This window comes from Sphaerodactylus townsendi, linkage group LG16 (assembly GCF_021028975.2).
Source record: "Sphaerodactylus townsendi isolate TG3544 linkage group LG16, MPM_Stown_v2.3, whole genome shotgun sequence".
Lineage (NCBI taxonomy): Eukaryota > Metazoa > Chordata > Lepidosauria > Squamata > Sphaerodactylidae > Sphaerodactylus > Sphaerodactylus townsendi.
Window position 1 is genome coordinate 26,204,343 of NC_059440.1, and position 203,833 is coordinate 26,408,175.

A 203,833-nucleotide genomic window follows, 5' to 3' on the forward strand; every position below is an offset into this window, starting at 1 on the left:
ATTGTGGAAGTGGATTGAAAGTGAATTATTCTGCATGTGCAGAAGGGGCCTTAGGGGTGTTGTTGGGTCCATAGTTCCAATAGTACGTGATAAAGTGGGTTCTAGCTTTGGAAAGGTTATACCACAACAATCCTCTTGTGTCACAAGAAGCACTCTGTTTTCGTTCCATGAGCAGGAATGGATAACTCCAGTTCGTGGCTGAAACTACCAAATTATGTAGGGTGGTGAAAACCACAAAGGATTGCGAAGAGCTCCAAGCGGACCTTGATAAATTAGGTGAGTGGGCTCAGAAATGGCAAATGTAGTTCAATGTAGCAAAATGTAAAGTGATGCACATAGGGGCAAAAAATCCAAACTTCACATACCGGTACACGCTACAGGGGTCAGTGCTATCAGTCACAGACCAGGAAAGGGATTTGGGCGTCTGAGTTGATAGTTCCATGGGAATGTCAACTCAATGCATGGCAGCTGTGAAAAAGGCAAACTCTATGCTGGGGATCATTAGGAAAGGAGTTGATAATAAAACTGCAAGGATTGTCATGCCCTTATATAAAGCAGTGGTGCTACCGCACTTGGAGTACTGTGTTCAGTTCTGGTCGCCACATCTCAAAAAGGATATCGAAGAGATAGAAAAAGTGCAGAGAAGGGCAACGAGGATGATTGAAGGATTGGAGCACCTTCCTTATGAGGAGAGGCTGCAGCGTTTGGGACTCTTTAGTTTGGAGAGGAGACGTTTGAGGGGGGATATGATTGAAGTCTATAAAATTATGCATGGGGTAGAAAATGTTGACAGAGAGACATTTTTTCCTCTTTCTCACAATACTAGAACCAGGGGGCATTCATTGAAAATGCTAGGGGGAAGAATTAGGACTAATAAAAGGAAACACTTCTTCACGCAACGTGTGATTGGTGTTTGGAATATGCTGCCACAGGAGGTGGTGATGGCCACTAACCTGGATAGCTTTAAAAAGGGCTTGGACAGATTTATGGAGGAGAAGTCAATCTATGGCTACCAATCTTGATCCTCCTTGATCTCAGATTGCAAATGCCTTAGCAGACCAGGTGCTCAGGAGCAGCAGCAGCAGCAGAAGGCCATTGCTTTCACATCCTGCATGTGAGCTCCCAAAGGCACCTGGTGGGCCACTGCGAGTAGCAGAATGCTGGACTAGATGGACTCTGGTCTGATCCAGCTGGCTAGTTCTTATGTTCTTATGTTCTTAAACTCTTGGATTTCCTTGCCAGATGTGTTTATAGATTTGTGGGGTGGTTATCTCAGGGTGATGACCTCCGAGTCTCAGTTGTACAAGTGCAGCCTGCGGTAACCTCCGGAAGACCCCGGCTGTGTAAGCAAGCCTTGCGGTATAAATGGCACACGGAAAACCAGGTCATGTCACGCGTGAGCCATTTTGGTCAACTGTCTACCATATCCACTCATTCCTGCTTCTACTTCTGATGTGTCATTATCATGTGGACGTCTCTGCATGGGGCTACTGTGGAGTTCACTAAAATTTAGGCCATGCAAATATTTGAACCCCCCCCCCCCCGGTGAATTCTGCATAGATGCTGAATTACTGCATTTTTCCAAAGCTCTGTTAAACATTCATCAGATTCCTTTGGAGTAAAGAGTCGACTCTCTCAGAACATAAATGGGATCGTCGGCAGCGGCAGTGCCGGGGAGGGGAGAGGGGTCAAAGGTCAGCGCTTTAAATCTTTCATCCTCTGGCAAGCCATCTCCCATTTACCCCGTGCGGCTCCATGTGAGGACATTGTAAATCTCTCACTCCCCAAAATAACACCTCCTGATCTTTCACCTACAGTAGATTAAAAATAGCCCGGGAGCGACAGCCTTTGCTCTCCCCCCTCCCATTGAGTTTCTCCATAAAATATGATAGATAGCCAGCCATACTAGAGGGGAAGCAATGGAGAGAAGAGAGGGGGGAAAGCCAGAAGGCACCCCAGAATTAATCGGCGCTCTTGTGCTGACTCGGCTTCCCCTTGCTTAGCATGAGGTTTGGTCCTGTTGGCTAGCAAGTGGCTTTCATGAAAACTATCGTTTTGCAGGCACCAGCTTAGACGCCTTTTAAAAAGAGGTTCCAGGATAAGGACTACTAGCTAACTGTGCTAAAGTTGCCAACCTGCAGGTGGGGGTGTGGAGACCTCCTGGGATTACCACTGATCTTCAGGCAGTGGCGTAGTGCCCATGGGATAGAGGGGCATGTTGTCCTGGGCAGAGCCACAGCGGAGGCTTGGCCAGGCCGTTTGGGAGCTTTCTGGGGGCGTTCTGGGGTGGGGCTGCAGCAGGGGTGCAGGGAGCATGTGAGTCCTGGGCACAGTTTCCCCTCGCTCCACCTCTGTCTCTAGGCAACCAAGATCTATGCTCCTGGAAAAAATGGCTGGCCTACAGAGCAGACTCTATGGCATTAGACTGGGCTAAGGCCCATCCTTTTTCCAGATCCCATTGCTAGATCTCCAGGAATTTCCCAAACTGGAGTTGGCTCCCCTATTTCAAGGCAAGAGAGAAGCAGAGGTGGTTTGCCATGGCCTGCCTCTGCAGCATTTTCCTAGGTAGTCTCCTGTCCATGTATTTACCCTGCTTAGCTTCCCAGGTCTGATGAAATCAGGCTATGCCATGCCACGTTCCTTCCCTCAGCAGAATGACCCTGTTTTCATTCCACTGAAATCCAGGAGCTTAGAAGGGGGTAACTGTTTAGTGTTACACTGTACGTGTATAGATCGATAGATAGATAGATATTGTGATGAAAGGATTATAAGTCCTGTATAAAGTATTACAGCGATGTTTGATATGAACTGTTGCTGTTGACGCAAGTCTCTCTTCTTTCCCTCCCTTTGAAATTTGGATCCGCTGGGAGCGAACTGATTGGCTGGCCAACTGGGACGAGCAGGGTGCCGAAACATCAGGGTTGCTTCCCTTTGAGGGAGGTGGCGAAATCCGGAGGCTGGGTGTTGAGTCAAGGTATTTATGACTCTCTCAGGGGAATTGCCCTCTATAAAACAGAACATTGGCTTTATTCTCAAGTCAACAGTGGGAAAGGCCATCCGTTTGCAATCCGATCACTCTACCTGGCTCTGGCTACAGGGCAAGGAGAGGTCCAATGCGGGGGGGGGGGGGCTGTGTCAAAGGTAGATAACCGGGTTGTAATTCCAGGACTTGGCAAAGAGGGAAAGGGCTGATGTGAAGTCAATTGCGTCCAACTGGAAGAAGGAGGAGGAGAAGGAGGAGAAGGAGGAGGAGAAGGAGGAGGAGGAGGAGGAGGAGGAGGAGGAGGAGGAGGAGGAGAAGGAGAAGAAGGAGAAGAAGAAGAAGAAGAAGAAGAAGAAGAAGAAGAAGAAGAAGAAGAAGAAGAAGAAGAAGAAGAAGAAGAAGAAGAAGAAGAAGAAGAAGAAGAAGAAGAAGACGACGACGACGACGACTCGGGATTCATTTTGGGAACTGCTGTGCTGTATTGGGTAGAGTACAGGGTTAGGACGGAAGAGGCCTGCCAGTCCCTGCTCAGCCATGAAGTCCCCTAGATGCTCTTGAGCCAGATGTTCTTTCTCAGTTGAACCTACCTCACAGAGGTGTCCCAACGATAAAAAGAAGACAGAATCATACACCTCAGGGATCCCCAACATGAGGTGTGCGGGTGCCATGGCACCTGCCAACACCTTCCCTGGTGACCTCCAGGTGTTTGTATATAATGGCTGAGTGGGGCGTTTGTCCAGCAAGGCCTCTGACTGGCTGTTGGAGATTTGATCAGCTGTGCAGATTTTTAAAAATGCTGCTTTGGCAGCAGCAGCTGCCCCATAGCACAAGGAAACTCTATGGTAAAAAATGGCTTTGCCCAAATACTAGAGTGTCCCGTGTTGCTGGTGATGCAGTGATGTCACTTCCTGTAGATGCTGGAAATGACCTTGCTGTGTTGCTGGCAACATTGCTGTGATGGTAGGCTAAGCCTTCTTTTGTTGCCAGTAAGTCTCCCCACAGACCTCCGCTGGTTGCCAGGGGGACTTGGCAACCCCACTCAAAGCAGGAAAAATGCACAATTTTAACCTACAACCTTGCAGGTCTAAGCTATTGATACTGCACAGTTTGAAACCATCCTCTAAAACATTCGCCTTCTGCCCTGACGGCAAGGACAAAGTGGTGCTCAAAATATACTGGAGAAATTCTTCAATTCAACCCCCAGCCCTCTCCCCCTACAAATAACCACCCAGCGTTTATCTGGCTTTTAGCGAGATCAGATTAAGCCCATCTTGCCCAAATGAAGTCTCCGGGAAAAAAAAGACTTCTGTTCCCAAATGCAAGTCGGCAGGAATTAGCATTACAGTCAGGTATTCCTATAGCACGCATAAGCCAATCCCATAAAAATTCCGCCGGGGCGTACGTCACCCAGATGGATTTTATTAAATTCGCACTCCCCTTCATTCTGACAGTACCTTTAGAAGTGGATTACCCACATTAACTGTGACAACCCTTGAACGTTTTTTTATTTTATTTTATTTTCCTGCACTTTTCAAAAAAGAAGCACTCGTTCCTATCACCTTCAGCAAGTTTTATCTCTTCTCTGCAGATGCTCTTCAGATGAATTTTGCTTAATATCCGGGCAGAGCTGGTGGTGTAATGTCGATGGGAGTTAGAAAGGAGGAGGCGTGGCTACTGCGTGGGTGGCAGCTCAGCCCCAAATTCAGGACCGCATGTGACTGATTTGGTTTGTATTTATTGGCAGTCCTGATTGAGATTTTAAACTGTGGTCTTTTACGGGAGATCAGCACTGGCAAAAGGTGGGCTGTCTCGGTGGTCAAGCCTGCATTGGGCTCAACAGCTCAGAATGGCACTTGGGGGGTGGGATGTCTCATCAGGACAGATTAGGAGGGGGAGGGGATGTCTGGACAGGCAGTCCCAAAGCAGGGTGGGATGGGTGCCAGCCAGACCAGGAGGGAGGGGAGGAGGGGTTAGCTGTCTTATGGGTCGAATAAGCAGGGGTGTACAGCCTAAGGCAGTGGTGGCGAACCTTTGGCACTCCAGATGTTATGGACTACAATTCCCATCAGCTCCTGCCAGCATGGCTAATTGGCCATGCTGGTAGGGGCTGATGGGAATTGTAGTCCATAACATCTGGAGTACCAAAGGTTCGCCACCACGGGCCTAAGAGGACATAAGGGTCAAATGTCCCTGGGCTGCGGCCATTTAGTCACGTGTTGGGGGGCAGAAAATTGCCCCCAACACCCTCCTCCTTCCCTGATGACCCCCTCCTCCTTCCCTGATGACCTGGTGCAAAAAAATGTTGTTTGGTTGTGGGGGGGAGAGGGCGGACACCCATACGAGAAAGGAAAGATTTTGCACACTTTCCCTAGATACGCCTCTGCTAATAAGCCCTCTCAAGGGGCCTAATTTGACCCCCAGGCCAGGGGTTAAATCTGAGATCTCTTGCATGCAGACCTTGCGGTTTGCCACTGAGCCAACCGGGGCCCTCTAAAGCATAATAATTGCCCAACAGAAAAGGGATATATTTATTCGGTTAAAATTGGCCCGAAGATTCAAGCACTGTGTCCCAATTTGTTAATTCTACCTTTCGTAGCTAGTAAACTGGAGTGGCTAACAAAAGGAGCTTGGGGGATCCATGTGGTATTGGGTTCAAATGTCGCCTCTGCCACAATCTGAGTGACTTTGAGCAGGCCATGCTCTGTAGCAAGGAGAAGAACACTGACCTAAAGATTGAAAGATGATATGTGTTTGATGAGCTTTGAATAGTTCAAGTGGGATTAATTGATAGGAAGGTGGGTGGGTATTCAGCTTCGTTTCCCGTTCTGGTTAGAACTGCCGGGGCTTTTATTTCAACCATAAGAACTGGAAAAAAGAAGATTCTGCCAAGCCATCGTTGTGATAATCTTGGCTAATTTTGCAGGCTTCCAAATGTATTGGCAGAAATCTGATTACTAAGTGTGGAGGGAGCACATGATGGAAGTTCAGAAAACTTATATGTGGTCTGGAGTGGTGTAGTGGTTAAGAGCAGGGGGATTCTAATCTGGAGAACCAGGTATGATTCCCCACTCCTCCACCTGAGTGGCAGAGGCTTATCTGGTGAACCAGATGTGTTTCCGCATTCCTACATTCCTGCTGGGTGACCTTGGGCTAGTCACAGTTCTTTGGAACTCTCTCAGCCCCACCTACCTCACAAGGTGTCTGTTGTGGGGAGAGGAGGGGAAAGGAGCTTGTAAGCCACCTTGAGTCTCCTTACAGGAGAGAAAGGTGGGGTATTAATCCAAACTCCTGCTTCTCCTCCTCCTTTCCTCTTCTTCTTCTGGGATGATCAAAATTCAGATACAATATTAGCTACGGGAAGTTAAATGGAGTCTCCCACTGAAAATCAGTCGGTCGTCGGCTTTCTAAGGTAATCTAGTTGACTGTTGAGAGAAGTAAGGGGGGGCATCATCTGGTCCAGATCCCTCACCCTGGGGGTGGGGAAGGGAAAAGGAGGGAAGAGGGGTCCTTACTTTGATCCGACAAGCTTTTTATGTTCTTATGAATCAAACTGGCCAGGTTTTTTGCCCATGAACATTTGGTGATTTTTTTTTTAGTGTTCCAGCTATTTTTATCAGTCCGGCACAGTCAGTTTTTCCTTGCATATTCCAACAACGTTGTCTGATTTTTATACTTCCTTTAAATGCTTCGCTCCATGTCAATAGATTAAATAATAGATTGGTTGGGTGTAGCCGTGATCTTGGGGGCTTCTTTTACGCCTCAGGTTTTTGATGGTTTGTTTCTTGTTGAGAATTCTTCAGCCGTCGTATTGTTTTTACTTGGTGAGCCCCCTCGAGCAGTTCTCTGGAGAGGCAGCATTTCAATTTTATATGTAAACAAAATCATGTTGTCGTAAAGCCAAATGTACGGCATTCAGCGGATTCTTGGAAAGACGAGATCAAGAATTCCAGGCTTTCTGATTTCTTGAAAACATCTCATGGAAAGGAAAACTGAACTGAATGAAACAGTCTTGGAAGGAATGGCATCTTTTTATCCGATATGGGAGGATAAGCACGTGTAAGAAAAGAGGGTAGAAAAGAGATATTGACTTTGATTTCACATATTTATTTATTTATTTTTTATTTTTCGATTTATATCCCACCCTCCCCCGCAGGTCTCAGGGTGGCATTTATTTATTTTTTCTGTTTATTCTTTTGAAGACTACGTTTGATTTTTAAAAAAATTATTATATGCTTATCTCATGAGAGGAGTGAACGATTTCATTTAAAGAACAGACGTCTTGTAGGCTAGCTGACTAAATGGCTGCAGAAAATTAAAATTTGAAAAGCAAAAATATTAGAAGGAAGTAGGGTTGGCTCTCCTTCCTAAACCTTGTCATGATTCAACTGAGGAACCCAGATTATAGACTGAGAGTCCATTTGTTGGAAGGGACTGTGGTGCTACCATGCATTCATCTCCTTTTCGTGCTGATGGTCCTAGATAGAATCATAGAGATGGAAGATACCCCAAGGGCCATCCAGTCCAACCCCCTGCCATGCAGGAACATACAATCAAAGCACTCCTGACATATGTTCATCTAGCCTCTATTTAAAAACCTCCAAAGGAGAGGACTCCACCACTGTCCAAGGCAGTGAATTCCACTGTCGAACAGCCCTGAAAGTCAGAAAGTTCTTCCTAATGTTTAGGTGGAATCTCTTTTCCTTGAATCCATTGCTCCATGTCCTAGTCTCTGGAGCAGCAGAAAACAAGCTTGCTCCCTCTTCAACGTGGCATCCCTTCAAATATTTAAACATAGCTATCATGTCCCCCCTTAACCTTTGCTTCTCCAGACTAAGCATCCCCAGCTCCCTAAGCCTCTCTTCGTAGGCCATGGATTCCAGACCTTTGACCATTTTGGTTGCCTTCCTCTGGACACGTTCCAGCTTGCCAATATCCTTCTGAAATTGCCATGCCCAGAACTGAACACAGTACTCTGACCAATGAAGAGTAGAGTGGTACAATTACTTCCCTCTAAACCAGTGGTTCTCAACCTTCCCTCTAAACCAGTGGTTCTCAACCTTCCCTCTAAACCAGTGGTTCTCAACCTTCCCTTTAATACAGTTCCTCATGTTATGGTGACCCCCAACCCTAACATTTATCCATTTTACAGATGGAGAACACTGATGCAGAGAGTCTTAGGCGACCCCTGGGAAAGGGTCGTTCGACCCCCAAAGGGGTCCCGACCCCCAGGTTGAGAACCACTGCTCTAAACACTATACTTTTATTGATGCATCCCAGATGTAAATCTCATGCTCTGGGATAGCAGGTTTTAAGAGACAGCTCTCCAGTGCAAAGAAGATAAAGAACCTCATAGTATCAGATGACTTTTCCATGGAGGATAGCTTCATCCATCTCTATTAGCCCTGATGGAACCTCCCAAGTCAGGTGGTATCTTTCAGCACAGATTGCAGGTTAAGGTACCAGACTGATCCACCCTCCCCCAAAGGTCTACAGATAGACAAGATGGCCAATCTGCTTCACCTAGAAAGGGCCGAAAACACAGTTCCTTAGACATATTTGTTTATTAGCAGCTCTTAAAAGAGTCCTGTGTTCAAATGATGGGCACTTTACCCCCAGTGTCTGTGAATTCGTCATGTCATTTGTTTTGCTCTGTAGGGTTGAAACATGCATCCGGGGGGAGGGGGGAAGGTTAATTCCATAACAGAAGTTTTGAGCGATTTGTTTATGTGTTTCTTTTAATTCCATTTCCCGCCCCCTTATCCTACTAGCAGGCAGATTAGCTCTTGATGGCATTTGGGCTGCTTCCAAATTCCCAGTTTCACCTTTGTCTCGGCAGGGGAAGAAGCGGAGAGAGAAAGGAACAGGCAAAACTCGCTAAGCATCTGTCACTTGATGTCAAGTTTTCAGTTTGCTTCCAAATGATATAAGTTTAGGAAGAACGGGGGAGGCACTCAACGAGAGGCACGTGATCGTTGCAGTGACCCGCAGATGCTTGGGTCACCTGGACAAAAAGCTCCTGGGATAGTGGCAACAGCTGGATAAAACAGGTGGAAGAGGAGGGCCACGTGTGGGCCACTCACCTGAGCACATGCGCTGAAGGGGCCCGCAAACAGACATCTATTGGAATGTATCCAGATCCCTTTGGAGTGGGTGCCATTCTGTGCTGCTGGGCGTGTGAGAACGCGCCGAGAAGCTGTCCCTTTCTTGAATGTGCAAAAAATGGCCTAGATTGCCAGCGTGGTGTAGTGGTTAAGCGCAGGTGGATTCTAATCTGGAGAACCAGGTTTGATTCCCCACTCCTCCACCTGACTGGCAGAGGCTTATCTGGTGATGTTTCTGCACTCCTACATTCCTGCTTGGGCTCATCGCAGTTCTCTCATAACTCTCTCAGCCCCGCCTACCTCACCGGGTGTCCATTGTGGAGAAAGGAGCCTGTAAGCCACCTTGAGTCTCCTTACAAGAGAGAAAAGTGGCATATTATCCTTATGGATACTAATGCTTCCAAGTCTTGGCAGGTGAAACAGACACCTTGCTTGTCCAAGCTGTAGACCTGCAGGTGAGACCAAGCTTTAAAAGGGGATGGGCGTTCATTTTGGATCTGAGTCTTCAACGTGCCAGTTCTTTTAGTAGCAATGTTACTGTTATGGATGGATTAGAAGTGCAATATCGGCAAGTGACATTTGGTGCTATTGGGAGCAGCAGAGCTTTTATGCAAGGTGGGGTATAAATCCAAACTTCTTCCTTGGGAAATGTGGCGGGCAGGGGTAGAGGTTTCCTTTAGTGGCACCTCCAGTCAAGTCACCATTGGCCCTTGACTTTGGGCAAGGGCCATGGTTCAGAGGCAGGGCATCTCCTTGGCACACAGGAGGTCACAGGTTCAATGTTCAATATCTCCTCTTAAAAGAGTCAGATACAGAGGTGGGATCCAGCAGGTTCTCACAGGTTCCCGAGAGTAGGTTACTAATTATTTGTGTGTGCCGAGAGGGGGTTACTAATTGGTGATTTTGCCACGTGATTTTTGCCTTAGTTACGCCCCTCCTCTCAGCAGTAGCACGCAGAACTTGAAGCAGTCTAGCAGGAGGTACAGCGGCGTGTGTGGCAGCCTGCGCCTGCGTGCATTCGTTTCCCACCCAAGGACCGGTGCAGTGGCTGCATTCTTGCCACAGCCCTGCCCAGGAATGCCCCACCCCCAGAATGCCCAGCCACGCCCCCGTCATGCCTCGCCCAGACCCATTGGTGCTACACCACAGTTTGAATCCCACCACCATGGGAACCTGTTACTAAAATGTTTGGATCCCACCACTGGTCAGATAGGAAGTGATATGGAAGACCTCCCCCTGAGACCCAGAGAGCCGCAGCTGGCCTGAGTAGACAATACAGGACCTGACGGACCGACAATCTAGTTCAGTATAAAGTTGCTTCATGTGTCTTCATGTGTTGTTCTTTCAGAGCTGCCAGTGGACTTTCCGAAGCTGAAAGCAGCCCACCTGGCCCTATATTATGCTCGGCCAGCAGGCTCAACCAACCACTCAATGGTTCTGCAGACCAGCAGCCTAGAAAGAGACTTGAACTCCTGGTGAACCGCCGTCCACGGGCTGATAAGCTCGCTTGGTGAGTTGTAAGTCGCACAGGCTTGTGGCAAAGACCTTTCCAGCAGAATGTAGGTGTGTTTGTTGTGACTCCCTGGCAACTCCCGAAGAGCGTCGCTGCAAAGGACCGTAACATATGCTCCTAGCCTCTGCTTTTCTAATTAAATCTCCCTTTCCATGTCTCAAACGTCGGGGAAAGATGGTAAAGAGCGCTATTAGCAATAACTAATTATTTCTTGCAAAAACAGTGTTCTTTCTTAAAAGTCCTTTTTTTAAAAAAAAAACCCCTGACGTTCGGACTGCAAATTGGCTCGCAGCTGCCAGCAATAACGCTGCATCCACAGAGACGGTTGAGCCAAGTTGGAGAGTCACAAGATATGGGCCAGAAGCAGAACAAATTCATTCTGAGGAGACAAAAGGATGTAGTAGCTCTGTAGTAGAGAACACGATTTGTGTGCGTGTCACATGTTCAATCCCTGGTCCCGCCAGTCAAAAGACTCGCCAGTTAAAAGTTAAAAGGTGGTGATGGCCACTTACCTGGGTAGTATTAAAAAGGGCTTGGACAGATTTATGGAGGAGAAGTCGATCTATGGCTACCAATCTTGATCCTTCTTGATCTCAGATTGCAAATGCCTCAGCAGACCAGGTGCTCGGGAGCAGCAGCAGCAGCAGCAGAAGGCTATTGCTTTCACATCCTGCATGTGAGCTCCCAAAGGCATCTGGTGGGCCACTGCGAGTAGCAGAGTGCTGGACTAGATGGACTCTGGTCTGATCCAGCAGGCTCTTTCTTATGTTCTTACCCACAATCTGCAGGGACGCAGGAAGCCCATTTCCTGCCCCACAATCTTGCAGTGCCATTCCTAATCTGGACTCTGGGCCAGAGCGGCCACTCAGTATGTCACAACTTAATATATCTGGGAATTTCTGTTCTGTCGTCCCCCCACCACCACCACCACGCCCTTTTGCAGTATGGTGGCCAACTCTGGTAAGAAATTCCCGGTGATTCTGGGGTGGAGCTTGGGAAGGAAAGAGACCTCGTTGGGGTATAATGCAAGTCCCCTTTCCAAAACTGCCATTTCTTCTCCAGGGAAACTGATATGTATAGTTTGGAGATCGGTTGTAATTCCAGATCTCCGCGCCCATTCTGGAAGTTGGCAACCCCACTTTGCAGATGGAATGGCATTACCACAGAATCTTCCTAAAAACCCATGATACTTGGCAACCTCTTAAATCATATACCTGATTACTAGCTTATATAGCCAGCTTATGGAAGCGACTCTCTTGGGGGTGGGAAAATGTTAATTGGGCTGACTGCTGGCCATACTGTAGATGTCTCAAAGGGGTGGGAGATGAGGCCGCTTGTACTATATCCCTTTGGCAGAAAGGCTTTTGGGAGGAGAGAGCGGGATTGCATGACAAAATGTATGCAGTAAACCAGCACGTCGAGAGAGTTTGGCCCCTTCTACACATGCCAAATAATGCTCTTTCAATCCACTTTCAATGCACTTTGCAGCTGGATTTTACTGTGCGGAATAGCAAAATCCACTTGCAAACTATTGTGAAGGTGGATTGAAAGTGCATTATTCTGCACGTGCGGAAAGGGCCTTTTGTGTGGGGATGTTGTTGTTGCTTTTTAATTGACACACTGCAATTCCCCCATCTGCATTCAGAAGTGGTAGACTCCAAGCACAGCACGATGAATTGGTTGTCTGGGAACCCTTTGGAGGACTTGCAAGATGTTGCATGAATGATCACGATCTCGCAATCTCCTATTAATAATAATACAACCACCACCACCTCTTGATTTAAGTTTAACTCAGGGGTCCCCAAACTACGGCCCGGGGGCCAAATGTGGCCCCCTGAAGGCATTTATCCGGCCCGCCAGGCATGGCGGCGATGGCTCCATTCATGTGTAGTGGGGGCTCGAGGGAGAGGAGGAACCGGCCCCAACGGCTGTTGATTGCAATTACATGATGGCACCCCCAAATCTCCATGAATTTTCTGACCCAGAGTTGGAAACCTTACACGTGGCAACTCCTGCTCCGCCCTTCCCTCTCGGCTACTCCATGTGTTGCTCTCAGGCTTTCTGTTCCGGCTCACTCCCATTGGCATCAGCCAGGCTGGTGAATCGCTCACTGGCTGCTAGGGAGGAAGAACCCAGGAAGATACCTGATCCTGGGTTAGAGGGAATGCTTCATTGGGAAAGTTCTGCTTTTTTTTTTTACAGGGGAAGGTATTCCACAGCCTCCCCAACAGTATTTGGAGCCCACCCTGAACTTGACATACTTTGGTCACTGTTCTAAAAATAGACCATGACAGAAAGGCTGAAAGGTGAAATCAAACATTTTACAATCATTTGTGCATAGGAATTTGTTCATAGTTTTTTTTAGTCCGGCCCTCCAACAGTCTGAGGGACAGTGAACTGGCCCCCTGTTTAAAAAGTCTGGGGACCCCTGGTTTAACTTATTGGCAGCCCTTCTTTCCACCTTACCACATGAAGCGAAAAAACACTTTTAGTAGGATGTGTGGTCTTTTTCATTTTTTTCTGGACAAACAATTTTATTTTACGTAATGCGTCTATACACTGTACATTCAGTCACTGTGGTATATAAGCATAGCTATTTTCATACATAATCTGATAAAGTCTTTATTTTACAATATTATCTGTTCTAGATGGGGAGGGACAGGCAGAAAAGAGGATTGTGAAAAGGACGATCAAGTTACACAGCGAAATAGATAAATATGCCACGCTTTTTTTTTCGCTCCTTTTTTTCTTGTTTTTGTAAATCAGGCATTTATAAACATGAAAGCACACTTTTATTATGTAACAATAGTTCTAGAATAGGAGAATAAATCATAATATTAGCAGCAGATGGGGGGGGCGTGTAACCAAAAATGTGCTGAAATGCTATTGGCTATTATAAATTTGCATTTTTCTTTCCCCGCCCTCCAATTGAAAAAGTTTTTGAAAATTGTTTCGCTTGGAAAGATCACTCTCTAAGCTCACAGGCTGGTGGGAAGGAAGGGGGCATGTGTCAATTTTTATTTATTTTACTGATAAAATACTTTACAATGAAGATAGGGATTTTTTTTAAATGATGCAAATAATGGGGGGGAAAGTTTTAACTGAAAATTTTGGTGGAGGGGGAAAAACCACCCTTTTGTTTGTTATACATACTTTTTTCTAGCAAATGGTGAGGTTTCTTAGTTTAGAAACACAACTTGTAAAGCAAGACGACTACGTAAGAAAAAAGGTTTTTTGAAAAAGTAAACATCATATACACTTATTATACAATTGTAAAATTTAAAAAATATGTACAAATTAACTTCTTATGCTTTTTTTACATTGGCTAGTTCTGTTTTGAAAAAGCAGAATACTATGTATACCTGTTAGCTGCTCCATAGATATGAATGTCTTATTGCTGTTGGAATTCTTTTTTTTCCCTTTGTTATCTTTGTTTTTTAAAAAGTGAATAAACTGAATATACAATTATCTAGGTTAAATATATATACTTTTGATGTACAGGGAGTCAACAGCCTATATAATGGACATTTTCTTCTCCCCTTTGGAAAAAAAAACCCACCCCAACTTCTTAAATGAAATTGAACGGCGGTGAGCAGGGCAGGACTGGGTAGGATATTTGCGATTCTCAAACCACCCACCAACTCAGGCTATGAAGGGGACAAACAGAACAGCAAAATATGAGGCTCTGTAAGGAATAACACAATTTCCCCATAAATACCTCCTCTGACCATTTGATGATGGATGGGGGATTCGAACTCAGCAAACCAAAAGACTTTCCGATTCACCTGAATGTTGGAGAACATTCTGTGTGTGCACTGAAAGGAACCGAGAAAGCCCCTAGTCACACAGGAGCTCCATGTGGAGTGTTGGAGCCCCGGAGGAGCTTCGGGTATTTCTACTACTACTGCATTGTTTTGTAGCTAGATATCACACCCAACACTCCCTCAAACCTTGGCAACAGATCTGAAAAAAGAAAGGGGGGGGGGAGCATCAAACAACGCTCACTGGAGGTATTTGTACACAGTGGACTAGGATCTTTTCCAAAGCCAAGCCCACTCGCTTGCGGGGAAGCCTGAGCCGAAAGCCGGGCTTTTTCCATAAACTGAAGGCAAACATTTGAAGGAGGAACATTCAAAGCAGCAGCGAAACGGTTGCATTTCCATTCCCAATAGATAGCTTGTCTTGGAAACCCTTTGGACCTGGTGTACGATGACCCAAAATGAGAGAGAGAGGCAGGCAGACAGACAGACAGAAAAAGACAGAGCACAAGAGCATGCACGGGAGACGGCGCAGATGCCAGGGCAAAAATGGTATTTACACATCCCATTGCTTGCGTGATGGAAAGACACAGCATAACCACAAAAAAAAAAAGGAAGGGGTTTCCAGCTCGTCTCCTAATGGGATTTGTTTTGTCATCATCAGTTGTTGGCCCCAGCCTTCGTCATCAGGGATGTATTTTAAGATAAAAGAAGCTCTTTTATCACCCAGGCTGTGAAAAATCAAAGCTGGCAGCCTGACATTAAAAGGTCGCATTGCTACTGGAGAAATATTTGAGAATCGTTCTTTTTCGCTAGCGAAGTGTGTTATTAAATAGCTGCGGATCAGGACTGAGCTGTCAGTGTTAGACCTGCAGTATTTAAAATGGTAAAGACCCAGCACTTGGCGGCAGGAGGGGGAGCAACCTGCACAAATTGGGAGTTCCACTTAATGTTTCTTAAATACGTGTGCTGAAAAATATTCTCAGTTTTAGAAGAGGCAACAGCAGTCTTTACTGATCGGGTAATTTCCCCTCTCTGGTCCATTTGGCTTTTCTTTTTACCCTAGGACTGTGGTGGCGAACCTTTGGCACTCCAGATGTTATGGACTACAATTCCCATCAGCCCCTGCCAGCATGGTCAATTGGCCATGCTGGCAGGGGCTGATGGGAATTGTAGTCCATAACATCTGGAGTGCCAAAGGTTCGCCACCACTGCCCTAGGATGAGGCAGGAAGCTCTGGCAGGAGCCTCAAGTTGGACACCTACATAGCTGAAAAAAGAGAGTTTATTTACTTAAAAAAAAAACCAACCCAATATGGGACATCTGAAAAATGAGAGGACTCAGCATCAAGGGCTGCAAATTTCAGCCATGCCATCTCTGAAAACAGAGACTTTGAAAGCACAGATTTATATTCCCAAACTGAGGGGCAGAGAGAATGGGCAGTTATTACGGAGACAGTAGGGAAATGTATTGTCGAAGGTTTTCACGGCCGAAATCACTTGGGTGCTGTGTGGTTTCCGGGCTGTATGGCCGTGTTCTAGCAGCATTCTCTCCTGACGTTTCGCCTGCATCTGTGGCTGGCATCCTCTGAAGATCCTCTGAAGATGCCAGCCACAGATGCAGGCGAAACGTCAGGAGAGAATGCTGCTAGAACACGGCCATACAGCCCGGAAACCACAAAGTAGGGAAATGTATTGGGCTGCATACAACTTTGCTGTCGGGCTTGTTGGACCTCCATCTCTTGCTGTGTATGAGCTAAAAGTCTGGATGGCAAAGAACATGCTTAGCACAGCGTCCCAGTGACCGTGCAGGTGTTTTTCAGCAGCGAGTAGGTGGGTGAGTAAGCTTCCTTTTGAAGAAGCTTGTCTGCAAAATTCCAAGGTCCCCCAGAGCACAGTCTGAACTCCCCGAGCGACCGGTCTCCCCAGCGAGGGACACACTTATCCCCCAAGATTGCTTCATAGCCCTCTTGGCTTCTGCCAAAGTGTGAAGGAGGAAACATCGAACCGAGTGTAAACAAGTCAATTGGTTTTTCCGGGGCATAATTCACCAGCTGTAAGACAAGAACACCGAAACCCGCGCTCCACTAAAAGTTATTTTGTGACTCTTAAAGCGAAATATCTGCCACGAAAGCAGTGCATTGTCGGGAAATTCGTAAGGTTGTGAACCGGTGCTGTTCTTTCTTTTTACAATGATGCATTTCACGTGACCCCCTCCCCAAAACACCTCCTTTACATAAGACAGTAATAATGCCCGTTGATTAATATATGTATGGCAAAGGTTTTAATTCCATGCATATGGTTTTTTTAATAACTGCAGAAAAAAACATACAAAGAAGCATTTTTTTTAAAAAAAATTCCCACATTAAAAAAAATAACTGCATAAACACAATCAATAATCCGTTTGCATTGCACTTTAGAAGAGGGAGAGCGGGATCCACTCATCACAAACGAATGAGGGCAAAACCCCATAAACTCAGACAACGGGGCTCGCTTCATGCAAATTTAGTTTGCGTAGGTTTTGTTTGTTTGCTCCCGGTAATTTATTTTTACCAAAGTAACCTGACTTTTTTTTTTGTCGAATATAATCTTCCTTTTCACTCTTTCTTTTTGTATGTTACTAACTTCCCCCTCCCTCGAAATGAACTTTACCTCCTCCTTTCCATGTTCATGCTTACAATGGCTATTAGAATGGGTAATAACTTTAATACAGTTTGTTTTTAAATTATCTAGTGTACTTGTAAGTAAATACTTTAATTTTAGGACTGACAGCTGCTCAGCAAAGAAAGGTTTCATTAGGAGAGGACAATTTCCTGATGATGAATCGGGGGGGGGGGCAGACATCTGAGAGTGCAGGTGCCCCCCTTGAAGAACGGAAGGTTCGTTTTTGTGGATGAGTGACCCCCTCCACAGCCCTGGGAACTGATTCTAGAAAACAGTTCCAGTAAATGTGCTTTGTAGGGCGAGTGAGGGGCCGTGGTCTCTTGCCATGAGATTACGGGTTGGAGTATTGAAGTGTGTGGGGGGGAGTGTACCTGTGGTTTCCCTGCTTGTCGGGGGCCGATGCCTGTCCCCCTTCCCAAGTGCAGCAGAATGGCTCCAGAGGAAACGTCATTCATTACTTTGGAGGTCCAAAGAATTTAAATTTGGAAATTCTGCAATGCCTGCCAGCTCCCCAGCTTTGCTTACTCTCCACTTCGCTGGACAGTAAAGCCTGCATATTCTGGCCCTTAAAACGGATCAGCGGTACCCAAACCCACTCCAATGTGCAACGGTAGGCCGGCAAAATTGGCAACTAAGGTATGAGGGGAAGCAGGAAAAAACCCCGGAACAGGAGAGTGAAATACTGGACAAACTTTTTCTTTCTTTTTTTTTGAGAGAAAGAAACAAAAATCCAGCTGGTTACTGAAGCATTGGCCCCAATCGCGTTGAAGCAAAACTCCCACTGGGGATAGGATTTTGCCCTGAGTGTGTGAATGCATATTTTCAGATCCATGGCTGGGTCGGGGAGGGGCTGCAGCAGAGATCCCAAGATTAAAATATTTGTCACAAAAAAGACACCCCCCCCCCTAAAAAAACCCCCTAAAGAATAAGAAATGTAGGCTTATATTCACAGCAGCAAAAGTCTTTTCTTTCTTTAATACAACGTTGAGCATTCTTCCGGGGCACCCAAGTCCTCACATGAGATCGCGAGTCAATAAAATACTGAATTTCTGAGGTGATGAACAAACGGGGATGAGTTCTTCAGGATGAAAAAAAGAAAAAAAAGAAACGGAAGGAGAGGTTGTCGCACACATACGGTTCTTTCTCTCTCTCTCACTCTTGTCTTTCACAAGCGGCTCCATGGTCCATCCATCTCTTCGTTTTTTCCGTTTTAAATTACTTCTGTAAAAAAAAATCAACTTTTTCTATTTCTTTCCTAACAAACTGAAGTGCTCTAGAGATGAAGCGAGTCTTTTTCAAACACATCAGTTAATAACAGACATCTTTAAAAAAAGAAAAGGTTATGGCATGATTTACAAACACTGATTTTAATTAGGCGGGGGGGTCCGGGTCGGTTGTTGTTTCGCTGCTGACGAATCTTCAGCCCCTGTTCCACTCCGACTGTCTTATGTTTGTGCAAACACAAGGGCGGGAGGCAGGGCGGGGGAATGACATGCGGATTGAAAACTAGAAACAAAAGTTTTGAAATTCTCATAGAAATCCCCCCGAAGGGTTCGAAACTTTCATGGCTTCCAGTTGGGTATTTCTTGACAAAAGTCTCTCAGCACAGAACCCAACACCTGTAACAATTAACTCTACAAATTAGGCATCAGAGAGTGTTTGTATGCACACCCCACCCCACCCCAGCTTTACATATAATATATTTATTTTTTAAAAATATCTTGTCGATGGTTATAATACCACATCTTTGTGACTCAACTGTGTGTAGTTTTTTTTTTAAATAGCTTATAACAAAAGGGGTCATTGTAATTCCAAAATGTTGCCCGGAAAAGGGGCCCTCTTCGCCCGCTTTCCACTTCCTTCAGGCGCTGCCAGATACACCCGAAGAACTTTGCCAGTAGAAAAAAAATATTCTTTTTTTTTTTTGCTGTGGATTCAAAAGTAGTTTAGTTTTTTTTTCTTGTTTAAACAAACACTCTTCATGTTATAGGCATGGGAAGATGTTGTGCTATATGGATTGAAAAAAAAGGGACGGGATTTCAGTGCTTCTGTTATAAAGAGTAACGTCTGCCCTCTGATCAGTAACCGAGTCCACCACGTTTACCGGCGTGCCCAGGGGCAGGCGCCCGCGCGCATGGTCCGGTCCCGCACACAATCCCTTACTGTGCATATTCATCAGTCTGGCCTACGGGTTAAACAATGTCCGTTTCTTTCGCGAGAGCTGCCTTTAGTTCTCCAGGTCCTTTGTCATATGTTCGCTGCCGGACACATTGCTCTGTTTAGGCCACAGTTGCTCCTGAAGTTCCTTGACCACTTTCTCCAAGTGCTCCCGTGCTTCCCTCTCGCGCAACAGGTCAGCCCGCAGCTGCTCCCGGTCCGCTTCGGCGTGCTGGAGTTTCACCTGCAGATCTTCAATCTAGATGGAAGAAAAAGAAGACGGGCTCAAATGTCGGCGGGCGGGGGGGGGACGCTGCTGCTCTAAGAGGCTGCTGAAAATTCGGGCAGCTTTTCGCTGAGCATTCAAAAGTTAACCATTTCGGCTACAGTCAAAGACTTCCACACTGTGTGTGTGTGGGGGGGGTGCTACCACAGAAAAGACCCTTTCTGCAGCAGTGGCCTGCTGAACCTCTGATAGCAGGGATTACATAGAGAAGGGCCATGGATGAACAGCCTTCCAGCTGCCGGTACTTTAGTGCTGGACAGCAGTTGATGCACCAAAACAAAGTAATAACACACCCATTCCTGGACCAAACAGTCAACTGTACTTAATTTACAAAGGAAAAAAGAAGGTCTGCTACAGACTTACTCCTCTAGCCACCAGGTATTACACCTATACTCTGTTCCACATAAAGATGTTTGTAGATTGTATATTCCTCCGCCAGAGAACAAAGCATGCTGGACCTTCTTTGTTGCAGAATGCTCTGCCCAGGTCCTAGTGCCTACCTAGTTCTGCTCCCCCGCATCTGTTTGAAAGTACAAATACATTTTGGCACAAATGCTCTTGTATCACAGCACCATGTTCGATAATGTACAAAATAATGGGTTTTGACAAAGGAAGTGTGTAAAAATGAATAATTCTCATATTCTTTCGGAACTATATTCTAATGTGACAGAGTACAATTTTCTCACTTGCTGCACCTCGACTGATCGAACTAACATCTTTATGTGAAACAGAGCATACCAAGTGTGATTCTAGTCTCGGGGAGCCCCTTTAAGTCATTCTGCGCATGTTCACTTGAAATTTCAGAAGGGTATTAAATTTGTTTTCGTCTTATTTGTCCAGCAGGGAAGCCCTCAGACAGCATTACATAGACAACTAAAGTATTTTGCATGTCAAAATATTAAGACAAGCAGAAAGCAACAAAGATCAATTTTTTTAGAACAAGGAAAAACACATACAATGGTCATAGCCAAAAAAAAAAATCCCAATTGTTGCTGAAAACTAGAATACCTAGCTGCGTATTCAAATGTTAATTATCTTGGTTGAAAGATGTCCATAATTGGGGTGCTGTCACAGAAAAGACCCTTTTGGGAACCACCGCACATGGAACTTTTGTTAGTAGAGGTGTGCAAAGGTCAAGGATAAAGATCTAAGACACTGGAGCAGATTTTCAAAAGAGAATGGCTAGATTATTCAGGGTTTTTGAGATTAGGGTTTTGAGCTGTACACAGGAAAGGACTGGAAGAAACTCTTTAGGAACATGGGGAATACATAGGGATGGGTAAGGTGGCATCTTCAGAAACAACCACATGCCAGGTTCCAGTTAACTGAATGCAGCTAGAGACTGTGTGTGTGTGTATATATATATATGCATTTGTGTGTGTCTGCAGGCGCCTACACATATCCTAATTCCTCCGACTGCTTTGAAAAATCCCTAGCGCCTGGTTTCTCAGCTTAATCCTCCTCCTCTCCTGACGCTATTTCTTCAGATCAGCATCAGAACTGTGGGTTCTGCTAAATTAGAAACCAAGGAGACAGACAGACAGACAGACAGACAGACGAGTCCTCTCTCCTGCGCTCAAACACAGACTTCCTATGCCTACGGAGCAGCTATGAGCTCAGGGCAGCAGAGCTTCTGATCCGATACATAGTTCTACAAGCAACAAGCAAGAACTCTCTCCTCCCCTTCCATAACTCTGTGAAAAGAACTGGAGAACGACGACGACAAAAATCAAAATGCTGTCACTGTGGGAGTTGAGTGGACTGGTATTTTGGTGAAGGCTGATACCGCCTCCCCACACACACACTGCGAAAGCGGAAGTTGACGCCCGGTGAACGAAGCCCTCAATCTGATTGTGTTTAGTCTGGGCCCTGCTTGTCGGCGAGACGTCCCATGATGCTAAGAGGAGGAAACCCACATCATTTCCTGCTGCTGCTCTCCTAAGTTTAGCATGCCGCACAAAAGGGCCGCTCCCCTTCCTGTTAACAAGACGACGGGGGAAGGGTTACGTTTAATGGGGTTTTGTTCTGTGCCTTTTTAAAAAAGAGCTCTTTGGTAGTTTTTCAGAGGACAGAGCACCACACCCCATCAATAACCACTGCAATAATCTGGGGATTTTTTTTAGCATTCTTAGTTGTGTTTCCCTTGGCTTTCATGAATCTGAATAGACCCTCCCCCCCATTGTAATATTTATTGTGATAAGACCTGGACATGTTAAGATGGGAGAGGATGTGTATGTTTGAAAGTGGACCAAAGGTACCACCTGAGATGTCGGTGACACTTGGGTTACCAACCTCCAGGTGGAGCCTGGAAATTTCCCAAAATTACAACCATCACAAGTTGACAGAGTGGCAATCCAATTCTCACTGCCATTTTGTCTCAAAGCATTTCCTAGTTAAGAACATAAGAAACAGCCTGCTGGATCAGATCAGAGTCCATCTAGTCCAGCACTCTGCTACTAGCAGTGGCCCACCAGGTGCCTTTGGGAGCTCACATGTGAAAGCAATGGCCTTCTGCTGCTGCTGCTGCTGCCAAGCACCTGGTCTGCTAAGGCCTTTGCAATCTCAGATCAAGAAGGATCAAGATTGGCAGCCACAGATCGACTTCTCCTCCATAAATCTGTCCAAGTCCCTATAGTTGCATCTTTTGCTTGCTTTCTTGTTCTTCCCCAATGGCTGAGCTGTAGTTTAGGGAGAGGTTTTTGAACACTGAACTCGAAGAACAGAAACCTCTAAGAACCTTCCTCCTCACCTGGGCGGAGTACTTGGCTCGCAGCCGGCCAGCTTCGCACCCCTTGTCGCACACCCGGACCTGTCTGGCTTGCTCCAGTTCCCGTTTTAGCCGTATCCGCGACTCGTTGGCCTCTTTCATTTTCTTCTCGTTCTCGGCTCGGAGGCGCTCGATCTCCTTCCTTAGGTTGCGCTTGGCCTCCGTGGCTTCTCTCAGCTTCTCCTTCTTCGCCACGCGTAAGAACTCCAGCTCCTGCAAGACGAAGGGACAGGGTGTCTTAAGAAATCTCCGGGGAGGCTCAAGGACTTTGGTTTGGTGGCCCAAAGAAAGAGGAGGAAGGGCCTGTAACTGTGTGGTCAGTTCCACACGGGGGCCACGTTGTGAAGGATTTGGAACGTGGGCGGCCCTGTCAAAACCAATCGTGGTCACTTGAAGCACTAGTAAGAAGAAGCTGGGAAAGGGAAGGGGGAAATCCCTCCGTTCCAAGATGGCGGAAACCAATTTTCGGTCATTGCTGATGGCCCAATGGTATCACATTCCTACAGCCTCATCATTAATGGGAGCCCTGTGGAGCAGAGTGGAACGCTGTGGAACGGCAGTCAAAGCTGCACTCATGACCTGAGTTCGATCCCAACAGAAATCAGTTTCAGATATCCAGCTCCAAGCCTTCTATGCTTCCAAGGTTGGTAAAATGAGTACCCACGTTGCTGGGCTTAAGTGTAGATGACTGGGGAAGGCAATGGCAAATCACCCTGTAAACATTAGGCCAAGTTGACGTCATATCATGATGTCACCCCACGGGTTGGTATTTTACCCGGTGCTGGCTCAGGGGACTACCTTGGCCTTTTAAATGTTGTTAATTAGCACGTGGATAAGCAGTCGCCAAATTTATGCTTTTAAAAATAATTATTTTTTTAAAAAAACTCGCTTCATAATGGCATCTACTGGATTCTTATAATGGATTTGCTGCAGATCTGAGGCTTTCAGGGTTAAAAACCCCAACGATCCCCCCCCCCACCCCCCGGCCTCTTCCAACTCCCCTTCCTATTTCCAGATACAGCATTTCCTCTGTTAAGTAACATACTGCACCGAGGTCATGGGAAATCCTCTCTGTTTCTCCAACAATCTTGTTTTCGAGCCAGAATATTGTTCTCCTGGCTTTTATTTCATCTCCCGACTCTGTTACACACTCCAGTACCCAGCAGAAAATTAAAAGTCCCGACAGTGCAACAGCCGAATGCTGGAAGGGGAGGGAAACTGTGGCAGCAGGGCCCCCAAGGTTGAGAATACCCTTTGGTTCAGTTTAGTGCTACAAAAGCTCTGCCGCGAAGTCACTACCTGGCTCTGTATTCTCTGACCGCCCTCTATTTTGAGCAGTTGTGATAAAAAGGCTCAAGGTCACATGCAGAGTGTCAGCAGGGCTGAGATGAATCAGGAAGGACATACCAGGAACCACCCTTCCTTTGGCCACTTACATGAACAGATGTCTTATACTGCCTGATAATGAATCAGACTTTTGGGTTTATGAAGGTCACGCCAGTATTTTCTACTCTGACTCACATTAGCTTTCTGGGGTCTTAGGCAGAGACCCAGGGTGTCTCAAGTAGAGGTATTTTACATTGCCTATTACCTGATCTAAGGTGCAACTGGACTTATATCTACCCTATCCCTGCAATTGGACACTTTGGAAATTGGACCTGTGACTTTCCGCATACCAAGCGGATGCTCTGTCCTGAGTCACAGCTTCTCTCGCACCTGGGCCCTCCTCCTTTAGAAGAAGAATTATGTGTTCTTGCATTGCAGGGGGTTGGACTTGATGGCCCTTGGGGTCTCTATGATTCTAAGAAGGAGAAGAGTTTGGATTTATACCCCACCGTTCTCTCCTGTAAGGAGACTCAAGGTGACTTACAAGCTCCTTTCCCTTCCTCTCCCCACAACAGACACCTGGTGAGGCAGGTGGGGCTGAGAGAGTTCTGAAGAACTGTGACTAGCCCGAGGTCACCCAGCAGGAATGTAGGAGTGCGGAAACACATCTGGTTCACCAGATAAGCCTTTGCCACTCAGGTGAGGAGTGGGGAATCAAACCCAGTTCTCCAGATTAGAATCCACCGGCTCTTAACCACTACACCACGCTGGCTCTCTTTAAACACCATCACAAGGTAAGGCAAACCTGGCCTCAAGCAATGGCTTCCAGTGCATTTGAAATTTACGATCTTTACAAGCTGGACTGTTCAACTGTATCTAACTTCCCCAGGGGGATTTCCTCAGGTCTGAACCCAGCTCGCAATCAGGATGCAGCAAAAGGTTCACCCGCGGCTTTACTTGTCAGGGGGGAAATGATAAGGAACGTGTTTTCAATTCTTAAGGAACAGAGATATATCCCGGCTGCTCTGCTGAATCTCCCGTTCTGATTCTGCATGCGGCCTGCGATTGAAAGAATACATATTTGCAAGTCGTAAGTAAGGCTGAATGCGTTTGGCTTTCCGCAAATGGGAAGCCTTTCTTGCTAAGCCCCGTCGAAACTACCGTCCTCATTGAAATGGCAACATCGATACGGCGCACGAGGGTGACTTCCGACCGGCATGAAATTGAGATGTGACCTCTCCACATGCAGAAAACTCCACCGCTTCAGAAATAAATGCATTAATGAGCTTTAACTGGGGACTAGATTTAGGGGGGCAGGTAGCATACCTACCTATATGAAGCCAGGTCACTGCCCCATATGCTTTGGTGTTACCTGCTCTGACTTGCTGTAACCTTCTAGGCTAGGGTTTCAGCCAGCATGGTGTAGTGGTTAAGAGCAAGTGCACTCTAATCTGGAGAATTGCGTTGGATTCCCCGCTCTGCCACTTTATCTGGTGAACTAAATTAGCTTGGGCACTCCAACACATGCCAGCTGGGTGACCTTGGGCTAGTCACAGCTCTACGGAGCTCTCTCAGCCCCACCTACCTCACAGAGAGTTTGTTGTTGGGGGGGTGGGGGGAAGGGAAGGAGTTTGTGAGCCCCTTTGAGTCTCCTTGCAGGAGAGAAAGGGGGGACATAAATCCAACTCTTCTTCTGGCGGAGAAGGGTCTTTCCCAACACCTTACAGATTGTTTGTGTGTTAAGTGCTGCCAAGTTGTTTCTGACTCATGGCAACTCTATGAATCCTTCCAAACAGCCTTGAATCTTTCCAAACAGCCTTGAATCCTTCCAATAGCCTTGTTGAGGTCTTGCAAACAGGGAGCTGTGGCTTCCTTTATAGAGACAATCCGTTTCATGTTGGGTCTTCCTCTTTTCCTGCTGCCTTCAACCTTTCCTAGCATTATTGTCTTTTCCAGTGACTCTTGTCTTCTCATTATGCCAACAAAGTATGACAGCCTTTGTTTCGTTATTTGACCTTCTAAGGAGGGTTCAGCCTTGATTTGATCTAGAACTGTTTTTTTGGAAGTCCATGGTAGCCATTAACACTGACAAACTAAGATCGTTTCAAATGGAGGAGATCAGAATGAAAAAAAATGGGGTCCAGCACTGACCTGCGGTCCCTCCCTAGGTTTGGGGGTGCCGTTGTGGGAGAGCCCCCACCCCTTGGCTATTTCAGACCATATGTAATTATTCCTTGGGGCCATGATCTCAACTCACTGGGGAGATTTTTTATTTATTTGGTCCTCAAGTCACAGCCAATTATGGTGACCCCATTGGGCCATGGTGGCAGGGGCTGATGGGAATTGTAGTTCATGAACATCTGGAGTGCCACCACTGCTATAGGGTTTTCCAGTCAAGAGGCATTCAGAGGTGGTTTGCCATTGCCTGCCTCTGAGAAGCAACCCTGGACTTTCTTCATGTTGTCCCATCCAAATACTAGCCAGGGCCAATTGAAGAAGAGGAGTTTTGGATTTATACCCCACCTTTCCCTCCTGTAAGGAGACTCAAGGTGGCTTATAAACTCCTTTCCCTTCCTCTCCTCACAACAGACACCTTATGAGGTAGTTGGGGCCGAGAGAGTTCTGAGAAAACTAACTGGCCCAAGGAAAACCAGAAGGCTTCATATGCAGGAGAAGGGCAACAAATGCAGTTCACCAGATAAAAATCTGCTGCTCACGTAGAGAAGCGGAGAATCAAAACCCAGTTCTCCAGATTAGAGTCTACTGCTCTTAACCACTATACCCCGCTGGCTCTCGTAAAAAACACTAGTAACTACAACAGATTTTTTAACAGCCTTTGCAATTCACATTAGGAAGCCCCTGAATCTTGCTGTGAAAAATCACCATTGCTCAAATTATCCCTTCCCACCCACCTCCCTGACTTACAAAAGTAACCCCCCCTTGCTTTCCTTTGGTCCCAATCCCCATACCTGGTGTAGGCTGCGCTTGGCCTGCAAGGCTGTGTTCAGCTTCTCTTCTTGCTTCACCCTCATCTTGATGACTTCGTGGAGGAACTTCTCTTTGGCTTCTTTTGTGTCCAGGCCGCCGTCCAGCACCTGCCGGAGGTGCTCCAGTTCTGCTTCCAGGCCGCCGCCACCACCCTGGGGCTCGGCGGGGCCGGCGACCTCAAAGGCGCTGCTGACAGCCATCGGGGCTTGCATGCTAGGAGAGCTCATGTCCTTGGCCGAGCTTGAAGAGGTGAAGGAAGGGGAGGACAGCGAAGAGAGCGAGGAGGTGACTGCGAAAAACAGAAGGGAAGACACTCAAATGGTTAGCCGGCAGCAAGCCTATCTCAGCGGGGGAGGATACGTAGCCACAGTTTGCTTCTTCAAGCCAGAGGAGGCCAGTAGAAGCCACCATGGCCTGAAGTCACAGGGATCTTTTTGCAGAAACAAAAAGTGAAGGCCGGGGGATTACGCTTTAGAACTGCTAGCAAATTAATCAAATGCAGTCCTAAACAAAACTGCCTTCAATTGCCTCCTAAAGGATGGAAATGAGAAGGATTTACCATAATGAGTGCAGGTTGTACCATAATTGTAGGGCTTAACACTGAAAAGGTCCTTTCTCACACACCCACCAAATGAGCTTCTCTGATTGAAGGGACAGTCAAGAAGAAGAGGAAGAAGTCCCCCCTTACAACAAACACCCTGTGAGGTGGGTGGGGCTGAGAGAGCTCCGAAGAACTGTGACTAACCCAAGATCACCCAGCTGGCATGTGTTGCAGTGCACAAGCTAATCTAGTTCACCAGATAAACCTCCACAGCTCAAGTGGAAGAGTGGGGAATCAAACCTGGTTCCCCAGATTAGAGTGGACTTGCTCTTAACCACTATGCCACGCTTGCTCTCTCTATGATCTCTCTCTATGATCGTAACTCCCAGGAAGGAACAGATAGGGGAAGACAACCCTTCAGATGCCCCAGAAATAAAAGTCAGGCAACCTACACTTACATTCCTCTCGAGTTTCTACTTCGATTTCTGCTTCTGACTCCTTGTCTTCTTCTGTGGCAGGGACGGCAGTGACGGTGGGTGTCATGGCGGCAACGGGTGCAGGTTCAGGAATGGCTGGATTCTCAGAGGCATGTTTCCTTTTCCTTGGTTGGGAGGGGCTGTTCAGTGGCTCGTTGCTCCGGGACGCACCGGTGGCACATGGGGGGTTGCTTACAATCTTTGGTTGAGTGGGGGGAGCAAGGGCCACGTTAGGAGCCACGGCATTTTCAAAACTTTTGTAGGAATAGAAACTGCTGCTGGGGGGGGGGGGGGGGGGGGGAAGAGAAACGGGGGAAGAGGAGAGATGAAGAGAAAGAAATGGAATATTCAATTACAGTCCAGCCTCCGCAATGCTGCCTGTTAGGGAGTGAATCATCACACATTTTGCAGGTGACGAAATGACTCTCCCCAGTCTTTTCCATACCTGTGCAAACTTCCATTGATTCATCCGCACAATGAATCAGCGACAGCCTCAATTGAAGAATTTTAAAAGTTTATCGCTTCATTCAAGTCAGGAGCATTCGTGCTTTAAAAAGAAGGCCCTGAACCGCCCCCAGTAGCATGAGTGGGGCTCCAATCCTGCATTCGACGGGACTGCCAGGTAAACCATACCTGGGGCTGCAAACTTAACTGTGCTGAGGCCCCGTCGAAATCAACAGATTATTCCCGACAGCCCAATTAAAGTTCCAGCTTTCTCCAGACTGGGAGTGCCGCCTGAAAGAGCCACTGGCAGGAGGCTTCTTCAGTTCAGACATCCAAAAACGTCAAGTGCATTTAAAAAAAAATACTCACAGAGATTTCAGTAATCTATTACCATGTTTATTCGGTGCCTCCTTGTACTGACTGTATTGACTACACTGTGTTTAGCTCCAGGTGACACCTCTTTCCTATGGACTACTGATTTACACCATTGACCGCACTGGGAGTTACTCAAGTAAGAAAGGCATGGACTATAAATGGAGTGGGGTGGGAGAAGCATGCCCATCAAGTCACAGCTGACTTAGGGCAATCCCTGTATGGGTTTCAAGGCAAGAGACGTTCAGAGGTGGTTTGCCATTGCCGGCCTCTGCATTGCAACCCTGGACCTCCTTTGTGCTCTCCCATCCAAATACTAACCAGGGCTAACCCTGGTTAGTTTCTGAGATCTGAGCTATCCAAGACAGGGCAACAGACGTTCAGAGGTGGTTTGCCATTGCCTGCCTCTGCACTGTAACCCTGGACCTCCTTTGTGCTCTCCCATCCAAATACTAACCAGGGCTAAACCTGGTTAGCTTCTGAGATCTGAGCTATTCAGGACAGGGCAAGAGACGTTCAGAGGTGGTTTGCCATTGCCTGCCTCTGCACTGTAACCCTGGACCTCCTTTGTGCACTCCCATCCAAATACTAACCAGGGCTAACCCTGGTTAGCTTCTGAGATCTGAGCTATCCAGGACAGGGCAAGAGACGTTCAGAGGTGGTTTGCCATTGCCTGCCTCTGCATTGCAACCCTGGACCTCCTTGGTGCTTTCCCATCCAAGTCCTAACCAAGGCTGACTCTGCTTAGCTTCTGAGATCTGAGCCAACCAGGGCAGGCCAAGAGATGTTCAGATGTTGCCTGCCTCTGCGTAGCAACCCATACATTCCTTTCTGGTTTCCCATCCAAGTCCTAACCAAGGCTGACCCTGCTTAGCTTCTGAGATCGGATGAGATCGAGCTAGCCTGGATCATCCAGGTCAGGGCTGAACCATAAATACAACAAACAAATAACTAAAAGCAATGTGAACTGACTCGAGTTAGAAGCCATTGTATTTGCTTTGGATTCAGGAAAGCCGGCAGAGGCGTGACCCCTGAGGGGGACCACATGACACAGCCACCTGACCAAACGGCCCAACCGCCCCCTTCGTCTCACCTGTCTCGGATCAAGGCAGGGATGTGATTCGAGAGCTCCTTCTCATTTGCTGAAACCGCAGGGGACCAGGGCCGGAACGCAGAGAGACGCTGTCGCGGATGGATGCAGCCGATGCTCTGTGGAAGCCAAAAAAGGAAGGCAAGGAAGGGAGAGAAAAAAAGAGGGAAACAAATGAAAGATGGATAGAGGCAAGCCAACAGTCAGAAACCTGGTGGCAGCATCTCTAATGTACCAGGGTGGGTGAAGGAGAGAATCAAACCGGTGTGTGACAGCAGGAGTTTAAATCCCAATAGCCAAAGTTGGTTTTTGACATGATGCTAGTTAAAAATAATAGTAATAAAAGAAAGCAAATTCCAAGCGTACTGTCGAAGGCTTTCAAGGCCAGAATCACTGGGATGCTGTGGGTTTTTCCGGGCAAATCCTCTGAAGATGCCAGCCACATATGCAGGCGAAACGTCAAGAGAAAATGCTACTGGAACACGGCCACGCAACCCGGAAAACCCACAGAGCCCCAGAAATTCCAAGTGCTTAATCTGTGACAATGTACAAAGGATGGGAACACATAACATGCAGTTTGGTCCTCACTCACGCATGCTTTCAAGACTCTTTTTCTCTCTCAGGGTGGGGAGGAGTTATAGGCAAAGGAAGAACCTACCGATCTTTGAGCCAGACTGGTCTGAAGGTACTGCTTGCTCACCTTGCTGGAGGAATTGGACAAGGACCGCAACCAACTCGACTGTTTTTCTTTCTCGCCCGCTACTGGAGACTGCAAAGAGGAGTCTTCTGCTTTGGGTTTCTTGGGGGGAGGTGGATCGGACGGGACCTGCAAAAGATCAGAGAAGGGCAGGGAATTTATTGGCTGAATGTTCCCGCCATTGTAATTCAGAAAGCAGCATTCGTGTGATATTTTGCAGAATATAAGAAGACAGGCAGAGATGTAATTTAGCATTAGGCAGGCGGGTGAGGAAGACGTGTTATAGGTTCATGGTAGAATAGGAATGGGGCGAGGCGGGGGGAAGAGGGAAGAATAATTTCTATCGCATCACTAAACATCTAACATAGAGTAACCAGCCGAACACTTAACCATCCTTGTGGGAGTCCAGCATATATAAGCAAAGAGATGCAGTTTCTGGCACCGCTGCCAATTTGCCGCACTGTATCCTGGGACAATTATCTCCAAGCAAGCACACTAATCTACAGGTAAAACAGACAGCAGTGCCCATTCCTCAAGGATTCCTGCTCCCTGGCAAACAATTTCTTGCACTTTGCAAGAGCTGTCATTGTCAATGGCTGTCTGCAACAGGTGAAGTATCCACTTCGTGCAAAACGTGTGCTGGGAACTAAACTGGATTTGTCTACAGACCAGGCAGTTTCTATTTGGCAACCACACCGGGATTAAAAAAAGAAAGAAACGCACTCGCTGAGCTCAAATGGGATCTCTTCTAGATTACTTTGTCCAAGAGAGAGAAAAGCCAACTCTGACACACATTCCTACCCTCTGTCCCGCTTACTAATTCAACGGATGCTGTTTGCATCGTGTATCAATGGAACTCATTTTCCACTTGAATTACTTACAGGGAATAATCTAAACATCCACAGTTTTCTCACAGAGAAAATAAAAAGCCCACCCACCCACAGCTGAGAACTCTGTTGCCTTTCAACATATTCCCCAACACCGCCAATCTGGATGTTTGATAGTGAGGCCATTCGTGGTCTTCCACGCCTGGATCAGGGTTTGATAGTGAGGCCATTCGTGGTCTTCCACGCCTGGATCAGGATTCTAAGGTGGGTTGTGAGTTCCTTCACAGTGGCCATTTTTGGTTGTGTTTAGAAAGGGTCTTCACTACAGTATACTTCAGGGGTCTGCAACCTGCGACTCTCCATGGACTACAATTCCCATCAGCCCCTGCCAGCATGACCAATTGGTCATGCTGGCAGGGGCTGATGGGATTTGTAGTCCATGAACATCTGGAGAGCCGCAGGTTGCAGACCCCTTGTATACCTGAACATATGAAGCTTTCTTATACTGAATCACACCTTTGACCCATTATGTCAGTATTATCTACTCAGATGGCCAATGGCTCACCAAGATTTCCAGTAGAGGTCAATCACATCATGTTGGATATGCTGGCTATTGACCCTTTTTCATGCCAAACTGATGTTCTACCACTAAGCATGGTCCCTTCCATATCTCCCACATTTGGCTTGTGTTTCTTGTCCCTGGGACTCATCTTGAACACCCCAGGTGGTAGTACGGAGACCCAGTGAGCTGTAAGCAAGTGACAGGAAATGGCCGCTGATATCTGACATCAGTCACATGACAGGAAGAGGCGACAGAGACATGACCTCAGCAGGATCAAGGGCAGCACACACAAAGAGAGCTGGAGACAGAACGTAAGCCAAGTGCTAAGTTGTCTAGCCTACTTACGACAAGCCAAGGGAACCCTTTCCATCACGGAGTGACCTCAGGTCACCTTCTTGCCTCTCTCCGCATGTGTACAAAGGGAGGCAGCAGGCACACATAGTACTCTTGCTCTCTGTCCAAGCACACACAAACAGCAGGCAAGGTTCTATAAGCTACCTGAAGGCCCTACCCATGGGTTGGTGATAACCCATCCAACGCTGGTTGGAGAGTTCTCTTCCCATCCCTTGCGATCTTTGAATTAAACTACAAACTTTCTGCATGCAAAACATAAACTATCACTGAATTAGCGGCCCGCTCCAAAAGCACAGAATATATCATTGGCCCACCAACTATTTTTTGTGCGCTCACATCACAACCAATTTGCGGCGACCCTGTAAGGTTTTCAAGGCAAGAGACGTTCAGAGGTGGTTTGCCACTGTCTGTTCAATCAGGGATATGATTGAAGTCTATAAAATTATGCATGGGGTAGAAAATGTTGACAGAGAGAAAATTTTCTCTCTTTCTCACAATACTAGAACCAGGGGGCATTCATTGAAAATGCTGGGGGGAAGAATTAGGACTAATAAAAGGAAACACTTCTTCACGCAACGTGTGATTGGTGTTTGGAATATGCTGCCACAGGAGGTGGTGATGGCCACTCACCTGGATAGTTTTAAAAAGGGCTTGGACAGATTTATGGAGGAGAAGTCGATCTATGGCTACTAATCTTGATCCTCCTTGATCTCAGATGGCAAATGCCTTAGCAGACCAGGTGCTCAGGAGCAGCAGCAGCAGCAGAAGGCTATTGCTTTCACATCCTGCATGTGAGCTCCCAAAGGCACCTGGTGGGCCACTGCGAGTAGCAGAATGCTGGACTAGATGGACTCTGGTCTGATCCAGCAGGCTAGTTCTTATGTTCTTATGTTCTTATGTCTGCCTCTCCACAGCAACCCTGCACTTCTTTGGTGGTCTCCCATCCAAGTATTAACCAAGGCTGACTCTGCTTAACCTCCGGCATCTGATGTGATCAGGCTAGCCCAATAATAGAGCCAGCGTGGTATAGTGGTTAAGAGCAGGTGGATTCTAATCTGGAGAACCAGGTTTGATTCCCTTCTCTGAGTTGGCAGAGGCTTATCTAGCGATCCAGATGTGTTTCCACACTCCTGCTGGGTGACCTTGGACCAGTCAGAGTTCTCTCAGAACTCTCTCAGCCCCACCTGACTCACAAGGTATTTGTCATGGGGAGAGGAAGGGAAGGGGTTTGTGAGCAACCTTGAGTCCCCTTACAGGAGAGAAAGGTGGGGTATAAATCCAAACTCTTCCTCTTCTTCTTCTAGCTGGCCAGAGTCGTGAAAGCCTTTGGCCAGCTCTATGGCTGAGATCCTCACTGTAGATATCAGATAACAAACTTGGGGTCTTCTGTATATAAAGCAGGCGGCCTGGCATGCAGCTGCAATGTGATGATACTCTGCACATGCTCCCCCCCCCCCCAATACAGGGGAACCCTCTTAAACTTGTGCTTGTCAACATTCGATGCCACCAAACAGAAATCTGCAAGATTCTTCCCTTTTTCAATCAGGGTATGCAATTGTGGGGGAAAGAGCCGTTCCTTTTCAAACCCTTCCCAAACATACTTGCGTCCAGTGTGCAAGCTTAAATTCTCCACAAAGGTGGGAAACAAGATTACTAGGATTCGTATTAGGAGAGAGGACATTTTTCAAAAGAGAGCTCCTTTTAAAAAAAAAACTATCCCAAACCCTATAGAATCACCCTATTCACACTCTCCCCGTCAAAATCTGTCGGCTGCTGCAGCCTCCTCTTCCCCCCTAATTGTAGGCAGAAAGGTGAGTTTTCCTTTAAAACTGCGGTTTCTGAATTGGAAAGATTATTCCGAACGGGAACAGGGCAGACTTTGTTATTGTGTTTGCAATGGTTGTTATGCCGATGACTTCACCACGCCGCAGCTGCAGTGGATTCTGGTGGCCCCTTGCCAAGCTCGGCTTTGCCTTTTCCACAAGTTGCTCTGCTCAGCTTATAAATCACGCTCAAGCATAAAGCCAGGCCTTTCGGGATGGGGAGGGCGGGTGGTTCGGAGCCACTTCCCCCTCCGGGGATGCGAGGGAATAAATTCCTGGGGCTCCCCGCAGGGTTTGCCAGAACGAGGCTGGGACCTGTGGGTTGAACTGGGGCACAGCAGAAAGGAGAGCCAGACAGGCGGCCAGGATAAACACCCTGTTCTGGGTAGGCAGGAATGGGGTTGAATGACCTCACAGTCAGAAGAGCGTACATAAAAAGCATTCTCCCTTCCCTCCCTGGCCTTTTCGTTCAGGGAAGGAGGTGTCAGCTCGGCTTCAAGGCTGAGGTTTTGGTTTTGAGGGTACGAAGGGACAAAACTAAATGTGATTCAGAGCCGCCGTGGTGAGAGGGGCAGGCTGGGATCTGGAAAACCCAGGTTTGAATCCCTGCTGTCCTACTGATGCTTGTTGGGTGACCTTTGGACCAGGCACACGCTCTTAGCCCTAACAAATCTCACAGGGTTGTTGGGAGAAGTGTGGGGCTCAAGACCCCTTATCTCCCATGCCCTTTCTGCCCTGCTTGGGCTTGCACAACTGCAGAACTGGAGTGGGGAGGGGTCTATGGCATCTGGTTCCTCCTCATTTCCGCTGGGTCTCTCTAATCTGGAGAACCAGGTTCGATTCCCTACTCCTTCACCTGAATGGCAGAGGCTTATCTGGTGAACCAGATGTGTTTCCACACTCTTACATTTTAAAAAGGCCATCTGTCAGGAGTGCTTTGATTGTGTGTTCCTACATGGCAGCGGGTTGGACTTGATGGCCCTTGGGGCCTCTTCCAACTCTATGATTTCATGAGAGGCGAACCGCGTAAGCAGCTTTGGCTCTCCATAGGAGAGAAAGACAGGATATGAAAGAAGTAAACAAATAAACAAACAACAGCAGACTCTCAGAATGCCATAGGTGCCCTGCTGGGTCAACTGGAGCTCTTTTCCAAGTGCAAGTCACACTGGCGCAGATATATGTCAGGAAAACTTTCTGCCCAGATGAAAAACGTTGGAGCCAGGGTGACTCCAGCGCTTGGGATTCCACATGGTTGGGAATGGACACAAAACGCAGGTTTGTTTCGGTTTGTTTCAGGAGAAGCACGATCCTGGGCCTCATACTCACATTAATAGAGTCGAGTAGGGGATCTCTGTAAAGCTGCAGTGTCTGAGAAGCTAAGAGAGCATGGGGGTGGGGGAGCAGCTTTTGAGCGATCGCTCCGGGGAGCATCTGCAACCTCTCATTCATGCAAAGACAGAATCCACGCCTGCCCGAGCTCGCAGTCCTCAAACTCCTTTCCCTGGGAGGGAACGGGGGATAGAGGGAAGAAGGGCTTCCAGGGATGATGTTTCAAGCCAACTGGCACCCTGGTAAGACAATTTAACCTGGAAATCCCCGCCCGGCTTCTAAGGGCTCCCTACCCCCCTCCTCCCCCCCCCTTTTCGCAAAGGGGTCCGCAGAGTCTCGGCAACTCCCACCAAACACAAATGCCAACGCTGTCAGATCTGCAGAAGGGCTCCTTTTGGCCCGGCTCGGGGAGGGGGGGAGAGGAAAATAAAATGAAAAAAAGAAAGAAAGAACTAGATTGCATTTGGCTCAGCTCCAGCAACAGCCAGGACGCTTCCAAATGTGGGGATGACCCTCGAGAGGGGAGGGCTCAGGAGGAGCGGGGAGGGCCCCCCCCGGAGACGGAGGACAAATTCTCCTCCTGCTCCTTGGAACTGCCGCACAAGCATAAAACAGTGACGGTACCCGAATGCTATTTGGCAAGCGCCGACAGATCCCAGCCCTTTTGGGATGGCGAGTGAGGCAGGCAAGCGGGGAAGAGACCTGGAATGAAAGGCCCAGCAGGTGCTACTACTCAGCGGAGTTCTTTCTCTCTTTCTTTCCCCACCCCGCCTTCCCCTTTTCCATTTTTATATCCCTCTCCCTTTTCCCTCCGCCCTCTGCTCATCTGCAAGAAAGAACATTTTGTGCAAGCTGGAGACAGCCATTTGGGAGGGTTAGAATGTGTGTGTGTGTGTGTGTGTGTGTGTGTGTTTGTGCAGAGGGGGATGAATCTCACATGGGGAGATCATGCCAGAATAGCACAAGTTGAGGCTGAAAAGGAACAGGCAGGGTGGGGGGAGCAGGGTGGGGGATAGCCGGGAGCAAAATGTCAACTCCTGAAAAGAATTTGGGATGATGGGGAGGGGGGACCGTGGGCAAGACAGGAAGAAACATGCAACGTCCCCCCCCCCAGCACCACACTGCCAAAACACAAATCTCCTCCCCCGCTTTGTCATCAAGGCAAAGAGAGAAATCACAGAGGGAAAATGTGAGCGACCGGCAAAGCATGTCCTAACGGGTCAACCCGTTCGACATTCCAGAAGCATTCCAGAAGGTGGAGGCTCGCTTCTCTCTCTCGTCCTTCCCAGTGCATGCCTTATGCTAGCAGACAAGGAGCGGAAACTGGGGGTTGCAAGGGACAGGGCAACCTCTAAAGCCGTGCAACTGAGACCTCTCTAGGGGAGAGGGTGCCCCACAACGTGAGGGCATAAAAGCACGCCTGTCCTCTCCACTGAGCCCGAAACAAACAGCCCCAAAAGTGTCTCTGTGGTCTTGCTGTCCCGCTGGCTTCCAACCAACAAAGTCTAATGAAGGGAGAAAGAAAGGCGGAAGCAGCTGCAGCCGCCCCTATAGACGAGGATGGATTTTTCCTCCCCAAAGGAGTGCCAAACCTTCTCGGGCATTCCGCGCAGATTACAAAGCTGGGTGGCGTTCTAGAAATCTGGTTTCTCTGCCACCACTCCTGCCATGTCTCCTTGGGCATGTCACTTCCTTTGAGGCACCTCTGTTTCCTCTGTCTCTTCCATACTCCAAGTTCTGACTTGAAGCACTGAAGGCCCCGATTTCTGGAGTAATAACAACGTTTTGCGCTCCCCTTCTGCCCAGTTAGGAAGGATTTGTTCACACGCTCCTGTGAAATTCTGCTACCTCACTGGTATTATATATTTATGACATTTTAAACCCACCTTTCTCCTAAAAACAGCTCAAGGTAAGTTACAATGATCTCAGAAATAATGCTGGAGTCACAACTGAGATTCTCCGGCAGGCTTTTTGTTTCTGGCTCTGGGAGAATCAGACATCAAGAGACCTTGAACTTTAACTCTCGACGGAGGTTGTGGAACGCTTTCTTAGAGGCAGCTTCATCAGCATTCCCCATTTCTCCTTCCAAAATCTCAGCACAATGGGTAGATTCTGTCATACAGGGAAGGTTGCAAAATTGCTACGAAGAAGAGGAGTTTGGATTTATATCCCGCTTTTCTCAACTTCATGAAGTCTCCCTGCAGCCACGAACTCCTTTCCCTTCCTTTCCCCACAAAAGAAACCTTGTGAGGTAGGTGGGTGGGGCTGATACTCTGTTCAGGATAAAGATGACAGGAGATTTGTGAAATCATCACCATTTCCTGGACCGTCTGTGTTCTAGAATGCTCTGCTTGGGTCATATTGTCGACCTAATTTTGTCCCCAAGGCACTAGGACCCAAGCAGGGCATCCTAAAACAAAGATGGTCCAGGAAACGGCAGATGAATCCACAAACCTCCTGTCATCTTTATCCTGAACAGGGTATAGCCAAAGGTCACCCAGCAGGCTCCATGTGTAGGAGCAGGAAAACAAATGTAGTTCATGATGGAAGGAAGGTGAAGGGCCCTATTTTGGAGTTTCCATCCAGGCCCAGCTACCACTGAATGTTCTGACTGTGATCCAGACTGCCTACTTCCACATGCCCAAGGGAAGATTTTTGGCTTGTGTTTCTTGAACCACAACACCCCTCCCTCCCATTTTTCACAGAGGGGATTAAAATGCAGTTTATGATATAGTGTTGGGTGTGTGCGTCGGTTTAAGGGGGAAAAAAGAGTCTAAACTCTTACTTGGTACACCTAAGCCTTTGGGCACACCTGAAGTCGTTCTTTGGATCCTGGCCACAGGAAAAACAAGTTGCAACCCAGATATTTCAGGTGTGATTTCAGCAGTCAATCTGTTCATCTCAAGGTCATTCGGCATAAGCATTTTATTACCAAGATTAAATTTTGGTGCCAACCGAACAAGACCGTATTCGGCCAAACTGGCTAGCTTGACGCAGCGATGCACTAGCAAAAAAACAAGCAAACAGATTCCCACCCACCCACTGGTCTCTCCTCCTTAAGCCCAAGCTATGATAATCCAGCCAACGGGCTCAGTGATAACACAGCTTGCAGGAGTGCCCGCTGGCTTGCTTTCTAATGGCTATGTCAGCAAAAATTCCAGGGCACGGCAGACAGGTCGAAGGGGTTCTGTGGCAAGAGACACCCAAACGCCCAGCGCCCGAGTCATTCACCCTGACCTACTTCCAGGTTTTAACAAATCACCTGAAATAACCCGAACAGAATTATCTAGCGTATCTTCATTGGAGTCACATGAACACAACCTCAGTGAGATGTTTCGGAACACGTTCAATCTACAGCTGTCCAACCTAGATTTCTCTCTCTCTCTCTCTCTTTTGCTGTCAAGTTAACGGAGACCCCCATAGGGTTTTCAAGGCAAGAGACATTTGGAGGTGGTTTGCCAGGTCTCTATGCCAGGACCCTGGTATTCCTTGGAGGTCTCCCATCCAAACACTTGCCAGGCTCGAGGCTAAATGTAAGTGACTGACCCAAGGTCACCCAGCAAGCTTCCACAGTGTGAGTGGGGATTTGAACCTGGGTTTCCCGCGTCCTAGTCCAAAACCTTAACCACTACACCAAGCTGGCTCTCTTAGAGAAGTATGAGTTAAAAACAACACAAAAGTGGATACTTAGACTGGCAGACTCAGGGTCTCAGTTGAGGACTTTCACATGACCTGCATCTTGGAGATACCAGGGAATGAACCTGGGACCTTCTGTATGCAAAGCAGAAGGGCTTCCACTGAACCACAGCCCTATAAAGTTACTAGAAAGTTTGTGCAGAAGGGCTGGGGCAAAGGCGAACAGCCAGGTGGTTTAGCATCTTTCAGCCCTCCTGTGTGGATGGGGTGGGTTTGTCAGTCTTTTATCTGCACGACAGGGACAACTGCAGATGGTTTCATAGCAGCCAGTGACAGATACATGGCTCCAACCCTCTCAAATGAATAATAGAATCATAGAGTTGGAAAAGACCACAAGGGCCATCAAGTCCAATCCCCTGCAATGCAGGAACACACAATCAAAGCACTCCCAACATATGTTCATCCAGCCTCTCTTGAAAAACCTCCACAGAAGGAGACTCCACCACACTCTGAGGTAGTGCATTCCTCTGTCGAACAGTCCTAACAGTCAGGAAGTTTTTCCTCATGTTTAGGTGGAATCTCTTTTCCCACACCTTGAGCCCCTTACTCCTGGTCCTAGTCTCTGGAGCAGCAGAAAACAAGCTTGCTCCCTCACCAACATGACACCCCTTCCAATACCTAAACATGGCTATCATGTCACCTCTTAACCTTCTCTTCACCAAACTAAACATACTTAGCTCCCTAAGTCTCTCCTTGTAGGGTATGGATTCCAGACCTTTCACCATTTTGGTCGCCCTCCTCTGGACCCATTCCAGTTTGTCAATATCCTTCTTGAATGCAGAATTAAAATTTCTGTGTATTTTCTACAGATGCTTATGAGACCCAAGTCATTATTTTTGAAGGCTCAGAGTTTATACTGGTTAGACCAATACAATTATAATGCTGTTGGTTCTCTCTCTCTTTCTCCCCCCCCCCCCCCATTTTTTAATCTTCTCACAGTTACTTGGTGCACAGAGACAAGATCCGTTCTAATGATTACTATGGGTGGAGTGTTCTGTTTTCGGAGCTGCGGCTGCTAAAATGGAGAAAAAAACCCAAATTTCTCTGAAAGAGCAAGAAACCACAAGACCCGACCCCAGTCTGATTCCGGTCTGCAGAAACCTCAATGCTAGATTTCTCGAGAGGATTCAAAAGAACCTCAGGAGACGCTAACTGATTTCTTGCAGCGTAAACAGGTCTTGTGCAAGACAAAACCCAAGGTGCAGGATTCGGTGATGTGCGTGGTGGAAGTGCTAATCGCAAGAGACCTGGCGGGTTGCAGGAAAACAGAAGACGCCTTTGTGGTTTCAGGGCGTGAGAACATGCTTGCACTCTGGGGAGGGTGAAAGATTTCAAGGGCCTCTTGCTTGAACTAATAATGCCCAGTCACATCCAAAATTGGAAAATGGCAGTCCAGTTGCAAGTATTTCATTTCCCCAAATCTGCCAATAGCAGTTACTTAAAGCCTCATTTTCCTCTATCCGTGCTGTCCTTGCCATCCATCCATTCGGTGCCCAATTACAGTTCCATCACTTAACAGAGAGGGGCAAAGTTTAGTGGTAGACCATCGGCTTTGAATGCAGAAGATCACAGGTTCAATTCCAGCCATCTCCAGTTACAATAATCAGGCAGAAGGGGACGAGATAAAACCCTACTAGAGAGCCACTGCTCTCCAAGGGCTTCCTTATTGTCCCATATTCTCTGAAGCTTATTTGGTTAACATAAATCTAGGTTTTCTACTGCAGACCAACGCAACTACTCTCTGAAACTATTATTTTGTTAACGTCACACATAGAAATCAAGAGGGAAGCTGATGGCTCGCAAAGAAACCGCTACCGTTTCCGCACTGTGCTTTATAAGGTGATCGTTTCCCGGTCGTTCACAGTTAAGGCTGGCCCCGTCGCCTGGCTGGGAAGAGGATGAGCGGATGGACTTTCCAGTATCTCTGTTGATTCATACAAATCCCACAGAAGGCTTACTGAATCTGAGTCTATAAACATGGCGCTGCTGATGTTGCTTCCTTATTTTCACGAGGGTGCCGAGAAGAGTCATTACAACCCATTAAACCAGAGGCCGAAAAGCACGGTGGCGTCGAACTGTGGGCGGTGCCACAGTCAGAAGGGGTTCTCCGGGAACCAAAAGCGATATAAACCGTTCCTCTAAAGACTATAATCTTGTTGGTTTTTTGTTAAAAAAAGAAAAAAGAAGGGGCTTTGGGTAAATGGCTAACAGATCACACCACGGATGCAAAGTATATTGGGGGCCAGAGGATGATTAATGTTTTCTTACTGGCAAAAGCGTTGGCTGATCTTTGATCGTAATAAGTGAATGAATGAATGAACTCATGAATGAATACTGGCAAAAGCAGCCACACACAATATGAAGCTTACAAAGACAACTCTACATGAGATAGTGGTCCAACACCATCATCTGTTTTGCAGGTTGCTCCGGGGATGGAGAAATGGGAAAGGGTAGGGAGGGTTGTTGGGTACCATTCTTACTAGCCTAGTAAAAGTTTTGGTTCATTTAGAAGAGGAATTTGGATTTATACACACACACACCCTTTCCTCTCCCAGAAGGAGAGTTAAGGTGGCTTGCAAGCTCCTTTCCCTTCCTCTACCTTCAACAGACACCGTGTGAGATAGGTGGGGCTGAGAGAGTTCTGAGAGAACTGTTACTACCCAATGTCACCCAGCACGAATGTAGGAGTGCAGAAACACATCTGGTCCACCAGATAAGCCTCTGCCACTCAGGTGGAGGAGTGGGGAATCAAACCCAGTTCTCCAGATTAGAATCCACCTACTCTTAACCATACCATGCTGGCTTATGAGAAATTATGTCCCTCACAGTACAGAGCTCCATGCACATCCGAAAAGGGGAACACAGTGGCTAGATCAGTACATCATGGCACCTGAACCGCCACTCCAAGAAGATTCCACTGCTGTCTTTATTCATCAACTTCCTTTCGCTTGCCAGGTGGTAAACAAGGCTTTACTATCTTCGTGCTCTCCTTTGGCGATCTTCCCAAGTACGGTATTTTGTTTGTTTTTCAAAGGAAGGAAGTCCCATCCCCACACTAATTTTTACAAAACCCTTCTAAGCGAAGTTTGGTGAAAACCCAACTTCACATCTGCAGATATACAAACTCGTTGCCTTTTTTTGCATACTGGGGGGGGGGGGTTCTATTTTCTGTGTTGGGACCCACAACTGGAAAAAAAAGCGCACAAAGTTTTGTCCTTCTCAGCCTGTCTGGAAACAGCTAGAATTTAGGTAGGTACAAAGTATTCCCACATAAAAAGCAGCTATTTATATGTAATATATAATTTTTTATGTGGCCTGCTACAGAATAATATTTAGTCTGGTGCTGACTGACCGGCGTAAATAACATGTCTCGGTCAAACCCAGAAGCACGGCATCGTGGTGCGCAAGAAGATTTACTACGTTCTGACAGTATATATTTAAAGCAGAAAAAGCTGCCTCCGTCTAAACAGTTGGTTCTAGGAAACGCTCAACGCCGGCCTGGGGGTGGTACGTTTGGAAACTCGGTTTCTTGGCACAGGTGGCAGGAATCCAGACTGTTACAGCAAAGGCCTCTCTGTCTCTTTCCTTCCCAATGCAAGGACTGCGGGATGCTCAGTAGCGGGAGGTATTTACTTTCCAGACTGTGTCCTCGCCAGTGTCGACTGGCGGCTGGCGCTGTGTCGCTCCACAATTGACCCATGGGGAAATCTGCGAAGCTACAGTCCCGGAGAGCCTCAGAAAGGGTTAGGAAAGGGGAGTAGCACAGCTAGATGCCAGTCCAGTGGCACCTCAGAGGCAGACAAGATTTTTGAGATACAAGTTTTCAATCGTCAATGTTTTGATGGTTTTAATCTTACTATAAGCTGACCTGAGCCCGGAATGGGTGGGATATTAAATATGATAAAACAAAAATGAACAACTGCTCCTGAAAGCTTGCACCCCGGAAATTATGTTGGTCTCTAAGTTGCTACTCGAATCAAATCGAACTCGAATCGAACTTGAATCGAACAGCTTGCAGAATATGTCCAAGATGCCCTTTACATCATATCAGCATGAGGATTGTATGTTTTATGGGGGCCTTTAACCCTATCATGTAAGAGGCCCTGGGACTTTGGTGTAGGGTGGGATATAAATTGAATAAATACATTAATAAGAATAGTGCATGCCATTCTGGTCCCATCCCAGTCCTGCTCCTCATTTTCAAAATAGCGGGGAATTAGTTGGGAGCAAAGAGAAGAGACCACAGCCCTTCCAACCTGCCAACATCCAGATGGGAGGAGAGCCAGAGGTGAATCAAATTTTGAGTGGGCTCTGTGTCTAATTATTTACTTCATTTATACCCTGCCTTTCTCCCCAATAAGGATTTAAAGCTGCTCACATTCACCTCTCCTCCCTTTTATCCTCGCAACAGCCCTGCGTGGTAGGCCTGGACTGTGTGACCCGCCCAAGGTCTAACCGCTGGCTCACACTGGCTCTGCGGGAAGTATTCTCGCTCAGCCATTTTGAAAAGCTGGTTGAAAACCAAATGTTGTCATGAAAAACTCCCAAAACGCCCGGTTAACCTGATGGCAGGGCAATAGACGCATCTTGCCTGCATCCCTCACTCCAGAGTCGCTGTCATGGAGGTCTTTCTAAAACCAGACTCCAGAGGCGTATCTAGGGAAAATGTAGCCTGGTGCAAAATCTGAGTTTTCTGCCTGTCCACTCCCCGGTTGCCCTTTTTCACCATGACCAAACAATGTGTTTTTTTGCACCAGGTCTTGAAGTCAGTGTATGGACCTGGGGGGAGGAGGAGGGGTATGGGGGCGATTTTCTGCACCCCCCCCCCCCACATTACTAAATGGCCGCAGCCCGGGGACATTTGACCCCATATGTCCTCCTAGGTGATACGCCCCTGCCAGATTCTCTATCACTTGTTACTGGCAGAGCTGCTGGGGGGCGGGGCTTCTTCTCCACAGCTGACCAATATCTGGTGGTGGGAGATGACTACAAGCAGTGGGAAATGTGTACCACTGTCCCCGCACCTAGAAACAAGTCTCGCAAGCAGAGGCCCAGGTTATACTATGCACTGCCGCATATTTTTTAAAAAAATGCTCTGAATGAAATTTGGGTGGTTTAATCACCCCATTGACAAGTTACAACACGGAACACAAATACTTCTGACGCACTACATGAAGAGTGATCCGGATTACAGGAGTCTGGATCAGGGAGGCTTTGCTATAGTTTATAGAAATGCATTATTTAAAAAAAAAAGAAAAGAAAAGGCCCTTCCCTCTCCACCCCCCACCCCCGCCTCCCTCAGACATTTTAATCTCATATTCTTAGTGGAATCCTCTCTTTGAAGCATGCACACCGAAGCCAACATTCAGATGCATTTCTGGGGGGGGGGTACTGCACCCCCAAAATGGCATATTCAGACCCCCCAAATGGAAGAAAGCTTTCTGTACCACTGTTCCAAAGAAATGTGTGCTTTCCCCCTTTTTCTTTCCCTTTTTTAAACAGAGAAATTGGGCTGCAGACGGTGGTGAAATGTAAATCCACGTCAGAAAAAATGCTTAAGAAATAACAACAGAATGCCAAATGGCAACCCAACTTTCTAGCAGTTTGATTTTATAATGTCACAGGTCGATAAACATAAGCTTGTTTCAGCTTCCCTCTCTGAGACACTAAATGTCATTTTAACTATCCTAAACAGGTTCCTACAGTCAAAATGTTCAAAATAGAGACCCTGACGCTACCAAACTTCCAATGGCCGGAGGCAGCAGGAGGAGGAGATCGTCTCTCCTAGAAACCTGATGGATTTCCAGCCATTTAGGACTATCAGCTTTGGGTTGGGAAATTCTTGACGATTAGGGCGCACAGTCTGCAGAGGATTGGATTTGAGGGGGGTGGGATATCAGCAGGGTACAGAGCCGTACAGCCCCCCTCCGAAGAAGCCATTTTTCTCAAGGGAAACTCATCTCTGCCCCTTGAAGATCAGTTGTAATTCCAGGGCACCTCCAGCCCCCGCCTGGAAGTTGGCAGCTCTCAACAGCCTGGAAACGATTCCTGCACGCTCCCTGATGTCTTCAGAGATGGAATTAGGGGCACTTCTCGCGTAGTTTCCTCTTTCCGCCCCAAAGGCCACTCCTTCCACCTGCACAGACTGTTTCGCACCGCTCAAGTATCTCGCTTGCCTGCAGTGCACCGCATTAATTTCATCTGTCATCACTCGTCCTATGATAACAGACACAATAGGCCCACGGGTCACCGCTTCTGCAGGCTCTGCCCTGCACAGCACCTCCGTGCTCATGAGCTTGCATTGACATGCCTGGGTGAACTTTTGCTCTCTGTATCTCCAGTTCTCATGGGGAGGCTGAACTTCTGGAAAGCCAGAAGAGAGGCACGGAACCCGGAGAACGACGACTTCAGGGCACACAAACAACACACACACGGTGAAGAACGGTGCCCACGGGTGCCATGGCCACCAGCATCTGGGAGCTAGAGTGGTGTGGTGGTTAAGAGCAGGTGGATTCTAATCTGGAGAACTGGGTTTGATTCCATACTCCTCTACCTGCGTGGCAGAGGCTTATCTGGTGAACCAGGTGTGTTTTCGAACTCCTACAAATGAAGCCTTCTGGGTGGCCTTGAGCTAGTCACAGTTCTTCAGTCCTCTCTCAGCCCCTACTTAACAAGGTGTCTGTTGTGGGGAGAGGAAGGGAAAGGAGCTTGTCAGCCACCTTAAGTGGTAGGATATAAATCCAAACTCTTCTTCTGGTTCCTGACAAGTGTTTTTAGAAAGTGGACATGGCCAGGTAGACCTTTTGTTGCCCAGCAAGGCTTCCAGTGTGCACTGGCAATTTGCTTCGCTTTGCTGATTTTAAAATGTTTTGCTTTGGCAGCAATTGCCACCACAGCACAAGCTCTTCGTTGTGCAACTGATGGTAAGCCCTTTTGTGGCTGCCTCCACCTCCTGCAGCAGCCATTTTGTGGCAGCCATTTTGTATCCGGCTTCAGCCATTTTGTGGCTACTCCCGCCCATCTGTATCAAAATTCCAAAGTTGGCCACAGGCTCAAAAAGATTGCGAATCCCTGAGAGAAAACATCACTCAAAACAAAATAGGGCACAGGATATCAACCAGGTATAAAAAGGGGGGGGGGATCCAGAGCTCAAAAACTAACCAAGCCTGCTTCACACATACGTGTCAAACTCACAGCCCTCCAGATGGTATGGGCTACCGTTCCCATCATCCCCTGCCAGCATGATGCTGGCAGGGGATGATGGGAACTGTAGTCCATACCATCTGGAGGGTCGCGATGACAGCTCCTGAACACAAATATTCTAAATGGGGAAAAACCAACAACCATTCTACACAATAAATTTTGTGGGTGGCTTCTTCATGAAAACAAAGGCAGTCAGGTCATCTGGACAAGGCAGAATTTCCCATAGACGCAGTAGTTTCAGCGACGTGAAAAATAAGCAGCCCCATCTAAGGGGTCGGGTTCTCAGCTGCAGAAACCACGACCGCCCCACGCTGCCACCCCCAAAGAAGCTTCCCAGCAGGGGGGGGGGGCTAAAAATGCTAAAAAGCCTCCTCACTGCTGGGAACCCCCTACTGGACCCCAGCTTGCTGTTGTAATAAAATAATAATATGAATAGATTTGTCTTCTGTCATCACCCAGAAGGAGTAATGGATCACCCTGTCCATCTGTTGAATTTTATTTTAAGGTCTCCCATGTTCACCTGTGAAACAGATCACGCACGCAGCAGCCTTCAACGTGCTGGGCGAGGACTTGCGTTCTTTCAAGGCCGTGTTTCACTACCCCAAGCTGGAAAACGTGGCTGCCCACTGAGATGGTCAAAAGGGGGCGGCATCTCTCCTTTCTCAGTGGGCTGCCATGCTTTTAAACAGGGGCCCAACTGGGAGAAAGTCAACCGGAGACGCCCTGGGGAAAGCTGCGCCAATTGCAATTCTGCTTCTCATCCCACTGTCATGGGCACCAGAAGCAGGGGGCAACGCCAATACGTAGGCTGCTTCCAAATTTGGGTCTATGGCACCTTTGCCTGCTTCGGGTTCAGTGGAAACATATGTTTGTGATGCCCCGATGCGTTTTGTTTGTTTGGCGTTGTTAGAGGTGGGGGTGGATGTGAAGCAGGGCTGGCTGCCGTCAATTAACCTATCCAATAAGCATAAATTAAGCGGTCATCCGCTGTCAAATATTCCCTGAAGCCAAGACTGTCCTGTGTAGGTGGCAGATTGCCTTCTTTCACTTCATTATGGTGCCATTTGTGCAGGGGGGTTACTTAACACGTACGTACCCTCTCCAAGCTGGGTCAGGAAGAAGACATTGTGCAAAGCAACTTCTGTGGACTATCTGTTTACGGCCAGGAGCATCTTCAGAAAGGAACACAAGTAGACCTCTGTAGCAAAGATTACTGCCAAAGACCAACCATCTAAACTCATAAAAGCGCAAGTTCCTTTATTGTTTTATGACAATTCATAAACTTTTGGGGATTTGGAATGGTTTGGCATTGCCCAATTTTATCGAATCTCGGAAGTTAAGCAGGGGTGGTACTTGGTGGATGGAATTCACCAAGAAAGACTCTGAAGAAAGCCACGGCAGATGAAGGCCACGGCAAACCATCTCTGCTTCTCACTCCCCTCACGGGGGTTGCCGTAAGTCAGTTGTGACTTGACTGCATCTACGCACATTTAATCAAATGTTGAAACGTCACTGGTGCTCTTTTTCCTAGTTTAGACCAATTCAAATTATGTAAAAGTGTCTGACCATTTCAGTAGACCAAAAAAAAACCCTAAATCCATAAAGGCTTATCAACCCCGGTGTTCGTATGATACAAGTCTACACCCCCCCCCCCCCCCCCCAAATCTCAGAGCTGGCTGTTCTTTAAAACAAATGCCATCAACATTCTTTACCTGTGTTTGCACAAAACCTACAGTTAGCCCCTCATTGTACTGAATAAATACTATCCTCTAAAGCGGCCCCTTTATTTACTTTTGTGCAAGGGCTATCATTTTAAATTCAAATGTTGGTTTCTCGTCAGCTTCACACACATTCTTCACAAAGGGATAAGCCACAACGTTGTGGTATGCCTGTGTGTGTGTGTTTCTTCTCCTTCCTTTTTTATAAGCACCAGTCAAGTTTCCAGTTCCGAGAAGCTACAAGTCAGACATAAACAGCTTTTATCCCAGATGTTATTCCCAGACACCCACAGCGGTGACCAAAAATTGAGTAAATCCAGAGTGGATTTTCAAGCATTATTCCTTGGGTATCTTTGCTTGTGACCGCATGCAAAAACATGTCGCTCCTTCTCTGGCAACGGCAAAAATCTACCATAAAGTGAGAAATGATGGTTTAGATGTGTGTGACCCATTCCCTCCCCCCCCCCGCCACAATTTAATATTAAGTTTTTGCACTTTGTGCATCCAAATTATTTCAGCACCTCTTGGGCCCCTTCTGCACATGCAGAATAATGCACTTTCAATCCACTTTCAATGCACTTTGCAGCTGGATTTTGCTGTGCGGAATAGCAAAACCCACTTTTAAATAATTGTGGAAGTGGATTGAAAGTACATTATTCTGCGTGTACGGAAGGGGCCTTAGTAAAACACTCCTTTTGCTCAGAACGTCTCTCCTATGAGGAAAAACTAACACATCTGGAATTCTTGAAGACCGATTGCTAGTCACTTTCGGCGCAAGTGACCAGCAATCGATTCAAGCAGGGAAGTCATTCTTGCCACAGTGAAAAATTCACTTTTGAGGCATTTATGGCCGTGAGATACGGAGAGGGACATGGGCTTTAGAAAGATTAAAGCCATTAGCCACGTTTGCTCAATAAACTCTGTGCACATCCTTGAGAGAAGCCCTGTTTATACATCGTAGCGAATGCACGTACAATGGTGCACGTAGGCACACAAGTTTGTTCCTAAGAAATATCCAACTTGCCTTTACTCGACAAATGAAATGGGCTCAGCAGCAGGCAAAATATGCAGCTCCAACTCCTGTTCAACTGTATGTAGGTTCAAAGCAACATGAGAAGTCTCAACAAACTTTTGGACAAAAATCAAGTGTATTCTATACACAGAGTGTAAGTGCATTCACTGTAATTGGTGAGCAGGGAGAGAGGCAGTGTGGTGTAGTGGTTAGAGCTTGTGTTAAGGTCTGGGAGATCCAGACTCAAACCTCCTCTCTGCATCAAAAGCTCACTCACAGCCTAACCTATCCCACAGGCCCGTAGCAAGAATTAAAGTGAGGAAGGCCTCTTGTGTGTGTGTGGGGGGGGGGGAGGGGGGATCATTATATAAATATATAAATATGCTCAATGGAAAGACTGCCAACAAACACCAGTCGCCGGGCACAGTTGTTTCCTGCTTGCCTGGCTCTGTGGCCATCCCATTGTGGGAAACTGGAGGCTGGACTAGAGGGTACCCCAAGTTTGATGTGTGTTGGTCATTCGGTAAAAATCTTTCCCCTACAGTGGACTGGCAAGCTGTTATCTTGCAGTACTCCGTGGTAGCTTCAGCCACGCCACAAAGTAAAGGATCACCCAGGAGGGTTACTGCGAGCAGGACTGCACAATAGAAGAGAAAAGTGACTCACAACATTATCAGACACACGTTCTCATTCCTCCTCTGAGTGGCTTGAACTGCCCCAGTGTGAAGCAGAAAGTCTCCTTAATCTTCTATTTCTAAAAAACGCTGGAAGGAGTTTTTGGGGAAAGCAGGTACTTTGAGCAAACAGGAAAGGAAGGTGCTGCAGAATGTATAAATTGCAGGTTTTGACACCCATCTATATAGTTTCGTCACGGTCAGAAACGGTCTGCTGTCTAAGCATCTGTGGGAAGGTGCAAAGGATACTCACACGGGCAGCAGTCGATCCGAAGCCATTCATCACTTGACTTTCCAGCCACCTTGCCCTTCTTCCCTTTCATCCTCAAAACAACCCTGCAAAGCAGGCCAAGGCCACACAGAAACTGGACCTGGGGTAAGCTTTGTGGGGATTTGAATCCAAATCTGAGACCTCCGTCCCTACTCTCAGCCTTGCTCCTTCCCCTGAGCAGTCTCTTGTTCACCCAATGGAAAATATAAGCCATGCTTTGAGCAAGGAGGGGGGGATCTTTTGCTCTCAAAACAGCAACAACAAAAAACTCCTATCCAAAATGGTTCAAGTCCTGGAGTACGGCCAATCGTCATGACGCCACTGAACCAGGTCAGAGGTACCGAGGCAGGAAAATGCCCCCCCCTTTCCTCTGGCAATTTTATTTGGCAAAAGTTGTGTGGGAACTCTTTGAATGGGACTGTTGCTACTACAGAGGCTGCAGATTGAGGATCGGGTGGGGAAGCAGGCAGAAAGAGAGAGAGAGGGAGGAAAAATGTGAGTATATCTCTGTGAGCAGAGAGGAGTCCACAAGTAGCTCCAGGCAAAAACTGTCTGGATTGTTTGTACTGATTTCTGTATTCCAGGGAAATGAACTCCCCGTTTAACTGCTTGGTGGTCACGTTCTGATCGCGACTGCCTCCAGCTCTGACTTCCACTTAAGTGGAATTTCTTTCCCATCCTATCTGACGATTTAGAGCAGAATCAAATACAGCCCAGGTTTCCCCCAGACTATGATATGCTTGCCTTTGTGCGTTTGGGGATTGGTTTCATGGGGCAGGGCTTTCTTTGTGGCTGTCCCTAAGGCTGTAGATGGCCCCCTCCCAAGCCAAGGTTCCTTAGACAACATCTCCATTTAACTGATTAAATTGTAGCTGCCTCCTTTTAACAGTTCTATTTTTGGCTTTGTCAGAAGAAGAAGAAGAAGAAGAAGAAGAAGAAGAAGAAGAAGAAGAAGAAGAAGAAGAAGAAGAAGAAGAAGAAGAAGAAGAAGAAGAACAAGAAGAAGAAGAAGAAGAAGAAGAAGAACAAAAAGAAGAAGAAGAAGAAGAAGAAGAAGAAGAAGAAGAAGAAGAAGAAGAAGAAGAAGAAGAAGAAGAAGAAGAAGAAGAAGAAGAAGAAGAAGAAGAAGAAGAAGAAGAAGAAGAAGAAGAAGAAGAAGAAGAAGAAGAAGAAGAAGAAGAAGAAGAAGAAGAAGAAGCAGCAGCAGCAGCAGCAGCAGCAGCAGCAGCAGCAGCAGCAGCAGCAGCAGCAGCAGCAGCAGCAGCAGCAGCAGGAGGAGGAGGTCACCCAGCTGGCGTGTGTGGGAATGCACAGGCTAATCTGAATTCCACAGATAAGCCTCCTCAGCTCAGGCAGCAGAGCGGGGAAATCAAACCTGGTTCCTCCAAATTAGAATGCACCTGCTCTTAACCACTACACTGCTGTTGCTCCCCCTAAGTTGTGGACTGTTGTTGTTGTTGTTGTTGTTATTGTAGATTTTATTTTTTATTTATTATTATTATTATTATTATTATTATTATTATTATTATTATTATTATTATTATTATTATTATTATTCAGTTTGTTGGGAACCTAAAAAGCACACAGACAGCTGGTCTCCGTCCTCTTTCCTTGAAGGCGCTAGGGGGAGGGGTACAGAAGGAACCCCAAAACACCAAGGCCACAGATCCACATCTCAAACCGCTCTCTGCAAAGTACCCATTCCTTGCATTACAAACACAATCTGAAAACTGTAACACATCTACACCCACCAGCCGAGAGCCTCATTTTAATTTCAAAAACCGAGATAAAAGAGGGGGAAATATTCCCCTTGTGGCTCTGACTAACACCAGTTCTTGCAATAGTATCGTTTCTCTCCCGGATACAGCATAATGAGTTTCAGAAAGCCAAGCAGTCTGTAAACTTCAGAAAACGCGGGGAGGGAGCAAGAGACGAAGGAATGCTAACAAATTCAGGGGCAAACAGATCATTTCCTCTCTCTTTCTGTCAACTCTCCTTCCAGTTGTGCTCTCTGCCCTGGTGTCTGAAATACAACAAACACTATCAGAACAAAACTCTGCTCTCTTGCAAGTTCATCACTAGCGACTGCCTACAAATTTTAAGTGTTCTAGTTTCTTCCTGCTTTCTCCCCCAATCAAAGCATGGTTTTTTTATTCTTGTGCCAAGAAAAAGCGTTATATTCCAACACATCCAGAAAGATGACAATACTTACCATTTGTACTGCACTTCTAACTCGTCAAAGTACTTCATGGGCATTATTTTGTCTCATTCTTCACAGCAGCCCTGTAGGGTAGGCCAAATATTACTGTGCCCATATTGAGGTGGCTGGGAATGAAGCCGAGACAAGAGAATGGCTTGCTAAAAGCTTGAGAGGTCATGGTCAATGCAGCTGTTAATAGTCCCTGTATCTTTGACACATGCCCTTCCAAGATAGGGACAAGGATAAAGTACGGTACCCCTTTATAAAGACAGGACTATCTCCAGTGAATCACAATATTATGATCTTCCTACAAATGGAAAGGGTCATGGGGAATATTTTTAAACTCTAGGCTACAGACGGCTGGGGGCCATTTATGTTTAATGGGGAAATGGTGAATGGAGCCATCTACGCGCTCAGCCCAAAGACCGCATCTGTTTGGGCCTCTTATCGCAGGCCCTCCACAATTTCGCAGCTGAAAACAATGGCTGTTTCTTGGGCAGGGGAATTCACCAGAACAGACCGAAGGGAATCGATTTTAAGGTATGTTAAAAGGGACAAAGCCTTTAGCTTCTTTCACGGACGTGAGGGACGCACCCAATTTAGCCCCTCTTAGAGAATGAGTCGCCCCAAACTAGTCTGCGGAGCGAGAGAAGACGTTAATGTTCGTCGCTGTGGCTGAGGATGAAGATGCTCCAGAAAAAAAACACGCACACAAAAAGACGATCTTGTAAGTACCAGAAATGTAGCAGGCTCCGGAGGAAGTTTCCTGTTCTTACACACCTTAAAGCAAGGTTCCTGTTTCCAAAACTTCCCCAGGAATTGAAGGACAGGGCCAGTCAGCCAATTACTGCCTTAGACGCCCAAAGCCTCTTTAGAAATAAGCAACATGCGCTCTGTCATTATGCATCATGCTTCAGAGGGAGGGGAGACCATACTTGGGGAGGGGGGGGGGCAATCTTTTCAACAGCTCTATGCTTCTTCTTCCATCACAAGGTTCGGTATGTTTCATTTGCCAAAACCTTTTTTTTTTTACAATCCTGAAAGGACAGTTGGTTCAAAAGATGGTAATAATGCTGATCTGAACTTTTTCTTAAAAAAGACATCACCCGGGAAGGCTCTGACGAAAAGCGCAGCGCACAATAATGTGCCTCGGACAGCACCCCCTCTGCAGCTGTTCTATTTAGTTTGTTCGGTTGTTTTATTATTATTATTATTTTATTTATATCGTTAGATTTCCATACCACCCATCTCCTTTCAGGCTTGGGGAGGTCCCTTAAGAGTAGGGGGTGGATAATCATGCGCTTGTGCGGGACACCAAAACATTTCCCACTGGCTGACGAAAGATTTGATATCGAGCAGTGGGTCCCGAGATTCCGAAATCTGTTTGTTCGGCTTATAGGTCACTCTCCCTGCGAAGGGGCTCAGAGCGGTGAACAACCATGAGTACCCAATTAAAGCAATCTTTAAAACAATTCCTAAAATGGCCGTTTTCTGACTAGATTTCAACGAGGGTGGGGCGACAGGATTGTTTCCGAAATCATCATGGATCAACAACCAATCAAGACCAGAACAAAAACAGAAAACATCAAGCAACCCAAGCAAACAAAACGGAAAGCTTAAAAAGGACAGGCCAGCTCTTCCTGTATTTACCTTTTTTTAATGCGAGGCAGAGATACTATGAATGCAAAAACAGGTGACAGTTGAAAATTCTAGTCCTAATGATGTCCAAATACAGAAATTTGGGAGGAAGAGCAAGAGAGCGTGCTACAATGGCCAAACTAACGATCCTCGTAAATAGACAATCGACGCATGAGATTGAGAATTGTGCTTCTTGTATGGCACTGAATCATTTAATTAAAAAAAGGAATAATACTAAAGGGGACTGCAATTAGAAGCAGAGGAATGAATTGAATAGGTTGATAAGTAAAGCTACATGGAACTGTTCATTTGACATACATCAGTGGGTGTTAAATGAATAGCAGAATGCTAGGGGAAAGAAGTAATATGGAAGGCTCTCTCTCAATTGTGTATCATGTTTTCACTGAGTATTAAGACCCATTTTATTGCTACCTACCTACCTACCTACCTACCTACCTACCTACCTACCTACCTACCTACCTAGATAAGATAGATAGATAGATAGATAGATAGATAGATAGATAGATAGATAGATAGATAGATAGATAGATAGATAGATAGATAGATAGATAGATAGATAGATAGATAGATAGATAGATAGATAGATAGATAGATAGATAGATAGATAGATAGATAGATAGATAGATAGATAGATAGATAGATAGATAGATAGATAGATAACATGGTTTATTCTTTTTTTATAATGTCTTACTTTTGTATGTGTTTACACATATAAAATTCTAGTCCTCATGGCTAATCAACTTGAAAAAAGGCAGGCAAATTTCCTGATTTTTGCTTCTGCAGCTCTGGAAGAGTTTCAAAGAACACCACAAAGGTGCTCCGAAACAGTGTAAAGTGGGAGTCCCCAAAGCAGTTGTGCATGCCCACACCTTTTCTGGGGTCCCTTCCGCACATGCAGAATAATGGACTTTCAATCCACTTTCAATCCACTTTGCGCCCGGATTTTACTGTGTGGAAGAGCAAAACCCACTTGCAAACAATTGTGAAAGTGGACTGAAAGTGCATCATTCTGCATGTGCGGAAGAGGCCTGGTACCTGCCAGAATGTGGGCATGGCCAGGTTGGGCTTTTGCTCAGCACGGCTTCTGATTGGCCGCCGGAGATTTGGTTGGCTGTGCAGCTTTCTAAAAATGTCGCTTTGGCACCAGCTGCCCCCACACAACAGGGACTGATGCTGCATTACTGAAGTTAAGCAATGCAATCATTTTGTGGCCGGTTCCCCCTCCTCACAGCCAGCACGGTGTAGCGGTGAAGAGCAGGGGACCCTCACTAGAAAACGCTGGCTTCAAACAAACGTTCCTACTAATTAAAAACAAATACAGAAATCGACTGGGTAGAAGCGGCAGGCAGCGGCAGCGAGAGAAACTGGGCCACGGCTTTCCGGCTGTTGTGTAACGCGAAGGCTTTTAAGCCTACGGGGTGGGGGGGGGAGAGAACTGGGCGGGGGCTATTTCAGTGCAGTGTGACTGAACGGCCACATGGATTGCGTCTGCTGCTGCTCTATTAATAGGATAAAACCTAAGACTGGAGAGGGAAGGCCAGCTGGGTAGACATGCTGCTCACATCACGACAGATAGCAGTTTGAGAGAGGATCTGGCTCTTGTTTCCGGGGCGAGAGCGCGGGGAGGAGACGGCACACGGAGCGGTCCAAGCGGAATGGCGGCCATCCACTCCTGTGCCGCACAAACAGGAACGACGGGCCAGTGGAACCTGAGTGGCCCCAAATGACTATTTGGTTGAATTATCCGCAGCCTCGTAAGCCCCCTCTTTCAGAAGAACAGAAACCCTCTCTCAACTGAAGAGCTGTGTGGGCGCCATCGAGTCACAGCTGATTTAAGGCAACCCCACAGGCAAGAGGAATTCAGAAGTGGCTGGCCACTGCCTGCCTTCATGTGGGCTGAGAGGACCACGGGGTCATCTCTGTGATGGCTTCGCTTGCAGCGAGTGTCTCTTCCTTGCTGATCTTCAAGCCGCTTCATTCACTTCTCTTTGAAAATGCCCAAATGCCTCATGAACATCAGAAGCTGTCAAGGTGTCAATCCACCTTGCCCAGGATTTCCCACTCTGCTGGCAGCTGCTGTTTCAGGCTTCAAGTTCGGCAGAGGAGTCTCCCATCCTTCCTACCTGAGATCCTTTCAACAGGAGATGCTGGGAACTGAACCTAGGGCCCCTCCCACACCTGCAGAATAATGCACTTTCAATCCACTTTGCAGCCGTGCGGAATAGCAAAAATCCACTTTAAAACAATTGTGAAAGTGGATTGAAAGTGCATTATTCTGCATGTGCGGAAGGGACCTACGCATGAAACGTTTCAGCAACAGCCCTTCCCCATTATCCTTCAGCTTCTGGTTGGAAATTCACAGGAGCCAGTGGCCAAGTTTACTTCTCCCGTCCCCCTTACTTCTTCCCTCCCCCTTCCCCATTTCAATCTCCCACACCTTATAATGGGGGACTTTCTTTTCTTATTCGAACCAGCCCTTGCGTATTAAAAAGTGCCTGACCTCTTATAAAAGATGGTCAAACAAGTATTTTGAGATCTCGCAAACTTTTATTTAAAGCAAAATACATACATATATCTTCAGGGGATTTGGCAATACCTATCCATTATTTTTTAATTGCCTGGAAAATTCAAGTCAGAGGGGGAAAAAACCCAGGGCCACGTAAATTGTGGGCATGATTATTAAACAGGTTTTATTTCAAAATCTCAGCTTCTGCTGTGTAGGCAAAAAGTATGAGGGAAACACCCCCTTTTGCCCCCCCTCCCATAGCCACCTTTCAATAGTCATCTCATTGACATGAATAGGGTATCTGTCAGACTTTCTCAAGGGGGCGGGGGATGGAGCTGGAGTTCTCTGATATAAACCAGATTCCACTTGACCTAATGGAGCCATAAGAACTTTCCAAAGCTAGGCTTAATTACAAGTTATATTTTGGCTCTGAAGCAAGAGTGCCATTTAGGGAGGGCGATTCCCCCCCTGCCCACGTTACATATCACACCGCGAACCTACATCAAGTCACTGCTGACTTATAGTGACCCTGTAGGGTTTTCAAGGCAAGCGATGATCAGAAATAGTTTGCCTTTGCCTGCCTCCGCGTGGACTGAGAGAGTTCTGAGAGAACTGTGAGGAGAGAACTGTGAGGAGAGAGTTCTGCTTCATGTGGAATCAAACCCGGTCCTTCAGATTAGAGTCTGCCACTCTTGACCACGACACCATGCTAGATCTCTGGAGAGTCCATATCTCTATGGCTCATTCCGCACATGCAGAATAATGCACTTTCAAACTGCTTTCAGTGCCCTTTGAAGCTGTGCGGAATAGCAAAATCCACTTGCAAACAGTTGTGAAAGTGGTTTGAAAACGCATTATTTTGCACGTGCGGAAGGGGCCTATGTTATTTTAAAGTTTAGAAATGTAAAAAACAGCAACACCCTTAAAATGTGTTGCTTCTTTGCCAGCCAGATCTTAAATATCTCCAGGAGCAGGCTAGGAACCTTGAAGCAAACCTTAACAGCCCTTCAATGAAATCAGCAACAGGAGTCCTGCCTGGGGTTATAAGCTTCCATTGGGTCTTTCCCCCCCAGCACTGAGTGACTGGCAGAGGAACAAAGGAGATCACCTGTGTTGGTGTGATGCCACCTTTGCAAGAGAAGGCTGGTCAATGGGAAATGCACAGTTTGCAAAAAGGTCCATCATCTGCAGCAGCCAGGCAACACCTGCATGGTTGAATTTCGCCACAGCTGCTGGTAGAGCTCAGAGGCCCCTTCCGCACATGCAGAACAATGCACATTCAATCCACTTTCAATGCACTTTGCAGCTGGATTTTACTGTGCGGAAGAGCAACACCCACTTGCAAACAATTGTGAAAGTGGGTTGAAAGTGCATTATTCTGCATGTGCGGAAAAGGCCAGAATTCCAATTGTAAAATTATACAAAGCCTGACAGCTACCTGACCCTCGGTGACATCCTAAGCCAGTGGTGGCGAACCTTTGGCACTCCAGTTGTTATGGACTAGAATTCCCATCAGCCCCTGCCAGCACGGCCAATTCGCGGATTGGCCATGCTGGCAGGGGCTGATGGGAATTCTAGTCCATAACATCTGGAGTGCCAAAGGTTCGCCACCACGGTCCTAAGCCAATGAGTAACCGGACAACCATGACACCTCCGCCTTCCCAGTCTCCCAGTGACGTCACAGAATATCCGCCAATGATATCAAGGGAGGCAGGTCTGGGAAACAATATGAAGATCCAGAAGGAGAAAGAGTGAAGTGGAGAAAGGACAGCAGTACAGCAGCCGTCACGATCTTACTTTGTATTCCATAAAGCTAACTCTCTTTTACAGATCTTTGCCATTAGCATGGAAGGCACACTCTCAAACAAACTGTTACCAGATCTGTTAACAGCTGAAAAAGACATTTGTGTCTCATAAATTGTTTCTGGCTGATACGTCCAATGAATCAAATCACGTTCACATAATCAGTACAATTTGAATGGTTATTTAATTCTACAAAATTGCCGCTACCTAGGCAGCGGCTCTGTGGCAGGTTTTGACGCACGGTACCCTCGGGAATGCTGCTTTGGTTCCAGGACTGTAGCACGCAGACCCTATTCGGCTACGCAAAGTTGGAAGTAAACCACACAAATCCTCCACTGGAAAAAGTACACTACATAGGATGTATTTCAATTGAAGCTTTTAGCATACAACTGGGTGTGTGGGAGTGGGGCAAGGGAAACCACCATTTTCCTCACTGGCTCTAAGAATTATGAAATCGGCTGTTGTGGGTTTTCTGGGCTGCGTGGCCGTGGTCTGGTCATTTTTGCTCCTAACATTCTGCCTGCTTCTATGGCTGGCATCTTCAGAGCCAAGTCACAGAAAGATGTGTTTATCTCTGTGGCACAGTGTTTCTGATTTGGAGTGAATATGACGGAAGGATTTCTTGTTATGCTAAATCTGTGGACCAAAACCCCAATAAAAACTTCAGTGAGCTAGGACAGGGGACCCCACAGTCACAGTTTACTGGGCCACAGAGGGAAACTCATCATACCACGACATGCCACCGAAGATGCCAGCCACAGGCGCAGGCAAAACATTCAGACCATGGCCACACAGCACAGAAAACTCACAACAGCCAGCTGATTCTGGCTGTGAAAGCCTTCAACAATACAACCATGAGATTCTTTTAAATGTTCTGGTTGCGCCAAGCAATATTTTGTAATATGCAAGTCAATCAGGGCTCTGTCTCCTCTTGATACACAGCACTGATGGTGCCACAGAGTTACGATAAGGTCATGGTGACCGAAAGTCCCCAGTATCTTTGGGGTTTGGGTTCCTTGCATTTTGCAGATCTCAGGGTACCTTCCATACCCCTCCAGGCTGAACAGGTGACTGAGGCAGACTGAAGAATCGTTCAGGTCTAGGACTGCAAGTTTCACACCAATACAAACAAATGCTCCTGTAAAAATTGTAACATGGAGAAGAGGGGAGTGATGATTGAGGCCTCACTGGGGAGAAAGGCAGAGTCCAAAGAAAGTGAAACAAATACAGAAATGCTGGTTTATAACCTTTCTGGCCGTAATCTAGTCCCCGCTCCCATTTACTGCCTCGTTCTGAGGGTTTGCATTACTTGCAACTTTACCAGCATGACCTGTTTTCCACCTACTGATGTGCCTGCTCCACTTTTGGGCTCAAAAAGTCTAGGTGCAAGGTGGACAACCAGGTAACACACAGGTGAAATCAAAACGTTTCCTTCTTTCTTTACGGACGAGTCCCACATGAACGAGAAGCCTGGCGGTCTCCCTAAAACTATCCGCCTGCAGTTTGCATGGCAGGTTCTTCTTGGAGCAATCCAGATCAAAAACATAACCTAAAAAAGAAAACAGGAGGAAGAGAGAGAGAGAGAGCGCAGAGGAAAACAGGAGTCGCGCAACAAGCTCCCGGCAAAGCGGATGTCCTCAGCTCACCCGCTGGTGCCTGGCTAATCAAGCGCATTTGATAGGGAACATCAGCATCAGGTGCTGCCGAGAGATTTCAGGACCCACAGGGTGAGGTGAGGTGAGGGCAGCCCACGAGTGGCCCCCGGCTCTTTCCCTCTTAGTACTGGATTTCCCTGCCACTGCGGCTGGCAGGGTTGCGCTACCAAGCTTTTTCTGTCCTCTCTCTCTCTCGCTCCCTCACTGATCCTTCCTCCCGGTTGTTGTCGTTGTCCTCGACCTTGTTTGTTTGGGGTTTTGTTTCAATGGTACAAGTGGCACAAAAGAGCCACTTACAAAGCCAGAGAGGATGAAAACTGTCGTGGCGGTTCAGGAGGAGGTGGGGGCGGAACGGACTCTGGGTTATTTACGGGGCGCCAGACACTGAAGGGCCTTGTTACCGCGCAAGGGGCAAACAAGAAAAATGCAAAGCAGGCCAGAGACCCGGGAGGGAGGAGAGAAAACCGAGAGGGAGAAGAGAAACCAGAGGGATTCTTGTTCGTGCGCCTGGAGAGAGGAAGGGATGCATTTAACCTGGTGGCTGAAGCTACAGATGGAAACGCAGCAGACCTGGCATGAACAGCGTGCTGAGGAAGGAAGTTAAGCGTCTTCCTGTCTTGCACGGTCTCTTAACTGTGCATGGGAGGTTACTCTGTGGCTGCTGATATATCTAAGTGCATTCAAATAAACCTCACCCAAGGATTGGGGGCTGGCTTATACTAGAACAGATCGGTTGTAGCTCCATGAACAAGGATGAATTCCAGCTCCACAGAAGGACAGGCCATGGGTCAGATTGCTTGGTCTCAGAAAAGTGTCCATTATGATTTTGAAATTTCGATTGGACAGTTTCAGGGTCCATCCAGGCAGTCTATGTGGCTGACACGGGCAGGCAAAATGTAAGATCTTTGCAGTATGGGCTTATATCTCTCCTATCAGGAAAGCATGAATATATGGGGGCTTTTACATTTAAAGTTGGAAAACAATATTTTGGGAAGGGGTTTGATGTTTACACAATTATCTAAGGAATGGGAAAACTAGGATCCCCCCCCCGCCCCGCCCCGGTAACCTTATAACTTGTGATCACCCCGTGCAGTCAAAGCTAGAGCCACAGAGATGTGGAAATGTCTGCAAATTTCCTGGCAGAGACATGGGGAAACTTTTCTCCCTGGTTATTTTTCCTCCCGATTTTTTTTTTCTGGCAAAAAAAAAAATGAAGTACATGCAGTACTTTTCTTATTTTATCACTTTAACGACATAAAATGCATCATTTGTAACTCACTCTGCATAAAAACATTGTGCCATCTAGCATATTTATGACCTTTAAAACACAAACGCCTTCGTTTTCTACAAGTGAAACCACAGCTACATTTAATGAGAGGAAAAGAAAATGCATACACTACAAACTCCTTCCTTCTAGGCATCTGAACGCCTCCCCAAACTACAATCCCCAAGATTCTTTGGAGGAAGCAGTAATTTCTCCACCAGCAGAAAATCCACTTGAGTTCAAATGGTGTATATACTCTTAGAAGACAACCTACTTTTCTTACAGAAGGGTTATGTAAGCTTTTAGCAGGCTGGCTTACAAAGGTCTCCTTTATGGGTCACACCGACTTCACTGTGGGCAGCCACGGTGAATGATCGGGCTCAGATGGCCAGTTGGCAGCAGCAAACAGTGAGTTTAGGTTCTTTCGACGCATTACGAGGCAGCATGTTTAGGTGGTCTTGGGCAATAGTTTAAAGCAGGGGTGTCGAACTCGCGGCCCTCCAGATGTCATGGACTACAGTTCCCATCATCCCCTGCCAGCATGATGCTGGCAGGGGATGATGGGAACTGTAGTCCATGACATCTGGAGTTCGACACCTATGGTTTAAAGGTTGGCTTTCAAACCCAGAAGGGCAGCAAAACCTTTGGGGTTTTGAATATAACATTTTTGGGGAACAGCATGGGAGAAGCTAATAGGGCTAGCTGATGCTTGTTTAATAGATAGTTTAATACGGCCAAAGGCCAGCAAAGACAAAACAAAACAACAGCACACGTCCACAACTTGGCCATCACCTTTCACGAAACAGATTATTACAGCTAACCATTTACATGAATGTTCTTTGGCTTTCCAGCTCATCCCTGATTAAAGTAGGCCCTTGGCGTTTTTTATACGCCAATGTACAGAACTTTGCTACACTAAGCTGGGAGATGGTTTGCATCCTTGTCTTCCAACAGCATTTTCCTGATCTCTTGGTCAGGATCCTTTGCAATTATCAAGCTGTGTTGCACAAGCAGAGGTAAAATAAAGAGCTCTCTTTCTGCCTTATGCAGCATGCAGTGTAACAAGATATGTATCATAGAATCAACGTCCCCAGAGTTACAAACACATTTCCTCAAATGCCAAGGGGTTTTTCCCAAATCTGCCTATAAGCATAGATGATGGAAATGCGTCAAACCGTGCTCTAGAAAAGGCCCATCGGTATTTGGCTATGGTAATATGTTGAATGTAGGGGGCCATTACTGTACCACTACCAGATTTCAATGGTCTATATAGAGCAGGAAATGAGGCATTATCATTTTGGTAGTCAATGTCGTCCAATCGTTGATATACCATCTTAAGAGCTAAGGGCGCTAGCTGATGCTAGATTCTCAGTTGTGTCCTCAGAGGTCAAACAGAAGCCACGTTTTTGAAACTGTGCCTGCACAAAAGGGGGGGGGGAGTCAATAGCCATTGCTCCTTGGGCTGGTGGAAAGGCTGGGGGTGGGGGACAGAGAGATCCTGCCTCAAGGGCATTCATTAAAGAAAGGGAGGGAGGAGGTCAAATGTAATGCCGATTTCAACTACCCTTTGTTTCCCGGACAAGAATGACCCCAGTTCCATGGGCTGCAATGCCAATTCTGAGCCGGGGAGGGAAAATCAAACAGCCAAAGCAGCCACATCCGCTACAAGCCTGCAAAGAGCTCCACATTTGAATTTTATCTGTGTGTGTTTGTTTTAATAATTACGTTTTATTAGGTCTGCGCATGGCGGTTTTGAATGTTACGCTGGTGGTTTTGGCTTGTGCGCTTGTTCCCATCAATCTGTTTTTATGGGATTTTAAGAGAACCGGCGAGGACTCTGCCGTGGCTCCTGACACTTTGACAACACACCAGGAGGAAGGAAACTGCGGCAGATAGCTGACAAGACTGGTAGCGACTAAAACGGAGCGAACAAGAAGGTAAATCCAAACATATTCTTTCTGTGGCTGCTGTTACGACGAGAACTTCCCCGGAAACTATTTTCACACCAAGGGGTTCACTTCTGGTTACGTTGCGTACTACATGCAAAACACATCCAGTTGTGGGACCACGTTCTATCCTCTGAGAAGGTACCACAAGGAACATCAGTAGCCAAGACAAGAGGACCATGAGGAAGTGACAAGAAGACATTGCCATAGGACTTGCTTGTGCTTTTCTTGAACAGGGTCTCGGTTCAAAAGTCTCCCTCAGTTAATACTAGCGGCTGCCTAGAAAATGAAGATACCTGACCCTGAGGAAGTGGTTCATCTTATTCACGTTTTGTTCCTTTTCTCCTCTGAAGTCCTAACCTAGCTGTGTTGGTCTGCAATAGAACAGATGGATTCAAATCCAGTTGCACCTTAGAATCTAGCAAGATGTTTGGGGTATAAGGTTTCCAGAGTAAAAGCTCACGAATCTGATGAAGAGAGCTTTGACTCTCGAAAGCTCGTATGCTGAAAATCTTGTAGGGTCTCTAAGGTGCTCCAGGACGAAAATCTAGCAGTTTAACCATTCTCTCTGCCTGTAAACAGTAGACCTCCCGCAAGCTTAAATTTTAAAATCCTGCTGTTCCTCTGTGGTTCCCCTGGCCTACACACCTGTGCTGCTTCACGTAAGAGACTCGTAAAAGGTATAGACCTATTTGTTTCCTGAGAAATCTTCCCTGAGCCATCGACAACAACATGGGCTAGAAGTCAGGATGTACAAACAAACAGAAAACACCACGAAAAGGCAGTTTTGAGAACAAAACTTAATAGAATCATGTCAACGGTCAGGATCTTTGGTCAAGAGACCGGAATGGTAAGCTGTGGCAAAGGGCATTATAGAAAAGTAGATTTAGCTCCAGGGGGAAGAGAAGGGGGAGGGTGGGATCAGGTGGGATAGAAACCAATTAAAGGATCAAAGGCCTCCCGGCTCACGAAAGCCGTGCATGCCGGGTGCCATGAATCAAGCGAAGGGAAGCTGAGCATCTCGAAAATGTGTTTTCAAAGAGAAGCTCTGGCAAAAAACAACAACCAGATCAGCTGTGCGTTACTGCGCCTGTTGTACCCTTGTGAGTGACGTTGTTATAAAAATGGGGCGTCAGTAGAAATTTAATTCTGCATGGGGTGAAAAACAGAACAGATGGACAGGATTCCAGTCCAATAGAACCTTGAAGACCCACAAGATTTTCCAGTGTATGAACTTCCAAGAGTTAAAGGTTCCCTTCAACTGATAGACTGGCGCAGAGCATTGATTCTCCAAAATGTATACCCTAGAAAATCTGGACTCAAATCTCGTTCTTCTGATGCAAACGGACAACAGTTCCCCACCTGAAACCGTTTCTGCAACAGAAGGACTCAAAATGTGGTTCTCCAGTCTTCCCACTTCAAGGAACTTGAATGGGAGATGTACAGATCTTTGGCTACGGCAAACACTTTGATGCACAGTTTGTTTATTTATTTATTTGGGATTTATACCCTGACCTTTACGGAGGTCTCAGGGCAGCTTACAAAACAAAAAACCACCGTAAAACATCATCATATAAAGCAATCTTAAAACCATAGCGTTTCCCACCCACCTCCCCTCCCCACCTGGAGAGGCCCCCTCCCCTAATCGACCTCAGCGCTTGGCAGGTTCATATGGGCACAGGTGCTCCCTCAGATAGGTGGGACCCAAGCCATCTAGGGCTTTTAAACATCAACAGCAAGATTTTGAATTGGGCCCAGTAGCAAATAGGGAGCCAGCGCAGATCTTTCAAGACCGGCTTCAATGTCTGGACCCTCCTCAAGAGGAGGCCCACGTAGCGTGGATGAAGGTTCCTTACACAGTCAGACTGCTGGTCCATCAAGTCCAGAGCTGCTCATTCTGAAACATGATCCATGTGTGATCCATTTTGCATACAGACCTGAGTTCAATACCCTGCTGATCCCTACTTCATGGCCTTCGTTCTCTCTCTCTCTCTCTCTCTCTCTCTTTCTCTCCATTTAGCCTACCTCACAAGGTTGCTGAGAGGACAATTAGAAAGGGAGACTGTAGACACTACCCTAAACTCCTCAGAGGAGAAACAAGACAGATATGTAAGTTGAGTTCTGCTCTGATCCAGTTTCCAGATGAAGCAAACGGAAAGGTTCATTCGACAGACGCACACCCAACGCCATCCCAGAATTTCACCAGCCCTGCAATAACCATAATAGTATGTCAAGGCAAGATTCAAGCCCCCCCCCCACCCCCACTTTTAACTGACTGAGTGGTTTCCAAGCAGATGGGAAAGCTGTCAAATAAAAGATGGTTGCCTTTAATGGGGTGGGGTGGGGGTCAATTTGACAATGGAGGGGTTTGTCATCCTTTCTGCCACTTGGTTCAAATGAGGGGGAAGGGAGGGGAGAGAGAAAAACAGTGACACGCACAGCAACAAACAGCGCTGGCAGCCAGGGCCGTAATATTTTGCCTCAGCTGTTTCGTGTGGCAGGTGTCCTGAATCTCGCATTCGGGACAGCACACCAAGAGGTCAGGGGAGTCATGGCTATTCGGGACAAAGTACGAGAACAATGGCTCCAGGAGAGGGGGGTCCTTGCCCCCCCATACCACCCTAGACTCCTTTTGTTAACTGTCGCTGTCCCAGGATGGTTGCAAAGGGGGTCGGGGTGGTGGTAAAGAAGGAGCAGTCTCCTGGTTTAAAAAGCAAGAAAATTTTAAAGTACACCCTCCCTCCCCCCTTCCCGGTTTCATTGTCTAACCCTGGTATGCATGTCACTGAGAGCAGAGGGTTGACAAGGCGGCTGCTCCGGGCCCTTGTTTTCTAGTCACAAGGCCAGAATAACTGACCTTAACCCCCGGCCTGGCTTTTCGGGACAGGGCTTTCTTTAACGCTGCCCTTTGTCGGCCCGCTCTCCCAGAGAAAAGGCCCCCTCGAATCCTGCTCTCCCCATTGTTGAGCTGCGCCTGTCAGCTCCCGCTTTTCACCCTTCGAAATTTTCCCACAAGTAAAATAAGGGAGAATAGGTTCCATGCAGAACTTGGGAGAAGCACAGATTTTTCGCTGGTCGGAGCCGTTTCGGCAAGGAAAGGGCTTTCGGCAAGGAAAGAGGCTCTCGTAGGACTCCCAAGGACCTCTTCTGAACTTGTGCCGATAAGAAAGAGGATGAAATTGTAATATCAAAAGGGAATGAGGGCCACGGGAAGACCACTATATGCTATTCTCAGGCGCAGCACCAGTGTGGTGGGAGGACCAGTGAGAGCTCAGTTTGAATCCCACCCTGCCATGAGTCACAGAGGGCCAATCACTCATTCTCTCCCAGAATAATCAATTTCTTACAGGGTTCTCATGAGGATAAGGGGGGGAAATCTGCCCTGAATTCCTTATTGATGTATACACGATGAACGTATACAGCATTTTCTAGAGTAACACAGCCAAACATACACCCCAAACCAGGCCATAATCATAATCGTCAGTTTTGCCAGTTTGGGAAACAACAAATATGCCCTGAAAACAATATGACCCAAATTACACCTATAATCTAGACACCTATTGAAATCCATACTTCCTTGGAAGCGGATTCCAGTTGGCTCAGTTGAGAGTTCAGGGGTCTACTGCCTTTTAAACACAGTGGTTCTATTCAGCCATCATGGTTGAATATTGGTGGATCAATCATCCTTGAATCTGTACACCCTCCCCCTACCTCAAAGCTGTCTAAGCCACTTGCCATTACCATACCCTGTGGCAAGGAGTTCCACACGTTATTTGAACAGGCTTTTGTCTATTCTTAATTGGATGCTCGCGAACTTCAGGAACAGGAATTCCTCAGGACAAAACGGTAGGCAGTTCCTGTCACTCGAAAAAAATGAGGGCATGTTACGTTATTCAGCGCAGAGTCTGGAACTCTGCCCCACTAAGAACCCTTTCCTGGTAGTAAATCCCACTGAATACAATGGATGAATAGGCCTGTTTAAGGTTGGTCCATATAGTGCCTACCCCTATGCAAAGCATCTCTAGTCCCACCCTTCAAACATTTGCTGTAACTGTAGAGCTGCAACGAATGCATGCAGAGGGTTTTCACCCTGGGCAGAGTCATCTGGATTGGCCAATTTTCAAAGGCAAATCCCAAAGGACATGAAAGACGTTCTCGCAGAAGGTGGCAGAACATAATTCTTGGCCCACTCAGGCCCCCGTAACAAAAAGGACAGCGATGAAGACAGAAACAGTTGCAGAGACATTAGCAATGCGGTGGTAGAACCTAAATCCAATGTTTCTGTAAGCCATGCGGGTGCGTGGCTGCACGGTCACCATACTGTTGCCATTCCGATTGGGTGGTTGTCCAGCAGGGGGAGCTCTCCCAGGCGACACAGTTCCGCTCATGGGTAGGGTACTCCTCCGTGTCCTGACGAGGAATGATTAGAGGGCGTATTGTTCAAATCTAACAGTATTTTCATCATGTCTTTCTTCTAAGGAGTTCTAGGAGGTGTCCACATTTCTTGTGTCCTCCGTTTTATCCTTGCAACAGCACTGTGAAATAGATTTCTTTGAGACACAGAAAAAGAGATCGGCCCAAAAGGTACCCAAAAAGTTTCATGGTGGATTGAAGACCTCAGGTCCCCCCGAATCCGCAGCCATTTCACCACAATCTTGCATTATGCCCAGAAATGGTGTGCTAAAACCAGGCAAGACAAAACTACTGAATTCCTCCTTCGAGACTGCAACTACATCTGGCAGCGGCCATTTAACACTGTTCAGGGTCTGGCATACTGGGCTGGTTTCCCAGTTCCCTAGTCATGACCTCTCTCTCTTTTGAAACGCTCCAAAAATGAAGGCAGAACAAAGCACGGCCTTTTCAAGGTGCCTCCACCTCGTAATGCCGAATATGTAGAGTTCACATTGGCAAAAAAGAACAACGAACAAAGATGCCTCTCGTACAAACCCTCTTTCATAACGATATTTTCCACGAGGACAGACGTTGAGTATTTTCCAGTCTGGGAGAGTACGAAAACAATGCATGGTTTTCTGGACCCGCAGAAAGCTCACGCTCCTTGACGGTTGATTCGCATGATGTTTGCCCTAAGTTTTGACAGTGACTCTCAGCCTGCCTGCATTATCCTCCCAAACTGCTTTGCTCCTAGGAGTGATAGGTATCGCTGAAAAACTACGAGGCTTTCCTTAGGATCCTGTTTCCCCCTCCTTTAGAAATCCATCAGGGTGTCTGTGATATCCGCCCAGACCCCTACGGTGGTGGAGCGGTTAATAAATCCAAATAATAAATAAATAAATATCAACGGCAGTTATTTCAGAACTCACTTCTTCTCAGGTCTATTTGCATAGCCAGCAACCAACACAGCAGCATTTCCATGGTTAACCTTAGAGAAGTTAGAATAAAAGGAGCGGGTGCTACAGAAGTGAACAATGTCAACAGCACAGAGAGTCCACATTCATCACTCTCATTTGATTGGCATTTTGCTAGCACGTTGACAATCTTTGTGTGGGAAAAGCGTCACGTGTGAAATGGCTTCAGAGTTTGAGGAACATGTCTGAGAAGTGCAAGAAACCTGGACTACCGTGTTTGCTTCAAAAACACAATGCTTCCCACAGTGCAAGAAGTCCACTGTGACCAGCAAGAAACACTTCCGAGTGAGCGGTAATCGGAATTGTGAGCGATTGTGTGAGATGGCAAAAATGGGAACCAGTTACACATTGTCAAAGGAAGTGTCAAATGTGTCAGGAGCTGTACAGAACACGAACAGACACACACACACCCCTTTGGGTGTCCAATCTGGCTGCCCTACAGTGTTATTTTTTCTAGTCTCCCCTAGTACACTACTGACCCTTGTCCACCCACGTCAAGCAATACCAGACTCCAGAACCCACGAGCAATGCTCCTGAATCACTCTGACAAACGGTCGCCCTGCTCTTCTCCCTATCTCATGCATTTATCAATACCGTTAACAAGGAGCGGGGCCATTTTGCAGCGCTTGACTGATCTGCCCTCTGAGTGTCTCTCCTGTAGGTGCTGAGCTGGGCGGTTGGGGCAGGGGGGGGTGAGGGGAGAGCGAGCCGAACGCCTGTTGCAGAATTTGTCTCCTGCATACAAAGATATCATTCATGCAACACACTTGGCCACGTTCCCTGTGCCCTGGAAAGGATTCTATAACGTCTGTCTCCAGGAGAGAAACAGGGCACCAATAGATCCTCTCATGTCAAAAGTGATGCTAATGCAGCCGCCGAGGTTGTGGCTTTCCCCTGTCCTCTACTTCCACTTTCCCCGATGTCACATCACATTAAACTAACAATCAATTTCTCTGTCTGGTTTTTCTCCCGCCCATCTCTTCCCCTCCCTGCTCTCTGAACTGTGCCGAGTCCAGGAAAGACAGGCCGCCCGCCAGAGATTCATCAATAGTCCGGCTCCATCCACAGCTGGCGGAGTAGCTCAGTGACAGTGCCGCTCTCTCATTCCCCCGCCCCTTGGGTTGGCAGATCTCACACCTGCTGTGCACGATTACAGCCAAGATTAGGTGTGACCAAAATGAGAGAGAGAGAGAGAGAGAGAGAGAGAGAGAGAGAGAGAGAGAGAGAAGAGGGAGGAAAAAATAGCAGAGGCCCAATAAGAACAGGCTTTTTTCGTCTTTGGCAAGACGAGCTCAAGCATAGAAAGCTATTCCAAATTAATTTGGGTCCCGGCAAACCAGAAGAATAGCACCAGCCAGCTTTGGGCCATGATCCCTTTCAGGAACTTTTAATTCTCCCTCCCCCCCCCCCTCACCCCAGAAACTTCACTGAACTACTGTATAGGTTTCATTTCTTCATCCTGATTCCGGTCTGAATTCTCCTCTCTCGAATTAGTGTTGCGAATATTCGGTAGAACCACTAATATGGATGGTAATCTGGGATACTGTTATGTTATATTGTTGTTGCAACTGCTATCTTAGTATGAAATGTTATGCTATTGCCGTTATATAATTTTTATACTGTTGTTGCTATGAAATGTTACATCAATGTTGTTGATGTTGTTATGAGTTATTTGGGCTGGTATTAGTTGTTAACTGGATAGTATTATTGATCATATTGAACTGTTGGTTGATTATGGAGTGAGAGAAATTGGTATTGCCATTATGCTTAGCCCTATTGTACTGTATCGTCACTTGCTTAATTTTATTATCTTGTATTATCATGTTATTAATTTTTTACTATGTTGTGCACTGCCCTGAGCCCTCTGGGGGAGGGCAGCATATAAATTAAATATCAAATCAAAATCAAAAATCAAATACCACTCGGCGACCTGTGCTAAGAACAAGAGGGTCCTGGCTCTTTGGGAAATAAAGGGTCAGTTTCACAGTTCCTAGCAAGACCAGCTGACGGGTGCTAGGGAGACCCCTTTTTCTGTCCGAGAATCTGGAGGGGTTAGCAGGACTAACTGTACCAATGGGCTGACTCAGTAGAAGGCAGATGCACGTGACCCTCAGGAGGTTAGGTCAAGACACGGTTACCATCCAGCTAATGACCAGATGGTCCTAGATAGCCTATGGAAAGGGAGTTTGAGGTCTGCTGAACAGAACATATGGGGCACGCATGGGGTCTTCCTCAAGCCCTGTGTGCAGTCTCCCTCAGCAGCAACAAAAGGTTCTGGATGTTGTGGGAGACTCTTAGCCATGGACCACACCTAGAATTCAACTGGAGGTAACCAAGCAGTCCAGGAGCCATGAACAGTCTACAAGGAAGAAAAAGAAGAGTTTGGATTTATACCCCACATTTCTCTACTGTAAGGAGGCTCAAGGTGGCTTACAAGCTCTTTTCCCTTCCTCTCCCACAATAGACACCTTGTGAGGCAGGTGGGGCTGAGAGAGTTCTCAGAGATCTGTGACTAGCCCAGAGTCACCCAGCAGGAATGTAGGAGTGCAGAAACACACCTGATTCACCAGATAAGCCTCTGTCACTCAGGTGGAGGAGTGGGGAATGAAACCCAGTTCTCCAGATTAGAATCCACTTGCTGTTAACCACTACACCACACTGGCTGGGCCAAGTATTCCCCCTTGGGGCCAACAAGAGCCCATTACTGAGTTCAACAAAGGCACTTCATTCAGGAGGGAAATCTGAATGAATCAAAACAAAGAAGATCCTTGAAGTTGGAACTCTTCCCAAGTATTTGCCGCTTAAAGTGAACCGGCTCCTCTGCTCTTTAGCAAGAAACGCAGGGGGAAAGCATTTTTCAATAATGAACTGGGTGATTAATCTTGATAGGCACCCTTAAAATTACTTTTCAGCAGTACTGGTAGGTGGCCAAATTATACCTTTCCATCACATTTTTGCGCGGCTGTATCTCTCGTTTCCTGCGCATTTCTCTAGTCGAACTCAGTAAGGACTCAGAACAATTAAACCAAAGTACTGCGTAATTCTCACCACCTACTTTTTGGGGGAAGGAAAAAAAGGGGTATGAAATCACTCCTCCTAGCGTGGCATTGAAATGCTTTCGAGAGGAAGAAAAGAGAGGAGTTTCCAAAAGTACATTAAAGTCACAATGGCCTTTTCCCTTTTCTTTTTCTTATTTAAAAAAAAGAGTTTTAAAGGAAGGGGTTGGTTGCATTTGCTCCCTCGCATGACGTAGGAGAACAAGAACGGGAATGCAAATGACCTCCTCCTATGGATTTTGGCATCAATCTCTATTCTAAAGCCAAATGAGACCTTTCTCCTCAGGAACTGAGGGCAGGACATGAGAAACATTTCAGGGATTTTAAAAGATGAGCAAGGATCTTCGGCTTGCTTTGAGACACATTTCCCACTCTCTGACACCCCCCTGTTCTTTTTGCAGGTAACACAGCGGCTGCACTCTTAAGCTAAGGTAACACTCGCCATTACTAGTATTCCCGCAATTTGTCTCAAACTCCTACCCAGGAATCAAAAAGGATATTTAGCATTCACAGAAAGATCTATGTACCAGGAGACTTAAAATTTGATCTTGTATGTGTTTGCTCAGAAGATAGTTGACTAAACTGACTGGATCTTGCTTGTTACTATTTCTTTACCAAACGTGTCGTTTGCAGTTCTCATGGAAACTTAAAGCAAGGGAAATGGGCATGGGACTTTAAGGTTCATCTCTCCGAAATACAGACATGGGCTGGAGTTCAAATTCATCTACAGAAAAGCGCACCTTATTGGGAGTAAGGCCCAGTGGATGCTGAGTGAACGAGCTTGACATTCCATGCCTTAAGCGTGGAAATATGCCAATATCCAGATTACCACCCCATATTGGTGGTTCTGCTGAATATTCAAGGGAGGAGAATTCAGACCAGAATCAGGATGAAGAAATGAAGGAGGGCATTAAAAGTTCCTGAAAGGGAACATGGCCCAAAGAAGTTAAAATTAAATTACCCGGCTCTTCAGAGAGAAAGATAAATTGCAACATAAGCTGATTTTATCTTCACTGCTACCCTGAGATGAAAGACCGTGCAAAGCTCTGTCTCGAACAAAAACCTCTGAACTTGGTAACCCATTTCAGCGGAGTAGCCACGTTAGTCAGTCGTGTGACAAGCAAACAGAGATGTAACTGCACTTTGAAGAGTTTGAATATATGCACCTTTTTTACAGGAACAGCAAGTCTCCAGTCCCTTTAACTTAATATTGTCTGTTCTGTCTGCTTGTCTCAAAGGAAGATTTTTCACCACACCTGAGATCTTTTATTTGGAAATGCTGGAGACTAGAATAATAGAATCATAGAGTTAGAAGAGACCCCAAGGACCATCAAGTCCAACCCCCTGCAATGAAGGAACACACACTCCTGACAGATGGCCATCCAGCCTCCCAGTAAAATCCTCCAAAAAGGAGACTCCACCACACTCCGAGGTAGTGCATTCCACTGTCGAACAGTCCTTACTGTCCGGAATTTTTTCCTGATGATTAGGTAGAATCTCTTTTCCTTCACCTTGAACCCATGACTCCTGGTCCTAGTCTCTGGAGCAGCAGAAAACAAGCTTGCTCCCTCACCCGCATCTATGACTTTCTGTTCTTCCATGGTTTTCCTAAAGACTGGAGGTCACCACGAAACATTCCAATGGCATGACTGGAAAGATTTTGATGCAATGGGGCGTGCAATGCGTTTTCTGCCTGCGATTACGAAAATTTGATACAAGCAAAGTGAAACTCTGCTCTGAATAAAGAGAAGGTTGTGGGGCTTGGGGCAGGCAGCTTTTCGCAACTGCTCCCGCTCCCACAACAATACAGGAAGTTGTCATTATTACACTCGGAAAGTATATTTACCAGGAATCTGCATTAATCGAAAAGTAATGTTTTATATTAAAAAATGGTGAAGGAATGTGTTGTGTTTATGGTTTACTGGTTTATACTTGCCTTTTTGTTTTTTCTAATTAAGCTTTGATTAATTACAAAATCATCAAAACGGAGTCAGCTGCTGGCGGGAGTGGAAAGTTGCCATGAAGTCACAGCTGACTTAATGCAACCCAATAGAGTTTTCAAGGCAAGAGACATTCAGAGGTGGTTTGCAATTGCCTGCCTCTGTGTAGAGACCCTGGGCTTTCGTAGTAGTCTCCTACTGAAGTACTAACTAAGGCCAATCGAGCTTGGCTTTCCAGATCTAATGAGATCCGGCTAGGCTGGGCCACCCATATCAGGGCATCCATCCTCCTTTGGAAATGTGCTTAATGGGAAATCTAAGTTCTGATGTTTTATTTATTTTCATCTCACCTTCTCTCCAGCGGAGATGCAAAGGAGCTTACAATGTTGTTCTTCTTTCCCCCGTATTATCCTCACAATAAAACTCTGTGAGGTGTGATAGGGTGAGACACTGACAGGTTGCTGTGGTACAGCAAGCATTTGAACCGGAGCCTTGCAGCCCCTAGTGCAATACTGAAACCGCTACACCACACCGGATCTCATGTATAACCTGTTCCCGTGCCCATGATGGAAAGATGAGGAAAACGGCTATAGACACCAAAATTGTTGTGCCCACTGAGGCTGACAAAGGGGGAGACAAAATGAACTTAACGAAAGGGACCCAATCCACTGGAGGGCACTCTGGTCTGTTTTGGTGGGTCGAACAGAAATACCTCCTGGGGAGACTGCACCCCCGTGCAAATTTCACAATACAAAGTCCCTACGTGTGTATTAGATTTTTTAAAAATGGTGCATTTTCACACTAATAGGGGACTCAAGGCAGATAACAGTAACTACCCAATAAAATACCCAAATAACTTTTTAGCCATCAAGTCCCAGCCATCAGATGGTAACTCTGTAGGACTGTCAAGGCAAGAGACATTTAGAAGTGGTGTCCAATAGGCTGCCGGTGCATAGCAACTATGAACTTCCTTGGTGGTCTCCCACCCAAGTACTAACCAGCTTCCAAGAGCTGTCAATATTAGACTAGCTTGTGCTATCCAGGTCAGGGCAAGCCAATCAATACCTGCACTCAATCAAGCTATCACCATGATCATTTACTGTTCATAGAACAGAATCATATAAGCATGGAGTTGGAAGAGACCACAAGGGCCAGCAAGTCCAGGCCACCCCCAAACTAACTGCATTGACCGCTACAGTGTTCCATGGGCATGTCGGTGAGTAAACGAACGCGAGCGCGGAGTTGCGTCCGCGTAGCTGTCATGCAGGAGCACGCCAAGTTTCCACGCAAAAGAAAGCTTTTTATTTGCCCTGCTTCCTTCCAGCTTTCCATACAATAGTTTCATGGTTCAATGCAGCTCGATGAATTATACATTACAGCTCAATTATGATGAAATATGCTACATGGGAACCAGAATCAAAAGCAGGCGGCAAATGGGGAGGAAAGGAGGGGGGGATGGAGGAAAATTAATATAAGATTGGAAGACAGCTGGGGAGGGGAGCAGAGGGACATGAAGTTGACGGGCATTTTCAGATTTCGCAAAGCTAAAAACGAACGAGCCATACAGACTCAAAGCAGATCTGCGCAGCAGACTTGGTTTCTTTGTCATACTCTCCACCCAGGATAATCTTAGGAATTAATAAACTGCCTGAGGATGGTTTAAAAAAATCCTCAGATGAGAGAAAGTTCTCAGCACCTGCCTGAAACTTCAACTTGGCCACATCCACAAACTTGACATAGTGCGCTGTGTCTCACAACGAAAAAAATATTAGCTTTTAAGGTGACACCAGACTTCTGGTTTATTTTGCAATACAGATTAACACGGTCACCCCTTTGGGATCACATGACAGCTACCAGATTGCTTTGGAAGATACTGACCCTCTCGGTTCTGTTCTAAGTTCACCAACTTCCAATTTTGTTTCCATACACAATTCAAAGTCTTACTCTGCCCAAAAAGATTTCAGGAATTTCAGAAAGACTATGAGTTCCCCTATTAACTTGTCAGTTCCACCTGGCTGGTTTTGGAGGTTCTGAACCAGGAGGCCCCTGACTTCTAGGATTTGTAATGTGGAGGTGACCACTGATAGGGTATTCTTTGTAATGGCCTGCTGGTCCTGGAATAAACCCGCAGAGATACTCCTATGACAACAGGTCTGTTCTGCCTAATGATTTTGCAGCAAACCATAATTGGTCATTACAAACTGGGGTTACATGCTGGTATTTAAATCATGGTTTGGAATCCAGTTTTGCAGAGAAAAATTGTTTGTGGTTATAATGATAACTACAAATTATGATTTGCTTTTTAGAAACAGAGAGGAGGATGAGAAGGGGGGGAAATGAGCCCAGGGATTTTCAAGGTGGTGACATTTACCAGCGTGGTGTAGTGATTAAAAGTGGCAGACTCTAAGCTGGAGAAGCAGGTTCAATTTCTTACTCTGCATGAAGCCTGCTGGGTGACCCTGAACCAGTCACAGTTTTCTCAGAACTCTTTCCACCCACGCAGAGGCAGGCAATGGCAAACCACCTCTGAACATCCCTTGTCTTGAAAATCCTGTGGGGTTGCTGTAAATCAGCTGTGACTTGGCAGCACGCATGTACACAATTACCAGGAAGATCAGATAAGACCCTGTGACAAACTTGGGCTGGATTCTATGGAGTGCATGAAACAGTTTATACGGCATAACTCAGACCTATCCGCAAACCGTAGTTTGTCACTGCATGCAAAATCACTAGTGTTTCATTACAGACACATAACAATGAGCAGGACAAGGGAGGGCAAAGGGCTTCTCACTACTTGGAGAAGCCCTGTTCACATAACAACAAAACTGTAGTTTGCGTTATGCCCGAACCATGCCTATATATTAAAACAGAGGACCATTATTCTTTTCTCCAAAAGTTGACAAAACTTAACATTTATTTTACAAGCCACAAACAGTTAGCACCAACAAACAAAAACCTTATTAAAAACTGTGTTAATAAATTCAGCAATATTCAATATTTACTAATATTTGGTGGCCGGGACCCCCCCCCCCAAAAAAAAAAACCTCTTACACCTTATTAATAACACAAAATGCTACACAAACCTTCCACCTTAGAAGCTGTGAAGTAAAGCAAACTGATTCAATGTCTAGACTTGTCAAACACTGACATCCTTCATGTAAGGGAAAGCATTTTGAAAATTATTTGGAACATGTCCATTCTGCAACCCCAGACCTTCCACTGACGCTGCTAGGACAACTTGTAAGTAATTACCTCTCTAGGAACCGATTTTACCTTGGTGATCCCAAAAATCCTTGATTATTTTTTCCTAATTGCAGGATTGAGACGTTCTGTTTGCTATTACTGCTCCCACCCCCCAAGGATGGTACAATAAAACTTTGTGACACTATCCGTTGCTAAACTTTAACACAAATCGCTCCCATGAGTACACATTACAAGGAAACCTTGAAGTCTCTTTGGCGATATCTGTCCATTATCTCTAATACAAATGTCATGAACAGGCCAGGGGGGAAAAAACACATTTGACTTTGGTGTTGCTTATGCAAAAATCTGACAAACTTCCAAAAAATTGTTTTTGAGACATGCTGACTTTCTTGAGGAAAGGAATGAAGCATTAGGTCATGTGCTAAACTCTAGGATTCTGTGGGTGTTTCTGATTTTCTAAGAACTTTAAAAAAATTTGCATAACAAATGCAGGAAGCAAACACCGAATCTGTGCGCTGAGGCAAAAGCCCGTGTTACTAGGATACACCAGATAAAAACATCAAAAGTACCTCCTTGAAACCCAGTACCATAACATTTTGAATCAAGGCTGGTACAGCTGATACTTACAAACTGGATTGTCCCCATCACTTTCGCAGCCCGTTATTCCAGGAAATAAGGCATACAAGATCAAGGTGACCTCTAACTGCTGGATCCATTTACTTCAGTAGAATTGCACTTTAGAAACCACCTCCTACTCCGAAATCCTGCTTTGCACACAAGGAAACCGAGGTTTAAAGCAACGAGACACTTTATCTAAGACTGCTGCTACACTTCACTGGATCAGTAGAACCAATGCCAGTAGATACCAATGGGTGTGTGTGTGTGTGTGTGTGTGTGTGTGTGTGTGTGTGTGCACGGCCTCTTTTCTGGATTGCGTGGCGACCGCTCAAGTCCTTGGAACGAGCGAATATTCCAGACACACGGACAAAATAAATGAAGACTTTGCAGCCCAAACATCCAGTGCTATTAGACTAAACTGTTGATCATTCCAACGAGGGATCGGGAGGGAGGGGGTGTGGCCAGTGAAGACACATCTGTGTAAATTAAAAGCGAGGCTGAAAACAGGCTCCAGTGTAGCCAGCAGCAAGTAGGGGGGGGGGATACACAATCAGACCCTCGGTCCATCTAGGTGAGTATTGCCTATTCAGAGTGGTAGCAGTCTCTCTTCTGCAACCCTATCTTCCACAATCAGTTACCATCCTAGAACCCCTCATGGAGCAGCAGCCAAGATCTATCCATGTGCTCAATGCTCCAGCTGCAGCATTGGGCTGGATAGCCCGTGAGTCCCCTTGGACCGGAGAGCTTGAGGCAAGCGGCTCTCTGTCAACACCATGTCACCAGCAGAGCAGGCTGCGTGACCGGGCTTTCCTCTTGCCTCAAAAGGCCAATTGCCTTTAAGGGAACTGAGAGACCGAGAGTCACACATGCAGAGACTGTTGTGTGAGCCATCCCTTCTAGACATGACCTTCTGAAGCCACACAGACAGTCACGCCTGGAGAGAAATATCCAGGGCACAGGCTTCTCGAGAGTGCCCTAGTTTTATATCTCAGACTAGGAGCAGCAGTGGCGTAGTGGTTAAGAGCAGGTGTACTCTAATCGGGAGGAACCGGGTTTGATTCCCCATTCTGCCGCTTGAGCTGTGGAGGCTTTTCTGGGGAATTCAGATTAACCTGTACACTCCGCCAGCTGGGTGACCTTGGGCTAGTCACAGTTCTTCGGAGCTCTCTCAGCCCCACCTACCTCACACGGTGTTTGTTGTGAGGGAGGGGAGGGGAAGGAGTTTTGCAAGCCCCTTTGAGTCTCCTTGCAGGAGAGAAAGGGGGGATATAAATTCAACTCTTCTTCTTCCAGATGAGCAGAGGATAAGCCAACTTCAGTCGTCTTTATGAGGAACTCTTTGACAGCCTGCTTAAAGAACACTGTGGTGTGGAAAGATGGAAAGGGCACCCAAGTCACAGCCAACTGAGGACAACCCGTAGGGTATTCATGGCAAGGGACAAAATGAGGCAGTTTGCCATGGCCTACCTCTGGACTTCCTTGATAGTCTCCCATCCAAACAAAACACTTATTAGCATTGCTATTAATCAATAATCAATTAGTCAATCTCCAACATTTCTAGTTAAGAGAACAAGCAAATGGTGACCACTAGCCAAAGATGGGGAAGGCCCTCTTCTCACAACTGGTCAATTCAACTGACAGCACCCCTCCTTCCCCGCCCTCTTGTGATTTGGTGGTAGGAAAGCACTGCCAAGTCAAAGCCAACTCATGGTAACCTCGTAGGGTTATCAAAGCAAGAGTCAATCAGAGGTGGTTTGCCATTGCGTGCTTCTGTGTAGCGACGGTGGACTTCCTTGGGGGATCTCCCATCCAAATGCTAGCCAGGACTCACTGTGGTTAGCTTCCAAGGTCTGACAAGATCAGGATATCCCTTTATGGTACTTACTCAGATGCAAGACTAGTTTTTCCTCCGGGTATGCCATCAAAAAAACCCAAAGAGGGAGTAGTATTAAATGCCACCTACAAGTTACAGCTATGTCCAGTAAGAAATAATTTTGTGCATTTGTGTGTGGATAAGGCTTTTTAAGGTGTTTATCCCCTTTTTGAGTAAATTCACTGAAGCAAACCTCGTTCCTGACTGCGATCTGCCCTTCGCTTCCCAAAATACAAGGGAAACAAGCCCTCTGAACTTAAAAGCCTTAGCCCTCTTCAAACGCTGTCTCAAAATCCTAGTCTGTATAATTACACCGGACCAGCTGATGTTATTTATTTCTAAATGCACCGTATATTTAGTACCTTCAAGGTTGCACAACCATGACCTTTGTAACCGTGTCGACTGACTGTCTAACTCTTTCCCTCCCTCACCCTTCCCCTCGTTTTGTTTGTCTTGGTTACTGAGTCATGTCTCAAAAGGGAACTCGTTGGCCTGTCGCTTTTTTGGAAACGCTTCCCCCACATGGTAGTTGAAATCTTCCTGTGTCTGTGCAAACAGAGTTCAAAACGGTGTAGGAGGTTTCTGGCCTATGCTAGCCCAACTTCATCAGATCCCGGAAGCTAAGGAGGCCCTGGTTACTACTTGGATGGGAGACCACCAAGGAAGATCTAGGGTCGCTAAGCAGAGGAAGGTAATGGCAAACTATCTCTATCCCGTATCTTGCCCTGAAAACGCTACGGGTCGACTGTGAGCTGATGTCACTTTACATACAAGAGGCTTCTTAAGAAAAAGCATGTTAAGTAAACAAACAGTAAAGCATTTGTCGGATTTAAAGTGACTTAAGTCCTGGCTACCTCTTTGCCATTAGATAAATGTGATACGGTTGGTACCCGACAGAGGGAACATTAACTGAAAAACAGCCAAAAAAAAATCTTGCTGGTCACTAAGGTGCTACTGAACTCAAATTCAGCTTTTCTGCTGAAGATCAACATGGTTACCCTCAAAAACTGTTTCAACAACTGATCCCCGCCCCCCAGCTGAGAGTCAGCGTGGTGTAGTGGTTAAGAGAAGGTGGATTCTAATCTGGAGAACGGGGTTTGATTCCCCACTCCTCCACCTGTGTGGCAGAGGCTTATCTGGTGAACCAGATGTGTTTCCGCATTCCTACATTCCTGCTAGGTGATCTTGGGCTAGTCACAGTTCTCTCAAGAACTTTCTCAGCCCCACCAGCCTCACAAGGTGTCTGTTGTGGGGAGAGGAAGGCAAAGGAGCTTGTGAGCCACCTTGAGTATCTTTACAGGAGAGAAAGGTGGGGTATAAATCCAAACTCCTCCTCCTCCTCCTCTTCAAACAATTTTCAGTTTCCTGATTGCTACCATGACTATTCTTTTTTACTGTTCTTTGTGTTTTATTATGATATTGCTGACTGTAATTGTTTCAATAGACTGCTTTTTGTTGTTTTTATTGGATTGGTGTTTTATATTACTTTTGCTTGTTTTATAGTTCTAAGACCTCCCAACCTGGAGTAGAAAGGCACGTTACAAATGTTTAATAAATAAACAAACAAATAAAAATCAGGTGCAAGGAGGCAGTAGCGGAAGAATCAACGTGCCCTACGGAGCAGCAAAAGGTATGATTACGATAGCGACTGTAGGAGAGGAATTAATTACAGAATAGACACATGATTCAGGAGCAGATGGTAGAATTGAAAGTAAATTTTGGAAGCCTTTTTTTTTTAAATCAACCTCTTCTCTAGTTCTCTTTCCTTGTCTCTCTTTCCCCCCCCCCCCCCCCCCGGCCTTTCCCCTGCGGCTGAGAATGCTGATGTGTGTGTCTTTTGAAAGTTAACATTTAACAGCGATTTCGGGTCTACTGAATTCCAAGAAATAAAAATAAACCCTTACACTGTCTGGCTTCCAAGTGAGGCCACTGTTTACTGAAGGGAACTGAAGAAGGTGTCTTTTTTTAAAAGGGTGGAACTGTTCCAGCAGATAGACTGCCCTGTGACAACACCCTCCCCCTTACTGCCGCCACCCGACCCCGACATACCCTTTGACGGCATCCACTTGGCTCCCTCATCTATATTTTTCTATTACAAATAAAAATTTCTGAGCAAATAAAATGGTTTACAGAGACGCAGAACATTGGCCACCTCCAAGGCCACAAACACTCGCTCTGTTACGAACGGAGCCTTTGAGGTTACAGTCCATAATCTCCCCTCAAAACAAAACCCCGAGCCCTGACCAAATCCCACACATGTGATCCGTGTATAGTCCTCACAGGCAACTGCAGCTTACACGGGGCCGAGCGGTTCATTCACAAAGGTGTATTAAAATGAGCAGAGACTGTGTTTTTAAGGTGAGAAGTCAGATACTTTTGAATTTAGACTCTGTCTTTTCCTAAATTATTGTTTTTTGGGGGGAGGAGAAGTGGAATGTTTTGGAAGACTAGAGTGAGCGCATGCACAAAATTAAGATGACTTGCAGAGTATAAGACGATGCAACTAAACGCAGGACAAATTCAGCCATGAAATGCTAAAACTGGTAACGGACGGGGTTACTTTCCATTTAGGCATAATTAACAGAATGGACCGGGGGCGAGGGGGGGAGATGACTAAGTATGTGTCAAGCAAACCCAAGTGAAGGGCTGTCACAACTAGGCTGCTTCATCAGAAAGAGAAGATGAGTTGGTTTTTATGCCTCCCTCCTTCTCTACCAAAAGAAGAAGAGGAAGAAGAAGAGTTTGGATTTATATCCCCCCTTTCTCTCCTGTAGGAGATTCAAAGGGGCTTACAATCTCCTTGCCCTTCCCCCCCCTCAAAACAAACACCCTGTCAGGTAGGTGGGGCTGAGAGAGCTCCGAGAAGCTGTGACTAGCCAAAGGTCACCCCGCTGGCGTGTGTGGGAGCGTACAGGCTAATCTGAATTCCCCAGATAAGCCTCCACAGCTCAGGCGGCAGAGCTGGGGATCAAACCCGGTTCCTCCAGATTAGAGTACACCTGCTCTTAACCTCCTACGCCACTGCTGCTCAAAGGAATCTCAAAGCAGCCTGCAATCACCTTCCATCCCCACCCCGCAACAGACACCTTGTGAGGTAGGTAGGGCCGAGTTCTGAGAGAACTGTGACTGGTTCAAGGTCACCCGGCAGGCTTCATATGGAACAGGGGAGAACTGAACCCAGACCCTCAGAGCAAAGTCTACCGTTCGTGTGGAGAAGCGGGGTTTCCCAGACTGGAGTCTTCCACGAGCCATCGACTTAACTTTGGATGGAACATGGAGCATTGCTCCTGAAGAATGCACTTTCAATACACTTTGCAACTGGTGTGAAACAGCAAACTCTACTTGCAAACAACTGCTAAAATAGATTAACGGTGAACTGATAAATGCATTCTTTAGCAGGCGAAGTCCAAATTCGGTAGGTGAGGCTTGAGTACTTGACTACTGCAATTAGAAGTCCAGGACCAAAATCCAGTGGCCTGGGCAGAAAAATTCCACAAGGCAGAACCTATCCGGAGAGGGTCTCTAGCACACCGTCTGATGTTGTGAAACTCAAGTCTTTCCAAGGGAGGTGAACTCAGGTCTTAGAAAAGAGACCAATCCCTCCAAATAGGAAACAGGGAAGAATCCCACAGGGCAAAATTGCCCACTTTTCTTCAGAGGAGTCTCTAGATTTTGCTCTGCTCCGAGTTGTGTGCTCATTTTAAGATCCCCTTCCAATTTTACTACAAAAAACCCGCTGCAACCACAGAATTTTCCCTTGTTTCTGCCCAAAAGAAACCATAACAAGGCCCCAAGCTACAAGGAAACCAAGCTCCAGGCTCAGTTTTAAGGGAGGGAGGCAGCTAGCGAAAAAGAGAGAGAGAGCCGCAGAGAGCCAACATCTTGGAATTATAATGAAACCTAATATCTGGCAACATGTATTTTGGTTTCGGGTTCAGTTCCGGTGCTGTTGCCCAGACATTTTCTGCACAGAGATCTTAGAATTCCGGCTTCCACTTGGAAGGGGCTTCAAGTTTTGAGCTGCGAGCAATACAAGATTGCAGAGGGCTTAATTATATAGCAGCCCAAAGGCAAACGGGATGGGGGTGGGAGAGGGAATTCAGCAAGCCGCGAGAACCCTGTTTTGAAGATAAGTGGCTTCAACAGCTGCAGAAAGGTGTCTTCTTCCAGCTGAGCCTGCCTACCATGAATTGGTGCAAGGAAAACGACACAGGAAAAGAGAATTGGGGATGTCAACTTGCTTGCAAGGGACTCCGCATTTTGGCTCAACCTTTCCACATTGGAGAGCTTCACAGTCCAGACCCCAAGCGAGCTCGTGTATTAAAATAAAATTTATTTCCATTATCGATGCAAAATAAAGGACAAGATGAATTCATCTTTCACAACGTTCTGCATCTGTTAAGAGTTGCGCAGAAAGGAAAATTCTCCCCAGCTGCGGCTTTCTCGGGTAAAGGAACTTCCCTTTCTAATCTGACCAAGGGAGCTTTCCTTCTCGAAAGCTTATACCCCGGAAACCTCACTAGTCTTTAAGGTGATACTGGAATCGAATCTTTCTCTTCCCTCTCTAACATAAGCCTTAAATAGAAGCTTCAAAAGCCACAACTGGACAGCCTAGTTTCCAGTGAAAAGAAGCGGTAGAATCAGCCCCTGCAACCCAAAGAAGGAAATTCCTCTCTCTTTTTTTGTCTACAGAGTACACCGAGATATTTCTCTCTTTTATTCCATGTCCTCCTCCTTTGCCTTCGTTTGAGAAAAAAAAAAATTCTTCCAGGCCTGGCAGACGAAATGTTTTCCTTCCTCCATAGAAACCGACCAAACAGCAAACCTTCGCCAGCCTCCAGTTCCACAAACAGAAGGAGAGCGAGGGAGAAAAAGAGGGCCGAAGAATCGAGAATGTGGCACACCGCCTGGGAGGCAGCGAGCGGCTTGCTTTCCCCTCAAGGCAAGATTACGGGGTGCGGGGGAAGGAACCCTTCCGTCCCCATCCCCGAATCTCTCTCCTCCAGCAGGGAAGGAAAAGGAGTCGCACTTAGCAAGGACCAAACCGCACACCCTACAGAGTTGTGACTAATACCAAACGAAACTCCCGTCAACATCCACCCATGATTGACCCAAAAATCCCTCATTTATATGGATTTGCATAATTTCTTCCTGTGTACTGCCTGCGGAACAAGAATTCCTTTGCAGCCAAGCTCTTCTGCAAAACAGGCACGACGTTCCACACGCAGTTTGGACCAGGAGGGGGAAACTGCAGGGAACAGGAGGGCGGTACAGGTGATGCCAAATCCTTAGCTGCCTCACGTAAGCTAGATGGTGATTGCTTCTTAAAGCTGGCAGGGTAACTCTATCAGCTGTGGCCCTTTCTCTTTGGGCACAATTCTCCCCCCACCCCACCCCATTCACACACAGTATGTAATGTAAACATGCAATTGACTGTCGACATAAAACTATAACTGACAGTCACATTATATTTGTCTTTTTCTTTAGTGAAGTTCTGGAAATATGAAGCTTTCTAAACAGTGATAGAAGTTGCTAATTCTCAAGAAGAATCCCATACCGGATTGTTGTTGTTTTTAGCACTCTGGGGGAAAGACACACACACACAAACACACTAGTGCCAGGACGTTAAGTCGGAAAGCCATTAGTGCTTTTTAGAAACAGCAGATGGAAAGGGAGGCGAAAGAGAAGTCCCTCTGGGTTGTTGGTACATGCCACTGCTTGCCTTGCTTTGCTGTCAAGATTGCTAGACTCAGGTTCACGGAAGCTAGAGCCGATAGCCCTCAAAAAAGGAAGGTCGAATCATAAAGGCCCCTTCCGCACATGCAGAATAATGCACCTTAAATCCACTTTTAATGCACTTTGCAGCTCGATTTTATTGTGCGGAATAACAACATTCACTTACAAACCATTGTGAAAGTGGATTGAAAGTGCATTATTCTGCATGTGTGGAAGGGGCCAAAGCTGGAAGAGACCACGAGGGGCGTTTAGTCCAACCCCCTGTCATGCAGGAAGGTACAATCAAAGCACTCCCGACAGATGGCCAGCCAGACAAAAAAAAAAAAATTACCAAGAAATCATCTCGCCCTCTCCCTTCAGCAAATTGCATTATTTCAGAGGCCACATGGCTCCAAAGAAGGAAGTTGAAAAACTCCCACTTCGTCCTGTGGTGGGTGGGTGGCTGAAACTATTCCACTGAGCTCCTGGGCGCGGCACCTTTCTGCCAGCTTGGAGGAGAGGCAAGGGACCCAAAGAAAAGGAAGGCGCTGCAGGTGTTCAAGAAGCGTGAGAGGCCCAGCGGCCTGGGGTCACCTCCAGTCTCCGAGCAGCCATTTCCAGGCAAAGCACAACTGCTACATTACAAAAGAGTTGGGGGAGAGAGACGTAATTAAAGGACAACCACTGGCACCCAAATGTCATAGCCCTAAGTTTGTTGTTACAGAAGCCGCAGTTCTTCAGATGGGGCCAGTTCTGAAAAGTTTAAACTTCAGTCCATGACTATTCTGCAGTGTACGGCTTGCCCAGATGCACGCTTCACGTTTCTAGGACCTCGGGCTACAAGCAGCTTTGCGAAGACAAAAGGGAACAAATTCACTGCACTTCAAGATCCCTCTTATTTGTCTTGGCTAGGGGTGGAGTTTCCAAAGTCCTTCCTGGTATACAACAGCTGCCTAGAAATTCCCTCGAGAAGTTCCAAACTATAGCAAAGGTGAGAATCTTGGCGAAAGGCTAGAAAGCATGATTCAACTACCTCCTCTGGCACCGGTGTTGGACAAAGGGTTTTGCCTCCTGGATGCAAAAAAAAGAAGAAGCAAAACTCTCCTATCAACACCCCTATAATCATCTCCTCCTCTTCCCTTCCAATGGCACATTTCACAACAGGTACGCCTTTCCTTGGGAAGGCAGCTTTAAGCTGCTGAAACAGGTGTGTTCTAGCCTACAGGTGTGTGGTTTGCTGTAATGCTCCAGTTTGGCCTAGCAGCCAAGTAAGACAAGCAGATGAGAGCGAGAGATGAAGAATTGTTATTGAAACGCCACTGGTGTGATTACAGGATCAAAGGGTAAGAGTCGGCATCAGCATGGGCCAATATCTAGTTGGCAGCCAAGTGATCTGAGCATCCCGAGGTCTGGTTTGATACACACCTTTCCACTCCCAGTGATTCAGAAGTTCTGAAAAACACTGGGGGGGAAAGGATTCTTTTTTGGTTGTGAACTGGACAGACTTTTTTTAAAAATAAAAGAATGTTGGAATTTTAGCTGCTTTGTACGGCCAGATAATAACACCTTAGTCAGGGATAGAATAATGATCAAGCGCAAAAGACAATCTGTTAATTTGTATTTTCCTTTTAAAAGAGAGCACATTTAATTTATTTAAAATATTTATATCCCGGCTTTTGGTCTGCAAATGCTCCCAAGGCAGCTAGCTAAGAACAGAGGAAGGTTTAAAGCAAACTTTAAGAAGTAAAAGCAACAAGGAAAAAAAACACATACACACATACACTGTGAAAGAAACAAAAACCCCAGCAAGGAATTCTAGGAGAACAGCTATTCTAGCCAACAGGAAAAAGCAGAGAACATAGAAAGAGGTGAATACCTTTAGCTAAGATGCCCTGAAAAGTATCCAGATGCCAAAATACCATCAAAATGGGTTTGAGGGGGATAGGACTCCTTATGGAAGGGATTCCACATCTGGAACCACCACTGAACAAGCCCGACTTCTTCATGCGGGGTCCAACCAACTTCTGGTGGAAGGGGCACCTGCAGAATTGCACGGAAAAGCTGGGAGATTGATTTCATTTATATATTTATTTCATGTCTTTTTAAAATTCACAAAATTTGCACCCCACCTTTGGGCATCAGGGCCACAGCGGCTAACAAAATTTTTAAAAAATGTACAGTATAAAAACAAGTCTTAAAAACCATCAAAACCAAACAAAACACATCATTACAACAATAAAAATCAGAAGTCTGGGGAGGGAGTTACAGAGTTTTGGTACCACAGCCAAGAAGGCGATCTGATTGGCTACTATTTGTCTAATCTCCAAAAATGGAGGCACCCGAACAGGGCGTGGGAAGATCACTGCTAACATCTGGGTAAGTTCATATGAGCATAGGTAATCCTAAGATTTGTACAGAAAATGGAGAGACGGAGAGAGAATGAGAACTTTTATCCTTTCTCTTTCTCAGTTTATATTTGGGGGATCCAATGAAGTTAGTAACTGCAGATTCAGGACTGATTAAAGGAAAGCACGTAATTTAACATATGGAAATTCCGATCTCAAGATGAGGCAGTGAATGCTACCTTAAGGTAGACTTAAAAGCAGATGAGACAATCGATACGTCTATCACTGGCTATTCAGCCATGATGGCTAATGATGGAACTGATATTTTCACAAGCGGAGTATATTTCCTAGAAGTTACTTTGGCCCCTGATGTAACTGGAATTCCAGGGGACTCTGGTTACTACAGAGGAAAACTAGATGCTGGATTCCCCAGACTGCTCCAGCAGTTTTTATGCCTTCCAAGTAGGATTATAGAAGGCAGAAAGGTTCAAATCAAAGTTGGAGACCCCAGAAAAGCTGGAGACCACAGAAATACCTGGGAATTCTCATTATCCAAGTATAACACATCAGCTAAGAGACCTGGATCTGGTATATGGTAGAAAATGCTGTCAAGTCGCAGCTGACTTAAGAGGACTCCGTAGGGTCTTCAAGGCGAGATGTTCAGAGGTAATTTGCTGTTGTCCAAGGTCACCCAGCACAAGCAGGGGATCGAACGCGGTTCCCCAGATTACAGTCCACTGCTCTTAACCCCCACACCCCTCTGGTTCTCTGCACCGCTTTATAAATCGAATCCCGGAGCACTGAAAACTCTGCTCTGAGATTATACTGTGATTATACTGTGTACAGATCAAGTGGGTAGCAATTGTGTTGCAGGTGTAAATGGTAGGTTAAAGAATGTGAGTTGATAGACAAAGAGATGAGGCTTGGTGATGAGACAGCCAAATAAGTAGATTTGAAGATTATACGGTTCCCCCTTTTTAAGGGTTACTGGGCATATTTTTAAAATCGCCTCCTGAACCGGTCACACACACTTCAAAACCTCCTAAAATAAAACCTGAAATTAGGGCTTGAGGCAAGAAATCGGCATACAAACAAGAAAAAAAACCCCTCATCAGACATTTTCTGTCCACTGCCTGCCCTCCTCCCCCAATGAACGTTTCACCAGGCCAAAATGCAAGGAAAGAATGCTCTACTGTTTCTAGAACGAAGGGTGTACCACTTGGACTTGGCAGCGGGACAGTTTTCCACGGATCTGATTATTTCCTCCCCCCCCCCTTTAAATTGTCCCAGAAACTGCAGCTGGAGATGTCATCAGAGAAAAGAAAAAGGCATTTCCTGTGTGCATGAGAGTGTGTGTGTTTGTGTGTGTGTGTGTGCAATGCATTCTAAATTCCCTCATGTTGCCAGGAGTGGAAGGCATCTCCATTCTGTGCAAGAGGAACAGACTCTCAACTTGGCTCTCAAACCTAAACCTCCAGGGTTGTACAGGATTTCATCACCCAGGCACAATGTGGACCCAAATTTCAGAAGAGCAGCCATGTCAGTCTGTCTGAATAAATCTTTCAACGCCTTCTAGATTTATTCTCCTGTGGTGACTTGTTCTGCTCAAAGGAGAGCCTCCTTAGCTATTTTGTTCTGCGTGATGTACACATAGGTTGAGCAGCAACCAAACAACGAGGGACAAAGCGAGAGAGAGACGGAGAGCCAAATATCTGTCTACAAATAAACAGTCCACTGAAGCGTCCGATTCTTCCTGATGCACAAGGGATGATGACTATAAATATTGTGAATCCTTTCTGCCTTTGTCGAAATAAATCCTCCTAAGCCTTGCCAGTCCGTCTTCAACTGATCGAGCCCCTGCCTCTCATTGATCAAGACAATTCAAATACTGTTGTTCACAGGTATGAGTTCACAAATTCCCTCAGCAGCAGAGCATTTTCTTGGCATGCAAAAAGTCGCAAGTTCAATCCCTGGAGTCTCCAGTTTAAAGGATGAGGTAGTGGGTGATGTGGAAGGCCTCTTCCTGAGATCCCAGACAGCAGTTGCCAATCAGAGTTGGCAATATTAACTTTGATGGACCAATGGACCGATTCAGTGTAAGACAACTTCCTGTGTTCATGGGTATCTCTTCTAAATTTGACCAATTTCATAAAATCTGAAAACATCTGGCCAGAGTACCATCAGGTGGAGAAGGCCCTTAAGAGTTGCTATGACAACAAGGAACATCAGGAAGTAACCTAGATTTGGCTGCCCTGGTTCAAATGCCACGGACAAACCAGAGCTAGGGCATACTCCAACCACACATTCCTCTTCTCATCCACACTAGGCGTTCCTCTCCTCACTTCCTGGTTCACAGCACCCACTGTTACACACGGCATACAGGCATACAAAACCTGACAGCGAACAATGGTTACCAACCCAAAAACAGCACCTTTAAGCAAAAGTAAACAGTGCTTTAAGTTCCTCTCAAGTCTCCCTGACAGGAGAAGCAGGCCTTGGTTTGTTTTGCAAAAAGGAGATGTTGCTATGCCTCCTTCTGTATTGGTGGCTCTCAGCAGAGTTAACCAGATGGGTAAGGCATTTGCCAAGCTATAATGCCCACATGCCAAGAAACACGCAGACGAAGCAGCAGCGTTCATCCCGGATGCTTGCGATGGTGGGAAATGCTGCCGCCAAGACGGCGGTGAGATTCCCAGCTGTTGGCCGGAGCCTTTATTTATTTATGGCATTGCACAAAACGAAATAAAAAGGCCAACCAAACATCCAACCTCAGAACCAATAACGGCAGGCAAACAAGAGGTCCTTTCCTTGGCCGTTGCCTGAACCTTCACCACAGTGTTTACCTCAAGCGCACTAAAAGGGCCTTTGGGGAGGGATGCCCAAAGTTAATTTTGTGGTGAAACTTTGCCACTTTTTGTCACGGAGGCAAAAACAGAGCCAGAAAGGTCTACCTCTCTGCCACTGAGGAAACCTGGAGCCTGTTCCTCCATACCGGGTCCCTCTGCCCCATATCTGTCTGTCTGTCTGTCTGTCTGTCTGTCTGTCTGTCTGTCTGTCTGTCTGTCTGTCTGTCTGTCTGTCTGTCTGTCTCTCCCCCCCTCCCCCCTATCCTCCTCCTTGGCCACCCATCATATTATTTCCGAAATTATTTCCCCAGGAAGCCTGGACAACTTGGCCAATTAAAGCAGGAGCAGGTGACAGCCAGGTGTGAAGATCTGAAATCTCTCCGCTCCGGATATTCTGCACGACGAGGCTGAAGGCTTCGAAAATTGGTTCTGCTCTACCATATGGCTGGCTCTAAAGACACATTCAACTCTCCCTTCTCTAATGATAACTGCAGAGAGAGAGAGAGGCACCTGTCGTCTCAGACACCGTACCCGGCAAGTGTGTCTGAGGGCTGCTCGAGAAACACATTTGCAAATGGGGCCAAGATGTCCAAACTGAGGGGGGGGGGTTATAACGGGGCACGCTGATTTAAACGAAGGCAGCAATGCTGAAACTGTTTTGGTCAATGGATGTGAAAGAAACATTTGGTCAACTAAGAAGATGTGATGATTTATCCAGTGGCAGACTTAACACAGAATTATTATTAATTATTATAATGTTTACAAAGATTTATAAAAACTGCAGGCAGCAATCCTCCCTTACTTTTCCTCACACACAGGAACAAAGACTTTGTGTACACGAGGCAGCCACAGTGGTGTAGTGGTTAAGAGAAGGGGAATCCAATCCAGAGGGCCAGGTTTGATTCCCCACTCCTCCACATGAGCAGCGGGCTCTTATCTGGTGAACCTGATTTGTTTCCCCTACATTCCTGCTGGGTGACCTCGGGCTGGTCACAGTTCTCTCAGAACTCTCTCAGCCCCACCTACCTCACAAGGTGTCTGTTGAGGGGAGATGAAGGAGCTTGTAGGCCCCTTAGAGTCCCCTTACAGGAGAGAAAGGTGAGGTATAAATCCAAACTTCTCCTCCACTTCTTCTTCTACACCTGTCTCCTAAGAATACCTCTTCTACATGACCACCACTTTTGGTTGTTATGGGTTTTCCTGGTTATGGTCTGATAGTTTTGCTGCTAATGCTTTGCCTGCATCTTTAGAGGCATGTCACTGTGAGATGTACTTCTTTCTGTGGCACAGCCATGGTTGGTTCTGGCCATGAAAGCTTTCGACAATACACTACTACTTTTCTTTCCCTCTCTCCTAAGAATGCCTCTTTTACAATGACTACTACCTGTTCATTTTTATCCTGCCCCTCCTCCCAGGAGATCATGGCTGGAAGGACAGTTTCTCTTTTCACTTCATCAGTCCCCACCCCACATTTGAACCAGGTTGGAAAAAACAAGAATTGTTATGTTCCAGAGTCCAGAACAGCAGCTGTATTAGTCTGTGAACATCAGGACGGACGGACGGACGGACGGACGGACGGACGGACGGACGGACGGACGGACGGACGGACGGACGGACGGACGGAAGGAAGGAAGGAAGGAAGGAAGGAAGGAAGGAAGGAAGGAAGGAAGGAAGGAAGGAAGGAAGGAAGGAAGGAAGGAAGGAAGGAAGGAAGGAAGGAAGGAAGGAAGGAAGGAAGGAAGGAAGGAAGGGTGGATAGGTCTCTGGTACTTTCAGCCCAACAGACATATAACAGCATAAACTTTTGTGGACTAAAGGCCATTTTGTCAGAAGCATGAGCTAGCAGACACATGTACACAAAGAAAGTCAGGAAGCTGAAAAGTTCTAGTTTGAATCTCATCTCAACCACAAAGCTAACCAAGCATGTTCAGGTTTCTCCAAAGTGCCGCCCTTCTTCTGTCCCCAGCACAGCACGCAAAACACACAGTATTGTAACTGTGTGCTTTGCAGGGTTGCTGCAAAGTTTATCAGGCTACTGTTCATGAACCAACCTGAACATGTGCTATAAAAACACTAAGTATCGATATGATTTTACTGCCCAGAACCCGATAAGGGGTGATGAATACTACATCCGGTTCTCTGCTCTTGCAGGAGGAAAAGGCGAGTAAGGGTACAACTGTGCATGTTCCTCTGCTACATATCTGTGGCTCCCTAAGGACACACTGCTGGAGAGATTTTGAATAGCAATAGTGGTGGTGAAGAAGAAGAAGAAGAAGAAGAAGAAGAAGAAGAAGAAGAAGAAGAAGAAGAAGAAGAAGAAGAAGAAGAAGAAGAAGAAGAAGAAGAAGAAGAAGAAGAAGAAGAAGAAGAAGAAGAAGAAGAGGAGGAGGAGGAGGAGGAGGAGGAGGAAGAGGAGGAGGAGGAGGAGGAGGAGGAGGAGGAGTTTGGATTTATACCCCACCTTTCTCTTCTGTAAGGAGGCTCAAGGTGGCTTACAAGCTCCTTTCTCTTCCTCTCCCCACAACAGACACCTTGTGAGGCAGGTGGGGCTGAGAGAGTTCAGAGAGAATTGTGACTGGCCCAAGGTCACCCAGCAGGAATGTGGGAGTGTGGAAACACATCTGGTTCACCAGGTAAGCCTCTGCCACTCAGGTGGAGGAATGGGAAATCAAACCCGGCTCTCCAGGTTAGAATTCACTTGCTCTTAACCACTGCACCACGCTGGCTCTCCAATGCAATGCTAATTTTTTTAAAAAAAAAATTAATACAAATATATTTCTGTACTAAGACTTTATGAGCTTTGCCATGAAATAGTGTGCAGCTCTGAACTCTCGTGGGCTATTTTTAAAGGCTGTGATCCAGGTGGCAGGTGGCAAGAGTGCCACAGTTCCTATCTGCACATGCATGCCAAGAAGAACAACAAGACAGAAAGGGAAGTTCTCCAAGTGGAAGAACAAATACCTTCAGGGCTCCATTCCTTGGCTTGCTCTTTACTCTAGCATACATGCCCTCGTGATCGGTTTGTGCTTCCCATCCCCGCAGCTCCTGGCTAGACACTTGTGAGGTCACAACTCTGGCTCAGCCTCTTCCTGTCACATGACTGCAAGGTCAACACGCCAGAATGGAAGTGGGGCCCTGAGTTTACAGTGGTTGTAATGTATCGGCCTGGAATTATTATTGTTGTTGTTATTGTTGTTGCTGTTGTTATTGTTATTAATTAACGTGGCTATTCCTGGTGACAGCAGGGTAGACAAAAAAGAACATGAGAAGGCCACTAGATATCGTGATGTGAAGATAGAGATTCAGCAACAAACCACCTCAAGTCATCCCAGCAATAATTGGCTCCTTGGGTGCCATTTGGAAAACACCAGGGCTTCACTTGAAATATCTTCAAGTCGACAAAATCAACATCTGTCAAATTCAGAAGACAGCCCCGCTGGGATCCACGGGAATACCCACATTAATGCAATTGTAACGAAAGGCCAACAACCAGCTAAAAAACTGTCAGCTGCAATATTAAACAATAACAACAACAACAACAACAATAATATAAATATGGAAACTCTCCATTCTGAAGAAGTCTTAGCGGTCATCTTGGAGTTGAATACGACTGGTATGTCCCCTGTTCAGACCAGTTCCTTTTTCATTCATTCATTAACGAAGTGGAAGCGGAAGAGATAAAGTGCTCTCCAAGAAAGTCCGACAGAACGGCCTGAGACTCTTATTAGGAAGCTGTTAAAAAACGATCCGGACTGACAAGGAGAAGTCCAACGCAAACCGGGCGCTCTCAGCCTCTTATCCTCTCCTTAACCCCTATTCTTGGCCATTCCTTTCGGTGATAAATATCTTGCACAAACAAAATTACCTTTGATTGCACCAGCAGCTGAACTTCTCTGAGAAAGTTCTCACTACAGGGAGTGGTGTTGCCTTGCCACACAGACATAAACACGGGCGAGCAGACGGGAAAAACAAGTTTAATTAAAGCCGCTGCTGCATAATCAATTTTCCCTTTTTTTTTATCCTGTACTGCACACTTCTAATGTATGTCTGAAGAGTCTGGCACAATCGCAGGTGATGCAAGGAGAGACAGTGCGAGAGCCAGATTCTCTCTTTTTTATGTACTAAGGTGAACTTTGGGATTCGGGGGCAAAAGCGCTCAGGAGCCTGTTTGGTTTTCGACTGATAACAGGGAACAGAGGCAAACCTGATGACTCAGTCACAAATACCTCGAGCTGTGCTTCTGTGTAGTCAACTCACAGGCGCAAATTTCAACCAAACGGCGTGGCGTTGAAAAGTTGCAATTAAAGCGGACAGGGGGGGAAATTCGCGTCTCCAGCATAACCTTGAGACCCCTACGAAATATTCGCTTTTGAAAAACTGTCCGAAAATTCCAATGAAGCGGGCAAGGCAGCAAACATCTCTGTATTGGAACTGTAGAAGCGGAGGGGGGGAGGGAAGTTTATAGCAGAAAATGAAAGAATATTTGCACCTGACAGCTTGGTAACAAGGAACATCGTTGCTTTTTTTGGGTTGTTTTTTCATAAACGTGCAAAACGCTGCTGCTTTCTCTTTTCCATATCGCCTGTGTTCTTTTCCCTCACGCAGATACCGCTCTGTTTTTACAGCACGCCGTTCCCCCCCCCCCCCACGTTAGACACGCACTTGAAAGCAGGCGAAGGGATTAAAAAAAGGACCTTCCTATAAAGATCAACCTACAAAAACCCTTCAAAACCACCCGGCACGAAAGTGCTTCCAGATTGCAATGTAAGAAACCAGGGGGAGGAAGAGGAGGGGGAGGGAAAACCCCGAAAAAGAAAGAATCACTCTCAGATACATTATTTAAAACAAAACAAATCATGTTCCAGTACAGGCTGAAAAAAGAAAAAAAAGAAAAACTGGGTCACAAGGGAACGAATGTAGTGATTCCTCCCTCCGTTGAAAGGATCGCGAATAGCCGACTTTGTTTTCCGCCACGGCCACCCACGGCTACCATTATTGCAAGTGTACAGTGGCCCTCTGAATTCCTGTGTGCGATTTGCAAGCAAGGTCACTATGGAGGAGCATGGCCGTCGGCCAGCCTGGGGTTTTTTCTTCCTCTTCTTCTCTTCCCTTGTCTTTTTTTTTTCCAGCCAAGCTGCGGGGAAGGGGAGGGTGCAGAGTTTAGCTCTGGAGCACCATTAGAAGTTTCTATAGTCTAGCCAGGAGGGCTGAACGCCCAGACTGCGGCTGTTCTGTTCTTTGCACACACTCCCCCCCCCCTCCCCATCTCTCTCAGTCTGCCTGGCTTGTCTGACGCCTCACTGTAGCCGGAGCTGACTCATTTTGTAGGCATTCTTAAAGTCACAGTAAGACGGTTATGGAGGAAAATGCACACTGGCACAGTAAAAATCAATACGTGGTTTTTCTCTATGATATTCTGGGAGATGCAAAAGAGACTCTCTCTCTTTCTATCTCTTCCCTCCCCTTCCTCTATATGGGTGAATTTAATATTCTTCTTTTTTTAAAGAAGGTATTACTGTCTTCACTGAAACCAGAGCTTCCACCCTGCCACCTATCTTTGAACTGTTTTCAGCGGTAAAAGAGGTCAAGTGTTTTTCTACGTTTGCTAGCCTGCATCGTGACTAAACAGCCCCTTTTGCCAGGAGATCCTCTCTCTTTGGCACTACCTTGGTAGTGCGCTGGTTCCTTCGTTCGAGGTCTGAATCAGAGGAAGATTGACACATTTTATTTTATTTTAACATACTGCGCCTTGCATGGAATCCACTGATCTAACCAGGATTTCTGAAGGAGAAATGTCATTTCTAGAATCAGTGAAGAAGAATCCACACGCCACCATGTTGTAATGCCAGAAGAGGTGTTCTCAAACAGGTGAACAGTTATATTTCCAAAGTCCCCCTGGGCTTTGAGGAGGTTATTTGATGTAGGCCAGTGATGGCGAACCTTTTCGAGACCGAGTGCCCAAATTGCAGCCCCAAACCCACTTATTTATTGCAAAGTGCCAACACGGCAATTTAACCTGAATACTGAGGTTTTAGTTTAGAAAATACAGTTGGCTCCAAGGTGCCTGTTACTCAGGAGTAAGCTTGGTGAAGCAACCGTGCAACGCTTCGAATGGGTGAAACACGACCCTAGGAGGGTTTACTCAAAAGCAAGCCCCATTGCCAGCAACCGAGCTAACTCCCAGGTAAGGGATCATGCCCAGGACAGCCTAGGTGTGTGTGTGGGGTGTGTGCGATTTTCCGCCCCCCCGCCCCATGTGATGAACTCTGGGTGCGCGTGCCCACAGAGAGGACTCTGAGTGCCACCTCTGGCACCCATGCCATAGGTTCGCCATCACTGATGTAGGCAGTGCCTGAATATGATGTAATGGATATCTATCCTAGCTGTTATAATGCAGGAAGGAGGGGGGGGGCTTTTCTTATGACCCACAGATTTCCTTTCCAATACATTTAAACACCTCCCTGCGCTCCAGGATAATTAAATATGGATCAAGCTTGCTGTCTCCAATGTGACTGTGAATCTAAGCTGACACCTTGAAAGCAGGTCAGCCTTTTAGAAACAATGAATGAGGCGGAATTCCGAGCACAGGCAACATTCTGAGGTCCACCCAAGCTGGGGACCCTCCCCACTATAAGACAAATAGTCTCCACCCAAATGCTGAAAATCCTGAGCACAGGAGGAGGAGGAGGAGGAGGAGTTTGGATCTATACCCCACCTTTCTCTCCTGTAAGGAGATTCAATGTGGTTTACAAGCTGTTTTCCCTTCCTCTCGCCACACAGACACCTTGTGAGGTAGGTGGGGCTGAGAGAGTCCCGAAGAACTGTGACTACCCCAAGGTCACCCAGCAGGAATGCAGGAGTGCGGAAACACATCTGGTTCACCAGATAAGCCTCTGCCACTCAGGTGGAGGAGTGGGGAATCAAACCCAGCTCTCCAGATTAAAGTGCACCTGCACTTACACCACTACACCAGGTAACGCCACAGAATTTGGAAGGAAACTCAAGGCACAGACAGAGGCTAACAATTACCCCTTCGCTCAACTATTCTGTACCACAAAGGAACAGGCACGGAAGACCCGAGTTCAGACACCACCACCCCCAGTAGCTTAATTTATGGGATTGCCTTTGATAAAGTTGAAGCATCACGTATTCATTCATCAGTACTGTTCTAAAAGCTTCCTCTGATTTTGGCAGGCCATCGGAAGGACGCAATCCAACAGTTGCTAGATCTCTTGAAACAATCTAGTTCCATCAGGACGGTATTACGTGGCCATCCCACGCTAAGGAAACAATCGTGGTATAACTGGACTCAGAGGAGCTTCAGATAACCACCAACTCTGCTAGTGTTGGACAGTGTTGTTAATTTACAGAGGCATACAGAGATAGGTTGCCAATGGCTGCATTTATTCCTGGACTCCCCTAGTGGTTTCCCATCCAACTGTTTAACAGGGTTAGCTTCCCAGAGCTGATAAGATCAAGCTGGTTTGGGCCAACCAGGTCAAAGCAACCAGTATCTCTGGTGATGGTGAAAAGTGTCTTCAAGTCACAGTGGACTTATGGCAACTCCACAGAGTTTTTCAAAGCAAGAGATGCTCAGAGGAGGTTCGTCATCGGCCGCCCTTCTGCAGTAACCCTGGAGTTCCATGGTGGTCTCCCATCCACATGGTAACCAGGGTCGATCCTGCTTAGCTTCCAAGTTCTGACGTGATCAGGCTCACCTGGGTCAGCCAGGTCAGGGCAACCACAGCCTTTACTGAATGTTTACATTCATACTGGAATGCACGTCGCACGACAGATAACGGGTTGGTTATGTGGATATATTCGCTAAACGTTCACCCAGCTGAAGAGAGGATGAGTCAAACCCCTCAGACAAAAGGGTGAAACTATTACAGGCACGCCGTGTGTAAAAACTGCCAGCAGCTGAAATGCACCGCCCGGGGACAGGACAGCAATGCCATAATTACCCACAGCGGATCCTTCCTTTGCATCTGCGACCCAGATGTGCAAATTAATCTTAGAAAACACACGAAGAGTCTGGAGCACAGCGTTCTGTGTAGGCAGGGGGAAGGGGTTGAAGGGACACCAGCTGAAGTGAAACCACTGGTGTGAAAACACCAGGGTCGCCCCGCCGCCTCCCCCCAAAAAATATGAAGGCCGTGCATTCTCCGGTTTTAATTTTGGACGCCAAGGGTCAGCCGGAGCAAAAGAAGCCGCACGGAAAGAAAGTCCAGAAGATGACATGCCAACCGGAGGAAGCGATTAAAAATTAATGCACGCTGAGAGATACAGAAACCTGAAAGGGTGTGCCCGTAAAGCATTCTTTCAGTCTGTCTCCATCAGCAATTCTCTCTCTCCTCTCGCTTCTTATAATACCAGTCTCGTGGGAAACGGCTGGGGTAGGATATCAGGATTCTCAAAAAAAAAAAATTCACCTCTGCTCACTTAACCCCACAAATGAAGCAGCAAAGAAGGGGAGGGGGAGAGACGCGTTCTTCATTTCCTTCCGGGGTCGAGAAGACACAGCTGTGGGTGGCAATTATAGAGCCTGTGATTTGAAATCTCTTAATGATTTCTTCTTCCAAATGTACTGGGAGGGGAGGGGAGGGGAGGGAGGAATGAGGGTGGCCCATCTTGAATTCAGTTCTTAAAGAGTTCTCTTTCTCACTTGCCTGCTTCTCCCCCCCCCCCCGCAACTTTCATGTTATTATTTGAAATACATCATTAAGCAACCTTGAAAAGACAAGAAAGCCTCACGCCTCTCTCGCTCAAGGTTTCTTTCTATGGTCAGGCAGCTGGGGCAGGAGGGAAAGAATTGTATACTCAGCAAGAAAGCAAAAGGCTTAATGTGGCTTTGAACGAATTAAAGAGAACGTGCAGAGAACCATTTAATCTTTTTTTAAAAAAAACCACCCAAGCTAATTCTACGGTAATAAAATGCTCACAATGGGTATACCTTTCAGCTCCAGGTATTTTAGCTAACAAGATGTAGAACTGGTGGCTGGGATGCAATCGTACCCACCGACATTTCAGGGAGAAAATAGGGACAGGGTTTGCAAAAAACCCTCCTTTTATATGGAGAATTAGCACCCCACTAGTCCACTCTTACACACTGCAGAAGGTGGTGCCCCATCTATTCGAATATAACATCTGTTTTCCTGCACTAATCTAGAAGTCGGAGGAACATTTGCAGAAATGACAATAATAATACTGAATCGCTTACACAGTTTTCTTACAATACGTTGACAATATTTTGGAACACACTGCGGTGTGCGCAAACGGAAAGTGCATATCGCATGAAGACTTATGTTCATGTGTATGATGTACACTAGAATTAAGATGGCTCTATTCCTCAATCAATTATTTAACTCCTAGAAGAGGGGAAAGAACCTGTTGGGCTTAACAGCCGCCCTCTCCCCACCTTGCCACAAGGTTGACCTATGAAGGGGTTAATGGGCTGGTAAAGGGGGGGGGGCGAGATGGACGTGTTTAGAGCATCTCTGACTCACACAGTCCTAATCTCCAACCCTTCCCTCTAATCCCTGTATTACTTGATAAATAGAAATATTATCCCTGACTCACTTGCAAAAACAAACTTTGTCAGTAGGTGCTCCAAACAAAAAATAATAATAAATAAATAAAACTAACTGATCAAAGCTTTGGGACAGTGTAAATTCTTGAAGAGGACAACAGAATCTTTTCTTTCAATGCCCACACTGAAAAAAAAAAGGTATGCTGTGAAAAATGTAGCAGTTATTGTTCCTCCCCGCCATTTTTAAAAAGCTCTCCCATTTTTTTCACCCCATTGGGAAAGACAGATTATAAATATAGCAAATAAACGAATTGCAGGCTTCACCGTATCTCCTGAGCTTATTTTACCTGGATGTTTACCAAAAGAAAATTTCACCTCCTTCCTCTGCAAAGAGGGCAATTTCAAATGGCCTCCAAAATGTTTGGGGATGAGAGCATGACTCAAGTCTATTTTCCTATAGATCGAAATCAGGGCTGTTTAAATCAAAAGATAATTCCAGGAATGTGAAACGTGCCAACCACCAGCATCCCCGGATATCATCTGCGGAGTTATTTATAAAGGTTTCCTAAAATTTTCCTGTCTTCTGGAGATATTTCTTCTCTCTCTCTCTCGCCCCATTTCCCATTTCCCCCACTCAGTTCTTTTTAAGCCAACCCCCCCCACCCCCACCAATCTTTTACGGTCATTTCACTAAACAAGTCAAAGTCGCTTCTGTTCATTCTCCAAAAAGGTCTTGACCTGTAACCTTTGCCCTTTCCAAAACCTTCGACTTTATGGTGCACCACCAACCCCTCCCATTTCAGAGCCTGAAATATTTTATGAGTCCATGTACACTTGTGGGTCATAAAACAGCATCTGCCTCAGAGGGTGATGCTTATATAGCTGGGGACGAGGCTTGCTAGGAAGGGGGGGGAGGCGGATTTCAAAGAGAGGTTGGCTCGCTGCACTGATTGGATTCACACATTAGACAGCCAGCATTTGGGGGCATTTTGTGTTAAAAAACGAGGAACAGCTCTTTGCAGATTTTAAAACACCCCTCCGCAAGCGATCGGCAGCATTTTGTTTCTCCGCATTGTTTACGTCTTGCAAACGTCCATCCGAACCGATGCTCGAGGAAGCTTAAATCGGAACGTGTGAAACATGTGGTCAAAACACTAAAAATATAGTCGGCTATTAAATCAAACAAAAACATCTTAGCAGCTTAAATTCCGGCAAAAACTCCAGATTTTTTTTTTAACCCTGACATAAAATCCCATGTCCCAAAACTCCAGGACATATCACAGAAGGAGGCTAAAACTGCCAACTGCTCAGTGGACTCGGGAGGCCTCGAGAATTATAACTGGAGAAAATGGCAGCTTTGGAGGGTGCGTTCTTTTGGCCTGATATCTCACTGAGGCCTCTTTCCTCCCCAAACGCCACTCTCCCCAGATTTCACCTCCAAAACTCAAGGAACGTTCCAGCCCTAGAAGAGCTGTGGTGGACGTACCCTCACGGGTTTGTGCCAAAGTGTTGAGGGGTACACAAAAAGAATTATGTAATGTGTTTGCTAATATGGGGGTACAATTGCCAAGGGGTACGTGAGTGAGCAAAGGTTGGGAACCACGATAGTTCTATACCAAGTTTTTCCTTTCACCATTATATACTGACGTAGTCTATTTAGGGGGAAGAATTTAGGGGGAAATCTCTGTCAGGTTTTTAAAAAATGATTTGTCACCGCAGATACGTAAACTGGGTAGTCAATACGGCCCAAAGGCTCTCCCAAGTCACACAGTTGCAGAAAACACCACTTCTCCTGCACTTTAGCCTACTTAAGTGTTGGCAAGACATTTTTCCCAGGGCAGCCTGGGATGGTGGGTTCAAACACAGCCCCCTCTCCGTTTTCACCATGCCAGACATTCCTAGCCGAATCGCGCTGCCTCCCAACATAGAGTAGAATTTTTTAAAACTCTGGTTGCTATGGTAACAGAGCATATCTGTGTTTGGGGGGGCACATTTTAGAAGCATTTGGTGAGCACATTTGGGGGAGTGGAGGATGGAACGAATTCATCTTCTCCGTACGCGCTTGGCACTTACTGTAAAATTTAAATGGTATCCTATCTTGCCCCAGAAAACGCCAGAAACTTGGGGACGCCTTTCAGACGAACCCTACTCCTCCTCGAAGAATCTTGGCACGGGTTTTGATTTTTCCCGAGCCCCAAAGTCTTATAAACCTCGAGTGAGTTTTCAGAAAATTAGCAATTAGCACACAATCAGGGGGAGGGGTAGAAATCTGTATTGCTCGTGCCCAGCCAAATGAAGAACAGTCATATGGGTGAGCCCCTATCTCTAACCGTCCACTTCTTTCTCAACTGTGGCAAGTAAAATCTACCCAGCTGGGATGTTCATTAGCCTCAACAGGACATGGCAGAGATGCAGGAAGGCAGGAATTGGTCTGTGCTTCAAGATTTGAGTCTAACAGAACTTTAAAGACCAATAAGACTTTCAGGGTATAAACCTTCCAGAGTCAAAGTACCAAAGGAGCAGCAGTGGCGTAGTGGTTAAGAGCTCATATACTCTAATCTGGAGGAACCGGGTTTGATTCCCCGCTCTGCCGCCTGAGCTGCGGAAGCTTATCTGGGGAATTCAGATTAGCCTGTACATTCAGAGTATCCTGTACACTCCAACACACATTTTGGACTAGTCACAGTTCTTCTCTCAGTCCCACCTACCTCACAGGGTGTTTGTTGTGAGGGGGGAAGGGTAAGGAGTTTGTAAGCCCCTTTGAGTCTCCTCAAAGAAAGAATCCAATTCTTCTTCTTCTTCAAAGTGGCTTGTATCTTTTGTATCTTTGACACAAAAGCTTATACCCTGGAAATCCTGGGCGTTTCTAAGGTTCTTCTGGACTCAAATCTTGTTCTTCTACTGCAGACCAAGGAGGCTACCATTTGGAACCTTCTATGCTCAAGCCTGGATCATCGCATGCATTGGAAAAGACATTTTTTATGGCAGCCGAAGGACTCACTCTGCATCCAGAGTTGTTCACAACACTCACTAAGAACCTACGTGGCCCAAGAAACTGACAAAGAGTTTCCAGGACAGAAAGAGGGAAGCGTGGTCAGAACGGAGGAGCGGCAAAACCGTCTGCCCAACTGCGGGAACGCCAGTACGACACTTTGCGCAACCGTCTGCGTTGCCTGCTTCAACCCACATGTCGTGTTTCATCTGTCCTCTGGTATAAACAAGATGCAAGAGGTACTCCTGTTTAATTAAACGTGTTCAAACTGCACCTTGTGGTTATGCTATCAGCCGGGATTAAGTTTGGAGAACCTCCTGTCAAAGAACATTGCCTTAAGTACTGCGTGACTTTTCACAAAGCAGGACAAAATCCATTTATTTGCAAGGATTTTAACAGCCAAATTATTTCTCCTTTAAAAGTGATATGTGGAGGGTGGAGAGCAAGCTAATGCTGCCTTTTCTGTTGTGGGTCATTAATGCATAAACTCAATTGTGCTATAGATGGCAGTTCAGGGTTCATTCATATTTGCGGAATGGCTCACCTCCTTTACACATTCCAAGGGACTCCTTACACTTAAGATGACTGTAAAAAGCACTCAAGCCAGTAATTTTAACCCTCAAACAAGCTTTCAAATAACTGCTCCTGGTTGATATGCAGTGATTTCTTCCTTGGTGTTTTCAAGGTCCTGCAAGAAGCAATCTTCTCTTCTCCTTTGGTCATTTCGTACAGTTCTGCTCTCTTGTCCAAACAACCCCCAAGACGTTGAATTGTTGAGTCGCCACCCGTACCCATGATTCAAATCAGTCTGAGGTCTTCCAGTACACAAATCAATGCAATAAATGCTGACCCAAAGAAAACTTTTGGACCTATTCAAGTAAGGAACCAACATCCAGAAAGTCTAAGATCTGAGCCTAGTGAAACCTTAAAGACCACCAAAATTTCAAGGGTATAAGATTTCGAGAGTCAGCGCTCTGTTTGTCAGAAGAAGATCTCGAAAGCTTATAGCCTTGAAATTTACATCTTTAAGTTGCAAGTGGACTCAAATCTTGCTCTTTGAGTCTTGTAGACAAACACAGACTTGAAATCTTGTAGACAAACACATGGAAACTCTAACTTTCTGATACGCCTGATCAGGCATCATCGATACCATCTCGTTCCAAGAGCACCATTTTTGGAAGGAATTTATTTCCTTCATTTATATCCACCTCGATGGGAACCCAACATTACGCTCTTCTCCATTAAGTCTGATTTAGACATTGTAAATATCTTGCTCAGGGCTTGTAGACAATCCCTTCTCGAGATGCATGCTCCTCTCTCACTTCGCTGGCTTAAATTAACTCAGTTTTGCCATGATGCCTGAACAGAACTAACCACCATCATTGCAAAGCAGAGTTGAGTTCCCAAACAAGAGGGGGGTTTTCAGTCAAACACGGCATAGTAAACTTTCCAATTTTCTCTCGGAGGTCAGCTGCCACTGGTGGGTAATTGCACAAGATGAGAAGGGAAGGGCAGACACGTGACATAACACAGCCTGAGCTGTGTCTCACACATCACAGACTTCCCTTGTTCCTCTTCCACAGCAGAGGGGCGAAAATGAACTCAACAAAACTGTCAAAATGTTTCGGATCAGCACGCACACCAAAGAGACCCGACAAGACCAGCCGCTCTTCAAACCTAACGGGCCAACAATCTGTGAAGCGGCAGAAAATCTGATGCAAAAGGTAGCCAGAGTTGAAGCCAAAAGACCGTTGTGGAAAGAAAAGAACTCGTCTGGGCTGAATCACAAAGTCCGAAAAAAATCCAAACACTGTTGTTTCGTGAGAATGATATAATCCACCCACCTCCTGTGCATTTTAGGTAGAACAAGATAGCATTCTAATCTTTTTTTTAACAGGAAAAGCAACGTGGGAAATAAAGTAGCCTTTGGTTTATCCTACAGTACTAGTCTTACAAAAAGGTTTTTCTGTAAATAATAGACTGCTACACTATAGCTATCCATTATGCTAAAGAGCCCTAGAAGAAGACCACTTTAACTGGAAGTGTGCAAGACGGGATTTAGCTCAAGACTTTTTGGTTAGAGAGCATGAACTCTATTACTGAACTATCTATCTGCTCTCCACAATTTCCACATCAGTGCAGATATTTAGCTCAGTTTTCTTGCATTTCTGAATGCATACATCTGTGAGAAACTAGTGCGCTCTTGCTGAAAATAGAATTGCTTTGAGTACTCTGCATATTGAACTGTATCTCCCTGCCCCCGAACCATACAAAAACCTATCTGGAAGATTTTTGTTGCTTTTCTAGTTAGACAGAGGCCAGGAATACTGTGAAGTTTGCTTTCAAGAAACAATGCGACAAATGCCCCAACGAGAAATATATCGCTGTGGCCCTTCAGGTACTTTTAACCACCTTTTGATATTTTTTCTCACTACTGTAAGGAAAAAAGCAGAATCCCATAACTGCCTCTCGAGTTATCACACTAAAGCTTCACAGAACTGCTCCAGCATAGCCGCCAAAGGTCACCAAAAGGCCAAAACACGTTTTCTAGTCAAAAGCAAGAGCCATTTATCAAGAGAGAGGCAACCAAAGCAAAGCAGCGTGGACGGAAGTAGCATTTGTTTCACTTACCTGTACAGCATCCAGAGCAGAAAACCAGCATCGTGCCACAACCGGACGGAAATGAAAGAGAGGGGGAGAGAAAAGAGAACAAAATCATGAGTTACAATCACAGGGCACAGTTTAACAGCAGCAAGGAAGACATTTCAAAATGCACTCCGATTCTGATGCCCGCTCGCATCAAACCTCCTCCGAGATGCCAGACCTCATACGCAGCCAGGCGATGTGGTTGCGATAGGCAGCCTGAGACACGAGGCCAGCCCTACGAAGAGCTAAGGCCCCTTCCGGACATGCGGAATAATGCACTTTCAATCCACTTTCACAATTGTTCGCAAGTGGATTTTGCTAGTCCGCACATCTTCAAAGCGCACTGAAATTGGATTGAAGGTGCATTATTCTGCATGTGCGGAAGGGGGCGAAGAGTGTTCCACGAAGTATTGGTGGATGCTGCTACACAAAGCTTGTGAAATGAGCACCCACTCCTTATCTGCTCCCAGTCCCCAGCAGCAACTCCATTCATCCCAGTTGGGCCTACTGGTCCAAGACATGTTCACCAAAAGACTAAGGGCGAGACTTTTCGGTGCTGGCCCCATGACTCTGGAACAACCTCCCAGAAGATGTCTGGGGCCCCTGGCTGTCCAGCAAGGCTGAAAAAACAGGCAGTTTAAGCTTGGGCTAAGGGAGGGATACGTAGTTGATGAGGGGTGAAAGGTATTCTATGATCTATGATTTCTATGATCTACATGGAATTAGCCCCCTAAGCTTTCGAGCTGCAGAGAATGCAGGCTGGGTGATTCACAAAGGCAAGCCGGATGAAACAAACACTGCGTTTCGTCGCAGTTATTCACAGGAGAGTCATGCCTCAGCAATGTTTGATTCTTCCCACATCCTCAGACCCTCATGGCTGGTATGTCTCAGACTCTTCCCTGAAAAACCAAACCCAAACTCATTTAATGCCAGAGGAGACATATCATTCAGCAGCTGGGTAACACACACATCCAAACCTAACAGGGCAATCCAAGGCGAAGTTCACTCAATCTATGCCTACTGGAAGAAATAACTCTACATAGGACTAATGTATTGTCGAAGGCTTTCATAGGACTTCACATAGGACTATTCTATACCGCAGCCGGAAGGCTAATGCAGAACTCATAAAATCTCCCCCCCAAAATAAACCAGTCAGTTTTCAATGGGTCCCCAATCTCAATTAAGAGCCCCGTGAATTTATTTCAGAGTTTACTGAATCTTGAATAATGTCATTCCCAGCAGACTGGGCTGTGAATTTCCCCCCAAAATTATTCCTGGATGCAATTCCATGTCCCTCTCATCCTCCATCAGCCAAGAGTTTCCCCGTTCTCTTGCCTACTTACAGGAACCCGAGTCCAAAAACATTGATTTTAATATTGAAACCTTTTACTTGCCCCAGTGTTTCTCTTTGAAAAAACCCACCAATTGTGGTCTGAGTGTCATTTCAAAACTAAATCTGGTTCGGTGGCATTCCCAACTCTCTTTTCAAAACTGGGAATACTGAAGAACCCAGTCTTGGGAGGTTTCGTCCAAGATGGGAGGCCAAATCCTTTCTCTCCCTGATGTCCTTTCTCCTCTCCTCCTCGACTGAAATCCTAAAACAATAGGTTTCGGGAGATTTCATGCCTCCTTCTCTTTTAATCTTTCCCATTCCCAAACACTTGGGCAAACAAGGCGCTCTCCCTTTGAGTCCCCGGCAAACGATGCGTCAAAAGGGCCGAGAGTTATTTATACTTTCTGTCCAACCGCTGAAGAAATAAAGGGATCTTGAAAAGACACCCGGGTGCCATAAAAGAGAGGGAGAGAGAACGCAGTGCCGTCTCCTGACCTGTCTGATACCCCCTTTGCCAGGGCTGATGGCCAGCAATGAAATGCAAGCCATGAGAACTGAGCTGGCCGCAATAAAAGCAGGTAGAGGAGGCCACGCAGAGGCTACGACCTTTTGAACTAGGGGGCAGGCGAACAATGGGGAGTTGGGTGGGAGCATCTTATGGGCCCAAGGGTGTTTTCAACAGCAGGATTGAAAGCGAGGCCCTTCGGAGTTCCCTCGGGAACCCAGAACGGTGGTTCATTTTTACTTTTAAACATCTGCTTTTCTTGCAAGCACAGGAGCAAGGCGGCATACAAGATTTCTGCCTGGCTCGCTTCAGCTGCTTCCTTCCAATATTTTGTTTTGTTTGGGTTTGGTTTGTTTGGCAGCTCCGGTTGGCTTTCATAAACAACCCGGTTGTAGTAAACCTGGGTTCGTGTGAAACTGACCTGATTTTCCACCAAGTCGTGTTAAAGGGAAACCTTGGGTGGGCCCTGGGACCCCTGGTTGCTTTTTTTTTTTTTGCAGAATTTAATGTTTTACTCATTACAGACTAAGCGGAAACACGCTACTAGTCTGTGAGTATAACTTGCATTAGAAACTTGCACCCCGGCTATCAGCCCAAGAAAGGATAATGCTTAGAAATCAAGGCTCTGTGTTGCCAGCCCCCAGGTGGGCCTTCGCGATCTCCTGCTACTATAATTTGATCTCCACATGACAGAAAACAATTCCCCTGGAGAAAATGGCTGCTTGGGGGGAGGGGGCTCTATGGCATTGCACCTGGTTGAGATCCCTCCCTAACCTCCCCCCCCAAAAAAAACCCCTCCAGGTATTGTTCCATTCAGAGCTGGCCACTTCAGGTGTGATTTACCATGACAAATCATCAAGGCCGTTTCCGCACGGCCTCGTTCCGCCCCCACGCTGCCAAGAGTGCGGGCGGCGTGGGGGCGCAAGCCCGTTCGCATGAAGCGGAGGCCAGCAGACGGCAGGCGGCTCCGCACGGAGCCGCCTCTTCCCCCTTCGCCGCCCCACTCACGGTGTCCTCGTCGTCGCCTGCTGGGTGTCGCAGCCCTGCCCACGCTGCCCTCCAACCCCTGGAGGTCGGAGGACAGTGTGGGCAGGGCTGCGACGCCCAGCAGGCGATGACGAGGACACCGTGAGTGGGGCGGAGACGGGAGACAGCGACTTCCCGGTGGCGCGGTTCGCACCGCGCCGCCAGGAAGACGCTTCCTCCCCAACAACAACCCTTTAAAGGGTTGTTGTTTAGGGCGGCCTGACGCCGCCCTGGGGGGAGGGAAGAGCATTCAGGTCACCGCTGCTGCAACTGGGGGCGGCATTTTTACCGCCCCCAGGCCGTCGTATATGGGCCGTGCGGAAGCGGCCCAAGTATCTTCTGCCTCATTCTTACAACTATAACATATGGGGAGGCAGAGAGATCATAATTCTTTCCCTCTACTAAATAAGCTTTGGCCCCTTCTGCACATGCAAAATAATGCGTTTTCAAACCACTTTCACAACTGTTTGCAAGTGGATTTTGCCATTCCACACAGCTTCAAAGAGCACTGAAAGCAGTTTGAAAGTGCATTATTCTGCATTTGCAGAATGAGCCTTTGTTTTTGTAAAGTATGGGCCAGAACCTTAACTTTTTGTGAACTGCGGTTAAGGCTTTCAGAAGATACTGCAGAAACATACAAGAATCACACAATCTCGACGGAAAAAACAACGCGTACAACTTCACAAAGCAGACAAACATCCCAACAAGTCACAAACAGAGAAGACATCAAAACCACAGGGTTTTGTTTCCCCAACATCCATATTTTTCCTTCTAACCAGTTTTGGATCACCTCTGCCCTGTCAATGGGAGGCTCCACGCAGCAATTCGAGAAATTTTCCAGGCCACCCTATGCTGGCAAGCAATTTGCCCACATCAAGAAAACCAGAAGAAACAAATAAATAAATTGGTGGTGATGCTGAAAAAGGAGCTCTTGTCCTTCCAAGCCTCTGCACAGATTGTGCAAAGGGTGCAGTTCTTCCACTAAGGTTTTATTAACAACCACAACAACATGCTGTCATAATAAAAGGACAGAGAAGACTGCAGACACCTAGCCTTCTGGCTTTACATCCCTTTAATTAAAGGTACTATAGGAAACAGAGTTTTGTTTATTTTTTTTAATTTGGTAATCATCCTGATATTGAAGTTCGCTTATTTTGGATGGGAGAAAAGCAGTTTGGAACAACTTTCAGCCCGGGAGCATAAAGGAATGGTTGAAAATTCACCTGGCTTGATTTTTATTCCTTGGCATTTGCACCTAAAATAAAAGAAGAATGGCAAAGAGACATCAGCCCAGGTCATTCAAAGAATGCCGGCCACTTTGTATATCAATGGAGCTGTTAAACAGCCCAGAGAGAGGCAAGCACCGGTCAGTTGTCATGCATCCCAAGTTAGGAAGAAACCCCTCAGTAGGAGATCGCCCCTTCCTTTTTAGAAGAGTTGAAGAGAAAGGGAAATGGTTGGATGGCACATCTTAAGGGTGCAATCCACCAAGTACTTCTTGGGTACAAACGTCAGAGACAGGGTGTAATCCTCCAAACCATTTACAATGCAAGAAGTGACAATGGGGCAGAACCGTATGTATACACAGAGGGCTTTCCCATTCACAGCGCCATTCTCGGAGCCTTTATGGCTGACTAATTCCCTCCAGGACCTGACATTTTGAATATGCAAATGGCGCCCTGATTGGGAACGCGGAGGCTGGCGCCAGAGCACAAGTGCTCCTGATGAGCTGGGTAGGTTTCCCCCTCCCACAATTTGCAGGAGACAGGCACCAATGGGCTGAACAGGAGGCCAACAGTTAAGGGCTGCATTTGGGTGGGTGGGTGCATGGGAATTAAAACTCCATGTTGAAAAAAGTCAGACCTATCAAATGCTAAACAAGCAAATGCTAAAATGAGGAAGCCCAAAATTTCACACAGGACGCTACTACAAACTCAGGCGTTCCAGCAACTTCCCACTGCCTATAATATAACATGGGCATTTGTTTAATTCGTTCATGTATGCCCCGTATTTCTCCACAAACGGGGATCCAAAGCGGCTTACGTTTTTCTCCTTTTCCTCGCTTGATTTTTCACAACAGCCTTGTGAGGTAGGTTAAGTTGAGAGAGTGACGGGCCCAATGTTCCCCAGTGAGTTTCCATGTCATGACTGGGAAGGCAATTCTAAGTCTCCCAACATGTTAACCACAAGCCACACTGAGGCTCATTCCGCACATGCAAAATAATGCACTTTCAAACTGCTTTCAATGCTCTTTGAAGCTGTGCGGAATGGCAAAATCCACTTGCAAACAGTTGTGAAAGTGGTTTGAAAATGCATTATTTTGCGTGTGCGGAAGGGGCCTGAGATTCTTTAATTGGGATGGGGAACAGGAGTCCTCTTCACTGTGCCACAGACTCGCCAGAACTGTGTCTCCTTGCACCCAGGTTTGCAAATGCTGGTCTGCATAGGAAGCCCACACTGTATCTTCCCAGCCTCCATCAAGCCCAGCACCCTACTGACAACAGCAGTCAGCAAGAAGATTCCAGCGACCCCATGAGCAGGATATAATATAAATGCATCAGGCTCCTCCTACTGGAACCCTCGTCCCCACTAATGGGTATTCAGTGACATTGGCTCAACCACCAAAGCAAGGCCTCTTCCCAGTGGAGTTTGTAGGGAGGGAGATGCAGGCTGAGATCTACATTCCCATTTAGGAACGTAGGAACTTGCTCAACCACCCCGGGATTTCTAAGTTCATCTTCTTTTCTGTGCCACTTTCTGGCTGCAAACTCCCCTGCAGAAGAAGTCTGCTGTGTGGCATCAGAACCAGGGGCGGAGGAGCCATCGCTTTAGAAAAACAAAGTCAAAAGCTCCCTCGGGCTCCCGGCACTAGTCCCACAGTTCTTTGGATCACGGCCATTGATTCAACCTGGATCACAAAGTCCAACTCTGCGTCTTTAAGTGTTTCTGTCTCTTCAAGGACCTTCTGGCTCCCTTCCCAGGAAGCTGCTTAAAATGGTGCTGAGCAGAAAAGCTGGGGGGGGGGGGAGAGAGAGAGAGCAGAAAAGAACTCTGAGACTGGAAGGAGAAAACTGAGCAGATATTAGTGGCAATTTAGAAGTACGAGGTAAAGGAATGAAGGGCAAAGAGGAGTGCCACAAATTGAGAGGAAGGGGCCTTGCTCCAAGTCTTTCTTTTTTTACGGGGGGTGCCGAGGAGATAAGGTTTCCAAACCTGGAAACTTCTGAGACACAGGTCACCTTCTCCAAAGCTCTTCCTCGATATAAGGGCTAGAAACTTATTTTTCTTCATTATGAGAAACCAAGGTAGGTGGTTGCCCGACATAACATGTCACCTTGTTAGTCTGGGTCTGATTGGTGCATTGATGTCAGGGTTTGACAAATGCCAGGTGCCAGGGCACCATGGAGTCGAGAAATTCCAAAGCGGTGACAGGTGTGTGACATCCCCATGTGCAGAAGTGCAATTCTGCTAAAAAGGGGTGGGGGTTTTTTTTACACTAGAGGAAGAAAGCTATAAAGGTAACCAAAGACACTGACGTATTTTAATGCAGTTTTTAATACTTATGATTTGATTAAAGCTCTAGGAATGTAATTTTAGCTTTTTCTGTAACTGATAGGGATAATTTCATATATAAGGTTTTATTTCTATGTCTTTCCCCCCACCCCACCCCACCCCCTTTTTGGTGACCTTGCCTAGTATTTTCACCAATGATTTTACTGTAATGCCTCTCAGCAATTCTTAGTGGAAGTCCCGAGGATTAGAGCCAAACAGGTTTCTCACTGTTGACAAAGAAGGAAAGAGGTCCTCTCTGACCTCTTCCTGTGTTGGAGATCATGGGACCTTGCATGGACAAAAGCCCTCTGAAATGGGAGCTGTGAGAAGGAGAAGAAATGTCTGAGGCCAAGGAAAAATAGACGGCTTGACAGACCCGACATTTATTTACCATTTTTGTGTCAGACCGGGCTGTCATATGACGAGGAATGAAAGTGCATGAAGTTTTTTTGCCACTGCCTGTTGGTGTGTAAACTTAACTCTACACCATTCAACAGTGGTTGGCAATTTCATTCCAATTACCTGGTTCCTGGATTCAGTTAATGGAGTTTTTGAAAGTAATGATGAAAAACTAAGGAGATGCTAGGCTGGAGGTTAGCTTTGATTCTGGTAAAGGAAAACAAGGATTTGTGGAAGTTCTGTTAAGTCACAGCTAACGTAGGGCAACCCCATAGGGCTTTCAAGCCAAGAAATGAACAGAGGTGGTTTTGCCATTGACACTGGTGGTCCCCCATTGAAGTTCGAACCAGGGTTGACCCTCCTTAGCTTCTGAGGTCTGGTAAGACTGGGCTAGTCTGGGCCTTCCTGGTCAGGGCCAACAACAATTACTCTATATCAGTAATGGCAAACCTTTTTAAGACCGAGTGCCCAAATTGCAATCCAAACCCCACTTATTTATCGCAAAGTGCCAACCCGGCAATTTAACCTGTATGCTGAGGTTTTAGTTTAGAAAAAAACGGTTGGCTCCCTCTTCCTCCGCCCCACCCGCTTGAGCAGGGGCCAGCCTGCTCTAACCTCCAGCAAGTCCTGCATGCACTGCTCGGTGCCTCTCTAGCATCTCTGCCTCCTCTGCACCCCCCCCCCCTTGGGTAGCAGCCACCCGGAGCACAGGCACCAGGCCCGCCAGCTGTGTCCTCCCTGCTCACCGCAGTGCGTGCATGCCGTGCTCAGTGGCCCAGGCCAGCCTAAATGTGTGTGTGTGGGGGGGTGATTTTCCGCCCCCCACATGTCGAACTCTGTGTGTGCATGCCCACAGAGAGGGCTCTGACTGCCATCTCTGGCACCCATGCCATAGGTTCGCCATCACTGCTCTATATTTATTTATATATCCCAATACTTCTGTTAGAGTTTTAATGAAGCTATGAGAAACCGTGAAGAGTTTAGGGCTAGGTTTGGGGTATCGATCATGAGAAAAGGGGATCATTAATACGAAACTCCGAAGGGTGAAAAATGAGTTTGGCTCCTAAAATGTTGAGGCTGGCTTCCACGGCGAACAGAGTCTGTCAAGGCCTGACTTCCACGCCACATAACCACAGGCCAGAGAATTTCGGCACACAGATTCCTGCTCCCAAAAATCTAGGCCACACCTACACTCTGCCCAGCTCTGCCTTCTTCTGGAAGGCGGCCAGGGACGGCACACCTGGGGATGGCAAGAACACCGCTGCTCCTTCCCCCGCTTCGGCTCGGCTCTGCCTCAAGAGCTCAAACGCGCACCTGAAAGCGAAGTCAGCCTGAACCTGAAGAAACATTCCCACAAGCTGAGCCCTGAGAAGCAAAACCACAAAAGAGAAGTTTCATAGCCCTTCTAATTAAACAGTGGCCGGAGGGCCTGCTGCCGTTGGAGTTTCCTCACTCGGGCCAAACCCATGCAAATGCGCTTATGCCAACAACCTGAAAGGACCCAGCTTCTGCAAGCAGGAATGGTCTCCCAGCATGGTAAATGTAAAAGGCAAGGGATGGTAAACTGCACCGGTGACAGGGTGACCTGGCAAGAAGAGAACGTATCCTGGGTGAGGCTGGACAGGAAGCCAACTCTCGGACGACAGAGTCGTGTTGTGACTGGAGGTCTACGGAGATGAAGGCAAGGTTTTTGCGGTTTCCGGTAGACGGTTGTGACTGAGACGACGCTACGAAAGCCAGCCGGCCGGCCTGCCTTCTTCCTTTTCCTGCTTTGCGCCCCTTTGGTATCACTAAGTTTCTGTGGCAGCGTGAGAGAAAACACCCTTTCTTTAAAAGCAAGGCACAGAATGAGTAAGACAGAGGTGGAAGCAAATGCAGAAGCGAGTTCCTTCAAACTTCGCTTCCTGCACTGGTCCTTCAATGCCACTCCAGTTGGCAGAAAGGAAACACACACAAGCAATCCACCCAGTTAAACGGTGGCTTTAACTACAGCTTAATGCCAGGGGCTCAAATGCTGCATTACAAGAGCTATACCCACACTGCAAACTTACCTAGGTTCCCTACCGGTTATACTAGCCGCCATATTCAAAAGAAGTCGGTCTCTGAATATAGGCATTAGGAGGCCAACATTGGGGAAAGACTTGGCTTCTATGCCTTGTTGTTGGCTCTTCCAAGCATCTGTATGTGAGAGATGGCTTTCTCTTCTGATCCAGTCAGTTCTTCTGATGTTCCTATGCTGTGTTCATCCAGAAGAAGAAGAGTTTGGATTTATATCCCCCCTTTCCCTCCTGTAAGAAGACTCAAAGGGGCTTACAATCTCCTTTCCCTGAGAACCAAATGGGTCCCCGGAGCAGCAGTGGCGTAGGAGGTTAAGAGCTCGTGTATCTAATCTGGAGGAACCGGGTTTGATTCCCAGCTCTGCCACCTGAGCTGTGGAGGCTTATCTGGGGAATTCAGATTAGCCTGTACACTCCCACACATGCCAGCTGGGTGACCTTGGGCTAGTCACAGCTTCTCGGAGCTCTCTCAGCCCCACCCCCCTCACAGGGTGTTTGTTGTAGCCGGGTTTGGGCTGAGAGAGCTCCGAAGAACTGTGACTAGCCCAAGGTCACGCAGCTGGCATGTGTTGGGAGTGCACAAACTAATCTGGTTTACCAGATAAGCCTCCACAGCTCAAGTGGCAGAGAGGGGAATCAAACCCAGTTCTCCAGATTAGAGTGCACCTGCTCTTAACCACCCTTCACACTGGTTCTCCCAGAATATTGGGAACTGTCACTTTTATTATTATTATTATTATTATTATTATTATTATTATTATTATTATTATTATTATTATTATTATTATTAGTAGTAGTAGTAGTAGTAGTAGTAGTAGTAGTAGTAGTAGTAGTAGTAGTAGTAGTTTTCATAAACGTTTATCCTGCCTTAAACAAAAGTCTCTGGCTGGCTTACAATAAAATCAGAATAGTAAAACATACCAATATACGCAAAAATAAAAATAAATACGGGGGAAATCCTAAGGAGTCCCACCATTCAAGGGGATTTAGTATCCAAGGGACAAAATTACTTCAGCACCAGTTTAAATCTGCGTCGTACCTCTACTGGAGAGTGAAGGTTTATTGGGTAAGTCATGGAAAGTGCAGCGGTCATGATTCAAACCTTCCAAAGGAATTGAGAAATACCTCTCTGGTGGAGTGTTAAAGCTGGATTTTATGCACTGCAGTGGGCATATACAAACTATTTGCCGAGGAACAGAGGGCTTTCAGCAAGTAGGAGGCGTCTAGTCCTCTTGCTACATGGTTGCCCCATGGGGCCCTGTTCTAGTACCTTTAATAAATACCCTAAAACCCACCAGGGGAAGCTTTTTCTCCACATTTCCAAGCCAGCCAACTTCACCTGCGATATGTTTTGGGATGTAGTGAAAGGCACAAGAGCAAGACCAATGTTTTTAAGTGGCAGGACCCCTCTCTTGGTGAAAAAATTCTTGGTGATAGCTGAAAGAGTCAGAAACAAGGGAGCGGGCCCATGATTCTATATTTTTTACAGATTCAGGGCTTGGTCTGAGGCATCTCTCACCGCCTTCTTCTCCCTCAAAGTTGCAGCACCCATAGAAGTGTACAGATGCAAAAGTACCCTCCAACCATTTTGTAATTGTGATGCAGGGTGGTGCCACAACCACAAAATGGCTGCCTCAGGCAGTCTCACACACACACACAGAGGAAACCTAACAGCGGGGGAGGGGGGGGAATGGGAATGGGAAGAGGGATGATTTAAAAAAAAAATAGACTGGGAAAGAGGAGTGTGAAGAGAATAAAACCAACTCGGTGGAGGCAGCTGCCGCTGAAGCAACGTTCTTTTAATCTGCTCCCCCAATCCAATATTCAGGGGTCGGTCAGAAGGCCTGCTTGACAGGTACCAAAAAAGGTAACAGCAGGCATTATGGTGCCCATGGGCATCACACTGGGGGGACACTTAATCCAGCCAAAGCTGAAACAACATCTAGCCATGTCTACTGCAGAGACAACACACAGCAATGGCAACTGGGAAAAGACTCAACTATCCATTGTGGGACATTTGGAGGCCCTCTCTTTTCTCTCCCACAAGGTAGAAAGCATAAACTGGATCTTTTTTCCACCCCGTTTAATAAAGATTGCCTGGCAACGGGATTTTTGTGTAATACAAACATTTCAACATTAAAAACCCAAGGTAGCTCTCTGGGTGATTATGGCAGAGTCCCGCAGTAATGTGGACCAGATGTGCGGTTGTGCATTCCAGAACGAAAACTGCGATGCCGGAGAGCTTGCCTCTGGAAATGAAAAACAGTTTACCAGGCTTCTGTTCCCCAAGTACCAAGTCAGGTTGGATCCAACTTTAGTCATTCTTCTTTCTTAAAGGTATCTCTTTCGGAAAAAGAAAATCCTCTGGTAGTGATCCTCTCAGGCAGAATTTTTCTTCCTCGTTTTAAGACTCCACATTCTTTGTGCACGTAATTTCCCCAAGCTCGGCACACATTCAAAAATTATCCACTGGGCACCGTTCTGTGTGCCTGAAGGGTTTAAAGCAACATCTTTGTTTAAAGGAGGGTTCTACCTTCATGCTAGCATAAAATAGGACTATACTCTCGAGGGGGGCATACAACACCATGCCTTAAATCCCTACATTGATTTCCTGCACTTTTTCAGATCGACCACTATCTCCGCGCCCTTAACCTTCCAAGCTCTCTATGGCAGTGATGGCGAACCTTTTCGAGACCGAGTGCCCAAATTGCAACACAAAACCCACTTATTTATCGCAATTAACCTGAATAATGAGGTTTTAGTTTAGAAAAAACTGTTGGCTCCAAGGCACACGTTACTCGGGAGTAAGCTTGGTGGAAGTCGGTGGCTTGGCTTTGAAGCAACCATGCAACTCTTCCAATGGGTGAATCACAACCCTAGGAGGGTTTACTCAGAAGCAAGCCCCATTGCCAGCAACTGAGCTTACTCCCAGGTAAAGGATCGCGCTTTAGTTCTTCGCATGAAAATCAGTGGGGTTTAACAGCGCTTAACAGGGTTACCTACACTGCTTCCACACAACTAGGTCTGAAGTTTAATGCTTATAATCGAGCCCAGCGGCACAGGCCAGCCTAGATGTGGGGGGGGGGGGCATTCTGTTTGCGCATGCCCACAGAGAGGGCTCTGAGTGCCACCTCTGGCACCCGTGCCATAGGTTCGCCACCACTGCTCTATGGTTTCCCTGCCTCTCACTTCTCCACCCTGCTATCTGATATGTCCAATGTGGTGTAGTGGTTAAGAGCAGGACTCCAATCTGGAGAACCGGGTTTGATTCCCCACTCCTCCTCCTCAGTGGAAGAGGCTTATCTGATGAACCAGATGTGTTTCCACACTCGTACATTCCTGCTGGGTGACCTTGGGGTAGTCACAGTTCTCTGTCTCAGCCCCACCTGCCTCACAAGGTGTCAGTTATGGGGAGAGGAAGGGAAAGGAGCTTGTAGGCCACCTTGAGTCTCTTTACAGGAGTATAAATCCATACTCCTCTTCTTCATTGCATTTTTACCTCGCTGTTCCTCCAAGGAGATGGGAACGATGCTTTTTTCCCTCCCTCCTCCATTTTAACTCTCAGAACATCCCTTGAGGTAGGTCAGGTTGACTGGCCAAAGGTCCCCCAATGAACGAAAATTTGAACCTGGGTCACCCTGGGTCCATCACTGCACTACTCTCGTCCCAGGATCTTTGCCCTTTTAGCCCCTCAGACTTTCCTCTCCTGCTACGAATCTCTCAACTCCCTTTTCCTCACACTGTACACAAATGCCCCTTGACTCAGCCCCTCAGCCATTCTTATCGAAAGTAAACTTAACCTTTTGTTACTGGAAAGAACACATTCCGCGATACCCCTGCTCCGCCTTCTTTTGTTGTCTTTCTAGTCTCTAATTTTAGATTGGGAGGACTTTGAACCAAGAAACTGCACTCCACGGTGTGGTCCAGCGGTAGAGCATTTGCTTGGGCGTAAAGAAAGTCCCAGGTATACAGGTGATGGAAAAGAACCTCTGCCGGAGTCCCTGGACAGATTACAGGTGATGGAAAAAATCTCTGCCTGAGTCCCTGGACAGCCCCTGCTAGTCTGAGCAAGCAATACTACTCTTGATATGGACAAAGGTCTGAGTAGAATTGATCTTCATCTGATGGCAAATTAGTCTGTTCCAATGGGGAAAAATTAATGCTTCTACTTCTAAAAATACCATAGTTAAGCTAATGGGGATGGTTAGGATATGACCATCTGATTGTCAGTATATTCAGCACAGCAGCTAGGTTGTGGAACTGAGGTTGGATTCCTGGGAGTTTGAGATTCTCTAATCTTACCATCCTAAGAGGATGTCCTTTGTGGCTACCGGTGCCACGTCTTGTGTCTCCTTCCTGGAGCTGCATCAAGACATCAGAGAAAAAATAGAGTTCAGGACTAGAAAGAAGCCAGAAGAAGGAAGGTTTTGAGCCCTTCGGGGATAGGCGGCCTATAAGTTTAATAAAATAAATAAATAATAAATAAACAAGAGAAGAGGAAGTGAAAGAGGCAGGGACACTAGACAGCTAGGATGGTACACAGTTTTGAAGCCTGGATTTGGCCCTCAGCTGCCCTACTGAAGAACTGGAGCAGCGAAAAAGAATATCAGCAGTAGAATAGACTGAATTCCACCCACACGACTCCTGGCAACAACTTGGTATGATAACAATGAAACTTGTCAGCCTTTGGGCATTTGCCTTTGAATAGGCAAGTTGAGCCCAAGTCACAGAAGAAACTCTGGGAGAGGTCTTCTTCTTGCAGATGCTTTCAGGTGGGCAGATTTTCCTGCGGCATGAGCCTCTGTCGACCCAGAGCCCCACTCTACCTCATCCCTGGAATTTTCATGTCAAAATAGACTACCTTTCTCTCCCCCATCCTTTAAGGTTGTTGGCTTTGCCACAATAGGCTAACTTGGCCCTCCCCAGCGGAAAAAAAGTGGTGGGGGAGAGAAAGGTAGTCTGGGTGGTATTCTTGGGTGGTATCAAACCAGCAGGAGGGACTGAAGTGGAATTTGGCCCTTTCCCCCATCAACTGGCCCAGCCTCACTGGAGAGGTTCTATTTTTCCATTTTTTAAAAAAAAGTCTGGCCATTTTATGGCAACTTTATCCGGCTTATTCTACACTAGGGCCCTTTCCGCACACGCAGAATAATGCACTTTCAAACCACTTTCACAATTGTTTGATTTTGCTAATCCGCACAGTAAAACCCAGCTACAAAGTGCAATGAAAGTGGATTGAAAGTGCATTATTCTGCATGTGCAGAAGGGGCCTGGCAGATGCATATAAACCTAAAGGGGGAGCCCCCATCAAGATGGAAGAGAATGAACTTGCCAGTTCTTTGGGGAGGGTTGTGGTGGCGGGGGGAATGCCTCTTCGGCTTTGTCTGACTGGTGTGTTTTGCAAGAGTTCAAGCACACTTTAGTTTGCCTGTTCTCCCAAGTATTTCTAACAATCAGATCCCGCCTGACCCCGGCCTCCACCCCATAACCCAGGCAGAATCCTAGGCGGGAAGGACAGAAAAGCAATAGGAGAGGCCAGACAGAAGTGCTGGATTTAATTCTGCTCCATTCCAACCCACCACCACCCCAGCTCTTATATTTGGAAAACAGAAAGTTTACCAAAAGAAAGAAAGGGAGAAAAAAAGGTGGACAGGGCAAACTTTTGACCCTTGCTGCAGACACCCCAACTGGGTGAAGAAAAGACTCCTCAAAGGTGTCTGATTGAGGGGTGGGCTCAGAGCATAACCCGTCTGCAGCTCAGTTCCTCGCCATTCCTCCTCTTTAAAATGTGGATTGCCTCTTTTTACGATTGCCAGATGGCGGGCCCTCGCCAACTGCAGCCCTTCTATCATCCCCGCTGACCGTCTGACCCCCCACATAAAACCAGGAACTTTCTTTCTTGCTTCCTTCTTCTCACCAAACGAGTCATTCCAGCTTCCAACAAGAAAGCCACCCTAGCTCGGGGTTTCCACCAAACATAGACCCATCCAATCCACCCAGGAACACTGTAAACTTGGAGGCATACCATTGTGGTTTTTATTCAACAGCTGCTTCAAGGAGGCATATGTGCTTCTGGGAAGCTATCTGCAAAATGTTCTCACTTGTCAGATCCCAATAGTTCAGGGTCCTTGTCTGTCTTTGAAGGACCACTGAAACAGTATGATCAGCCCCCCCCCCCTAAAGTTGACCATTCCATCCAAACCAGGAAAAAAAAATATTAGCACTAAAGGGAAAAGGATGAAATCTGTCTTAAACTCAGTGCTGCTGTTTGCTACAGCAAAGGGCAGATCGGAACAGCGTCTGAAACCGAAATGCGCTTATCAGCAAAGGTCCCTTTGGAATATTTTCTCCTTAAAACCACGAAAAGACTTTCATCAGGAGTACCGTACATGAGATCCTTCAAGACCAACATATTTAAAATGGACTACACAAATAAACTCAGGCCAGCCCCCCCCCCCCTTTTTTAAAAAGTATTTCGCTATTAGGATTTCTCCAGCAAGGAACACATTTCATCCCAGTTTAGGGACCAAACGAAACTTCGGGTAAAAATTCGTTCACCTCGGTTTCGCTCCGAACCAGCCGCCTCTTTGCCGTCAGTTACATTTTCATCTCTTTCTCTTTGCAGCCTTTTAATATATGTATGTATGTATGTATGTATAAATGTATGTATTTATGTATGTATGTATATGAAAAGAACCCCTAAAGTTCACCATATCATCATCTTCGCATTCTTTCCCTCCCAGGATGACCTCTGTAGCACCAGCCATGAGAATGATTTATAGCAAGGGCTGATTGCAGCCCCCCCCCTTTGTTCCTCCCCACACAAACATACCAACAAGCCATAAAGTTTAGTCTGCCCCCCCCTTCTGGGAGGAACTGTGGGTTGATGATGTTGTTTACAGGCCAGGCGGGCCTGAGCTTCTGTCTTGAATAGTGATCAAGTAGGATAGTTTGTTCGGAGCCACTCCTAATGACCCCATTCTCTGGGTTTTTAATTGGGGGGGGGGGGACAGCAGGGAAACATAAAGAAAATGAAAGAGTAACCCAGACTTGACACCGTCTTTCAGAAGTGGGTGGGGTGGAGGGGAAAGTATGGAAGAGACAAAGATTTTGAAACCCATGTTCTTCTTCCAAAAAGGGGAACAGGATGTTGTGCATTTGGGAAAAGGGGAATGTGTTTGAGCATTGTTATTTCCAGCAGGGTTTAGATTCTCTGCTCTCTTGCGAAAGCGGAGCAAAGCATGCCTCCCCACCACATTGTCTACAACTGAAACTAAATCAAAACACAAAACGCACACAGCTCAATCTGTCCGCATGCTGCTGAAGGAAGGGTCTACGTGTGTTTGTGTTCCATGCATGAACAAAATTGCTGGTACTGTGTTCATCCTATGTCCCGGAAGTCTTGGATATCAGCCCTAGTCATATAGGCTGCTCATCCACTCACTGCCAGAATCTGTGAGTGTATGGGCACTTCTTTCTGCACTGAGCAAGAGGAAAGGGACACGTTTTCTTCATTCCGTTTCCAGTATAGCGAATCTGATTATTTCTCCAATAAGGAAAAGGTTCGGCCAAGTTTACAAACACCTCTAGATTTCTGAACGTTGTCTTCGGCTGCAATCAACGGACTGCAAAACTTCTGAAAAAGCCACTCGCTTGGTCACCTGTGGTGACCCAGAATCACCTCCAAGTAACCAAGCCGGAAAGGTTCACGGAAGTGGGTGTTCTTTGTGTTGGCACCTGCAGTAGGTTAACACAGGCCTGCTCTAAAATGTTCACCAGATAGTTACCATCATGCAAACTTTATGCATGTTGATGTAAATAAAAATATAAAATATTAATACAAATAAAAATAGTTGTATCGAGCTTTCATGTATTAGCAGCGTGAACAGTCCAGCTTAGCCCGAGTTTGGAAACTGAGGAGGGTTGGTCCTGGTTAGTATTTGGAGCAGAGACCACCAAGGAAAGCCTAGGGCTTCGACAAAGAGGAAGATAATGGCAAACTACCTCTGTTTGTCTCTTGCCTGGAATGCCTGTGGAACGGGGCCACCATGAGTCAGTTGCAACTCTTCTTTCGCACACTGAAGCTGCTTCACATCTATTGTTTTGTTTTAATCCTTACAACAACCCTGCCCAAAACCAGATCAGCTCTATAATCTCCTTTCTGCAGATATTTTTTGCGGGGGAGGGGACACACACAGGCTAAGAGAGAACCGCAGGATTTATTGGCAGAGAGGAAACTTGAATCAAGAACTTTCTGATTCAGAGGTTACAATCTTAGCCACTAAACTATACCAGCTCCACTGCTGGGCTCTCCACGGCCTGCAAGATTGTGCAGTTGGGGCGCCATGGTTTTCGGATCCCCCTGAAAACTGGGCCTCGGCGCTGTCAATGTAAACAATGCTTTACTTTGCTCTCTACTGTGAAATAGACTCGGGAAAACATATAGCACGAAGAAAGGAGCCCAGCCAAGCATCTTTTTGGTGCGCTTGTTTGTCAGCTTCCTTGCTCCGATCTGACATCTGGTCAACAGAAAGGCCTCGGTATATCCTGCTTTATTGACTGCTCTTATGTAATTCAGGTCCTTGCGCTAAATGAAAACCACATGAACGCATCAAAACAGTGCCAGAGAGTCTAAGACCCTTCAAAATCCTTATTAAAAACACACACACACAGGAAGTTAGTTACCGATTTTTAACATGCAGGTTGGCCTATAAATAAGTTAACACCAGAGAGAAGGGAACAGCAACTTTGCTTAATTAACGCCACACCGGAGAACGTTTTCAGGAAGGTGGGACGAAATCTCCGCTATTTTTTATTGTGGCGCCTGCCAGATTTCATTTATACTATCAGCCCTGCCAACATCCCGCCCACCCCCCTCTCCCCACCATTTCACCCTTTCCTCGCTTCTCCGTTGCTTCTCGAGAAAGGAAAGCGAAATAACTACCACCAGGTGGGAGAGGCAGATTCCTGGCCAATTCTGACTCAGTCGAACAACAGGCTGCTTAATAGCCCGAGTCAGCAACTGATCTTTCCAGACAGCTGTTCGGAGAAGATGAGCAGCCCCAGACCCCCAACTCCCAAAAGTAGCCAGGCCCAAACCAACAGCTGTCAATCCATCCCCCAAACGGCAAATGCAGAGGGAGGGGACAAGCCAGAGCCCGCCCACGGGCCACATTTGGCCCAAGAGTCTCCAGCGGCTGACCTAAAATGTACCAGGATCGGATAAAGAAGTCCAGTTTCTTTCGTGCAGATTCGAGCAGGTCTCTAGCCCCGGTGAAACGCGTGTAAGCCGAGCTAAAGGCTAAGAGGCTAAAAATAAAAGTCAAAACACAGTTCAACCTCATTTAACCTGATGATCCAGAACAGGACAAGATCTTGCAGCGATACTGTCGGCGAGAGGAGGCACCGTCAACACAGAGATTTGAGCGACGCACGCTCTGAACACGTGGGAATCTGTGCTCGCTTTTTATGTTAAGACAACTTTATGGAAGCGAGGGAGCAGACTCCCATTTTTTTAATTGGTTTAACAAACTAGACAGACAAAGGAAGCAACTTGCTCCTTCATTTTTTCCTAGTAAATTTAATTATATCCTTATCTCTTTTTCTCAAGCAGGTTGCTGGGGAGCTGCCGGCTTTTCCAATTACGTTCCTCTCACTTCTACCTACCGGCTTTTCATGATCTGCCGCACCGTGTCGTTTCAGATTGGACCACAATTTGTAGTTTAAAAACACACACGCAAAACCTCTCGCCTACCCACCCTGCCGCTCTCAATCATTCGCTTAGCCAGATGAAGGGATTGTATGCCACAGTGCAAGAAGGGGACACGCATCTCATGGCTCGCACAGCGTGTGTAAAAACAAGCCAGTTGTGAACTGGGAAAAGGAGGCGAAGCTTATAAACTGCACCTTTAGAATTAGGCGATAGATTCTGACTACCAGCAAATTACTTTTTCAAGTCACACAGGACTGTGGAGTCAACTATCACGGAAAGGTTGCTAGCCTTCTTCCAGGGTACGTTTGGGAATATTAACCCCATGGGTGCTAGATGTAATAGGCTGCCACCAGTCTTCTTGCTTTCTTGTAGTGGTTAGGAGTGGTGGACTCTAATCTGGAGAACTAGGTTTGATCCCCCACTCCTACACATGAGCAGCGGACTCTTATCTGGTGAACCAGATTTGTTTCCCTGCCCCTCCACACGATGCCTGCTGGATGACCTTGGGCCAGGCACAGTTCTCTCTGAACTCTTAGGGGGGCCCCACCTCACAAGGTGTCTGTTGTGGGGAGAGGAAAGGAAAGGAGTTTGTAAGTCGCTTTGAGACTCCTTGAAGAGAGAAAAGTGGGGTATAAATCCAAACTCAAGGATAGTCGAAGTGCAATGACGTTATATTTTGGGAGGGGGGGTATGTTTGCCCAGCTGATTATGATGCATTTTCGTGAATTCTATAAGCTGCCCAGATAGAAGGAAGGGTTCCCAGCTCTGGGTTGGGAAATTCCTGCAGATTTAGGGACGGAGGAAGGCGAGAATCTGGAAAGGGCAGGACCCCAGCTGGGTACAATGACACAAAGTCCACCCTCTGAAGAAGTCATTTTCTTCGATAAAACTTATCCCTGCCATCTAGAGATAAACTGTAATTCCAGATGTCCTGGCACCACCTGGAGGTTGGTAAATCTACAAGAACCCCACACAGTCAGGCACAAGGTGGTCTTTTTCCCCCAGGGATGCCATCAAAAAAGGAAGAATGAAGAGGAAGTCTTCTCGAATTCATATACATGTCACAGTGGTCTCCAGCATTAAAAGACAACTTCTGTGTAACATTTGAAAGGTGGAGATGTTACATTCAGGGCTGCCCGTTTTGTGAGGAAATGCAGCATGCTAGAAAGACCAAACAAAACCTTCCGAACAACAAATAAGGTGTTGCATGTGAACACGGCTGGGACTTGACTCAGGGGCGTACAGCCCAGGGGATCATATAGGGTCAAATGTCCCTGGGCTGCGGCCATTTAGTCATGTGGGGGTGCAAAATCTGCTGTGTGGCATGACCCATTGCTGTGTTCAGATCTGTGAGTTGGGACATGTTCTATAATGTGATGGTGACTTTGAGATGACCTGGTGCATCTGGTTGAGATTACCTGTTTGGTCATGGTGGGGGAAGATGGTTACCCACGGGGGGGGGGGGGGGGGAAAACTCAGATTTTTGCACTGGGCTACATTTTTCCGTAGATATGCCTCTGACTTGAATGAATTAAGATGCTCACTCGGTAAGCTGTTAGTGCTAAGACACTGCCTCTTTCAACCTGAACTGTACTTCACAAAGGACCCATGAGCCGTAGAGCGCTACAAGGAAACAGCGATAACAGCAGCGCAGTTCCACCATCTGATATTTTATAGCTGAAGCAATCTTCTTGGCCCTTGTGATCCTTAATCCTCCATGCAATCTACACTTCTAAAGCCGCTCCGCATTAAAAACTCGCTCTGGGCAATCTCCAGATTTGCATCTCTCTCCTCCCACACAAAGTTCATTCGAAAACAGACCCAGCAACTAATATTGTACAACTATCCGAGGACTGCATTTTACCAAGGAAGGTATTGTCTGGCTTCCCAATGCAGCATACAACCTGCCACGAAATGCGGGGGGGGGGGGGATTTCCTCAGCAAGTCCTGAGCAGCAGAGAGCCCCAGTGCAGGAATCAAGACCCGAGGACTATTTTCCGAGAGAGAAGTGTGGGCTTAACCCACACCCTCCTCTGACTTGAAAACCCGGCTCCTGGTGTGAATTTGAGGCAGGATTACTCAGATGAGTGTCTTCTTTTCATGCTCAGGAATCCTCTGATACTAGCTCACTTTGGTTTTGTTATGGGACACTGTTAGTGTTACCAACTATGGATTGGAAAAGTTGAATTCCAGTGGGGGACTTGCAGCTGTTGTATGGTGATCATGGGGTAGATGCAACATATAGTTTGTCGGTAATAATGAACTCCAAAAAAAAAACTATTGGAGTCTGCGGAGGGAGCTCAGAAGGGTATTATGTCATAGAGTTCACCTTCCAAAGTAATAACTGAAAATCGTTTCCGGTGATCTATTTCATTTTGTCAGCAACACAATACAACCTTGATAAAGTAATAGCGTTAAAAGTACCAGTAGCACGGTGTACGATCAAGCAACGAAACATTATTTAACCAGCCGGAAGCCTAATGATGACGTGGTACACATGCAGCCCGCCAGACGCTACGAAATAAAAACCCTGAACTCGGAGCTGCAGAGTAGCTTTATATATCAACCTTGGACATACTGTACACTCTTATGTGCATGGGTAAGGAGTGCTCTTCAGGTGACCGAACATGAAGTTCTCTGCCTCTCCCGACCATTCACACATTCCCTTTTAAAGAAACACCCCAAGCTTTGATCTGGAAGGGGCTTGTCTTCAGACAAAACATACAGCTTCAAAATTGGGAGAGTCTTTTTTTAAAGCAAAACCCACTCTTTCTTCAACCTTGCCCCCCCCCACCTGCAACCGTCATCTAACTCCTGGGATCTGGTGACAAAGTGTTTCATTAGAACCCTCGCTTGTGCCAGAAACCAAACCCATATTCAAAAGTCAAGTATTTACTATGCGGGGCCGGATAATCCTAAGTATGATCCCATGCTGGTTCTGAGCTCAAATCTTCAGACGTGGATTTATCCTGCTGGACTTTCTAAAGTCATTTGCGTCACTCTTCTGTCAGATCTCTTCCCTACTGTGGACAAGATCTGTGCCCAAGTGTCTCAAATATACTCAGTGGTAGCGCAGCGATAGGACAAATGTACTCAATGCACCTTTTGTTTTTACTTGATTGGTAGTCCTGGATGGCCCAGGCTGGCCTGATCCCTTCAGATTCCGGAAGCTAAGCAGGATCAACCCTGGTTAGCACTTGGATGGGAGATTGCCATGGAAGTCCAGGGTTGCTATGCAGATGCAGGAAACCACTTTCATTTGTCTCTGGCCCTGAAAACCCTATGGGGTTGCCACAGATTGGCTGCCCCTTGATAGAACTTCCCACCACCAAATAAACCTTGCCCACCTCAGCAGCCCAAAGAAAGGCTCTTCCTAATCCCACCTCGGCTCTGGAATAGTTTGGGCAACACTACAACGCTCTATAAGGTCAGTGTGGACAAATCCCTGCCCTGTAACTCAACTGAGGGCTAGGAAGAAGGATGGAAAACTTTCTCTTGCAGTTTAAAAAAGACTTAGAAGCACCTCCAAAACAGAACATCATAGATCAGGCTGTACCCGCTGGAGAGACAGGCAGGGCCTGCAGTGAGTACCAATTCTGGTAGGCATAGTTTGGGCAACACTACAACACTCTATAAGGTTCAGTGTGGACAAATCCCTGCCCTGTAACTCAACTGAGGGCTAGGAAGAGGGATGGAAAGCTTTCTCTTGCAGTTTAAAGGGAGACTTAGAAGCGCCTCCAAAACAGAACACCATAGATCAGACTGTACCCGCTGGAAAGACAGGCAGGGCCTGCAGCGAGTACAAATTCCGGTTGGCTGTCAAAACCATCCAATGTTTGCTGACCCCTGTACATTCCTCCCATACTGTGCCGAAAAAAAAACCAGAAGTGGGAGTTTAAGCACCCACAGCGAGAGTCAGAGAAGAATCAGTTCTCAGTCTGGGTTAAACATTAATCCCAACACGCAGAGCCCAATACTTCCTGTTTAACTGACAATGTACTGCTCCACCAGGTAGTGGAGCGTACTGTCAAGCTGCTCCCGACTCACGACGACCCCGTGGCGTTTTCACGTTCAGAGGTGTCTTGGCCGTTGCCTGCCTCGGCATACTTCCTTAGTGATCTCCCACCCAAGTACTAACCAAAGCTGACCCTGCTTAGCTTCTGAGATTTGAGGAGATCAGGCTAGGCGGGGCCATCGGGCATTGCCCTTCTGTGCCCGCAGTATTTCATGGAGGCTACTGACAGCCATGTGAACTCAACTAGAAAGTGTCCACGGTACACTTATTAATTGGGATCTCTAAAGTTGCAGGCACGGCATCTATTTTTAAACCTGTGCCTTAACTCTGTATGAGACTAAACTCTTGGGACAGATGGGAGCTTTAGGGGTGGGAGCTCCCGATTCGGAAGCATGCACGCACGCACATACAACACAGAGAATCTTCTAAGCAGACTTGTGAGCAGGCCCTGAAATTCTGGAAGCCTGCTTCTAATTTCCAAAGACACCTACCCGAAAAAAAAAGTGCTGTAACCCCAAGAACAAGAAATATGTTCAAAACAGAGGCTGCAATCATACAGACTTCTAAGGTGAAGGGAAATAAAATCAGCAGAAAGACGGGCATGTTTTATTTTTAAAATGCATGCATTTTCTTGTACCGTCCACACGAGTGTTTGAACTGGCGTGGCTGTTGTAGCTACTGTAGAGGCTGCAATCCAAAAGGTCAAAACAGAAAAGGGGCGAACGTTAAGTGAATCCCCTTTGCCAAAAAGCTAAGCATGTATTTAGCAAACAGATGATTCTCCCATCTACACATACATAGCTGGAGCTGTTCCCTCATTATCTAGGAGTGAACAGTCCTCTGTTAATTGTTCCTTACCCTAATCCCTAAAGCAGTTTGTCCTTAATGCTATTCCCCAAACTTCCTGTTTTGCTTTCTAAAGTTAGCCGTCACCAAGCCTGAGATAATCTGGCACAACTGAGGACAGATTTAACTTGAACTGGACATGAGAGAAAATGGCCCTTCGTCGCATCACCCAAGGACACCCCCTCCCCCCCCCCAACCCTCACAGGCAGACAGGGAAAGAAAGAAAGAAAGAAAGAAAGAAAGAAAGAAAGAAAGAAAGAAAGAAAGAAAGAAAGAAAGAAAGAAAGAAAGAAAGAAAGAAAGAAAGAAAGAAGGAAGGAAGGAAGGAAAGGAAGAAAGAAAGGAAGAAAGAAGGAAAGAAGGAAAGAAAGAAAGAAAGAAGGAGGGGAAGAGAGAGAAAGAAAAGAAAGAAAGAAAGAAAGAAAGAAGAAAAAGAAAAAGAAAAGAAAGAAAGAAGAAGAAGAAAGAAGGAAGAAGAAGAAAGAAAGAAGAAGAAAGGAGGGAGGGGAGGGAGGGAGGGAGGAAGGAGGGAAGGAAGGGAGGGAGGAAGGAGGAAAAAGAAAGAAAAAGAAAAGAAAAAGAAAGAAAAAGTATAAAAAAAGAAAAGAAAAGAAAAGAAAAAAAAAGAAAAGAAAAGAAAAGAAAAGAAAAGGAAAAGAAAGGAAGACAGAAAGAAGAAAGAAAGAAAAGAAAAGAAAAGAAGAAAGGGGAGGGGGGGAGGGAGGGAGGGAGGAGGGAAGGAGGAGGAGGAGGAAAAAGAAAAAGACAAAGAAAAAGAAAGAAAAGAAAAAGAAAAGAAAAAAAAAGGAAGAAAGAAAAAAAAAAAGAAAAAAAAAAAAAAAAAAAAAAAAAAGAAAAAAAAAAAGAAAGAAAAAAAGAAAGAAAAAAAGAAAGAAAGAAAGAAAGAAGGAAGGAAGGAAGGAAGGAAGGAAGGAAGGAAGGAAGGAAGGAAGGAAGGAAGGAAGGAAGGAAGTTGGGAGAAGTTGGGGGCAGGAGACAAGGCAGGTGCTTCTACCACTAGCCCCCATCAGCCTGCAACACGTATGTCGACTTGGATTTTCTCACCAAAAGGGAACTTTATCGGATCCTTCCAGCCAGCATCGAGACACAAGGCCTCAGAGGCTTGGAACAGCTGCCTTGATTGAACCTTCCCCTCTTTTACAGACAGTTACATAAGGCTTTGTGCAGGATCACAAGAAGGCAGCCACGAGGATGAACGAAAAGGGCAGCAGTCAATATTCCTGGGTGGGCTGTCCATTGTCTTAAACCTCTAGGTGGAGATAGTGTCGGCAGATTCAGCATGGGAAATTCCTGGAGATTTGGGGTGGGTCGCTGAACAGGGCAGAGTCTGAGGTGGGAAGACAGCTCAGTAGAGATCTGATGTCATTCTAGGGCTTGTGCTTCTCTTAGACTCTATGGTAAACCACAGAGTCTGTTCCCCAAGGGAGAAGATCTATGTACCCTGGAGATCAGTTGAAATTCCAGGAAAACCCCAGGCCCCATCTGGAGGTTGACAACATTAGGTGGGAGGATATTGTGGGATCTTCTGAGATCTGATAAGCTCTAGTCTGGGCCATAGAGCATCGCCCTTCTGTGCCAACAATATTTCATGGAGACTACTGACAGCCATGTGAACTTAACTAGAAAGTGTCCACTGTACATTTATTAATTGGGATCTCTAAAGTTGCTGGTGCAGAGTCTTTTCTGGAGAAGACTAACCCATGCACCAAACAGCTTCCAATCACTAGCTTGTTCATAGCTTAGCTAGCAATGGCATGGAGGCAATATCAGTAAGCAATTGAGAGCCAGCATGGCGTAGTGGTTAACAGCAGGTGCACTCTAATCTGGAAAACCAGGTTTGATTCCCTGCTTTGCCAATTGAGCTGTGGAGGCTTATCTGGTGAACTAGATTAGCTTGTGCACTCCAGCACATGCCAGCTGGGTGACCTTGGGCTATCCACAATTCTTCGGAGCTCTCTGAACCCCACCCACCTCACAGGGTGTCTGTTGTGGGAGGGGGAAAGGAAAGGAGTTTGTAAGCCACCTTGAGTCTCCTTACAGGAAAGAAAGGCGGGGTATAAATCCAAACTCCTCCTTCTTCTGAATCAGATTGGTCCAACCAGATCACGACTGTCTACTCAGTCCGGCATCAGCTCTCCAGGGTCGTGGCAAGAGGTCACTCACATCACCTCCTGCCTGATTTGTTTAATGGCAGATGCCAAGAACTGAACCCTTGATCTTCCGCATGCCAAATGAGGCTCTACCACTGAGCCAAGCCCCTCTCCAAAAGGAACCCTAAGAATCAATCCCACCATCTAGATCCGCTAAAATGCTATCCTACTGCCAGGACCAGTTCTACATGTGCGGGACTGGCCATAAGGCACTTCTCGATCCGCCTGGATGCTTAATTGGCAAGCTACTCCCAAAAGATGCTGAGCCACAGGTGCGGGAAAACGCCTTTTTAAGGAGTTCGGGCAAGGAGAGCGATTCCACGGGTAATTAAATTAATGGTTCAGCCTCTGACACACAGCTGCAGCCGAATTTGATGCTTTCAAGCTCTGGTCCCCATTGGGTTCTGACCTTGCTGTATTCCTGGGGGGGGGGGGAGCAAAGGGGTGGGGGAATAACCCCTTTGTTGATTGACCTTCTGTAGTCACAGTCAGAAGCAGGACTTGCCCAGTTATTTGAGGTTTCTTTTCAAAAAAAGGACTGAGATCCGGGTGTATAACCATGGATTCTTGAATTTTATTTAACAGGATATAAAGGTGGGGGTTTTTTATTCCATTATCCCATCTAGGAATTTCACGGAGGATTGCATTTTACCTGAAATGCCCTGAAGACAAATCTCCAATGAATTTGCAACACTTTAAGAACATAAGAACATAAGAAAGAGCCTGCTGGATCACAGACCAGAGTCCATCTAGTCCAGCACTCTGCTACTCACAGTGGCCCACCAGATACCTTTGGGAGCTCACATGCAGGATGTGAAAGCAATGGCCTTCTGCTGCTGCTGCTCCTGAGCACCTGGTCTGTTAAGGCATTTGCAATCTCAGATCAAGGAGGATCAAAACTGGCAGCCATAGATCGACCTCTCCTCCATAAATCTGTCCAAGCCCCCTTTAAAGCTATCTAGGTTAGTGGCCATCACCACCTCCTGTGGCAGCGTATTCCAAACACTAATCACACGTTGCGTGAAGAAATGTTTCCTTTTATTGTATTGTCGAAAGCTTTCATGGCCGGATTCAACTGGTTCTGGTGGGTTTTCCAGGCTGTGTGGCCGTGGTCTGCTGGATCTTGTTCCTAACATTTCACCTGCACCTGTGGCTGGCATCTTCAGAGGTGTACCACAGAGGGACGTCTGTTACACATTGTTACACAGGTGGGGCTGCTTTTAACCACTACGCCACAAGGGCATGTATTGGACAATGACCTTCCCTGGAAATCCTAAAAGAGGCCAGCTTTGGGCTGGGGCAGGGCGGGGTGGAAATCCAAATAAAGAAAAGCAAGGAGCTGGTCAGGCAGAGCTGTCGAATTACGAACCAAGAAGTCCCTGGTTTGATTCTCGCCTCTGCATTGCAAGTCTCGATTCCTCACCTGCAACATGGGAATAGCCAACACCCATCAGGCAAGATTATTGCAAGGATTACAACAGTTCAAACATCCAGAAGTGTTACATGAATGCTAAGCGTTATTAATTCGGTGCCGCAAAAGCAGAAGCGGATTTTGCAACTAATTCAAGCGTTTGGTTCTCTTTGAAGGAAATATATTTTCCCATGCTCTCCTCTCCCTCTTTCGTGCCCACATCCGTACAGACTCATTTCCATTTGCTTCATGAGGTATTAATACTGGAACTTCCATCTGTGCTCTCAGACCGGCATCCTGAACGCTCTGTTCCGTCTGAGACCAATACTCAGAGACGTCCGGCTCCCGACTCCAACTCAGTGTTTGGTGTAGTGGTTAAGGATGGCGGACTCTGATCTGGTGAACCGGGTTTGATTTCCCCACTCGTTTACATAGGTAGCAGACTCTAATCTGGATAACCCGGGTTGATTCCCCACTCCTCCATTTGAATTGCAGACTCTAATCTGGTGAACCAGATTTTGGAGAAGGAGGAAGAGGAGGAGGAGTTTGGATTTATACCTCACCTTTCTTGCCTGTAAGGAGACTCGAGGTGGACCACAAACTCCTTTCCTTTCCTCTCCCCAAAACAGGCACCTCGTGAGGTAGGTGGGGCTGAGAGAGTTCAGAGAGAACTGGGACCAGCCCAAAGTCACCCAGCAGGTTTCATGAGGAGACTATAGTCTGCCGCTCATGTGGAGGAGTGGGGGAATCAAACCCAGTTCTCCAGATCACAGCCCACCACTCCTAACCACTACACCCTGCTTGACTACTCCACATGAAGGCTACCGGGTTACCTTGGGCTAGTGACAGTTCTCTTCAAATTCTCTCAACCCTACCTACTTCACAAAAAGGCTGTTGTGGGGAGAAGAAGGGAAGGAGTTTGCGAGCCACTTTGAGGCTCCTCAAGGTTGACAAAAGCAGGGTATAAGTCCAGACTCTTCTTCTTCTAAGTGCAAGGCCTGAACAAGAGTAGTGAAGGCCTCTCAAATGGGGCCAAGTAAGATGGATAAGGAGTGGCCTTAGGAAGAAGCAACCTTTGGGACACCATATGATTTTGCCCTGGTCCCTTAGTTAATACAAGAAACCATTTCAAAGATAGTCTGTAGGCATATGAAGTTACAGCCCATGTTAGGCCTCTGAATTCAAGGTAGCAATTTACAAGGCACACACAAATGGAACTAAATGAAAAAGGAAGTGGGTTTTTTTTTAAAAAAAGTTAAAAGCCACAGTGAAGGCACAGTGGGGAGGGAACAGAAACAGGAACCCTATGAAGTGCCACACCCCGGAAACTACAGCTACCAACTACTGTAATATCTGATCATGTAAGGCTTGCTTGAGATCTAGCAGCAAACCGTGGTCTGTTATGCGAACAAGCCTAAGGAATCCTCAGGGTTTCAGACTCTCTCTCTCTGCTGATTAACAACTTGCACCATTGTGGCAAACTACAGTTTATCATTAATCTGAATCATAAACAACTTGTTCTGTTCCCTACAAACCAGTAGTCCTAATCCTGGTTTAATTATAGTTTGAAATCCTAGTTTGAAGGAAGGCAGATAACTACAGTTTGTAGGATCAGACACAATAGACCACGGTTTGCTACAGAAGTGGCAGCTGTTGATTTTCAAGCCATGTTTGAAGGGAGCAAGGACTCCACGTGACCAAGGATGCCCCCGGCTCCATAACAGCAAACTGTGGTTTGTTATTATGTCCGAAGTACAACTCAGCACCTTTTAAAAGTTGGCAGTCACAACAGTTACAATGTCATTAAAAATGGCACCCTCAATGTAATTAAAAATGGCACCCTCTAAACACTTTAACTAGGAGGAGCAAGAGTAGTTTGAATTTATATCCCCCCTTTCTCTCCTTACAAGCTCCTTTCCCTTCCCACAAAAAACACCCTGGGAGATGGCTGGGGCTGAGAGAGCTCCAAAGAACTGTGACTAGCCCAAAGTTGGAGTGCACAAGCTAATCTGGTTCACCAGATAAGCCTCTACAGCTCAAGTGGAAATCAAACCCAGTTCTCCAGATTAAAGTGCACCTGCTGTTAACCACTACATGTGGAAGAGAAAAACAGGACTTGCATTCAAGGAAGATATTTCTGATCAGGATGCCAGGGTAATGCACACGAGTGCGCACACACACACACCAAAGGCACAGCCTAGAAAGCAGTCATTTTCCACCAGCTGCATCCTCCCAGTATCTCCAAGGGCAACCTTGCCAGTGACACTAGTCTTCAGTTTGAGAATGCACAAACCGCTCGCGTGGAGCTAGAGACAGCAGGAATGAAGCCGCTATTTGCCAACACCGGGAGCTGCTCTAGGATTTTCATTCATTTATTTCAATGAGATTTTACTCCTGGCAGGGAACCACTTTTGCCCATCAGTGAGACTGAGCGCCACCCCCCCCCCCCACCTCGCCTTGCCAGAGACAGCTGACCCAGTTACAAGCTGCACTGACCCACTTCTCATATGATGGGAGAGCAGCGACTGTAATTTCTCCCCTTCCTGAAGAAGGAAAACAGGAGGCAGGGGGACCCATGCAGACCGAATCTTGCCATCCAAGCTAGAAATATTTCCTTGCCCTACGATACATCTCACTGACGCAGTCCCTGCAAACATTACCAATAACAATTCTGTATTTTTTCCCCTTCAGCCTTCTGAACAAACGCAGGCCATAGGCAACTCGGTAAAAGGAACGTTGAAATGTTTTAAATTAGCAAAATAAGAGCTTCAAAGTCCTGCATTGAAAGGCCAGAGAGATGAAGGGTGAAGCCACATAGCTACATGTCTACACTGCATGAACAGTTCCAGGGTCAATGTCTAACCGTTCCTCCTTTTTAAGGGATCGCCAGCGGGATGCATCAAGAAAGGCCCTCAATTGAACCCCAGGACAGCCACTGCTACTCCAAACAGACAATACCTGTCTACAGATGCTGACTTTTATGTGAGAGCCAGTGTGGTGTAGTGGTTAAGACCAGGTGGATTCTGATCTGGAGGACCGGGTTTGATTCCCCACTCCTCTACCTGAGTGGCAGAGGCTTATCTGGTTAACCAGTTGTGTTTCTGCACTCCTACATTCCTGCTGGGGGACCTCAGGCTAATCGCAGTTCTCTCAGCACTCTCCCAGCCTCACCTGCCTCACCAGGTGTCTGTTGTGGGGAGAGGAAGGGAAAGGAGCTTGTAAACCACCTTGAGTCTCCTTACAGGAGAGAACGGTGGGATATCAATCCAAACTCTTCTCTTCTTCTCTACTGTAAGGCAGCTTCATACATGGTTATTAGAGATACGCACAAAAGTGGAAAAACTTGACTAAACACCCAACCGGCCCCTGAAGCATCACTTCTGACGCCATGGAAATGAATGGGGAGAATGAATGAAAGTCAGCTGTTTTCTCTGACAGCTCCTCTACCCAGGTGCTCAGCAGGCATCTCTGCCGCTTCCTCTGGCAACCAGGGGTCTGTGGATGTCTCAGAAGGGAGGAAAAACTGAACGTTTGTCACTGGTTTTGCCATACCTGTTGTGGAACGTGAATCTTAGCCAATGTTATCTGACGACGCAGCGCCCCACAGCTATTCTTACCCCAAGTTTACAGAAATTTGCTCATGCTGAGATGCAACGTGTTGCTAAGAGGAGGAGGAGGAGGAGGAGGAAGAGAAAGAAGAAGAAAAGGAGGAGGAGGAGTTTGGATTTATATCCCACCTTTCTCTCCTGTACGGAGACTCAAGGTGGCTTACAAGCTCCTTTCCCCACAACAGACACCTTGTGAAGTAGGTGGGGCTGAGAGAATTCAAAGAGAACTGTGACTAGCCCAAGGTCACCCAGCAGGAATGCAGGAGTGCAGAAACGCATGTGGTTCACCAGATAAGCCTCTGCCACTCAGGTGGAGCAGTGGGGAATCAAACCCGGTTCTCCAGATTAGAATCCACCTGCTCTTAACCACTATACCACAGCGGCTTTACACACAGGGGTCTTTACACACAGAGGTGCCCCTATGGTTTTGATTCCAGACTGCGGTGCTTTTTCTCCGTGCTTCCCCAAATTTTCCTCCAACCACTTTTTATCCAATTTGAGAAAGCATGGAGAAATAACAAGAAAAACACATAATCAGGGCAACACATGTAAAACGAGGACACGGAGAAACTCGGAGGGAAAAACTGCAGCATGGCACTGAAAATGCAAACAGATCCAAAGGAAAACAGTTATCAAACAATATCCAACACTAATGTCTTATAGAAGTCATGCAGAATCTAAGACAATTCTCCTGATGGGGTGGGAGAAGGTTTAGAATACGTCAGGAAGCGCTACCGGGCCACTCTTTTGTGCCTTTATATAAGGCAGGCAACATCTGCTTGCTCGGCTGAAAAGAATTGGCCCAGTGTGGTCACATGATCCTTGGGTGACCACCGCTGTGTCAGAGGTGAAAACACAGCCACACAAAGGATCATGCCAAACAACCACAACAACAACAAAAAGAGCCTGGGTTTTGTAACGAAGAAGGGAGCCCGTCAGCAGCTCCCGACCCGAGCGAAAAAGCAAAGCAGCCTTTCCGTTCTGTGACCCACACGCAGCTCGCCGTGGGGTGGGGTACAGCTTTTTCCCCACTCCAAAACGCAACTAGTAAAAATCACTGCAGCTTTAACTTACAGCTGGGCTACCACTATAAATAGTTCTTGCTTCGAAGAAAGCTCTGTTATTCTCACAGAGACGTACAGATGCTGACTTTAATGTGATTTGAATGGCAAATGAGTAGAGCAGGCATGCCGAAGAAGGACTGTCCTGCGCTCATTTTTTCAGCCATGATACCCACGGGTTCAACGGCAGCCCAACGGAGAATGCACGTAAGTCATGCACATGTGAATGAGCCTTTGCAGCCTTTGGCTGGCGAATTCATACAAGTATCCAAGAAAACAACCATTTGCTGGAGGGATTTCACCCTCCAAGTAGACCAAACAGTGTATGAAATTTCTGCTGATAAGATGCTCACCTTCCGTGTGCTCATAGAGCTCCTAGCTCTATGAGTGCCAAGAAGGAGAAGAGTTTGGATTTATACCCCACTTTTCTCAACCTTAAGCAGTCTCAGAAGCAGCTTACGATAACCTGCCCGTTCCTGCCCCACAACACACACCTTGAGAGGTAGGTAGGAATGAGAGAATTCTGAGAAAACTGTGACTAGCCCAAGGTAACCGAGCAGGCTTCATGTGGAAGGGTGAAGAATGAAACTTGAGTCTCCAGATTAGAGTCCACCTGCTCTTAACCATTACATCACACTGGCATTTCACAGTTTTAAGGAAGATGTAACACCCTGACCCTAAACAACTGCTCCAGACTAGTAAATATGACATGAATCGTCAAGTCATGTCAGTTCACCGACAGCAATTAAGGCTCACCTCCAGACAAGGAAGGTGTTGCAAGGTTTATTTTCTCGCCCTGGCACCTACATGACTAAAACCTGCTAGTTGTAGGCAGAAGGGCTGGAAAGAATGTTCGTGGACTAGCAACAAACCTTGGAGCATAATTTAAAGCAAGTGGCTTCGAAAGAACGCTTTGAAAATCAAAACATATAGGTTTGTGCCTGAGGTTTAGCACCTGCTCACTTGGCTGCAAGAAAGTGCTGTGAAAATCAGAAGGGGTTAGGGTTAGGGAAGGGGTTAGGGTTAGGGTTAGGCTCTCTGCTTTTTGCTATCAACAAGGAGGAGCCAGCAGAAGGCAATGCCAGGCAGAACTTCAACACAGAAGTGCCCACCTTCAAAAGAAGTGCCCACGTTACATACAAAAAGTCCCAAAATCAATTCCTGGAATCTCCAGTCATAGGATATTGGAAAGCGGGGCTGAGGAAGAACTCCCTATGGAACCAAAGAGATGTGTCCCCATCCAAAGTAAATAATACCAGGCAATGTGGATCGGACAGCACAACGTAGCTCGATCTCAGCATACCTCGGAAGCTGGGCAAGGTTAGAACTTTGACTGGAGGCAACCAAGGAAAACTTGGCTCTAGAAAACCACTTCTGCTTCTCACTTGCGTTGGAAGCCCCATGCTGGGGTCGCCAGAAGTACAGCAACTGCCTCTGTAGGGTGAAGCCACGGTCTTGACTCATCATAAGATGGCCTCATATGTTCATTGGTTGGATGATCCAATGATGAATTCACAGAATGATAACCCAGTCCTTCACCCCCAGCCGTCCTTCAGTGAAAGTGCAGAAGTTCAGCTGCACATTTTTATGATTATTTCACCAAACAGGAAGCTTCTCACTGGTGCCACGGCCAAGTGGCGCCTTAATGCACCCCGTGAATCTCTTTTCCCAGTTCTGCTGGCCAGTGTGTCGCCTGTCGGGTCAAACAGGGGGGAAAAAACCACCAGAAAGTGTAACTTTCAGAATTACCGACACTTCACTTCTCTCCCTTGTTAAAGTTCTCAGCAAAAGTGGATGAGCTGGATTTTCAAGTGGTACACTCAAAAGTGCTCGACAAAGCGCAGCTCGGCTGGGGAAAGAAACAAAAGTCATCGTGACTCCCAGAGGAAGAACAACCTACAAAGCGGTGGAGGGATTCAGCCGGTTCGCACCACTTCGGCAGAACCAGTTGCTAAAACGGTTCTTGTAAACAGCCAGTTGTTAAATTATTTGAATTCCAGCGACCACTGCTACACTAAGTGCCTGCTAACTGAAGGCACCATCTCAAGTTAGAAGTTGAGAACAAATTTCATTGTCTGTTCTTCTCTCGTGCAAATGTCAGAAGTTTACAGTGTTTAAAAAAAATCAGTGCCTGCCAATGAATGAAGGCAGTCGAAACCAAGTCATTCTGGAACCGCAAGCTTTTCAGGGATTGCTCAGTTAGAAGATCACATGAAGGTACTTTCTATTGAGTCCATCCAACTCAGGAGTAAACTGCCCTTTTGGCAGGAGGAGGAGGAGGAGGAGGAGGAGGAGGAGGAGGAGGAGGAGGAGGAATTTGAATTTATACTCCGCTTTTCTCAACCATAAAGAGTCTCAAAGCAGCTTACAAACTCCTTTTCCCTTCCTTTCCCCACAAGCGACTCCTTGTAACGTACATGGGGCTGATGGAGTCCAAAGAGAACTGTGACTGGCCCTAAGTCACCCAGCAGGCTTCATGCAAGGGAGTGGGGAAACAAATCCGGTTCACCAGATAAGAGTCTGCCGCTAATGTGGAAGGGTGGGGAATCAAACCCAGTTCTCCAGATTGTAGCTCCTAACCACCACCCGATTGGACCTGCCCTGGGTGGGTCAGGGAGTCTCAGCAGCAGCTATAGCAACGGGATCCAACTTCTCCTTGGAAGCGACACCATTTTTCTAGGTGTCCGGAGGGAGAAAATGCTTCAAATGAGTCTGGAGTGCCTTTTCCCTCCCTTCTCCCAGATTCTTAGTGTGTTCCACGTCCTCTGTGGTTGTGGCACCTGCATCAGAACAAAATAATTCCTATCGCTAACCGACAGGTCCGGGCAGGCTCAAGACATGGGAAGACAAGAGAGCTGCTCGTTTCCTTGTCCCAACCTTGAAAACTGGAGGGGGACACAAAGCCGATCCTGCATCGAAACAGAAAAACTGTATTGGGAGGCCAACCTAACACATTGCCCAAACCCCAGCAGATTTATTTAAGCATAAAACTGTGTTTATCCGTCCAAAGTGGGGTCTTTAAAAACACCCAACAGAAACTTCAAAATAGGACATGTAGCACATGTAATCTCAAGCCATGTGCTTAAGAAGCAGTTTCGCCTTCCCTGCATATGCCTGCCCCATACGCACAATTGATATACACTGTATAGAAGGACTTGGGGATCTTCAGGACTGCTTGTATCTGAGGAAGCGAGCTTTGGTTCTCAAAAACCCATCCTCCTTGCTGATCTCTAAGGTGCTACTGAACTCGAATCTAGCTGTTCTACAGAAGAAGAAGAAGAAGAAGAAGAAGAAGAAGAAGAAGAAGAAGAAGAAGAAGAAGAAGAAGAAGAAGAAGAAGAAGAAGAAGAAGAAGAAGAAGAAGAAGAAGAAGAAGAAGAGGAAGAGGAAGAAGAAGAAGAAAAAGAAGAAGAGGGAGGGAGGGAGGGAGGGGGGGGGGGGGGAGGGGGGGGGGGAGGGAGGAGGAGGAGGAGGAGGAGTTTGGATTTATATCCCACCTTTCTCTCCTGAAAGGAGACTCAAAGGGGCTTACAATCTCCTTGCCCTTCCTCCCTCACAACAAACACCCTGTGAGGTAGGTGGGGCTGAGAGAGCTCCGAGAAGCTGTGACTAGCCCAAGGTCACCCAGCTGGCATGTTGGGAGTGTACAGGCTAATCTGAATCCCCCAGATAAGCCTCCACAGCTCAGGTGGAAGAGCGGAGAATCAAACCCGGTTCCTCCAGATTAGATACACCTGCTCTTAACCTCCTACGCCACTGCTGCTCCTGGTTGTCTTCGGAAACTGAACCCTGCATTCTGGTGTCTTTTGCGCTGTAAATCTCAACGAAACATGACCTGCGTTCCTTTGCAGTTCTGCCTATCAGGGGAAGCTTGATAGAGAACGGGGCAGGCAATCTTCCGTGAAATCTTGGCTGCCCTAAGATGACTCCTAGGCTGCAGCTCAGTTGCACAGCCCGTGACTTGCATAGAAAGAAGTCCCAGATTCAACCCCGGGCTGCTCCTGGGATTGGGTGCGGAAAAAGACTGCTCTTTGCTGGAAACTCTAGAGAGCTGACACCCATCAAAATAAGACAAGATCAAGCTGGATCAGGGTAGGCGACTCTGCTTAGCTTCCGAGATCTGACGAGATCAGGCTACCCTGAGCCATTCAGGGCAGGGCAGGTCAGTTAGTGGTTAAGGAGCTGTGAACTCTAATCCGGGGAACCAGGTTGGGTTCCCCGCTCCTCCATATGAGCGATGGACTCTTTCATCTGTGAACTGGATTTGTTTACAGGAGGGAAAAAGAACCTGTCTGGCTCCAGTGCGAACTTTAAAACCCTATTTTTAATGAAAATAATTAAAACATTTGTATAACAGAACCACAACTCTTAATCAGCAACAAAGTATACACATTGTAAATAACAGCAACAAAATAATGAATAATACACCTCCTAAGCAGTGGCGTAGGAGGTTAAGAGCTCGTGTATCTAATCTGGAGGGACCGGGTTTGATTCCCAGCTCTGCCGCCTGAGCTGTGGAGGCTTATCTGGGGAATTCAGATTAGCCTGTACACTCCCACACACGCCAGCTGGGTGACCTTGGGCTAGTCACAGATTCTCGGAGCTCTCTCAGCCCCACCCACCTCACAGGGTGTTTGTTGTGAGGGGGGAAGGGCAAGGAGATTGTAAGCCCCTTGGAGTCTCCTGCAGGAGAGAAAGGGGGGATATAAATCCAAACTCTTCTTCTTCTTCTAAATACAATATCAAGTCTCTGTAATAAAGGTATCACTTTGAAAGAGACCCACTAATGGTGTAGATGTGAAGGATACCAAGTGTCTGATGCCTGTAAATACTCAACTTCCGTGGATGAGCTTCAGGTACTTATAGATACACTGGATTTGTTTCCCTGCTCCTCTACAATAAGCCTGCTGGGTGACCTTGGGCCAGTCACAGTTCTCTCAGAACTCTCTCAGCCCCACCTACTTTACAAGTGGCCTATGGAGGGGAGAGGAAGGAGAGGAATTTGGAAGCCATTCTGAGACTCCTTACGGTTGAGAAAAATGAGGTATAAATCCAAACCTCTTCTTCTATGCATGAACTGTTACAACCAAGCCCACAGCAAGTCCTTCCATGATGGAGATACACTGGAGGAAACCATCAAGTCAATGCTGTAAAACCCCAGCAAAATAGTCCAATATGCTTTGTATGAATGAAGATGTTAATTCCGAACGATAAAAATACCAAAGGCATACATGCCAATAACAATCCGGAAGGTTTCAACTGAGACCAACCGCAAGTTCAGAATGTTTTGGTTTTAACAAATATGGATTTCCAATTCAACACCCTCAAGACTTTTTTTTTCAAAAGGGATTTCCAAATAATGAATTTTGTTAAGAGATGTGAGACAGGCGTACGGCAGAACAGTATCTGCTTTTCCTCAAAAGAGATGTCCTCTCTCTCAGCCACGTGTTAAAAGACAAATATAAACAGCAGCCCTCCTGTTTTCAAACTCCTTCATCCTACCCACCCTGCACCCACTTGAACCCAAATGGACCTAGCATAAATATTCTGATGCAATGTTTGTACTGCTTTTTTTCAAAAGCCCCACAACTTCCTCTGTGATCGGTATAAAATATCTCAAAGGTTTCCAAACTCTTCCAGGGTATGGGTGACACAAAAGGTTCAAAGTGGGAGGGGGGCAAATTGCATCATCGCTTTAAATCCCCCTCCTCAGTTAACATTCGATGTGGCGTCCACAGGGTTAGGAGTCTGACAACCCAACCACAGATTTCCATCAACAATATCTGCAAAACAAAACAGCCCAAGAGGCGCACCCTTCCCCCACCCAGTCCTCCCAATACAAGAATTAAATGTGTAACTAGACCCCTACAACCCCTAGCATCCCACCCACCCCCCAGCCCCACATAAATATTAATGAGTTTGAAACAAAGGACAGGACAAAGGAGAGGAATCCCTTCCCACCCCATTCCCAGGGAATGCATTAATCCTTCCAAATATCAATTCCCTGGCCTCTCCAACTTCCAATCAACTGGAACCAGGACACAAAGTTGCAGCTCTCCTATCCGATTGGCGGCCACAGCTGCTAGGAAGCAGGGTTTGGCCTCTCCCTCAGCCACCAATTGTCCCCTTGATGGTGAACGAAAACGGGCCAGAAAAACCTAGATTTGGATCCTGCTTCTGAATCCCACAAGATTTGCTCTTGGACACGTTTGTTCAGAGCAAACGCGAAATAAAATGGGAATTCTGGGCACTGACCATCAATAGGTTTGGATAATTCGCTTTCTTGCCTTCTTGAAACTCTATTCTCGGCCATTTGTGTTGTTTCTTGATGTTTTGCGATCTGGTGATGCATCCCATAACAAATGCCTAACAAAAGTTCTCGATTTAGCTTCCTGACAAGTTCACCATAAATGACGAAATCACCCTGGTTTGGGTTTTCCCATAGAAGTGTTTACTGGAGTTGTTTGCCAATTATTCTGCATTTACCCTTCTTCTGTGAAGCGTATACAGATTCAAACCAAATGAAACCAGCGGGACAACAACAAAACTCACAAGGATAAGATCTTCACCATTTAAATCTCTCTCCACAAAAGGCCTGACATCTTCATTTCCTTATCTGCTCCTCTCCGTACCAGCGCAAGGGCACTCTCACACTTATTTGGCACTTCTCCTGGGTAAGAGAAGACACCACACCCGAGTGCTGAAACATAATTCGCCTCTGGGATGCAGGTGCAAGATACTGGTTCAATTTTGTGACGATTATTGGCAACAGAAGAAAGCCCGAGCCATCTATCTCTAAGGAGGAGGGGTGGGGGAAAATATCTGACAAGAACAGAAAGCACCCTGGCTCTTGCGCACGGAAGGAAGTTGGTTATTATCACCTTTACAAAAAGGACATTTTAGAGAAGTGTGTTCCATGGGCACGCCTGCTTGATCATGGAGGCCACGAACAAGTTCATCAGACAAACTTGGCGCGCTGGATGGGAGCGATCACGGTGAGCCGATCTTGGCATGACAAACGTCCTGAAATCCTGGCCTCTGTGCAGTATAATTTGGTTCATCTCTGGGCGTAATTAACAGATGGGATCTGGTGAACCACTTTGTTCCTGATCTGGGAGTGCGCAAAGTGGAGCCCTGGAGCGGAACGGATATGCAAATTTGGGTGTCAGAAGTGTCAAAAAGGGAGTTTTGGCTGCATCCGGTGGCACTGGAAAGGTAGTGGTGGAGGGGCTTCTTAGCTGCTTCTTGTCATCATGTGGGCAGGGGTGGCCAAAATGAAGCTCAGTGGCAAAGGGGGAGAGCGGACAGCTATGAATCAGGAAGTCTCTTCCCTGTAGTTCAAACCTACCCTGTGTCACAAACTCATTTGCCAGTCTTAGAAAAAAACACTTTTTGCCTTAATTCAGTGCTGCCAAGTCATACCCATAGAAGCATAGAGTTGGAAGAGACCCCAAGGGTCATCAAGTCCAATCCCCCTGCCATGCAGGAAGACACAATCAAAGCGCTCCTGACAGATGGCCATCCAGGCTCTCTTTAAAACCCTCCGAAGAAGAGACTCCACCACACTCTGAGGAAGCATATTCCACAGTCGAACAGCCCTGACAAGAAGTGAAATCTTCTTCCTGTACCTTGAACCCATTACTCCGTGTCCTAATCTCTAGAGCAGCAGAAAACAAGCTTGCTCCATCTTCAACATGACACCCCTTCAAATATTTAAACGTGGCTAACATGTCACCCTTTAACCTTCTCTTCTGCAGATGAAACATACCCGGCTCCCTAAACCATCCTCATAGGACATGGAATTCAGGCCTTTTAGTCGCCATCCTCTGGATCCGTTCCAGCTTGTCTGTAAACCCACTGGGTTTACAAGGCAACAGATTGATAGCCATTGCCTGCCTCTGCATAGGAACTTTGTGTTTCCTGGGCCAACCTGACTTGGCTTCCAAGATGTGACAAGATTAAGCTAGCCTGAGCTACTCAGACAGCAACTCCATCTTTTAGGCTCAACTTAAAATGTAGTTTAAAGATTTGTCCACACATGCTTGGCATCAAAGCGCATGTGAGCAGTGAGCTGTCGGTGGCCCAAGTGCAACAAGACATTCCTTCCCCCACCAGCATCATAAGAACATAAGAACATAGGAACTGGCCCGCTGGATCAGACCAGAGTCCATCTAGTCCAGCACTCTGCTACTCGCAGTGGCCCACCAGGTGCCTTTGGGAGCTCACATGCAGGAGGTGAAAGCAATGGCCTTCTGCTGCTGCTGCTCTTGAGCACCTGGTCTGCTAAGGCATTTGCAATCTGAGATCAAGGCAGATCAAGACTGGTAGCCATAGATCGACTTCTCCTCCATAAATCTGTCCAAGCCCTTTTTAAAGCCATCCAGGTTAGTGGCCATCACCACCTCCTGTGGCAGCATATTCCAAACACCAATCACACGTTGTGTGAAGAAGTGTTTCCTTTTATTAGTCCAAATTAGTCCATCCTGCCAGGATTTAACATCCACATGATCTAGGAATAATTCTGCTAAACCTACCCTCACAACTTTTGTTGCATGAAGAGCTGAGGCGACCAAGTTCTAAACTAAGTCACGGCAATGGCAACGTAAGCCTATTTTGTCTTCTGTCTTAATTCGTGGGGGGGGGGGGGAAAGCCACAGGAAGAAAGCACAAGGGAGTGCATGCCCGCCCAAGACAGCCACACAACCTCCAAGCCAAGCCTCAGAAAGAAAGACAAAAGGTCTTTCCCCCTTTCGCCTCTATCTCTTGTTTACCATCTGGACTTCTGGAAAGACACTGAGGGGCGACCACGTGGCTGCTCCTTTTTCCTACGGAGGCTGTGTGTCAGCGCCTGTCTCAGAATATGAGAACGCAAACCTGAGAAGCCGGTAACAAAAGGAGGCTGTCCCGACCAACTCAGCCAGAAATCCTATCAATGGCTGTCCTGGCACCAGGACGGCTCACCAGATCACAATGAGGGGGGTTCTTTCCTTGTTTCATTCCTTACCGAGGCCTTACAAAAGAGATCTGCGTGGAACTTAAAATTATACTCGCATGCTACCAATAATAATGATTATTGGTCCTCCTCCCTGGGTTATCAGGCTGCATCTTTATGCGATTTTATTGAATTATTTTATGAATTTAAACACTGTTTTTAATTGAGGTGCTCACAGGAGAGAAAACGGGTCCTTATTCTAAAGCAGGGGTAGGAACTCAAAGAGCCATTTGGACCCGTTTTCCACGGGAAAAGAAAACACTTGGAGCCGCAAATAATTTTTGACATTTAAAATAAAGATAACACTATATATATATAGGGTTTTTTTTACCTTTTACTCCGCTCATTCTGAGAAGCGCATGGATGCGCCCGCCCTGCTGCCTGCAGGGCGGGCAAGGATGAAGCCAGCGGCTCGGCCTCGCCGGCCGCCGGGAAAGCGCCCGCCCCACTCCAACGGGGCAGGCGAGAGGGGAAGCCCGTGGCACGGCCCAGCTGACTGTGGGCAGTTGGTGCGCCCACCCTGCTGCCTGCAGGGCGGGCAAGGATGGGGCCGGCGGCTCGGCTCGTGGAGCCACAGTGCAAGGGCAGAAGAGCCGCATGCGGCTCTCAAGCCGCAGGTTCCCTACCCCTGTTCTAAGGGCACCATTAAATTTGAAATCTCATGACTTTTCGCTTCTCTCTCTCGTGACTTCCAAGGGCCCGGGGATGACTCATCATTTTCAGCGCAAGCAGCTGCAAAGCGATTTAAAAACCAAAACACAAAAAAAGAGAGAGGTTCTTTCTGCTTCCCTTTTCAGTCTTGGGGGCCTTCCTTGACAGCCGACGTCCTTTTTCCCCCACAATGCAGGACTACTGTAAATCTTTTCACAGAAACCCCTTAGTCAAATGACATGATGAGATATTGAATGCGAGCGTGCCATTCATTCTCTTGGCCAGACTGCCTGTCTGCTGAGTCGAGCGTTTCCAGCAAAGACTTCTGCTCGCCGACGCTGCTCGGTGCATTTGTTAAATTATTTAAAATCCATAGCTGCGCACCATTGTGGGGAAAAAAAGCCAGCAGAACTAATGCAGAAGACTCATCTTCGCCCTCCCCCTTTTCCTTTTATCCACGCGTTCCCTTGAGCTCCCCATTTGCAGAAGGCTCACTCTGTTCAAACTAATAGCTTCCAAAAAGAAAAAGGGAGGGGGGGGAAAAACCCACCTCAGAATGCCTGCTCGGCACAGTGAGATTTAATGGAGTTTTGCATACAGTGCGCAAAGGGAATAAATGCAACTTCCAGCTGTGGCAATGGCAGGGGGAAAAAAAATCAAAGGATGCTAAGTGGACTCTATTTAAAGCCATCGCTGCAGCTGGGCACCCTTCGGTAAACCAGATGCTAAGCAGGAAAGGAAGATATACACATTCCAACCAGCCAAAAAATCTGCTGTCTGATGCAGAGTCAGACCGCTGGTCTATGGAAGTCAGTCTACGCCAATTGGCAGGGGCTTGCTGGTAGAGATTTTTCATGTTCTCTAAGATACACTCTGCCCCAGGGTGTACTGCCTTGGGGGACATGTGGGGCCAAATGTCCCCGGGCTGCAGCCATTTAGTCATGTGGGGGGTGGGGGGAGGACAGATCGCTCCTTCATGAATCTAACCCCCTGTAAAGCCGTTTATGCCTGTAGCCACTACTACATCCTCTGGCATTCCACATCTTAATCCCTCACTGCGCGAAGAAGTATTTTCTTTTTTCCGCATCCTGAATCCAGTGTCCACCAGAATCACTGGATGCTCTCCGGTTCCAGTATCTCGAGAATGACAGAAAAAGCAATACGTGGAAGGTACAAACTTCTCTAGGAACATGCAGTGAAGGTACTCTTGGGAGATGCAATTGTCTAAAATTCGAATGCAAGTGTACAACCAAAGATTTCCTTCCAGGCAGGTATCTCTCTACATGTTATTTTGACTGCCGCAGAAAAACTGGACACAGAGTAGCTTGTCTTTCCCGTAACACGTCAAGCATTATTGCTGTCTGTGGAACTGCATTCATACGAAGAAGAAGAAGAAGAAGAAGAAGAAGAAGAAGAAGAAGAAGAAGAAGAAGAAGAAGAAGAAGAGGAGGAGGAGGAGGAGGAGGAGGAGGAGGAGGAGGAGGAGGAGAAGGAGAGGAAGAGGAAGAGGAGGAGGAAGAGGAAGAGGAGGAGGAGTTTGGCTTTATATCCCCCCTTTCTCTCCTGCAGGAGACTCAAAGGGGCTTACAATCTCCTTGCCCTTCCCCACTCACAACAAAAACCCTGTGAGTGAGTTTTTCTCAGTGAGTTTTTCTCAGTGTTTCTGATATTGAAAAAATCCAGTTGTCATCCCATCCCGTTCATTTCTTTGTTCGTCTGCTTGGGATCAGGCGAGATCTCACTCTTGAAGAAATCAGTTTGTGTTATGATGCTATGCTCCTAGAACTCCCTCCCCGGAGAGAACTACCGGGCACCTTCACTGTCAACGCTCTGATTCCAGGATAAGACTTCCTACCCTCTTCAATACGATCAATTCTTCATTGTAGTTCTCGCACTTTGCTCCGACGTGATGTTCTGCTTTCAGCCTTCTTTGGGTTTTAGTACTTTTGATGTTCAGCTTAACGCGATTTAACGTTATCAATTTGCAAAGCCAAGCCCGTACTGTTAGAATAATGGAAACGTTTCGGCACTTTCATGTTTAGAATATATATCGAACCCCACCTTTCCCCTCACACAGAACCAGAGGAGGAAGGCCACAATAGAAACAATCCAGAAATAACCACAATACGTAAACAAACAGGGCCACGGCCAACAGCAGAAGTAGACGGATATTCAAGTGCCCCTATTTATTTGTTTCTGCCTCTCAAGAATTATAGTTGACAGGGCGTGGAGGAAAAGAAAGGAGGGTTTTGTGGGACCATCTGCTGCCTAGGATCAGGAGTGAGGGAGGGTCAGACAATTAAACCTGTCCAGGGCACATTTAAATAACACAGATCCTATTTACATATTTCTTTTCAAAGCTGGCTGTGGGGGGGGGGGGCGGTATACACAACATATTTTCCTCCCCATCTCCATTTGTGGCCAAATCCAGTGACATTTTCTTTGACAAGCACAGCAAACTGTCATCGAAGAGAAATTGGGATTGGCGTACAGAAGGATCTTAAGGCGTTTCGTATCTTTAAAAAAGATCACCAGGTCTGGCAAAACCAGTTTCCCCACGTAGCAGATGCTTGCAAAGTGTTTCGACTCTGCTGCGAGAACGTCCAACCTCAGTTAGGTTTGGAGGAAACCATTGCCATTTGGGGGGGGACTTTTAAAAAATCCTAATAAAATGTTACTGCTGTTGTTTTCCCAAGATTGTTACTGAAAAATCGGGAGCTTTGGAACAGGCTGTCCAACTGTCTCCACCGTCCCCAAACAAAGAATGGCTTGTCCGCTGTAACCCAAGAGACGGGTTCACAAATCGATTTCTATGGTAGCGTTGGCCTGGATAGCCCAGGATCTCATCAGATCTCAGAAGCTAAGCAAGGTCAGGATTTGGTTGGGAGACCTCTAAGGAATACCAGGGACATGATGCTGGAAGCATCATAAGAACATAAGAACATAAGAACTAGCCTGCTGGATCAGACCAGAGTCCATCTAGTCCAGCATTCTGCTACTCGCAGTGGCCCACCAGGTGCCTTTGGGAGCTCACATGCAGGATGTGAAAGCAATGGCCTTCTGCTGCTGCTGCTGCTGCTCCTGAGCACCTGGTCTGCTAAGGCATTTGCAATCTGAGATCAAGGAGGATCAAGATTGGTAGCCATCCAATGGCAAACCACCTCTGAACACCTCTCGTCTTGACAACTCCATGGGGTGACCACAACTTGTGGCTCGACAGTTCTTTCCACCGTCAAGAACAGGGAAACCAGAAGTCCCCTTGGTAATTTTGTTTCCCACGTACTGGTAAAACTACACACCACAGACAGTGTAGTACCCGTGGTTGGCATGCTAGACTAGGCCCAGGGAGAACTAGCTTCATATCGTCATTCAGCCGTAAAACTCACTCAATCATCATAAAGTGGTTACTCTCTCAGCCTAACCCGCCCCCCAGGGCTATCTGGGAGGATAAAATGAAGGAGAGGGTCACTGTGCATGCTACCCTGACCAACTTGAAGAAAAACACAGGGGTGGGGGTGGGGGAAATAGAGCAGGGCTCCGTGCCATGGTGCACATGGGCACATTGGTACCCACCAGTGGTGTCCTATAATGTCAAAGATGGCTAGGTAATGACATCCCAATCCAAAGGGGGTAGAACCCATGTCTGTTACCTAGCCAGTAATAAATAAAGGATTCACTCACCTGGGGAGAAAGTAAGTTAACCAAGCAGGGAAGCACTTGGACAAGGATAAGAGAGTCAACTTTTTGGTTTTTCTCCTTCAATGTACTACGAGAGAATCGGCGTACGGTTTGAGTGGGCAGACACGGCTAGTAAGGTCACCTCAACGGGTATGCTGGTTTTACAAAATGAACCACAAGTCTGGGTAGGTTCAGGTCCTAAAAATGAGAACGACACATTCTGGCAGAAACTAGGCCTATTCTTGATTTACACAGCACACTGCTCTTCCCCATATGCGCGAGTGTGGGAATCGCACACAAGATTCTAACTGCGGAAGCCAGGCCTAATTTCACCTGAATTGCTTCGGGTCTCCTCCTGTGTCAACGAGACAAGCAGCAGGCGCAGCCATTCCAGCAGAAGTTAGCTGCAAATTACGCTAAGCAGGGCTGCCACGTGTGCTGTTATTTGCAGAGATATTTCTGATTTCAAAGGGCTTTCCCGGCACGCTCTGGTTCCCCTTTGCTTTATGGCACCTAGCAGATGGTTTAAAACATTCAGGCCACACCAAAAAGTACTTATGCTGCCATCTCAAACCAGGGCTACTCAGAACCCAACCCATATTTACATTTAGGGGGGCTTACTCCCAAGAAAGAATCATAGAATTGGAAGAGATCCCAGGGGCCATCCAGTCCAACCCCCTGCCATGCAGGAACACACAATCAAGGCACTCCCGACATATGTTCATCCAGTCTCTGTTCAAAAACCTCCAAGGAGACTCCACCACTCTCCGAGGCAGTGAATCCCACTGTCGAACAGTCCTGACAGCCAGGAAGTTCTTCCTAATGTTTAGGTGGAATCTCTTTTCCGGCACCTTGAATCTATCATATTATGTTAGCTCACAGGTGTCAAACTCGCAGCCCTCCAGATGTTATGGACTACAGTTCCCATCATCCCAGAACTGTAGTCCATAACACCTGGAGGGCCGCAAATTTGACACCTACGTACAGTTAGCTACTACCAATGAATATGGGAAAGAGAAAACCAGACAAATGCTCTTGCGAACGCAAATCAAAAAAGGGGAGGAAAATTCTCATGCTTCCTTAGACGGAAAGTCATGGTTTAAACAATACCCCCAGCACTTCCAGAATCCTGCCGCCGCCGCCGCTCCACAGAATCTACGTCTATATCAGAAGGCTATCTTCTACCACAGTCAGTCATTTATTAACACACACCAAATAAAAAGAGATTTGACATTTCCCAAGAGATGGAAAGGGAGGGGAAAGCAGGAGGTGGGGCGGGGGGGGGGGGGGGGGGGGTTAAAAAAAGGGAAAAGCAACTGAGCCTTAACTACCACAAAGCGGCTGGGCACCACTTTAATGAATACTTGAACTTCCAATGATCTGGAGGATGGAAGTCATCTTGGCAAAGAGAGGGGACAGGAAGGAGAGCTGGAAGTGGGTGATTCCCATGAGACGGGGTGGATGGACAGTATCATAGATCACAGGCATAAAAAGGACGCATCTCAGTGACCAGGAGACGCTCTGCACAACACACTCTCTGCAGCCATCAAGCGCCTATCGCAACGGGGCTGACTGGCTTTTCAGGGTGGACAGGAGAGAAGCAGTAGTTTGTCCCTTCAATATACATCAAGAGACCCAATCTTCCCAAGGCATGGCTAGCAGCAGAGAAAACGAAAGACCTTCATCCCCATCCAGTTCTGTCATCACAAATGTTGCAGGGTGTGGTGGCACCACAACTGCCCGCCACTACTTCCCCTGGCACCCCACATGTTTTCCTGAGAGTAAGTTGAGGCACTGTTAATGATTGGCCTTGTTGAAATGAACGCTTTTTCCACAGTAGCCGTTCTGGGTTTGGCTCTGCCTCAAGGAGTAGCTATCTCAGGAGGATGCTCACCACCTTCTCTCGAAATCCCGAAGGTGACCACAGGCTCAAAAAGGTTGGGGACTCCTGTTCCAGGGGATCTGAGATAAGATGGCTACGCAACAAATCTGTTATTTCAGCAGGCAATTGACACGCAGCACACCATGGTAACATACAAGGAGACTGGGAATACGATACGCCACACTGAAGAAATGAGAAGGAATCTCTCCTCTTTGGGTGGGACATTCAAGGCAAAGGAAGAAGAAGAATTTGCATTTATACCCCATTTGTCTCTACCTTTAAGGAGTCTTAAAGTCGCTTACAATCATCTTCCCTTCCTCTCCTTGCTATCTCCTTGGGTCTGGAGAATTGTGACTGGCCCAAGGTCACCCACCAGACTACATATGGAGGAGCGGAGAATCGAACCTGATTCACCAGATTAGAGTTCTCTGATCATGTAGAAGAGTGGGAAATGAAACCCGGGTCTTCAGATTAGAATCCACCTGCTCTTAAACACTATGCCGCGCTGGAGGAGCAGGTTATCTTCTTAGGATGCTGTGGCAGTCCTATTTGGGGGGAGAGGATCAGACGACAGGATTCTCTTCTGATATTTCCATTTAGCGTTAATATGCACATCCAAGTTTTGTCTGCTCCAGGATTGCAGAGTCCTTTGCGCCAGAAGACACGCAACCCTGCAAAACTCTTTACAAGACGTAGAGAAATGAGAAGGGGGGGGGGAACCTATAACCCAAACAGGTGCAGAAGTATCTCTGCCCTATTATCAAAGTGACTCACACCGTACCCCAACAGTACAGATGCCTGGCCCGACCGCCCAAAAAGACACAGTGGTATAGCGTAACAAAACCCGGGAAAACACCCTGAACTCCGAAATGCAAAAGCCTTCCATTAATCTCAAAAAGAGAATGAACGCAATATTTTAATTAGAGTCAATTAACAGAGGCAATTTACCTCTTCTGCACAGTTTATAGAAGAGCTTTAAGAATGGAGAAACAGAAGCATTTGGGTCAAAGGCGCCGTGACGCTCACGATTTAACAATGTTACAGTAAGGGGTGTTTGTGGAAATCACAGTTTTGATAGCTGAGTAAAAAGCGACGGGGGGGGGGGGGGAAACTTCACAAATTTATAACAAAACTGTCAAGCAATTAAGGCAAGACACTTTGCACGTGAACTTAAACTGCTAATTAAAAACCCCTTGCCTAATTGACTGCATTTGCATATCGTTCAACTCAAAGCAGAAATGATTCGGAGAACACACACAAGCATGCCTCCCTAGATAAAGCAAGCACACAGGTAGAATAAACAGAAGGTACTGGAAGCGTCTTCCCAAGGGAACTGAAGGTGTTGGCTCTTGAATATTAAAATGATTCTAGTGAGCGTCAAGAACCACTTTTGTGTGGCATCCTAGAAAACAGGATCCAAAAGAGCTTGGAATAATTCACTGCAAACAGCTGGCGATTTGTTCATGTCTGGGACCCCACCTGAGCGCATCATTTCACAGTCCTCCTTAGCTCAATGAGTTCAAAAGCAGGGAGGGACCTTGCGTACTCAAGTTTGTGAAAAAGAGTTGGTTTTTACACCCCACTTTTCTCAACCGTAAGGAGTCTCAATGGCTTACAAGCTCCTTCTCTTCCGCTCACCCAACAGACACCTTGTGAGATAGGTGGAGCTGAGAGAGTTTGGAGAGAACTGTGACTGGCCCAAGGTCACACAGCACTCTTCTTCACTCACTGTTGTCCTGTGGACAAAGCAGGACACCTCTGCTGCAACTCCGTGCCCCTCTAGCAGCCTTCCTTCTACCTCCTGTCAATCCAAATGGGACCTCATTTCCTCTGCTTCACACAAGGAGCTCATTCAGCAAAAGGGAAATCCACACATGCGTTGCGGCTGAGCTGAACCCGGAGGGGGCAAGAGGTGGGGGCAGGACAGGCAAAGAGTGGATCCAAATAAGCAGAAAACACAGAGAGAAAGAGACAGAAAGGCCCATCTAAACTGGTGCTTCTGCAGTCTTGCTGATGGGAGGGGGGGCTGTTGTTCTGTGCCAACTTTCTCTCTGTAAAAAAAATGGAAAATGGGGACAGCAGGAGAGGCAGCTCTTTCCAAGGAAGCAATTCTGGTTTTGTGACCGACCATAAAATATCCAGTAGCAAACTTTCCAAATGCCAACTGGAGCCAAAACAAAAAAATATTCCCCCTTGAGGTCTTCCATTATAATTAACTGAGCAAAATCTGGCAACGAATTACGTTGTGCGTGTGTGTTTTTTAATCTTTGCAGGAATCAAACGCCGGGAATTTCCACCCAATGGTGCCTCTCTGGAACGCAGCTCTTTGGGGGAAGAGAGAGAATCTCTCTCGTTTCATTCTTTTGCATATTTTTTTTAAGCAGACTTCAAAAGTGGAGCCTTTGAAATCTTTCTCCTCCGGGAAAAAGAATGACTGCTTCGTGACATCACAGCGGTCTCTGCGGCTCCTAATTGTGATGTCACAGAGAATTATGATCTCAGAGCAGTGGGACGAGGGATGACCTCAGCAACCAGAAGTCTCCACCGGGCAACAAAGCAGCCTGTTCTCATGCAAATGTGCACCCAGGAACACAAGAAATGGCCAGAGAAGGGGGCCCCTTTCAAAAGGCTGTGACTGACAGGCATAAGCAATCCCTGAAGGGCCATGATATATCACACACACACACACACACACACACAGCCAAATGTATGAATCTGGCATCCTCATATACATAAGGCAGCTGGGAGAAAGAGAGGCCCCCCTATTCCCCGGACGCTTCATGTGGAAACAACGCCTCTGTTGTTGTGTGAAAAGCCCCTTCTTAAAAAAAAAAAAAAGATTAACGTTATGTTTGGTCCTATTCATGGATTCCTTTTGCTATTAAAGCTCAATGCATTTGGGTTAAAGGTTTGCAGGACAGCCAGCTTAGACGGACAAACGGGAAATAAGAGGGTTTTTGAGGAGGGGGGGATATTTTAAAGGTATCATGATATAGGTTTAAATGTTGCTTGATTTACTCCCCACCCAAAATATTTATTATTATTATTATTATTATTATTATTATTATTATTATTATTATTATTATTATTATTATTATTATTATTATTATTATGCTACGCCAACAGCAATAGCCAACAGCACTATAAAAACACTTTACTGATACAAACCAGTGTAATAGTGGTTCACAACACCCTGTTTCCTAGGGCCTGTGTCTTTGATTTTGTCATTTCCATAAATAAATACAAATTATACATCACATCGTGGGTCCTGCTTATAAGTTGCTTGATTTAACCCCCCCCCCAAAAAAAATTGTTATTATTATTATTTTGCTAAGCCGACAGCAACAGCCAACAGCACTATAAAAACACTTTACTGATACAAACGGGCATAATAGTGGCTCACAACACCCTGTTTCCTAGGGCCTGTGTCTTTGATTTTGTCATTTCCATAAATAAATACAAATTATACATCACGTCGTGGGTTCTGCTTAGTGACTATGAGACCGCGAGGAAACTCTAGTCAAAAATTTTTGATCAAAGGAGGAACAGTGAAAATGTATAGTCATAGAAAATGTTACGAGGGAAATGGCGTGATTTGGGGAGATGCAGATTCAAAACTGCATGCTGCCATGGGAGCTCACCAGCCAACCTTGATTCAGGCGCTCAACACAGTCCAGCCCACCTCACAGGGTTGTTGGGAGGATAATATGGGGGTAGGGTAGGAGGAACCAAATTTGCAGCTTCGAGTTCCTCAGAAAAAGGGCAAGGATAAAAACACAAGATACATAAATCTTAATTATAGCATTGTTATTACACTGTAATTCACAATTCTCCCATTTGTTGGCTGCTGGGCATTTATTTGCTGACACGCTCTTTTAGCCATCCAATCAAGAGAAAGAAAACTGGGAAGGCTCAAAAAGAAATCTGAATTCCAAGCTAACGCTGAACTTCTAAGGAACACAGTTTCCTTGGAGATGGCATCTTTGAGAGTAGATTATTTGGCGCATTTTAATATATCCCTGCAATGCTTTGACTGATTGAGTTAGGGTACCCTTTTAGCCTGCCTTAAAAATCGTAACAGATACACACAAAAGCAAATTTTATAGAAGTAAGCATCTCCCAAAACGGATTTAAACAGGACATACAAAACACCTGGAAACGCCTTTGTACGTTGGAGATGTGTAAATCTTCCCTAGAGAACATTTACCTATCAGAAAGAGACATGGGGCAGGTAGCAACTATTGTACTGAAGATCATATAGGAAAGACTACAGTAAGACTGACGTCTCAAAGAGGTTTTGCAGCGTCACTGACCAACATTTGTTATTCACGCATTATTGCATTCACTCCTACATCAGGGAAAAGAGGTTGACGCCTCTTTTCTTCCACTCGCTCAGTCTGGCAAGCAGAAATTCCCTTCCAGCAAATAACTCCCCGTGACAACCACTAAAAGTGGTCATACGTGAAGGCAGGCTGTTTAAAAGTTTTGGTCGAGTTGTTTACATTCCATGTATTGTCGAAAGATTCCGTGGCAGGAATCACTAGGATGTTGTGGGTTTTCTGGGTTGTATGGCCATGTTTCAGTAGTATTTTCTTCTGTCGCTTCGCCTGCACCTGTGGCTGCCATCTTGAAGATGCCAGCCACAGATGCAGGCGAAATGTCAGGAGAAAATATTACTGGAACACGGTCATGCAACCTGGACAACCAACAACATCCTGTTTACATTCCATCAACAAAATTGTTGACATCAGGAAAAATATGCACTCAGTAACTGTCACCCTCAAGGTAAGAACTTTTGGGGAGTGTGTAAAGGACTATCCCGTCCCAGATGACCTGCAGCAACTCTGTAGGGTTTTCAAGGCCAGAATCCCAAAGAGGTAGTTTGCCTTGGCTAGCTCTATTTAGTCTCTAAGATCTAACTAAATGGGGCTAGACTGACCATTCAGGACTCAAATAAGAGACCTGCCCAACACAACTGAGAGGAGAGGACCCGGTTTCAAACTCAGATCTCTGTGGCTTACTGCTCTAGCTTGGCACCCCATTGGCAACCACAAGGCTGCTGAGTCTTTGCCAATTTCCTACCAGTATTAATATTCCCAGTCTTTTATCCACTGTTCTTAAGTAGAGTTCTTATCTTTCCCTATTGATCCATGTATCCTTATAATACTGTGCACTCAATCCATAAAGAAATATGATAGACCAGCAACAAAGCCCGTTGTGCAAAAAATACAACGGGCTCTAGAAAACTAGTCCTCCTGGGGCAAGAGACGTGGACAGGGCATATCTACTGGAAATGGCAGCTGGGGAAAACACTAAAACTGTGCTCCAAAATTCCCAGCTTTTTGGGGGGGGGGCATCAGGGTGATGTGAAGATGGGGAGGGTCCTCTCCATCTCCATAGGCATCCCCCCATCCCGTTTGCAAAGCAAGGACCCCAGAGCTTTAAGAAGTGTTACCAGCTGAGTGAGAAGGATTGTGGGTGTTGAAGTACAGTTAGTCCCTCTTTGCTTGGAAAATGGAGCCCTCTGGACTACATCTCCCAGAGTCCTTTGCATTAAGGAGTGAGTTGTCTGAAACATGCTAGGCTTTTATATAATAGAACAGGCATAAAAGGGCAAATGACTTGCTCCAAACAAAACACCAACCAGACTAGTCTGCTGTCCACCTACAAAAAAAAACCCCACACATTTGCACACATCCAATCGTCCTGAGGCTGTTCTCTTCTAAAATGCACTGTTAGAGGAGTGAAAGATCCAGTTTCATACTATTGTGATTCAGTTACCTAGCAATAGATTTTGTTGGGGGAGGAAGAGTCCTGCTTAAAATGCTATGGACGAGGATGAAATCAAATAGAGAGCTGCCTTCAAAATGCTCGTCAAATTGAAAATAAAGTTACCATTATGGAAATAAAAAGATAGAGATGCTATCAAGGCCATCCCGCGCGAACATATGGAAGGAAAAAATCAGAACAATCTACCATTTTCCAAAAGTTAAATGCCTTATTTCTGTTGGCTCCTACTAGTTAGGCCTATTAATTAAAGGTTTTATTCCTTTTCATTCAAGGTCATAAACTAGCTGCAGAGAATGCCATAAAGTTTATTTTCCTTGTTTAAATATGCAAAGCTGAATAATCCAGATTTGAGCGAGAGACAGAGAAGAAGTATATTTAAGTACCCAAATAGGCATCTTGGATGCATGGGTGTCTGCTTTCTCTTGCCTAAAAATATCTGCTGGTTTTTGTAAATGCAGCAGCTATCGTTTTTGGGGAGGGCCTGTGGCTCAGCGGCAGAGCATCCGTTTGGCATGCAGAAGGTCCCAGGTTCAATCACCGGCATCTCCAGGTAGCAGGTAATATGAAAAACCTCCACCTTAGATCCTGAAGAGTGACTGCCAGTCCGAGCAGGAAACGCTGGTCTTGATGGACCAACAGTCGGTCTACAACATAGGTGTCAAACTTGTGGCCCTCCAGATGTTATGGACATCTGGGGCATGATGCTGGCAGGGGATGATGGGAACTGTCGTCCATAACATCTGGAGGGCCACGAGTGACACCTGTGGTCTACAAGGTAGACCACTGAGCCACAGTTCGCTCCATGGAACTCTGCCAAATTGAGGTCCGGATGGCTCCCACACCTTTCAAAAGCAACATGTTTACAAATACTAACTGGAGCTGTTTAACTCAGCAGGATATAGAGGAGGAGGAGGAGGAATTTGGATTTATACCCCACCTTTCCCTCCTGTTAGGAGACTCAAGGTGGATTACAAGCTCCTTTCCTTTCCTCTCCCCACAACAGACACCTCGTGAGGTAGGCGGGGCTGAGAGAGTTCTGAGAGAACTATGTAAAGGCCAGGACTGGGATCAAGAGGTGCACTTAGGAGTTGCATGTGCTCAATGGACGAATGCCTGGGACCCTGGCATGTGTTGCAAGACGCTTTTGTAACTCCCACCTCCAGAGTTGCAAAAGAGGGTTACCACGTAGCAGGGCGGGTGGAGGGAGGGGCTGCTGCTCAAACATGTTCCCTTAGGTAAGCAGAACCAATTGTTCCGTTCCCTGGATCCGGGCCCGCAGTTTCAAGAGACAGAAGTGCAGACCGGAAAACAAAAGCAGATTTTCTTTCCTGTTTCTGGTGGCTGTTTTGTGTTTTGTTTTTAACAAAGCAAAAGTTTGTCAAACCTCCCTGCAGCTGATATTTTTATCCCAGGCTGCTGCAGTTGCACAAACTGTATTTCAAGCTCAATCACGTTAACTGAATAAGAGGTATTCCACCAAATGTATTTGTTTTGAAAATGTACATCCTTGCCTCCCTTAACGAAACACACACAGCTTTCTTATTTTGAAAAACTGTCTGGACAATCCTAAAATAAGCTCTGTAAAGAACACTTCTGTCTATTTGATATAAATTTGGGCATTCGCTGCCTGAGGACAAGGGTTACAGATCTTCATAACATTCTTGCAGAAGGGGAAGGGGATAATAGGAAACAGGATGAAATGTTGTCTGAAGACAAGAAATGAAAGCAAAGCAAAAAAAACCTTCCATTTTTATAGTATTCCCCCTCCCATTTCCTGCACAGATGTTGCCCAATTACAGATGTAAATAATCCACCGCTTGCAAAGGCAAACTCACACACCCAGACACAATGAGAGTCTGCTTTTAAATATATATATTTCAATTTAAAGCTTTGCAAAATTTAGCAACGGGAAAATCCACCTTAAATTTAGGCAAGTAACAGACAGCTCAAGTCCACGTACTGATTCCTGCCACAGAGAGGAAAGAAAGAGTCCAGAGATCAAATTCAGGACGCCGTCTGACACCTCCCGGGGCAGAGCCCCACATTTATAGGCCACCAGGCAAAATTAGCAAGGTACCCAGAGGCTGAGACACAATCACTGAAGTTGAGAGGGCCTCTTGAAGCTGCCGTGAAGTCCTAATCTGCTCCGAGCTCGTAAGGGTTACTTACTCTCCTGAACCTGTAAGCATAGAGCAACCTCTGTTATACTTTGCCAGACTTCCTAACACTTGATATCCTGTCTGCTATTTCAATGCCCTTACTCAACTGTTTCAGACAGACATTACACAAACCGGCTGGCGAAAAGGGAGTTGGGAAACCAGAAGCAATCGGAACCCGTGACCTTATTCTTCTCACCCAACGCCTGCTGGCTTGAGCAGAGGTTGTTGAACAAAACAGGTTTTTTAAAAAGTGATGTTTGTCAATCCCCCCTCCCCCCCCAAATCCCCTGGTCTGTGTGACGCCTCCCAAATCAATACGCAAGATGCTCTCCACCGGCACTGTTTTCTTGAATGAGCTCCCGTCCCCTCTACTATTGCTTATTGATTTCCGATGCCTGTTCCTTATCGATCCGCCTGGAAGGCACGTAACGGAAAGGTAACAAAATTTCCCTCTACAAATCTCAACCGCAGGGGATCTTGTTTAGGGAGAAAAATACAGACCATTCCCTTTCAAAAATAGCCCCAGCAACTGCTACAAATGTTCCTATCAAGAAAAACACACACTGGGACGCCCGGCACGTTCAAATAAGCGTCTCTTCTGGCAAGGAGGACCGAAGCAGAGATTCCTATCAGTTTGCGTTCTCAGTTGCTTCATCCAAACCCAACGCAAAGAAAACAACCGGCTGAGAATGGAGGAACGGGCAACTGTCCGCTAACCGGTTTTTCTAGCATTCGGGGAATCCCAGTTGCGTTCTTGGCAACCCCAGCTTTATGGGACGCACAGGCAACGCAGCCTCGTTCTGTGGCAACTGACACACCCTGCCCTTGACTTGCGTACCACACAGGCAGATCTTACGCAGGCTGCTGAACCATTATACAAGCATTCTTGTAGAAGAGTTGACAATCACAAGTCTGGGCGACCAAATGTGGGAAAGGTGAGTCCTGCCAGCTAGGTGTCGAACTCGCGGCCCTCCAGATGTTGTGGACTACAGTTCCCACCATCCCCTGCCAGCATGATGCTGGCAGGGGATGATGGGAACTGTAGTCCATAACATCTGGAGGGCCGCGGGTTTAACACCTATGAATCTGGTATGAGGAAAGCAAGAAATTATGACCACAGTTGGCAGTGGTGATGCCCTGACCCCATGAGAAAGTCCATGGGTGTGTGTGTGCAAATTGTATAGCCTCCCCATCTAAATGGAAGAAGCCAGAAAGATTTTGACCATAGCTTGGTCAACAGGACCTGGGCGAAGAAGAGGAAAAGAGTTTGGATTTATACTTTGCTTTTCTCAATCGTATAGTGTCTCAAAGCAGTTTACAAACTCCTTCCCTTCCTCTCCCCACAACAGACACGTTGTGAAATAGGTGGGGCTAGAGCAGTGGTGGCGAACCTTTGGCACTCCAGATGTTATGGACTACAGTTCCCATCAGACCCTGCCAGCATGACCAATTGGCCATGCTGGCAGGGGTTGATGGGAATTGTAGTCCATAACATCTGGAGTGCCAAAGGTTCGCCACCACGGGGCTAGAGAGTTCTGAACAAACTGTGACCCACGAGGTTTTCAAGGCAAGAGACAGACGTGGTTTGCCATTGCCTCCCTTTGCATAGCAACCCTGGACTTCCTTGGAAGCTCCCATCCAGGACAGCCCCCTCTTAGCTTCCAAGGTCTGACAAGATCAGGCTAGTACCGGCCACAAGACCTCAGAAGTAGAACTGAACACACATACCGTGTTCTACCCAGATTGTTGCTAGCAGACATTCTCTGTTCTGCTCCACACCCAAAACATTGTGAATCGGGAAATGATTCCCATTGCTCATCACGTACTTCATGCACACCCACATCAAAGGCCCCCTTCGCACATGCAGAATAATGCACTTTCAATCCACTTTCACAATGGTTTGCAAGTGGGTTTTGATATTCCGCACGGTAAAATCCAGCTGCAAAGTGCATTGAAAGTGGATTGAAAGTGCATTATTCTGCATATGCGGAAGGAGCCATAGACACCTGATAGGACATCTCTCCTGTTTTAACCCCATCCTTTCTCCTGGGAGTTCAAGGAAGCATAGATATCCCATTTTTCTGTCCACACTTGGAACTCAAAGGGGCTTACAATTTCGCTCTCCCCTTCTCACATCAACCCTGCAAGCTAAGCCAGGTGGAGCCGAGGCCAAGGTCACCCACCAACTTAAGCCGTGGAAGGTGTCAGCCGAAAAAACGCCACACAGAGAACTGCCGTTTGTGGCTTTAATATAACTTGTTCCACGCCGCATGACATCGCTTCCCCAGACACCATGTGCACGAGGCAAAAAGAAGCAAGAAACAAGTTTGACCCTTGGTTCATATCAGGGAACCCCAAGTGCCCATGCCATGTGCAACTATATGCCCCCCATTTCCTTCATAACGCACGCTGCAACTCCAGGCTTGAAGCCCTGACAGGTAAGTCCTAGAAATGAGATGAGCCTGCTCCCGGAAGAGGCAGAGAGTCCTTTTCCTTGCTGATCTCCTGCGTTTTTTAGGTCGAGATTGCAACCACTACAAAAGGCAGAGAAGCACACGGCAATCTGGCCAAAGGCTGGGCCACCTTGGCGCGAATAGGCTTCTGCTCTTTGATCTCGCGGGGATACCTTTCACCGGCTTGGGAGGGACGATTATTATGAAACAGAAAAGGGAAGCTTGGCTGGGTTCATTTGCCTCATGTGACTCTCCGGGACACTCCTCCCACCTCGCAAGACGCTGAGCCTCAGGGAATCTCGGTGCGTGTGAGACAGAGAGCCAGACAGCAGTTTCCTCTTCCTCCCCTCCCCTCCACCTTAGCCTGAATACCACTTCCAGCATGCCTTTTCTCCGCCGGCCTGTCAACAAAAACACCCAGAACGTCATAAACCCAGGGACATAGAATCACAGAGTTGGAAGAGACCCCCAAGGGCCATCCAGTCTAACCCCCTGCCATGCAGGAACACACAATCAAAGCACTCCCGACATATGTTCATCCAGCCTCTGCTTAAAAACCTCCAAAGAAGGAAACTCCACCCTTTCTCTGAGGCAGTGAATTCCACTGCCGAACAGCCCTGACAGTCAGGAAGTTCTTCCTAATGTTTAGGTGGGATCTCTTTTCCTGCACTTTGAGTCCATCACTCCGTGTCCTAGTCTCTGAGGCAGCAGAAAAACAAGCTTGCTCCCTCTTCAATATGGCATCCCTTCAAATATTTAAACATATCATGTCCCACCCTTAACCTTCGCTTCTCCAGACTAAACATCCCCAGCTCCCTAAGTCTCTCCTCGTAGGGCATGGACTGCATCATGAATGCTTTCACGTGACCCCACATATACGCACCCAAAAGCCATGACCAAGGGCAGGTTGCCCGGTCAGATGCGTATGCACACCCCCACCACCATCACAGAGGCAGTGGAGAAGTTGCCTCCAGTCGCAGTGGACTCATGGCAACCCCACGGGCTTTTCACAGCAACCAACAGGGGATTTGCTGTTGCCTGCCTCCGACTCACAGCCCTGGCATCCCTCAGTGGTCCTTCCTGGGTGATCTTGCTCAGCTTCCAAGATCTGATGAGATGGAGCTAGCCTCAGATATCCGGACAAGCGACGAGCAGAAGGAAATGTGTAAACGATTAATAGATCAACCAACAACGCTACAAGGCAAACAGTACACCGGGCAGAAAACAGCCTCCCGAGTTCACTGAAAAGACGCCGCTGCTCAACCTACGCCGCAAACCCAGCAGCACCTCCACACAACAAGTCCCCTGGATCCCACCGCCAAAAAAGCTCCCTGCCCTTTGAAGGGTCCATCTTTCCCTCTCTTAACACACTACGCAGTTTACAGAGGACACATCCTCGCATCCAACTGCCACAAATCCACTTTGGGTCGCTGCGAGGCCACCGTGCGTGCCCCACAGGGAAGAGGGCTGAAATGCGGGCCTGCACACGCTTTGCAGGCCGCGGTGGGTGAAAGCACGCACCTCCTCCTCCGCTAGTTGAAAGAGGAGACGCGCAGGCAGCAGTTAACAGGCAGAGTGAAACGCAGGCAGCCAGGCCAGGCGCATGACTGATTCTGTTCTGTTGTTCTTTTTTTATCCTCCTGCGTTTCCTCTCTAGGAGACCTCAGATTCATCCCAGTGTTATTTGCCTCTAGCCACAGTCTAGGAACCCTCCAACCAGTTTTCACTCTCTGCATAATTATCTGCTAAGGCACAAAACAACCTTAACATATGATATCCCGCTGGCGATGTCTGGCGGAAAAAAACCTGGGCGAGCGCGCACGCTCTAAGAAAGGGAGGGCATTACAGCTATTGCTTCGGGATCCCGAGCGCACGAGCTTTTCGCAGGGTCTTCTCCAGAGTTCAACAGGAGCTCTCCTCGCCAGAGTCAAAGCTTTGAAACTTAGACCGGTTTTGTGCTGGAACAGAGGTCAACAGAGCCAGAATCAGTCTATCCTGCCCTGTTCCCAAGACACAGGAACAATTACGCGCGTTTCCTTCCTGCCCCCAGCTCCCGCAAAATGGAAACAAAATCAAAGCTACTAATTTCAGTCTCACGGGGATACGACGCTTCAGATCAACTGTCTCTAACTTTGTGAGAGGGTTGTCCATCACTAGCACCCTCAAAGTGTTTACCCATTGAGAACCTGGTGTGGTGGTTAAGAGCAGAGATTTGTAATGTGAAGATACAGGTTTGCTTCTCTAGTCCTCCACCAAAGTGTCTCACTCTAATCTGTTGGGTTGGATTCGATTCCCTGCCCCTCCACATGAAGTCTGCTGGGTGACCATGGGCCCTCACAGTTCTCCAGTCCTTCCTTGGCTTTTAGGGGGCAACTTTATGTCAAACACCAAATTGGGCTGACGTACACCCAGCGTTTTTGCTTAAATCTCCGGGGGACAAGACAGATTCAAAAACACCCATAAGCCAAGAAAACTCCTCACTCAGTGACCACAATATTAAAGATCCAGTCTGAACCTTTCCACAGTTCTAGATTTGGCCACTAGATTTATAACACACTATCAAAAGGGGCACCAGTGTTTTTTTTAATGGACCAGATCTGGGGGCCAGTCCGTAGGAGAAACTCAAAAGGCAACAGTCCCAGCATTATTCGGGTCGACTAAGACTAAATGAAGCTGGTTGGATTTTAGCTACGGAGGACGAAACAATATTCAAAGAGAACGCTGAAGGACAGAGAAAGATGTCTTAATTGTGCTGCCCAGGATGGGAAGAGACTATGGCTGCCCCCCCTTGCTCGCCCCCCCCCCCATATCAAACTGCATCCCCCATTCTCTCGGTCCCTCCTCTTCCCATTCATAGGTATAAAGGCAACCCCACACCACCACGTTTAGCGCATGATTAGCCGAAGATAGACAAGCCATTAAATTCGCTGCATCCCCCTCCAACTATGCAAGATAATGTGGCTCTTTAGAGCCTGGTGCTGCTATAATGACCCTGATGCAGAAGGGTTTGGGGGAAGGGGCTGAGTGGAAAACAAGGCAGACTCCCCTTTAACAGGGAGATGGGACCGGAGGGGAGCCAGCCGCCGATTGACCTGGCCTCCCAAGTCTGGCTCACTGCTTGGGGCATTCAGTCTGAATTCTTTTTCCTAAAAAGAAAAGTGACCTGTATGTTTGGGAAGTGTTTGCGTGCACGCGCAGTTTCTCCCAAAACGGGTGTGGGGCAGTTTAATTAGGGCTATTAATAGGGTATTGTGGGTTTTCCGGGTTGTACAGCTGTGTTCCAGAAGCATTTTCTCCTAATGTTTCGATCATGATCCTCTGAAGATGCCAGCCACAGATGCAGGCGAAACATCAGGAGGAAATGCTTCTGGAACAAGGCCATACAACCCGGAAAACCCACAACACCCCAGTGATTCCGGCTGCGAAAGCCATCGACAATACAGAGATGTTAATGTTCCCCAAATTCTCTTTGGATGCCCTAGAAATTCCCACAGTCCAGTTAATTTTGACTTTTGTGGATTGTTTGATCTAGGTTTTTGTTTTTCCAAGAGGAGGAAGGGGGGGCGGGGTTTAGTATGGCTTCCCCTCCCCTCCCCCTCAGTCAATTCCACCCACCAGCTGAAGTCTGACATCCTGGTGCGGTCTGACCAGGGACACATTTCTCAAGATGTACCAAGCATTCCTCCCCGCTGACCAGGAGCCCTGCCAAGGCAAAACTTCCCTCCCTTCTCAGCCAACCCTGAGGATTCTGGAAGGGGGGGCGGGAGGCTGCCGCAGATAAAGGCTCGCTTGTATCAATGCACTTTCGAGCTGTCTGGTTGGGCAAACTCCACAATGGGCTGGCGTGCTCTGAAAAAAAAGCTGTTGCAACTTGTCCGGGATGCAACGATTTCCTGCGTTTATATATATCCCAATCCACAAAAAATGGCGGAGGGGGGATGGTGGCTCAAATCCAGACGGCTCCAAACAACCAAATGAGCAAGCTGCTCCGCGTGCCTATCAGACACAGATATATTTGCAAATATAATGAATTACGAGTCTGGAATCCGTGTGCGTGTTTGTAACATGAGAAGCTAGACTGCCCTGCAAATTAGAAAAGCATTTACTCCTACGGATTTTCCCCTCCATTTGCTGGAGCAGGGGGGTCGCAAAAGTTTATTTCTTGGGAGTCCTGAATTCAATCTGCCTCGTCCCATCAGAGGAAAACCTCGCCAAGGCAAAATAAAAAAAAAAGAATCAAAAGTCACCTCTGCCGCCAGTCATTTCCTGTTCATTTACACAACTCAGGCCTGGGAGTATTTAAATATTTGCATACAATAAAGAGGGAAAGCGTTTAGGAACAAGAAAAGGCCACTGTAGTAGCTAGAAACTGAACGACTGTTAAAATGGCACCGTTATTATGTGGACAGATTCTACTAAAGCAACTTAGTTGATCCATGCAAATTTCTGGTACAAACACTGGGAGAAGCAAACATTCCCCTAAACAACAAACACTTTCTTAAGTAACTGGGGTGACTTTATTGCCAGGGGGAGGGGGGTGAGAGAGAAAACAGAGATGGCCTTCCATCTGGCACTTTGAAGACCAATTGGGCACACCTCTGCTAAGTTACATGCTCAAAAGTGACTTGACTCGGGGAGAGGAATTTTGCACGCTTCTGAGCCGAAACACACGCAGTCACAAGAATCCTGCACGAGGAGGTTTTCTGAGCAGCTCGAATGCTTCTGACCTTTTCCAAACAATGGGCTGGTACTGGAACCCGTGTGGCTCACACAGAGCTAAAGGGGTTTGTAATTTTCTTTTGGGATGGTTTGGAAGGCCTGAACCAAAGTCCCTACCACTTGATACCGTGCTTTTATAAACAGATGTGTTTCAGAGACGACGCACATTGATTGGTCGGCAGTAGAGGTACCAAATTCAGGTCCAGGTGCACTGTAGAGACCAACAATATTTGTCGGGCATAAGCTTGAGTCAAAGTGCCCCTTGGTCTGATACAACTGGGAACAACCCTGATCTCTTATATCCCATCCTTTTGACTGGAATATAAGGGATTGCCATTCCTATTTGTATCTGACCTGATTCCTGAAAGCTCATACCCTGAAAATTTTCTTGGTCTCGTATCTGAGCACCTTGGGGTCTGCATCAACAGGACAGGTACCGGATTACCTCTCTGCCATGGAACAGCTCCAAACTTGCTCATTCTTGGAGACCAACACCTGGGTTACAGGGTGGGGAAACATGCCAGGAAAGTATTCTCAGCTTCAGCCAGCTGACATCCCTTCAATTCACAGACACTCAAAGCTATCCTAAAGAGTTACTCCGATCTAAGCATGTTCATTCCAAAGGGATGTGGAGGGCTTTTATGGCTGGAATCAAATGGCTGTCGTGGGTTTTCTGGGCTGTGTGGCCGAGGTCGGGTAATGCCTCATCCCTCCCCTCCCCCCCCCCCACAACCCAACTGCGAGGTGGACAAATCAGACACTCCACCACACAATCACTCCACGCTGTGCCACCGAAAGGGAAACATCTCACCGAGTCATGCCTCTGCAAACGCCCGCCACGGATGCAGGCAAAAGTCCACCCAGTCTGGAAAACCCACAACAGCCAGTCCGTTTTTATTGTTTACAATGATATGACGAAAGCCGTGAAGGGAAGGAAGGGCAGCAGACAAGTTTAATGTCTTAAATAAACAGACTAAAATAAAGTCCAAAAACATACACAAAGACAGAAACGTACTAAGTCTATTCAGAAGTCTAGACTTCCAGTTTCGTCTACGCCAAACCCTTCAACCCTGCACTTTTCGGCGGCCTTAGAGTGGAGGAACTCTGCTTGGGATTCCACATAGAGCTGGGCATGGATGGAAACACAGAGCTGGAAGGGACACCCGGGGGTCATCTAGTCTGACCCTCCTGCACAAGGCAGGAAAACTGGCAAGTCCCAGAAATTGACAAGACTCACGGAACTCTGCAGGGATGGAAACACAGGGCAGGGAGGGACACCGGGGTTCATCTAGTCTGACCCCTCCTTTAGCAGGCAGGGAAACTGTCAGGTTCCAGAAACTGACAAGACTCATGGAATTCTGAATGGGATTCCACGGATGGAAACAGGGAGGGACACCCGGGGGCCATCTAGCCTGACCCCTCCCGCCCCAGCCAGGGACCTTGACAGGACTCACCCGGGGCGTTTTCCTCTTGTAGCGGTTGCCGTAGTCGTACTTCTCCTTGACCTCGTCGAGGCGCCGGCCCAGGCGGGCCTTGTCCTCCTTGGCGGTGTAATCCTGGCTGAGGAGAATGTAGGCGCGCCAGTTGGCCGAGTCGAAGCCCCAGTGGCAGGTGCGGTTCTCGAGGGCCTTGTGCGAGTGCACGACGAACTTGTGCGGCGGGTAGAGGAGGCGGCAGTCGAGGCACTGGATGCAGGCGGCGCCGGGGGCGGAGTAGAGCTCGGGCACCAGCAGGCCCTTGCACTTGCCGAAGCACTCGTGGTACACCTTGAAGCCGCGCTCGCTGCGCTCCAGCTCGGGCTCCAGCTCGGGCTCTGGCGCGCCGTCGGGCCGCTCGGGCTTGCAGCGGGGCGGGCGGGCGGCGGCGGCGGCGCCGTAGAGGAGCGCGTTGCAGAGGCGCTCGGCGTCCGTCTTGGTGATGAGGCCGCAGGAGGGCGCCGAGAAGGGCAGGATGCCCACCACCTTCAGGATCTCCAGCTGGTCGGCCGTGCAGCGCGAGCAGTAGACGTGCAGCTCGTCGCACACGGCGTTGATCTGCTGCAGCGAGAAGTCGCGCAGCACCGAGTTGAGGATCTGGGGCAGGCACAGGCGCTTCTCGCCGCCCACCACGAAGCACGAGATGGGCTCGCCCTCCAGCACCGTCTCGCAGCGCTCCGTCGAGCGGTCGGGCGGCAGCAGGAAGGGCGCCGGCATGACGGCCGGCGGCTGGATCGGGGGCAGCGCCAGCAGCGCCTCCGAGCCGGGGTCCTTCGCCTTGTCGCGCCGGTACAGCTCCTGCGCCCAGCGCGCCGAGAACGCCGCCGGGCCGCCTAAGGAGCTCATGGAGCTCAGGTGGAACTGCTCCAGCGTCTTCTGCAGGCCCGGGTGCGGCTGGAAGCCCCCGCCGCCCCCGCCACTGCGCCCCACCGGCTCCATCGTCGCCCGGCCCCCCACCACCACCACCGGAGGTCCCCGCTCGCCCGGCAAGCAGAGAGGGCGCCGCCGGCTGATCAACGGGATCCCGGGGGTCTCTCCTGCGCAGCTCCCCCCTCGACGGCTCTCGTCCTCGACGGCGATCCAGGAACCAGCTCCGGGAAAGTTGCCCGCGGGCTCACAGGCAGGCCGCCCCGGCCGCCCCCAGGCGAGGCGGCGATCCTTCAGGCGCCCCAGCCGGCGCGGTCAGACCTTTCCAAGCAACCGGACTCGGGAAGAGGGAAGGCAGGCAGGCAGGCGGGCAGGCAGGCGGCCAAGTCAGCAGCGGCAGCGGCGGCCCCGGAGGGTGACGGCAGTCCCGGGCATCTGGGCGGCCGCCTGCGCTCTGGCCATGTCCGTCCGGAGAGCGAGCGAGCGAGGCGAGGGCGCACGGCGGGGCGCTGGAGGGCCGTCCGGTGGGTTGGCTGGAAGAGGCGCTCGGGTGGGCTGCGGGGGGCCGCGCGGGTCGGTCGGTGCGCCTCCTGGTCGCCGCTGCCGCCCGCAAGCGCCGCCGCCGCGCCGAGCTCCAGCCCAGACTGAGGGTGGTGCGCCGCCGAGCCCCGGCGCTGCGGAGGGAGGGAGGGAGGGAGGGAGGCTGGGCGCTCCGCCCCCTCCTGCTTGGCCCGCCCCCTCCTCTGCCCCTCCCCTCCCCGTCCCTCCCCTCCCCGGCTGGCTGGCTGGCTGGCTGGCTGCTTGCTGAGGGACGGCTGCCTCCTCCTCCTCCTCCTCCTCCTGGGCTCTTGACGCGCGGCCAAGAATGCGACCAACTCCCCAGGCGGGGCTCTTCCAGGCCCCGGCGACGCCTCCCCCCGCCCGGGCCAGCCTCCAGGCAGCGCCGCCCCCCGCGCTTAGCATCCCCGGCGGCCCCGCGGAAAGCCCCGACCCCCGGGGGGGGGGGACCCCCGCTCGCCTCTCTGCGCGCTCCCTGCGCCACCCAGCAGCGGCAGGACCCGGGAAAGCAGGCGCCGCGAAGAGCTCTAGACCAGCCAGGGACCCTGTTACTCGAGAGTAGTCCCCCAGCGCGAGAGCGAAGGCGACACGGCGGGCCTGCTCCTGAGTCCATTGGAGGGTGGATGGCTCTGCAGTGGCACGACGACTCTTGAGTAGAATTGAGCAGTCCCAGCGGACGAGGGAAACTGACACAGTGATTCTACTCCTGAGTAAAGTTGAGAGTGATGGCTCTATACTGGTACAACTCTTTGAGTAAAATGGACAATGAATTGGAAAAAAAAAACAGCCTATATTTTTGGTGCGGGCCTGCACAGTTCTCTCCCTTTTTTGTGCTATTTTGTGATTGCTTGTATACGAAACCCTTTCTTTTTTGTACTTAACGGTTGCTATTTGTACTTCAAAACATGCACAAAGGCTGAAATTGACCAAATTACAAAGGACTTCTTTCCTAGAGCCTTTCAGTTTCTTCTACACCAAACACTAACCTTTCAACTGGCTGGGGTGGGTTTTCCGGGGCTGTGTGGCCGTGGTCTGGTGGATCTTGTTCCTAACGTTTCGCCTGCATCTGTGGATTGCATCTTCAGAGGTGTATCACAGAGGGAAGATGCCAGCTACAGATGCAGGCGAAACGTTAGGAACAAGATCCACTGGACCACGGCCACACAGCCCCGGAAAACCCACCACAACCAGTTGAATCCGGCCGTGAAAGCCTTAGACGATACATTAACCTTTCAGTCCTACACTTTCAGCCCTTGGCTATTAAGCATCGAAATTAAATGAAATCTTGAGCATCATTATTAATACAAAGACTCACTTTTTTCTATTAGATCTTAATATACCAATCCAGAACCCTCACAGCCGTGAGTCACCAACTGAGGCTTTGCACGCCCTCCACATGCTGTTTGCATGCATGTTTTCTCTTCCCACTCACCCTGCAAGCCTCTTGTCACTGGAGACTTAGGGAACACTGGTAAGGCTACCTCTGAGCAGGTACAAAAGGCAGAGCTTCCAGTTACAGAGGCATATCTAGGGAGAATGCAGCCCGGTGCAAAATCTGAGTTCCCTCCCCTATGGGTGGCCACCCTCCCCCACCATGACCAAACAACTTTTTTTGGGTCTTGAAGGAAGGAGGAGGGGACTGGGGGCAATTTTCCGCCCCCCCACGTGACTAAATGGCTGCAGCCCAGGGACATTTGACCCCATATGTCCCCCCGGGCGATACACCCCTGAGTCAGTTACCTTAGCTCTCCCTGTGAGTCCTTCAGCATGGAAGAATGGTCTTCGCATGTGGGTGAGATTTCAGGTACGGTCTGCTTTCTTAAACACAAAAGAGCTCCGTTGCAAAATTACAGCACATGTATGGAAAATGGCCATCAGAGTCAGAAACGCAGATCTAAGAAAATAGAAAGGAAAGCCATCAATCTAACTTGGCTGTGTCACATTTCAAACAAGGCAAAGCATTTTCCCCTTGTTTCAAGCGCATGTGTGTGTGCGTGCGCCCAGGGTTGCTAGCTTCCAGAAGTTCGGTGGGGGCAAGGACCAGAATATTATTTTCAACAACAACAACAACGCTAATGACAATAATACACTCCTCTTCATCACAACATTCATGACCTCATGATGGCACCATATTACATGCAGGCTCATAATGATATGGTTGACATAACACACAATGTTTCCAGACAGCCACAGATACAAAAGGTCCAGACTATGCAAACTACCCAGACACACAACCCATCCATATGTCTGCGCTAAAGGAAACTAAGAAGGCAACTGCCCAGTAATAATGCACCACGACACGCTGCAAACCAACATGTCAACATGTCCAGTACGGCTCAATAGAGTTGGTGAAATGTAAATATGTAAACAATGAACGGACTGTCCAGCTGGAGTGCATTTCAAAAAGGTAAACAAGAGCACAAATGTAAACACCTGGGACTACAAAGTAGCCAGGTGAATTGCCTGGGCTAAGCCGGAAACTTTCCTTTGGCCTAACAATGCAATCCTGAACAGATTTACTCCAGTCTAAAGCCAGGCTTAGACTGAAGTAACTCTACATCAGTTTGCACTGTGAGCAGCAGTGGCGTAGGAGGTTAAGAGCTCGTGTATCTAATCTGGAGGAACCGGGTTTGATTCCCAGCTCTGCCGCCTGAGCTGTGGAGGCTTATCTGGGGAATTCAGATTAGCCTGTACATTCCCACACACGCCAGCTGGGTGACCTCGGGCTAGTCACAGCTTTTCGGAGCTCTCTCAGCCCCACCCTCCTCACAGGGTGTTTGTTGTAAGGGGGAAGGGCAAGGAGATTGTAAGCCCCTTTGAGTCTCCTACAGGAGAGAAAGGGGGGATATAAATCCAAACTCCTCCTCCTCCTCCTCCTCCTCTCCTCCTCCTCCTCCTCCTCCTCCTCCTCCTCCTCCTCCTCCTCCTCCTCCTCTTCTTCTTCTTCTTCTTCTTCTTCTTCTTCTTCTTCTTCTTCTTCTTCTTCTTCTTCTTCTTCTTCTTCTTCTTCTTCTTCTTCTTCCTCTTCCTCTTCCTCTTCCTCTTCCTCTTCCTCTTCCTCTTCCTCTTCTTCTTCTTCTTCTTCTTCTTCGGGAAGGAGCACAAAAGTTGAAGGAATTTTCATTGGCAGAAGGCTGGATTCGCACGCCACTCCGGGCAGAGGACTCCAGGTTAGTTTTCCGATGTCCGTAAAGAAGAAGAGTAGGAGGAGTTTAGATTTACACCCTGCCTTTCTCTCCTGTGAGGAGACTCAAGGCGACTTACATACTGCTTTCCCTTCCTCTCCCCACAACAGATACCTTGTGAGGCAGGTGGGGCTGAGAGAATTTGGAAGAGCTGCGACTGGCCCCAGGTCACCCAGCAGACTTCATGTGTAGCAGCATAAAAAATGTAAGCACAGCCAAAATATGTCCAAAGTCAAAAGAATTATTCAGAACGTCAAAACCAGAAAGAGAGTTTGGCCTTGGTAAAGGGTGGTGTTTTAAGTATCGCATACTGGGTTGACTGTCTTCTTCTGAGGAGAAAATCCTGTATTGGTTGTTGTGGGTTTTCCAGGTTGGGGGCTACGATCTTGTAGTTTTTGCTGCTAATGTTTCGCTTGCATTTATGGCTGGCATTTTCAGAGGCATGTCACGGTCAGACTGCCACGGAAAGAAACACATCTCGCCGTGGCATGCCTAGGAGCAAAAACTACCAGGCCACGGCCACACAGCCCAGAAAACACGCAACAGCCAATTGATCCCGGCCATGAAAGACTTTGACAAAAACCTATATTGTTTTGCAACTGTTGCTCTTTACTATTCTTTCGGTTTTTGATATTGTATGGATGTGCTATTACGCAATTTGAAAAGAAAAAAGAGGGAGGGGGAGACCGAAGCTGGAAGAAAGAGTGAAATTTTTTTTTTAATTGCAGCAATACAATAAGGCTATTGAACCAGAAATTGGGCTAAGAAAGCACAATGCAAAACCTGAAACATATTAATGAGCTGCAAAGATATAGTCAATGCTCTGTATGGCAGGCGCTTTGTGGACCACACACGTAGCAAACATCGCCCCCTTCTGGAGTGGTTCTCAAACTGTGGGTTTTTCAAGCCTGTATCCCCCAGGGTAAGTGAATTAATTTGCCACTTCTGATATTTTCTTTCCCTTTCTTAGAAACACAAATTCACAATTTGAGGACGTATTTTAAGGGCGAGGCAAGTTTTTAAAATCGGCTTTTTGAAGCTATGGTTGCTTCGTTAGCAGCACTGATCCAACCAGTTCAGTATTAGGGTGCTGTGTGGTTTCCGGGCTGTATGGCCGTGTTCTAGCAGCATTCTCTCCTGACGTTTTGCCTGCGTCTGTGGCTGGCATCTTCAGAGGAAGATGAAGTGGCTACTACACATTATGACTTGATAGTCCAACATAAAGAAAAAGCTATTCTGTACTTGGGAACCTTGGACACTTCAGAGGAAGATGAAGATGCCAGCCACAGACGCAGGCGAAACGTCAGGAGAGAATGCTGCTAGAACACGGCCATACAGCCCGGAAACCACACAGCACCCTAGCGATTCCGGCCGTGAAAGCCTTCGACAATACAGTTCAGTATTGTTCCGAAGAACAGTGGGTTTTTATCCCCCCCTCTTTTCTCTGCCTTTAAGAAGTCTAAAAGCAGCTTACAACTGTCTTCCTTTCCCCTCCCAACAGAAGACACCTTGTGAGGTAGGTGAGGCTGAGAGAGTTCTGAGAGAACTGTGACTGGCCCAGGGTCATCCAGCAGGCTTCACGTGGTGGAGCGGGGAATCAAGGCCGTTTTTGCCGATTTGAGTTTGCTGCTCTTAACCTCCACACCACATGTCTAGCAGCTGCTCTCCAAGGTTCCCAAGTACAGAATAGCTTTTTCTTTATGTTGGACTATCAATTCATAATGTGTAGTAGCCACTAAGGAGCCGCATGGCATAGTGGTTAAGTGCTTGCACTGCCACTCACACGGTCAGGAGTTCAAGCCCCCTGTGGATCAGATATCCTGGCAGCTGGCTCATGGTCAACTCAGCCAGCCAGCCATTCCTTGGTCGGTAAATGAGTACCTAGCTCATAGCCAGGGGGTAAAGAATAGCCGGGGAAAGCAATGGCAAACTACCCCACAAAAACAGCTTTCCTTTGAAATCATTGCTTGTGGTGGTACCCCAGGGTCAGATACGACTAAAGGGGAAACTTTACCTTTAGTAACCACTACTCATATAGATTGCAATTCTCCAGTGGACTATCAGTCTGCTGTGTGTGGTACCCTGCAGTTCTCCAAGGCTTCAGGCAACGTATGCTCCCTTTATTGTCTTCATATATACCTTTGCGTTTCTCCCCAGTGGGATCCAAAGAAGCCTGCATCATTCTCCTCCCCTCCATTTCATCCTCACAACAACCCTGTGTGGTAGGTTAACCTGAGAGTGTGTGACTGGCCCAAGTTCAGGAGGAAGGGTGGGATAGACCCAGTCGTTTTGAGGGGAGCTATATTCCAAGGGTGGGGGTCCACTGCGACCCCTGTTGCCAGGAGGTAGGCTGCAATTGTTGCTGTTACCCAACAGGAGGGCTTTCCAAGATCTTCATTTGGGTTGGGCCTCTTTTCTTTGGGAGCGGTTCTCCCTCGTTTTCCAATCTGGCTGGCAAGAGAGGCACGATTGGAAACATAAGACATCCAACCCACAGAAACCGCAGCTGCTTCTTCATCTTAACGACAATTCCAAATGCTTCTAGGCACACTTGAGGTCTATGAGCAGAAAAATCCAGATGTTTCCAAAGCTTGGCTAGAAAGATCCGGATCGCTTTCAAGGGGAAAAAAAATAGAGTCGTGCCCTGGAGGAAATTCTGCCGGTGATGGGGGAAAGATGCTGCGCTTTCATACTGTAGCATTTTCTTGCACAGCCATGGGCTGCTGCACCATACATGGGATTCCATGGAGGGCTGAGCACCAGAGGTTCTCAAATACTATCCTAGAAAAGCCACAGGAAAGAGCTATAGGTCCAATGGCCCATGCCCAAGGAGGAGGAGCTACTTTCCCACTCAACTCTCTTTCATCCTATGCAGTGTTGGTGGTGTACCTCTCCGTGAGATTGTATCTCAGAGCCATGTTTTCTCCATTCCAAACATGGAGGACCGTTGCATTCTCATGACCTAATGTCCCACCATGACATACATACGTAACCACTTCAGATCACCAAGGAAACAGCTTCCGCTATGGTATCAAGGTTTTGCCAGTTCAAACTGGGAGCCCGTTAACCCACGACTGAGAATCCGAAGGCTCCCAGGTAGCTGTAGTGGCAGCTGTCAAATTCAAAATGGTAAACGGTCTGGGCAACCAAAATGGTCAAACGTCTGGAGTCCATGCCCTACGAGGAGAGACTTAGTGAGCTGTGGTTGTTTAGTTTGATGAAGAGAAGGTTAAGGGTAGCCATGTTTAGATATTTGGAGGGATGTCATGTTGGTGAGGGAGCAAGCTTGTTTTCTGCTGCTCCAGAGACTAGGGCCAGGAGTCATGGGTTCAAAGGGAAGGAAAAGAGATTCCACCTCAACATCAGGGAAACCTTCCTGACAGTCAGGGCTGTTCGACAGTGGAATGCACTACCTCGGAGCGTGGTGGAGTCTCCTTCCGTGGAGGTTTTTAAAGAGAGCCTGGATGACCGTCTGCCAGGAGTGCTTTGATTGTGTGTTCCTGCATGGCAGGGGGTTGAAGCTGATGGCTCTTCCAACTCTATGATTCTATGGTATTCCTAGGCACCTTGAGATGACTCAGACCTCACAGTAGGGTTGCCAGCTTCCAGGCAGCACCGGGAGATCTCCCACGGTTACAGTCCATCTGCTTTTAACCACGACACTAAGCTGGCTTTCACATCCACACTGGCTATCCAAAGCTCATACCCCCAAAATCTTGTTGATGTTGAACGTGCTACTGGATTCGAATCCAGCCGTTCTTCTGCAGACTGACACAGCTAGCCTCCAAAACTATGCACAGGTGTCAAACTCACGGTCCTCCAGATGTTATGGACTACAATTCCCACCATCCCCTGCCAGCCTGGAGTTTGACACCCATGATCTTCTACAGGGTACCCAATGAGCTTTGTTTCTATGCATGCAAAAGGCAGGCCAAATGAACTGGCATTTCACCTCTTCTTCTCTCTCTCTCTCTCTTTGTCTTCCAACCTCCCTGGCCAGTAGGAAGCCCCACGGGGCTTGTAGTGGACCTACAGTGCTCTCCGGCTAATGAATGCAACCTGTTCTAATGAATGCAGGGTTTATTTGGGAAGCCAGCAGGCTGACATTTTGCATTTCTCGCCATAAATCTGTGCAACACTTTATTTTAATTACTGGGACATTTTCTAAGTTTTATTGTTTCTGGCAAAGGCATGAGAAATGAGCTCATTCATTAAATAAGGAATGCGAACGATTTCTTCTGGGGGAAATAGCGTACCCTCCAGCGTTTCATTTTCAAGGCGAAAATGGGGGGGTGCACTTTTGGGGGTGCTGGTGAACATCCTTGTTCCCCAGACAAGTTGACTCTCCCCCCACCCCACTCCCCAAGATTACACCGTGACCTCCACCATTTTAATTTCCAACCCAACTGCCTTTGAAACAGGTCGTGTTCAGGCCAAACTACAGACGACACAGAGGTTTTCCAGCATGTGACTTACCTGGAAAAAGACACACTGTGTTAATTTTATGATGGTGTGCCAACTGCGTAGGGGCATGATGAACACCTCTTAACAGGTGCCACCATAAAAAGACCCTTTTGCTATAAATATCCACTACACTTCAAAGAGTACAGGGATGCTAAAAAAAGAGAAGGTAAACAGACAATGACCTGAAGAGCCCTGGCGCATCTGAGAAGCTACGCTGCTATGGACCTGGTCAGAAACTTGGATAGGAAACTTTCAAGAGTCCCAAATATGAACAAGAGTTAAGTGCAACACAGGAACTGAAATTACTGCATTAAAAAAAACAACAGATTTTGGACCGTGTGTTTTCCCCCATTAATTTAATTTGAATATTTAGATCCTACCTTTCCATGTAAACGCTGAAAGCAGCTTACCGAAATAAATCTCAAACAAGTCGCAACTGATACGACACTGTTAAACACAAAATGTACCGAACAACTTAAAAGAAACCAACAGATATAAAAAATGAAAATGTAAAACAGAGTACTACCCAAAAAAAGATTCTAAAGCAGAGGGCAACCAATTATTCCTTTCTTAGAATCATAGAATCGTGGAATCCGTTGGAAGAGACCCCAAGGGCCATCAAGTCCAATCCCCTGCAGTGCAGGAACACATAATCAAAGAGCAGGTGGATTCTAATCTGGAGAACTGGATTTGATTCCCCACTCCTCCACCTGAGTGGCAGAGGCTTATCTGGTGAACCAGATGTGTTTCCGCACTCCTACATTCCTGGTGGGTGACCTTGGGCTAGTCACAGTTCTCTCAAAAACCTCACCAGGTGTCTGTTGTGGGGAGAGGAAGGGAAAGGAGCTTGTAAGCCACCTTGAGTCTCCTTACAGGAGAGAAAGGTGGGGTAAAAATCCAAACTCCTCCTCCTCCAGTGTTTCTAAGATTAGCTTCCAAGTTAGAGAATTTACTTCTCAGGTATGTCGCGGTCTTAAACTATGCCTTTCTTATTTATAAAGTTAGTCCTGCATTGGTATAATTGGCCTCTGGCCCAACCTAGAGGTAATGGAAACAGTGCTTTAAGCGTCGGTCCCATACAGATAGCCTGTGGCACAGTTAATGAGTCATGCGCCATGTTCAGATTGTGGTGGTGGTAGGAAAGCAAAGTTAAAAAATGGAAATTTTTATGAAACATCCATGATGATATGTGACCATCTGTTCCAATCTGGTTGTTTTTTTTAAAAAAAAATATCTAAAATATAAATTGGTTCACATAGATTGCTTACATTCTTGTGCTATAAAAGCTTCCTTGATTTATGTACGGAGGTGTGAACATGAAGACAGAAGATACAGCACAGAACAAAGACAAACATTCTTTTTACAAAATTTTTTACCTGCCTACTTAGCTAGAGTTGGAAAGAGGGGAATATTCCACTCTGGAAAACAGGTATTTTTGTGCCGCGTGTTTCAGGTTATGCTTTTAAATTTGTCGCATAAACTTTGGGGTGTGTTTTTTTTTAAGCCTCGGGGGGGGGGGGGAGTTAACTTGAACCAGCTCCAGGGTGGTTTTGACGAAATTGTTTGACCTCGATGTGCATTCCTTTCCTCCTTTCTGGACCGGAGCCACCAAACGGTCCCATAGAAGGTGGGCAGAGGTAATAATGGTCCACATTTCCCATATTTTGGTTGGAAGAACCAGAAACATGTAATCAGTACCACCCTATTCCTCTCCCACTCTGGTAGATTCATACAGCACATAATTCTCTCCCCACTGCGCCCCCCCACCCCCCACCCCAGCTGAGATGAGAACATACATTTCTTCTTTTGCAGAGATACGAATTCTTGGGTCGCCAGCCATTTTCATGATGCTATTTCTACCCACCCTGTGCCTTCTGGTATCCATGGTGTTTCATCATAACATTGGATTCCTGTTTCTAATGACATAACCTGCCCCCTTTTCCTTCCCGCTCTCGGATTGCTTCTTTTATTTTTCTCACTGTGCTCAATTTACTTTCTGGGATTTTTCAAAGCAGCTATTCCCCCCTCCTTCCCCCAGTTCCTTGGACTTCGTACCAAAATGAATAGAAAGGGGTGGGGGGGGGGGGACTAGGCATGCTTTTTGCTAGCGTTTGCATTGTGCTAATTAATCTTACGAAGGCCCCTTCCGCACATGCAGAAGAATGCACTTTCAATCCACTTCCAATGCACTTTGCAGCTGGATTTTTTACTGTGCGGAATAGCAAAATCCACTTGCAAACAATTGTGAAAGTGGATTGAAAGTGCATTATTCTGCCTGTGTGGAAGGGGCCTCGGCCTCTTCCTTAGGGGTGCCAACTTCCAAGTGGGACTGGGGATCTCCTGGAATTACAGCTCATCTCCAATCTACAAAGATCAATTGTCCTGGAGAAAATGACTGCTTTGGAGGGTGGTGTTTATGGCACTGTACCCCACTACCAGTGTGGTTTAGCGGCTAAGAGCAGGTGGACTCTAATCTGGAGAACCGTGTTTGATTCCCCACTCTTCCACATGAGTGGCAGACTCTTATCTGGTGAACTATAATGGAGTTTGCAGGATTCTAAGGAATGGTTCAGAATTTCTGTGACACACGTCAGCACTGTAAAGTGTGTGAACAGGACAGGCATTTGTTAACCACAGTTGGAGGTGCATCTAGGAACTGCAGCCAACAGCATTATGTCCCTGCATGTTTGCAGATACTGTGCTTCACTTTCTTCCAGCATTTACCTCTGGAAACTTACATTCACACATAAGGGCAATCATGTCGCAACCGACTTATGGAGACTCCAGCAATCGGTAATAATCATTTCAATAATCGGTAATAATCGTTTCAGTAATCGGTAATAATCGGTTTCAGTAATCTGTAAGAATTGGTAATAGTAGGTTTCAGTAATAAAATAATAAATAAATAATTGGTAATAATAGGTAATAATAGTTTTTTGTATCGGTAATAGTAGGTTTCAGTAATCGGTAATAATTGGTTTCAGTAATCGGTAAAAATCAGTAATAATTGGTTTTGGTATCGGTAATAATCGGTAATAATCAGATTTGGTAATTGGCAATAATGATTAATAATTGGTTTCATTAATCAGTAATATTCTGTTTTGGTAATCGGTAATCATCGGTACTAATAGGTTTCAATAATCGGTAATAGTTAGCAATAATGGGTAATAATTGGTTTTGGTCTCAATCAAGTAACAATCGGTAATAATTGGTTTCAGTAATTGGTAATAATCGGTAATAGTAGGTTTCAGTAATCGGTAATAATCGGTAATAATAGTTTTGGCAATGGTAATAAATGGTTTCAGTAATCGGTAATAATTGGTTTTGTTAATCTGTAATAATCAGTAATAATCGGTTTCAGTAATCAGTAAAAATAGGTAATAATTGGTTTTGGTATCAGTAATAATCGGTAATACTCGGGTTTGGAAAGTGGTGCAGCTCCATTAAGTAATCGGTAATAATCAGTTTCAGTAATCGGTAAGAATCAGTAAGAATCGGATTTGGTAATTGGTAATAATCATTAATAATCGGTTTCATTAATCAGTAATATTCTGTTTCGGTAATCATCGGTTTCAGTAATTGGTAATAGTCAGTAATAATTGGTAATAATTGGTTTTGGTCTCAGTAACAATCAGTAATAATTGGTTTCAGTAATTGGTAATAATCAGTTTTGATAATTGGTAATAATTGGTTTCATTAATCGGTAATCATCGGTAATCATCGGTTTCAGTAATCAGTAATAGTCGGTAATAATCAGTAATAATTGGTTTTGGTCTCAGTAACAATCGGTAATAAACAGTTTCAGTAATCAGTAATAATCAGTTTTGGTAATTAGTAATAATCGGTTTCAGTAATTGGTAATAATCTGTTTCAGTAATTGATAATAATTGATTTTGGCATCGGTAATAATCGGTTTCAGTAATCGGTAAAAATCGGTAATAATTGGTTTTGTATCAATAATCGGTAACAATCGGATTTGGTAAATGGTAATAATTGATAATAATCGATTTCATTAATCGTTAATATTCAGAATCGGTAATCATCGGTAATCATCGGGTTTCAGTAATTGGTAATAATCGGTTTCAGTAATTGGTAATAATTGGTAATAATTGGTTTTGGTATTGATAATAATTGGTTTCAATAATCGGTAATAATCAGTTTCAGCAATCAGTAATAGTCGCTAATAGAGGTTTCAGTAATCGATAATAATCAGTAATAATTGGTTTCGGTAATTGGTAATAATGGGTAATAATTGGTTTCAGTAATCGGTAATAATCGGTTCTAGTAAGTGGTAATAATCGGCAATAATCGGTTTCAGTAATCAGTTATAATTGGTAATAATCAGTTTCAGTAATCGGTAATAATTGGTAATAATCAAGGCCAAAGACTGATACATGGTGGGGCTGCAAATGGGTATAGGGAACCTCTTGGTAGATTTGTACACACCATTGTCTCCTACAAGAAGAAAGCAAACCTTAAGGAGTTCTAGTCATAAGTATGTGTCACTTTATTCAGGGTGATTTACTCCCAGGAAGGTCTGCAGCCAAAACCACCTTCCCTCCAGTCAATCGATCTGGAACCCAGGAGGCATGGTGATCCTAATGAGCAAATCAGAACTTCCCAGAAAGCTCTTTGCAGTTAAGCACTCAGAAGCACAGGAAACTGAATGTGCAAAATACAGTCAAGGAGTGAACCAGGGTTCCCCAACATGAGGTCAAGTCCAACAGTACTTCCTCTTGGCGCTTGCCAAGATTTTCAGGAAATGAATGGGGCCATTCTGAAACAGGACTTGTTATTGGCTTTCCTCTTTCAAATGAGGAATATTTCCACTGGAGAGTTAAGACTGGAATGGTAAGCCCCTGGGTTTTCCTTAGCAAGTTTGTGATTTCATTCTCCTTCATGTTTTCCTTCTTCTTAGAAGGTGTAAAGAGGGAAGCATTCCTCTCAGCTCTGCCTCTTGGGGCCACCATTTTGGGCTCAGCTCCACCCCCTGTAGCAGCCATTTTGGAGCGGTGTTCACCATCCTCTCATAATATTCCAAAGAGGCCCACATGCTCACAAAGGTTCCCCCCATTATGTAGACAAAACCCTCCAGCAATTTCTCACATGCTGCTTCCTTTACGACCCCCCCCCCCCATACCAGTTAGTTTCACTTCCGTCTCTATGGCGGCTGTCTGCCAGGTGGCCCAGCTAGAATCCAGGGCATCTGAATTCCACAGCTCACATAGACAGTAAGGACGAAGGAAACAAAGCACAGTTGAGAGCTGGGAATCTTGGTAATACAAGGAGGTTGGATAATCTAATCAGTGCGTTAGCCACTTCTCTGTACAGTAAACTCCAACAGTCTCCAACCTATGGCCCTCCAGATGTTTGTGGACTGCAATTCCCATCAGCTCTGCCAATTGGCCATGCTGGCAGGGGTTGATGGGAATCGTAGTCCATGAACATCTGGAGGGCCATAAGTTGGAGACCCTTAGTCTAAAGCAATGTAAAATCCACTGCTGTAAAATGGCTCAATTCAGACTCCTCTCACTTTGGCTTGCTGGCCTCTGGAACACAGCTGGAAAGATAATCTCACAGGTCCTATCCTCTGCCCGGGGGGACCATGTGCTTAAGCCAGCAGAAGTGGAATCATTTGTGCGATTTGTTCACTTTGAAGCAAGCCTGGCCCCAAAGGGATCTGTCAGCATAGGTGCGTGCCAGAGCCCGAGGTGCTTGCCAATGGAGGAGAGCGCCGTCGAAGCAGGGCGGGTTTAAAAAGATCCTGCTTGCAATATTGTGTTTCCAGTTCAGAGAGAGAGGTAAACAGAGCTGGTTCAGTGATAGTCCCCATCGCAGGATATTATAAAAAAAGGGAGTCTCTGATGACCTCACACTGCAACGGATTTTTGGCGACCGGGGTGCTGTTTTAGTCGCACGTCAGCACGAGCTTAACCCTGCTGCACAGGTGCTGAACTGTGTTTTCATTCCTGCACCCCACAGTCATGCCTGGCAACTTGTCTTCCTCAAAACCAGTCTGCACGTGGGAGGCAGGGAGCAAATCCCTCGATCCTCTCTGCCCAAACTGAAGAAGCATCTTCCTTTCTCTGCAGGCTCTACTGTCATTAATGGCCCCTCGGCCCCTTAGAAGGAGAGTGAGGGTTATCAAACTTCAGGCAGGAGCCAGCGTGGTGTAGTGGTTAAGAGCAGGTGGATTCTAATTTGGAGAACCGGGTTTGATTCCCCACTCCTTCTCCTCCTCCTCTTCTCCTTCTCGAATTACAACTGTTTGGACCACAGAGATCAGTTGCTCTGCGCAAAATGGCAGCTGTGGAGACAGATTCTCTTGCAACACAGCCTTCTCGTCCCCAGGTTCTTTCCTGGAATTTTCTAACCAAGATTTGGCAACCCCAGGTAGGGCAGGTGGGCACAAACAGGCCCCTTCTGTTGACAGATCCACGCCATTAGGATTCCCTCTCTCAGGGAGGGTGACTTCATGATGAGCAGAGGTGGTTTGCATTGTTCGCCTCTGCGTAACAACCATAGAATTCCTTGGTGGTCTCTCTGCCCTGTGCCAACCTGCTTAGCTTCTGAGGTTTGATGAGATCAGGCTAACTGGGGAGATCCAGGGCAGGTATCTTCTTTACTGTGACCTGATTTGCATTGTGGCCACTTTATGGGGGTTGGCAGAGAACAAATATTTATTTATTTTTATTTATTATTGGGTCTTGTATACCGCCCTACCCCCGAAGGGCTCTGGGCGGTGAACAACATAAACATACATATACAATAACCCTTAAATACATTAAAACAATTTAAAAGCAACGATCAGTAACAAACAATGTCCACATTAACACTCATTAAAACCCTCCCGGGGGGGGGGGGAGAGCGGGTCTCATAAATGACAAGAGACCCAAAGGTGAAGAAGAAAAGGAGGGGGGCACCATCAACGACTGGACACTCCAAAAGCCCGGCGGAACACCGCCGTTTTACAGGCCCTGCGGAACTCACCAAGGTCCCGCAGGGCCCGGACAGTTGGAGGAAGAGTGTTCCACCAGGCAGGGGCCAGGGCTGTAAAGGCCCTGGCCCGCATGGAGGCCAGTCGCATCATTGAGGGGCCAGGGACCACCAGCAGGTGGAATTTAATTTAATAAAATAATATTCTCCTTGCCTCTTTTGCCTCCAAACTGCAAAAGGAAGCCATGTCTGTCTGTCCGTCCGTCCGTCCGTCCGTCCGTCCGTCCGTCCGTGCAGGGGGTCTCAGGACACTCCCCCCCCCCCGCCAGCTCTATAGCAAGGCTTCCAGAAGCTTTGGCAGCAGAATTTGCTCCTTGTTTGTCTTTAACTTGCAGTCTAATTTCTGTGGCTGGCTATGTAAATATTTCAAACATTTGTGCCTCCCCCAAGTCACAAGCGCAACAGCAAAAACAATTCAATTTCCATTAAACTAATGAAACAATTATGGATAAATATGGAACGAATCAACAACGGCAGCAACTCAAGAAACCACTCAGTCCTTTTGGAAAAGACACATTTCACACTTTCTCTAACCACCACCCCCAACCCCCCAAAAAACCCCAGAGCTGCCACAAACTGCACCAGGGGGGTTGTTGAATAGGCTCAGAGCCATTGAAGAATGCAGAGGAAAAAGAGGAATCTGGATTTATACCCCATCTTTCTCTCCTGTAAGGAGGCTCAAGGTGGCTGACAAGCTCCTTTCCCTTCCTCTCCCCACAACAGACACCTTGTGAGGCAGGTGGGGCTGAGAGAGTTCCCAGAGAACTGTGGCTAGCCCAAGGTCACCCAGTGTGTAGGCCTTGTGTATAGGCTTTGTGTGTAGGCCTTTCACATCACCTCCTGCCTGGTCCTTTTTAACTGGAGATTCCAGGGGCTGATTCTGGAATTTTCTGCATGCAAAGCAAAGGTCCTCCACTAAGCCACAGGCCTTCCCCTAAGTCAGGGGTCTGCAACCTGCGGTTCTCCAGATGTTCATGAACTACAATTCCCATCAGCCCCTGCCAATTAGCCATGCTAACATCAGGAGAGCCGCAGGTTGCAGACCCCTGCCCTAAGTCCATTGAAGTCAATGAGGCCCCATATGTCCCACGTCGGTCTCTGCGCTCGGCAGAGGCCAATCTACTGGAGATCCCCGCCCCCTCTATGATGCGGCTGGCCTCCACTAGGGCCAGGGCTTTTACGGCCCTGGCCCCTGCCTGGTGGAACGCTCTTCCTCCAGCTGTCCGGGCCCTGCGGGACCTAAATGAATTCAGCAGGGCCTGTAAGACCGAGTTATTCCGCCGGGCTTTTGGGGAGGCCAGCTGCTGATAGGTGCCCATTAACAACTGAGATCCGCTGTTCCCCTCTCAGAGTTAGAGGAGTTAATGGTTGAACGCCATCTGTTTTAAATATTTATGGATTTGGAGAGCTGCATTTTAACTGGTATTAATTTTTAGCATTTTATCCTGATTATCCACTTGCCTGTAATTATGTTGTAAACCGCCCTGAGCCCTTTGGGGGAGGGCGGTATAAAAGTGGAATAAATAAAATAAATAAATAAATAGAAGGGTACAACTCTGTTTAGGTTTGCATTATTGGCATCCTGAGTACTTTAGGCTCAAAGATCCGTGGGGTTTTATACCCAGTATGATAAGTACAGAACACGATCCGCACAGGACATTAATTAAACAACAATTCTGTACAAAAATAATCAGGGAAGGAAAGTTTTCTGGATGTCTTTCTCTTGGGCTTCTGCCAAGAGAGTCACCTGCCCAGCACCGCTGAGACTAGAGATCCCGGGAGCTTTGTTTCAACCCAAGGCACTCCCAAATGTAACAGAGCTAACCTGCACGTCTGGGCATGACGGGCGCTCTCTCTGTTCGGCAGAACTCTCTGTGTGTGCAGCACAGTCTCTCCGAGGATTAGTGCAAGGATTATGCACAACCACAGGAGGAATGCAACCCGAAAGCCTGGTCATGAAACGGGGCTTCTTAATGAATGAATCAGCTCTTGGAATGTGCCTCCCCAGCAGGGCTGGAGAGCTCCCATCTCTCATCACACCTCCTCCCATACGAGCCACACAGACCATCCATTTTTTTTTTCACTCATCTCTGGGGCTCTCTACCTTCAAGGACGAAGAGAGCGGCTCCCAGGGACACAGAAAACAGCACTTCCTCTTCTGTGAATTCCCACTGCTTTCTTACATTGGAGCCAGCGTGGTGTAGTAGTCAAGAGCAGATGGATTCTAATCTGGAGAACCAGGTTTGATTCCCCACTCCTCCACCTGAGTGGCGGAGGCTTATCTGGTGAACCAGATGTGTTTCCGCACTCCTGCATTTCTGCTGGGTGACCTTGGGCTAGTCACAGTTCTTCAGAGCTCTGTCAGTCCCACCTGTCTCACAAAGGTGTCTATTGTGGGGAGAGGAAGGGAAAGGAGCTTGTCAGCCATCTTGAGTCTCCTTGCAGGACCAAAAGATGGGGTATAAATCCAAACTCTTCTTCTTCTTCCTGTCCATCGTCTTAACACCCTCAAGTGAACCCATACTATTGCTAGGTCTCACCCCATGGCAGGAGCTGCATTTCAAGAAACATGATGGCAGGAATACAAAGGTGCAAACAGACCATCATGGAAGTACCGCAATATATCTCGTGCTTAGGGCCCGGTCCAAGGATTTTTAATGAAGTGGAGGAGGAGGAGGAGGAGGAGGAGGTGGTGGTGGTGGTGTTTGGATTTATATCCCCCCCTTTCTCTCCTGCAGGAGACTCAAAGGGGCTTACAGTCTCCTTGCCCTTCCCCCCTCACAACAAACACCCTGTGAGGTAGGGGGGGCTGGGAGAGCTCCGAGAAGCTGTGACTAGCCCAAGGTCACCCAGCTGGCATGTGTGGGAGTGCACAGGCTAATCTGAATTCCCCAGATAAGCCTCCACAGCTCAGGCGGCAGAGCTGGGAATCAAACCCGGTTCCTCCAGATTAGATACACGAGCTCTTACCCTCCTACGCCATTGCTGCTCCTGGTACAAAGTATTGTCTCAGTCATTTAAATTAATAAATCAACATGGACTTTCCACTGTTTTTAATTCAGTCATGTGATAGTTTTGAATTTATCAGTTTGCACTTCTTCCTTGCCTTTTTTTTTTCATTGTTGGTGGGATTAAACTTAGTGGCAAGTAAGCCATGGATGAAAGACATGGTATATAATTATTAACAGTCATAATAATTCCTGTTTCATTCTCCCACCACCACCACCACCATTATCAGCCAGCATTGTCTAATGAACAGAATGTTGGCTTACGTTTTGTTTCATCTGTTTTCAGATTTCTGCTTTGTTTCAGATTTCTGCAGTCCAAATCCTATTGCATGGTTTATTGGCGGTCCCATCCCATTGATTAAACTGATTTACTCCGAGTAAACTGCCTTGAGTCCCAGTGGAAAAAAGCAGACTGTAAATAAACAAAACAACAAATAAATAATCGGTAAATGTAGCTATTAATATATGGATCTTCTTTCTTTCGAGTCAGACCACCGGTCCTTTTGTATTGTCTACCTCAGGGGTAGGGAACCTGCGGCTCTCCAGATGTTCAGGAACTACAATTCCCATCAGCCTCTGTCAGCATGGCCAATTGGCCATGCTGGTGAAAACTGATGGGAATATGGTATTCCCTGAGCTGGAGAGCTCGCAGGTCCCCTGATCTACCAGTATGGCAGCTGCTCTCTAGAGTCTTGGGAAGAGAACTGCATTTCCCAACACCACTCACTGAAGATATTTTAATTGGAAAGGCCACAGTAAAAGCAGGAAGCTTCCAAATGCAAAACATGTGATCTACCCCTGAGCCACAACAGAGCCTAATAAAAGGTGCAACTCCCAGATCTTTTCACACAACATAGCAAAAAGCAACAACTAAGGCTACCAGCTAAGTGAGCACATTTCTGCCCAGTTCAGCATGCATCTGTGATGAATGACCTGGATCTGAATCTAGACAACTTTAGGTTCTGTTTTTTAAAAGACCTTCCTCTTTCAAAGAACACAGCTGGTATTTTGCCTTCCTTCTTATGTAATACAGTGTAATGCTTGTAGTGCACCCATAGGTGTCGCTGTGAGGCAATAATATGCAATGATTACTTAGCTTCCTCAGTAATCATGCCTCCTCCATACAGCAAAACAGAGCAGCTTCCTAGGACGAGAATGAACACATTTTACTTAAATAACTGTACAAGGCCGGGTATGTACAGATGGAGTATAAGGTAGAAAAAGAGCAATGACATGAGAAGATCTACCTAAAGGAGGGAGGGAAAGTAATCGCTTCTCAGTCACATAAACTATAATCACAGGTTGAAAACTATCAAAGACAATACTTCAGGGTCACATACAAATCTTCCTCAGTCTGCTGCATCCAGTGGTTGTTGAACTGCAGACTCTGTAAATTCAAACAACAACAACAACAACCTTTGAATTAAAATAACTTCCTGTTCAGAACACTTTGTTCCTAGCCATGGTGATGGCTGAAGGCCGACAAGGATCTGCTCAATTCACTTCTAAAAAAAGAGAAGGGGTGGAATCAACACCTGACTAGAATGCAATTTGGAGGATTCCCCACCCCCCGCAAAAGAGGCCGGGAGAGAAATGAGCCTGTGTGCTGTTTAAGCAAATAGGAAAATCAGTAATGTTCATTCAACATCAAAGGGTGGCTTAATGTGAGTTGTAAACTCAGATCCCTCTTCGCTTGCCAAATCTGCTCAACCCAGAACTGCCTCTCAGGTCTGTCTAAACAAACAGGTTCTGAGAACACAGCACGAACCTTCACCAGTCATACCTCTTGGTGCACAGATTTTCTTTGCACCTCCGACCAAAGACGAGAGCCAAGCATGTTCTAATTTCCATGTGTAATGTTTTACTTGGAAAGGATCGGTGACAACTGGAGGGCAAAAGCTAACGACCAGCTTCAATTTCTTTGAGCGTGCCAGTACCGGGGGTGGGGGGAGGATGGAGAATCTTATAAGATCAAATTAACTGTAAAATAGAGGAGAGAGAGAGAGAGAGAGAGAGAGAGAGAGAGAGAGAGAGAGATCGCGTTGTGGTTAAGAGCAGTGGATTCTAATCTGGAGAACCGGGTTTGATTCCCCACTCCTTCACATGAGTGGTGGACTCTAATCTGGTGAACTGGGTTTGCTTCTGCACTCCTACATTCCAGCTGGGTGACCTTGGGCTAGTCACAGTTCTTTAGTACTCTCTCAGCCCCACCTACCTCACAAGGTGTCTATTGTGGGGAGAGGAAGGAAAAAGGAGTTTGTAAGCTGCTTTGAGACTCCTTGCAGACATATTGTAAGGTAGGTGGGGCTGAGAGAGTTCAGAGAGAACTGTGACTAGCCCAAAGTCACCCAGCAGGAGTGTAAGAGTGCAGAAACACATCTGGTTCACCAGATAAGCCTCTCCACTCAGGTGGAGAAGTGGGGAATCAAAACCGGTTCTCCAGACTAGAATCCCCCTGCTCTTAACCACTACACCACCCTGGCTCTCAAGATTCATAGAATTATAGAATTAAAGATTAATGGAATTATAGAATCATAGGATCCAACTCTATGATTCTACAAAAAAATTGCTCAGTAGTAAGCGACCTTTGAAATTCCCCAGAATTCATCTTCAAAGTTCAAACTAGAATACAAAACATGGGGGAAGGAACAGAAAGAAGTTTCAAACATGATGGAAAGCCCCAAATCTTCGGCTTCAAGCTGTATTGAAATGCAGACCAGAAGGTGCAGCATCCTTAAACAGAGCAGACGTTTCTGGGTGTAAAACAGATTCCTACATGCACCAAAAGTTGCTGAGGCAATGAAAATGGAGAATAACTGAGGCCAAGGACTGTAGTCTAAACAAAGCAGATGTACGCGGAAAGAAGACCCGTATAGATTCACCCACAGATTTTGGTGTTGCATCTTAGAACAGGAAGACTAGCTTTGAAATTTCCTGTTCCCACACCTACTCATTTTATTCTTTGTTTTAAAAAAAGCATAGCTAAAGTGGGAAATAAACCCACTATCTTCGTACTGCCCACTTTCAGAAAGGAATCGTTGCTGTTTCTTGAAAATCCATTCTGCTTCAAAATGTTTACACAAAACAGGAGTGACTGAATCGCTTTTAGCAAACAATAAAACCATACGTGCCCAGCTGTTTTATGGAAACAGTGGAAGGGGGGGGGGGACAAAAGTGTACAGGACATTCACTTCTCAAAATAAATTTACAGCAGCTCACCTTGCCCTCTCTGGTATTAAACTGAATTCCAAATCATTCCTAAAGCAGATCGTATGAACAGAGAGTTTGGCTATCTTGGAGAAATCAGCTTCTCGCCTGCCCCACTGGCAGCGAAGCAGCGTCCACTTGCTTTTGAGAGTCAGTTTGGAGGGCTGCCATTTTTTTTCAATTTGTTCAGAGCTGTGACCTTAGGCCTACCTGGCTGAGAGCTGGCATTTGACCGGTCAAAAAAGAAATTCAGTCAAGTGACCGCTTACAGATGGGTTGCGTTTCTCCAAAAGTTATTTAAAAGACCAGCATTCGTGCATCGATGGCTTTATCACAGAGTAAAGACGCAACAGAGGTCATTATGCTCGCCGAGGAAAACGCCACCTTCCTGAAGACTCCGGCCCTTCCCAGCTTTACGCCACATCAGACGAGGAGGCAGGGATCTCTGCGCTGCAAAGAAAATGCAGTCAACTGAACTGTAATTCTAAACATTCGTGAGCCGGATCACCTTTTGTTTTCAGAATATCCTGGAATCAAAAGCTTTTGTGCCTCCCCAGAAAAAAAAACCCTCTTCCCCAAAATAAAGTGCTCACAGAAGGGTTTCCCATTGTGACAAGAGCACATCTTATGCCTCACAGTCAACCAGATTTACTCTCGAATCAGATGGTAGGTAGTCATTCAATTGAGACCAAGTCCAGCACCTGCTCTAGGTATGCAGGATTGTCTGCATGTATCTGAAAGAAGTCACAGATGCACATGGGCTTGCCAACACACCCTGTAAAATGGCACCAGCCCTGGTTCTTACAGAGGCAGAACTCTACAGAACAGCACTGTGTGCATATATGAGTGTTAAAGAAGAAGAAGAAGAAGAAGAAGAAGAAGAAGAAGAAGAAGAAGAAGAGTTTAGATGTATATCCCCACTTTCTGTCCTCCAAGGAAACTCAAAGGGTCGTACAATCTCCTTTCCCTTCCCACTGCCCCCCAACAAACACCTTGTGAGGTGGGTGGGGCGGAGAGAGCTCCAAAGAACTGTGACTAGCCCAAGGTCACTCAGCAGGAATGTAGGAGTGCAGAAACACATCAGGTTCACCAGATAAGCTTCCGCCACTCAGGTGGAAGAGTGGTTCTCCAGGTTAGAATCCACCTGCTGTTATCCACCCCACCACGCTGGCTCATGCGCGCTGCATTTGCCATCCCAATGGGGTGCCTCAGAATTTCTGCTGAAACCGTGGTATTTGAACATCCCTCAAACTAACAGAGGCCTTTTCAATCTGGCTTCAGATCAAGATTTCCCAGCTCGCAGAATGACTTCCACTCAATCAACGAATACTTGAAGGATAGAAAAAGCTATTCGTATTTCTGTCCTGGATCAAGAATTGTTGTTTGTAGATTTTTGCCCACGGTCGCATCACTGAACATATAAACTGCTTCTTCTCTAATGCCCTTTGACCGCTCATGGTGAGTCGAATGGGTGCATATTTGCTCCTTATTTTGGTCGTTTATAGTAATTATACTATTTCTGAACTTAAAAGGTGAGAAATTCTTTCCTCTGTGTGTTGGTAAAAGGAAACCGCTGGCCTTTCTGTGTGATGTTATTTTCCCAAGCTCAAATCCTGTTGAGGCACCTGCTCACGGCCCTAGGAAAGTTCTCTAAATCTGAACAGCTGTATATCGCGCTCTGGGTCACAGGCAAAGCTGTTATTATTATTTTTTTCGGTAGGGCATTGCCTTCACGTGTTTGGCATACTGATGGTCATATAATTAAATAGGTTAAGCCTACTGTTACCTTTTGCTGGGAGGGGGACACTTTGAATCTACAGCAGCTGCAAAGGTCATGTTCAAACCACAAAGCTAAAAACCTGAACAGTCTTCCCATATGGTAATTTAAATTCTGGAGACACCAAGGCAGAAGAGGGAGAGTTTGGGTTTATATTCCCCCCTTTCCAGAGGTGGGATCCAGCAGGTTCTCACAGGTTCCCGGGAGTAGGTTACTAATTATTTGTGTGTGCTGAGAGGGGGTTACTAATTGGTGATTTTGCCACGTGATTTTTGCCTTAGTGACGCCCCTCCTCTCAGCAGTAGCGCGCAGAACTTGAAGCAGGAGGTGCACCGGTGTGCATGGCAGCCTGCGCCTGCGTGCATTCATTTCCCGCCCAAGGACCGGTGCAGCAGCTGCGTCCTTGCCACAGCCCCGCCCCCGGAATGCCTGGCCACGCCCCCGTCGTGCCCCGCCCAGCCCCATTGGCGCTACACCACAGTTTGAATCCCACCACCAGGGGAACCTGTTACTAAAATTTTTGGATCCCACCACTGCCCCTTTCTCTCCTGTAAGGTGACTCAAAGGGGCTTACAATCTCCTTTCCCTTCCCCCCCTCCCCACAACAAACACCCTGTGAAATGGGTGGGGATGAGAGAGCTCCGAAGAACTGTGACTAGCACAAGGTCACCCAGCTGGCATGTATTGGAGTGCACAAGCTAATCTAGTTCACCAGATAAGCCTCCACAGCTCAGGTGACGGAGAAGAGAATCAAACTTGGTTCTCCAGATTAGAGTGCACCTACTCTTAACCACTTCACCATGTTGGAAAATGTAACAAACATGTTGGAAAATGTAACAAACAAATGGTGCCATCCGATCCACAGGAGTCAAAATTCACCCTAAAAATCCCATTCTGGCATGCAATTTGAGGGCATCAAGGTCCTGCAGATTTGGAATCTGTTCAAACCTAAGGCCCCTTCCGCACACGCAAAATAATGTGTTTTCAAACCACTTTCACAACTCTTTGCAAGTGGATTTTGCTATTCCGCACAGCTTCAAAGAGCACTGAAAGCAGTTTGAAAGTGCATTATTCTGCATGTGCGGAATTAACCTAAGTTTGGAGACCTCTTGTGGCTACCCCAAAAGGGAACAGCTGCGGCTCCCCTGGGGGTTTCAACTGCCATGCTGCAAATTGTTAAAAGAATTTATTCCTGTGCATTTCCTAATCTGAGCTCCGAATTCAAATATGGAAGAAGGGGGATTACCCAAATCTTGCCTCGTGGTTTACAAGACATTTGGCTCCAAAGAATAATTCTACTCCTTTAAGGCGTCACTGGAATTCTGTTTTATTTTGCTGCAGTGGGTTGCAGCTGACTTACAGCAACCCAGTAGGGTTTTCAAGACAAGAAACTAACAGGGGTGGTTTGCCATATTGCCGTTCTAGGCATAGAGACCCTGGAATCACTGGGTGTCTCCCATACAAATACCAACCTGGGCTGATTTTGCTTAGCTTCCGAGATCTAATGATAGGCTTATTAGTGTTCTGTTCTATGAAATTAAGACAATGACCCAAAGGTACAATAAAGAACATTCAGAAATCTAGAAGGCGGTGAATAATGCACTTAATGAAACTTAACATACACAGAACAGAACATTATAGGGCTATAGTTCGTTGTAGGCAGTTTTTCTAGTGGGGCAATTTTTGGGTTGTCCATCTATAAATCTGCACCTGGATTTTTAGCTTCCAAGACCTGACCAGATCGGGCTAGCCTGGGCCACCCTATTCACCTGTACCAGTATTATTTGCCCCGTTTTCAGAAGGAGAGGTGAAAGCCAGTGTCTGGTCTAAGTTTCAGATGGGTAGCTTGCTGGTCTGCAGTAGAAGAACTCGATTTGAGTCCAGTAGCACCCGGAAGATCAACAAGATTTCCAGAATGGAAGCTCACAAGAGTCAAAGTTTCGTTCATCAAAGGGACTCAAATCTATCTAGTTGCAGTTCACCAAGGACGAACTCAGGACTCAAAACTCTGTAGCAAGTTAGCAACTCTTGCAGGTTGAAATCACTTTGTTGGGAGGAGGCTTGAAGGTAAATTTGCCTCCACATAATGTGCCATGAAGTACAGACTGTTGCTCAGTAATGCCACACTGTTTATAAATACCAAGAATGCAAAATACAATTATGCAATAGTAACAGAGCCAAGATTCTTGCCTTTCATGTTGCGGATGGACAAGGTATCAGGAAGGAATTTTGCAAGCAGGCTCTGAGGCGTATCTAGGAAAAATGTAGCCCGGTGCAAAATCTGAGTTTTCCGGGGGGGGGGGCACCCCACCCTGTATGGGCAGTGGCCCTCCCCCACCATGACCAAACTACATTGTTTTGCACCAGGCCATCAGAGAAGGAGGAGGGGTGTGGGGGCGATTTTCCACCCCCATGTGACTAAATGGCCGCAGCCCAGGAACATTTGGCCCCATGTGTCCCCCTGGGTGGTACACCCCTGCTAAAAATAAAAGCTCAGAAGCAGGTGCTGCTACAAAAAGTGTTGAGAATCACTAACCTAGTGAATAAGAAGAAGAAGAAGAGTTTGGATTTATATCCCCCCTTTCTCTCCTGCAGGAGACTCAAAGGGGCTTACAATCTCCTTACCCTTCCCCCCTCACAACAAACACCCTGTGAGGTAGGTGGGGCTGAGAGAGCTCCGAGAAGCTGTGACTAGCCCAAGGTGGCGTGTGTGGGAGTGCACAGGCTAATCTGAATTCCCCAGATAAGCCTCCATAGCTCAGGCGGCAGAGCTGGGAATCAAACCTCAAGATTAGATACATGAGCTCTTAACCTCCTACGCCACAGATAATAAGTACTATGAACTCGTTGCCTACTGATGGTGACCCCAGAAAGTGCTTTTCAAGGCCACTGAGAAGCAGAGGTGGTTTGCCAGGACCTTCTCTTCCTTGGTGGTCTCCCATCCAAGCATTGATCCTGCTTAGCTTCTGAGATTTGACAAAATCTGTACCAACTTGGCCTTCTCTCACCAACCTAGTGAATAGTAGAGGTCAAATGCTGCTTAGTTTCGGAGACCAGGCTGCTATACCATTCCACATACCATTCAACAGACCGGGTATGTGTAAAATGCCATCAAGTTGCCTTTACGGCAACCCCAGCTAGGGGCTTTCAAGGCAAAGGAGAAGCAGAGGTGGTTTGCCGTAGCCTTCTGCAGAGTCTTCCTTGGTTTTTATCTTTTGAGATCTGATGAAATCAGACTACACCAACTTGGCCTTCCCTTGCCAACTTAGTGGGTAGCAGAGGTCAAATCTGGAAAAAAAGATGCAAGGAAAGCAATAAAGTGATTTCCCCCCCTTTTGTTTCGTATTTTGGCTAGGTGTCTTATATGACTATAACTATATATATGACTTAGGTGTCTTATATGACTATAATCACACATTTATATACCCTGTTGCAGTAATAAATACAGACACTGCTGGGAATAATACACACCCACTCAGAGTAAAAATAGATAACCCCAAATTTCCCCTCCTGCCAGTTTCCTTTATTTGTTTTTCTCTTAAGCTACCAGAACCACTCGGTTCAAATGTGGGGTTGAATGCCTTCTTAAATATCTTGGAGCGTTTATGCTTCAAGCCGCAAGGTGGTTACTCTAGAGTTACCTCTGGGTTTGCAAAGATTGGCTTTTGACAGTTCGTAGTCTGAAACTTCGCATAATTGGGTGTACAGATTTGGAATTTTGATGAGGGGGGGAATGTTGCGCTGAGTCTACATAGCATTACTATTACTGGGGATTAGAAGCGAGTGCCTACAAGAAGGAGGATGCAACAGTCAGCCGCTGAAGTGTCTCAATCCAAAAAAAATTGCCAACTCCTCACAGCTCGTGGGAAGGAGGCTGTTGGATGATTTACGACAGCGGTGTTTATCGCTAACACATGTGAAACGCATTAAGCTGATTTTCTAACAGGTGGAAGGTAAAAGGCCGCATGTGGTTAAGCTAAGTGGGTGCTTGGAGTTAAGAACACCATCTTAGCGCCAAGGCACGTCTCCCGGACCGAGCTCTGCTCTTGCCGTCATTCATCAATACAGCCCGATTACCCGAAGAGCATGAGGGAGGGTGTTAGAGATCGTATAATGCTCTGTTTGGAAAAAGCAAACATCAGGTTTTTAAACTGAGGGACAGAAAGAGAGAACGGCGAAGTAAAAAAGCTAGGTGGTAAGTTAAGGAGCCTCCAAAATGCTCCAAAGAACTGGGTTTAATTAAAGCATGATAAAAAGGAGGCCCGCTGCCATATAATATTTTGTGATTTCCATGGCACCAAGCACATCAAAACGTGCCATTACTACAGGCTATATCCACATAACTTGCTTATATATGATCAGGGAAATGCAGCTGGACATCTGGACCCGTCTGACTCACTGGGTCTACTGTGACTAACAGCTCAGCGCTGGGTTTGTTTACTCAAAAATACATCCTTCTGAGTTTAGTCAGACTTCATTCCTAGTAAGCAGATTACATCCTATGTTGCATGGGTGATCTGTTTGCGCACCATGGCTTCATATGCCACAGAAATCGTTCCAGCAAATCACTCATGGCAACATCTAGCACTGAGAAATCCCATATTAACATAGGGGAAAATATCTCTAAGCAAACACATTTCCTTTCTTGTTTTCTTTCTTGTTTTCTTCCTTTCTTTCTTTCTTTCTTTCTTTCTTTCTTTCTTTCTTTCTTTCTTTCTTTCTTTCTTTCTTTCCTCAGTATGGAGCCCTGGGTGGCACAACCATTCCACTATCTTCCAGCATGGTGGAGTAGTTAAGAGCAGGTGTACTCTAATCTGGGGAACCGGGTTTGATTCCCCACTCTGCCACTTGAGCTGTGGAGGCTTGTCTAGGGAACCAGATTAGCTTGTGCACTCCAACACAGCTGGGTGACCTTGGGCGAGTCACAGTTCTTCGGAGCTCTCTCAGCCCCACCTACCTCACAAGGCGTCTGTTGTGGGGTGGGGGGGAGGGAAAGCTGATTGTAAGCCCCTTTCTCCTTACAAGAGAGAAAGGGGGGATATAAATCCAAACTCCTTCTCCTCCCTTTTTATTATGGACCCTCCTTTATGCAAAAGCTCATGTCTATTAAAAAGGCATGAATCTGGCAAACCCACAATCAAACAGACCGTCTGAACCACAAAAAGCCAAGAGATTGATCTCCAAGAACTAATCACAGTTGTCCTAACCTGGATAGCCCCTCATCTTGTCAGACCTTGGAAGCTCAGCAGAGTTGGCGCCGGTTAGTATTTGGATGGGAGACCTCCGAGGAAGTTCAGGATTGCTATGCCGAGGAAAACAATGGCAAAACACCCCCGAATCATTCTTGCCTTGAAATCCCTGTAGGGTCGTCATATGTAACTTTCCCCCACCAATCATAGTTACCTGTGAATTGTCTGAAGGCAGAAAGAAGTTGACAGATCTGCCATTCGGAAATAAAATCCAGCAGGCAGTAAGCTCAAATCACACTGAGCAATCCCTGGTAATGTACATCCCAAACTGTTAAGATTTCAGCTCCTCTCTCAGAATCTCCATCCCCAGCCGAGAAGATGTCTACATGATGAAATCAAACTGCATTTTAACACACACAATACCCTGGGATGCGCATGAATCCATACTGTGAACAGACCTTGATCTTTTTCCTCATTCCCTTCTCACACGGAGAATCCCAGTTAGAAATTAGCTCTGGTTATCCCTCATTCACAGTTCAGGCACTCAGGTGATCCAAAGATAGCATCCCCTCACAAACTTTGGGCCTGCATTGTTGATTATGGGACTTGTGAATCCATGCATTAAACCGTCATTGTTTTTCTGATCAGAATCCAAACAAGCAGGCAGCAGATTTTGAGAAGTGAAAAGGAGGGATGTGGGAAACCAAACAGACAGCTTGTTCCTTGCCAAAAAACAGAAGAATGAAAGGAAAGTCTGGTGGCATCTGGAAGACTGTTTATTTCAGCATACGCTTTCTCAATCACGCCTTCGCATAGGAGGAAGGGAATCAAATTGGGCATTCTATTTAAATGGACGAAATGTTACCTTTGAAGCTACCACCGGACTTTTGTTTTATTTTGCCATGATAGACTAACACACAACTACCCCTTTGTAATCAGATTGAGGGGGGAAATGACAAATTTGTGTGAATCCCACCATAGGAATGGAATATAGACAAGATTATAATAATTCAGCAGATCCTGGCCAAAATAAACGAAGCCGACTGGGGGCAGAATATACCAAAGACATAGTAATTTCCTTCCCCAGATAGTACCTGCTCGGTATAAAACTTGATCCTTTTTCAAGCTTCTGTTTCGTTCATTATTTTGTACTTTATGATCCTGTAGTTTAGGGGTACATAGTGTAGAAGATGAATGAAATTCTTTGCTTGCCAAAAACAGGCTCCTTCGTTCACCATCCATTTTTCAGCCTGAAATGGTTGATTCCTAAAAGAGAGAAAAACAGCATCTCCCTGACTTTTTTTTTTTTTTTTTTTTAGATAGGGCTGTATGGCATCCTGTCTTGATCAGAAAGTGACCGAGACTAGAAAGGGCAGCCATGGAGGAGCTGGAAAAGATTCGTAAGGGTGAGGGTACGTCGCTGGTGACCAAGATGAAGTTAGCTCATGCCATAGTATTCCCCAGTCCTATCCATGGGTGGGAGGCCCTCAAAACACACACAGACAGGAAAGGGGCTATCCAGGTTAGGACAACTGTGACTGGTGGTTTTGTGCACACCAACAATGAAATGGAGATAGACCGCAATCCTGATCAGGTCTAATAAAAATCTTATCGAATGAGTCTTATTCTTGTCTCATTCCCACACAAGTTTGCCAACTTCCTACTGTTGGCTAGAAATCTCCTGGGATGACGATTGATCTTCAGGCAACAGGAATCAGTTTACCTGGAGAAAGTAGCTGTTTTGGAAGATAAACTCCATCGTACCTATTGACGTTCCTTCCCTCCCATACCACGGCCTCCTCAGCCTCCACCTGCAATATCTCCAGGTATTTCACAACCCAGATCTGGTGACCCTATTCCCAGGAAAGTGTTCGCAGAATTGCACTGTGAGTTACCCAAAAGACCTATGTCACTCCCTCAGACTTTTCCTGCTCGAAGATAAATCTCTCTATAAAACAGCTAGACCAGGAGCCAGTGTGTGATCCAGCCTATCTTGGTGGACTCTGGTCAACAGCTGGGAGAATTTGACACCGACCTCAGTTCCTCAATAAAACCCAACTTCCTAGCACTCTCTCTGTGTCAGTGGCAGACGGCAGTGTGCGTGAGAGAATATTTATAGTGTCAAACAAACTCTAATGGAGAAGACAGAGAACAAAGAACAGTAACAGTTCCCACTGATAACTTTAGGCATACAGCTGAACAATACACATTTTTTTAAACTACCCTTCCATTCTAAAGAGGTTAAAATGGCTCTATTTCTGATATTTGTTCCCAAAGTCCGCTGTTCTTCCCTTCCCCCAGTGCCTCAGGAGTGACCCCCCCTCCCCCCTCAAAGGTTTCTAATTCTTCCCAAATGCAGGGAGCTCTCATTTAATACCACAGCTGTTGGGGAGGAAATCGCAAATAGCAGAAGGTGGATTAGTTGATAATGTACCAGTTCTTCTCTAGCAAATGCTGACACCTGTGTTTCACACGATGCCTTTTCCGACTCTTCCCCCTTCCCCTCCCAACAAAGTTTGCATATAGTATGCTTGCTATATGATTTATATCATCGGATTTACCGTTTATAGGAACGGCTCAAGGAATCAGAATTTCTTCTAACAGCTGCATTATCTCCAATTATACCCCACCCCCCCTTCCAAAGATTTCCGGCGTCTTCACAGACAGAAAAGTCCTAACTTTAAAAAAAAATGCAGAATGATTCTGTATCAAATAAAAAGTAAATAAGGAGTACAGTTGAATAAAAGCATTGAGAAATATTTGGGCATCACGTTCTCCAAGGCTTGGGACCATGTTATTTCATGCTCATTATTCTGAACAAAAACTGCAAATATATTCTCTTCATATTTTGAGGATATAGTACAAAATGTGTGTGGTAAAAGAGGTATGTTAACAGCATTGTTCACTGTGGCCAAGGCTCAGGCTAAAGAAACTTCAGTTTGTGTTGTTGTTTTATTCTGTGTAAAGCTGCCACAAACAACAACATATAAGAGGAAAAGAAGAAGAACAGTCTGGATTTCTACCCCACCTTTCTCTCCTGTAAGGAGACTCAAGGGGGCTTACAAGCTCCTTTCCCTTCCTCTCCCCACAACAGCCCCTTTGTGAGGTAGGTGGAGCTGAGAGAGTTCAGAGAGAACTGTGGCTAGCCCAAGGTCCCCCAGCAGGAATGTAGGAGTGCGGAAACACATCTGGTTCACCGGATAAGCCTCTGCCACTCAGGTGGAGGAGTGGGGAATCAAACCTGGTTCTTCAGATTAGAATCCACCTGCTCTTAACCACTATACCACGCTGGCTCCCATGGAAGCAGACCTATGCTATTCATGCAGAGTGGTAAGTTGCAGTATTGCAGTCAAAGCTGTGCTCACAACCTGAGTTAAATCCTAATAGAGGTTGGACTAAACATTAATTAGCCTTTCGTTCTTTTGAGGCTGGCAAAATGAGTCCCCAGCTTGCTGCAGGCAAAGTGTAGATGACTGGGGAAAGCAATGGCAAACCACCTCGCCTAGTACACGTCATCCCATGGGTCAGTAATAACCCAGTGCTTGCACAGGAGACTACCTTCGCCTTTTGCGTGAATACAGACATGGACACTACTGGGATGGTCACTAAACTACATTGCCAAACAAGCAATCAATATACCACAAGCATATGCTGCTGGACAAAGATTAAGCCGCGTATGTCCAAGTATGCACGGGTGTTATACTACAAATGGTTGCTCTGAATTATGTCCATATCTGAAACATGTTTACATCAAGAATGTTTCTGCATACATGTTGTCTACTTGCGTGACTATTGTGGCTAATGATACGATCAATATGTTGGTGCAGATATTAAATTCACGGTTACTTTTTGCACTACTTGTATGTTATTTTGCACAGAAGTGCCGTCAAGGTATAGTAATTTTTGGTTTGGTATTGTTTAGATTGGTCTATACCTACTGTACTGTTTTTGTTCACTAAACTATATTGAACGGAGCACTTTTAAGAATTTGCTATTTTTTAATTGTGTGGTGCCCCCATGTGGTGAGTAGCTACACTCCAGCCTCAACTGGGTTTAAGACAGCCAGCCGTGTTGGGGACTGGGAGGGAAAGCTGAAAGAAAAACACTTTTCGTTTTTGTTGTTACAGCTGCAACTTTGAGGCAATGAGGCAATTTTTTCCTGATGCTGGGGTTACCTTTCATGCTTTATTTAATTTCAGGACATGTGAAGGCCTGCGGTTAGCTTGCTTTTCATGAATGTCACCCTCTTAGTTCAGTCTGGTTCTTTGGCCTGAAACAAAATAGTGCTTTTCAAATCTGCAAATATACATTTAAAAATATATATATATAGTTCACCAGAATGAAAATACTACTTAAGAGAGTAACTGTGTACTTGTCTGAAGTGGGGACTCATGGAAGATCACAACACCTGGTTCTGATTAGAAAAGTAGTTAATGGGCAGTTTTCTTATCACAGAAAGCTATAATCTTCCAAATTTCCCAATCCAGAGGTTAATTGACAAAAGAAAAACCTTTGTAGAAATGTTCAAATCTGTACCAGCTTGGAGTTCTCTACCACTAATGAACATTCTTGGATTTCCCTCATCAAAATCCCTTTCTGTAAGTATAAGGATTTCCCTTCTTGGGGCAACACCCTTCTCGAACATAATGGGATTATGCAGAGGAAAGCGATGACAAACCACCTCTGCTCATTTTCCTGCCTTGAAAACCCTCCTGCAATTATAGATAGTAGCTGGTAGTGGCAGCTACACATGGGACCAAGAAGGGAGCAGAAGAGACAGCATGCAAAGCAACTGCCCGTGCACATTCATAGCAATACTAGCTGACCCAAATAAAACTGGAAGTTCCTCAACAACATGGGTATGCGCTCCCTAGATGGAGTGCTATGGGAGGAAGTTCTCCCCCATGGAAAGCAGGCCCCCATCCCACTGTTACAAGCCTCTCCCCTACATATGGCCCAGGCAAGTACCATGACCCTGCCTGCCATCACACACTCACTTAAACACCCATAATCCCACAACAAGCATTATTACCAGAGACCACCCACTCCCCTGCCATTGCATATTGCTTATTTCCATCTGGGGAATGCTAAATTCCCCAGTTTCCTTGAAGAGTGCCATTAAACACAATTTTTGATCTCAGAACGGGTAGGGTTTTATTTCTCATAAAAGAATTGCAATTCAAACACTTCCAGCAGCATTCACTATCCGGTTAGGTGGGAGAAATCAAAGGAAAGGGATGTGATACACTGACAATCTCAAAGACTCCTTGTTTGGATTTTGCACAGCAGATTGACAGAGGTAGCCTGTGGCAGGGAGTTTCTTTCATGCAGAAAAACCAAAAAGAAGCCTCGTGGCTTCTTCAAGACATAGATCGCTCATGGTCTGAGCTTTCATGGACCTGAGCAAATCAGTTCGGGCAGCGTAGCAATAGATTAAAGGTGTGCATTCGGATATTTCCGATCCAAAGCAGCACCCCAAATTTCCCGGTTACTTTCAGACTGGGTTTGAAACTAACTGGAGAATTTCCAGCAGTGTTTCAGATCAGAAATTAATGTATAACTCTGCAATAGCTATGCCTTTACTAGGATGGCAGAGGTTAGCCCAAGCTGGGACGTTAAACAGGATTGGCCCTGGTTAGAACTTGGGCAGATCATCAAAGAAACACCAGGGTTGCTACACAAGGGCAGGCAACGGCAAACCACCGTTGTCGCTTTTCTTGAAAACCCTTAAGGGGTTGCCATAATTCACAGCAACCCCCCTCCCCCCAAAAAACCCCTATAAATATGCATGCATGCATGTTTTGTTTGTATGGGTTTTCATTATTTTATCCTGCTCTGTATTAACACTTTATTCTATGTGGATTATGCTGTGAATTAATGCAGATATCTAGACCATTTTCCACCAAAAGGACCAAGTTGAATTGTCACTTCATCCACCACATGCTGGAACTTTCCTAGCATGAAATTTGCGTTTCTGTCTTATTTATTTATTTATTTATTTATTTATTTATTTATTTATTTATTTCATATTTTAATCTATTTTAGGTCACTGCTGCCGCCACCACAGGTTTTGGACAGCTCCATTCCAGGAGCTGTCCAGTGCAACCCATTCCCTTCAAGGTGGCCACACAAGAGGCAGGCAATGGCAAACCACCTTTGTTTGTCACTTGCCTTGAAAACCCTAAGGGGTTGCTTTAATTACCAGCACCCCCCCCCCCCAACCCCTATAAATATGCATGTTTTGTTTGTATGGGTTTTCAGCCCGTGCATATTAAAACCAACAGGATTTGGGG

The 203,833-nt window shown here is 46.7% G+C and overlaps 1 protein-coding gene across 3 annotated transcripts; it reads right to left on the bottom strand.

Annotated features, from left to right (window-relative positions):
• Nucleotides 1–16,882: 16,882 nt before the first annotated feature.
• SKI (SKI proto-oncogene) lies at nucleotides 16,883–169,845 on the bottom strand. Of its 3 annotated transcripts, none has more exons than XM_048518561.1 (7): nucleotides 168,269–169,845; nucleotides 30,166–30,291; nucleotides 29,469–29,584; nucleotides 27,536–27,837; nucleotides 26,524–26,831; nucleotides 22,211–22,441; nucleotides 16,883–19,434 (listed from the first exon to the last, which is right to left on the bottom strand). In XM_048518561.1, exons 1-7 carry the CDS (start codon nucleotides 169,226–169,228, stop codon nucleotides 19,246–19,248), a joined length of 2,232 nt encoding a protein of 743 aa, XP_048374518.1. In that variant the 5' UTR covers nucleotides 169,229–169,845; the 3' UTR covers nucleotides 16,883–19,245. The 3 variants fall into 3 exon arrangements, with proteins under 3 accessions (XP_048374518.1, XP_048374519.1, XP_048374520.1); XM_048518562.1 differs by having other exon boundaries at nucleotides 27,536–27,834; nucleotides 168,269–169,843; XM_048518563.1 differs by having other exon boundaries at nucleotides 27,542–27,837; nucleotides 168,269–169,842.
• Between the last annotated feature and the right edge of the window lie 33,988 nt (nucleotides 169,846–203,833).

What these genes read in the sequence shown, in the direction of transcription:
- SKI (XM_048518561.1), bottom strand. Translation starts at nt 169,228, where the DNA reads ATGGAGCCGGTGGGGCGCAGTGGCGGGGGCGGCGGGGGCTTCCAGCCG. An exon ending in AACTCGAGAGGAATGTAAGT is followed by an intron (nt 26,832 to 27,535) that starts GTAGGTTGCCTG and finishes TGTTTTTCGCAG; the next exon opens with TCACCTCCTCGCTCTCTTCG. An exon ending in CCAAGCGCAGCCTACACCAG is followed by an intron (nt 22,442 to 26,523) that starts GTATGGGGATTG and finishes TTCGTCTTGCAG; the next exon opens with GAGCTGGAGTTCTTACGCGT.